General features: G+C 40.5%; 9 protein-coding genes and 2 long non-coding RNA genes across 15 annotated transcripts; 5 read left to right on the forward strand and 6 right to left on the reverse strand.

Moving 5' to 3' along the window:
- Window positions 1-18,070: 18,070 nt before the first annotated feature.
- LOC147160532 (heart- and neural crest derivatives-expressed protein 1-like) lies at window positions 18,071-21,531 on the forward strand. The gene is made up of 2 exons (XM_086098833.1): window positions 18,071-18,781; window positions 20,689-21,531. Exons 1-2 carry the CDS (start codon window positions 18,266-18,268, stop codon window positions 20,788-20,790), a joined length of 618 nt encoding a protein of 205 aa, XP_085954959.1. The 5' UTR covers window positions 18,071-18,265; the 3' UTR covers window positions 20,791-21,531.
- Window positions 21,532-22,185: 654 nt separating this feature from the next.
- Window positions 22,186-28,091, reverse strand: sap30l (sap30-like). The gene is made up of 4 exons (XM_086057867.1): window positions 27,473-28,091; window positions 25,887-26,009; window positions 25,679-25,777; window positions 22,186-24,530 (listed from the first exon to the last, which is right to left on the reverse strand). Exons 1-4 carry the CDS (start codon window positions 27,656-27,658, stop codon window positions 24,399-24,401), a joined length of 540 nt encoding a protein of 179 aa, XP_085913993.1. The 5' UTR covers window positions 27,659-28,091; the 3' UTR covers window positions 22,186-24,398.
- Window positions 28,092-51,720: 23,629 nt separating this feature from the next.
- galnt10 (UDP-N-acetyl-alpha-D-galactosamine:polypeptide N-acetylgalactosaminyltransferase 10 (GalNAc-T10)) lies at window positions 51,721-98,568 on the reverse strand. The gene is made up of 12 exons (XM_086098660.1): window positions 98,207-98,568; window positions 78,312-78,414; window positions 78,053-78,191; window positions 74,201-74,367; window positions 61,818-62,003; window positions 61,441-61,624; window positions 60,523-60,640; window positions 58,970-59,077; window positions 57,586-57,807; window positions 57,323-57,439; window positions 53,466-53,615; window positions 51,721-53,366 (listed from the first exon to the last, which is right to left on the reverse strand). Exons 1-12 carry the CDS (start codon window positions 98,372-98,374, stop codon window positions 53,199-53,201), a joined length of 1,830 nt encoding a protein of 609 aa, XP_085954786.1. The 5' UTR covers window positions 98,375-98,568; the 3' UTR covers window positions 51,721-53,198.
- A 4,399-nt stretch (window positions 98,569-102,967) lies between these two features.
- LOC147160535 (uncharacterized) lies at window positions 102,968-135,322 on the forward strand. Its single transcript, XR_015090405.1, has 3 exons — window positions 102,968-103,095; window positions 114,564-114,683; window positions 134,515-135,322. It is a non-coding gene; the product is annotated as an uncharacterized LOC147160535 (long non-coding RNA).
- Window positions 135,323-160,271: 24,949 nt separating this feature from the next.
- On the reverse strand, window positions 160,272-191,655 carry LOC147160536 (polypeptide N-acetylgalactosaminyltransferase 10-like). 2 transcript variants are annotated; one of them, XR_015090387.1, is made up of 14 exons: window positions 191,345-191,654; window positions 182,643-182,745; window positions 181,224-181,362; window positions 177,277-177,443; window positions 168,626-168,811; window positions 168,070-168,253; window positions 166,064-166,181; window positions 163,457-163,564; window positions 163,164-163,385; window positions 162,140-162,256; window positions 161,912-162,061; window positions 161,633-161,812; window positions 161,180-161,319; window positions 160,272-160,497 (listed from the first exon to the last, which is right to left on the reverse strand). XR_015090387.1 is itself a non-coding variant. In XM_086057750.1 (12 exons), the coding sequence occupies exons 1-12, from the start codon at window positions 191,504-191,506 to the stop codon at window positions 161,648-161,650; spliced, it is 1,821 nt and encodes a 606-aa protein (XP_085913876.1). In that variant the 5' UTR covers window positions 191,507-191,655; the 3' UTR covers window positions 161,630-161,647. The 2 variants fall into 2 exon arrangements, 1 of the variants encoding a protein (XP_085913876.1); XM_086057750.1 differs by lacking the exons at window positions 160,272-160,497; window positions 161,180-161,319 and having other exon boundaries at window positions 161,630-161,812; window positions 191,345-191,655.
- A 10,463-nt stretch (window positions 191,656-202,118) lies between these two features.
- Window positions 202,119-219,016, reverse strand: LOC147160537 (uncharacterized). The gene is made up of 4 exons (XR_015097345.1): window positions 218,911-219,016; window positions 218,220-218,355; window positions 217,979-218,069; window positions 202,119-202,326 (listed from the first exon to the last, which is right to left on the reverse strand). It is a non-coding gene; the product is annotated as an uncharacterized LOC147160537 (long non-coding RNA).
- A 189-nt stretch (window positions 219,017-219,205) lies between these two features.
- LOC147160538 (microfibrillar-associated protein 3-like) lies at window positions 219,206-222,718 on the reverse strand. Its single transcript, XM_086057756.1, has 3 exons — window positions 222,344-222,718; window positions 221,933-222,157; window positions 219,206-221,169 (listed from the first exon to the last, which is right to left on the reverse strand). The coding sequence occupies exons 2-3, from the start codon at window positions 222,138-222,140 to the stop codon at window positions 220,562-220,564; spliced, it is 816 nt and encodes a 271-aa protein (XP_085913882.1). The 5' UTR covers window positions 222,141-222,157; window positions 222,344-222,718; the 3' UTR covers window positions 219,206-220,561.
- On the forward strand, window positions 221,982-228,865 carry fam114a2 (family with sequence similarity 114 member A2). Of its 3 annotated transcripts, none has more exons than XM_086057754.1 (13): window positions 221,982-222,169; window positions 224,171-224,367; window positions 225,188-225,290; window positions 225,365-225,573; window positions 225,979-226,113; window positions 226,359-226,517; window positions 226,583-226,706; window positions 226,844-226,929; window positions 227,361-227,447; window positions 227,656-227,780; window positions 228,208-228,280; window positions 228,357-228,410; window positions 228,481-228,865. In XM_086057754.1, the coding sequence occupies exons 2-13, from the start codon at window positions 224,191-224,193 to the stop codon at window positions 228,580-228,582; spliced, it is 1,434 nt and encodes a 477-aa protein (XP_085913880.1). In that variant the 5' UTR covers window positions 221,982-222,169; window positions 224,171-224,190; the 3' UTR covers window positions 228,583-228,865. The 3 variants fall into 3 exon arrangements, with proteins under 3 accessions (XP_085913880.1, XP_085913881.1, XP_085913879.1); XM_086057755.1 differs by lacking the exon at window positions 221,982-222,169 and adding an exon at window positions 222,793-222,810; XM_086057753.1 differs by lacking the exon at window positions 221,982-222,169 and adding an exon at window positions 222,851-223,447.
- Window positions 228,866-229,561: 696 nt separating this feature from the next.
- cnot8 (CCR4-NOT transcription complex, subunit 8) lies at window positions 229,562-233,434 on the forward strand. The gene is made up of 7 exons (XM_086099005.1): window positions 229,562-229,657; window positions 230,175-230,388; window positions 230,507-230,700; window positions 230,993-231,154; window positions 231,232-231,376; window positions 232,740-232,850; window positions 232,928-233,434. Exons 2-7 carry the CDS (start codon window positions 230,272-230,274, stop codon window positions 233,054-233,056), a joined length of 858 nt encoding a protein of 285 aa, XP_085955131.1. The 5' UTR covers window positions 229,562-229,657; window positions 230,175-230,271; the 3' UTR covers window positions 233,057-233,434.
- A 45-nt stretch (window positions 233,435-233,479) lies between these two features.
- Window positions 233,480-246,376, reverse strand: gemin5 (gem (nuclear organelle) associated protein 5). 2 transcript variants are annotated; one of them, XM_086099003.1, is made up of 27 exons: window positions 246,128-246,376; window positions 245,695-245,849; window positions 245,451-245,632; window positions 244,308-244,459; window positions 244,110-244,208; window positions 242,979-243,111; window positions 242,739-242,904; window positions 242,311-242,523; window positions 241,487-241,572; window positions 241,326-241,408; window positions 240,145-240,281; window positions 239,975-240,048; window positions 239,716-239,897; window positions 238,694-238,833; window positions 238,284-238,455; window positions 238,023-238,211; window positions 237,910-237,951; window positions 237,717-237,842; window positions 237,547-237,642; window positions 237,325-237,462; window positions 237,094-237,241; window positions 236,194-236,313; window positions 235,907-236,117; window positions 234,808-235,074; window positions 234,222-234,724; window positions 234,035-234,119; window positions 233,480-233,690 (listed from the first exon to the last, which is right to left on the reverse strand). In XM_086099003.1, exons 1-27 carry the CDS (start codon window positions 246,267-246,269, stop codon window positions 233,535-233,537), a joined length of 4,197 nt encoding a protein of 1,398 aa, XP_085955129.1. In that variant the 5' UTR covers window positions 246,270-246,376; the 3' UTR covers window positions 233,480-233,534. The 2 variants fall into 2 exon arrangements, with proteins under 2 accessions (XP_085955129.1, XP_085955130.1); XM_086099004.1 differs by lacking the exon at window positions 237,910-237,951 and having other exon boundaries at window positions 237,717-237,863.
- Window positions 246,377-246,563: 187 nt separating this feature from the next.
- On the forward strand, window positions 246,564-249,689 carry mrpl22 (mitochondrial ribosomal protein L22). Its single transcript, XM_086098824.1, has 7 exons — window positions 246,564-246,658; window positions 246,750-246,792; window positions 246,946-247,081; window positions 247,158-247,223; window positions 247,359-247,436; window positions 247,516-247,585; window positions 248,254-249,689. The coding sequence occupies exons 1-7, from the start codon at window positions 246,634-246,636 to the stop codon at window positions 248,460-248,462; spliced, it is 627 nt and encodes a 208-aa protein (XP_085954950.1). The 5' UTR covers window positions 246,564-246,633; the 3' UTR covers window positions 248,463-249,689.
- Window positions 249,690-287,940: the final 38,251 nt, after the last annotated feature.

Below are 287,940 nucleotides of genomic sequence, written 5' to 3' on the forward strand. Positions count from 1 at the left end.
TTTAGACATAAGTCTATATATTCACTGTCCAATTGGATGCACAACAATTTTGCCAAATTCTGTAACATTTTATTTTTATCCCTCCGTTTGTGTTGTCTAACCAAGACGATGCTTCACCAGATTGTATTTTAATTTTTTTTACAATTGTGTATTATATTCATTTATGGCAAAAAGCACATTTTGTGTTTTGTGTTTGTTTCATCCAAAAGCAACAACAAAAAAACTCCAACAAAAAGCATACATCTTTAAATTTTGAGTTTTTTTAATCCACATTTTGATTCAGAAAACTTTTTGCATGTCCAACATGTTTTTAATATGAATTTATTTATTATCATTATTTATTTTTATTATTTATCTTTACGTTTTTTTTATTTACTTAATTTAATTTTTATTTTTTTATGTACACCAGTAAAACGAAAAAACGTTTTCCTTAAAAAAAAACATGTAACTCCAAAATAGTGCCACAAAAATAATCAGAAAAAAATATTTGCATGCCCAACATGTACTAAATGTTATGTTTTTTTTGCACATATAAAAAACATTTTCCACCCAAAATCATGTATCCCCAAATCTTGAAATAATTTTTGAAATATTTATCATAATCTGCGCTTTGTCCAGGCCAACACATACTGCACAGTAGCACTTTTTTTTTCTCCACAGCTTACCCTCCAGATAAGTAGAATTCCACTGATTAGCTGTAGAAAGACTGTAGTAAGAAGAGCTGATTACGATTGGACTCATCTACAGCGCCATGCGCAGCTTTCATTAGGTACGAGTATCAAAATCTACAAAAACAAAGAGGATTAGTGCTGACTTTCTTTTAACCTTGTTACTATGGGCATACTGTCATAAATAGCCAAAAAAACAAGATTTTCCTTGCAAGTCCAAGTATCTCCAATGCTTTCATGGGTGTGGCGATGGCCTCGCTGGTTGTTTTGGCAAAAGGGCAAAAAGCTGCCAGGTATGGGCGCGTTCCTAATTGGAAGCGTCTGGTCCTGCGTGTCCGCTCGTGTCTACACGTATGGCGGAGATTCCGACTACATCACAACCATCACGACGCCGCTCTTGCGCTGATCTATCGGCCGCCTCGGACCGTGGGAGAGGCGAGGGCCGACAACACGCTCAAAACCCGGACGCAAGATAAACTGCCGCTTGTCATGGAGGATTTCTGATGTCACGCCTGACTAGGAAATCAAAGAATGAAGACGTTGCTACATTGTGTGACCCAACATTTGGTGTCCATTTGCTTGGATTTACAGAAAGTAAGAAAAGCTCCCACAGGAAATAATGGAAATAAATTAGCATGTGTAACATGACATTTAATAACCCAAGTCTCGGAACTTGTGGTGTTCCAGATACTCCATGCTCCGCCTGCAAATGTATTGTGACATCACAATTCGGTAACCGGACGGTGCACATGTTCACATGAGAATCTGGATTAGGGGGGTGGGGGGTATTAAGGCCTTGGCGGAGGTCCCGAACACGAGAGGCGGTGGTACCAGCGGCAAATAGTGACGTGGCCCATAAATCCCTCGCAGAAGAAGAAGAGAAGCTAGCGTCCAGATGTGAAGCGGCGCGAGTGAAGGCGGGGGGACAGATTTATGGCCCCCTCCTTTCTTTAATGAGCTAACATCCTTTTTGCTCGTAAGACGTTTCAAGATGGACAAACTCACCTCTCCGTTGATTCTTCCGCATGCTCAAAAAGCTTCTTCTGCCGGGCCGGCACTCCCCCAGGGAGAATGTCGGATTTTGACCATTTTTCTCCTTCCTGACGTCAACTGAGCAACAGCTGCTGGAAAAACAGGAGTGCGGAATACTTGAATGGCAACATAAACACAGCCAAGTGATATACAAGAGCTAGCTCTTGAAAAATGCTGAGGAAAGCACTTTTGCTGAGAAAGAGCTGGTGAAAATGCTAACAGGCTTGAACACAAAAGGCACTACACGCCAAGGCGAAAATTTTCAAATGTTTGTTTCAGATGTACAACCGGACAGCAGCGTCCGGCTAGCTAACTGTACCAATTTTCTCAATGAAAGAACATGACAGTATTTGTAGTTATTAGCTAAAAGGGCTATTTCCTGGTTGTGAGAGGATGACAAAGAATGAAATGGTTCCATCATGACACCAAGGATAAAAACAGAAAATAACATCCTCTAACAAAAGTGTAATATTGTTTTGGAAAAATGCTAACAGAAAAAGAAAAACACTACAACATGGCTATTTCTTAAACATTTGTTGTATTATTTTGTCCACAAGTTAGTATCCATTTAGCTTACTTCCTGATTAGCGCAAGATGATGTACTATGACAGGACTGTACCATTTTTTAATGTAAAGAGCTAACTAACTAGTTGTTAGCTTAAGGCGACTTCTAGCTTTCATAAAGAATGACGCACGACGAGACTATACTGTTTTTGATTCTGAGGTATTTTAAACAGAAATGTTTTAATAAACATATTTTGGTTTGCTCATACACTTACATTCCGCTAACAAAAGTTATGGCTTCATTTACACAAAAGCAAAAAAGATTACTAATTTACTTTATATAATTGAAAAAATAATAATAAAAAAATTGCTAACTGTGTAGTGTATCAGTTTGGTAGCTAGCAGGCTACATTCTGGTTAACAGAGAATGGTGCAAGATGATGGCAAAGTGTGTTTGTTTGTTAGTTATTTTGGTTTAATTCTGTAAATTCCTCTAAGAAAAAAATATTGAAAATATAATGAGTGCCATATTTGGATTTGTTAGCTAGCAGGGTAATTCCTGGTTCGTGGAGAATGATGTAATATGACGAGATCACCATCATCTAGAATGTAGTCATTTCATCATCACTCAAGCGTCAAAAACAGACAATAACACAAAGTTTTCAAAAGTTGTGTTTCTATGTTATCAAGATAATGATGGAACTGCCTTTTTCAATATATATATATATATATATATATATATATATATATATATATATATATATATATATATATATATAAACCTGGCAGTGGACAGAATTGCTTCCATCGTGACATTTTGAAAAATACTCTTAATAAAATTTGATGAAAAAAATAATGGCGCAGCATATTTACATTTGCTAGCTAAAAGCTACTTCTTGGTTTGGGGAAATGACAGAATTTTCTTTTTCTTATTTTGTGGGAATGATTCAATCGTGACAAACATCAAAAACTGACTGATTTCAAATAAAATCTTATGAGTGTTTGTCCAATCGTTTGCCAGTTTGTCAACTTCCTAGCTTGGATTAACTTTTACACGATTCTGGAAGATGGCTACGTAGCTTAGCATTGCTTAGCATCATTTGTCCTCTGGCATGTTTTATGCTCTCATTTCATTTCACTGACTTTTGGAACTCTTTGAATTTAATGAGTGTCCGCCTTATCCAGCAGCTCACGTTATCGCTTTTAAAGCCGTTGCTTTTCAAACAAGAAATCCGGAGGGCTGATTGGTATAAAAACCGACGGCCTGCGCTTATTTCGGAGGGGCTGAAGCCGTGGGCGGCCATTTATGAGCTGTTAACATGACTGAAAGAAGCTTTTAAAGGCACAGGAGGTAACAGAGGATTTGTGTGGCAGGCCCTCACCTGGAACACAGACCGCTTTGAAATTGACGCTGGACCCACCCTGAAGGGCGGCGGCCGGCCGGTGGGGGTCAATGACGACTCCCCCTGCTCATTAGACCTGGTCCCACCGAAGGTGGGTACGAGGGTGGAGGTCAGCAGTTAATTGACAAATCCAAACTACTACGACTACATTTACAGGTGTAGCCTCTGACCAACTTCCAAGAATGAGAATTTTTCATGAGCACTGAGGATAGACAGGTACTCATGGGCACCTGTAGAAATTGGTGGTGGGTTACGCAGAGCCCTCACATTCTCGCGGTGCCAGATAGCGACAGGAGTCGAAATTGAATTTCCGCGGCCGTGATGTAATCCGTCCGCCGGGGTCAACCCCGAATGTTGGGATCTACAAATGCGGGGCGTCATTTATCGCAGGTAGGGCACGGGGGAGTCTGCCCGATGACAAGTTTCCTACCTTATCCCAGCTGTTCCGAGCTGCCAGCTGATTTAGGACGCCCCCAGTCACCGCCGTCCCACCTCCGCCGTGCCCCGGTATGTAAACCATGTGCTACAGGAATGTATAAGCAAGCCGTAAAAATGGAATTCGCCAGCGAGACGGACAAGACAGATTATGCCGTAAAAAACAACAAGGCGCTCTACGGGCCTGGATTGTTTTGCGGGAGTTGGTGGGGGGAAGGGGGTAGCTTGAGGGGGTGTGGGCGTGGCGATTGTGTGTTTAAAAAAAGCCCCGAATGGATTATAAATTGGATAATGTACGACACTCATGAGGGAGCTCATGTATATATATATATATATATATATATATATATATGTATATATATGGTACCGCCCACTTTATGACATCCTCCATAAACTTGGAAGTAACAGCCTAACTAACGTACACACATACCACACCGTATACATATATATATATATATATAAATAAATATATATATATATATATATATATATATATATATACACACACATATATATATATATATATATAAGGACAATTTAGGAACTATATATATATATATATATATATATATATATATATATATATAAAAAAATATATATATATACATACACACAGACACATATATATACATACATATGTGTATATACATATATACATATATATTTTTTCTTCCCAGTAGGAGATTGAGGCCTGGTATGCTATTGCGAAATTTGGTGAGCTTTATTTTTTTCCCCTTAATTTTGATGTTAAAATAAATTTGTGTGTTTTTTGACGTGTTGGCAAATGTGACTTGAAAGGCAACATTAGTGTGTACGAGTAAGGGATGTGGTATGTGCGTGGAAAGTCCATTTATCTTGCTTTGTGGCTCGCTTGAAACCAGACCATCGCTCAAACGTTAACCCAAAAACCCCCCAAAAAGATTGTGGATGAAAGCGGATACTTGAAGCAGCCGCAGGAAGCCGCCGCCCACAAACTCGATCTCGCCGCTCAAATTTAGCCGATGGAATATTGATGTTGATAAAGGACGTGCGCTCAACGTGGACGTATCAAACAAAGCCCCCGTGATGATGTCATACGGATGCTTCTTGTAATAATCGCGCTGATAATCAGATCAAGACGGACAATGTTCCGCATAAGCCCATAATCTCCTTTTAATCATTTAAAGGCTCCTAAAACGGTTTGCTTTATTGTTTGATGGATCTCAGCCGGAATTGCACGACAATTTAGGAACTTTTTTTGAAGAACCAACCATTTCCTTGGCAGGTTTTTGTTCCGTTTTTAAGAAAACAGATCATCAACCATCATAAAATTTGATTGGTCCAGCTCAACTGTCAACAGTGTGGAATGTCATTTCTGCTGAGTCATGAAATTCTCTATTTTTTTCTCGTCATCTAGATGGTTTTAGTGTGTTTATGTTGAGAACATGATTTCTATTACAAACATGTCCATGATTCAAATTTACAAGGAAGAGAACTAAATAATACCAAAATGTTTGTTGATGTTTTTTTTTAACAATGACAAAAAATAATTTATTTTCAAATTAAAACTCTATAACTATATATCAACTATTATTCACTGTGTAATTTTGATTTCAATTGCATGTTTTCACTTTTTTTTTTAACACGTCCTGCATATCTTACATGATAACGTCATTTTGTGTGAATCTTTTTGATGATTTACGACATTTTTTGCCTTCTCCCAGCTGACGTCATTCAGGTGCGCGTCACGGATGGAAGGAATGCGCCCAACTTTTCCGGTTATTGGGAGTCGGGCTTTCATTCATTGGACTTGGCGACAGGAAGCGCCAGCGTGACTCCCTCGCGTGCCAAAGTGCCAAAATTACCGCTTGTCATGCTGCATCACGCCGACGCTCCGCAGCCTTGTGTGACCAGACGACGGCTCCACGAGGGGTGGGGTGGGGGGGTAATTCATACTTTATATATTCAGATTTGCACCTTGTGTGTAAATTTGATGCGAAAAAGTGCCTTTTCTTTCTTAACATGGCATCTAATGCACAACTGAGGTCATGTGTTATAGAAGGCCTGCCATAAAAATAAAGCCCAAGGGGCAAAAAGTGGAGGGGGGGGGGGGGGTTGAAAGAGAAGCGGAGGAGGAGGAAGGGCGGCAACACAGGAGGCGTCTGTTTTTCCTCAGCGGACAAACGGCCCAGCAAAGTCGACACGCAAAAGCCGGCAGAATGAGAAAATGGTGCGCGGGGTAGCCGCATCGCGCCTCCGACCCGCTCCCAGAAGCCTTCACACACACGCACATTTTTCGTCGACTCCATACCGAGAGAACAGCCGGACTGATACACTTTAATAACAGTGGTGTCAAATATAACCCAATTTGGGTCAAAAAGGGATCAACCGGCTACTTGAGTCAATTTGACCCAACTTTTTGGCTTATTTTGTACAAACAACAACATTTTTTCGATAGCTTTGTACAAACAACCCAACTTTTGGGGATAAACAAATGACCCAAAAAGCTAGGTCAGTCCCTTTTTACCCAACATTTTTTTTTGTGTATACTATGCACTATATACAGGTGTGAATGGCCACCTTACAAAAGTAATCAATACCATAACAGCAAAATGTGATTAAAAGGTAGCAATACATCAGCATTGCCTCTTCCTACACTTTAAAAACTGCTGGGTCAAAAATCACCCAATTTGGGTAAAACATGGGTGAATTTCTGGAAAGGGACTGACACAACATATTGGATTATCAATTTAATTACCTTTTTGGGTTATCACATTTAACCCCCAAAATTGGGTCAAATTAATAACCCAGAAAACAACCCATTTTGTGGGGGGTGTTGAGTACAGAACAACCCAATGTTTGGGGTTGTTAAATTTGACATAACGTTTTCGGGTTAAGTTTGGTTAGTCCGTTTTTGATCCAAATTGCGTTTACCCAAGTATTTTAGTTTATTAGGGTTTTTTTCTCGAGTTTTCTTTTTAAAACTGTTGGGTCAAAAGTTACCAAGCGCTGGGTCCAAAAAAGACTGAGCTGGGTTATTTATACCCAATGCATTGAGTTGAGGATTTGACCCAGCATGTTGGGTCAAGATTTAAAAACTACCCATACAGATGAGTTAAAGGTTAACAGGATAAAAATACAAAAAAATACAAATACAAATTTTATTACTGATATTTTCTAAGAACAAGCAACTTTGTCCTGCAGTGGTGGCCACAGCAAGCTCCTCGCTTGATTTGTGCTCCAGCCCTTCAACCTGCCTAAACCCAATCTTCAACCTAAAATGCTGAGTCAAAAATAATGAGCCCAATCTGGGTGAAAAGTAACCCAATATCCTCAAAATCCACATCTGCCAAGTGAGAGGGTTAGGAAAACAACCCAGCATTTTCTACAAGCCAGTATGTAGTGTTAACATCTGCTGATTCACATCTGCTTACACATATGGACTGTAAAGCTGTCATTTCCATCTACGTATTGGAGTGTTTACTCCTGAAGCATAATTTCCACATTCAATGCCGCTGACAACTCTTGCCGCTTTTGTAGCGTTCTTCCACCTGCTTTCTTTTAGCTGCATTTCGCAAACACTTCACAACAGTCCATTTGTTTCTGAGCCAGACATGACAACATACCCCAACACCAAGTCATCATCGTGGACGGCGTTTGATGATGTCATCGCTATGGAGGGGGTGGGGGTGAGTGGGGGGGGGGCATTGTTTGTGGGGGGGCAGGGAGTCCGCTGGCACCAGCGGGGCTTAGCCCAGATTGACCCCCAGCCTCTCATCTCTGCTTTCCCACATGAACGAGTGACCTGGGCAGCCACAAAGCGCTCGCCTCAGATTTATGTGGACGGCGGCGGAGCGGCCAAACTTTGCCGCCTCCCATCTCAGGTGTAATTTAAAGGAGTCACTCTTATCTTTACAAGTATTTTAACCTAGAAATCCATGCTAATTTATATACAACCTTATCAGTGCTACATTTCTTCCCACGCTACGATTACATCTGCTTGGGAAACGCGCAATAGGTTTGCTACTCGGCAAAGGCTTTTTTAAAAGAAATAAACAAAGTAGTTAAATAAGATAAGATGCTATGACTTGAAACAAAACAAAAGAAAAATCACTTAATTTGGAGATACGTGATTTTCATAGTACAGCGACTGCTACCGCTAAGCTAACTCTTCGACTTCCTTTCCGCATGTTTCCGCCCATGTGCGAGTCAAAGTTAAAAACAGCAGAGGTGCGAAAACAACATGCTGGCTGGTCGGCTGCTTCACACGCCTGCGACGGCATCTTTCGGCTGATACCGCAAAGGTCATCGCGCCAACCGCGGCCACGATAAGCATCCAATCAGAGGCGACGCTGGCCGTGATAAGCATCCAATCAGAGTCGGCAGGCCTGTTGCGGCATTCCGCAGGGGCCGATCGGACGCTATCACCGTAGCTGCCAGGCTATTTTTAGACGCTGATAGATAGGGAGGGCCGAGTTCCAACTTAAGCTGGGACACAAAGCTGGGAGTCAGTCAGGAGACGTTAACAGGACAGGATTTTTTTTTTTTCATAAACAAAGTTTGTTTTCACGTTCCTTTTCCATGACAATATATCAGAGATATATAATGTACATATTAATGTATATTAATATACTTGCCGCTCTTTTTGGCTGTCATACGCCGTAAAGGTATCTAAATAATTTCTGTTTTCTGGTTGTGTTTAACGAGTATGATTTTCTGGCCAGAGTCTCAGACACTTAATAATTTGCCTCCTATTTTGCTGTTCAATGTTGGATGTTCTTCACTTAAACGCGGTTCCAGCCAGACTTCCGTGAAAAGTGCACTCAAACAGCCAAGCAACGAATTCCAATCTTAGGTTAGTTTAGCAATTAGCATGGCTCCTTCGTCTTTCCTTGTAGTCTCTCGTCAGATTTACCACCACGCAGGTGATGATTACTAATTCAAGAGCAAGTCTGCAACGTGTTTAGCTGGACTAGTAGCCAACCGAAGCTAGCTACTTGCTAGCTACAGTAGCTAGTGCGGCGTAAATAGCACTAAGGTTGCCTCGACCAAAATTTGGGACCATCTCGGAGGTTCAATTATCGGAACAACTTAAAAGTTTATTTTCAGTTTTCCTATTCGTTTTGATGAGGCACAAAATGAAAATTTTGACTTGCAAACCGCTTATTTCAAGCCTTGAAATGAGGACTAGTGAGCTGCGTTTTGGACTATAGTATTATTTTTGAAACTAACAAATCATCAGCTCATTCCAGTAGGTAGCAACAAATATCGGGCATTTGCTACATATTGTCAAAAGTTAAAAGAATAAGGTAACCAAGCAACAAATGTCTACATTGTTAGCTTGTGTAGCCAAACAAAAGACCTTAAAATAATGTTTCACTACAAAAAAATAAAAATCACCTTCCAGGTAAAGCTAATGGCCCGATGGCACATCTGTGACCCATTGGTGGGCTTTAATGAGGCTGGCTGGCGACGTGTGGAGAGTATTAATGAACAAGCGGGACCACTTTAACTAGCCGCCACCACCATTAGGGGCCATTATGTTGGGCCAAAGCACAATGACCTCCAGAGTGTTGCTGCATTTCTTCCTGATTGGATGAATAGTCTTTAGGAAGGGCGGCATCCGACTTGTACACGGGCAACGACCTCTTCGGTTTATTTTACTGTAGCGGTGAACGGAAGAATAATGAGACAAAGTACACTAAAATTCCATTTTATCTAGGGTTAAGAGCTTATTGCATGCCAAAAAGTAACAACACATTTTATTCCTGACAATAACAAATCTTATGGCAAGTCCGACAGTACATTAAATACAGCGGATGATTACATCATGCTAAATTCCGAGAATACTTTCACTTTGTTACTTAGGTTTGAGTGGAGACAAAAGCAAAGTGTAACGTAACATAACCCAAGACAACTATAAAAGTAAATCCCTGCACCTGAAACCATTTGAACTGAAATGAATCCTGAAAGTAACCTGAACCTCAAAACCCCGACGGAACCTTAGGAGGAGTTCTTCTGTGGATGAAGAACTTCAAGGAATTCTTAGCTTCATGTTGTTGTTTTTTTACATTTACTTGTCTGTATTTCATACCGAAAAATGCTTTTTAAACCTCGACCCAACAGAGCTTTTTGACGATCCGAGGCCCGAGACTTGAAAATGGCCATAATGACTCAAATAGGTGCACTTCAACACAAAATTAAAATGTTTTTGGACATGGCTTTTTGAGACTTTTTTGTGGGTCTCCTCAAGATACACAGGTCTACTAAATTGCATGTTGCAAAGTGAAACCCACTTAGGGGGTTGATTTTTTTCCCCCTAAAATTCCCGGACATTACTGACCTGGAAGTGGCCAAAATGACCCAAAAATAGTAGGCGTCCTGTATCTTTTTGTGCATGAGGTTTTTTTTTTGTGGCAGGTCTACTAATGAAAGACAAAAATAATAATAATTCCATTCCACTGCCGACCGGGAAATTACCAAAAAGGCTTCCTGCGACTTTTCAGGTATAGCTTCTTGACACGTTTTTTGGTGGGTCTGCTCAAGATAGACATTTTTCCCACATTTCATGTTGCTAAATGCAACCAGCCTCAAGGGCTAAATCCACCCCCCACCCCCTCCTTCCAAATTTCTGAGCCTTTACCGACCTGGAAGTGGCCAAAATGACCCAAAATTGGGAGGCTTGCTGTATCGTTTTGTGCAAGAGTTCATGGGACGTTTTTGTGGGTCTACCAACGAGAGACAAGTCTACCAAAATTTCATGTCGCTCAGTGAAACTGGATTTGGGGGCTGAATTTTCAAAAAAAGATTCTCTGATAGTGGGTTATGTTTAGGGTTCCGATTAGGGTCAGGCCAACCTGGAAATAGCCAAAAAGGCAAAACAATTTGAGAAGTTGGAAAGATTTTGAGAAAGCCCTTAAAAAGGTGACAAAGCAATTTCAAGAAGGTCTTTCCCGCGGCATGGCAACATTTGTGAGCACTCCTGCAGTGTGTGGAAAGGCAAAAATGCTTTTAGGGACGTGGGGTCCCTGACGCGTCTCCACCTGGAGCTTTGCTCGGGGTCAAGCCTTAACGTTGGTGTTTTGACTGTCAGCCTGGCTGCAATCCTCGCGGGCTCGTCTGACACAGAGCAGCCACCCCCTGTTAAAGCCGCTGCTGTGAAATCATTAGAGCCCTGGCCCGCCCGGTGGTCCGCCCGCCGGGCCGCGGGCACACACAGGACACGCTAACAAAACCACAAACAACGCATCAAAAATTCCTTTTTTCTGTTCTTCAAGGTGATTTTCTAAAAATCATTCAGTTGTGTAGACACAATAATAACATTTCGTAGTAGCAGAAAATATAGAATTAAGATGTGCATGAGCAAAGTATTCAATTGTAAATATTAAACACGAGGTTGTTAAAATGAAGTGCAAAACTACTTGCAAGTCTCTGATTTTAGAGAGTTTCTGTCGATTTTTTTAAAATTAATTATTTTTTCAACTCTAAATGATTTCCATTTTTTATCTTAGTATTTTAAACATAAATAACTTCTCTATGTCAAAACGTATTAAATATAAAATTTCAGGTGAACAAAGAAACTTTGATATTTTTAAATGAAAAACATTTGGGGGATATTATTTAGATTGGTTGTGTACTTCGTTGTTTAAAAAAAGAAATCATGGAGGCATGCAAAAATTTTACAGTGCACTCAATATAAATTAAATACTGTATTTAATTTTTTCTTTTTTTCTCAATTCTTTGTAATTTTTCTATACATCCAATTCTTGAGTTTTTATCAATCAAAACAAAACTGTCCATGGGATCAAACGTTTTTTGTTGTTGTTTTTTTATGTTTTGCTTTTTAGATGAGCATAATCAATGAATTGCTTGTTACAAACTCTGCCATTTGCTATTTCCTTTTTATTTTATATTGGAACCAATTTTTGCGGCCAAAATTCAGCACACTACCACTGCAACCTGCAGAGGCACTGTTGAGTCACCGAGCACTAATTTGCCATCTAAAGAAGATAATTTAAACAAACATAATGAAAAAAAACACCACATATATAATACAGAAATTATCAAGTAGTAAATTTGCAATTCATTTTGGAGTTAAATTGAACAGAGAGAAAAGTGGCTGTAAAGTCAAGTTTGACATTCCAGCTAATAACCACAAATAAAGCTAAAATAAAGTTGCTTACAGGGTGTCACGATGCGTCTTTTTCTTTTCTCCATCTCTTCAGTGTCACCTTCCTACGGCATTCCAGACGTCCGCCTCTTATCTTTATTGGCTGTGGACGGGCAGAATTGCAGCGGCCGGGTCCTGCAGGATCAGAGAAAAGTTCTTATCAACGGCCTGCGGGATGAAATATAGATATATACAAAAATATGCATGCGTACGAAGAGATGAGCCGCGCTGGTGTTAGACATGCAGCATCAGTCGGGTCGGGAGGGAAGGTGTGAGCTCGCCAGGAGTGGAGTGGAGTGGCCGCAGTAAAAGTAAACGGGGCGCTAAAGCTGCCAGATCAGCAGCAATTCAAAAAGCGCCAAGTTTTTTTTTAGGACAGCTTGAGAAGCCGTCAATCATGTCCATGTTCAATAAAAGGCTTGGATCGACAAATTCGGTGCTTTCTTTTCTTTTCAAAATACAAAATTAACAAAAAATAAACTCTTGTGATTTTTTCTGTTATTTTGAAATTACTTTATTGGTTAAAATGCTTTAAAAAATGTGTTGTTTCATTCTTTGGCTTTTCTTTTTTGTTAAATTTGTTTAGTTTTTTTTTATTTTGGAACACACTCAAAAATGACTGCGCTAATATGCTAGCAAGCTAACGACATATAGATATTCAAGACAGCAAAAATAAAGTATAACCTGCATTTTGTTTGTTTTTGTATTTTACTTTTTTAATTTGAAAACAATGAAAATAAATGTTCTTTGTGATTAAAGAAACAGCTCAACCAACATGTTTTATGTCCAATAAAAACCAGGTGACTGGTTGATGTTAGTGTGTTTCTTCGCTATGCAAAGAAAAACAACATAACTTATTACCATGTAAAATCTACACATTTTGGAGCTATTCAAGGTTTTATTTCTCAAGTTTTTGCCAATGGTGCAAACGGAACAGTTCATCTGAGAAACAAAATGCAACCTCCACAGATTTTTAATACGATTATCTACAAACCAGGAAGTTGCCCGCTAACTAATAAACAAACTGTCCATTTTTGGTAACGTTTAGCAGAGTTCAGCATTCCACAACATTTCTACTATCTTTGTGGTGGATTCTGTTAAGTTTTGTGACCAATATTTTTTGCTATTCGTTGAAATATTCATGTGGCTGTTACTAGCTAAAATGGCATAATTCATATTCAAACAAGTTTTTAATCACATTATTATATATGAAGTAGAAAACAGTCCACTAAAAACATTTGTGAGTCTGCAAACGTTTGAAGCTAGCATAGCCCGTTTTTTCGACTCGCCCGCGACTGTCAAAACGGCGCCACCGCTCGTCTCCACAAAGCCGACTCGCCCGTCTTAGCTAAAATGACGGCAACGTTTTAACCTCTGAGGGAGACCGCCGCCATGACGTGACCGCCGTTTTTTAGCTAGCCACTGCCGCCGCCGTGTCTAATTAAAGCCGTTGGATTTAATTAGTTTAGTGTGCCGTACTGTAGCACTGGGTAAACACACTTTGAATCAAGGGCCGGATTTTTTGTTTGTTTGGAGATGTAAAGTTGAGGGTAAGCACACCGAAGAGGCGGGAAGCGGCGTCTATTGAAAAGTCGACGCCACGACACAAACAATTACACCGGGAATTTATAACACGGCCAAGATGGCTGCTAGCGGCTTATTTAGGTCGTTTCCCATGGCGATGCAGTGAAAGGGGTGGGGGTGGGGGGGGGGTGCATTACCCCTTTCAGCACCTCAGCTGTCTGATATCAAATCCATAAAGAAGATCAAGAGAAGCTTTTTTTCTGGAAATAACGTGACGTAATGGGATGGAGAATAAAAGATTGCGAGAAGCCGTTCGGGGAAAGATGGCGAGATGCTTTTGGGGGTGGAGGCTTGGATTTCATGTCTGCGTAGTGGACGTCTTAATCAACAGTGTCAGGTTTGCTTTCTGGAGGCCGCATGGATTTCTTCAGCCTGACAGCGGCGGGGAAGCAACGAGCCCGACCGATTGCCAAAAATATGAAAAATTGGCTTCCAAGGCATAATCTTGGATGTCATAATATTGTGATTAGGAAAAATGCAATCGGAACAATAATTTTTTTAATATTCTGTTTTAGATTTTTTTAAATAATCAAATTCGTAAACTATTTAGATACGTGTCGTGACAAAATAAAGGTGTACATGAATTTTTTTTTGTTATTCAATCAGAAAATAAATCTAACAAAATATGTTTTTATGTAATGACATTTAATTAAAAAATGTATCTCAAAATTTTGTGATATAGAAAAAAATGCAATAAGTAAAATATTTTCATCTGTTTCAGACTCAAAATCTGAAATTAACAAAATTTTGAGATGCATGTTTGTATCTTTGCATGTCAAACAAAAGGCATGCAGTGACACATTTTATGTTTATTGGTATTTTTTTATGTGGAAAACAACATTTTATGTATTTTTTTTCTTCAAAAGCATGTCTCCACATTTTTGGATCTGGAAAAAAAAATTTGCAGAAAAAAATATTTTATTTCTGTTTTGATATAAAACGTCAAATTTGCAACGTTTTTGTTGGGCAGTATTAAGGAGCTTCATTTAGATAAAAGTAGTGCTTTGATGCCATATTGTGGCGTCTTGATTTTTGGGGAACTACATTGAGGTGCGCTGTGGAGCTTCATTTAAAGAAAAGTAGTGCCTTGATGCCACCTTGTAGCATCTATTGGCAATTGTAACCCTTTTCAATAACTTTTCACTATTACTATACTAAATACATGTCTTTATTGCACAGTGATGACATTCTAAAATTACATTTATTTACGTACAAAATTGATACTAAATTTGCAAAGATTTAAATTGTGCTAAATGCAGATGTGTTCACATGGCGAACGCAACGCTAGCAAGTGCGCTAACACTTACGAGTGACTGATTTTGCAGACTTTTTTTCCAGTCATAACAAGCGCAACATCATCAAATATACGGTCATCAAAATAGCAAGTAGACACTACAAAGCTTGTGCTAACTTCATTAGCAAGGGATTATGGGAAAATTACGGACAGAAAAAGAAAAACCACCAAGGAAAATAACCCATGGACCTTTGCGGGCTTGGATTGAAATAAAAGCTCTTTTTGGTTCTCTTTTGTGAGCTTGCACTAATTGTGAAATAAAAAAATAATAAAATAAATAAAAACATCTTGAGCGTATTTATTGAGGAGGCGGGACTGGAGTGAGTTGTTACGTTAACGGTGCGTTAAAGTGAAAGCAGCACTGGAGGAGATGAAAGTGTTCAGCTAACGGCAGCACACACACACGCGCGCGCGCACACACACGTGCATTTTACGCACACCATTGACCAAATATTCACCTTTTTTTTCTTAACGGGAAAAATTATGATGCAGAAATGTTTTTGTGATATCATCAGCATCAAATGTTTTGAAATCCACACTTTCATCAAATGAAGGAGAAATCATACAAATGTGGGGGTCTTATATACTACAGCGCCTTGCAAAAGTATTAGCCCTTCTTGAACTGTTTTATCTTTTGCCACATTTCATGCTCCAAACAAAGATTTTAAATTGCTGGGTTTTTTTTTTTGGTGTGAAGAATCAACACCAATTGGGACACAATTGTAAAGTGGAACGAACATTTTACGATATTTTAAACGTTTTTTATTTTATTTTTTACTTTTAACCTTATTTTACTTTTACTTACCTATATATATTTTTGTAATGCATATTTTTTTTAATTGGTGGTAATTTTTTTCTTTTTAAAATGTTACTTTATTTACTGTTTTTTTATTTACATTAATTGATTAATGTTAGTGATTAGTTATAATTTGCTTTTGTATGTTACCTTATTTTATTGATTCATAGTGCATCTCATGCATTATTTTATATGTACATTGATAAAAAAAAAGATTTACATATAATTATGATTGCATTTATAGAAATTGTATTAAGTGTCTTAAATGTATTAATGATTGTTATTTCGAATGTTAGAATAAAATAGAATAACAAATAATAATTACAAATGAAATATGAACCAAATAAATTGGCTATCGCCAGACAATTGAGGTAAAATTAATAAATAGGCCTACTGTAAATAAATAACATATTTTCATGCACTGATTTGAAAGGCATGTTTTAGCCTACTACTGTCATGAGCAACATTAAGTTGTTAAAATCTTCTTGAAAATGCCTCATTTGGCTGCAGGTCATGATGATGATGATGGTGCACCATCATCATCATCATGATAATGAAGAAGAAGGAAAATAAGAATAATAAGAAGAAAATAAGAAAAAAATAGAAAAATAATAAGAAGAAGAAGAAGAAAAAGAAAAAGAAGAAGAACAAGGCCAGTTGCTGAGAAGCTGGCCATCAAGTGGTGACAGATGATTATTTAAAAGAGAAGGCGTCCAAAGTGGCGCCGTGTAAACACAGTAAGGAGAGCGACGAGCGAGCGTGCTTTTATGGAATATGCACGGGGGAAAAAAAGAGAAAAGAACACCCCACCTCCACCCGTGATTTATGATTGTATTTAGATAAGACGCGGCCCTAAATGGTTTGAAAATAGCGTCAAGGTCACGCCATGTAATGCGATCGTGATGCTTTTGCTTTTCTACGCAATGGACAGAAAAGACGATAAGCAGCAGCAGACAAAGCGCATGCGCAAACTCAACCTCCAAAATTACCTGAACTCGTTAAGATGATAATGGGAAAATGTAATATAAATTCAGCATTTAACCTTGAAATGGTGTCTCACTATAACTTTTTAAAATCTCAAGTAATACATAGATCACTTATCGTGTGATATTTTTTTTTTTGGTAAAAACAATGCAAAATAATATAAAATAAATACTAAACATTTAGGCTTATATATAGATATAGAACTATATAGATATATCATATATATTATATGATATAAAATGTGATACATAAAAGAAAATTGAGAAAAATCACGAACATTTAATGGATGCAAATTTTGGGTGCAGTCGAATGATTAATCCTCAAAGCACAGTTTTACCATTATAGTGGTAAATGGGCTCCCTCTAGTGTTACACAAAAGTATCACTGAATAAAACGCTCTTTTTTAAATACAGTGCAATACAATTGTTATGTACAGTTCAGATGTAGCTGCATGTAATCATTTAACAACTGTTTGTTGCCCATTTTTATTGACGGCTATTTGTTATACATTTTCTTTTATACTGTATATTTACGTGAAGTTTTAATGTCCAACGTGTGCAATATTAACGCAGCTAAAGATGATGTTCTTGGTTTTCAGGAACATTTTGGCCTATACCCTTCTTGTAATGTTGGTCATGATGCTGGTACAGTGGAGAGTTTTTTGTTTTTTTTCATTCATTGTGTCAAGCTCGTGGGGTCACCGACGTGGTGCCAGGTAGCCTGCAGCCCTGTTCTTCAAAATAGCTTACCAGTGATTGGACGTTGTGATTTTCTCGAACTAAGTTATCATTTGAAAATGCAACCACATCGATTTATAGAAATGTTGATTATTGTGACAAATAAAACACTATCAGCTTGTTCACATATAAGTGAATATCATTCATTTTTAATAACGATTGCCAATTATAGGTAATGTGATCAAATTTAAGATTTCAGACGTGTGTTTATCAAACTGGTAGCCCAGTTCCCAAGAAGTAGCTCTTAACTTTCAAAAAGGTTGCTGACCCCTGGTGCAAAAATGTGTTGTGGGGAAATCAATCATTGCAGGTCCGAAATACATTTTCATCATCAAAACCAGACGACGATTACGTCACTGAAGCGGCACGGAGGACAAACAAACTCCTCCCACTCCCTTCAACTCTCCACCCCATTGGCCGCCTCCGACAGGCGCTCTCCTTATAAACCTGGCGGCCTCGCATCTTCACCCGGGTCAAATTTCTCCGACTATCCGGTGGAGCCTCACCAATGTCAAAAGTGGAGCTTTTGTGGAAATAGAACTTTCGTTTTGAGTGTTTTTTTTTTTTGGATTTGATTTGAAATGCGCCATGTTGGGAAAATACCCGAGCGGTGAATGACTCGTGGAAGTGGCCGAGAAGAAGCGAGACGCCAACCGAGAGCAGCAGCAGCCGGGCCAGGATGAACCTGATCGGCGGCTACCAGCACCATCATCACCACCACCACCACCTCATGCACGAAGCCTTCCCGTTCGTGCAGCGCTGCCACCAAGACGCGCCGCCATACTTCCAGAGTTGGGTGCTCAACCACGGCGAGGTGCCCCCGGACTTCCAGATCCAGGCGCCCTACCCGGCCGGCGCGGAGCTGCCGCCTGCCGCCGCCGTCGCCGCGCAGCACGAGCACGAGCACGCCCGCCTGGAGGGCCTGCAGGGCGGCATGGCCAAGCGGCGGGCGTCGGGGCCCAAGAAGGAGCGCCGGCGGACGGAGAGCATCAACACGGCGTTCGCCGAGCTGCGGGAGTGCATCCCCAACGTGCCCGCCGACACCAAACTGTCCAAAATCAAGACGCTACGTCTGGCCACGAGTTACATCGCTTACCTGATGGACGTGCTGGCCAAGGACGCCGGAGAGACTGAAGGCTTCAAGGCCGAAATTAAGAAATTCGAGAATCGGGATCTGAAAAGGAAAAGGGAGCTGGTGAGTGTGGACGTTTGCAAGGTCCAGGCCAGAGGAAATAAGAGCAAGCAAATAACGTTCCACATTAGGTAAATTAGCTGCTTTCAGCGCAGGTTAGCTTTAAATCGACCAATTTTGAACAGGAGCCTGGTATGTAAAAACACAGTTTTAATTGGGGATCTAAAAAGAAAAAAAGAGATACTAAGTTTGGACGTTTACATTATCTACTCTAACAAAAATAACAGCACGTACATTGCATTCCATATTCTGTCAATTAATATTTTTAACAGAGGTTTGCATTAAATTGGCGAGTTTTTAAAGGGAGCCTGTTGTTTAAAAATCACTTTAAAACATTGGGATACGAAAAGTTTGCGCCACATAATGTACATTTAGTTTAAAATTAAGCTTTTTAAGATATAGGTTCGCTTAAAAATCGGCTAATTTCGAACACAAGTTTGGCATGTCAAGAAAACCTTTATTACTTGTATTTGAGATCTAAAAAAAGAAACTGGTAACCAGTCGTTGCAAGTAAATTTAACTTTTAGCTTTATATTACTTGCGTTTAAATGAGCTCATTTTAAATGGGACTCAGGTAGCCTATTTAAAAAGTACAATATAGGAATCTGAACACGTAAAGAAAATAGCGAGTAGCGAGTATTTTGAGTTTATTTTATTGGGAGTCTAATATTTAAAACATTTATGTAAAAATCGTGTATTTTAAAGGAAATGTGAAGTTGTAATATGAAAAGAAAAACGAAAATGAAAATGGTCTATACTCTAAAGCAAATCATGGCAAGTAGCCTACATTAATTTTGATATTCTGTCATTAGCAGCCTTTAAACGGACGTATTCATTAAACCAACACGTCTAATGGGAGTGTGGTATTTAAGACTGACTTTGAAAATCTGGTATCTGAAAAGGAAAAGGGAGATACTAAATTTGGAAGTCAACGACTTAAATCAAATTGATGTCAATGAGTTTTTTAATGGATGGTTACTTTAAATTGGCGAGGCTTTATTCTTGGGAGCCTGGTCTTTAAAAATGCAGTTAAAATGGGAAATTCCAAAGTAAAATTAATTTTGAATCTGGGATCTGAAAATGAAAATGGGTTGCCAGCTGCACGTTTACATGCGCCTATGTGAGGAAAACAGTTGTGAGTAATTTTAACTTTATATTATTTAATTATGATTATTTTCATCTTTTTGAGAGGATTTCTTTAAACTCAGCAGATTTGGAAATTATACTTTGTATAAAAAAAAATATCCCATCTGAAAAGCTGCTATTTAAACAAAAACAGACGTTGACAAACTGGAGCCGGTTCACATGCCCCACTCTGAGGTGAAGTACATTTAATATGATATTCTGAAAATATACAGCTTTTAATTGAGGTTCGCTTTAAATGAGTTTTACCTTTTGTAATCTGAGAGGGCAGATCCATAATGCACGTACAAAATACAACAACTCTTACAATGCATTTTATTAGAACCAGAGAAAAATATTCTGGAAACGACAAATATTTGAAAATTGGTAATATTTCAAAAGGTTTTGGTCAAGAACACATGTAGATATTGTTATGTTATCAATTCAGTAATCTGCCCTATTTTAAAATAATTGTTCTATATAGCTTTTGATTTCTACGGCAAGACTGTTTATTTTTAAACGACACATTCTAGAATACATTACAAGTTCGATATTTTAATTCATATTGAACGTAAGGTGGAGAAATATATGCAGTAGTCAAAATGAGCTATTCTGTACGTATATATTTTTTTTAAATCACATTTTAAGTATTATTGCACATACAACTACTGTATTTATATATTTTTAAAAAGTAGAATACATTTTTCAAACATGATATTACCTGTGTATGGGATGTTTGTGCCTTATTTCACCTGATCACAAATGTGTTCTTTTTATGGTTTGTACAGAATGAAGGCCCGCCACAGCAGGACTTGTTCGGTACCGAGAAGAAGGTCAAGGGTCGGACCGGGTGGCCGCAGCAAGTTTGGGCTCTGGAGCTCAACCAATGACACCCTTCTCCCCTCCCCCCTTACGACCTTCACAAACCACTTGTACGGCCGTCCATGAACGCATCATCCGTCTAAAGGAAAAGGACTGCTCATATTCTCTCCTGCTGTTGAAAAATGTGGAATATTGTATTTATCCCCCCGTCTTGTTGTGTCGCAAACATCCCACGAAAAAACGTTTAAATTATGTATTGGAAAAAAAGAAAGACATTTTAAATTATTCTTTCATTTTGATCGCAAGTTTTGAAATTGCAACACGTGTACTGTCTTTTACTCCTTTTTTTTTGCAATTTCATTTGAGGATCTAGTCGATTATTTTTACTTTGCTTTTCTGTTTGGTGTTTGTATTGGCACATTTTATTTCTTGGTCTACTGTTGGTCATTATTGTGAGAGCTAACGTGTTTAATTCCCCACGGTGAAGTCATTTTATCGGCTAAAAAAAAATCAAAAGAAAAATACGAAGTGACAGCATTTGTGGTAGGCTATTTTCCACGGAGTGTGAAGCCATACTCAGGCAAAAGACGTAAATATGTTGACTTTTTTTGTATTGTTTTTGTCGTGTAATAAGAATGACAATCTACCTCAACGTGCTCACTGTCCGCTTGAATCGACACACTCGAATGTTGTCCACTTTTAACGCAGCTTGACACACGCAAACGACAAGAAAATAACGATTTCAATTATTTGTGCAAAATGTGGATTGAGATGTACATTAGACGTGAAGCTATATAATAAATGGATATTATTTTATGACCGCCCGCCATTTTTGGACGCATTTCATTTTTGGCTAAACAAAATCGTCACATTACCTAATAATGACATTATTTAGAAAATAAATAACCTTCGTTGGATTTATGCTTTCGTAATTTACGAAGGGATATGATTGATATTTAACTATTTTCCATCATTGGTGTGACTAAAGGGAGCAATTTTGGACTTCAGCGAGTATGTCAATCGGCTGCGTTTTTTAAGTGCTCTTGAATGTATGGGGGAAAATACAGTGCAACAGATGTTTTATTGTTGGCATACATTTAAAAAATAATAATCGGTAAACATAACACTCGGAAATCAGGGAAACAAGCTAGATATAGAATCAAACCACATAAAACAAAATGGGGGTAAAAAAAACACTGATCCCCGTGTTTGCAGAACAATACTGACATCCAGTGGTTACTGCTAGAGTTAAGCGTTTTGTGTCAAATTATAAAACTGAATTGAAGTAAAACTACTTACCGTTTTCCAAGAATCCTGCAAATTAGGGGACAGGAATTGTTTGGTGCGCAATACTGTCATCTAACGGTGTGTTTTAGGAACTGCTGGAATTTATTGGCAGCATTGAATACAAGTTAATTTCTTAATAATAAAAGTTACATAAAGTAAAAGTACTCACGCAAACGTATAGGCCTGTACATTTATTCATTTCATTAGGAGCAATAAGCAGCCATAAATACAAGTGTCATTCCCGATACGACGATTATAGGTTAATGCGGCAATTGTCGCCTACGTGTGAATAAAGACGGATGGTTACCCCCTGCGTCAAGGGCAGAGAACTCGAAAACCTCGAAAGTAACGGTCCTGCCTGTTTTCTATGTCTCCCTCCTCCAACACAGTTGACTCACCAGCAAGCTCTGTAGAAACCCGATAACGAACCTGTTCATCGAATCAGGTGTGATGGTGGAAAAAAGGCGGGACAGTGGCTCTCGAGGACCAGCTGGTTACCCCTGACCTCTGACCTACGCGAAGCGAACAAAAGCTACCAGCAAAACTGAAAACGTGGGCAAGAAAAACAAACAAACAAACAAAAACAATCCCCCCAAAAAAGCCCTGAAGTGTGTACAGAGATCAATGCGATGAAAAAACACACACCCAAGTGTTGGTTTTAGCGTGACAAACAACCAGGACGCTGGAGTTTTGCCGCTGCAGAACATCCACAAAGGAAAAGCTATCTTTAGCTAGCCAACAATTTCATTTAATAATAGCGCCCTCTGCCGACAAACGGGTGCATTTAACCCTCCTGTTAACGTTGGTTTCTCAGGACAAGCAATCATGTTCCCTGGGTCAATTTGACCCATTATCCTAACCCGAACCCGAACCACACACACAAAAAAGGAAAAATACAACTCATAGGCTAGTAGCGCCCTCTGCTGACACCAATGGTCGTTGGGAATTAGAGGGCATAAAGTATTCAAACAGTGGCTAGAGCTTTTAACGTTTCATTGTTAACAATTAGCGCTAAAAGTCATGTAGTTTTTATTTGTCAAAAATCCCATTAATAGTGATCCTGGGTCAATCTGACCCATTATCCAAAAAGCATCAGAAACAGGAAAAAAATTCCCCCCAAAACATGTACTTAACCCACTGGGTCAATTTGACCTGCAACAGGAGGGTTAAACACTGGACACCCACTTTCTGTACAGGGCTTTTAAAACCTTGCTGCTATGTTCCTGGGTCAATTTGACCCCTTAGCCAAAATGTGTCAACAATGGGAAAACTGTATTAAATACATTCCCCTATATTAAAAGAAAAAAACCTGGACATTTTAAAATGGGTCAATTTGACCCGCAACATAACGGTTAAACAATGGGCCAAGAGAGTTTAGCAAGTTAGTGCTCACAAATGGTATTAACCCTTTCTGTACAGTGTTTTTAAAACCCTCTGCTACGGTCATTTCTCAGGAAGATATTCCTGGGTCAATTCGACCCATTAGCCAAAACGTGTCAGCAATGGGAAAATAACAAAACCATGTACTAAATACACTACACTTACTAGATAAAAAATACATTTTAAAATGGGTCCATTTGACCTGTAACATGGGATTAAACACTGGGCCAAGACTTCTAACCTGTTAGTGACAACAATTCACTCAGCATTTCTGTACAGGCTTTTATGTAACCCTCCTGTTAGGATTTTAAATACAGTAATATTCAAGGGTCAATTTGACCAGTTACTCAAAAACGTGTCAGAAATGAATTGAAAAAAGAAAAACCCAAAAGAATGGCTTATAGCTCATAATTAGTTCTATTGCTCACCTTTCCAATCCTATTGTAGTTCACAGACATTAAGCCACAGCACTTGATACTTTTATTTTAAAACGGGTCAATTTGACCCGCAAGATAACAAGAGGGTTAAACACCTGTTAAACACTGGGCCAAGAGCTTTTAGCGTGTCTGTGCTAACAATTAGCACTTCAAAACTGCCTGCAGTGCGCATCTTGGTGGGGAAAAGACCACATGCAAAATGTCAGCAGTCCAGTCCAGGTCCCGAAGATCAAAATAAATTTTGTTTTAAGTACATGATGTTGGCTTTCCTGACAAGGTAAAATTTCAATTCTGTTGGCGGGAGAGTGAGCCTTTTCCCGTCAGGTTTCCCCACATTCGTCCCGTCGGACTTGGTAACAGTCGACACACGATAGGCAAAGTCAAAGTGAGTCCCGGTGCTCGAGTCGCAAACGTTTGGGAGAAGGAAAAACAAGAGAATTAATGGACGGTTACGACTGCGGAAAAAAAAAAAAAGAAGAAAAATCCCCAGACGCGGTTGTGTGATGATCCAGTTTTTGGTTGCTCCGCGATATCTTGCCATGTTCGATGCTTGCGTGTTTTTTTGTTTGTTTTTAGTCGAGCGGTTTGCTGCCGCTGTCGCCCTTCTGGTCCAAGCGGCTCTTGCTGCTCTTCACCATGTAAATAAAGTAGGTCAGCGTTTCCTTCTCGTTCACCGGAATGTTCCTGAAGTGACGGCTCACCGTCTGCGGACGCACAGGACAAGCATTTGACAGTCAGAAGCACGCTCCCTTGTTGACAATAAGATGCCCCTTTCACACAGACAGCCTGGAAAATTGGCGGCAGATAATTAGACGTGTTTGCTTTGATCTTAAGTTGTGATCGATTAGTCAAGTTACCCAATTCATTGTTTCAGCCCGTGGGAGGGGGGGGGGGGTGGTTCACACCTTTCATATGCAAAAAAGCTGATTGCTGATGGTTGACTTTGCCCCTCTAATGACCCCCAACCCAAATTCAGTATGGTATATAGCACATCGGCACAATCGAAACTGGAAAAATACAGGCTTTTGGCAGGTGTTCCACAGGGAAAGGTCACAAAAATTCCAGTTTTTCTCAAGACACTTTCGCATTTGGTTCAACAACAACTAGTATGCAACTAATCTGGATTTTGGTCTGTTTTACTGCCACTTCTCCGGAAAACTCCCTGGTCCACTTAGTCTTCAACAGCAGTGTGAAAAGGGCCATCTTTGCTTACCAGTCACTAACCTTAACCTTTAACCTTGCTGTAAGGCGGTGGACAATTTTATTTATTTTAAATCATTCCTTCTCTTCTGAATAAATCACTCACATGGATGTTTATTCAGCTGATTGGCCATTTGCAGGTCGGAATTTGAAGCTGCTACCCGAGAAACGTTTCTGACATTTGCTTGACAGCATACGAGGAACCGCCCCGAGCTTAGCGGACAAAGCTTAGCTAAAAAACAAAACAAAAAAAAACGTAAACAAATACTCAGCGTGGCTAAGCGCTACGGGGAACACCGGCACAGCTGTGGGCGGTTGTCGGCTGTCGACCGGCGCGTTATTAATGACGTGAGTGGCTCGTTAAAACCACGTCCCGAGGCCCCGGCGAGTCTGGGGAAACGTTCAACTTGCTGGCCGGTGCCATTCATCCCCTGCCGCCTGGCTGGAATACAGAAGGTTTTCATAAGTCCACCTGCCGATGCGGCAAATTAGTCGAACAATCGCTCAGTGAGCAATTATGGCAGAGTGGGAGCCGCGACGCCGCGTATGTCAAAGTAAACGAGGACACGGAAAAATACCCTCTTTGTCACACGTATTTGCGGTTGCCCAATGGCATTCCGGTGAATTTGCGGTGGTGAAAATGTGCCGTCACCTCCGCCAGCTGGGCCTTGTTGAGGCCGGGCCTGGTCTGCAGCTTGTAGTGTCGCTTGTAGCGCCGCAGCGTGTTCACCTGCAGCTGGAACAGGTCCACCTGGGAGACAGAAGCAGTCGGTTCGACAAACGTCCAGAATCTTCACACCCTCACGGGCAGTGGGAATTTATTCTACTCGAGTAACAAATATCTCAAGGGAAGATTTTACCTCTGGAACCTCCACGTCATGATCAGGGGACTCGCCGCCGTCATCGCTCGTCTTCCTCTTCCTCTTATTGCGCACGCTCTGGATGAAGTTCTTGTGGAAGTCACAAATGTACAAGTGGCGTACCTAAAAAAATAAAAATATGTTTAAAAAAAAAAAAGAGGCAAGTTTACAGTGGCGAAACATTCCCGAGCAGCTGTGTACCAGAGACTTTCTCTGCTGACTAATCCGCACATTAAGACCAGTGGGTATCTGGAGTGTATCAGAGCTAAAAAAAAAAAAAAAAAAAAAAAAAAAAAAAGAAGTAAAACACACACACACAAAAAACAACACATGTCTTGTTGTGGATTTAGCTAACAAGCTCAGCAAGAAGGAAATCCACATGACGGATGCATGTAAACTTGCCATTAGGTCGCTAGTGCCGACTGCCCACTGGAATGTTCCTTTCAATCTGTCCTCCCGTGACCTTCATGGCATGTATGCGTGCCGTTTTGTCAGAATGGCTCGCTGCATGTGAGGTTTTTGAAAATTTGGCATCGAGCGGGTAGTTCTCAAGTCATGGGACCCGGAATGCTTCATTACATGTTTCTGAGACCAATATAAAAAAAAAGTGCCTACAAGTTTGTGTTTACGAGTTTCAAACAAGCCTACGTTGGTAAACAACTCTGTTAAGTGTTACAAAAAATGTTTTGTGTAAAGGCTCCTAAAATGTATTCGCACTTGGATAGCAAAACACTGCCGCCATTTTAACAACAAACCAAAAATGACTCAGTTTGTATCCATTTACAGTGAAAAACAAACTTGTGTAAAACGGACTTCTATGTTTGTGTATTCAGGCTCCAAAGAAAACACGACATTCTACTAGTAGTAAAGTTGGTCCTATGGTGGACAATCAAAGCTTTCAAGAGAAAGGAATGTTGCTAAAAAATACTATAAGGTCTGAGTATGCAGACAAAAGAAGGACACCGGTGGATCAAAGTTGGATGTAGTTTGGACAGATAACGTTAGCACGGTTGTATAAACACACTCACTTTGGATATGGAACAATACAACTTAAGTCACAGATGGAACATAATTAGTGAGAAGAGCTGTGGGTTTTTTTACTCACTTTGTTGCTTGTATATATATATATATATTTTAAGCCTCGGATTAATTAATAAACCGTTTTTTTTCCAACTGTGCACAGCCCACTGTGGCCCGGTCCAAAGTGTCCCGGTGGTTGGGGACCACTAAATTAAAGCATCCGTGGTATATTCCCACAAAACGTCCTAGCCGGATAGTTGACTAAGTAGACTTGGAAAAGCTAAAGCGGCTAACGTTAGCACAGCTGTCTTCACTCGCTCGTTTCGATGCGAGAGACGGTAACAAAAACCTCATTTTCGATACAAACAAATCCCAATTAACCAAAAAGTACCCAAACATCACTAAAACCACAAAGCTAAGTATCCTACGAAGTAGCTTAGCATTAGCTGTCAATCAACCGGCTAACATCCAGTTGTCTCGTGGAGACGCCACAGAAGGGAAAAGTCGTCTTCAAAACCCACCCGTGTCGTTTTTTGCCCCTCTCTCTCTCTTTCAGTGTCACTCACGCTTTTGTCGATGTCCAGCTTGAGCTTCTTCTGCGAAATGCTCTTCTGGATCCGCTTGCTGAAGGAGGCGTTGCCGGCGGAGCGGCCGCAGCGCTCGCCGTCCTCGATCAGGCAGCAGCTCTGGCCGTAGAGGGGCGGCGCGGGCGGCCCGTCGTGGCTGTCCTCCTCGGTACTGAAGCCATTCATCCTGCAGGGAACCACTCCTTGGAGGGGATTCGCGACCAAAACAATTCAACAGACGCCACCAAATCCCTTTAGAATGTGCTCCTCCGGTGGGCTTTGAGTTGGTTTAAAAATAAAAACGTGGCGTTTTAAAGCCGGATTCTTCCGAAGCGAGTGGAAAACATGCTCCAGTCTGTCGCCATTCCACCAAGTCAACCGCGGCCGGCCGATCGTGTGCTAGCTCCGGCTAGTTAGCAGAAGCGCAAGGTGATCTGGATATTCTGAATAGAGCCCACGTTTCGCGTATGACAGCAATCGCGACCGAGTCCGGGCTAGCGAAAGATAAAATTCGACGACCGCAACAACTTTTTTTCGTGGTTTAAAACAAATCTAGTCTTTAAAACGCAACAATCGCGTTTTACAATGGACGTACTGGAGTGTCAGTAACGGAAGTTTCCCTCCCTTGCCACGATTGGTCACCTTTTAGATGCAGGCGGGCTTGGACGAGGAAATACCTTAATATGATTGGCTATCAGGAACGCCGGTCTCGTCTTGGCACCTCCCTGTGCATTACTCTGGTGTTTTCCACACGCCACACGGCTAGTAAAGATTTCGTTGTAAGCGCGAGGGACATTCATCTACACATTTGACCAATTTTTTTGTCCGTTTTCGACTCGTTAGATGCATAAACATTAATCGGTTAATCGCTTATGTGGCCGAACGGGTCATGAAGATTAAAATTATAATTGAGAAACCTTTTAACAACCTGTTAACGTGAGGTTAATTCACTTAATTCAGCTACCCCGATCACTGATTGAACCCCATTTACTATTCAACCTCCTCAATTGTTCTTAAGTAATTGCGTACACTTATTAACATCATTTAAATATATTCATTGCGTGAGATGCATGTTGTCTGTTGACATCACCATGTGAATCCATCATTGACCACACAGGGGGCGCCAGAGTCTACAAAATAAAACGGACACTAAGGTGAAAAAAAAGAAGAAGTTTTTAAACATTTAAAAATGATTGCTTCTATACATTCACTTGATTTAATTTGGACAATTTTAAAAAAATAACAACTAAAAACCAAGCATTAGATAGAAGTAAAACATTGCCAGTTTTAAAACCCTGCTTATTATGCAAAGCCATCTTTATTATAACACTTAATGATTCTCTTTTGCTTGTTATCATTTGTCTGGTGCTTGGTACCAATTCACGCTCAGATGATGTGGAAGGTTCAAGCAGAGGACACCATTAAAGCAAAAGTGGCATAGCAGAAAAGCAAATTGGATTATTGTCTTGATGAGTCCAATAAAAGCTCTAATGGAGCTTTAAGATGTGATGAGACTGTCAGAAAAAATGTTGTCAGGATGTATTGACAGTAGATGGTGAAGCAAGTTAAGCACCTATTAGTAGAATTTTCTAGGTGCTTTTTATGATTGTGTAAATAACTTATAAGAGTTTACATCATAATGGCGCTGCAAGGTTTAGAGAGGCTTAAATGAGTAGATTCATTTTGAAAAGGAAACTTTTGAAGTCACATTGTTGATTGTCATCGAACCTTGACAGTCGCCCATCTATGTAGTATACTTGCTTCCTGTTTAGGTGAATTTCCACATTTTAGTTTGTAAAAGTACACGTGCTGAAATTTGCCAGAAATGGATGCTTTACAAACCAAAATGGCTGACTTCCTGTTCGATTTCCGGCATGTGCCCTTGAGACTTTATGTCCACCAAATTTTGTGTCGATTGATGAAACTGATTTTGGGGGCTATTTTATTTGTAACTTTCCAGTGGGTGCTACTGAGTTAGTTTTGAAGCGTCATGCTGGGGAACCCTGAAATACATACATTTCCACCAAGATATATTGGTCTGCCAAAATTGGTGCATTTTCAGGCCCCCAAAAGTCAATTCATACAAAAATGGCTACTCAAGGGCCTGTTGAATTTCATTCATGGTTGCTTGAGAATTTTTCATGTGTCTTGTCATGATAGACATGTCCCCCAAGTTTCGTATTAATTGGTTGGTAACTCTCCATGGGGCTTACAAATATTAGAGAGTTTGTGGACATGTAGTCGTGGTTGTGAAAGTTAGAAAAAAAAAATCTGACCACCAGTTTCTCTGATTAACTCGAAATGCGGTGTAAATATTTATCATAACAAGCACACAAAGGAGTTTCAAGGACTCATGCCTGCCATAACATGAAGTTGGCCATTTTGGTTTTGAAGCAGCCATTTTGAGGTCAGCACGGGGTCATACTTTGACAAACTCAGACTAGTGAATTTGCCCAATTGAGGCCCGAAAATTTTGGCTCTTTTGGTGCCCCCACTATTCCCGAAAACTCACGAGTTTGTGCAATCCCATTTTGTCTCGGTGAAAATTGACGTGGGTCCTGAATGCAACCCTTGAAAACTCACCAAGTATTGCCGCCTGCAAAGTTGAAAATAAAAAGCCCATGACACCCTTAAATTAGATTTTTAACTGACTTCTCTGAGTTGAGTAACCTAATGTCATTTAACCACCACAACACAAGATGGCAGTGGTGTTTTTATGTGGAGATGTACCACTTGACCCAGTTTACACCCCAATATTAAAAACACATAATGCTCCAAGATATTAATCCTAAAAGTCACCAGAAAGTCTTGGGGGGGAAAAAAGAGTCATGAATCATTTTCTCTTCTTCGTTGGTATTCATATAAACAGAAAGGGTTGAATTTGGGTTCATCTTAAGGTCGACCTTAAATCTCAGGCTGACGTTAATGTGAAGGCGCCGGGAAATAACAGCCGTCAAAGCACCCCAAGGGAATAAATATTTAGGGAAGTGGGAATTTATGAAGCGGTTAAATCAGTGACATAACAAGCCGGACTTCCTGCCTCTGGATTGTATCATCTTTCTGCAGGAGGTTTTCAATATACTTTTCATAATATGCACATTTTTTTTTTTGCCTTCATTGTACGAGTGACAACGTGACCCTCGAAACGTACTAAGCACTACAAACAGTCAAAAGAACCGCAGCGGAATGCAAAATGAGATTTTCTGGAGGTCAAATGATGAAAGTGTGAAAGTCAGTTGCAATAAAATACCCGTTAGTCATTTGTAGACCCGGGGGGGGGGGGGGGGGGGGATTTCATCTCCTCCCAGAGAAGGAAAATGATGGAAATGTGTTTCCAGCTACAATTAATAACTACACTTTTAGAGTGGCCAATCAATTGGTCATATACAATTACGACATTCCTTAGAGACGTCAATGACTGTTTTCAGTAATTGGTCAGATAAATACTTAATAGAATGACCAATGGCTGTAGAATGTTTTCTGTAATTGTTCAGCAAATACACATACTTTTTTGTGTGGCCAATGACCAAAATGTTTTCATATTTTGCTCAGTGAAATTTAAACACAATAGAATGTTTTAAAATTCTGGTTAGATACATTTAAACACTTTTTATAGTGGCCACTGACTGTAGAATGTTTTCTTTAATTGTTCAGAAAAATGGACATACTTTTTTGAGCGGCCAGTGACTAAAACATTTTCATCTTCTGGTCAGAGAAATTTAAACATTTTTTTTTTGAGTGGCCAGGGACTGTATAATATTTTCCTTTTACATTTAATCACTACGTTTTAGAATAGCCAATGACTTAAACGTTTTCTGCATTGAACAGATACATTTAAAATTGTTCTAGAGTGACCAACAATTGTAGAAGATTTTCATTAATTGGTCAGATATAATCCCTACTTTAGGAGTGACCAATAATTAAGACGTTTTCAGCATTAGTCATATACAACGAACTAGTAACTTTTATAGATGAACCAATGACTGTAGAAATTTTTCAGTAATTGGTCAGATTAAATAAAATATCTATATCGAGTAAAAAAAATGGCAAAGCAGTGAAAAACACCATTCACTTCCTGTTGATAAAAAAGAAACATTGATATATTTACTTACTTACTATACTGATTTAATAATAAAAATAACAAAATTTTTTTATTTGTTTTATTCCATTAAATCTTCAATCCCATCCTGTGAGCAATATGGTGTCACATTCCAAGCTCTATTCAACAAAAATCAAACATTGGAGTCCCCTGACGCCCAAATGTGCGTTTTATTACCACCTGGTGGTCAAATGAGAGCACTGCGATGTAAATCAAGAATCAATCAACTTTATAGTTCGGGCGTTTATGGGAATTTATCTGTGTCGCTACTAGTTGGACAGGCGTAACAATGTATTTAGAACATAAAGTAGAGCACATGAAGCCTCCTGTGCAATAAATGACGCCCATAAAGAGACATTGAAAGCATAAAGTGATGGATATAAAGATGTATTGCAATATTTACTTGTGCAGCGTGGAAACAACAAGCGTCACGTGTGGTGTAAAGGGGCCGGCGGGTTTGCTGCGTCGAAGGTTGAAATCATTCATCACACGAAAGGTGTCTTTATTGTCTCCAGTTGAGTGGGGAGGGGGGGGGGGGGGTCTCCATCGGTCAATGTGTCCGCTTGGAAGGCTAAATGAGCGATTGATTTTGGCCACTTTGCGATAGCAGTTAGTCATTGGTGATCAATGACCCAACATGAACTTGGACACGTTACATCTTTTCAAGTCCGCCGACCCTCCATCATCATTTTTCACCGCGTCAAATGGAACGGAAACGCACTTGCAAGGCTTTTCGTGTCCATTCCGGACAATGGAGGGTAATGAACGCCCACTGGGCCAGAAGGAAGTCCACAGTTGGCTTGGAGTGCTTCGTCCTTCAGTACTTACCCGGATTACTAACCACAAACCCCATCAAACGGATATGAAGAGTACAAATAGTCTCAGTGCTGCCTTCAAGAAAGCTGAGAAATTGGATATTTCAGTCGATAATTGTAATGGCGAACTACATCAAATACATTAGCCATTGACTAGAATGTTTTCCAAAATGGTCAGATGCAATTAAGCACAACTATTTGAGAGTGACCAGTGACTAGTACAAATTCCACAATGGTCAAATAAAATAAATGACTACTATTTTTTAAAGTGACCAATGCCTAGAATATTGCCACATTTGTCATTTTATATTTGCCACTGTTGTTTTAAAGTAGCCAATGACTGTCTAGTGTCTAATGTTTTTCCGCATTGGTCTTTAGAGTGGTCAATGACTAGAATGTTTCCTGAATTGGGCATATTCAATTAACCACTACCTTTTTCTTTTCTTTAAAAATAAAATAAAATAAGAGCGGCCAACGCTTAGAATGTTTCCACATTGGTCATGTCAAATTAGTAATTACTTTTTAGAGTAGCAAAAGACTGTCTAATGTTTATTGTAGGGTTAGGGTCATATCCAGTTAACCTCTACTTTAAAAAAAATATATATTTTTTTTTTAGAGTGACCAATGATTGTAGAACATTCCACACATTGAGCTTATGCAATAAATCTCTCCCTTTTTTTAACCAAGGCCAATGACTATAATGTTTCCACAATGGCCATATTAAAGTTGTCAGTACTGTTTTTAGAGTAGCCAATGACTGTCTAATATTGTTTCGATTGGTCAATGACCACAATGTTTCCCATGTTGATCATATCCGATTAATCACTACTTTTTAAAAAGTGGCCTAGAACATATTTCGCAATGGGCATATACTTTTATAATTTTTTTTTAAAGATTGGCCATTTATTAGAACAGTTTGCAATTGGATGGGTTTTTTGGTGGGGAAATGTAGCAATTGGTTGAGGGCAGGCTAGCAAAAATAAAGTTTATTCATGGTAGTCTGTCATGTTTTTTGTGTACCTTGCACTCCTCCAAAGAGGATGTGTCCGATTTCCCAGTTTTCTCAAACGCATCTCCATGTTCTCCTCACTTTCTTATCCTGTCACGAATCCTGCACAAATAAGACGGCAATCGTGTAACCGTCAGTCCTCGTTTGAGCATTCATCCGTGTGAAATATGTACGGAGGCCAACGACGGGGCTCATAAATCTGCCGCCGTGACCTCCAGGAAGCAACATCTGGAGGTTGGCGGCGTCACATGTTGCCTTCTGGCCACTTTCTCTTTTCTGACCCTGATCGATTTTCCTCCTTCGCCGCCACAAGGTCGTCCTTCTGAGCCGAGACCCGAAACATTGGTCAGGGAAGATGTAACGGTAGCGCTAGCTTGATTGGGCCAGCTTGACCATGAAGGTGACGAACTACAGAACACCCAGGTGGATATTATCCTACTCTGCGCAGGTTTTGACTGGAAGTAGTTGTCAGAACAGATATACAATCAAGGAACATCATTTCTGAGCCAAATGAATATAGCTTGTTAAGTATGACTAGTATTGTTACATATGAGTGAGAAATACGGTGGCCATAGTGGGTCAAAAAAGCTCAAAACTCGCTACCACTCCTGCGTAAGCGCCACATTGTGAACCATTAGCATATCCGAGTCTCCGAGGACACCTGAGCTGTCAGTCAAGCGCTCTCCCGACCTCGGCTGTCGTTTCTCCTCCCTCGTTTCCCGACATTATCACCCGGAATCCCCGTAAGCCTTCCTCTTGCCTCGCCTTTGACGCCTGCCGTGCGACCTGCCAGCGCCGCGTTTGAATTTAAAAAGGACCCAAGGGCCCGAGAAAGGAATGTCTGAGCAGGTCTCCGGTGGCCCTGACCCAGAGAATATTTGAGTTTTTTTCCTCTTAATAGCGGTTAATGAAACGTAGCGCTATTCCTCCTCGCTGCCTTCATTTTGAATTCTGTAATCTGCTTCCATTTATTCCCGTCCCTTTGTCTTTGTCGCTTGCTCGGAGGGCATCCGCGTAGGGCAATTATCTTTCAGGCCTCGTCTGCCTCTCTCACACTCACACTCACACGTGCACTCACTCGCACACTTACAGTAGCTCATCATGGGATGACAGCGGGTGAATAGCCGCAACCCGCCGAGACGAGATGTGACACCTTGTCAGAAAAAGTTCAAGTTATATTACATCCAATTTTGACGGCTAGCATTTTCAATATTTGACAGTGGAGCACTGACTTTTGATGCTATGCTACGCTACAAAATATTTAGTTATGTTATGCAGTAGGAGTGTGCCAAAAAGTTGATTTTAAATGTCCCCAAATCGATTTTATTTAAATTATTTCATACAGTCTTCCCTTTGTTTGTGTGTGCCTTTATTGGGAGCGCTGTTCATGTTGTACCCGATTTGGCCACTTAGGGGCAGTGTGGTTCCACGCGGTCTGATACACTGTTAAGTTGTGGCCACATTAGAGAGTAGAAGGAAAAAATCACGATCAAGTTATTCCAATAAAAGCTGGAGTTTTTTTTTGCAGCGTGGAGCCGTTCTTTTGAGCATTAGTGAGTCAGACTGGAGTAGATCATTACGATTCCTTGAACATCTATTAATTGAAGCAAAAATAATTGTTAATCACATCATTTTGAATCAAAAATCGCGCGTAATCGAAAATCGATTCTGAATCGAATTGCGCACCCAAAAATCGGAATCGAATCGTGAGACATTCAAAGATTCCCACCTCTATTATGCAGCATTCCTCTACGCTACATTTAGTTACATTACAATGAGTCATGGAACATTACATTCTGTTAAGTTACACTACACTATTCTATTTGAAAAGTCTGATAGTAGACTGCTGTACTGTTTGTGCTATGTCATGTTTAGCTGTGTTACACTACGCCATGGCTATGTCATGTTCATTTTCTCTACGTTACGCAGAATTACTTATGATTACATGAGAAAAAATAAAATAAAAGAATAACATGCTACAAGACCTTTGCTACCAAATATAGCCTCATGGTAGTAGCCGCTATCTAGTGGTCAGATATCCTGTGATTTTCTTTCAAAGGAAACATTCCTAGAAGCAATCGTAATCAGGTCAGCAGTAGCGGTGCTGATAGTGAAGTTACATTATGATTTCATGCAAATTGTATTAGGAAAATGAATCAAAAAGGGGATTGAGTTATTGAGTTATCAGAGCAGGAGACAGCAAACGTGGAAGCATGTCACGGACAGAAGTACCTGCCTGCGGGGACGACATGGCACGGGGGAATAATTGCTTGTGACGTTGTCCGAATCGTTTACATCTGCTGTCTGTCTGCGCATCGCCATAGCGTACCTATTTGTTGTTTGGGGGGGGGGGGGGTCAGCTTGAATAATTGCCAGTCAACATTTTTGCCTCATTAGATGTAAACTGAATTGATCCGAAACTGGCGCCATACTCATAAAACCTTTATCGAGACGATGTTGGAAGCAACATTTGAACATTCGTGTCAAGAGTGGGATCAGAATAATTCGATTGGATGCTTAGAAGTTGTTTTTTTGAGGCAATGCAAAGACATCTGGGCATTTGAATTATTGCCGTTCAACAGATAGAATTCCAAAAACATTATGTTATGCTACATAAGGCGGCACAATTATTTCATTGTTACTTTACATGCTAAATAACGCAACGCTCCAAAATATTACAGTATATAACGTTATATTATGTTACACCGCATTACGTTACATAGCGCTACATGTCATTCTGTTGCATAACACTACGCTACATTAAGTTGCAATCAATTATGTTACTCATCACCAGAAGCTTTCTGTAACAAAATCACACCAAAAAGCCAAAGAAGAAGTAACATACATTTCGTAAACAATCCAGCCTGCATTCATGTTGGTGGTTCTTCCTTCCTCGGGTTCATCTCGAGCTTCTTTGCAATCTGCTGTGCTGCAGTGAGGCTGCAAAAGCCCTGAGCAGATCCCTAATTTATTTTATTGCTGCCTCGGTAACTATTTACCCTGTGAGCTCTTCTCTCTATTTTTTTTTTTTTGTAGCGTGTGTGTGTGTGTGTGTGTGTGTGTATTCAGTACCAGCTGGATAAAATAAATCCCCAAAGGGTGAAAGCGACCGGCACGGAGAGAGACTCGGGCCTTCACTGGAAATCGGTTTGTCGTCAAGCCCATTACGGCCATTTTTAATGACATTTCACAGCACGCTGATTTAACATCGCAGCGACCGGCAGGAGACGATTGAGAGGATTGCAAATGGGCCTTGCGGGAAGCTCCTGCGCCGTGTTTGTTTCTTTGTTTCACGGCTGTACACCTTACACCTTCATCCTCACATGAAATAGGACGCTAAGCTTGTTGATATTACATTTCATTTTTGTTGCATTTCACTGAGTTGAGCGATAAAGGTGTTACGTTACATTTCATTACGATACGTTTGCCTCGTGATGTGTCGAGTTTCAAAAAGTGACATTATGTTGCACTGCTATGGTTTGTTACGTTACGTTGTACAATGTCACATTGTCATGTTGTGCTACATTATGCTGCATTAAATGACATTGTTACGTTAGTGCTATGTTACATTAGATACGTTGACATATGTTTTCGTTGTTTTGTGTGAAATTCATGTTTGAATGTTTTTACGCTTTGAACGGTGATTATTATTTTTTTTTTTTGTGTCCAACTGATGCAAAGTTGACCTCCAACAAGGTTCAGAGCCACTACTTTACTGCGTAGCGTCACGGGCTAGGCCATGCTACGCTATCTTACTTTAGTCAAGTTATGTTATGTTTACAGTTATGTTTTGCTACAATACATTAAGCGCAAAGTAGTGAATCAAAATGAAAAGAATGAGACAACTAGTCGATTGTCATTGATGTATTTTTCATAACAGCGCTTTTTTTTTTTTTTTACTGTTTATTCAGTTTTAATTTTCCTGTTTTTATTTTAAATTTGTAGTGTAATTGTACACTCGAGCCATACCTTAAGTTAGTGCCGCTATCTTCCACTATGCTTTGTTATCCAATTCTACTTATGATACACAAAACCAAGTTGACGCTCTAATGCAAACGTCGTGTTGTTATGACACTGCAGACTTTGAAGGCCCTGAGAAAAAACAATCACAGTGGACAAGTACAGCTGTCTTTGCGCATAATGCCACCAGATGGAACTCTCCGAAAAACCACAATTGGATTACAGCGGCGCTTTGAGTGATTGTGAGAGAAAAAGAAGCAGTCGTCTTCGCCGGCGTCCAGGCCAGATAACCAATAGCCCGTTGAATAATTCATCCGCCAGCACAAAAACATAAGCTAATATGTTCTTCTAAGTATGATGGATGGCGTTTAGTCCAAACGAGCGGAAGATGATGCGGGATGCTCGCCATGCTGTCGCTGAGGGGGAGGAACATTCCGGTTAACCAGCTTCAACCCGATCGATAGTGACAAGTTTGATTTCAAAATAAAAATCGTATTTATTTCACCAGCGCAGACGGGAATGCTCAAGTATTACAAATGTACTTGGAGGAGTTTGGTTTCAAGTACATAAATAAACCTTACACTTAAATATATGCGTCACCCAAAAGTGATGCCTCCATCACGACGACATGTGAAGCGGAGTGAATAAACTCAAGAGGAAGCAAAAATGTCCCCTCATGTATGATGAAACTATTTTTTTTTTAATGGTTTACTTCTTTTTTACCTTTGTAAATGTATTTAAAAAAAAATTGAAACCTGAAACTTGGCCCACACAATGCTACAGTGCGTTGCATAATGTCATGCTACGCTACATTATGCTAGCTACACTACACAACATTACACGACTTAACATTATGCTACATTGTTTTGCTACATACCATTATGCTACATAACATGACACTACATAGTTTTAGCTACGTTATGTTGCTCTACATAATTTTACTCTATAAGTTAAGCTATAATACACTGCTGCATATAACATGACATTATGTTGCTCGGCATAACATTACGCTACATAATGTTACACTATATACAATTTCATTACATAACGTTGGGCTACATAACATGGCAATATATGTTATGCTACATAACGAGCTACATAATGTTACGCTACATAATGTTGCTATACATAATACGCTACATTACGTTCTTCTATATAACTTTATGCTAATGCAATACTTTACACAAAATAACAGTACAAACCTTTACACTGTTTATTCATTTTATATAGTGTTGCTCTACTATGACGTTTCATGTTACATATTTCTCTCCCAATGCCACTGTGCGCCGTTGCTCCTGTGAATGACTTTTGTGGCACACACAAAACTGCTTCATTTGTCAGAAGAAGCGGTGAATTATTCATGCACGACTTCTACTGTCTTGTCTGTACAACGCAATGAAACTCCGCCGACGACGACAATGACCTCAATGCAGAGGTCGCACTCGTTAGGGCACAAAGAAGACGCGCACTTCCTCATTAAGTCGCAGACGATGTGTAACGTGAAAAAAAAAAAAACAACGCAAGTTGTGATGTATATTTGATGCTGTGTTGGGCTTTGCTTCGCACGCGCTCGCTACCTCGCCAAGTCGCCATGAAACATTCATTGGTCCATTTGCATATCAAGCGACTTTTCCGCCGAGCTAAATTTGGGGCGGAGGAATTACCTCGCCTGTTTCACCGAACCGCCGTACACACGCTTAACACACGGGAGACAGAATATCTATTTCTGGCTAAAGCGTTGTACTTTTTTCCCACCCCTCACGCCATTTTTGTTGTTGTTGTTGTATTCCTTTACACCTCAGAGACCTGCGATAAATTGCCGACATGTACATCTCTCGTGCGTGAAATTGTCTGCGCTTAAGGAAGATGTCTGCGTCAGTGTCGTTATTGCTGACAGAGTGACAACAGAACGTTTCTTTGTTAAACAGTTGTCACGTCCCGCCGGAAATATATCGACACCGTTTGGTCGTGATGATGTCAGTCACTGCTAAGTGGTAGCGCTTTGAGTCCACTTTATCCAAAGGACCGAGACATTTTTTACAGAAATGTGTAACAGAAAAGTATCACTAATTTCACCTATTAGCAGGAAGACAATTGACCTCAAATCTGAAGTAGCCTATTCATGCTTTTGTATTGAGACAGATTACTGAAAAACAGTAGTTTGCAGTCAGATAGATGTCTTTATAAGGACACTTCCACTTTCCTGTTGTCAAACTGTCCTTATAAGGACACTTCCACTTCCTCATTGCCAAAATGCCCTTATAAGGACACTTCCTTTTTAAATAAAAATTCTTTATAGGAACACCATTTAAGGGTACTTCAACTTCCTTGTTGCCAATTAATTTTTAAATGTAATTTCCTGATAAGGACATTTTGGTAAAAACTTAAGTGTCCATTTACTGTATGGCTAAGTTTCCTTATATTATATGGATATTTCCATATAAGGACACTTCCTATGTCCTCCCTTATTAGGACATTTTCTAAGGGGTTCATTTCATTTCGCCCACCTCTTGGAGAGAGACAAAAAAAAATCAACGCTTACACAACATTCCCACTGTAGCCATCAGTTTCCGAGCTCTGGATGTAAACATCTGGCTGGCAACAATATCAGGCTGCTACATATTTTTACAGGCCTTTAGGGGCCACAAACACATTTGCCATGACATAAAGGTCACCCCGCTTGACAGAACGTCTTTACAGTAGTTGCACTTCAGGGCACTAAGTGTGTAAGACCACTGCACGGCGACAGCACCTTAGCAGCCCACGCTAAAATACCAATGGCTCGTTGTTGGTTAAAAGCAACATTCTGCACTGGCTCAATCCTGGTGGAGAAAATATGTATTTTTTTTCTCACCTTGTGCTAGATGCCATCCGAAATTTATAGGATTCTTGCATTGGGAAATCACATGTGGTATATTAATTAAAAAGAACACATAATAGCTTGATTTAAAATTTGTTATATTAATGTAGAGAAATTAAAAAAAACAATGACCAACAGAGGGAGACAGAACGGAGAAGCCTAACGGGTCATCAAACAGTACCCCTATTTTCTTCGATAATATTAATAAAACAGATCACACATAATTGACAGCCACCTTAGCCGAATGTTACAAAAAAAAAAAAAAATCGGTATCATTCTTGGTTTGACCAGACAATCACAGTGAAAAATGTGTGTAATATTAGCTGAAAATCTTACAAGGTATATTAATGAAAACAAACACATAATTCACTGATTTGATTCCAACTGCAAATCCACAATCAGTAGGGTTCTGATTTAATGTTTGCAAACAATTACATAGTTGAAACTCTCATGTGGTATGTTCATGAAAAGTAACATGTAATTGATTGATTCGATCATAGTTTCCTCAACCGCAATGTGCCAGATGTCAACCACAAACAGCGGCGGGGTTTGCATCAATGTTGGACAAATGATTAGTTAAAACTCTCACGTGGTATATTAATGAAAAACACCCAATTGAATGTTTGTACTTTGAAAGCAGCATTATGTCCAGGCTGAACCCTGGAGGATAAAACGAGTATTTTGCATGGAAACGACCAGTGTGACGAGCGTTAATGGAAAGTCACGGCCAGTGGCAGCCTTGGGCCCCGGGGGCCGCTGAGGCAGACAAAGTAAGTGGGAATGTTGATTCCGCCCATTAACACTGGCTTGGCTCATTATGGAGGCATTTAATGACTGTTTTCAAAGTCGGGAGGAGAGGCCACTCCAGGAAGTCAGCCTTTGTTGGCTCAGGTTAATACAGTACTATACAAAAAGTCATCATTTTTACTTATTTGCTGTAGCAATGGTATAATGGCCTGCGTATGAAAAAATAGCCCAATTACAATAAAAGTCAATTTGATTGGTTTGACATTGTTATCGGTAATCGGTTTTGTACCAATTTTGGATTTATCGGTTAGTTATTTACTATTTGTCAAAACGATTATATGATATAAGTTAGATTTTTTTTGTAAGGTGTGTTTTTTTCCATTTAATTTACTGTTTGTCAAAACTGCATTAGCTAATGTAACAATGTTTTTGTTTTTTGTTTTTTTTACTGTATCGACTGCCCAAACAATTCATTTAACACATTTTAGAGATGGTCTATACCATTTTTTTGGTAACACATTTAAATAAATTCAACATTATTCAATTCTGTTTGCAGACGTTTGGTAAATTGAAATTATAATTTATTTATTTGATGAGATAATTGTCAAAAACAATCAATTCATGTATTAACAGTAAAAAAAAATATGAATATTTTATTAAATTCATCCATTGTTTGTCAAAACAGACAAAAAGCCTGAAAGTTTTAGGAATATTTGCGAAACTAACTGAAAGCTAAAACTCAAGGTTTGAGGGCATCCTCCCATTTTGTAACAGTCGGGTTTTTGATTTGATCAAAAATACAAAGCCTAAAGGGAAGATTATCTGATAATCGTACATGGTATATTCATGAAAAGGAAGGAACATGTAATCTACGAATGGACTAACATTTGCCTCCAACAATTCTAGTCCTCGCCTTGTCCAAAATCAGTAGGGTTCTACCTTTGTTGTAGGACAATCGAATAGTTGAAAATCTTGTACGGTATATTCATGAAAAGGAACCCAAGACAATAAGCCCTGAGAGTTCATCTCGGATTTAACACGTGAGGAACTTTTGTTGTTTCCCCACTTGCTGTGATCTGTCTAACCTCCACATTAAAAGTCCACAACATCCTTTAAACTGGAGCGCGTGGATGCGTGAATCAGACCGCCGACATTTTGTTTGTCGTCAATTCCATAATAATCCTGGTCGGACGACAGCTCTGAGCTGCCGTGACATCTAAATCCCCCCGAAAAGTTCCAAACGTCCTTACATAAGCTGTACGGAAGCTCGTCAACAAACCTTTTGCTTTCTTACATGTTGTTGTGAGTTGGACTTCAAGGGAGTGCAAGGTTATCAGTAAATTTTGCGGAAAATTTGCAGTAAATTTCCAAGGGAATATAACATGACACATTTTTCAAAACTTTCCTTGATGGGAATTCAAATAGAATTCGAGGGTAATTGTATCACTCTTGTCTTAAGCATAAAGTAAAAAAAAAAAAAAAACAGGCGAATTACCCCCCAACCTTAAAAAGTCTCGCGGAATTTCGCAAGCCTACTTGTGAGTAGGCGCAGGTGGAAGGATCATCCCAGGTGAGGGTCTGTGGGTCTGACTGATGGCAACCAGATGGGCCCCGGCTCCAAGCGTCCTTCCGTGAGGGTCACTCCGAGAGACCTCTGCTGCTTTTTCCGCCTCATTAGGACGCCGGCTCGCCCTCCCGCATTGGCCGTCTGGCAGCCTGCATCTTGTTCAGATGTTTTTTTAAAAGCTAATTTTGTTGTTGTCATTTTCAGAGTCGCAGGTGAGCTCGTGCTTACTTTGAATGACCTTTGTGAGAGGACACCTTGGACATGTCATCTGTCAATCTTAAGGCACATATGGACAAATTTGTTCTCATTTATTAAAAACTGTAATCGGTTCATAGCTGTGGATGCCCTGTGAATTACTGGCTAACAGTCCAAGTTAAGTGACTGCACTAGGCCTGTGTAATAAAAGCAGTCATGTTCCATTAGCTTATTGATGCTAGCTGGACAGGACACCACCTTACCTTCTTTCATTTATTATTGACTTTATGGATCCTCCCGCTCTTCCCTGGTGCCGCCTATTAGCCTCCATGAATAGCTAGCATTTCCGAGCGCAACTGAACGGGATTGGCAAAAATGTGAAAAGGACAAATAAGCAACAGTAAGCTCTGTGGAAATATGTCCCCTCCAGAGGGAATCCGTAGCCTTGTGGTTAATTGGGCTTGTAGATGAACACCAGTAGAAGAGGAATGACGTTATACAGCTAGCTTTGGATGCTAATTCATGCTAAATAGGCTATTGCTAGTATGTCCTATTACTACATTCTTACCTAAACCCAGGTCTAAAAGCGAAACGCTTTTCTGGTGTGTCTAACTGCAATATAGTGAAGAGCTGATCTAATTGATTAACAAACAAGAAGCGTTGTTTTGGCCGCTCTTTGAAATCTTGTTTTTATTTGCGTTTATGGAAAAGCTGTGATGTTAAAGTGCGGCCCGGAGGCTCTTGCGGATCAAATGATTAGCTCGCTGCCACGTTCTCTCAAAAGCAGCACAATAACCTCAGCCGCCCTCGTGAGCCGGCGAGAAGTTGAAGCGAGTTAGTAAAGAAAATGTGTAATGAGTGTTGAACGCGCCGGCTCTCTTGGCTTGTTTTGGCCAGCACTCTGGCACCGTGGCTTGCCGCGTGCTGCCGATCGCCACACTCCACTAAAGCCGTGTGGATGGTTTGCACAGCAATAAAAATGAACTGAGGTGAGTGGCTAATAGTTCACAAACAAAACTTCACTTAGACTTTTTAAACAGCATATTTATGACTATTTTCCACTTATAAAGCTTCAATAACAACATAGCAAGCTCGACCGAATACATTTGCATAACTAAATACATAGTGTCTGCAATTGGCTGGCAACCAGTTCAGGGTGTAACCCCGCCTACTGCCCGTAGCCAGCTGGGATAGGCTCCAGTGCCCCCTCGTGACCCTTGTGAGGACAAGTTGTCAAGAAAATGGATGGATGGATGAAATACATAGTGTATCGGTATCGGAACAACCCTACTGTATATCTTACCTACTTAACACAATCGTTCTACCTCAACCTCTAGCTAGCTACCAACTTTCCTAACTACCATACGTCACTATTAAACACCTACCTACCTTCATCAATGCCTCCAACAACTACACCATCCTCTACCTAGCACAGGAGATTGTCAGTGGCGACACAGCGAGCGACTTGAACTTTTGACTCCATTAAAAACGAACGAATCACTTCGACTTTCCACCATTAAATGACGCTCACGTACTCCTTTGATTGTACATTAAAGTACACGCACATACTGTCTGTTTGATCAAACTGGCTTTGGACGTGCGCTACATTACACATGTATGGATCAATGTATGTGTGTGTGTGTGTGTGTGTGTGTGTCTGCCATAAAACAAGACACATCAAGTGGTCAAGTCGCCATGGCAACGGTGCACCACAGTGAAACTGACAGCTGATTATTATTAGGAGAGAGGAAGAAAACTCTCTTTTGTGGAGATTGAAACGTCAGTGAAAGGTCAGCCAGATAATAAAAGCAACCGGTGGAGATTTGATGATAACACCATCTAGTGATATGCACGCTGATAGGAGATCAGGGTAAAGAAGAAGAAGAAGGAACAGAAGAGGAAAAATAAGAAGCAGAAGGAAGCGCTACCCAGTCACGCGGCTAAAGAGATTATTGCGGGTCTGGGGTTCAAACAGCTACTGTAGTTCATCATTGTTGTGCCGAGAGCCGCCCCGGGCTACTCTCGCTCTTACCTTTCCTTTTCCAGCGATGGTCTCTGCATTTGATTCATCTCCTTCGATCTGTCTCTGCCTCAACGCAAGGTGACTTTGGCGACTTTAATGGATATTAGTAGGATTTCTTTGGGAAGATGCGGCGCAAGGGAAGCCGGGTGAATGAGCCACACGTGCAGATTGGACTTTTTACAGGCTTGAAGAGAAGAAAGAAAGACAACAAGTGCCAGAACGACACTCAACAATGTCTTGGATCACTACGCTAACACATAACACTACTTTATCTACCTTCATCTACCTTCAAATGTGTACAAGACCTGCCCACAACTGTCGACACCATCTCTTACCTACCCTACAACTACCCTAATACTGTAGACTTTTGCCGATACCAACCAACCTACCTCCAATTTCTTCCTATACTTACCTAACCAACCTGCAATTTTTTCCTATACCTTTGACTGTCCATCCATCCATCCATCCATTTTCTGTACCGCTTGTCCTCACAAGGGTCGCGGGGGTTGCTGGAGCCTATCCCAGCTGGCTTCGGGCAGTAGGCGGGGTACACCCTGAACTGGTTGCCAGCCAATCGCAGATACCTTTGACTGCCTTAGCTAAAACTCCTAGCCATCCCAACCTTCCGACTTCCCTACTACTTGTAATGTACCCACCAACCTTCAAATACTCCACCTACAACTTCTGAAGACTACTCTACTTCCGTTGACGAGTACCTACACTATTTTCTCATCACCATAATCTTTTTCTACTGATACCTACATTAACTTCTATCTACAGATACTCTCCCTCCTACCACTCCTACCAACACACTAATACCTACAACTACCTGACCTAGTTGTAGTTATTGGTTCTATGTAGGATGGTAAAAGTAGACAAGTACTGGTAAAAGAAAAAAATTCTACATGCCTAGTCCTACCTGCGATTACCTAGACTAACTTTGACCATATTTTGCCTTGGTATACTCCCCAAACCAATCTGCTATCAAAACCATGTATTCCCATAGCTTAGCTAATGGTTTGAACTGAGTACCCAAAAATGCCAAATTAGCTACTCACACAAATACGCAAGTAAAATACAGAGTGCAGTAAAAGTATTTGTACTTTGTCAAACCTAACCTACCACTGCCAAGTCGTACTTTGATAAACTTTCTTAACTGTGATGCTAATCCCCCCGCTGTTTTTAGCCGTCAGAAGCCCGATTCTTTGGCACGTCTGTTTTCGCCTGAAAGGCGCCGTCGTCATTAAGCTGCGTTTCCTCGCATCTGCTCTAATTGACACCTTGATCATCCCACACTGAATGACGGAGCGGCGAAGACAAGGCCCAATTAGCATCACTGCAAAACCAACCCTCCCCTCCGACCCCCGCGAGTGCCAGGTGCTTCCTCTGGATCTCATTTAAAGAAGAGTCGAAAATAAACTCTCGAGTTATTTCAGATGGAGGGAAAAGGAAAAAAATGGTTTCCTACTTGTTATTGCGGCGGATTTATCTAGCTGCCAATCACCGGCTCTTGTTAGCGATCCAGCAGTGTGAGGAGGAAAACGTGTTGAAGATAATAACAGTGATTGCGTCGTCCTCTGTGATCATAACGATCAGAACGGCAGCTGCGAAGGTGCTTGCAGAAAGCCAGAGAAAAGGGGAAAGGGAGAAAGAAGCGCATGGTGGTAAATCCGGAGGCAGTCTAAAAGCCTCATCGCATATCGTAGCAAGGAAATAGAAGTTGGATTCCGTTTCATGGGGAGTCATCAAACTTTGACGGCATGCATTGGCCACGTACAATGCCGAATGTTTCGCAATGTAGAATTTTCCATCTGAGTAGTTAGTATATGCGCAGCAAATATAGGAGCGATTGGACAAAATCCCGCGGACAAGTTTGTCTTTTATAGACCTCTGAAAAAAGCCAAAGTAACCCTAAAATGGCTGCTTTTCTGGGATGGATCCTAAAATTTCTGCTTCAAGACAAAATGGCACACCTCGTGTCTTTTCAGACATGATAGACATGTTTGCCAAATTTCACGTAGCGCAGCAAAGCCGAGATGGGGGCTGAATTTTTTTTCAAATTCAGGCAGGCTACCAACCTGAAAATGTCCCTACAATAGAAGACTTGCGGTGTCTTTTCCGACATTACTTCTTGAGACTTTTTTGTTGGGACATGCCGGCCTAATTTCAAGTCACTAATTGAAACTGGTTTTCTTGGTCTGAATTTTCCAATAATACTGGGTTGCTAACTTGCTTCTAACTTGGCAATGGCTAAAATGACACCAAAGTTGCAGACTTGTTTTTTCGGCTAAGAATCCTGATTCTTTTTAGTGGGTCTACTTATAATTAGGCATGTCTACCAAATGTCATGTTACTAAATTAAAACAGGCTTCTGGGGCTGAACTTAAAAACATAAAATAATAATAATTCTGAAAATGGCCAAATGATCTTAAAATGTCTGCTTTAAATGAAAATGGCATACTTCCTGTGTGTTTACCAGCATGGCTTCTTGATTTTTTTTTTGTGGGTCTACTCATGATAGATATTGTCAACCAAATTTCATGGCGCAAAATAAAACCAGCTTGTGGGTGGGTGGGGTGGTTGGGGGGATAATTTTCGCGTGTCTCCACATCTTCAGTTGACGGTGTGCGTCCCGCGGACTGTCTACAAAGCAGCCTGACACATGTTGGGCTGCGTTTAGGGAGCGCCGGCCCTCCGGGTGCTTTCAACAACTGGGTCACGTAGCTAAAGAGCTCTCAGTGTGTTTGCGCCATCCTCTGCATGCCACGCAACATTCGGCGACACGCAGCAGGTGTTTAATTTATAATGCAGTCGCTGAACCCAGCCAGCGCTAAACAAAGTTGGCGTGAAAGTAGCCTAAGAGCTTTAAGGCATGCTGTAAAGAAAGAAAAAAAAAAGGCAAAAAGAAAGAAATGTACTATGACATTAACAATGCATTATGGTATGTCATAGCAATCCCTAGGGATGACATATGCACTTAAAAAAAAAATCTATAATGAAAGTCTTAGTGTTTTTATTGGTTAGACGCAAAGGTTGTGCAACAAAATGTCCTGTTCGTGCTGTAAGAGGCAATGCCGGGAAATCATTGCTACACAACTGATTGTAAAAATCCATAACAATCATCATTTTTGTAGTTTTTCAAGGGCAATAAAATATATTCAGGGGAAAAATGTCATGTAAGTGTTTGACCCCAAAAAAAAAAGGTTTTGTTTATTTTATTTCTTTTTTAATCGAGAAAAAAAATTGTTTTTAACTGGACAGTAATGAATACATTGCTATGGAATTTTTTTCTTTAAAAAATTGATTTATCAAGTCAAGTGTGCTTAATTAAAGCACACTTGACTTTTGTGGCAAATTCAAATGCTTGAAAGTTAGGGGAAAAAAATTGACATCAGTTTCATCGATTAACACAAAATTGTACATCATAACAGGACACCTGAAAAAGTCTTAAGGATCCATGCCTGAAATTGTACAGGAAGTCAGCCATTTTGATTAGAAGCAGCCATTTCGTGTGAATTCCAATGCTTTGACCAACCCCTAGCAGGTAATTCGGCCATATGAGCAGTCATTTGAAGAAGGTATACTAGCTAGACAGATGGATGCCACTACATTCTCATTCTGTTTAATGTTGGTGGCATCCAAATGTGATCGTTTTGGAAGATTTACCATAAAAAAAATGGTGGTACAAGGATGTGTTTTATCATCGTTTGCAGCTTTAAGTGACTTTGCTTCAGAGAACTTTTCCTCCAAATAACGATCCCCAGTAGAATCATGATGGCTTCCTCACTGTTGTTCTCAGTAAAAATGTTGCCTTAAGCAATAACAATGATAAAGCACTCATGTTACCCAAAACTAACCCCTAAAAAAAAACATCCCCAAAAATAATCGCCTGCTTTGTTTCCCCTAAAAATGCTGTTTTGCTGCAAGACAATCCAGCTGTGGCTCATTATTTTGATCTTTTTTTTTTTTTTTTGTGTGCAGAAGAAGAAAAACACCATCAAAACAGCATCTTAATGTCGCCTCAGGCTGAATTATCCTGGGGAATTAAAAAGTTACGGCGGAACTCTTCATCGCTTTATCGCCACCGTCCTCCCGCCGTGTAGATTTACGGCCGCATTAGCGTTGCGCTAACGCCACGTGCTAGCCCATAATTCATGGGGAAGGAAGGGGAGATTGCTTGCTTGTAGTGGACAAAGAAAGTGAAATACAATCGTGGAGATAATTTGTATCGCTTCACCTCACTTTTTAGAAAGGCAGCTGGAGTATGCAACGCCTTTGGAGCGCTTATTCAATATCCCTGTTACGCATCTGGATGCACTAGTATACACTTTGTCCTTACTGGTAAGACAATTCAGCGCACAACTAGGACGATTGTCTTACTAGTTAAATTATTTACATTAATGTATGCCATTTCTGCACACTATAGCAACTTTGGCATACTACTAGGACAACTATGTTACTAGTGAGACAAATCTGTGCACTACTAGTACTACTAGTGAAGTGCTAGTGTTGAGTAGTAACATGTCTAGTAGCTCCAAAATGCCCATTAGAGGTTTTGCCTCAGAAATGTCATGCAAAAGTGGAATTAATTTTTTGCAGTAAAAGAGTAATTCTTCTAGTTCACCATACACTAGTGCACTCAATTGTATTGCTAGTGCGGACAACAAGCACACTAGTACATGAAGCTGGATATCTATAAATGAAAAATTGCTTCAATGACTTTCCGTACTGGAGCCCTTCCATCCATTTTCTTAACCGCTTAGTCCTCACAAGGGTAGCCAAGTCAGCCAAACACGCCGTCGCTTTAAATGAGGGCGACGGCTCAGCTGCCAGGATTAAAGTTCGGTCACCTAAGCGAGGCCCGGCCAGCGCTAAAAATAGGCCCAACATTTGTAAATTGTGCAAAAGTGTGTATTTTCAAATGCCAAAGCGCTTGTTATATTGACTCCACACCAGCAGGGGGCACCAGAACAATCTCACAACATGAAGTGTATCAGGCAATGCAACTTCTTGTGAAGAAGGGAAGCAACAAGTAGCAAATAGGACAGGGCACAGCAGTGCTTCATAGGGTAAGATAACCTTTCCATCGTGCGACGATGGGAACTAATTCTCTGATTAGCTAGTTAACTAGCTAGCTAGCTAGCTAGCTAACAGACAGATGAAAGAGCCAACAAACAAATGAACCAAACAAATTCAGCAAAACAAACTACTTAAGCAAACAAACTAACAATCAAGGGAACCAACTACAAATGGCGTCGACCCAGACATCTAAACACGTCCACGAAGAAGTTCAAATGGTTTCCATGACTACAAGCTGACATTGACAAATCCCTGGGCTGACAAATGCTGCGCCTTCACAAACGTCTTCCTTCTGGATAACGGAAAGATTTCCTTTCCTGTAAGCGTCCCCATTCTGTGAAACATTGACGGCAAATAGATTTTTGGTGATGGAGGGCCCGATGAGACGGAGATAAGTCTCCAGCCATTTGGCATGGATCCTTCACGTCGATGACAAGAGCATTCATCATCGGCGCATGGAGATGAAGTTTTAGCTGTCAACGGGCGGGCCAGGGGAGGCGACAGGGGTGGACGTTTGCATGCCAATAAAGGACGGTCTGAGGGGATGACCGAGCCAAAAAGTCCAGCCTGTGCATTTCTCATCATGTCCTGCCATGAGTGAAGACCAAAACAACTTTATTGGTTGAACCAGAGAACAAAAAACGTTCAAACTAAAATTTATATATATGGCAGTGATGACTTATTCTGGATAGGTCAGTTTCATCTAGGTTGCCTGAAATAAAAGAAAAACTGGAGTTTAAAAAAAAACATTCAGCACAATAGTGGTTTAAGTCCAATTGCCAATCTATCATATTTCATGAACAATGTTAAATAGCATTCACTTGGACTGACAGTCAAGCTAAAGCTCTACTTACTTTCAGAGTCTTCTGTCAGTGTCAGAAGCTCACTTTCTGTGATGTTTTTGCAGAATATGAAGATCTGCTTTCAACTTGGAAATGGTAGTTGTTGCACTGACGAATCACAAAAGTGCTGAGTGCAATAATGGACTGCCCCCTACAGGTCAAAATTGGAACTAAACCTTCATTTAGACCAGTATTCAACTGAAAGGTGCTAAAATTGACAAAGTCATATAAAGTACTACCACGAGGAGAAAAAAAATAATTTTACATTAAAAAAAGCACGGAGAAAAAAATCTATTACAAGAATAAAGTCTGAATATTATATATATATATAAGGAAAACTCATTTGAAATGCATTTGAATGAGAATAAAGGGCTATTAGAATTTTTTTTTAGAATTTATGAGAACAATTTCAGTTTTACCAGAAAAAAATGCTAATAATCTGAGAAAAAAGTCAGAATTTGAAAAAAATAACTCCATCCCACTTTTTGTTTGCAGCTTTAGGCCAAGACGGAAAAGAAGGTGACATTTGGACGTTTCTTCAAAATCTGCCGACGCCCCAACGCTATCGCCTGACGCCTTTTATCCGCCGAAAAAAGCGATTACGGGATTTTGGGCTTTTCGGGGAGGAAAGTGTGTTTGAGCGCCACCGGGGAGGCGCGAGGGGATTAAAGTCACAGCAAAGTGCTAATAACAAATGACAAGGGGAGGAAATTAGAAAAGCGAGTTAGCGAGACGACAACGCGGTCCAGATGGCGCTCAGTCATCGCCGCCTGCAAACAATCCAGCAAAAACAGCAAATTAATGAGATTGATGATGGTGGTCGATGTCGTTCATATCAGGCTGACGTATTGGGTGCCGTCAGCTAGCAACGCTAATGTGCCAACGATGAGTATTAATGCGGTTTCCAGAAATCTGACAATCAATAATTATATTAGCTTCTGTAATATATAGTGTGTCTATATTATAAACAATGACACATGATTAGATGTTTCAGAAACAGTTAAAATACATCAAATGTGATGTAAAGTCCAAAAACAACACACACATTGACGTTTTTCATTCAAATATAGAAACCATTTATTTTATTTCTTTACAATTTCAGCAAAAATATCATACAATTCCAGCTTCATTGTACACTTTGTTAAATATCTAAATAAATGTTGTTGTTTTTTAATCACTTTTTGCAACGTCAGTAGAAAATAATCATCAAGATGTCATCATTCACACCAAATAACATTCGTTCCTTTTCTGAATAGTTTTGATTGCACGTTAACGAAGGAGGTTTCATACTAACTAATTTCCCGGATGAAAATGAAAACAGGCAAAATTAGTAATGAGAAAAAAAACAACCTTTTTGGGTGGCCTCAACATGAACAAGTGACAACTTACAACTGAGTAAGGAAAAATGAGCTACGGATACCAGTTTCATCAACTGACACACAAAGAGCTTATTTTCTCTCCTTTTATGGTCAGAAACCAGTACTTTTGGTGAAATTGACACATGTTCCACATCCACAGCTGATTACTAAATACTGGAATAAAGTCAAATTTTTATTTAATTTCAGGTGAAAGATAAGAGCCACTCTTATTTTTTTGGGCTATGTTTTGACTATATGGCTTCAGAACAAAATATTTTGTAGGTAATGGAAGGTCAGTCAAAAATGTGCGAAATGCAAAAACAGACCAATAAAACTTTTTGTCCAATAATTGATATGTGAAATTGAACGGGCCCCAAAAATGCATATTAAGTTTCTCAAACTTATCACGTTTAAGGATCATGACAGAAAACACAGGGGTAAGACTAAAAAACAAAGAAAAAAGCAGAAGAAATTCACTTTTCTGTAAATAGACTTTCACGTCATGATTGGAAAGGAACATTCTTACTCACTCGGTTCAGTTTGGGAAGCGGTGCGTTCACTGTCCCTCGGTCACATCAGTCTGCTGTCGCACTCTGACCACACACGCACACACATACACGCACACACCTAAAACGTTCAACAAGGCACTGAGAATTCATTCAAGTTTATCACAAGTGCATTAAAGTCGCCCCCTGGAGCCCTCCCCCTCCCATGTCACCGTCCCACCTGTCAATCACACGCCCAGCGGGGCGGGACGGGGGGACCCCACGCTCATCCGCCTGTGACGGGGGACCTTCCAGCGAGCGGTGACATCGAGAGTGTCAAGAAATTGAAAAAAAAAAGAAGCAGGAAAGCGACGGCACAGGGGGTTAAGGGTGAAGGTGGAGTGCGTTCATTCTGCCTGGCGTTGCCACGACTTTGCCGCCGCCGCCCACTCCTCGTTGCTCCGAGGGGGGTTGTCGGAGGCGGTGAGTTGTGAAAGGATGAGCACAGGACGAGATAAGTAACTCGGCGGTGAAAAAAAGGCAGGAAAAATAAGGCGGAGGAGGAGGAAAAATAGAGTAGGAATGCATCCATCTGACATGGCGTCAAAACTTGAGACCCACGAGGGCGGCGCCCACCCCAGGACGGATAGTAAACAGCAGCAGCAGGAGGTACCGGCGAGGTGGTGTTCAATCGGCGGCGCGGCGGTTGAAGCGCTCCAGCACGGTGCTGTTGGTCTTCTCGAAGAGCCAACGTTGGCTGGGCGAGGACGGGTCGCACGTGTTCATGAAGAGGCGGCGCTCAGCCGCGTTGCCGTCCACGCAACTGTTGCTCACCGGGTGGTACAAGCTCTTATCCTGCTCACACACAACCGGGGAGGATTTAGCGGACATAGTTGACAATACTCATTCAATGCTGCTGAACAATTCCCTGTGAGAAAGGAGCAAGGTGCGTACCTGGCGGTAGCGCCAGAACTGGTTTCCCTTCATGCCGTGACAGTCGTACAGCGTGACGGGGCTGCTGTGCGAGACGGCGTCAAAGCACACCTTCTTGGTGTGCATGGGGTCGCCCACGCGGATGTCCTCGCGCCAACTGAACGTGAACACCTGCAGGGACAGTGAGGGATGAACAATGTTCACATACAGTATACGGCGGGATGTTGATTTATGGACTGACAATCTGCAATTCCCATGTAGGGTCGTGACACAAGCCAGGGATTTGCCAAAAACGACAGCTTCAAAACAAAATGGATGGCTTCCTGTTCAATTTTCGTGATCAGTCCTTGAGACTTTTTCAGGCGTCCTGTTATGACATGTCCACTCCATTTTGTATCAATTATTAAGCGACAACTATTATAATAATCAAGTAATCATTTGGAGTCTTTTATTTATTTATCAAATTTTGTCCAAATCCTCTGATTTCAGCATATCAACAGTAATTGTTCACTGATTTCTGTAGTCCTTCATGAAAGAAGACTTATTATCTTCTGTGTTGAATCAAAATAAGACATTTATAAACATCTGTTTTTACTTTGGAAAACAATGACCGAACCGGTAACATACAACATCAACCCCCCCCTTTTATTCATTATACGAATACGAAGTATGAAATAAACACCAATCACTAGTTAATAAACAGTGATCAGGGAAAAATGCTTATGTAATACACTTAAATGCAAAATTAAAATAAATCCGATAAGCCGATAAATCCACTGAAAAAATTGATAGATGAATCGATTCTAAGAAATATTCGATAGTGACCGCACTAGCATCGATCAGCAGAACTACTTGTTGTTGGCTACTTTTTTTCAAACAGAGTTTTGTTACACATACTACATTAGGGATGGGCAACTTGAAGACTGGCGGGATTTTTTTTTTTTTTTTACGAACGCTAATAAACGTTCAATATACATTTTCCACGAAAAGCTGGGTATAAATGGAGGGGGGGAAATCCTAGAAAAAAAACCAAACCAAAATATATATATATATATATATATATATATATATATATATAATTTCTGGACTATAAGCCGGTACTTTTTTCACTTGCATTCGACCTTGCATTCGACCCTGCAGCTAATACAAAGGTGTGGCTCATCTATAAAGGAAGTGCAAGAGCGTCAGGCAGAGCAAAGAAAACAGAGTGAGCCCAAATACAGTAGGAGAGACAGAACGAGAGAGAGACAATTTGTGCCCTCATTATGGAAAAGAAAGTAGCGGGAACCTGGTGCTGTAACATTAAAACACCTGCGGCTTACAGTCGGGTGCGGCTTATATGTGTAACTCCAGTATTACCAAAATTTTGCTAGTGCGGATTATAGTCAGGTGCGCCTTGTAGTCCAGAAATTACTGTGTGTGTGTGTATATATATATATTTTTTTTCTTTTTCTTTTTTAATCGGGAAAAAAACACACCCAAACAAATCAGCGAATACGCAGATTTGCAGGTGCCAAACTGCAAATATGCATCGACTGTATTTAAAGTTGCAATCTCACCATTCACCACTAGATGGCAGACATGGTCTAGTTGCACTTAAATGTTTTTTTTATACTGCCCAAAATTACAAAAGGATTTGATCACATCCTTTTTTGCGGCTTTGGAATGATAAACAGGACAAACATAGTACCTCAATAATATCCAAATTTAGAGCGAGTACATTTTTGTAAAAATAAATAAAAATAAAATGCACCAAATGAGTTCTTGCGCTTAATGTTGGTTAGCTGTTCAGCAGTTTTGTGCCGTCCTTGAATGGCAATTTTTATGCAAGAGAGCCTTTTGTACTGACAGGGGGAAAAATAATTCTTCATATATATGTTGAGAAATGCGTTATAAATGAAAGAGATGCTTGACTCATTGAGCCATTTTCAGCAGTAAAAAGTTAGTATTTTGTCCTGAATGAATTTGACAACTACATTATTTTGTGTGTACAATTAATACTTTTAAAAACTAAAGTTTCCACTTGCTATCGACTGAAGATGACCTCAACTGTGCTGGGGAAGCAGCTAACGACCAATCATGGCTCATCTGTTTTCTGGGTTTGGTCAGCAAATTGAGCCATGATTGGTCGTTACTTCCTCAGCACAGGTGATCTTCAGTCGAAAGCAATTGGGAAAATTTGTTTTTAACGGTATTAATTCTACTTAAAAAAATAATGAAGTTATCAAGTTCATTCTGGACAAAATATTAACTTTTTACTTCAGAAAATGTTTCAATGAGTCAAGTATCCCTTTATGTATTTCATCCAGATCTAAAATCATTTTTGTCATACATGTGGTTAAGTGGTTGCCCCGCCATCCTCCCCCATCTATCACTGATGAAAAATTGTGGCCCCCTCCACCAGCGTTGACGTTGCCCATCGCTGTCCTACAAAGACGCTGAGTTTTTGGACAAAGCCCAACAAAGACAGCTTTCCAAACGTCCCTCCGGTGATTTGCGGCGAATGGCATCCCTGGCTGAACAGAGACGGGCGCTGTGACATCGATTAAACAACAATGCGTCGCCGGTTTAAAGCAATTAAAGTGTCAGAGAAGCTCAGGCATTCTGCGTTTCAGCAGCGGAAACAAAAGCAGACGCACAATCCATTAAGGTCGTTCTATAAACTGGGATTACACATCTCCAAACAAACACACTCCTCTGGGAGGGTGTAAAGTTAATAATGCTGAAAGTGTGTGCGTGTGTTTAGAAGTAGAAACACAATTACCTGAGGGACAATTTACTGCATCAACAACAGGACAGCTTATCAACAATTCAACTGTGCCTATCTCAAAGCAATATGCAAGTTGTCCAAGTAATTAAACTTGCGTTAGGGAGTAATTTGAGCATGTCCAACACGGAACTTTTGCATTTCTTATTTGATGTATTACCATTTTGCAAAGTTTTTGTTAAACTTTGATTTAACAAGTTGGGATTTTGTAACAACGACTCGTTTACTTTTCACTCAATTTGGACTTTTCTTAAATATTTCGTACAATTTGTCAGAGTGAAAACTGCGTGGTCCTTTTGGAATAACCAATCACTATATTTTTGTCTCATCTTTGTCATTTTGGACCACCGGTTACATTTTTCATTCACCTTTTACTTTACATTATTAATCCCAAATTTTGAACCATTGTATTAGCTTCACTGTTTGTACAACTTTTCTATTTTGTGGTTGGGAACACATTGGCTTTTTTGAACCACTAATCAAATTTTTCATACACCTTCTGACTATTCAGGTTTGTGAACGTGCTGCAATTTTGGAACAGTCAATCACTAAATATTTCATTTTTACATGTAGTAATAATTGATTTTTCCCCCATATACATTTATATTATACTTATATACTTATAACTTATATTTAATCACAATTATAGAACTACTAGCTATGCTTTTTGTCCCCAACTTTTATTTTTGAGAACACTGGCTTTGGTACATCCATCCATCCTAATCTTTAATTTTACATAAATCTTGGGTTATACTGCAATTTTGAAATAGCAAAATGCTTTTTATTTAAGAACACACCATTAGAAAGAATTACTCACTAAACGCTTGGCTCAACTTTTCCTTTTTGTACTTGAGAATATGTTGACATTTTACATCTATGATCTTGTCTTTTCGTAAAACTTTTGCCTTTCTTGGATTGAAACACACTTCAATTTTGCAACAGTTAGTCATTTAACTTTTAGTACAACTTTTACATTTCACATGAATGACTATTGACAAATTTTCTAACTTTAAATGTATGTATCTGATACTGTGTTGCCATTTTGGAACAATGACTCATTTAACTTTTCAAACAAGGTTTCGTGATTGATTTAGCTTTGATTTGCACTCACCTGTCCATGGCTCCAGCTGACCTCACCCCGTGCCTTTCCACAGTTTTCCAGGCGGATGGGGCTTCCTGACACAAAGTGCTTTGTCTCCATACACATGCCACTAGCCTCGTTTCGTATCTATGACAACACACGACAAAGGGGTGTAACAGTTAGAAGACAGCATCATATCATATCCAAGAATAGTGCTAACAAGGCGGTTTGTTTGAGACATTAAACCGCCAAACCCTTCACTGTTTAGCGGAGTGGAGTTAAGACCATCCTACCTCGCCCCAGGCAGCGGCAGGAGGCTCCACGGGTGGGTAGTGCTCGGGCAGATCCCAGGCCACCTCGCTCATGAACCACTTGAAGTTCTGACATCCCAGGCGGCTCCGCAACTCCTTCTGCGACGTTACGTCGCCTACAGACATGTGGCGGTACTCGGGCCGCCGCTGGTAGATGTACTCGGCGTACTCGTCCATCCACACCTCGGCCACGCGCTTCAGGTTCTGGAAGAAGAGGAATGCTGCTGTTACCCGATTAGCTTAACAGCAGCTGTCTGTCGAGGCAGTTGACTTGTCAGACTTGAAGTAAATTTTGAAACGATCAAAATGGTTATGCCAATTACACAATACAGTAGGGTTCACCAATTATTATTATTATAATTATTAAATCTATAAATAATAAACATCCCAAAAATACATTTTAAGTGTAAAATAGATTAAATTATACCATGATTAATTAAAAATTATTTTAACAATGTAATTCTAAAAACCTGTATATAATTAAATTTAAATATAATTAAAAAAAAGAGTCCCATTCTAAAACTTTTAAATTCAATTAAAATCTGTAAATGGGATTGAATAACACCACTAAAAATAATCATAAACAAAATATGCAAGTCTAAAAAAAACATTCGATTAAATTCTGAGTGGAATTCTTTCGACAGATGTCTTTTTAAGCTCTGACAATTGCCAGCTTCAAAGACTTGACTCCAGAGCAATGAAAAGCAAACTATCCAACCGATGCCTCCTCTACAGGAATATCGGATACAAAAAAAACAAAAGTCAGCCTTGGCTGCATGAGCAGACATACCCATGCCCTGGCTGCCATATAAGAGAGAATGAATACAAATCCCCCGGCCTTGGAAGGTTCCCGCGCACACACACATGCGGCCCTATAACATGCTTAATTGCCTGCAGCTCAACTTCTGGTGAAGCAACCCTTGTCGATGCTTTCCATCGCCCGGCATGGTGATTAGATTCCAGAATGTGGCAAGGTAGATCTCCTGACCCGCACAAATGCGGGATTATCTGACTGGAGACTGATATAAAGCTCATAAAAGTGTGCGTCGTCCCTCCGGATAGTCTTCTGGCATGGTTGCTTTTGAGTGCCTCATAGTTGGTCATGAGTGTGTGCGCGTCACGCAGAGAAAGAAGAGCTAAGTATTTTTTCTTAGGTCATGATGTGAAAGCGTATGGACAAGGGCTTAGCACTGGCGTGGCCAGTTAGAGCGCCTTATTGTTGACCGTGAGTGTGCGCACATCAAAGAGAGAGAGGGAAGCGCCAGCTAAATGTTTTTTTTTGTTTTGTATTTTAAAAACCAGAATACATTTTCCACATTTGCCTATTGGAAGTTTGTTATATTGGATAAAAAGTGAGGAGACTCACCCTGGCCAGGCTGACACCTCCCGGCACCTTGTAGGGGACATACTTTCTGTAGATGTGTCCCACTCTAGAGCACGGGATGTCCTCCATGCGACCGCCGCACATCCATACCTGAGCGGAAAAAAATAACATTACTCTACTGAGTCACTTAATTGTCTTCTTTGTGTATCATGTATGTCTGAATCATAATATAGCACCCAAGTCAAGGTTTCAGTACAGGCAAATAGCCGTTTATTCACGGCAGGTCTCCGTCCCTATCATCGCAAACAGCTCCATATAAAGAGACAGTACGAAATGAGAGTCGATTTGACAGTTCAATTCATAATCACAACAAAACCGGCACGGTGCAGACAAACAACATTTGCTCTTGCGCCGCAGCATCCGTCCCGTCGCATCAACCTCCCTCAAGGGTGGATGAGCGAGGGCTAGACGGGGGAGTGTGATTAAGTGAGACGACAAAAGCAAGGCACTCGTTCAAAGCGCAATTCGATTACCGAGCGAGCGACGCCGTCAGCCCGCCCGACCAACTGGAAGAGCGGAGGGACGGCTTCTTAGCATGCTGACCGAGTCGCCGCCGCTTAAATGGGAATAATTCACGTTGAAAACGGCAAACAAATGCTCGATCTAATAATAAGGCTCCGTGAGTGTGATTGATGTGAAGCCGCATGGATTTGACTCTAACAAGAGGTGAAACTGGAATGGAGAACACTCGCAGGGAACCTTTTTCCCCCATCAGCTTTAATATGTTTGACATTATTACACATTACAAGCTCCGTGGCCAACTTGTTTCCCACCTCGACAAGCTATCTTGCTTTCAACTGAAAAATCAAGTCACAATGGAGGTTACATCTGTTGCAGGATGATTTTCAACGTGCAATATTTAGACGCATAACTAATGTTGTAACATGGCTTTGCCACGATTATTTCAAGCCCAACTAGTTTGCTGTTCTGGAAACAAGTCATAAAGGTTATTATTCCAGGATGATTTTAACCATGCAAAATTTAAGAAACTTTGTTGTTGGTTCAAAGCGATTAGTACTCCAGTTTACTTCCTCTTTCCATTTATAGCGCAGTTGTTTAGGCAGAAGACTAGTTGGGCCTGAAATATTATAATTTTCTTTGAATATGTTGTCTCTAAAGTATCAAAGTCTGTATCGTTTTTAGATATGGACCAATTTGGGTCGGTACCAAGCACCGATTGACAATAAATCTTACGTTAAAAATTAAGTGACATTTTACTATTAAATAAATATTTATTAGTACCATAAACACACACACACAGACAAAAATACCCAAAATTGGTACTGTTGAGAACAGATATCGATTCCCGGGTATCGGAACCGAACCGGTTCAATTGTGACTGGTACCCATCCCTATATGTGTAAAATATATTTTTCAGAATTTAAGGCCCAACTCGTCTGCTGCTTTAACGGGTTGCTAAAGGAAACAAGTCAACATGATGGTTGGGCCTGAAATAAAGTGGATGTCACCATGTTGCAAAATCAGCTACGCTAAGATAAATTAATAAAATAATTATTTAGAAAAGTAGTTCATACCTTAAATGAGATCTCGTATTGCTCTCCTCCCCAGATCTCCAGACCCGTGTCATAGCCTCCCAGCTCCCAGAACCACTTCCTGTCCATGGCGAACAGGCCTCCTGCCATTACCGGAGACCTAAACCATATTACAAAAAACACCATCGGGTTTGACATGGATCGGTCACATCGCTTTCATCGAGTTAAGACAGAATGCTACGTTGGTGTCTTGCGCTAGCTGCCGCCTGCTATTTTGACGGCCCCGTCAGGAAGACAATAACGTCTGACATATCGAAGAGCTGATGTCAGTTCTCTCAGCGGGATGCTTCCTCGGTATCAAGCGTCATCACACTTGAGGGGGAATGGGATTTAACTCAATGGCCCGTGAATATTCCAACCCGGAGTGTAGATTTAATTAGAAACGGCCGACTTGATGCTTTTTATTTCTCCTCCTTTGACATTGAGGTGGGGGCCTGATGGATTCTTTTTTTTCGGACCTCCACTGTGTCAATGTCAATCACAATGAAAATTTAAATCTTTGCCACTCCGTTTGGATTTGCACTGATGAAGGTCATCTCGTCGGGCAAGAAGAGACGAATAATTCCAAGAAATGAGGATCGATTCTAAGAGTTATGCAGCTCCTTTTTTTTCTTTTTCTTCATATGTTCCCATACCCCATAGTGTATTTTCTGCCGAATATTCCTCATCAGCACCCATCACATTAGCCATTTAAAACAGCTTTTCTACAAGCTTTCTGTGCTGCATGTAAGGTACCGATGCAGGATGATGGCACCTTGAAGTTGCCGGTTTCCCATGTCGTATCAAAGATGAAACTAGGCCTGGGCAGTTTACCGCTTTCAAAGTATACGTTTTGGCAAGGCGAATGAATGCATGTACTGTTAACAAGGTTAACAGAATATGGAAGTAAGCGCATCTCACTCAAAGGGCTCGCTGGGGTCGTCCTTCTGCAGCCGGGCGGGGATGGGGATTCGCTTGTAGTACATTTCCCAGTCGAAGGCTCCGCGCATGGCGTCGCCCGCTTGCGTCTCGTAGCCAAAGTTGTCGTGGTCGATCACGTCGATCATCGGGCACACAATGGTCTTCCGGTTCTGGGCGATGCGATCTTACAAGCACAGACAATGCGTTACAATTACAAGTAAACTGAAACCGAAAAACTTTTCAGTGGTAGTCTAATTTGCAGCAGTGTACGTGATTTGGTTTAGTTGACCTTAAAACTTACCCGACTGTGATTTTCAGCGTATCATTATTACTATTTGTCTTAAGCGGAAGACAGACCATTTTTCAGAGTTCCTCACCAAGTAGCGGAGGCAGCCAGTTGACGTTGGCCTCGCAGTGTGAGTCCAGGAAGGTGATGACCTCGCCCTTGGCAGAGGCGGCGCCCAGCAGCCGTGTCCGGATCAGACCCTCTCTCTTTTTGTTCCTCAGGATGCGTACTTTAGGCAGGCGGACCATGTACTCATCTAGAGGTGCTTTGAGGTGCTCTGTGGGGGGGAAGAAATATTGATAGTTATCGAAGAACGGCTGCTTCAAGTCAAAAGGGGCTGATTCCTGAGTCTTTGAGGGCATGGGTTATTGATACTTTTTTTTGTAGTCTATTCATGATGGATTTGTCAAACAGATTTTATGCTGCTTAGTGAAACTGGTTTCAGGGAGCGAAATTTAGTTATTATTTTTTTTATGCGAGGGGTACTAACAACCTGTAAAATAAGCATAAATCATCCACTAATAAACCAAAATGGCTGGCGTCCTGTGGCTTTTAGGGCATGGGTTCCTGAGTCTTTTTTTTGTCGGTCAATTTATGATAGTCCTGTTGACCAAATTTTATGTTGCTAAGCAAAACTGGCTTCAGAGGCTGATTTATTCTTTATTTTTTCTTTCTCTATAGGTACCTACCAACCTGGCATTGCCAAATAACCTTAAAATTGCCACTTTAAACCAAAATGGCGGATTTACTGTGTCTTGAGGGTAAAAAAGTTACAAATTAAGATTAGGGTTTCAAGATAGGGTTGGGGTTTCAAAGTAGGGTCACAATTTATAAAAGTGATAATAAAATGAGTCTAAAATGTCAACCGTCAGATTATGTGTCTTCATGTTTCGAAGTAGGGTTGGGGTTTCAAAGTAGGGTTTCAAAACAGGATTTTGGCTTTCTATAGTTGGGTTGGGGTTTCAAAATAGGGTTTCAAAACAGGATTTTGGCTTTCTATAGTTGGGTTGGGGTTTCAAAATAGGGTCATTATTTATAACAATGATTATAACATTTGGTTACAAATTTTCAACTGCCACAATATGTGTTGATTCCTAGCCAATTTTTGAGCATCATGCCAATAACTGCTACAGTATGAAACAATATTATCACCAGAATGAACATGCCGACAAAATACAAAGACTTTGCCAAAGCCTTAAAAAAGCAAATTATTTCAGCAGTAAGTATTGAAAGCAGCGTCAGTCGGGTAAATTAAATCTTTAATAGAGCCTTACTACTCCGTTACAAAAGATAAAAAAGTTAACTATCATCATTAAATAAGACATCTGGCAGCGCCACCTGCTCCAAACTTAAAATATCCCCCTTTTGGCCTTCCACATCATAACTCACTCACAAACTTCTTTTCGCAAACTTTTCTGCAATCTGCTGATTTTTTTTTACTTTTTACTGCTGTCGTTGGGCTACAGGGAGACTGAAAAGCATCCAAGTGTAAGACATAAAAAAAATAATGGATGCATGCATAAACATCGCTGGCACAGGAGCAACGCTTGGAGAATGCTCAGTATTCAGCAAGAGTACGTTTTATCAGAAATGTATCTGCTACGTGGTTAACAGGGGAGTATTGTAGTAAGTCGACGCTTCAACAGTTCGGACAGTCACCACATCGACTTTGAGTCCCTTTTAAGCAGCTTCAGAAAACTAAAACTAAGCAATAACAAATTTTCAATCAAAAGTCCTTGCTTAGTCTTGTTTTTGTTGCTTTATAGTTTGAGGTGTCACAAAACCAAAAAATATTAGCGACAAACACAATCTGTTTGATAAGTTTCTTTTCACAAATGCACAATTTTAGAAAAAGCTTTTTTGGTGGGAAACTAGTGTTTTTGGTGAAACCAAGGTATGTCCTATTGTTGATTACTACAGAACGGAAACGTCTAAAAACACATTCTTTTCACTTGCTCACATTCTCAAATTTACTGGAAAATTTTCTGACATTTTCCAACCTTTGCAACCCAGCATCTGGTGTAACGTATAATGTCTTAATATCGCATCTAGGAATTCTAGAATTCCCTTGAGCATCTCTTTGTGACTCTCAAAAAGCATCAATCAAGGAAGAAATGGCCTCTAAATGCCAGACTTTTCTCCCTTGTGTCGCCTTTACGCTAATCAATCCCTCCCTCCCCCATGCACTGTAAATCTTCACGTCTGGAGGTCGTGATTCATTCCACGCCGTAACTGTCATTTTGACAAGACGAAACAAACAAACTGTCCGCTCGCTCTGTCTTTTTTAGTGCTAATTTAATAAAGGGAGCATTTACAAGGACCCCGAACAAGCTTGCTGTGGTCCATCTCGTCTCGTAAAAGCATTTTGAGAAGCGAAAGTGAGTCACTGTACAATGGAGGAGGGGTTGCGAGCTCTGCCATAGGTTTCCCTTGCATCTCTAAATAGTCACTTAATTGATCATTATGAATTATTGATTCACTAGCCTGACACATGCTGATGGGATTTAGTCGCTGGGTATGTGGCCACTCTGTAATTATTGTTACCTACCTACCTAGATTGTCCTCTCATTTGCCCTGAAATTCTTTACAAGGGCGTTTGGCGCTGCGTAACCACTGCTTGCCTCACTACCCCCTGTCCTGTCCTGTACTGCTGCATCCTGTTCCATTTGCTACGGTGTCTTATACTCACAGAGTGTAAAACTGCCTGCTCTGCTATCCCTGTCTGGTCCTGTCCCATCTTATTTGCTACTCATCACATCCCTTCTTGGCAAGTTATAGCACTGCCTAGCTCACTAACCCTGTCCTGTCCTATCCTATATGCTAACTGTTGTGTCACTTACTCACAAAGTCTAGAACTGCTTTGCTTGCTAGCCTCACTAACCATGTCCTGTTCTGGCTACCCATTCACTTCAATTTCTTACAGGGTCTAGATCTGCCTACCCCTGTTCTGTTCCATCTTGTTTTAGTAGCAACTCGTTCCTTTCCCACAAGGTTGTAGTACGACCTAAGACTACAACTGTCCTGTCCTGTTTCCTACTTGCTATCCCCATTGTGCCCCTTCCTAACAGGGTCTACAACTGCCAGGCTCACTACCCATGTCCTGTCCCGTTTGCTATTCGTCACATCCCTTCCTCATAGGGTCTACAACTGCCAGACACACTACACCTGTCCTGTTTTATAACCGCCACATCCATTCCTTACAGGGTGTACCACTGCCTCCTCAGTCCACACACAGTTAAAAATCTAACCCATGGGTGATGCTATTGTTGTCATTCACTGTTTGTTATGCAGCTATCGTGTGTATTAGACTTCAAGAATTGGCTGTTGTTTAAACCTTGAGGCCAAATTAAGTTCATGATTTTATTTCAAAACTCCCTGAGAACGTCTTCTCAATTTTTGTTCTCTCCGAGGCGAAGCCTAAAAATTACGGTTGTTATTTGCAGATTCCGAGCCCTCATTAATAAAATATTACCCCAGTCAGTGTTCCTGCTTGATAGCAGTTCTTATAAATGGCCCGCTGTCACTAAAGGCACCCCTCCTCAGGCTCCCGTCCCACCCTCACAACACATTTACTAATTGGATTCAGAATATCAGAGGACAGGGAGAGGACAGGCAGTGGTCCTTTTAAACCATTAAAGGATAAAGTACAGCTGCTAGAATGACACACAGGCTGTTTTTATCTGGGCACTGGCTCTGTGCTGCCTAGTCTCTCTTGCTTCTTTGCGTCTGCTTGTCTGTTTTGATGTCACTTGGCAGTGCGGGTCTCTCGGGAAGGCGTCACTGATCCCGACAGACAGCGGGACCAGCCAAAACTAACAAAACCTCCAGCGACGTCTTCCAAGCCTTCTTTCACTTGACCCATCTTTTAGTTTCTCTTCAGTGGCTTTTTAATATCTTATATATTTTCCCCAAAGCAATACGACTCAATTTAATGTGGCACATTTTATAGAGGTCGATAAAATCTGAAAAAATAAAATGACCATCAGACAACGCATCGCCCAATCAGATAATTATATGACATCATTGCCAGCGCAATTTATCCATTGTAAAAAAACACATAAAATCTGACCATCCCACTTTTCAGAGATTCAGAGAAATTGTAAGAAGTCATAACAGAAGTTATATTTGCCTTTTGCACAGAATCCAGCGGAGACAGGATAATCCCAAAGTGTGCGTGTCCACATAGCCGACATCAGACAAGCAGATAATTCGATGACGTCATTGCTAAAGATTGCAAAATTCTGAGAATTTTCTAAACTAGAACATTTCCATGCAATCGAACAAACTCTCTAGGACAGGTTTGTGTCAGAAGGATCTCTGGACAACATGAAAGACCTGTGTGTTTGGGCAGTAGTTTTCAAGACTTACTTGTGTGTCTGCTCAACAGTGAGATGCCAACCAAATTTCATGATGCTAAGTGAAAATGGCTTCAGGGGCTGAAGTTTCCAAAAACTTGGGAAAACTACTACTATTACTCTTACACAAACAGTTTTGGGCCTGTGACTTTTCTGAGTTCATAAGGAAATGAAACCCTCAAAAGAGTCGCACCACAAAGCAGGAACAAACACAAGCCTCTGCCACTTAATCCTAAAGTCCCATTTGGGATTCTCTACCTGACATAAGCCCCCAACGCCTGAAAGTTATGCCCTCAATATCGTCGTATAATGGTGTCATTTGTTATGCTATGTTCCAAACAAATGAGTCTGCCAGAAAAAAGCAATGACTCCTGAGAGCTGATGCCACCCCAAGGTGGAAAAAAGCCAGACGTCACCTTCATAACACGGCCATAGGTCAGGCCATTAGTGGCAAACCATTAGGAAATCGATTTGGGCTAAACATCAGGCATCCACGGGCTGAATCTCGCATAACCTTCTCCCTGACAAGCGAGGTTGGAGGAAGCGGCAAGCGTTTCATTATATGTTCACACATCGGGGGACAACACAAGGGAAAGGTTACAGCGTCTAATTATTTATGGTTAATTTGCCCGGAATAAATTGCGATATGGCTGCACTGGTTAACGGACAATTGGCAAGGCTGTAAATCACGCTAATTGAGAGTGGGCCAACGTCAGGAAACACATTAGTCTTTATTAAGAGTGCAGTGTTTGGGACATGACCAGGTCTCGGACTTCATAGCCACTTGGGTCAGGTATGTAGACTCTTTTAAAAGGCTCATTTATGTATTACATGAAATGCTCTGTTGTTCTGTATGTTTTGCCTTCTCCTATAAGGTAGGCATACGGACTGAAAGTACCAGTACCGCCGAGGAATTCTTTGCAATTTAGCTTCACCATCCGTTTAGTGCAGGTGGTTCAGATTCGGCGTCTAGAGAATGTTTCAAGCGTACTGTTCCAATGGAAATGTCTAACACATTTTGTGTCAATCTTTGAATCTTAATTTGGGGTAGAAGCTCGTCAAAACACAAACATGGTTATATTCTCCAAAATGGCAGACTTCCAGTTTTTGAGCATGGGTCCTTGAAACTTTTTTGTGCGTCCTGTTATGATAGGCTTCTGTGAAAATTGTTTTAAAGGATAATTTTTTTCCCAACTTTCAAGTTGATTGGACCTCATTTGGGCCAATTCCCAAGTCGGAGTTTGTCAAAATTTTGCCCCAAAATGCCGTCTTCATTGGAGGTATGGGTCCTCCTTGAGGCTTTTTTTTGTGCATCCTGTTATGACAGATGTACTCTGCCAATTTCATGTCAAATTCTTTTTAACCTAAGACCAGTAAGAACTAAGTGTCTGAGCACCATGCCTCAAATATTCAAGCTGTTGCATCTGTTGCTATTGCGTAATCTATGTTGATCCCCAAACCGTGTATTCGTTGGACTAACAACAGAGGTGTCAATTCCTTTCAGTGGGCAATTCAATTAGCCTCCATTTCCAGTGGAATCCATTAAAGCAGCGGTGCACTTTTCCTTGTCAACCTGCTGGATTACTTCCCGCAAAGGCCTACTGGCGCGTCACCAAAGAGCCAAGCCGCTAATTTATTCCTCCAAAATATGCCGCGCATACTGCACTTTTTTTTCGCAGGCTGCTTAGCGGGGGAGCATTTTGAAGCTGCTTTTCGGCAAGCTTCATTTAAAAAAAAATAAAAAATGCCGAGGGAGAGTCTGTGATGATATAAGCCAGTCTGGAGGGAATTTTACCCCCCCTCCTGATACATTCTCCCCTTTCACATGGAATACACACAGATTTAAGAGCCTACGAGAAAAGATGCTGCACACGTGCTCTGCAGTCACCGCGTAACATGATGAAAGCAGCATTTCGATGAAAGGAGAGGACAATTTTAGGGTATTACCCATGGTTCTGGCTAAAGCTATGTGGCCATCCACACGTCATCCAATTCAATCAAAAATCAACAGATGCATCTTAGGCCATCCACGCCGAGGTAAAAAATATAGGGTGAAAATCTGCCGCAGGGACCATAATAAAAATCTTCCCTTCACCTTTTACATGATTTTAACCATTTAAACTTATTGTAACAAACTTTTAAGATAACATGAAATGCTAAACAACATAGACGAGCTACAGGAAATTGGCATAGTAATTCTAAACCAAAATTTCATAAACCATAAATTTGGCCTTGCCTGTATGCTGTAAAACCCCACAGAAAAATTCGAACTCAGCCGGCTGCAGTAGCGTGCGTTACGGCTACTGAGAGGCGCAACCAAAATGAAGTGCAAGCATTAGGAAAAAGGAGAAAATCAAGTGGCTTCACAGTGGCAGAGCAGAGTCACTGTTAGTCACTGTTTACACGGCACTGCTGACGTTGTCGCTAAATCACAGCCCCCCACCCCTCCCTTTCTCCGCTTCGTGCGGCTGACAAACTGCAAAAATATACTAACCCCCCACAGGGCGCATTAGTCCTTGAGGGAGTCATTGCCGAGAGGGCCAGCATGTTTGCAATGTGTGAGTGAAAAGAAGGAGGTTGGGGGCCCAGCAGCTGGAAATCAAAAAAGCCTATTTTAATTATGCTAAAAGGCTAAATTGATTTAATTTGGACAGCCTTTGATAAATTTTTGGGGTGGTAAAACACCTAAAAAATCCTACTAAAAACAAAAAAATAAATAAAATAAAAAAACATCAAATAATACATAATATTGCAAAAGATAGTAATGGACTGGTTTACTCAATATCTAACCTAACTATTTTCACTTGTTATTGCCTAAAAAAACATCTAGACTTTCAATCTGGAAATAACATAATGCTGCATGGCTTCTGCAGAGTGAGGATGAAGCGGTGTTTTACAACACTTCTCTCAGAAAGTTCAAGAGTCTGACCAAGTTGATAGATTAGTTCAAGTTGTTTTCAACACCTTACATTGCTTAATAACGTGTAAAAAGGAAGCTCTGTGGGTATAGAAATCTGCATTCATTGCTGTAACTTATGTTGGCAGTTAAAGCTTAAGCAGGTATGAACAAGCAAGGCGTGTGTGCTTAGTATTAAAACAACACTCGTAATCGGCATCCGGCTTATTTAATAATTTTTCCTCGATTGATTCGTTGGGCATGCTTGACAAAAGCGCCCATTTCGCTCATCAGGGAACGCCATTAAATCCTAATAAAATGACACCTCGTCGGACATTTTGTCATCTCGTTGCTCAGTGCTGTCTGTTTTTCCATCCCCTGTTGTGTCGTAGTTAAAGCTCGCATTTGTAATTGTTTTTGTTATTAGGATGGAGCACATTATGCTGGATCGGCATCCGGCTTATTTAATAATTTTTCCTCGATTGATTCGTTGGGCATGCTTGACAAAAGCGCCCATTTCGCTCATCAGGGAACGCCATTAAATCCTAATAAAATGACACCTCGTCGGACATTTTGTCATCTCGTTGCTCAGTGCTGTCTGTTTTTCCATCCCCTGTTGTGTCGTAGTTAAAGCTCGCATTTGTAATTGTTTTTGTTATTAGGATGGAGCACATTATGCTGGATGACTGCCAGTTACATCCACAATTAGCAGTGCTAATGTCAGAGCCAATTTAAATGGAAAGAATAGCAATAAAGCGAACTCCCTAGTAGGAGCTCATTAACTCATTTGCTCCCAAAAACGTATAAATATGCTCGATTTTAAATATTACCATGGTCCCAATTTGAAATATTACCTTGATCTCAAACATTTACGTAAACGTTACGCTTATGGGGTTTTTTATGCTCGAGCATACAAAAGGCTTTGATGCACCCTCTGAACTGAAGAGAAAGCTTAAAGCAATTGTAGTTATTACAAAAACGGCCAGCAGAGTACAAGAGATCAACCAGGGCCATGTTGCAAAAAGGCTTTGTTCCCCAGTGTTTTAATCAGATTTAGCTATATTCTAATGCTAATTGCTGCAAAAAAAAAATCCTGATGAAAGAAGAGACATGTTTTTATAGCAATAGAACACGATATTCTGTGGGCCTTGCAAAAACAGTCAAAATCCAGTAAAACCGCCGTGAGCGAAGGGGATTGCTTCAGTGAAAATGGCTGGGAGTGATTGAGTTAAAGTCTTAGCCCGAGAATTTGGTCCTTCAGATTTTTTCCTGCATTTGGTCATGATAGACATGTGCACCCAATTTCATGAATAGGTGAAATAGCTGATTTCCCCCCCTAATCTAAGTATGAACCTTATAATTTCCCCAAACTGACTACTTCAAACCAAAATGGCTGGTTTCCTGTTCAATTTAGGGTATGAGTCATTGAGCCTTTTCATATGTACTCAAAAAAATAAATAAAAAATAAAATAAAAAAACATGAAACAAGAATTAGAAGACCATATCTCCACCTACGCTTATTTTTTCCGCAAAAAGCGAGCATTTTCAATGCCAGCCATTTTCAAAAAAGAGAACCTTCAGTGCTTTAGTGTTAGCCAATTTAGAGCATTCTGACAGATCTTTTGAGGCTCACATAATATTGTGTTTTATGGTTATGCAAACACAGAAACTACCAAATGAAAGATGACCCCCCACCCCCCAATTCAATCACAAGCTACTTATAAGGTTTGAATTTCCAAAGATCTGCCATGTTAATGAGTTTTCCCATTGCTTTAAAACATGGAGAGCTCATTCAAAAGAGACCCAATGCTGCCATCTGCTAGCCATAGTTCTTTTTAAAATAACTTTCCCAGCTTAATGATACAACCGGAGCTGTCCAAGACTTTTCTCTCCACCCATTCCCATAGAAAACAAAACAAATAAATGTAGTTGATGACAATTTCTGTTAGGTTTCTCATTGACAACAATTCATGTCAAAGGTGCTCAAAGAGTTAAATACAGCTCTACCCAAATGCAGCGTCTCATCCTCATCTTTCCTCTAACAAGCTTGGACCCTTAACAGGTGCTAATGAAGTGTCCCCGGAGATCAGCTCTCCTTTCCAAAATACACACCAATTATGAGCAAAGCGAGGGGAGAGAGAAAAAAATAAACAGTTGCTAAAACAAGATACAGCAACAGCATCTTTCATCCAAAGGCATTGGAAAGTAGTTTTTAAATCGGAAAAAGAAATTAGCTCACGGCATGCGTTTGTGCCGTTATCAGAAGCTGGTGCATCCAACAACATTGCAGCACTGCTTAGCTGCTGGCTTTGATGTTACGTTGAGCTGCCAAGTCATGGGCGGGGAAACTCAGTGTGAGGGCGGTGTGGATTAATCAGCCTTTGCTCATAATTTTATAATCGGTACTTTTTCCCTGCTAGAATTATGCACATATTCTAATTTTTTAAATATATATTTTTTATTAAAATTGCACATTTTTTGCCGCCAACTTTGTTCATAGTGATAGATAACTTAACTAAGCTTTATGACATTGTCAGAATCAACAAATTTAATTTCAGAATTTTTCTGTCAAAATTACTACTTTTTTATAAAGTGGAAAATCTAAATGTTTTCCACCTTGATTCTCAGGAAAAAAAATTAATTTCATAAAATGTTAAAGTTATTCACATATGTAGCTTTATCCTCATAAATGTACAACTTAATTCAAATAATTTTACAACTATTCTCATAATGGTATAACTTTTTTCTTTAAATCAGAACATCTAAATAATGTTTTATTCTCTTATAATTAAAGCATTTATTCTTACAAAACAATCCTGGTAAGACCACATTGCTATCCCGGTAAAGCTGTGTCTTAATTCTCAGAAAATTGTTGCTTTATTCACCTAAAATACAAGCTAAATTTAACAGCAGGTGAGCGTTTTAACTGTCCATGTGTTTGTTTTCACAGTTTGGCTTTCTAACTGCCACCGGGGTCAGAAGTCATCAACTCCAGCCCTGGACCGGTCTCCATCTCTGCGCAGGACAGATGGCGAGCAGAGGAATCTGCGGAGAGATGAGCCCATTAGCTCAACTCACCTTGAAAGGATGCTGGGGTAGTCCAACGTCTGCCCCGACCCCCCACCCCCACCACCTGCAGGGCGAACGAAGCTTGAACAGGCTGCCTGTACGGGCCCGCGAAATTCAATTAGCAGATAATGATGAGCGAGCCGACCTCGTCGTCTCCAGGCTGCATCTCGTCATAGACCCCGAAAGGCGGATTAGCGGGTCGCACTGTTTTCAACGGGCAATTCCGCTCCCGCTGCTCCATTTCTAGCCGTAACCAACTTGTTTTCCCCTCACATGGCCTTCACTCGCCATCCTGCCTTGAGGTCAATTCACACACTAGCTCCAATTTGGGGAACCGCCAAATTGCACACCACCATAGATTATGAGAAAATTCTGCAATTTGAAATCAATTGGCACGGCTTTTTATTTATTTTTTTCCTGAAGGTATACAGTACACAAATAGGATTGTTACACAGTGAACCCCCGGGGGATAGGGACTGAGCTGTCCTGTGTAATTGAAGGTCATTATGAATGCATTGTTTTTATTTTATTTATTTTTTGAAGCCAAAGTGAAAAAAACTTGAAAAATGGGGATGAACCTTCATAGAAAAATAGCATGCTATTAATCCATTACATCCGCCCCAATTTTTTTTTCTCATTACTGTTTGTAATATTAAAAAGTACTGTATTGTCAAACATAAATATTAACTCATTAGCTCCCAAAATCATATAAATGTTCTATTTTAAATGATTCAAGTGTCCCAAAGATATATTTATAAGTAAAAAAAAAAATATATATTTTTTTTTATGCACTGCAAAGAACGGTTGAAGAAATTTTCGTTATTACACAAACGGCCAGCAGGTGGCAGCAGAGCAAAAATATATCTACCAGGGCTATGTTGAAAAAAAGCTCTTTTACTCACATTTCTAAATAGATTTGTGAATAATGATGAAACTAGCTATATTATAATGCTAATTGCTGCAAAACGGAAACAGATAAAAATATACTTTTCTTTTGGAAGGTTCCATGTTTTTATAGCAATAGAACACAATAGTCTGTGTGTGTGTGAGTGAAGGGGGTTGTTTCAGTGAAAATAGCTGGGAGTGAATGAGTTAAAAAAAAACACACATAGTAAAAGCGAATGAAAATAATTTTTTTGGAAGTAATTCAATCAAATTTATGGTTCGCAAAAGGAAGTAAAAAGGATATAGATGTTGTGACAAGATGGTGCCAAACCTCTACTTTTCTATTAGACATTCTTATGGCGTGACCAGATGAAGCTACCAAAGCGTTACTTATTACACAGTGTTTTTGCCTACGCGCAAATAACAGAGGACTAAAAAGGAAAAAATAACAAGAAAAAAAAAAATCAGCCAACAGGTGAACTTGCTTATAGAAAATCTCAAACTAGTGTTTTCCTGTGAGACATGGCGAAAACATTTGTAAGAGTTTCAAAAATACCTTAAAAACGTGAAAAAAATATCTCAAAATTGTTCTCGTGGAATTACCTTGACTTATTAATTACGAGCAGACTGAGTGGCCAAGTTCCTGATGTCAGTTACTAGGCCACACCCCTTTAAAGGCACATATACAATACAACAGCTGTTGTGACTATTAGGGTTTTACGTTGTTCTAAGCTTGAGGTCTGTCATTCCCAACGTACTGGCGACTTTTGGCTGATTTACTAACAGAAATGAGATTCCTCATTAGCTGTGAACTTGACAAAATGATCAGCGACAGAGCTGAGTGAGTTTGTCTGAAATGCTTCGAGGTGACAGAAGGAGACATCCAGTATTTGCGTGCGTTGGGCTGAGTCACAGGCGAGCGTAGGCGAGGAAGCTAGCGGGAGGGAGGGCAGGCGAGTGACGAGGACAACAGGATCGCTATTGAAAACATTCATATTCCAGTAGAAACATCGCAAGATGTGATTCCTTGCTGACGTGGGCGGAAACATTTGTCACTGAACGAGCACATTTAATTGCAATCGCTTCCCTTAGCATTGCAGTGGCAAGCTGTGCATTTAGGCATTTAGTGTGAACTTAATCCACCTCTTGCTACCACCAGTTGACCAGATACTAGAATTTAGGACATAAATGTAGGTCAATTGTTCTGATAGTGTTTCAGACGACCGTAGCACATTGTTTGTGTTTAGTTTTTTTATTTGCTTTATTTACCTTTGTCGCTGAAGTCATCCACCAGGATGATCTCGGCGATGAGCTGCGGAGGCGAACGGTTGAGGATGCTGTGGACGGTCCTCAGCAATGATGACCATCCCTCGTTGTGGAACGGGATGATGATGCTGGTGCTGGGCAGCTTCTCGCTGTACAGCTTTTGTTTGCAGCTAAACACAAACAAACAGACATTTACAACATGTTAATAAAAATAAGGCCCTGTGGAATCGTTTTCAGTTGTACTGCATGTATGATAGCTAGTCGTTAAATAGAAATTGGTTGGTTGGTTGGATAAATGCTTTCAAAGCTATAGCCTTTCCACCTTTCTTGAGACCAAGATTAAAGTCATGGAAAGGCCAAAGTATGGAGAAAGAAACGACCTAAAACATACAAGCTCATCTGTGAAACATGGTGGAGGTGATGTCATGGCTTGGACTTGCATGGCTGCTTCTAGAACAAGCTCACTAATTCGTCTTTATTGATGATGTAACTCATGACGGTAGCAGCAGACTCAAATTATGAAGTCTACAAAACTATTTTGTCCGGCAATTTACGGAAAAATGCATCCAAACAAAACGGGAGAAGACAATTACACAATCACCAGACCTTAACCCAATACACAATGTATTTTACCCTCTGAACAGCAGACTGAAGGGAGAACCCCCCCAGAAACAAACAAAAGGCTGTAGCAAAGGCCTGGAAAAGGCCACTTGAAAAGTGGGAGGGCTCAAACAAGAAAACCAAATGAATTGATCTTGCTGTTCCAATACTTTAAGAGGACTGTACACAAGTCCTGAGCGACTTAAAGTCTGAAAAATACGGTATATACCACATTGAAATAACACACGTCCAGATTTGAAACTACTACAAAATTATGGCAAAATATAGTAGTTCCAGATCCGCAAGTCAGTCAGGCGACAGCAATTTTCATTCCTCGCAACTCACTTCTAGTTGCATATGTTACTTGGTTGGAACTGAAGAAAAAAAAACTTTAAGAGATAATTTTACGCTCCTTGCCAGCAATATATATTTTAATGTTACATCTTGACACGCCCGCCTGAGAAGCTTAACGGCATTATAATAAGCACGTCTAATGGCCCTCACTGCCACTGACGAGTCTGCCCAGATGAGAATTATCTTGGGGTGGTGGTGGTGGGGTTCTTGTCTGTCAACACCCCCCCCCCCCCTCCTCCCCGCATCACTTCTCTATGAGGGAGGACAAGAGGAAGGAAGGAAGGAAGGAATGCCTGTGGGAGGTCTGTGACGCCTTCCCATTAGACACATTTCACTCTGCTGTCATACTCAGAACACACAGCAGCAAGATAGAGATTTATATGAAGAGACATTTATATACAGATTTAGATAGTGAGAGAGATCGAGACAGGCAGACAGACATAGACAGGTAAACATGATAGATATAGCAGATGATGAAGCTAGATAGGAAGCTAGTTGGTGAGATAGCTCAATAATTTATTAGCGAGACAGACAGACAATCTCATTAGTTAGTGATCTAGCTTGTAGTTGATTGACAGACAGATCAACCCACTATAGTTTAACTAATAGAAAATTAGAAAATGAGTTAGTCACAGTTATCTGGTATAGCTAGATAGAAAGAGAGACAGTTTGTGAGATAGTTATATTAGTGAGTTAGTTAGTCAGTGAGTGAGCCAGATAGATTAGTCAATGGACTAGTTAGCTAGTGAGATAGGTAATTAACTAGTGAGATAAGCCATTAACTAGTTGGACAGACAGACAAGTCTTAGTGGGCTAGTTCAACCAAAAAATAGAAGAATAGTTAGTCACATAGTTAGCTGGCAAATCTAGTAAGTAAGTTAGTCAGTTAGTTAGTTGGGTAGACATTTAGACTAATAAAAATCAATTAGGCTTCTCAGCCCAACAACTGGAGATTATTGATTTAAATTAATCTGAGGAAAGGGTGTTAGCGTTTGTGATGTACATAGGTGAAGAGGTGTAAGATCTATGAGGGCTCACCACTGGTCACACAAGCACACACACTTTTCTGAAAAGCGACTCTGCGGCAATATTTTCAATCCCGCTCAAGACACCTGGAGATCCCCACCCCCTCCCCCCAACACCGTCGCCCCAACCCCACCTCTTCAACCGCTGCGGTTGATGGAGTGCCAATCTTTGAGATAACCTGCTGCTGCAGTCTTGGCTGCCATTGAAAAACCTGCAGCCCTGTTGTTCCTCTGTGGCCCCCCACAGTCATAAAAATATACACCCAAATATATGTACAAATTCACACACGTCCATTCAACAAAACATGAAAAAAAATCAATTTATTCTGAGTGGTATGTCCTTCACAACTACAAACACAGAAAACTGTTGTTTTTGGTTGGTGGACCTTGCACAACCCATAAAACCGACTGACAACAGCTTCAAAAATAAAAGATGTATTCATAATTTTAGTTGGAAATTCTGGTAGAATTATAATTAACTAGTAGGGGTGTTCCGTATCATACCTTCTACGATATTACCGGTGTACTTTTTTTGGGTGATACAAATTTGAAATATCGCGAAATTGACGTGATGACGTAATGCGTAACATCATACGTTTTCGTGTCTATTTGGACGTACATGCGTCGCTCTGTCGGCTAAGTGAGAGTGAGCTACATTCGTCGTGTGGAGGCTGTTTGGTTACAAGAGGTCAGATATGATGCAAAAAATACAATCGCTTGCAAATTGTGCAGGACAACTGTTGCAGTTAAAGTTAAGAGGATGTGCAGGCTAAAGACACTCGAGGAGGACATGGAAGCAGTTTGTGTTGCTTGGCGTGAACAAAAGTTCATTACTGGAGCACTCTTGATTAGATGCACTCCATATGAAAAAAAAAACTGATAATACTGAAGCGATCGCATATTTTTGGGCCAAGATAAACAATCCATGGTGATTATTTTACTGTGACCGGTAACTCGCCTCATAGTTGACGTGACTTTGTTATGCTAACCGGCTGCTAAGCTAACGTGCTCTCGATGAGACGCCGTGCACGTTGCTGTTGCGCAGCAGTGTAAACATGCACATTTGCGTTATTCATACCCGCTAGTGTATGAATATACTATATACAATCGCAGGGGATAAAAAAATTTCAACAATACACTTGTCTGCGATGTTACAGAGCATGATGCCACAGACTGGCTGCTACCGTATAATTTTTTTCTTTTTTTTTTTTTGTCTTTAGAACACGAGGATCAACCACACAGGAGAAAATAATGGACTTTCTTGACTCATGAAATTTTCCACTGACTTCTGTAGGTTTGTGTTTTCTTTGTATTTGCTAAGTAAATGTGCTTTATGTGCTTTAAGCAATTATGTTACAATTAGACCTCGCAGGGTAAACACGACCTGGCCTGTTTTTATTCCCATTCCATTCAATTACAGTTGCTATATTTGCACTTTGTTTACATTTCAATTGTGGAAAAAAGGTGGCTTAAATATTGTGCTGCAATAAAAGTTCTATTATTCCAGAGCACCTATCACAAATCTATTGCTCAGTAATTATTACCAATATCGTCAAAAATATTGTCACCGCAAATTTCTTTGAAATATCGTGCTATAATTTTAGGCCATATCACCCGCCCCTATTAACTAGCTTGTTAGTTAAATAGGTTAAATAATAGTTAATAGTTATGAACTATATAGCTTTATAGCTAGTTACTATAGTTCGCTCACTACCATGTTATTAAATGAGTTAGCTATATACTGTAGCTCGTGAGACTGTTACTGTAACCTAGAAAGCTAGCTGGTGAACATTAGTTACAGACCTATAAAGCTAGATACTGTATTTAGATCTAAAAGTTGGTTTAATATTTGGCTAAAGAGTAAACTACGACTCACTTGGGATGCCGGATGTCGGGGATGGAGCGATTGAGGGAGATCCTGTCACTGACAAAAATGTTGAAGCCGTTCTCCCTGTAGGCCTGGTCTACACGGTCAGCGTCTGTCAGGGGGAACGGCTTCCCCTGCTCGCCGTTACCTGAAACAATCAAACACAGTTGGCTGATAAGAAAACGGCAATCCAGCGGGATTCCCAGTCAATGTTTAAATTACATTACGGGAGCAAACAGTGGCAGAAGTTTTGTGTCAGCAGACCCACCAGATCTGGAGGCATCCCTTTTGATTGCGTCGTAGTTATGCCAGTCTTTCCTCTGAAGACCACTTCTGCCCACTTCATTGTCCTTTCGCAGTCTGTTTACACCCTTGAAAATGTAAAAAAAGAAAACATTTTGCATAATTTCGTACAAAAAGTAAATCAGGTAATTAATAAGACTATAAAAATAACAGTGTTGAACTTTATATGCGAATGGCAACAAGCTGACCATCCAAACGTGTTAAGGACTCACTTTGACAGCTTGGATTGTTCGTAAATGCTGATTTTTGTGTGTGTGCTAAATTTGCCAGGTAGCCCGACTACATGGTGATTAGAAATTATTTGAAACTATCGAATGTTGCAATAGTTGAATTGATTTGTTCGATTAATGGTGATGAGAAGCACTGAAGGCTATGTGAATCACTACTCTGACACAACCAGCAGGGGCCCTGTTGATTCAGTCTATGGGAAGTTGAGCTACATCCATGGCACAAAGACTAACCTTATTGTAAATAGAGACAAGCCTACGATAAATTACTTTTTTTCTGGCCACAGCAGGGAAAACTTTCAGTTATACAACAGGCTTTTCTTGCCTGATGGTATCCGTGGCAGGATTTTTTTTTTCCCCAAGCAGCAGCAGCCTGCTCACTGCTCCACTGAGAGTTTACACGCAGAAAAGTGTACTCTTCTATTTCACGCTCGGCGAAGCTCGCGAGGTGAATACCAATGCGGCAACGACGCGGGGCCTTCTGTGTACATAGCACCCAAGCCGCTCGACATGCAAAAGGGCGTCCGCACTGTCACCCCGACGTGCTTAACGACTCGCATACGCCGTTTTGCAATGTGACGTACGGGATCACACAGCATCATTGCGGGAATAATTAGTTGACAGGAAGTGTCAATTATCCCCGTGCTTTAAATACAAATGACGCGGCCAGCAGGCATGAATTAGCATGAATTATTAACCTGACTGGCGGTTCATGACAACGTGACACTGAATAACAAACTAGAGTGTCACATATGCTCTAATACTTAGCGTTTGTTGTTGCGTGTTAGAATAGGTCGCCGTCATACATCTTGATGTAGATTACACACGACTACATTTTTATATGTGCATTGTTCATTGGATAGCATTTTGTTAAACGGTCTTACCGTGATTGATGATTGAGCAGAATTGTTCCAGCTATTACATTAAGTTTGGATTTACGCTGCAGGTCCAAGTGATCCAATTTCAATTTAATGTCTGTATATCCGTAATGTACAGTGATTTCCCTGCATAATCGCGGTTCGTATTGCATACATTTATCTCATCTATTGTCCTTTTCTTTTCTTTTTTTTATCATGGAACCCCTCATGCTATTTGTTGAAAAACTAACCTCTTTTTTATGCCCTATACCACAAAATGCCGCTAAATCCCTGTCTAAATAGAAATATGATCGCTAGCTGCATGTATAGAAAACCTGGTTCCTGTCTTGATATATTTAATGATGATAGATATGTATGGGCAAATCAATTACATGAAAAAGGTCTTTATTCGTGGAGATTTCAATGTGGATATATTGAACCTTAATGAACAGAAAGGTAACATGAAATTTATTGATACAATGTATAGTCTGGGCTTATACCCTATTATTTTAAAACCAACATGTGCTAATCACTCATCTACCATGCTGTACATAGGAAAGCTCAAATATTGTTATATCTGTGGGAAAGGTATTGCCATTTAAACCCATTTCGCGGACTAACAAATAGTCTTTCAATGAGGGACTTTTTTCTGCAACCCTTTTCACGCTGTGACAACTCTGTCTGGGTCACCATGACACGCACACACAGGGGCATGAATTGTGTGTGAATGTTGGTAGCGCGAGGGGAGAGCGTGTCAGCCAGCATTCGGCGTCGTTTCACTTACTCTCAATGCAACCAAGAAGAGGAGGGAAAAAAATTAAAATCAAGAAAAAGCATTGAGTTCATTTCAGTTTGGCTTTGCCTCCACTCAGAGGTGGACACATTGGGTGAGTCACGCACAAGGGTGAGACAAGCAAAGAGAGTCCATCTGTGCAAATGTATACTGAAGAATAAAAACATAAAATAAAAAAAACTAGACAGGATTTTTGCGCTGGCCCCATTTTTTACTCCTGATTAAAATTTCAGCACACGTCGACCCCGTCGTGTTCCTCTGGGGGCTTTTGTAGCTCGCTCTGTAAGAACCTTGAGAAAACAAGGCAAGGAGAAAGGAAGGGGAAAGAAGTTTTTAGCTAATGCGTGTTCGTTGGAGAATGTGGGCGGCGGAACGTAATCGAGACGGACAATCAGCGAGGACCAAAGTGGGAAAAAGTTGGAATCATCTGGAAGAGCAGATGGAGGGTATGATTGTGAGAAGGGGGGGCTCGGAATCACAGCATGCGCTCCTTTCATAACAAGTGGGAGGAAGTTGTCTATTTTAAACTCGGTACACTTTGAAAGAAACTGTTACCTGCTGGTTTAACCCTATAACTACCGGCTTGAGCAATCAGGAAAGTAAAGAGCTAGATGCCATTCCAACTATTTGGAAGACCGTAGAGTTAAATTCATGACCATGCTCAAAATTCAACTCATCTTTTCCCATTAAAATTAATGCACATTTTTGGGGGGAACCTATCTGTCATGGAATGCACAAAACAAAACATTGGTTGTTTTTGCACTCAGGCTAAAACAATAAAAGTAGTCATTTGGCAACATCTTGTAAAATGTTGGTGTCAAGGAACTATGTGAAAATGGGAAGTTGGGTTGACGTAAATTTGACTTATACAATTTAAACAGAAAAGCTAATATTTTGGTGGTTGATTTGCAAAGTTTCTTGGTTCTTTTCATCCCATTTGGATGCAGCCGATGGGGTATGGAATCCCTGCGCAAACACTGATTGACACATGGCCTTTTGTCATCGGTTAAATGGCTCGCTAAAAGGCAGCATTAAATTTAATGAGGCAGGGTTGAAAGGATGTTGGGCATCGGGGGAGGCGGAGAAGTGGGGGGACGCTTCACCAGGTGCTCAGCTAGCTTCTTCCTCATGCAAGAAAAGTGTCATGCTTGGAATTTGTGGCACTGGTTTCACATGTCGCGGTCTGTTCGGTCATGCAGCTCAGTGCGTCACGTCCTACTGAGCCGCTCCTTGAATATTAATAGGTGCCAATGTCTGCCTCAAATATAGTGGCTTTACGGCACTGCAGAGCTTTTCCTGATGACGACGATTAGAAGAGTCAAGCAAGTGTGATTTAATGCTCAGTAATAACGATTTGGTTTGGTAATGCAATCTTGCGAGCTGGCTGATATGGAACCGAAAGCATGTTTAATTTATGTTAGACAAGTGTGTTCTCACACGATTTAGTACAAAATCTCCTTCAAAATGAAATTACTAGAAAATAAGACATTGGCAATTACAGAATAAAGTAAACCGAACCCCGACACGAATAGAAACACATTTACGTAAGTAATTGCCGCCTCTCCAAAACGGTTTGTAATAAATGAAGCTCCTCAACTCACTTTGTATTGTTTCCTTGGCACCAAGATGCCAGCCATTTTTTCTTTATGAAGTGTGAAATGATTTCATTTGGTATATCCCGAACTTTGGACATTCGCGGCCTTTTGCTGTCTCTTTCTAACTGCCTTGCTGGCACGGAGTGATATATGTTGAAAAATGTAGATTCAATTCAGATGGAAAGGGGGCAGTATTTCAACTGTATCGACACAATAAAAAAAAAAAAGAATCTGCAATCATCCAGTGAGTCGTCGTCGAATTTCCTCTGTTTGACCTCTGCAGAGGGATTTTCAGATTAGGACAAGCCTCTCCGAAACGATGGCTGCCTAACCTCATTTCCATGCTGCTGTGGTCGGCTGGTAATCCGCCCGACAGCAGATTATGTTTGCAATTCAGTCGCGCAGGACGGGATTGGTGCCACCGCCGGAGGTTCAGACCGTCAGCAGATGTTGCGGGACATTATACAGCGATACATGCCAAAGATACATGCCGGCTTTTTGATCTTTCTTCACGACTACCTTCGGGGTAATGTAGTAGTAGCATGTGTATAAATACGTCTGGAATATATATCCCCCCCATTTCAAAATCTGTGTTCCAATCCCTTTTTTATTTTTTATTTCACCAAACATGATTAGACTCGCAGAAAGTTTCCAGAGTGGTCCTTCATATTTCAAGGTTGGATGCTCTGGTAATACCGCTGTCATCCATGAATGATCACCTAATGCGCCGGCGAGGGGAGAAATACAATACATTTGTTTCTTCCCGCACTAAAAATTCATTTTATTGCCGGCGGCCTGACACCCTCATACATTCATTATGAGAAATCTTTGCCCCGGGCCTACAGCTTCGTAAATTACTCAAATTAAACAATCACATTTGGGGTGGTGAGACAGCAGTTAAATAGGAAAATGTGTAATATTGTGGAATTTGTCAAAATTAGCGAGAGGAAAAGTTCCATTTGTAGTAAAAAAAGTCATTTGATGGAGGACGAAGCCGCACTTCTGCGACCCATCTTAGCTGAGGTCGTTACTTCACCTCTCGCATTCTTTGACCCCCTGCCAAGCGCAGACAGACGCTGGAGGTGAGAAGAGGGAGTCCTCCGTTTCTGCCTAAACCCGCAGAGACGCAATTATCCACCTTTCACGTTCCAGCTTGGCCTGTTCCTCGTCGTCCACCTTTCAAACGCTCCACAGACATGTCCATTTGCTCTTCTTGTCCTGGCACATCACACAGAAACAAAAGCCGCCAACCTGCTTGGTCTAAAAATATGCCGCGGGAGTCAGCGTTCACCTCCAAAAGTTAAAATTCTGAGTAGAAGGAAGAAAGCTCTTTACCGATAATTTTCAAGAACCTTAGCCATGTAGGTTGACAAGTGGAAAAAGCTTCCTGTAGACCCGGCGTTTTATTCACCTGTGTTTTTCAGCTAGAGCTCCAACTAGAAGCAAATTTGACAGACTTTCATAAAATCCAATCGAGGACATCGATCTTTTACCAGAGGTTCATGAGCTCCATCTGGGTTGTTTTTTTTAAGTGAACAAACCGCCCTGTAGATCAGACATTTTTTTCCAGTGCTTTCTAAGCTTGCGTTCCAATTACAGTAGAAGCAACTCCATCATTACAATTTAAGGCATCGATGTTCTTTAAAGACTTTCAGTCAGGTAGGTTGCATAGGCCTATACCTTCCACCTGCATATCATAAGACTCTTTTGATACAGAAATCCTGCAGAATTGGCAGTGGATCTGTCCTATAATAAACTCAAGTTCCATCTAGGTTGGAGATGCAACTTCTGTCTTGGATGGGAAAGGCTTTTACCGTATTTTACACACATCTCTCAGAAATTGGTGCCATAAACGCAGATCTGCCATTCATTCAGAACAACAAAGAAGGATATTGCCAAAACTGTACGCTCCTCAGTGAGCTGAACAGTTTGAAGTTGGAATCGTTTGAATTAGTTGAGGAATGTGAAAGGTGGAGGAAAATTCATCTTTAACTCAGGTCAAACACCTGCCTCCCACTATTTGATTCCATTGCAATACTTTGGTGCCATTGAGAGTTACAATAATAACCACTACTACAAAAAGACAAATATTGAGAATTTGTGATCCCTGGGACAAGTAGAAGCAGAAAGAAAACAAAAACAAGCAGCCGTATACAATCCGAGGTGAAGGCCAAGGGGAATTTTTTTTTCATGAATAAAACATCGGGAATGACTTGTGAAAACATCTACTGGTGTTGAGTGCTTTCTTCGCTTCTTCTTTATGAGAGACAGAGTTTGAGAAAAGACAGCCGGGAGTTTTGTCAGTGGATCTAATCCAAAAGCTTGAACCGTCCGGCCCCCTGGGATCCACTTCCACGGTCTCTTTGCACTACACGTTGAGGTTGGCCAAGCAGAGATTGAGGCGTCGAGACCTCCCTGGAAGCGCATCCCTGCAGGGCCGTCTCGCAGCCTCTCATCTCCTGACACAAGTCATTATCCAGAACTCTACTGCTACAACGGATACTGGACAAAGGCCATGACAGATGGCCACCTCCCTGCTTTCAGCCTGCAGAGAATTGTACTCTGTGCTAGCAAAAGAGGCAGTTTGGAGACTTTTATGTTGCTCCCCTTGTAGTGTGTCTATCCTGCCAAATAACAGTGAGTCAGTGTTTACCTTAGCAGCTGTCAATGCCAAAAACAAAGCATTTCCAATTGACCCAGTGGAATTAAAGGTTCTTTATTGAAATATAGAAGTGGTTGCATTTATGGCTTCAACAATTAATTGAATAACTCAAATAATTAAATTAAGACAAAAAGTTGCCGCACAATGTCTGCCTCAAAGCTTCAGTAGCTACTTTCTGAGAAAGTAATTCTACTCAATTACTTCATATTGATTTGTGCAGAAAAATATAATTGTGAATTAGCATAGCAAGTGCAATGGGAAAAAGCTGTTTGTAAAACATTTCATACATACTGCGATTGGCTGGCAACCAGTTCAGGGTGTACCCCGCCTACTGCCCGAAGCCAGCTGGGATAGGCTCCAGCGCCCCCCGCGACCCTTGTTGAGGTCTTAACAAGCGGTTGGATGGATGGATGGATGGATGGATAGAGATGTTTTTGCTTAACTGAATCACTGCAATATTTTTGCTGACTGTTATCATATTGTCAGGATCTGATACTGGCCTATGCTTAGTTAAAATGTTTTTAAAGCATTTGCATTTGGAAGGGTGTGCAATTCCACATTTTGTGGAAAACCTAACAAATCCATTCAGTAGGCACCAACAATCCAGAGTCAAAATTACTTTTGACTGGTCACCTGCTCTACTGTTATACGATAAAGCCAACATCATCCTCTCAGTGTCCCCTGACTTTCTTGCCTGTAAGCAGGACATTATCTCTTCGCATTGCTGCTGGCTTTGCGTGGGCCGACTGGGAGCGGTGATGGTCGGGGGGATGGAGCAGAGGACAGATGTGGCTTACATAATGATCCGCAAATGAGTTGTCTCCATTGTCCTAATCCTGCTAGCATCGTTTCGTGGAGCTTCCTAAGCCAGGACACGGATCCCAGGGTATTGTGATTCTTCCAAAAGCAGAGGAAAATCAATGGAGTCGGCAGCAGGAAGAGGTTTAACAGCTAAATTGGATGCTTGTTAACAACAATTGGGCCACGGGACCGGATAATGTTCAAAAGAGAGAAACAAAAGAAGGTCTACAGATAATGGTTACAAACTGGAAAGTCTGTTCCCTGGCTTGGTCTCTTGTTGTAAATGAACACATTAGCTAGGGGCCACGTGACAAATCACTAGACCTGTTCACCTGTGAAGAACAAGGCAACAAATATGACTAATCAGGTTAAAGTTTAAAAATAAGGAACCACAGACCACTGTTCTGCAGCCTTTGAAGTTCTTAACCATGTTAAATTAAATTCAAACGATATGACCAATAGACAAAGCCCCCACATTTTTGCACGTCATTCAAATATATCAAATGTTGTGGTTTTATCGGAGACTTCTAAAGATTTGAGTGCAGGAGATTATTTCTCCAGACTATAAAAAATGTGGTTTGTAAACTGATAAACGAGTAAACTGAGTTACAAGCATGGTCACAGAATGAATTAAACTCTTAAATCAAGGTACCAATAAAGTTCAACGGATGGGCTCTAAATTGTAAAGAATTTGGCAAAATACAGAATGGCTCACTTACAGAAAGATTTACTTGGTTGCAAAATTTCACAATTTATGGCTAGGCAGTAGGCACTGCTCTGTTTGTATGAATGCAATTATGTCAATTTCTCCAAATCCTTAAACATCTCTCTCGAGTAGGGGTGGGTGATATGGCCTAAAAATTATATTGCGATATTTCAAAGAAATTTGCGGTGACGATACTGATAATAATTACTGAACAATAGATTTGTGATTAGTGCTTTGGAATAATAGCACTTTTATTGCAGCACAATATTTAATAAATATTTAAGACACCTTTTTTTCCACAATTGAAATTAGGGCTGGGTGATAAATCGATTTTTTGAATTAATTCAAGTGTTTTGTTGTGGACGATTAATGACAACCTCAAGTTTTTTTCCCCCTTTCGTTGAGCCACACCCGCGGCTTTCGCCCCCCATCGGCTTCCGTAGCTTTAGCTCTGCTAATCGTGTCTCACACACTCCATACGGGAGGAACTCAACAACAGCAAACAAACTCCCGCTAAAAAAACACACAAACAAACAGTGTACCATGTTACCGTGGAGGAGTCATTAACACAAGGAAGCACGTATGACAAGAAAGGGGCACAATAAGAGCGATCACCAAAGCGGACACGTTGCACCTCGCTAATAAGACTCGATTTCACCACTTGCTGAAAACGGGAGAAGCCAGGTATGTACAACTCATGCTACCTAGCCGCAAGTATATTGCTCAAGTTGCCCCACGCCATTTGTTTATGCAGTGATTATCTTGCCGTGACTGGCAACTCAAATGCTAGCGATAGTTTTGCTCTTAACGGCTCCAATATTGGTCAATCGCCGGAGCGAGGAATTTTTAGTCTGCTGTAATTGGATATTTTATCCTGATTGCTTCTTTACATTTACAAGCTTATGTGAATAGCACAAATGTGCAAGTTTAGGTCGCTGCGTGGTCGCAACATGTACGCTATCTCACCAAGACGGACTCGCCTTGCAAGCACTTGCCGGGAGGAAGGACAAGCTTACTTTCACTTGCCGTGCCGTGACACTTATCAGCCTCTGCGTCGTCTGCGACATAAAATCCTTATGAAATGTAGTATAGTGTGCTGGTAATGCTGATAACAAAAAAAGTGAAAGTAGATCTATAGGATGGGGTGAACTTGGTGAAGCGGACTAATCACAGTAAAATAGCCTATTTACGGCAGGCCAAGACTTTCTTACTCCGGGGACTGGCCAATCAAATAACGCTAAAAGGAAATTTGCCAGTCATGGCAAAACAGCCACCTCAATTTACATAACAGTACGTGTACTTGTAAAATCAGCAGACAGTTGGAGGGGATGACAAGCTCAGACCTCGGTTCCTACATGAAAGCCAAAATGTGATGTTTATTTGTGTCATATTGAGGGACACAAGTAGCACTATTTAGCTTTTAAGAGAAAGTTCACAAAAAAAAAAGAGTTACTTTTCTACTTTATCAACACTTTATTTACATTTCCAGAAGTATTTGATTCATGGTAGAAGTTTTGCACATTGATTCCAATAGAAGAAATACGGTTACTTTTGTTAACTGATAAAAGAAAAGCAAAACTTTTTAAGTTATTGGCTAATGTAAAAAAAATAATAATAATAATCGTGAAAATATTAATAATAATAATATAAAATTGGGAGGAAAAAAAAATCGTAAATCGCATTTTTGTTAAAAAAATAAGAGATTTTATTTTTAGGCAAAATCGCCCAGCTCTAATTGAAATGTAAACAAATATCAAATATAGCAACCGTAATGGAATGCCCCTGCGAGGTCTAATTGTAACATAACTGCTTAAAGTACATAAAGCAATTTTTTTTAGCAAATACAAATAAAACACAAACCTTCAGAAGTCAGTGGCAAATTTCATGAGTCCATTATTTTCTCCTGTGTGGTTGATCCTCGTGTTGTAGAGGCAAAAAAATTATTTAAAAAATCACCAACGATACGGTAGCGGCCAGTTTGTGGCGTCATGCTTTGTACATCGCAGGCAAGTGTATTGTTGAAAAATGTTTTTCCCTTGCGATTGTTTAGGCAGTGGTTATTTTTGCCGTAACCGGCAACCCTCCTGAAAGCGTTATTTTTTTTGCCGCGAATGTCTATGATTGGTCAATCAGATGCGCGAGAAAATGCCGTGATTGCTTGTAGACATGACTAGCGGGTATGAATAACACAAATGTGCACGTTTAGGACACTGAGCAATAGCAACGTGCATGGCGTCTTGTCGAGAGCATGTTAGCTTCAAGGCCGGTTAGCATCAAAGCACAACGTCACGTCAATTAGGTGGCGAGTTACCGGTCACGGTGAAATAACCACCGCAGATTGTTTATCTTGGCCAAACAATACGCGACCGCTTCAGTATTATCCAGCCACCGTCTGCTTCTTCTTTTTTTTTTTTTCATAAGGAGTGCATCTGCTTTTTTTTTTTCCCCACCATTCCTGCAGCTGTGCTAGCATTCATTTTGAGGTTGGTGTCAATTCACCTTCGCCCACACAGCTTGTGTTTTCCTGCATTATTTTACATCTCCAATGAATGGCAGTGAAAGTGTGGCGGCGGGAAGGAGAAGATGTGTTTGTGTGTGTATGCTGACGAGTAATGATCAAAGCCTGGTAAGTACCCATGATGGCATCCACTGCTGTTCTTGTGAGCAGCTTTGGCAAGATACAGCCACGGTCTAGCAGAGCAAGAAATGCAGCAATTTCTGCCACGTCAATCTCCAAAACAGCCTTGACCAAAAATACCAGGCCGGCGGCCTCGGTTCAAACAATTGCTCTGAAAGCGGTGGTGCTTAAAATTTTGATACAAAGTACAATCTCAAAAAACACTTTGCTCTCCTACTACCACCATAATGACCAATGGTGATATATCATAGGAGGTCCAAGACTTCATCAGAAACCTGACTGAGGTTTTATTCCTACAAACTTCAGTGATGTACTTTAATTTGCTCTGACCATGATCATAATCAAAAACACTGTATCTCAAATAATCTTTCCACATTGAAATGAATAGAAATTCCATCCATTTTCCATCTACGTCAAAAGGCACCATCAGTTACACTGGAGTCTATAAATTAGACTGAAAGAGTACATTAGTATATTTAAAGACTAAAAATCTGATCAAACTTACAGTACAATCAAGATATAAGTTCAGACTATTCTAGAAAGCCGTCCACACATAATCAGCTAGCATCGCGGTGATTCTCGACTGATTAGACAGCCACAAAGGCAGACCTTGTGACCTTTACTGCTGCCAAACAAGTAATATGTTAGATAGCGATTTGTCTGAGCAGATTTGCTAAACAAAACAATCTAGGAGAAACAACCAACTGCCGAATTTACCATTTGAAAGATAAACTAAATATGGGATGAAATGGTGGCAGATGATAAATCGCAAATATTTTGCCTCAGTCTTCAATGGGTTTTCGATGGGGTCACCCAGGGAACATTTCATGAATCATCCAATGGCGCTTTTATCAGAAAATATCCAGGGTCAGATAATAATGAGTCCAAAGTTCAGCACTGCGGCTAACAAAGAAGCTTTTCAACTACTGTTGCCACACCTGTTTGATAAATGCAACCGGGTTAAATCCACGCACATTCCTAATGGATTACTGAATTACTTTTTTGATTGTGTGCTGTCAAAACAGTTGGACGATGAGTCGGTTATGGGCTGTCAAGGACTCAACATAATTCAGTTTTATTCATTGAGCACTTCAAAAACAACAGCAGCTGAAACTAAATTATGCACATGAATAAAAATCAAACATAACACAAAAACAAATATGAAACAAAATGACAAACAAAAATGAAAATTAGGGCTTAAGTTTCAAGCAAATGAAATCAGTTTCATCTACAGTCGTGATCAAAAGTTTACATACGCTTGTAAAGAACATAATGGCTCTCCTGAGCTTCCAGTTATTTCTATAACTCTGATTTTTCTCTAATAAAGTAATTGAAACGGATACTTTCTTGTCACAAAAAAGATTCATGAATTTTTGTTATTTTATCACTGGATTAATAGAAAAGGTGACCAAATCTGCTGGGTCAAAAATATACATACAGCAACATGAATTGGCAATTTTGGCGAAAGTTTGTCAATGAAATGAGCTTCATACTAACTTCTTGTGTGTGATTTTGAGCGCTACAACTAAAATAGGGCTAATTGGATACCAATGCCCACAAAGGCTACAATGGACAGTCAAAGGAGCTCAACAGTGTCGAAACGGATCTGAAAACGGAAATCATTGACTTGAACAAGTGAGGAAAATTGCTTGGAGCCATTTCAAAGCAGCTGCAGGTCCCAAGACCAACAGTGCAAACAATTGTTCGCAAGCATAAAGTGAATGGCACAGTTTATCACTGCCATGATCAGGAAGAAAATGCAAGCTATCCCCTGCTGCTAAGAGAAAATTGGTCAGGAGGGTGAAGAGTCAACAGAAAACCACCAAAAAGCAAATCTATCAAGAATTAGAAGCTGTCAGTATCCACAGTCAAGCGTGTTTTAGCATCGCCGTGGAATGGGAGGCTGCCGTGCAAGAAGAAGCTCTTGCTCCAAAAGCGGCACCTTAAGGTTCGACTGAAGATTGCTTCTGATCATATGGACAAAGATAAGACCTTCTGGAGGAAAGTTCTGTGGTCAGACAAAACAAAAATTGAGCTGTTGCCCAGCAATAGCTTTGTAGGAGAATAGGTAAGGTCTTAACCCCAAGAACAGCATGCCTACCGTCAAGCATGGCAGTGGTAGTATTATGCTGTGGGGCTGTTTTGCTGCCCATAGAACTGGTGCTTTACACAGAGTAAATTGAACAATTAAGGAGGAGGATTAACCTCCTTCTTTTCCCCTTCAAAAATCATCACATCAAAGTTTGGGTTTTGGGCACTGTTGGGTGTTCCAACAGCACAATGACCCAAACACACATCAAAAGTGGTAATAGAATGGCTAAATCAAGCTAGAATTAAGTTTTTAGAATGGCCTTTCCAAAGTCCTGACTTATTAAACCCCATTGAGAAAATCTGGACAATGCAAAAAAAAAAAAAAAAAAAATCCCTGTCAGCAAGCCAACAAATTTAACTGAACTGCACCAATTCTGTCAAAAGGAGTGGTCAAAGATTCAACCAGAAGCTTACCAGAAGCTTGTGGATGGCTACCAAAAGCGCCTAATTGAAGTGAAAATGGCCAAGAGATATGTAACCAAATATTAGCATTGCTGTATGTATATTTTTGACCCAGCAGATTTGGTCACTTTTTCTGTTAACCCCGAATAAAGTCATAAAATAACAAAAATTCTTGAATCTTTTTTGTGACAAGAAAGTATCTGTTCCAATTACTCAGGGAAAAATCAGAGTCATAGAAATAACTGGAAGCTCAGGAGAGCCATGACATTATGGTCTTTACAAGTGTATGTTAACTTTTGATCACCTACTGTACTTTGTAAAGTTGGTCTGCTTTTTCTTACTTACCAGGTAAATTACTAAAAACTCCTTTTGAAGACAAAAACTTTGCCATATTGCACTATCCGTGATCATATTTTGACACATGTAAGAAGATGAATACTCAGTTCACACGCTAGAATTCTCAATCTTCTTCAGGTCATGGCACAAGAGGCGCAAGGGGAGAAAAAGCTGCTCATCCAGGGATAGTGAATCATACATAGAATCGCTATAAAATGAAAAATTCATTTGTCTCAGAGTCCTCACAGGCGCAAGCTAGGGATGTAACAAAAAACGGTTTGAACCGGAAATACGGTTTTGATTTGAACGATGCGAGTGCGCTGGTACATGGCTTAATGAATCTGTCTAAAAATAGCTTGAACCGCCCGATGGCTCGGTCAAAACGTTATAAAACGATTTTATGTTCCTGGTACAATCAGGGTGCGCGCTCCCCGTTCGCCACGTCGACAATGACGAGGAGGGGGGAACAAAACATGGCCATATGCAATTTGCATACAGTAATCTCACAATCCTCGATGCGGCCAGTGACTCACGTGATTGGTTACCGTTCATTCACAACATCGCTTTAAGCCAATGACGCATTGATTATATCTGCCGGCGCGGCATGCTACTGCTAGCGAGTATTAGCAAACAAGCCGTTCTGTTGAGACCTGAGTCGGGATGAAAACGGGAATATTGTGTCGGTTTCTGCTCCAAAACGTAACTATATTAAAAAAGCATTTTAAAAGACTGGCATCGGACCCCAGGTCTGTAACATGTTGGTTGTTGTTTTCCAAAATAAAAGCAGATGATTGCAAATGTGCAAATTATGAGATTTAGATCATTTTTAATTGAACAAGACATTAAAACGATTAATGGAGTATCAAAATAATTATAAATTAATTTGGCAGTTGACTAGTTGTCAAGTTGTCAAGTAATCAAATAATCGTTGCACCGAATCGAATTGAATCGTAATCCTACTGAACCGTTCCATTTTAAAATCGAACCGTCCTTGTATGGGATCGCACCGCATGTATCGAGATGTGTTTCGAATTGTCTTGATTGGAGCGATTTACACCCCCTAGTGCAAGCGATTTCTTCCAGAGGCTAAGCACTGTGAGCAGGCCTTAAATTAGCAATCGGCGATTATCTTAATCATCTTAACATTAAAAGTTGAGAAACAAATAAACAAGCAGCATGTTCTGCTGTAATTAAAAGCCTCACTTCTCGCAGGCTCCCCTGCTTTGCTGCACCTGTCGCTCGTTTGACTGGTCTGTGCCAAAGCGCAAACGCAACGAGCCTGACCGGCATACTGAGCAGCTTCTGCACACGCTCAATCCGCCGGCGGCGAGTCAACGTCCGCCTTGTGCGCGCCAGGACCCGGGGGAAAGAAACGCTCTCCAACAAGGTCAGCCTGTGAACAAACACCTCTTTTACCTGCTCGCGCTTGCCTTTCCCTCCTGAGGTGTTTTATCAGGACCACCACCAGCAGCAGCAGCAGCAACCTGACACTCTCATGCTGACACAAGTCTGCAGCAAGCAGCTTCAGTTGTCTTTGCAAATGACTTTCAAGCTCTTCGTCTCACTGGGTTGTAGAGGCTTAACACATTCAAGTTGCAATCTATGCACCTGGGCTTCCAGCCAAGGCAGAGCACAGATGCCCAATACCCAGTGGTTGGACATAATGAAGTACAAGTACAGTTGTACCTTGAATTACGGATGCTCCAACTTGTAGAACGACAACTGTGCAGTCTACTATACCAGCATTTATTATTTTGCTTAAATGACAAAAGGAGAAAACAATATTAGAAACATACTGTAAATCCGCAAAGCGGTGACCATAAATTTATTTGATCATTTATATACATTTTTAAACTTTTTGCATTAAACGATTACAAAATATGAATGTGAGTTTCAGGTATTAAAGTGTTAAACTTCACAGTCTACGTCAGAAGCACCATAAGCACTATTTGAAAACCGCCATCCTGCATTGGTACCTTACACACACAGCCGCGTGAAAGTTGGCCAGTGCAAAAGAGTCTTTAAAGCTCCAGTAGCGCATTCGATTACTTCTGTCACTTCAATTAATTTGGCGTTTTAATTAGCATCGGCTGATGCCGTCAGCTTGTGAGACCGATAAAAAAATTTAATAAAAGAAATTAACGGAAAAGGTCACAGAGCGACGATGTTGATTTATTTTCGTTTGTGTTATTCACAAAGAGACGCGGAAATCTGAAAACACATGTCGCAGAGTATTTATAGTCCATGAGTGTTTTTTAGATAACCAGCAGGAATTTAATTAGGTTTCTTTATCTCAAAACAGGAGCACTGCAGACTGTGTGCACACGAAGCAAGCACTGGCATTAAAACCACAGGAGTTAAGTCGTGTGGCTTGGAATTACTACAAAAGAGTAATGGGTTCCCAAACTTAACCCGCAGGGCTCTATGCTGCCTATTTGCGTACACTTCACTTGCTCCCCCCCGAAACATTTAGATTTGTTACTACAAATATAATTAAACCCTTTCCTAAGAGGGGGGGGGGGGGTTGTAGAAGGCAAGATCTACTAGTCTGTAGAAGTCTTTTTGACAAGTGTAACTCAGAGGCTTGGTGATGAAGTGCTGCCACCACTTGGGAAAATGCACTCGGAATGTCTTTATGGGGGCTCGTTTTTCGTCTTGAGAACAAGTCGCAATAACATCTGAACTTGGCATTGGCCTAGCAGAAGTAGGGGACGGGGTGATCAGTGTCTCATTTGCACAAGGCAGGACCAGCTTCAAACCCTGCCTGAACCTCAAAAAGTGTGAGGCAGACGTGCCTCTTGCATTTTGAAAAAGGTATAATATCAGGTTGGGACTCAGAATGGCTAGAAGTTCTTTTTTTATTGGTTCACCAGCTGTCACAGATTAAAAAAAAAATCTTTATTTTTTAAATTGATAAGCCGTCGTTTCTGCTCCATTTCCAACTTCATTCACTTGCGACATTCAAGCCATAAACTCTGTGATGTGAAAAACCAACTCTCACAACGACTACCATAATCCGTGCTTAATAGTTTAAATCCTTCTCTGAGACTTTTCTCTAATTGCTCTTCACCTCACAGGATTAAAAACCAGGAGCTGATGTGATTCATTTAATTGCCGACGTCCGCCCCGCCTGGTGGAGAAAATTCACTCAGGTTTTATTGTCACTTGTTTTGAAGACAGTGAATCTTGCTGAATCGCAGTTCATCTTTCGTGCCTCTGCGCAGACCTTTAAGCAAAGTTTTCTTAGGGTGTTTTACGGTACAGTGGTCCCTTGCTACTTTGCGGTTTGGTTGTTGCGGCTTCACCCTTTCGCAAGGTTTTTATTTTTAATCATAATTTCGCTATTTTGCAGGTTTTTGTCATACGTCCGCTCTAGTAGTTTTTCTTTTTAGTTTAAAATGGCTTACCTTAACCAGAATCCTGCGTCACCTGTATGACCTACGCTTACAGTTCTATTTGAATTGACGTATATTGTGTAGTTTAACTTCTGTACAGTATGTGATTGGTTAGGAAGTGTTGGGTGAGTGTAAGGAGAGATGTTTCATGTGTCGTCTTTGTGTTATGTTATGTTCCCGCATTTGTGCGTTGGACCTCCTCTAAAATGAGATGACTCATCTCAAAGGCAAACTCCACAATAAACGTTTCAACTTGTTGTGTTGGGCACAATTGTATCGGGAAATATGTCCCCGTCTCTGCAGCAGTGCAGAATACAAACCAACGAGTTACTTTAAAATTCACCTTTGTCGTGGCATATCGGAATTCCAAGAGAAAGGAAACAAGGCAGCTCACAGGTCAAACGTTGTGACTGCTGTTGGAGAGCCAAGAAAAGAAAATCTGGAGCGCTCAAGCCCTGACAGACGTACGCACAAAGGGCATCGCGGTCTGACACATTGGGTTCAAACTTGTTTTCTATAGAGATCGCCCACTTACAATGTCGGGGGCTGGAAAATATTCCCCGCTATAAATCACGAGAAGGGCAAAACGAGGGCGCAATATGATGCATTGTGTGACAATGTCAAGTAAAATGAAATGAAAGGATATTGCTGTACAAAAGGAGCCGATGTTACATGGCGACATTGAAAACATCTTTTGGAAAACGACACTACAAGAAGGAGATTCATTTTATCCAAGAGGAGACTGAGGGCAGCGGGAAAACTGACCACCACGGTTGTCCAGGAGAAACACACAAGGTCCCCGCAGTGATGAATGTGCAGCAATGCTGCCAACAACGCACGGCTCGTAAATGGAGCCTCCAGTGTACAGGCAACCCGCATGATTCTCATTTACCCGTGACGGGGCCGTGAATCTTTGCCAACTTCCCTTTCAAGAGCGCACTTTATCTTCCCCCGACTGGGCGATGACCCGATCGCACACGGCTATGGACAACCCACCGGCAGTCTAGCAACCACCCAGACCCCCAAAAACCAGAATCAGAGTTGCAAGAGTTGCAAAGGGGTGGAACATTTTAAACAAATTTCTGGGTAAAGTCAGTAAATTTCCACTTTGGAAAACATCCAAATTGGAACCTTTTCAATTGCATCTACGGGAATTAACGGAAAATTGAGGGTAATTTAATGTAAAGGTTTTGTTGGTTTTATCCCAATAATGCTGAAATATATTTTCCCAACTATATTTAAATTCTCCATAAGAGCCAACATTCAATTTTGTAAATTCCTGGTTTATTCTCATAAATTTCTGATAATACGCCCTTATGGACTGCGTTTTTTCAGTTTTGCAATTCACGTGACTTTACATTGACACACGTGTGTGTCTGTTGCACGTCCACCCACTCACAGTTATAACTGAATCCGGCATCAAAATGCCAATCACAAGCACAGGTGGAGGATAGGAATGAGAGATGAACATTTGTCGAAGCGCTGGCTTCATTCAAATCCCTGGTGTGGAACGCCGGCGAAACAAAAAAAATGTCTCGAGAGTGCTTCTGAACACACCTACCCACAAGAAATAATTTTCAGACAGTAAAAAGTTATTCTCTTTTATGCACAAAATCAAACATGTGTAGAGCCATGGCCCAAAAACCAAGACACGGACTGTGCCATGGGTTACCAGTAAAATAAATCCCATGTAAAGTTTCCAACTTTGAACATTTCCAGAATAGTCAACTTAAAACCTAAACCTGATCAAATAATTAACAAGTGAAATTTCCGGATGTATATAACTTCATTTGAATCTTCGTTCAACTTTTGAATGCACATCAGTACTTTTTGTACATCTTGCTTTTCTCGAACAGCAAAATTACAACAGGTGTTTTTCCAAGACATTTACTTCTAAGCCCTTCAGTGACTCTTCCAGTCTGTCTGCATTTTTGCTGACAAACAGTAACTTCCTTCTGAGAACATTCTGTTTGAATTCTCGTAACAGGCAAGGCAATTCCAGTCAGATCATCGTTGCATACGGGAACATCATTACAGTACTAGTTCCTTTAAGTTATTGACTGAACAACTCAAATCGAACAGATGAATAGAGAGTCAGCGCTTATAGAAGAAGTGTTTGTGTACGAACTGTATCTTCCCAATCACTAATTTATTAAATGACTTTGAAGCTCGACAGCTGTTATCGCGCTGTTTGCTAATACGTAACAGGCTCTCTGCGCCGGTAATCCCATTCATTACGTCGATTGTCAGGCGAGATATCAAAATTCAGACAAGTCAACTCCGGAGGCGACGCACGACGAACGAGAATGCGACGACTCACAAACTCAGCCAATTAGCTTCAACCTCCCATTCAAAGGAAAGATATTTCACACTGGAATAACAGCTAATCAACATTTTCTTATGAAGGACTCACTCACAAAGCCAACAATCATCACAGTCAGGCCTTTATGCAACACTGCTGCTCCACAAAACTCACTCACACACACACACATTCAATGAAAGCCTCTATTCAGCCGATTTTGGTCCATTTGAATAAGAGGAACTTCTATTGTTGGTGTCAGCTCCCCAGGGTTCATTTTAGAGGGGTGCATGGGAGGATTAATTTTAACCTAAAGACTGACATGTTTCCCTATGCAAACATTTGTTTTATGCACAGTTAACCCACTTATTGGGATACACCCCAGACCCACCCACCATAAATCTATGATTAACTGTGCAGAAAAACGTTTAGCGCAACTTAACTGCTACAGTATACAGAAACGTACCTGGTACTGTATACAATAAGTACTGAAGTACAGTATAGACATTTCACTTTTGCATAAAGATTATTCAGGGCCTGTAGGACAAATCCCGCTATTGTTGAAGAGCATTTGTAGTAACGCTAGAGTTTGGCCAAGTGGGGTCGCCATGACAACGAGCACCCCCATTATGTGAGGGTCCTCATGTGAGAGGGATGAAATGTTGGGGTAGTGGTGCCAAAAGCGTCATGCTAAGCTAACACCAGAGGCAATACCGTGATGAACTGTCAACCTATGAACGCACCACCAGCAACTTCCTGAAGTCCGCGTTGTGTCAACTTTACTTGCTCCGCGGTGGCTACGTGGCCCCCGGATACATCCTGGTCGCTTGGGCCGCTCTCCGACCACGCTGACACGGCTATTTAAAAAAAAAAAAGAAAGGCCAACGTCGCTACAATCACTTCGCTCACACACGCTAGTACGTGTGTAAACATTAGCGAAAATCACGACTTCCGGCCAAAACTAACACTGGAAGTCCTCCGGAGACACTTGCGCTGGTTTATTTACCGACATACATCCGCGTTACGACGACGCCATGGCCGCACTGCTTCCGCCTCACCTGAAGCTGCGGTCCGACGCCCGGTACGTCCGCTGCCAACGCCACGTCTGGCGGGTTGTCCAACACCCGGTCCCGGTACAACGACCACAAGCCGACGTTGGGGAGGAAGACGAAAGCCGCTACGAGAAGCCCGGCGAACTGCAGCAGCCTTTTCTCCCTCCGCCTCATCTCTCCGAGAGGGGAAAAAGAAGCGTAGGAGGAAGCGGCGGTGGGGGAACCAAGGAGAGCCTCCCCCAGGAGTCCACGTTCGTTTCGGGTTTATCCGACTGGAGGGAAGTTCCACTCTGACAGCGGGACGGAAGGAGCCCGTCAGCCCGAAGCTGTGACGCCGAATGGGCGCCGGCTGTCTGCCGCTAGAGGGCGGGAAGAAGCCAAGCCTGTGAAGAAGGGGGAGGCGGGAAGGGGGGGTTATGTTTTAACTAATTATTTAATTTATTTTAAATCAACATTGGCGTGTGAAAACATTGTTGTAAATATAAATAATATAAAATAATGACTACTAAAAGATAAGTTTGGGGGGGGGGGGGTCGCATCATCTGTTGCGTTCACATACACTTTGAACATAAAAGTTTAAAGATAGGGTTGGCAACCTAACCCCATGGCCCGTGGGCCTTAATTTAATAAAAATACATAAGCAAGCAAATCTCATTGAAGTTATTTGTAACAAAGAATGGTTTCTGACATGATATAATAATGAACTATAATTACGATGTTGAATATTATATGTTATAGGGGTGTTTAAAAAATCGATTCGGCAATACACCGCGATATTACAGCGCACAATTCTCGAATCGATTCGATATGCGGCCGAATCGATTTTTAAAAATCTTTTTTTTTATTGGAATATTCAACAAAACGTCTGATTTACGGTTAGGATTCACACATTAAGCATGGAAGAATGTTATATTAATGGAACATTAAGCCTTAATATTTTATTTTAGTGCTGTTCAAACATGAAACTGACTGCAACCTGTTTGCTAAATGCAGTGGCTCAGTTATATGCCTGAATTTTCAGATAAATAAGTAAATTTTCATACAAATCTTACAGTGTACATGTTTACTGATTAGTATTTTCCAAATTTGAGTTAAAAACAAAATCACAATAATCAATGTATAGATTTGTATCGGGATTAATCGGTATCAAATCAAATCGTGACGTATGAATCGTGATACGAATTGAATCGCCAGGTACTGGGCAATTCACACCCCTAATATGTTATATATTTTTTAAATGAATCCAAGCGGAAAATTCTGTTGAATGGCACCCAAATCATTAACTACAATTTATTTACATTTTTTATTTTTTTTAAATAATATTGTAAAACATGATGGGATAATAATGCTATAACAATTTAATGGTGCTGTGCAAAGTTCTCTTTCAATGCATTCTGATAATTGACTTTGGTTAGGGTGGAAACAAATGAATTTGACTCTTCATTTATGAGTAAAGTTCAAAGGGTTTATAATGAAAGAAAAACTATTTAGATTAGACAATATTCTAATAAAATATAATTCGATTTTAAATATACAAGTACAGTATATTCAAAATCAAGGGTTGATAATCAAATACAAAAATATTGTGATTTCATAATACTGTATTATAATGCAACTATATGATGCTATATATTGTTTTAAATGAATCCATGTGTAAGCCACTGCCAATTTTAGTTTAGTTAACAAATGCAACAAGTGGATGCTAGGCAAGTGGGGAGGAAAAAAACATGGAACAGCAAAAAACACAAAAATCAATGCAAGTCGCATTGCAAACAAAATGTGGAAAGGTAAAAGAGTGAAGAATTACAGCACGGTTGGTGGCCAATAGATTGTGCCAGTGAGCATAGACGAATACACTGCCGTGTTTGAAATGGAAGGAACGGCAAATCAATGGCAAGCACTTTGGAGCTGCGTCTCCGACAACCAAGCAACTGGGATCTGCTTCATTCATATTCTCCCTGTGCGTGTCTGTACTCTTAGAGATTTCATTCTGCTTTGCTCGCCGTTGTCATTTTTCTCCGCCCCGTCTCTTGTTTCCCCGGTTTTCCGTCCGAGCATGAAATGAGTTGTAAAGTGCCGAACAAGGAGGAGAGATTACAATGTTCCCCGTGTAAAAATCTTTTAGGTCTAAGAGGAGAATTGTCCACATCAGTCTGCTGTGTGGTCGGTGGGTCAGAATGTGAACAGACTCTGATGTGGGCGTCCTTTAATCAAAAACAGCGTAGTAAATTAAAATTTAGTACTTAGCGTGTTAAATTAGCGATTGAACAATTTCGGGTGGTGGTGTTTGGTGATAATAATAATGCACAACACTATAGGATAGCAATACGAATTATAATACCAACTTGAATGTTGCAGTGTTTGGTAACTCAAGCAAGATGTCGTTGTTTGTTTTTGTTTTTTCTGAATTAATTAAACAAAGTTCCATAACAAACTGGAACATTCTCTAAGTGGGATCTTGGATATATGAAGTAGAGACTGTTCTACTCCAGTCCTGTAGGTGGCAGTAATGCATATTACAAACTTGAGTTTCTCTTTCTTTATGAAAAAAGAAAAATAACTGCTGTTTGTTCAAATCTTTTGAGATTTCATCACTGAAATGTTTCGTTTACATAACAGTAATATTTTCTGTGACATCATGCCACTTGTAAAAATGATCTTTTTAGCTCTCATCTGCCACTTCTGAAATTACATCCACCATGTACAGTATTTCATAATACATTACTTTGTGTTTAAAGCATTTTTTGTTGTTATTTTGATTTCCATTAATCAGCAGCTCTGCAGATGTTTCTTCGATGCACTGGGGCAGATTATACATGAAGATACCTTTCCACCAATCGATAAGCTTTACTTACCTGACATTGTGTGTTGGAGTGGACTGATGCTTACTAAATGTTGATCACAGGGCGCTTCATGGATGCGACTAATGGCTTCCTGTGCTTAGCTGCCAATCGCAAGCAGGCCCACTGGACACGTTTTTTTCTCCTTCAGGGTTCCACCCCAACCTCTATCTATGATAGATAATCTTTTTATATAACAAAAATATAACATGTGGTAATGCAATTTTTTGTTGCTCTACAAAATTATTGAATTGCTTTTGCCTGTCATTTTTTTTGTGCAAGCCAAAGGTTGAATGTGAATAAGCATTAGCATAATACTAATTCATGTGAAAATTCTACCCTCTAATGGTGCCCTATTGTTTAGTTGAACCAGTTGCACCATGAATTGACTGTTGATTACACACGGCAGCTAATGGCTTTCCACGCTAAGCCGTCAATCACGAGAGCAGGCCCACCAGGCGACTCGCCCCCTGGCAAATCACCTTTATTTATTTATTTTTTGTTGTTGTTTTTTACGATTCCACGCCTCAAACCCGGTGACACGAGTTATAAAGTGAAGGGCTCCTCGATCAACATAAATCCCCCACCTCATTCTCAGTCTTTCGGGGGTGGGGGGTGGGGTGGGGGGCTGTGGGTTCATCTATAATTCATGCTGGAAGACGCGGAACAGATTGAATTGTCACAACTCAGCCTGGTAGACGGCAGGTCGCGGCGACAGAGCGTGAGCCATCCTAATCAGGAACAGATTAGTGCCATGAATCACAAATAAATAACTTTTCTTAATGCAAAGGAATCACAAGGATAGGCCTTTGACTATGCTGTATTGATCAAGCCGGCCGGGGGAGTACATTTCGAATTTCACAAGAAAAAAAATCAAAACGATATCGCATTTTTTTTAACGTTATGGGAAAAAAAAGTCGTAATGTGTGAAAAATATAAGAAAACAATAACAAGTTGCAATGCTGTGAGAAAAAAAATGCGGAAAAAAAAATTCGAGAAAAACGTTGCAATGTTACAAAAAAAAGTCAGGATAATAGAAATGTTTTGCATTACAAGGAATAAGTAATGTTGCAAGAAAAAACTTGTAATGGGAAAAGATTGGAACGTTCCCAAAAAATAGTTGTGACAAGAAAAAAATAATAATGTGAGAAGTCATAACATGTAAAAATGTTAACTTTACGAGAAAAAAAAAACATTGTAATGTTACAAGCAAAAAGTTGTAATGAAAAAAAATTGGAACAACAATCATAATCTTACGAGAAAATTGTAATGTTGCGAGAAAAAGGTCAAAACAAGAAAAAAGTTGTAAAGTTACAAGAAATAAGTCATAATGTGCCAACAATTTTTTTTACATTGCTAAAATAGAGCTGAAAAAAATAAAAGTTGTAATGCGATGAGAAAAATTTAGAAAAGTTATGACCTCACAAAGTTGTTATACTGTGAGAAAAAAGAAGAAATAACAAAAATGTTGACGTTTGACCTTTTTAACATTGTTATCACTATCCTATGAAAAATACATTTACGGCAAACAGTATGACAGCGTTAAAGGCTTTATGATGGTGAGATCGTCAATCCCGCGCCACGTAACATTGTGCGCCCTTGCCACGAGGACACACACTCACTAACTTACTCGCAGTCTAATAATGACCCAAGGGCATTTTTGTCCGAAATCTTCTCATAAAATGATAATGGAAGTATCATTGGATTACATTGCTGACCTAGATTGGGCATCTCGGGCGACGTTTACAGTCTTCGACATCTGCTCGCCATTTTATCTCGCTCCTCACGTAGCCCGCCCCTTAAGGCTTGTTCTTGGTAGGACGTTTCATACGTGTGTGAGTGTGCGTGTATCTTCATTACGCAGCCTCACAGATGCTCTACCCGGTGTTCACCCGCCCATTATGTTCCCATAAACACAGATGCACACCAAACGGCAAACTGGCTGATGGAAGAGGAGCTCGGCGTGAGAGCGATTCAAAAACATGTGTCTTATTTGGATCCCGACAGTGGCGCGACCGACCGATCCATGGTTAATCCCTGATGCTAATGAATGAGGTAGGTAGGTTGGTTGGTAGAGGGAGGTTGGTCTAGGCACGTAAATTAACTCATTTGCTCCCAAAAACGTATAAAAACTTTTTATTTTAAATTAGGGGGGCCAAAATTTGTGTGTTAATTTTGAGTTAATTTTAAGTTCCTTAACGCTACTAATTGTTTTTTAACACGCGGTTAATGACATGAAAAGACTGTACTAAGGGAATTCCAGTCGCAACGCAGCAGACATGTCCACGTCAAACTTTAGCAGTAATAAATGGAATAATAATGCATATGTTTGTGTAGACTGGGGTCAAGTTGTATTTTACAATTTGAAAATGTGCAGAATTTCACACGTTACTTCATGTTAAAGATTACATAGCTCTTAATATGAAAATTAAAATGCAATAAGCTGTCACCAATGTCTTACAATAATGCCATCTCGTGGCAGAAAAATGGCCTCAATACAAATCAATATCACACTCGTGTTTGACAGTAAAGTACATCTTTTGAATTTTAACTCAATTTATTAATTATTATGAAATGACTGTATCAATGACTAAAAGATGCAGCCATATTTCTATTAGTTTCTTTTTTTTCACAGTTTTATGTTAATAAGAGTATGCAAACTTAGGAAAAAAATTATACTGTACATTTTATTGTACATTTAGAACAGATAAGAAATTGGCGCTTAATCGTGACACCCCTATTTTAAATAAGTGCCATGGTCCCAAAAACCTATTTCAAATTTTTTTTTTATGTTTTTTTTTATGCTAGAGCATGCAGAAGGCTTTGATGCAGCCTCTGACCTGAATAGGTCGCTTAAAGCAATGGTAGTTATTACAAAAACGGCCAGCAGGTGGCAGCAGAGTATAAGAGCCAGGGCCATGTTTCACAAAGCTCTTTTTGCCAGTGTTTTCAACAGATTTGTGAATAATTATGAAACCTAGCTATATTCTAAGGCTAATTCCTGATGAAAGAGAGAGAGATTTTAGAGAGACTGAGAGACTCTAATCTTTCCTTTGGTAGGTTTCATGTTTTATAGCAATAGAACACAATATCCTGTGGGTCATACAAAATCAGTCAAAATCCAGTAAGACAGCCGGGAGTGAAGGGGGTTGCTTCAGTGGAAATGGCTGGGAGTGAATGAGTTAAGAAGGTAGCTAGTTAGGTGAGGTTGAGGCTGGTCTTGGTCGGTTTGTTGGTTAGTAGGTACTGTAGGTAGCTGGTGGTTGATCTCTTCTGTGGCTATGTAGTAGGTAGGCCAGTCATTTGGTAGGAATGGAGATAGGTACGTGTTGATGTAGGTACGTAGGTTGAGGTTAGTCTACTCGAAGTAGATATGTGAATTGGTAGGGTGGTAGGTAGGTAGAAAGGTAGTTAGTTAGGCACGCAGGTAGGTTTTGTCTGAGGTAGGTAGGCAGGCAGAGGTTGGTAACTTGGTAGGTAGGCAGGTCAGACGTGGTTGGTAAGAAAGTAGGTAGGTACAGTAAATTGGTCTTTGATCGGTTTGTCGGTAAGTAGAGGTTGGTTTAGGTACGTAGAATAGGGAGTTCAAGGTTGGTAAGAAGGTACAGTAGTTAACTAGGCTCCACATTTGACAATAACGTTCCACGTTTTCACAACACAATGATTCAAACCATTCTGACTTCACACCTGCCATTGTAAATTAAACTAATTCCTCAACATTCCAGTTCAGCGTGAGTTCTTCAACATCTCTAGTAGGCCTGCTAGTCTCTCGTACTAAATACTGTTGAAATTCTGCCACCTCCAGGTGCACCATTGCTCATCTCAACAGTTTTGAGTAATTTCAGTCCTGATGACGCCACCGGTGCCCATCTATTGCTTGTGACTGAACACCTCTGCTGACTGAGGAGTGCGGCAAGGTGTCAGGTGAAGTGGAGGGACGGCAGAGTGATGGTTCCTTATCTCTCCGTCACCCGGTGTTGCCATGGCGATCGATAGATTGCCGCCAGGGTCGATTAGCGCAGCCGTGACTCTCACCTTCCTCGTCCATCCTCATTTCACTTCATAGATTTTTATCCCTCCCAAGTGTGAGATGTGCCATAAAGAAAGTGCACTACAGTAAGCGTGTGCTGGTATTAGCAGTGAGGCGTGTCATTGCTGTTTTTACTGCAGGTGATGGTTATGGATGAGGTGCAGATTTGGACAGTTTCATTTAGCAACAAGACATTTTATAGAAAGGTCAGTAACGCGTACAGCCACAAAAATGTCTCACACACGGAGTCGCACATTTTGGTTTGAAGCTTAACGATTATAACGTTGGTAGTGATACATGCGATTAAAAAAACAACAACAATACAGCCCCCGGAGACAGTTTCAATAAGAGATAGGAAATGTAGTAGATATGTCTATAATGAGTTGAGCCACAAAAAGTCTCAAAAAGGCACGCCCAAAAAGACAAAGGAAGTCGGCCATTTTAGTTAGAAGGTGGGGATGCCTTGAAGTTTGGCTATTGCCAAATTGGCAGAGTCCCCTGTAATTTTGGAAACGTCAGCTCTCGAAGGCATTTTTACGAAATGTGATATGAAAGATATGTCTATCATGAAAACGCGCCCAATTAAATCCCAGGAGGCTACACTGAAAAACACACAGGAAGTCTGCCATTGTGGTTCAAAGTGGCCATTTTTTTTTTTTTGCCATTTCCACATTAGCAGCTCCTTGTTATTCTCTGAAAACACAGTCCCAGAAGCCAGTCTCACTTAGCAACATGAAAATTGGTAGATATGGCTGCATAAAAACAATTTTCAAGAAGCCATTAATGGAGAAACACATGAAGTCAGTCATTTTGGTCATTATTGTGTAATTGTGGCCATTGCCAGGACAGTCGCGCCTACCTGTCATTTGAAAATTCAGCCTCTGAAGTCAGTGTTACGTAGCAACATGAAATTTAGTAAGAATGTCGATCACGAGTCGTCACACAAAAAAAGTCTCATGAACCATTTCATGTTGGTAGCAGAATGTTTGGAAAATACATCCCCTTAAGCAGAAAATTGGTAGGGACTCCTTTTGTCCCCCCAAAAAAAGTATCTAAAACCTCTGCTTGGACAGACCCAGGAAGTCTGCCATTTTGGTTTGAAGCAGCCATTGTAGCGTGATCTTGGCACATTCCCGTTGGCACTTCAGTCAAAATTGTCCTAGAGATTTGATCCGATTAAGAGAATGACACTAGTTAGAAGTCAAAGCTAGCAAAGTCAGCTTTCAATCTAATTAATATTCCCGCTTGATAGAAGCATGAAAAATTGAAAAGGATATTTCTGCCTTGAGACCAATACTGACGGAATGCTTGGTTTCATATGTCCTGCTAACAGATGATGTACGCTCACAGTAAGCGTTACCGATATTGGATTGATCTTTTTTTTCTTCTTTCCGCCAGCATATTTCAAGGCCGTGAGAAGACGCGGAGGGAGCATAAACATATAAACACTCACATATTAATGCGATGCTTCACATTGAGGAAAGAGGGGAAGTGCATGAAAGGGGATCATGCATTAATCATCGACTGCCGCGCACATGCACACACGACGAGTTCAAAAAGCGACGTTTAAATCATCTTAAGTCTTGCGAATGTTTCCCCACGGTCTTCAGGGTGGGGGACAAACAAGTGTGTTTGTTTTTATTTTATTTTTTACAAAAAGTCTTCATGTACACATAAAACTTGTTGGTAATTGTTTTGTCTATGGAAAATGAATGGAGCTACACTTTTAGGGTTTTAGCTCCCACCAATTTGCCGACAATATGGCCGACTTTTTGTCAAATTTTGAAGGCAAGGTCCTAGAGACTTTATCATGTGTCCTGTTGTTATGATATAAACTGTTTGCAAAAACTGCCGCATTTTCGCTCAAATACGCCAACCTGAAATACATCAGAAATGCTGGTTTCACATTTTTTCCCCGTGAGGAATTTCAAATAACCATACAATGGCTAGCTTTGTTGTCAGCGCTAATGCTAATGGGAGCACTACACCAACTGCATTATTCGCTGCAAGACCTAGCTAACTCGTGATCACAAACATACAATTGTTTACAGTTCCTAAAAATGTCTTTCAACTTGGGGATGCGTGCCGTGATGAGATGGCTCCATGTCAACTGACAGCAGCTGCCGTGTTAGTCGTAAGACCTTGTACGCTAAACCTTGAGCCAACACGGGATAAAAAACATACAATTGCTCAAAGTTAACTGGAGCAGGCAAAATAACCTTGAGCAGTGAGCCGCCTGCTGTAAGCGTGGCAGTAACTGCATCGTTTACCGCATGTTTGCTCTACGTAACCTCTCTTCAATATAGTGACAGCGGTCCGTATTGTAGCAGCATCTTCTATCCTCTCATTCCTGGCTGGAACTTCATCTTTGTTTGCGGCAAATGTTAATTCCGACGCCCCTTTGTTTTCTCTTTGTGCAACAAACGGCGTCCAGTAAGAACAACATTTCTCCACACACGCATGCTGTATCTCGCACATACACTCTTATAGCCCGTTTGCAATCCCTTCCCGTTGAGCCATTGTGTTTTATTCCCATTGTCCGTGTCCACGACAGATTAAATGTGCGGACGCCGGCAACAATAAGCGCTGCTGGCGTGAGATGATAATGAGGGATAATGGACCTCCACTTTTAGCCTGACGGGTTCAGGCTGGGGGAAAAAGGCATGATGAGAAACAATGAATGCTTAATAACGCCTAATGAGAGCGTCCCCTTTTCTGGACTAAAAAAAACATCCCATGCCGCATGGGGTTGAGTGTTTAGCGTGCGGCTAACGAAGGCAGCACTCAGGTGCGAGCATACTGAATAATGTATCCCGTTAAATATGTAAGTATGACAACATGTCACAATAAGCATAACAACACACTCAGGTCAAGGCCAATTGATGTAAAGTACAGTTACAACAACAAGAGATATAAAAAACAATGACCAACAAAGAGAGACACAACGGGAAGGCTGACGGTTCACCCAAAAGAGAGGAGCACAGTATGGGTTTGAAAAAACAAAACAACAAAAAAGTAGTATACACAAAAAACAGCGATTCGACTACTTGCGCATGTGAAAGTGGGGTAGCGGGATACTGGGCGCAAGAGCCAAGAGTAGGCACACACGTCCACAAAGGCGCCCGCCACCTCCCAACACACACTGTAACACAGAATACAAAACAAAAGACATCGTCTCATTGCCATGGAGACGACCTCGTTGGTTCCTAATCAGGAACATGAAGCACAGGAGAATGAGGGGGTGAGGGAGATATAACAGAGGCTCCGGGGGAAAGAGTCAAAAATCTGTTTTGGGAACAGGCTGACAATAATTTCGGTCAGCCTTGAGTCTTTCACTGGAGCGCTCAATTGGCATCATTTGGCCAAATTGAATATTTCCAAGTTGTAAACATTGAGAAATGTCAAGAGTTGAAAACTCTTCATGTACATGTATAAGTACATTGGTAATTGTTTTGGCTATTGAAAAAGGAATGGAACTCATTTGGGAGAATTTTCTAAATGGCTGATTCAACCCAAAATGACCGACTTTCTCTCAAATGTTCGGCATGGTTACTTCAGACTTTTTTGTGTCCTGTTAGGATAGACATGTCCGCCCAATTTTGTGTCAGTTGGTGAAACTAGTGTCGGGGGCTAACTTTTTTTTAAATTTTTCATAGTATGGGCCTTGGAATTCCCCCAAATTCAGGCATATGCCCATGAGACTTTATCATGTGTCCTTTTATGATAGACACATCCATTCAATTTAGTGTCGATCGGTGAAAAAGGCATCAGAGGCAAATTATTTTCAATCTTCCCTGGTATTGTGGAAATGTCAAGGTTTGACATCTTCACATCTCGGTTAGCCGAATAGACGCTTTTGTTTTGACCAACTCAGACACATTAAATGCCTCCTCCTTCACTCTCGTGTCGTCAATGCACTTTACACTTGGACCTGACTGATTGATAAGAACATACAATCTGGATGATGGACGCATCGAAGCAAAGGCTGGCTGACCTTTTAGCGCAAATGACGGCAGTTCACTTCCTAGCTTAAAAGCAGTTTTACCTCTGCCGAGGCTGAAATGGGTTATTTTTCTGTTTCCCCGAAACCAGCATATATCCAGTCTCGCTGTTAAATGTGGCTTGCCATGTTTAAACCTTAAGAAGGCTTGACATGTTGAACACCGACACAAGAAAAGAACATGTGAGACACTCCTAACTACATTCTCACGATCCACATTTAGCATTTCAGATATCTGCAATGTCATTTTTCTACCAAGGACAAATTATGTCAATTTTGCCATTCATGTGCATGGGGTTTGTCATTCCAGACATCTACAATTCAGTTGCAGATATGTGCTAGAATGAATTACGGATATCTGCAATGGAATCGTAGCTATTTGAAATCCTCAGCGTCCCAATCATATTCCAAATGTTTTTGACTTGTTTCGTGCATGTAGTTGGAAACACGTAATTTTAAATCCAGTCGCGTCACTCCACATCAAGTAAAAGAATCGGCGGGAATGACATCCGCGTTGGTTTTTACCAACAGCTGCATGCGAGATGGCCCCCGGCCGCTTCCGGCTCAGCCGAGGAAGGGTTCGTTATCGGCTCATTTGCCCGACTCGTCGGGCCTGCAATCTGCCCAGTCACTCGTCTTTGATTAGCTTCTACGTCTCCTCGCCGCCCCGAGATGAATGCTAATGAGGACAGCGGTGGCCATTTGCGGATAGCCCGGGTCCGGCTCCGACGTCCATTAGTGGCACCCAAGCCCCTTCTCACGGCCGTAAGGAGAGAGCTTATTATTTTCATACGCAACGATTAGCTCTCATTTATGATGGATGTTCTTAGCTAATACATCCACGCAGATGCTTTGGGAAGCATAGACAAGCAAGCATTAAAAAGAAACAAGAATAAAAGAACAAGCAATCAAATTGAGTGGATTTGGCTTATTGGTGGTTTATTCTTGCTTATTCAAGTATCTATTGGGTTAAAAAAAAAAGTATTTATAATGTGCGTCAATTATACGCATTTTACATGATTATAATTATAATTATATAATTATATATATTTTCGCCTACGGTCTCTTTCCCCTATGAATAGCAGAGGTCCACTATATATAATAAAATACACATGACATGTTTAATAGCAAATCACATCTTAAATCTTTTCTTTTTAGCAAAGCGCAACATCAATAGTTTGACTTCTTTTTAAGAAATTGCAACATAAATCATGTTGTCTATTTTAGGAAAGTAGAGCATCAATCTATCATTTTAGAATGTGCAAGAGTCATCATTTGTCTTCTTTTTTTTAGTGCAATATCGCTAATTTCTTCTTTTCAGGAAGTTATAACATTAAAACTGTATTTTTTTTAAATACAGTTTTCTGTATTGTCTTCTTTTTCGTAAAGTGCATCATAAATGTCTTGCCTTCTTTAGGAAGGTAATAACAGGTGAAGGTAAAACATCAATCACTTGTCTTCCTTTATTATTAAAAAAAGTGCAACATCAATAGCTTGTCTTCCTTTTAGGAAACTAACAGTTTGAGAATCAGAAGTGCCCCCCCCCCCCCCACCCATTTCCCATAATTGGGGACAAATTGCGTTTGAAATGGTCACAAGTAGATGATTTCCACTGAACAACTCAAGCGTGACGGTTCTGATCGCTGTTTGTCCCGCTAATGGCGCTCCCTCTTATTTCTGCCGATAAAGAGCAGGAGCGTTATGAATCTGCATCCCACCATGGAGAAGTAGTGGACGAGGCAGGAAAGGGGTGCGTGTGGTTGGGGGTGGGGGAGGGCGGGGGGAGTCAGTGGCAGAGGTGAATGCAAATGAGTCAGCCTGCCAGCTACATCTGATTAAAAGTAATCGCCTGGCAGTATCAGCCAAAACATACAGAAACTAAAAGACACGATATGGAAAAGAGATTAGCTTGGGAGGATTTTTTTGGGGGGGGGGGGGGGTGCTCCAGATAAAAGATCTAATTATTGATAAAGCGCTTCAACTTTGAGGAAAAAGAAGAAGCAAAAGAACGTAAACTTCTAAGACACGGCGTCAAACTTGTCACGCTTGCCCATCAAATTCGATGTTAAATGTTGTTAACCATTTCCCTGGTTTGCCCTTTTAAATCACAATTTAAATTTACATTTTTAAGAAGAGTAGTAAATATTTTACCAACAAAAAGTTGAATATGAAAAAAATATATATATTTAAGAAAAAAAACTAATATTCAGAGAAAAAAAGTATCAAAATTGATAATAAAAAAAAAATGTCCACACAAAAAGTTGTATTAAAATATTTTTCTTAAAAAAAATAGAGAATGTTTATTTTTAAAATAAATAGTCATACAATTTCATGATAAAATGCAGTCTATACGAAAGTCTATTTCGTATGTTTTTGTAGTAAAAAGTAGCAGTTTTAAAAAGTCATATCACTAGGAGAAAACTAATGTATCTATTTTGAATATCAGAAAAAGCCTACTAGAACAGTCTTAACTTTATTTGGCGTAAGAGGCACTTTAAATGGATTGACTAAATTTGAATGTGATTGGTTCATTATGAACCCCGTCAATCCCATTATGAGAGGGTGTGCACACTTGTGCAACCACATAATCTCAGTTATTTTTATATCCTCACTCAATTCTGTTCTCAATTGAATTGTACAGGTCATAGAAAAAGTTTTGAAATGATTCAGAGTGTTATTTATTTTACATAACAACACTGACATTCAAACAGGGTGTGTAGATTTTTTCTATCTGCTTTGGATGCAGCAGGGCAACCTTTGCCTCGCCGCAGGAGCGGGATGAGGCGAGCGAAAAAAGCAGACGATTTATGGTTTTGTCTGCAGAAAGATGATTATGGATGGACAGCAAATAAGCGCTGGCGTATTTTCCTGATGGATGACGGCGGCCAGGCGCTGGACGTGCACGCTCGATGTCCGCCGCCCGCTATTGTGCTCGCTAATTAAATGGCAAATTGTGACCCTAGAAACGGCTGCCGGGAGCGCCCAACTTTTCCCATCAGATGCCGCCGCGGGAGGGAGCCCTTTTCTCATTTGAAGCGCAAACGGAGGCCATTTAACCTTTTGCTGTTATGCATTTATCCTGCAAATCATTCACAAGCCACTTTTTTTTTTGGGACCCACACTGTACTTGCCGTTTTGTTGTGTGACCCAAAGAAGTCTCAATGTACGACATGTGCGCAATATTATTGGAATCTTTGCGTTTGTGGAATCCGATGAATCCATCCATTTTCATCCATCTCAGAGGACTGCCAATTGCGACTCACCTCTTTTCTTTTCTGGGTTTGGTCACGTGAGGTTTGCAATGCGAGCCCGAAGGTACGTTGTCACTTTCAGCCGACAGCAGAGGGCGCTACAAATACAAAATGTGATACATGCATTTTGTGGCAAAATGTTGCATTTGTTTGAGAAAGTTCATTATTTAGTTCCAAACTATTGCATTTTTTTGACAAAGAATGTTGGATTTTTTAGACAAAATCTTACATTAGTGCCTTTTCTGTGACAACAATTTAGACATTTTTTGGGGGGGGGGAAATTTTTTTCGCACTATATTTTATATAGTTTGCTACAAAAAGTTATATTTTTGTGGCAAACTATTGCATTTATTGACAAAGTATTTCTGACGACACTATTTCTTTGGGTAAAATAATGCATTTTGTGATCAAATATTGATTACTGCAAAATATTATATTTTGTGGCCCAATATATTCCCATTTTGTTGCAATGTACTGTATTTTTGCGGCACATTAGTACATTTTGGGCAAAATATAGGTTTTTGCAAAAATATTTAAATTATGTAAAACAATATTGCATTTTGTGGCAATACATGGCTTTTTTTCTTGGCAAAATATTGCTGTTAGATGTAGCTAGGACAGTAACAATTTGACATAATATGACAGTTTTGTGACAGAATTTTTTTTAAATGGGGGGGGATAAAATATTAAATTTCAACACCACATTTCCATTAGATGCATGCATAGTAATTTAACCTCTTGGATGTATATAAAAAAAAATCTTGCTTTTTATATGGAAATATAACAGAATTTACAGATGCACTTTTTTTGTTGGATGACAAAGATACATTCTGAGTTGTAGTACTTGTCGTATGGCTACTAAAGTGTGAGGACAAATAAGCGTAAACTAGTGTACACTTTGAAGTGTCCATTTAAACTCTCCAACCCAAATTAGTAAATGAACATGTCATGTTATTAAAAACGAGACTTTTTCTGCCCAGCTTTGATGGCTTTAAGCGTTTTAATCGCTCCAATTGCTGGTGGCACGCGGTCCGAGCACTTCTAAGGTTGCCTTTGACTGCCATTTTCGCTCTTTACGCGCATGAATTAGTCGGATCTCATTAAATGAAAACTAATGGATGGTGCCGTCTGGCTTGCAGCCAGCCACCTCCTGGGAAATAGCGGCTCCCCCGCCTCACCGATACCAAACACAATTGCAATATCAGGCATTTTCCTGACTGACTGTTTCAATTGGTTGCAAGATTTTTCTTTTCTTTGTGGCAACCTGTTGTAAGGTGAGACAAATTTGCATGGAAATACTGTTTTGTGACAAAATGTTCAATCTTGCATTTTGGGGCACAATTTTTTAATTTGTAGGAGGAATTGCATATTTATGGCAAAATAACATATTTATGATGACAAAGCATTTTGTGGTTGGACAAAATATTAGATATTTTGTCAATACGCTTTTTTTAAGATGACGTACTCAAAATATTGAATTTTTGGGATAAAAATATGGCATTTTGTAGTTTAATATCAAATATTGTGACAGCATATTAAATTTCTGTGGCAAAATTACTGCACTCTGGAACGTAATATTGCATTTTGTGGAGAGAAAAAAAAGTTTTGTGACAAAATTAAATTTTGTAACAAGATAACTAATTTGTGGGGTAAAAGTAACTGAAATATAGAATTTTGTGGTAAAATATGGAATTTTGGTGGTAAAAATATTTCTGCTTTCTGCATTATATTGCTTTTTTTTAATTTGGTAATTGGTGGCGAATGTTGCTTTTGCACCAGCTTGCAGCCAAGTAGTGCACAGTTTAATCAGATCAAGACACAATAGTTGAACATCCCTATTGGCCCACAAGCGGTAGGTTGAGCACCCCTACTTTAAAGGAACTTAACAGATTGGAGTGCCCATTTTATCTTGTCACCTTCAATGAAGCCAGTACAGAGAAAAGCAATAGGACTGACTGATCTCAGAGCACACTATTAGTTACTGCTGCTTCATCCTGTATCGTCTAATGTCACACATTACACATACCGTCGGAGCCCCTGCCGATTTTTCCATTTGTCCGCCCGAGCGAACAGCGTATTGTTCCAGAATTGTCCCTCTGCTAAGTGACAATCCGTTGGATATGTTCCAATGCGGGAACCTTTCACAGTATGTCGAGGCCCTCCTGGGAAATTTCCCTTTCGCTCGCCAATAATTTGCCCCACCTCTCTTTCTCGTCTTGTTCCCCCACCGGCTGTGAAATAGGTTACGGGAGAAGAAAATTGCCCGCTGTGCTGGTGACAGACACTTGCTGTGAATGCCGTCATCGACTTGATGGGACCCCTGTGATTATCGTGAAGTGGAATTTTCTCCCCTATTTTAACGGTAAGTGCACAGACCTCTGCCATGAAGTGTGACAGCAGTTTCCCTCGAGCCCAGCCGAGCCGCCCGGACGATTAGTGACGTACGGCCGCCTAGCAATTTTTGCAAGGCGGCGAGACAGAACGGCCACGCTGATGTCGAATTAATGACAACTTCCCTTCATGGCCACTTCGAATTGATCTCAAGTGAGCAAGTGAAGACGTCTTGAAATTAGGTAATTAGGAACACATTCATTTAAGTAATTGTACTTACTTAATCTTAAAACATATGGAGAACCACCCTATACATCATTTTTGGTACAAGGGACAGGTTCCAGATGTCCTCCAACCAGACAGGATGGTTTGAGGTAAGCCTGGTGGAGGGTTTTAGGTCCAACAAAACAATTTGATAAAGCCATACCAATATGGCGATAGGCCAAGGTTTAATGCCAGGAACGAGGCGTCTAGGACGGAAGGGGCAAGTGATCCCAGACACAGGGTGTTGGTCAAATTCCAGGGGATGACCAATGCGACATGGGCAAGGTGTTTGTCTGGGGTGCCAGGCCGGATGGAGTTGTCCGGGCCTGTCAAAGATTAAACGTAACTAAAATGTCAGGAACCAAGATTTTGTCAAAGCCATTTTTGTAGGACATATTCTCAGATGTACTAAGTAGATAGAACTTCTCTTAGTTCTTGCAGTGTGCAAGTGTAACTTAGTTGTCAGTTATAGTTTTCCCATCAGTTCCTGAACGCCATTTTTCCTTCTATGTCGGTGATCGACACTAACGCTTACCCGAGGGCGTTTGTTTTTCTGCGCATCCATTTTTTTCCCCCAGAGAAAAATGGCATCCATGCATCTCGGGGTGACAGAATGCTGATAATCCGTGGCAGCCATTCATCCTGCCTCGGCTGCCTCTCACACTCTGTCCTCATCTATTGACTCGGCCGTGTTGACTCAAACTCGCTAATGCTCGGAATAATAATCCGCCACGTGCGATATTTACTCAGAAGATCAACACTTGGTGTGTTGTCTTGTTCTCCCGTCCTTCTGGCAAATTCATTAGCAAAGCGCAAACAAACCCAAGCGCTACCACAGATGCTCTCTGACATTTTTGAAGGGGACAGTTTGATAACACGTTTTATAATTCATTTTTATTCTCGTTCACAGTGCAAGGAAAAAGTATTGTTGTCGTGAGATATTCAAATGGAAGTGTGACTATTATATGTAAAAAAAAAAAAAAGGAAAAAGAAAAAAAGAATCAGAAATCAGGAAAGGGACAACTTTGCTAAAGTGACACTATAAGGTCAACTTGTCTTGCTGATGCTGCTAACATTATCCATTCATTATTTATTTGTGCGCTTTTTTTACTCATAATGTGAAGGCGGCGGAACCCAGCGCACACGCTCACACTTCATTAATGTCATTTTATTATTCATGGCAAGATGAGGAGGGGGTGAAGTTACAGCAGGAAGTCAAGCTGTTCTGACCTTCACACAAAATGGTCGGCAGGAAATGATTAGCCGGAGCCAAAAGCTGCTGGGAGGTTATGGATGAGGTTTTGTTTCCAGGAAAAGTAGCTTAGCATACAACATTTATCAATTTAAATGAAATGTCAAAAAGTGGCTTGACACGTTGAACACCTGCATGCATTTGCGGATTAATATTAAGCAATGTCAGCGGTATACGGTGAACTATACTAAATTAAAAAATTGCAAAAAGTAGACACCTCACCTAAAAATGTTTACAATTGCCTATATTAATATTATTAACCCAAACTTGAATATCATTTCATACATACACATTACTTTTTTTTTTGTAATGCCTTAAATGAAATAACTCTACACGCAGCCATTAATGTCTAAACTGCTAGCAACAAAAGTGAGTACACCCTCAAGTGAAAATGTCGAACTTGGGCCCAACGAGGCACTTTCCCTCTCTGCTGTTACGCGTCTTAAAATGTTGAGGGGTGTACTCACTTTTATGAGATTGTGTTAATTTTTCTGCTATTGTCATATTGCATCATATTTCTATTTCCATTTTAACCTTGAGCACCAAGAACAGATTGCAATTACGGACACTCAATAACCCTTTCTCGCGGAACTCACGCATCATACGCAGTTACGTATCCATGGAAACTACATCAATAAACATCCCTAGTATGGCCGAGATATAAATAGGCATGCGGCATGTGTCGCTCGAGCTGATTTTCTTTAATGTTTGCTGCTCTGCTTTGATTACCAGACCGTCGTAGTTGATTAAATATGTCGCTCGGGTGGGACGCGAGCCTGAGGTGACAAATTGAACACATTTGCGAAATTTTCCGTCTCATGTCGCATTTGCTGATTTTGCTTCCGACTTGAAATAAGCCTTTTTTTTTTCGCTGTCAAAGAAAGATGACAAGTTTAAAGAGCAATGTTTATTTAATATGCTTATTTTAGTTGACTGTCAGGAAGAAGTAAGGAGGAGGAAATTAAATAAAACGCAGCATCTGACAAAGACAAATGTGTTACATCCATTTAAAAAAAAAAAAAAGAATCCGTCTCACAAGATACAGAAAAAAAAAGGCAAATTACAACTCAACAATAAAATCACCCGCACCCACTCCCATGAACTCTTATTCATTGTGGGTGATAAATTTAATTTCCACTAGCGACAGGTGAATATCAAGATGAAAAAAAAATATATATATATAAAAAAAAAAATTTTGTTTACCTTTCCCACGTGCTTTAAAGACATTTAAACTTATTAAACGTCACTTTCTTGTTGCCAAGAAATGGCAGACTGTCATATAAAATCACTTTGAGGAAACTTAAAGAAGACTTGCTCAGCTGTTTGTTACTCCCAGTTGAGGTTGTCTAACGAGAGTCCGCTAGCTTAATGCTAACATATAATAAGAAATGTCGTTACAAAATGTTACTGGAATAAAAAAAAAGCAAAGATTAGTCTATCTACTCTTCAGAAAAGTAAATCCAAAGGAGGTCTAGAGGCACCAAATTTTATGCACTACTATATAGCTAACCAGCTACAATATATCATTCTATGGGCACAACCCAACAGATAGACTTCTAGATTTACTCTTTATTACAACATCGATTAAGTGACACAATTGTTTAAAAAAAAAACAATGATTTCCGCCACCCTGACTGCCTGGTGGAAGGCACTAGAAATGACAAAAGCCCAAGTGGAGCCCTGCGGGCTTTCTCCCCTATGGCATAACCCCGACTTTCAACTTAACAACCAATCGTTTTATTTAGGTGTGTGGGAGCAGAAAGGAATTACACATCTCCACCATCTTTTCTCAGATAATATGTTTATATCATATACATCCTTGCTCCAAAAATACAAAATAAAAAACGTAATTTTTTTACATTATCTGCAAGTTAAAAGTATGATAAAGAAAGAAATTCCAACACTTCGGGGTACGCTCCAACCGCCTGTTTTAGCTAAAGATATTACCAAGCTTTCTCCGACAACAACAAAAAAAACTCTCAAAAATATATGTTACTTTCATATACTGATAAAAATGTCTTTACCCATCTCGAAATGGGAGACAGACTTGTCTATAGCTCCGGAATCTGACTTTTGGATTCAAGTTTGTGAAAACGTATTTAAAATGACAAAACACACAAATTTACAACTTATACAATATAAGACTCCGACATTTGTCTCCAGTGCTAACAAAACACTACAGACACTTTTTTTCATGCTTTATGGTTATGCATTCCGGTTATGTATTTCTGGACTAATTGTGTTGTGCCCGCCCCGCTCCGGTGGACCTCCTGGCACCTTGGGCAGGCCCCAGTATCCGGGGGGCGAGCCCTATCGCCCCGGCGGGCATATGGGACCAGCCCGGCGGGGCGATAGGTCCCAGTGGGGTGGGTAGGGGTTTGGTGGGCGGGGGCGCTTCCTGCCCCCTCCCAGTTGGGGGGGGGGGGGGGTGCCCGCTGGTCGCTCCTCTTAACTCACTGCACTAGTTTTGCACAATACACTTTGTTTATAGACATATAGGGCACATAACACACTTTGGGGGGGGTGGGGTCGGGTGGAGACACCGTTTTCGCCCTACAACTCCCCTCCAATTTCAATGCACCACACAACTTTGGGGGGAGGGGTGCAGGTGTATCGGGGTGGGGTGGCATCGGTTGGGGCAGACCGCAGTATAGAGCAGTGCTGCGATCCCCTGTCCGTGTCCCCGCCGCGCCACCGTGCCCCCCCTATTTATTTTTTTAATGCATCACATACACTCACTGACATGACTGGGAGGCAGGTGGATCGGAGCGTGGGGATATCATTTCCCTCTGCTCCGGCTCACCTGCTCCCAATTTTAATGCACCACACACACACACTTGTATATACACTGGGTGGGTGGGGGGACGGTGGGGTCTCGTGGTTTGGAGGCCTGGGGGCGGCTGGGGTTGGGGTGGATTTAGGGGGGGTCGTGGGGGAAGCGGGGGCTGTGGACCGATGGGGTGCCTGGCGGGCCTGCCGTGCCCCGTCCTGCTGCGTTGGGTTGTGGGCGCGGGCCGTATTGGGGTGGGGTGCGCTCCTGGCTCCTGGGTTTGCTCTCCGGCCGGTGGCCCCTGCGGGGCCCGGGGGTTGTCCCTTGCCGCTGCCGCTGCCGCGGCCTGGGGGGCCCTGAGGTGTTACGCTTGCTCTGTCCTGGCAGGGGTCGACGGCTCCCCTCTTTGGTAGAGATTTTCATGCATGCCAGATCCACCACACCAGCATCTATCGAAACTCAGACACAATCTGCTTCTTCCTCTGGTCGTTGAATCGGTGGAGGCTGGTGTCTATGAATCTCACTCTGCTTCATCTGTCCTTCCTTCCTTTCCTCAGTCTCTTTAGGTCTCCCTAATTTGTTGGAATATAGATGTTTCTGGGGTTAGTGAAAGACTCTGGGTTTCTAACCCAGGTAATGTCTGGTCGGTGCTGGATTTCACTTTCCTTTCTTTTCTTTGATCCTTCCTCGGGTCTCCTGACAACCTCACGACTCTAGCTGGATTCCGAAGTATTCGGTTTAGGTGAACGGTATGGGATTTTTAATAGGTTTTAGGTGAACTAATGAATACACACTCACACGCACGCACGCACGCACGCACACACCCCCACACACACGCACTCGCGCACACACCCGCACACGCACGCACGCACGCACGCACACACACACACACACACACACACACACACACACACACACACACACACACACACACACACACACACACTCACCCACATACAAAATAAAAATTAATAAAAAAATAAAATAAATACCATACAAATAAAAAGAGAGCAATGATGATGACATGTCAAATCGGTAAAATTACCGAATGAACAATACTGAGCTCTCCAAGACAGAAAATAAATAAATAAATAAATAAATAAAAATAAAATTAAAATTAAATTAAGAAATGTCATTGACAGGCTAATGTAAATTATCACCTAGATTAGTTATGGTAAATGTAAACAAACATGTCCTCATTGATAGGACATAGGGGATGAGCCCTATCACAAATGAAAATCCATAAGCAATCGATGTCACTAGTGCTGGGCAATATAAACGGCATATTCAATATAAGGTATACATTTTGCCGAAGGTAGATATTTCAACTCTACCATTTTACAGCGCTAGGGCATGTTGATGACGTCATCCCATAGCACATGTTGATGATGTCATCACATGGCGCTTGTTGATGACGTCATTATATGGCGCGTATTGATGATATTGTATCTGCGTCCCGGGCCTTGCACACGGCTCGCGCTCAGCGTAACAAATAAGAGTGAAAAAAAAAATCACAAGTGGTTCATGAAGCTTCATTTTCCACCACTATTTGCAACTGTTTCAGTCTCTTTGTGTTAAATAAAACCTAGACTTGGGCTGTTTACAATGGTCACTTGTGCATGCCCTTGAGATCTTCAAGTGAATACTTGCTCTAAGCCAGTTGTACTGTTTTCAATTAAAATACTTTGCACTATTTTGCACCAGAAAGTGCTGACTTTTAATTTTGATTTGAGATTTGCACAATAAATGTTGTTAAAATTCTCTTGGACCCTCCACATCCTGGTCACCACCTCTTCCAGTTCCTTCCCTTGGGTGGTGCTATCCAACTATGCACACAAAAACCAGCAGACATTCCAATAGCTTCTTCCTTCATGCCAACTCCCTATTCCACAGAGGTTTGCCCAATTAGCACATCCAGGTGTGACAGTACTGCAATATTGACTATTGTCGCTTCAGCTCTCTACATATTTGTGTAGATTCTTGGCCGATAAAGTCAAGTAAAGTCAAGTTTTCACATGACCGATGTTAGCCCATTGTAGCGATTAGGTGCCGGAACGCGTCTCTGTCTTGGGGTGAGCAGCAGAAGAGCAGGAAGAGGGCAGGTGGCGGCCACCTGGGATGACCAGCTAAACTTGGGACGGCCCCGGGGACGACGCCACCCGCGAGGAGGTGGGCGAGAAAAGGCAGATAAAGATTATTCTTATTCTGAAAAAAATATAAAATCAGTGAATCACTACTTTGAGGGGGGAAATTATGATTAATAATCACTTCAACTCAGAGGACTGGCTGGAGTCTGGTACTTGGAAAGTAACGGCTGTTGATTTGACCTCCGTCATCTTTTGATAGCGGGCCAGAGGAGCTGAAATCGTGTTGGTAAATCAATGGTGGCCTTGCATATAAAGAGGAAAATAATCCCTGACTGTTTGAAGAAGAGCTGACAGAAAGCGCTGACACAACTCCGGTATTGACCGTAACCCAAAAAATTCTTTATGCTTCCATTTCTTGAAGATACTTAAACAACTACTATTTTTTTTATTCACCCATCACATATCTACTTCTAATATAAAATAAAAAACTTTCCAACCATCATTTCTGTTATGATGCATTGCTACTAAAATTGTCCATATTTTTCTTAAAATCAAACATCCACAAGCATGTACTGGAAGCAGCGCAGTGCTACAAAACAAAGAAAATTATCTTGTTTAGGAATCAGTTAATTCGATTTCATGCAACAAATATTTGAATTTCAGTTGTAAATGTGGGTCACTGCTTCTGAGAGATGTTTATTTAGAAAGACTTATCTTTAACCCCAAATTTCACATGACAATAGAGATCTTGTCAGGATATCGAATGATCTGACAGATCTGAGGATGTAGCATTTCCTCGCCATATCACAGTGCTGGAGGAGATCACGGCTATTTTTTCCGGTTACATCATAACATGAAATATGCTTCAGGGAAGAGAATGGAGAGAAAAAAATATGCATAAAAAAATATGCATAAAAAGACGAGCTTAATCTCTGGTATTTTCTTATCGCGTCATATAGTCGGCGGGTGTAGTGAACCTTTTAGAGACGCGGCGCTGATAACGCCGGAGAGCTTGTGGAGAAACTTCCTGTGGTTATGTTCTTCCCCTGCAGCGAGCGGCGTCCTCCACCCAAACCATCAGATATCTGCAACCGCAGGGGGATAGAGAGGGGGGCAAACAGCGGACGCTTGGCGGAGTAAGCCGAGCGTGTCCGTGCCCGCGGTGGAAACTCGGAACCGGTGGAATGGTGGAATAAAGAAATGAGACACTTGGCAAATAATGCCTACAGGAAGTAAAGCTGCAATTGAATTATTTCCCACCCCCAATCCCAAATTCATCCAAGCATGTCTTGATGAACTTTGAAGGGGCTCTTTGACAGCTTTGAGGACTGGGCAGAGAGAATTGGGTACCTTATCCCTGAGGCTGAAGAGGGACTTTGAGGAGTGGACGGTGTCACCAGCGAATCGCTCCAAACTTCATTTAGGAGTGACGAATAAAGACCTTCATACAACCATGCTTGGTCTCGAAAAAGTTTGCTAGTCTTCTTTTAGTTTTTTACGTAAGGTAGGTATGAAATGTATCCGTGATAAATGAGGCTTCACTGTGCCCCTAAAAAGCTTCATTCCCAGAAGTCATTATTCCTTCGAAGGACCCGCTATACACAGCCCAGCAGCAAAATCCTTTTGCTACTACGTTAATTCTTACTCATTCGTGCTTTTGTTGATCAAGACCCACCTATCCTTTGTTCGCCCCTGCCTCTTCCCGTGTTGTACGGCTTTGAGAGAGAAAAAATAACACAAAAGTGAAAAACAAAACAAAAGAGGCTTTTAACAGGATTAGAACGAGCAGGATTAGAGCAAAACGTTCTGTGTGTTAGTGGCTAAGGAGACATACGGAGAGAGCGATAAGGGGGGTGGGGGTGGGGGCGGAGACGGGAGGGTTTACCTGCTCCAAGTAGAAGGGGCTTGAACGGAGGTCCCTTGATATGGAAATGTGCTTCGGCGGGGATGAATGTTTGATGGCTGCCAAGGCCCAACATGCTGCAAGCAGCAACAAAGCATGAAATATACATTACAACCGCAGGCATTGTGATGGCAGCCAGAAGTGTGAGGTACACAAACATGCTCGAGCACTTTTTTTTAAACTTAAATGGGTGGTGCCAACACTGAGGCTCATTGAGGAATTTTTGGTATGATACCTTGTGTCTGTTTAGCTGTTTGTCACCAAGTGTTCTTTTTTTTTTTTGTACACTTGTGTCGTCATTCCTCAAGAACGAGTTCTGGTTCAAATCAGGATCTTGCAAAGACTGTTTGGATCTGACTCTTTTTCACAGACACTTCCACCACCTCCTGCTGATCCAGAAACAGGTCATAGGGTTAGAAGTCTGAGAAGGAAAGCCTCATACCGGCCCACAACATTGGCTGTGAGGCAAAAGCGCCTTTCACACTGTCTGTTTCTCGGAAATCAGGACATGAAGTTGATTTGGCAATGTTCTGGCTTTCTGGAAGACCGCTCTTTTCATCCCTTCTCCCTCATTTGTTAGTCTGTTCTTCTTGAACTTAGATCTTCTAGTGATCCCGAGTTGTCTCTAGAGTCTGATGACTGCCAAGATCAAGTAAGTCTCCCCAACTGTATAAAACGTTCAAGGCGTTTTAGATACCCCAAGTTGATTGAGAGTCCAATGTCTGCCAGATTTCAAGTGAGTCTACGCAACTGTATAAAACGCCCTATTCTTCTTGAAGACCATCTTTCCATTCAGTTTCATGCTTTTGTGATTCCGTTCCTCCAGAACTTGGGTCTTCTAGCTATCCCAAGTGGCCTCCTGGAGTCTGAAGTCTGCCAGGTTTCAAGTGGTTTTCAATAAGTCCCCACAACCGTGTCCTGTAATCTACCGTTCCCAAAGGCTGTTTGTCCGATCCATTCTCCCATGTTTGTGAGTCTGTCCCTCTCGAACTTGCGTCTTTTAGTTAATACAAAGTTCTTTCCTGGACAAGTCTTCCAAGTTTTCAGTATGCCCACTGTGTATGTTCTCATCATTCTGCCATTTCTTACAGCCGTTGTTCAGGTTTGTGAGCCTTTTTTTCCAGAATCTGGTTGATCGCTGTTCAAGAATGTTTTGTGCTACATTGACATGTCTACTAGGGTTCCAGTAAGCAGTTTTTGTGAAAATGCATCTGGTGGTTGGACGCTACCATACTCCCAAGGTAGTGCTTGTTTGTGGTTCATCGCAACCTTTTGGACTCAAAGGACTTTGTCATATTTCTTGTAATCTGATCTGCATTTGTTAAGAATGGTATGTGATCTCCAAGAGTGATTCCATTTTTTCAGTTGTGTTCTTCTGGTTTTCGTCGGTTCATCTGTTCGTTATCCTTGTCCTGAGTGCTTGTTTTTTGTTATGATTTATGTTCTGTGCTAAGTCTTAACAAAATGTGTGAGTTTGCTATTGTTTCCTTGAAAATGCGCTGAGCGTGACAGTTAATCATCCCTTCTTGTCATTTGATTTACAGACTGAAAGTCTTTCCAAAATGCCACCACAGTCTCTTATCATCATATCAATCACGCCGCTCTAATCGGCTCTCCCATCTTAATTGCATTTTTCCGTCCCCTACTATCCGACTATTCCTCGTTCGCCGGCACAAAACAATCTGCCGTCTCCTGCCGAGGCGGCTTCCTTGCCGACTACTTGCAAACTTCACGCTCTCGCTGTGACACAACATGTCGTTTTGAGCTCGCTGCATGGCGGAAATATTGCAGCCGCAGGACGGCACCTAAGTGTTTCCGTCTTCAAAGTCTGGGCTGCGTTATTGCTTCGCACACTTTTCAATGTCATGCTGTTTTATAGTCATACTTAAGAATACAATTATGGAATTACGCATTTTAATTTTCATTACAAAACATGTCAACTAAAAAACACGTTTAAAAACAAGCAAGCATTTGACCTGTTTATTTCCCTGCTTCTATGCCGAGTGTACTAAAATAAATACATTAAATTACAACTAAAGACCAATTCTAAATAATAATTTGCCCATTAGAACTTTAATTTAGCATGAACTTTTTTTAGTTAAAAGCCAATGAGGTTGTGCATTTTTTCTCCCTCTTCCAGATCATAAACCACAGTTTCTTTGAATAACAGTATAAAACTGAATGTAGTATTCATTGATTGAAGTTTGTGAGTTTATTATACTTTCTAGCTTATTAATATTAGGCTTTTTAACTGCCCCCTTGGCTTCTTATTTCTTCTGCAGTGTGTCTCATTGATTTATTTATTTTTTTTAACTCACTTTTTCCTCAAAAAGAACCAACTGAACCGGGCTTGGAAAAAATCCGCTATCCAATTCCCCCAACATCCATGCTGCCTCTCGCACTTTGAATCAAGCTCATTAGCCGCGAGTGAAGAAGTGGACCGAGGCGGCGCAGGCGGCTTTTCAACTTTTTCCCTCGTTCGATTCACGTCGGAAGTAAAAGTGGAAGTTGGAAGTTTGGTAGTCGTTTGGTTATCAAAACAAGCTCATTAAGCTGCATGGGGACACGTGCTGCTAATGAGGAGCCTGCTTTGAATATAGAAAGCAGCTCGGAGAGTTATCAAGACACTCCGAAATTTGCTCTCTTAAAGGCACGCCCCCTGTCGACAACCAATCCCAGCAAGGCCCCCCAAAAAAACTCATCTGCGAAACAGCAAGACCGTGAAAAGTGAACTGCGTTATAGCTTGGGAACACTTATTATATGTCCTCTTTTTGACCTTAATGAAGTAGCGACCCTAGCAAGGTTACACTACTAACGTTAGCTACCATTTGTGGTCACAGATCGGCTTACATTTAGCATAAATGTGACAGCGACTGTCATGTCAGTCAGAAGACCTTGTATTTGGCTTTTTTCTTCATGAAACCTGTTCACAAAAACACAATCTTTCCCAGTTCATTACAGTCATGATAAAGATATTGCCACAAATTTCATCTGCTCTACAAAAATGGTTAGAAAAAACTTAGAAAACAACTGCCCCAACACAAACTTTGCCAGCTTCAGTAAGCTAATCATACTTAGCTACTATATGCTCCTGGATTGTAGCAGCTGCCATGCTAGTCAGAAAACCTTGAATACTACATTGTGCTCTATGAAACCTTGTACAAGACAATTCTTGGTATTTCCTAGAGTCTATTATTATCACAGTCAGTGTGAAAGTATTGCCACAAGCTTAGCCAGTTAAGAAAATGAAGCCCGCTACAAGCTACCAGTTTGTATAGGCCTTTTTTTCTTGTAAATCATCGTAACAGTAATTAGCAAGTGAGCCGGCTTTCGAGCGACAGCGCTGCTGTCCTCTGTCTCGATCATAACATCCTTCTTGTTCTTGCCTGCTTTTGTCTGAAATGTTCCTTTTTGTTTTTGGACTGTACAAGGTTGGTTTCCGAAAAGCGAAACAAACTTACAACAGTTACTAAAGGGAGAAAGGTCGATTGAAGTTTGGAATTTTTTTGAAGGTAAAAAAAAAAATCCTCAGGCCCGTCTTCTGTTCTCCATTCTTTTGTCTGTGGTAGGCAGAAAACCAATTAACCCAGCGGCACCACTATGCAGCTGTGACTGCCGTGACAAAAATCCTGCCGTGCCAAACATTGTAGCGCCTCTTATTTCAGCAGTGACAAGGGCATGGAGTCAGTGAGGGGTTAGGATGGAAGCCATTTGTTTTTTTGTTGGCTATGTGACAATTTGACTGTCAAAACATATAGCCTTGCTCTCCTAAGAAATGAGGTATGTAAAGCAATACACTAATGTGTAAAGAAAAAATAAATAAATGGACTAGGTTTAAGTTAGTCTGTTTTTTCCTAAGCCAGACACTCGCACCCACTTTTTCATAGAAAATCCTCAAAATGATTGGGGGGGGGGGGGTGGGGGGTGGGGGGGGGACTGATGGGCAGCCCAAAAATGTCTGTTCAATATAAGCTGTTTATCTCTTTGAAGAAGCGTTGTAATCATTTGTCATTGTTCATGTATTTCCCATTTGCTCCTCTTCACTCACTCATCCCCACTTGCAATTTTCCGCCGTCTTTAAGAGCCTTTAAGAGCCTGTTTTTCCTCCGGCCATCTTCTGGTGGGGGGTGGAAGGTGAGGAAAAGTGGGCAATATTGATTTGGTGCATTTGAAATGTCAAGCGAAAGTGGAGTTCCAAACGATATAAAAGAGAACTATTATAAAGAAATCATTTATTAAACATTGTGGAGTGACTACATGTCCATGTCTACTAGAACATCAACGTCTTCATGAGAGACACGATTGCAACACTCTTTCAACATACTTAGAAACTTTTTGGGGGATTTTCAGAAGTCTCGTTTTACCTTAGACACATTTTGTGGGATTTTACGATACTCTTATTTTAGCCTGTGCAATTTTTGAGAGATTTGTCATTTATTTCATCATGCGTACCTTTGGAGAGAATTACAGTAGACTTATTGTAACCTTTAGTATTTTTGGTAGATTTTATGGCAGTCTTATTTTAACCTGTGCAATTTTGTGGGATTTTATGGTAGTCTTATTTGAGCCTGTGCAACTTTTGGCAGCATTGATAGTAGTCTTACTGTAACCTATGCAACTTCTGTGGGATTTTTGTTTGTCTCATTTTAAAATGCACAATTTTTGGGGATTTTATGACAGTCTTATTTAAACCAGCACAACTTTTGGCAGCATTGATAGTAGTCTTACTGTAACCTATGCAACTTCTGTGGGATTTTTGTTTGTCTCATTTTAAGATACACAATTTTGGGGGATTTTCATTAGTTGTCTCATTTTAGCCTGGGCAATTTTAGGGGGATTTATGATTTACAACTTTTGAAGGATTTTTTGGAGTCTTACTTTAAAATGCGTACATTTTGGGGACTTTTACCTGTGCAACTCCTGGTGATTTATGTAAGTCTTATTTTAAAATGCGCAATTTGGGGGGATTTTTCAGTTGTCCTAATTTCTGCCTGGGTAATTTCGTGTGATTTCTGGTAGTCACATTTTAACCTGTGAAACTTTTTCATCTCGTTTTTGTTTAAAAAAACGTTTTAATTTATGGCAGCCTTATTTACATTTTGGGTGATTTTTAATCTGACTTTCCAGTGATTTCTCTCAATAAATTCCAAGAAAGAAGTGTAATGACGACCCATCTTTGTAACAAATGATCACACCCCATTTGCTGATAAAACACACAAAACGCCTTTAAGGGAGGGAGTGAAACAGTTTGAACTTTTACTTTCTGACGCAAACAATCGATCGAGGCGAGACGGCTTCGAACAACAATAATAGCGCCTATATTTCCCCACATTTGACATTCACTGGTGATCAATAGAGTCATATTATGGACTTCAATATACTGAAATGTCATGTCTATTGGGGTAATAGAACAGATTCTACACCTCAATCCTTTTTGTTTACTGCCTTTCACGAAATTATGGCCCGCCTTAGCTTTGAGGACAACTTAATTGATGCCAGCGGGAGTACGCGGTTTCGAGAGCCCTTCTCACACTGGCGACGTCGGCATATGCATGACAGCGGATTTCATTATTTAAGGGTGGCATCACTGGAGTATTGAAACACTTTGGTTCGAAAACGAGGAATGGACAAAGGATTTGTATGAAGTCTTAAAAAGTAAAGACATCTCTGTATATCATAGGTCCATTGCTACAGTGAAAATGCGTCCCCTAGTGACTTTGGTTATACGAGGATAACATCAATCTTATCATAAGCTAAATTAATTTTAAGATGCGGGTAGTCTCTACACTTTCATTGATACAAGAGACTGCATGCCACGGTAGGTGGTGTTTTGGTTAGCAACAGGGTTGAAATGGGCTCATCTTAGCAATCTTTAGTTTCCGTGAGTGCACCAGGAAGTCTATTTGAGGGAGCCGTCTATTCATCTAGAACACAAACAAAAACGAAAGAGCACAAATCGATCCGGAAGTTCTCATTTCCTCACCTTCGTGATTTATTTATTTCTTCTTTTTATCAAAACTGTTTTTTTTTTCTGGTCTGAGTTTGGATTGTTTTTTGTTATCTATCGAAAATGTATACCTAAATTATTAAATTGAAGGGAAAAAACGTGTGTCCAATTTAATGTATTTTGTAATATCATTAATTTTGTTACTGTTTTGGGATCAAACGTTTTTGGGGGGGTTTCTTTTTTCTGCCATCTTACATGAATGCTCGAATGTGGTACTTAAAAGTTAATCTACTTACCACGCCGGTTTATAACTATGAACTAATATAAATAGCTTTCGTAATAACTCATTTAAATGTTACTTAACATTTTCCCGCCATCTTTAATACAGGTTTATGATGGCAAAACTTTACTCTAGGAAACAGGTTTAATTCTATTTCTTCTCATTCTTATGGGGAACCAACACAAATCAGAGGTCTGATTTTGTTCAGGCATTGGTAGCAAATGTAATTAAGTTGAAACCATTAAAAGAGTCCAAAGAGGAGTAATTAGAGGTTAGCTTGTCGCAAGAGCAGGTCATTAGCCGTCAGCTGAGGACACCTAAGAAAAGTACACCATTGCACCTCGAAGTAGTTTGTCACTGAGATGCTAGACTTAAAAGCTACGCTTGATACTTGACCTTTACAGCTCGTACCTCCACCTTTCAGCCTCGGTCCGATGGGATACATTAGTGCAGGCTGCAGTCTCGCGGCTTGAAAAAAAGGAGGAGAAAAGCGGCAATCTCCCGTCTTAACGAAGGCTTGCTTCTGATGTCTGGCAGGGCCGTGGCTAATGATGGCGCTTTAGTTAGGTGAAGGGAAAAAAGGAGAGCCAAGCTAAAAGGATCCTGGTGGGGTTGTTGTGAGCCGAGCTTAACAAGACTCGCCTTTTCTGATGTCTGGCCGGCCACGGCTAACGATGAGCACGGTGAAGGACGGAGGGGAAAAAAAAAACGTTTTAGAAAAATAATGGTGAGCTGCGTGGCTGTGTCTCGTCATGTTCCGCCATCCTCCCCTCGGCTCAGTTCCCAAACTTGAGACTTGGTGTTTTTGTGTACAAACTGGCTAGACAGTCTCAAAGATCGTCACTTTTCCTCCTATTTTCAAAGTCTCCTCGAAAGGAGCAGCAACTAAAAGCAGTAAAACGCACCCAATCTAAGTTGATGGATTTCCCCGCTGTGCCTGAGTGCAGGGAGAATCATTACGGCAAAATTGAAACGCAATAGTGTCAGATTAGAGCGTAAATGGCCTTGTTGGATTTTTTTTTCTGTCAGACAAATCTGCAGCGCAATCAAGGTTGTAGTGTCAGTCCTGTGCAAAAACGATTGTCTGATGAATTGGGCTCCCAGAAACGAAATACAAGTAGAACATCGTTGAGATCAGGAGAAAAGAGTAATAATCTCTTTCCAGGCTTAGACAAGAATGTGGTTCCGTCAACCTTTGGGCCTTCTGTCTTTGTAGTTTGGTCTTCTCAAGACTTTAGACCGAGGACACTTTGGTTCAGACCTTTGAACCAATGGTTAGACAGGTGATCTTTTCTTTTCACCTTTGAAATAGAAGAAGGACCGGAATTGGAACTAAATTGAGAACTGAGAACCGCAACTAAAAGTATGATCAGTTTTGAGGCTTAGCCCCGTTTGGAACTTCGGTCTTTCTAGATTTGTAAGAACTAAAGTAGCAGGTGAAAAAAAATTGCCTCAGACCAAAATTGTATTCTACCAAAAGAGGTCAGTTTTTGTCGTGATATCATTTGCGATCATTTCAATCATTTGCGATCAATTCCTTACCTTGTTTGGACCTTGTGTCTTTCTAATTGCGTTTACTTAAGTAGCAGGTGCTGAAGTGTCCTCTGTTTGGTCCAATTAAAAAAAGTATCTCTTGACTGTGATGAGAATATAGGACTTCTAGGAAGAATCTTGTCTTAAAAACTCATCTCTTTTTGGACTTGCTCATAATCATTGACAGTTCAGTACCTCGTTCGTACCTTGTACATGACCTCGGTCGGCCTTTCTGTCTTTCAAATTTTATACGAACTAAGTTCTTGAACTGCAAACAAACTTTGGTCCTATCAAAAGGGAAACTACAAATGTCATGGGTTTTTTTTAGGTTGATGAGACTTTGGGTTCAGACCCTCGGGCCATTAGGCCAAAAGGAGACTATCACCCATCAATGTTATTACAAAACCCCGGCCATGAAAGACAAGATAACAAAACCTAGTTACATCAACTTTGGTCCAGTTAAGAGAAACGCTTGAGATGAGAAGTTCGACATGAAACCAGACCAAACTAATGACCGCGCATGGGCCAGCCTATAGTGGTCGGTCTTCTCCAGATCTGTAGGGGGAACTAATGTACATTTACAAAGTGGATGCTAACTACCAAGTATTCAAGCGGGATAGTGGCTATGTGAGTGGTTGACACCCCTGCTGCTAAAAGTGTTTATAATTGCCCATATTAATAGTTTAAACCATGAATATACCGCACATAATGTTCCCTAAACTACTTATGTAAATGCATCTTCTGCTTGGACTGGCCTGGCACCGATGGTTTAGCGCGCGCCACCTGCTAACGTGTCGCCTTTTGTGCTCCTCGTCTTGTTTATCTGTTTCACAGGGGGCCGCCGGGTACAAGGTGCCGTTTATGTATGCATGCGCGCCATTTGTATGCACCGCCAGCAAGCAGCAAATGAGTCAAAATGACTGCTGCGCGCTCCCGCTGTGCACATCCTGTAATTACTCCTCTAGAAAGTGGCCCCATTATGAATGGCGGCCCTGGCATTTCTCAAATGATAGACTCACTGAAATGTCAACTTTTGTTTTGTTTTTACCTCGCAGACTTGGCAGTCCATGTCATTTCTCTTTAATTGGACTTAATTTTGGAGCTGTCTAATCCGTTCCCGTGGAACGTCGCCTCATTATCGTCCACGACAAACTGAAAGGTCAACGGAAAAAACATTAGTGTTGGGATTGAATGTATGAATGAGGGGAAAAGGCCCACCTGTAAAAGAAACAATGAGTAACATTAAAGTCGTGATGTTATGAGACGTGAGTTACGTTTTCTGGAATAAAGTTGTGTATTTTTGGTCAGTCCTAACGGAGCCTTGTTGTTACATAAACTGTCGAAGACAAGCAGAGCAGTCCAGTCGCGATCGATTCAATGCCCTGAGAAAGAAATGAACTGGATCAATGAGAATATCCACAAGCCGTGTATTTCCAAGATCAGTTTTTGTTATTATTTTCGAAGATTTTTTTTTCTTTTCAATATATATTGATATAAAACTTTGTTCTTGCAATTTAGACTTTAGTCTTTAAAATAAACAAATTCTTGACACATAATGACCTTAATCTTGAAATTATATATATATAGTTTAATGAGGATGTCATACGCAAACATTTATGCTTTACTTTAATGCATGTAGTTATGTTTATTGCTCAAACACAACCTGTGCTACCTTTAACGTAACCATCCGCTGTCAGCTTAAGGATCATCTGCAGTCAAAATCAATCGTGTGATTAATAAGTGTTAATACATGATTAATGCCATCATTTTTGTGATTAATTAATTAACGCTTTAACTTTGACAGCACTAATTATGTTGCTGTTGTTTTATCTAAAAAGCATGTAAAGTTATCTAAAAAATATGCAAATTTTTAAAACTAGACGAAACTATGCAACTTTTTGAAACATGACTTTTGACCTAAAAAAAAAAAATCTTGAAAATTTACGATTTTATTTTATCAGTATTTAGTTTTAATTACTCGAAAATGCATGACTTTATTCCTGTAAAATAATCCTCAAAAATAAAATACTTTATTCTTGTAACTTTATTGTAATGGCATGATGATATTTACTTTATGTCTTCAGTCCTGTAGAGTAATTTTTTTATTTTCTTGTCGGTGTGACACATTCTTCCTAACCAATTCCTAACAATTTCAAAAGTGACTGAGGTGACACCATCATGCGGCAATCATAAAAGAGGGCTGGACAAAGTGCTGGCAGGAGAGATTTTAAGCGGCGAGTAAAGGGATATTATTATACTTTAATAGCTTTTTCCTCGGGGGAGTGAAGCGTCCATGTAATGTTCGGCAAATGAAAGGAGCAAAAGAGCGATAACGTTAGTCCATTGTAGCATTGTGCGTTCGTGTCATTTGGCATCGCGAGCCCAAGCACGTCTTGTTCAATTAGTACTCGATTAGTTTGTTGGGCCATAAAGGGAAGGGTCATAGAAAAATGCGGTCTGTAAAGCAATTGGACTGAATTACAATCCTTATCGTGTCCTTGATTGGGATTTTCAATTTACGATTCTTGCTGCTCAAGGGCAACATGATAGGAATCCCATCAGTCTCTCTCTTTGGAATCGGTCCGTCGTTGTTGATATAAGGTCACGTCTTAAAGGAGACATTATTTTTTCAAATGTTTCAAAGCGTGTGTGACATAAGGTATTTCGATGAAAGGGTATGTCTCTTAATATTTATTTTCTGAAAAATTCTGACTTTAAGCCACAAATTACTTTTGTTTTCTCAAAAATATTCCCCTTTGTTCTGTAATTATTACAACTTTAATCATAAAAATATTTTAAAAAATCTTGAAAGAAATACAACTTCATTCTCATGCATTATTACTTATATATACTGTACTTATATATTCTTACTTATACTTTAATTGTAAAAGTGTTTAAATTAAGAATTTACTCTCCGTCATTCTCTCAACATCACAGCCAGTGCCATCCTGCCCTCGTGGCTCGTTAAGAAAGTAAATATTATCTTGCAAAAGTCAATATAATGCTCTAATGTGGTTTTGTGTTGGATTAACATTTTTATTGACTGTTTTTTGTATAATATGCAAAAATCCAGCACTTGAGTACTGGATTCGGAGACCCTTGGTGTGCAGCAGGGTTCACCAATTCCGGTCCTTGAGGTCCTGAGTCCTGCAGGTTTTAGATGTTTCTGCCTACCGACACACCTGATACTAAAGATCAAGATCAAGATCAAGATCGTTATTATAGGGTTCCATCTTAACTCATTCACTGCCATTGACGGCTATATACGTCAAAAATTCATTTGAACTATTTCTATTAGTTCTACATTTTTTTCCCACTTTTGTTAACAAGAGTATGAAAACCTAGAATTTTTTATTGTACATTTAGAACCGATATGAAATTTGTAATCAATCGCGAGTTAACTACTGAAGTCATGCGATTAATTACGATTAAAAACTTGAATCGCCTGACGCCCCGAATTTTTTATAAGTTTTTTTATTTTTCTTTTTTTATTAATTCACTGCCGTTGACGGCTATAAACGTCAAAAATTCATTTGAACTATTTCTATGAGTTTAAATTTTTTTCCCACTTTTGTTTCCACTTGAGTATGAAAGCCTAGAATTTTTTTAATTGTATATTTAGAACAGATATAAAATGTGTGATTAATCGTGAGGTAACTAGTGAAGTCATGCGATTAATTACAATTTTAAAAATGTCATTGCCTCTTGCCCCTAATTTTTAATAATCTTTTTTTATTTTTATGAATTTATGGCAGTGAATGAGTTAAATGCAAATGATATTTACTTACTGCACCTAATCATTCTTTTTCTATGATTTCATTTTAGATGCCTGATCCTAAGAGAAGAAACAAGACCAGCCTGGGGAAGATGGTGTCAGAGAAGGCAGGGAAGGCAGCAACAGTGAATCCACATTGGCCACGCTCATTAAAATTCTACCGTGGGTCCACGTTCATTTTTTGGACTCCCCGCTGCTGACAACAATGTGAACGAGCGTGAAACCAGCCCACCAGTTAGCTTACCCACCTGTGTTACGGCCCACAACGTTTTGTGGCCGTTTGTTTGTTTTGGTGTGTCCAGGCTGTGGGAGCTCGCCTCCGTGATTGGTGGCCGAGGTCGCCGACTTGACGGGCGAGAGCCCATCATTGCCACATTGGTTTCAGATGTGCCATTGCCATGACAGTTAAAACAACCCAGTAGCTTTTATTCGGGGTCTGGCTGTTTGTTTGCACTTTGTTCGTTTGTTTAGTTAGCCAGCCCCAATACCTCTCATGTGTGTAACTCACGACTCAGTTGGAAAGTTGGGAGCGTGTTGAGGTATCGCGTCGTCGTCTGTGAGTGTGTGATTCTTCGCGTCGTCTCATGTCCACCCTTTTGCTCAGGTGTTCCATTTTCTCCACCTCCCCGGCGACCACTCCATGTGCGCTACCTGCTCAACTAACGTGCCCCGGTGACATCCTGTCTCGAGGAAGCAGCCAATCATGAAGGAGCGTTTATTTAATTGCCAATGGTTTTGAGATGTTGCGCATGCATATTCGGCATCATTTTTATTTATTTTAATTTTTTTATGCCAACGTATGCATTTTGTGACTACTGTTGATTTGTTGTTGTGTTTGAAGTAAAAGGTCAAGGACACATAGCGTTAAAAAAAAATGTGGACAAAATGAAAGTTTAGATTATGTTTTAAAATAATGCACGGCCTATTGGTTTGTTGATGTGCTTAAACGTTTTGTTGAATTTCATTTATGAAGCACACTTCAACAATAAAAATGTGGATTTCAAATCTTCTTTTCTTGGTGTATTCAATTGATTAGTCATGCACTACAATTTTGTAATGTCCTAGAATTCAAATTCTTTATTTGAGGACCTTTAGCAGATATGAGATGAAATAGAGTAATTCGATTCATTAATTAAAAATACTGTTATTAATTAGATTCAAATTCTTAATCGCCTCACAGCACTACTTTTTTTGTCATAATATTCAAGCTTTAATCTTGAAATGATGACCCTAAAAAATATATTTTAAAAAATTATTTCAAAATAAGTGCATTTATTCTCAAAATAATATGATAATTGCAAAAAAAAAAACTTTTTTTCTTGGACGTCTTTTTTGGTGAGTTCAGCAAATACAAAAAAATCCCCTAAAAAAAATCATACAAATAGGTGAATAATTCTTAAAAACAGACAACTCTGTTCTCGTAATATTACTATTTTAATCTTGACAGCATACGACTTTTCATCCTGAGTTAGCCTTAATCCATTGGAAGCTAGCTAAATCGTTTGAGTGGAGGCACAAGCCGGCGCCAAATATCAAAGCAGGTAACTGAAAAAACTCAGTCAAATACATTTCTACATCAAAAAAGTGGCTTTGTGATTCATTTACTCCCACCACACACTCGGCACCTTGGCGGCATGCTGCTAAGAGTTTCAGGTCATCAGTGTGAAAGCCTCCCGGAGGTTATGCGTCATCTCCAGGCTCCGACAAAACAACCTTGGGCGAGTTGCAAAACGAAGCAGCCTTTTATTTGCAGCTTCTCAGCTTGCTCCCTCGCCACCTGCTTTCAGCTTATTTATTCATCTTGGTACTAGTGAAAAGCAAACTGTACGTCGTCCTTGAGTGAAGAAAAATGGTCACCTGGACTTTCTACCAGAGGAAGAGGAGCTCCCCCGGTACAACTAAATAATATCTGTGAAAAAGCAGTTTCAATTCAGTGTGTTATCACTTTTTTTATTATTTTTTTTTTTTTTACAGCGCCCTCCAGCATTATTGGTGGCCTCGGTGAAGATAAGCTCATTACTTTTCGGGACTCATCTTCAGCAAGGGTGCCAATAACTCTGGAGGGCAAGAAATCGCATTTATATCTTTGTCTTGCCTCGTCTTATCTCGCACGTTTGCAAAAATTCATAACTGTCTTTCCGGTAAGAAATGATCTTTCAAACGGGGCAAAGAGCACAAATTCGATCATCCTGCGGTGATTGAGCTCAGCAGAGCAGCTCCGTTTTGATTGGAATGCATGCATAGACATCGTTTTCAGATTTTTTTCTTACATATTTCCGTTTTTTAGAGGCCATAATGAGACTACAGATTATAATGAATACAGAACAGGCAGTAATTGAGAGTTAACTGACTGCATAGATTTTGTGATGAAGCTCATCTGAAATTATTCACTGTGGGGTACCACAAGGTTCTGATCTAGATTCTATACTATTTCCTTAATCTACCTTTAATTTTATGTTACAACCCTCAAAGCAAATTGTAAGTCGTAGTTTGACTTAAAGATCATTTTAAGATTTTCATGTCATGTGACCATGAAACGTCACCCCAGGTCCATTGTGAATCTTTTTCTGCTGTTTGACATAACATCGCAAATAATTCAAAGATGTCTGTTGCTCAAGAAAACTTGACGAAGCTATGAAATCTTCTCAAATTACGAAAACGCTATGTTGGTAAATGTGTTTTTTGTGAACATTTATAGCCATTGGTTGGATGGTCAACAACTCAGTTGATTCTTATGCTAATTCCACTTCAAATTCACATATTATTTTTTCATGCTGCATAATTTTGAAAACCAACCTTGGCAGAAGATTGTTTTCTGTTTTGATGCAATTGCATTTTAAAGAGCGGCATTTTGCAGTGCTGACTGAATTTCACTCGGTCGTTATGGCCTTGATCTAATTATCTTTGAGAGCATCTGGGGAAATTCCGAGCATCACGGTTGGTTGAAGAACGCCAAGGTTGGGAGTTTCAGACTTTAGACCAGAAAATTTAGCGATCAAACTGACCTGTTGTTTTTCATACACAGACAGAAGAGAATGAAGCAAAATTTCCAGCACACCCCCCCCTGGATTTAAGAGTTCATTGTTTTCATTAGTGGTAGTAGTAACAGGCCTTCTGCTGTGTGATTTGACAACAGATCCTGTTTGGAGAAACCAGAGAACCTCGAAATCGCAGAACTGTAATCTCAAATGACCTCAACTGAAGAATCCTACCTGAGATTCAAGCGCACAACTTCAGAACTGTAAAGCATAAGTGCTAACCACTAGGTCACTATGCTGCCCACAACAGTGTCATCTGAGAAAAAAAAATCTTTGTGGATGTTCCGCTATTTGGTTATTTTTATCCTTCAAAACTTCCTTAATATATGCCGGGCAATGTCACAAGACCTCTCGGGAAAGTCAGCAAAGCCTATTTAGACTTGAAATTATAAAGTCCTGTGAGGCTCCGTGTGAGCCTTCTGGAATTACTGATATGTTTGGAGAAGCATTTTTCAGATGGGGCGATCTCATACACACACAAATATGCACACACACACACACACACACACACACACATACGCGTGGACAGATTTACACACACAAATATGCACACACACACACACGGACATATTTTCCAAACCACTCTGGAGCTGAGCGAAGCCACAACCGCCGCCGGCTGCCGCAGGTACACACCAACAAGCGCATACATAAAGCATAAGATTTTATTTCTGCTGCTCGTCCGCTTGAAGTGCATTATTAAACACCTGGGGAAATGGAAATGCGAACAGGAAATTAGGCGTCGCGCGGCAGGTCAGAGGCGCACTTTATGATCAGTCCCCGCGTCTTCCCACCTCTTAAATCCCGGCGATAATATTGCGCTTGTCCCTTGATTTATTATGCGAGACGCCCGAGTCAGACGTTTGACTTCGGCGGTACAAACTGATTACGCCGCTACTCGGGGAATGCTAATAACGCCGGATGGCTCGTTAGCATTCGTCTCGCTAACGGTCTTGCTGCGACATGTGACGAATGGCAGACAGTTTCCAGTGGATTGGTGTCAAAAGCGTGCTTGACACGTCTCGGGGCTACGTGAATAAATACATGTAAACGTCGACTAATCCCGATTTTCAATGTCTCTGCGGATTAGACGATGTGCTTTCGTGCTCAAGGATGCAGACAGGCCGAGAAATTGCTAGCATATCTACAGCTTCATCGAGGATTCCAGAATGTCGTATTTTTAAACCGATGCACATTTTAAAATGAAAAGTTCTGATTAAACATGATGTAAAATTTACTTTTTAATAGCTTGGATACAAATCGTTGTCTTGGTTATGCTGCCGTACATTCAGCATGAAATCAAACAACCAAGTATTTTTTTTTTTTTATCAACTGCCTATTCCTGAAGAAGTTTTTGTACATAAATCCTCCATTATTTTTGCCAAATTGTGATTTAACAATATGCACAATCGATCACAAATCCACACTGAATTTGTCCAATAATGACTTGGCAGCAAGGCTAACACAAGAAGACCCAAAGCCGTGTCCCGCTTCAAATGGGATCGGACGCAAGTTACCTGCCACCATAATATGGCGGGCAGCCAGGTGGTGTAGAGGATGGATGGATGGATGGACAGATGGAAAAATTGACAGATGGACAGATGAATGGACAGATAGATGGACGGATGCATGGATGGATGTACAGATCGATAGATAAATGAAAGATTCATGGATGATTTGATGGACAGACATGGATGGATGGACAGATGGATGACTGACTCATGATGGTTTGATGGACAGACACATGGATGGACAGATGGACAGATGGACAAATGGACAGATGAATGGAAGGATGGACAGATGTGTGGATGGATGTACAGATGAATAGACGACAGATTCATGGATGGTTTGATGGATAGACACATGGATGGATGATGGATGGATGAACAGATGCATAGATAATAATAATAATAATAATAATAATAATAATAATGCATCAGATTTATATAACACTTTTCTAGACACTCAAAGACGGATACATTACATTGGATACATTATTCACGCACTCACAGATTCACACTCTGGTGGCGGTAAACTACTTTAGTAGCCACAGATGCCCTGGGGCAGGCTGACGGAAAGCGTGTGCGCCTACAGCCCCTCCCATCACCACCAAACATTCACACCTTCCATACGCCAGTGTGAATACCACTGGAGGCAATGTGTCTCTACACCCGAGCCACAGCCGCCCCAGATGGATGCGCAGATGAATGATGATGGATGGATGGATGGATGATAGCTGAATGACAAATAGCAAAGAATGACAATCTGATGGTAACAGTTTGGCCTTTACTTCCAGCTTTAATGTCAATGTCAGTCTACTTAAGGTCATGAAGTGTTTAGCGTAAACAAAAAAGTCCCTTCCAAAGTTTTTCTGCTGAGCATCTCCTCAAAGGAGCAAGCAAAAAAAGATGTTTCAAGCACAATGGCTCCCCGAGGTAACCTTCAGATGCACAACGAGCCGTGGAGAGCGCGGCACAAAAACACAACTTGGGATGCAGCCACGATAGGCCAGTGCAGAAATTCCGCCGTTTGCCCGCTTGCAGCCAGCCACGCGCGTTGACGCAACGCAATTAGTGGGAATCCCAGAGATTGAAATCTGCACAAATGTTAATCTCCGTCGGTGAAAATGTCAAAATATAAATGTCAGGAGTGATTATGTTTTGTGCTTTAATTAGCAAATAGGCTGTTGAGTGCGAGATTCAATTAAAACAGATATTCCAAAAAACGACAACAAAAGCAGCACGAGGGAAGGTTAATTACAGAATTCAATCATCGGCGTTGCCACTTAGCAAACTCTGCAGCATTCACAGTAAGTGCTACACATTCTGTTGATTCTACTCCTGACAGCATGTTTGTCAAGGAATAAAATGTTAACCTTTTAGTAGACGAGAGGACAAGCACTTAAAGAAAAAGAAACAATTTCAGAAACTTGCACACAAGAAGCCAGCTCAAATGCAACTTAAGACGTGCCTGCCTTGGTCATAAAATAGAAAGCCTATTTTGTCAAAGTACAGATTTCTGTTTTCAAATTTAGAGAGTAAAAGTAAAAAAAAGTAATTGTACTTTGTTACTTCCCATCACTGGCATTATGTGATTTATTCCATGTCATATTCTCATTTTCTTTAGTGCCGGTCCTCATTAGAGTGGAGCTGGAGTTTATCCTCAGCAGGTTTTTGTACGCCTTGGACTATCAAGCTATATCGCTCGCGCTCATTAAGGTTGCTGGTGAGCTGAAGTCCATCGCCGCTGACTTTGGGCCAGAAGAAGCCACCATGGACTGGTCGCCAGTCAACAGTTGGGCCCATAGAGACAAACAAATAATTCAACTTATGACTCTAATAACTAGTATATAAAATACAAATAGTGTATATGTTGTTGGGTAACAACACAATTTTAATGAATGAGGAAAATGAGAGTGAAATTGGAAATCAGGGGCAGAATTTTTCTCTTGAATCTTTCAAATTGGTGCCACTGAGTGAGTTTTAGCAGGATGTGTTAGTGAAAGCTAAAATACATAATTTTTTTACATGGCAACATACACTTGCACATTTTTTGTGAATTCCTACATGAGGCCCCCAAAAAGCAGATTTATTTAGATCTCCATCCATCCATCATCTACCGCTTATCCAGGGTCGGGTAGCGGGAGCAGCAGCTTTAACAGGGAAGCCCAGACGTCCCTCTCCCCAGCCACTTCAACCAGCTCTTCCGACGGGATCCCAAGGCGTTCCCAGGCCAGCTGAGAGACATAGTCTCTCCAGTGTGTCCTGGGTCGTCCCAGGGGCCTCCCGCCTGTGGGACATGCCCGGAACACCTCTCCAGGGAGGCGTCCAGGAGGCATTCAAACCAGATGCCCGAGCCACCTCGACTGGTTCCTCTCAATGTGGAGGAGTAGCGGCTCAACACTGAGTCCCTCCCGGATGATCGAGCTTCTCACCGTATCTCTAAGGGAGAGCCCGAGGAGGATTTTATTATTATATTTATTAATATTTTATACTGTCAATATTTTTTTATTATTTATTATTATTTATAGGATATTACTTTGCGGAGGAAACTAATTTTGGCCGCTTTCATCCGGGATCCTGTTCTTTCAGTAACGACCCACAGCTGGTGACCATAGGTGAGGGTAGGAACGTAGATCGACCGGTAAATCAAGAGCTTTGCCTTTCGGCTCAGCTCCTTCTTTACAACAGACCGATACAGAGTCTGCATCACTGCAGACGCTGCACCGATTCGCCTGTCGATCTCCGCCTCTAACCTACCCTCACTTGTGAACTAGACCCCAAGAAACTTGAACTCCTCCATCTGGGGCAGGATCTCATCCCCGACCCGGAGAATGCACTCAGACCCTTTTCCGACTGAGGATTTGGTCTCGGATTTGGAGGTGCTGATTTTCATCCCAACCGCTTCACACTCGGCTGCAAACCGCTCCAGCGAGAGTTGGAGATCACGGCTTGAAGAAGCCAACAGCACCACATCATCTGCAAAAAGCAGAGATGCAATGTTGAGGCCACCAAACCGGACCCCCTCAACGCCTCGACTGTGCCTAGAAATTCTGTCCATAAATGTTATGAACAGAATTTGTGACAAAGGGCAATATTGGCGGAGTCCAATCCTCACTGGAAACAAATTCGACTTACTGCCGGCAATCCGGACCAAACTCTGACATCGGTCGTACAGGGACCGAACAGCCCGTATCAGGGGGCTCGGTACTCTGTACTCCCGAAGCCAAATAAAACAAGAACATTTTTAAACATAATAAATATTAAAATAATTATTTGAAACACTATAATTATGCAAGTTCCTTTTGGATGTTTTTTTTATTCATATTAAATTAGTTATTTAAAAAAAAAAGGTGCAAATGCATAAATTTAATCTCAAATTAGTATTAATAATATTTTATTTATGATTATGCTAAATTTGTATTTGTGGAATGTAATAATTGAGATTGTAATTGAATTTCAATTAATTGCACAGCCCTGTTTCCAGGCATGTTGAGCTTCATAAAAAGGCAAATATTAAAGCGAAAAAGAAAACAGTCACTTTTAAGTTAAAAAACAAACTCTTGTATTCTTCTTGGGTGAAAAGAAAAGCAAAATTTCAGTGAGTAGCCTATAATTGGTTGAGGGTCCTTCAACCGGCTGATAACCATTTGCATGTATTCCTAAGTGTTGTTATTGTGAGAAGAACGAATATGACATGCCCTGCAAACAACTCGTGTAATCCATAAATTTGACATTGCGAGTTGGTGAAAGTCCTCATTACTCGCCGACTTCTTTCAATGCGTCCGTGTAATGATCACACGCGCGCACGGCAGTCTTTAATTAAGGCGCTCCTGTCGTCTGTGGAAACTCAAGGTTATTTTGACGTGTTCCAAACACTTTGTCAGAAAACTCAATAGTGTTTTATGTGCTTACATTTTTTTTAAAAGCTCATTAAAACGACTTGGACTGCTGCTGTTTTCTCGCCATGAGCGCGTGATTGTGTTGCTTGTTAGTTTTTTTGTTTGAAAGCGGGGGCTAATAGGCAATCTATTTTGTCTCGCGCCACCCTCGGCTGACCAAACGGCAGCGATAACAAGACTCTGGGGTGGGTGGAGAGGACTGGACGGACACAAAGACAGACGGACGTTTTGGGCCAGATAGTGAAAACACAATTGTTTGTTTGACAAGATGTTCAAAACTCTACAAATAAAACTATGGCTTGTAATGGGAAGTTGGATTCATCTTTCCGTGGGAAGACGATGGAGAGGGGATGATCAGTCGCTGCGCCAACTCCGTTCAGCCATTGTATCCCGCTTCTGACACCAAATTTGCACCACAAATTGTTGTTTTTCTCCTATGAGGTCACTCAGAAAAGATCTCATTGGAGTTGGTGTAAACTCTGCATCAAATTGGACCCCACTGTTAGCATGTACTTAAATGTAGCAATCCTTGTTACTTTTATACAAATGCAAAAAATAAATAACTACTTTAACCTCTAGGAAATGATTTATTGATCTGTTTTGTTTTGTTTGTTTGATTCTGAAGAAAGGAAGATGCTTGAGTTCAGTCGTTAAACTAGTCCAAAATTCTTCAGTTAACAAGAAAGAGCTGTGTTTGGCCAAAAGTGGAAAGTACAGTTTTATTTATAAGCCAATGGATCCCGCTTCTACACAAAATTATACGTTGCAATTCCTGTTACATTTGTTCTTCAAGGACTTTAACATTTATTCGATTACGATGAGCAAAGGTTCTGCATAAAAGCCTCTCCGCTGTAGACGCGAAGTAGCGCGGGGCAACTACAGGAGGCAGAGTGGCGTATAATATGGATTCAAAAAGTATACACAAACATGGGATTGGTAAGTATCTGTTTTGGAGATTGGTCACGGCCACCATGGGCTCGCTACGAAAGAGGCTGCTTTCAATCTTTTATGCTGCAACGTTTGCGCTGTCGATCTACTGGAAAGGCCCAACTTTGAAATGTGGCATTTACTTTTTCTGCATGCGAGTGGAAACTTGACTCGCTTTGGTGGTCTGGGCCAAGGCTGCAGGAATGCAAGAAGTAAATGTAGAATGTAATGTATAATGGATACAAAATGAGAGTTATGTGAAGAAGCTATCTGGTGGCTATGGAACGAAATGAGTTGCCTCACATTTAAAAGCCTGTCCAGTTACAGTGATACCTCAACTGATGAGTGACCCACACTACGTGTTTTCCTGATATTATCACTAGGCTGTTTTTGTGTGTGTGTGTGTGTGTGTGTGTTTTTTTATTGCTTTTAGTTACAAGCAAAAATTGAGTTGAGGTTCTGGTTGAGGTTTACTCTACAACCAAAAATAAACATGTTGCCTATTTAACCAAACTACATACGAAAGGCAACTACGCAGAGCTTAACGCTAACAACACATAACGTAAAATGCCATAGACAGTTGCGGTATTGATAACTCTTTAAGCAATGGATACTTGATATTCTTTGTTCTCTGCAAACATACTTATATTACCTCACCTTCGTGTGAGAATCTCCAACCCTAACTATGTTTTATCCCTAATTTAAAACCAAAACCCTGGTTTCAGACCTTACCACAGGCCTTGAAACACTAAACCAGGTTTAAAACCCGAATTTGAAATGCTAATTTAACCCTAATCAGGTTTTAAAGGTTTAAATTATGCTTCAAATTATCATTTAAACCTAAACTCGGGTTTAAAAATCTACGTTGAAACCATAACTGTGTAGCTAGCGTGCTAGCTTGATGTATAGCTCGCTAGCTAGCTAGGTAGTGTTGTGGAGTAGATCTTGTTCGTTTCCTTTCGGGTAGTGAGAATGTTGGTTATCCGAATACAGGCTGGAGACTGTGAACAGTTCCTTCGAAGCTTTTATTTCTACAGAATATTCCGGGCACAAGTGAGTTACAGACAATGGCTGCAGCATCTCGCAAGTGCGAAGATTACAGAGGACTTACAATATCTTGAAGGGTGGTACCACACAGTTTCCAGTAAACAGTTCAACCAGAGTTGACCGGAAATGAGATAAAACTAAAGGACATCATTCAAACACAGACCAAAGCCCATTTGAGGAATAGAGGAGGTTATTCAGTCATGACTGCACCTGGCAGAAATTGCGATAACACTCACAAGGATACATCCGCAGAACAAAGCTCTACTGATGAAATGAGGAAATTAAAACAGTTATGACTAAATCTGGGCAGAAGATACATTTCAGCAGCTTGCTAACTATTGAGATTAGATTCTAGTATAGCTCGCTAGCTAGCTTGCTAACGGACGGACAGACAGACAAACAGACAGACAGATACAACAGACAGACAGAATTGTTGTACCTAGCAAATAGCCTGTTACTGGTAGCACAAACAAGTAATAGAGCTCCCACCACCACCACCTTAGAACAAGTGATCCTGTTAGCATCAAAAGGCTAATTAATGCTATCATACTAATAGTTATTCAATTCACTCACTTAGTGCGGCTACGGTACAAGGAGCTACACCACGCCGCTTGTTTAATGCAATGCTGCCAAGTTTGTACGCCCAGAGGAATCATAACTCCAGGTGGAGGTCAGTGGATTTATTCCTGGGTGTGATTGTTTTTCCACACACACTAATACACACTAATACACACTCTACACACACGCACACACATCCTTGCTTTATGATGCCAAATTTCTGTCTGGCTTTAAAGTGGATAAGAAATATAGGAAGCAATGCCTCCCCTGGAGCTCAACTTCTCATCTCTTTTGACTTTGTGCTGAGGCATTAACTTTTCTTCTTCTTCTTCTCAGACAATTCCTCAGGCTCTTAGACAATGCAAACATCAGTCTGAGCTGATTAATTATGCCCGGCAGGGGAGAAAGGGCTAGTGATAATACTACTACTACTAAAAAAAGCATAGAGCTTGATGATATAGATCCCCGTGACCCAACTCTCATGTGGTACCTGCTGGTCTTTACAAGAGTGGAGGAAACACATAAATATTTTACATCCAATAGAAAAGTGTCCACAGATGAGCTTGCATCTTTTATTCATCAAAGCTGTAAGATATAACGCGATGCATCCTGCGGTGCATCCTGTGGTCTGTACGTTGCCTGCGGGGCTAAATGTATAATATGTTCCATGCAAGTACATGCTCACAAAGATGAGTCATAAGTAGGTACAAGTTGACAGCGGGCCTTTAATGTATGTCTTTCATTTTGGTTTTACTCAATCAAATCAAATCCAGAACTGGCTGCTACTTATGATTCCCCCAAATGATCAGAAAACTTTAACTCCATGCTCTGCCCTCATTTGATGACATTGGTGGAAAAAAAACAAAATGGCCGACTTCCTGTTGTGTTTCATTCAAGGCTTATCGAGAGTTTTCAATTGTCCAGTTATGAGAGATATGTCAATCAGCTAAACTATTTTTAAAAATCTTTTTTTCTTTTTTTTAGAGAAAAGCAGGCTCATTCAGAGTTCATTATTTTGGGTGAATTCCTGAGCAGGATTTCGTCAAGTACGAACCCTGGAATTTTTCCTTATTGTTCAATTTCAGGCATGGGTCATTGAGACTTTTTTACCATGTCCAACCAATTGCATTTCCATAGGTAAAACGGTTGTTGGGGAATACATTTTTCTTATTTTCCAGGGGGCACCACTGAGTGACTTTTGGGACGCCAGGTTCGAGACTCCCTAAATGCATATAATTTTACGAGGATATACACACATTCAAAAATGTGTGCGTTTATGGGCATGTTGAGAAAGCCAAAAGGCAAAATCTTTCAGGACTCATTTGGGCAAACATGTAAATAGGCATTCATCAATTATGAGTTCAGGAATTTGGACAAAATGGCTGACTTTCTGTTCGTGTTTCTTGGCCGTGCGTCATGAGTTTCAATCTACAAGCTCTGGAATTCACCCAGAATGTCTACTTCAAATTAAAATGGCTGACTTACTGTTCAATTTCAGACATGGATCCTTGAGACTTTTTGTTGCGTCCCGTTGTGGCACCCATGTTCACCCTTATTTCCTGTCAAACAGGAAAACTGGCGTCCTGAGGCAAATTTGTTTCCACCTTTGTGGTATGTGATACTAAATGACCTCCGGTGTGGTGTTTGGGACCCCTAAATGACATACATTTCCACCACGCTAGACTCTGGTAACATTGAGTGCCCCCAAAGGTGATTCTTTCACCAGTAGAATAGGCCGGCGTCCTATCCCCCCAAAACGGAATCCACTGACTTGCTGCCGGCTGTGACGTTACTTATTCGTAGGTGCTGAAAGTTGACAGGGTTAAGGGTTATTTGTGGAGATGACAGACGGCAGAATTGGATATTGATCCGGCGAGGGGGGCGGTGAAGGACGGGGGTAAAATATAAAATGAAAACTCGATTTCTCTCCTGAAACGCTGGCTGAGAGTAGAGCAGGTCAACAGATGGACCAAGATAAGCAGCAGCAGAAGAAGAACGGTGAGAAGGCGTAAAGGCCACAGACTATGTGAATACAGATAATGGATTGAATGTCACTCTGTACCTAACGTCTCGAAAACAACGTATCTCCAAGAAATGCCAGATTGTGACATCACAGTGGCGCTAATTTAAATAATACCGTCTTCACGCAGTGATCCGGACTCTGTATTGGTCAGTTGTGGTGAAGAAAGGTTGTCTAGGCTCTCCGTTAAAAATAGGGTGAGAAGCTCGGTCATCCGGGAGGAACTCAGGGTCGAGCCCCTGCTCCTTCACGTTGAGAGGAGCCAGTTGAGGTGGCTCAGGCATCTGGTTAGGATGCCTCCTGGACGCCTCCCTGGAGAGGTGTTCCGGGCATGCCCCACCGGCGGGAGGCCTCGGGGACGACCCAGGACACGCTGGAGAGACTATGTCTCTCGGCTGGCCTTGGAGTGCCTGAAGGAGCTAGGTGAAGTGGCTGGGGAGAGGGATATCTGGGTTTCCCTCCTAAAGCTGCTGCCCCCGCGACCCGACCCGTATAAGCGGTAGTAAATGGATGGATGGATGGGTCTTTACGCATAGTTTCCCAGAAATAAAGTAGCAGTTGTCTCTAATGATTTTCATTATGCTTTAGCATTAAGATAGTAGACTTGTACAACAACTTTCAACTGGAAATGACAAACAGCTTGTGGCAAACCCGATACTGTAATCTCGAATTTCTTGTTAGCGTGAGAGCGATAACAGCTACTAAGAATATGTCTTAAGTTTAAATATGTTTAACGCATGTGGAATGGGTAAAACAAAAAAAATGATATGGTCCACTACTATATACCGGAGATCATAGGTGAGTCTGATCTTTAAAAGATGTGAAAATGCTCCAGTGTGGTGGCTCGCGTTTCAGGGCGGCCTGCCCTTTTAGTACTGTTCATCTGCTGCTGCTTCTCCAAATCTCCTGTTTACGGTGAGACTTCCACAAGCCTCTGAGAAGAAGAAGAAGAAGAAGAAAGCACATCCGTGTCTCCTAAAAATTGCAAATCCCTCGGTCAAGTGTTGTTTGTGGGGCTTGTGGGCAGTGGCGTACGTCTACAAAGACACAGTGAGTGCATTTCTTTAAAGTTATGCTTGTTATAAAGCTCTGACTGTTTCTGGTCAGAAACAGTTTTATTTCTTGAGTCTATCCTTTGGGATAAAATGTACACTGACCTGATGGTAACTGTTTTTAAATGTCAAGGTTACAAAAGATAATAACACTTCACTGAAAAGTCATTGTACCAATATTTTTTTAAAGCATGTTATACCAATCTCTGTAACAGAGCTAGAGGAAAAGGCGCCATGGCAATAGTTTGGACCTCTCCCTGGGCCAACAAGGTAAGCCATATATTCCCAGGCTTTCAAAATGAAAGGCTAAGGGTAAACAAAGAAGAAAGCTTTGAGGGCTTTAGATTCTACACTGTAAAACGAATCGTTAGACCCCAAAGGACCCAACTCCATGTGTTCCCAGACCAAAATGGGATAGGTATGTTCCTAAAAGTGAATTACCAGGGGTGTTACTGTACCGCCACAAAAGGTACAATCTACACTAAAATACCCAAACGCTACAGAAACTATTTGTACCATTTCTATTTTGTTGACAAGCGTAAAGAAATGGAGGCGTTCATGAAAATAACACATGAGAATACTCTCATGTCATAAATGTTAGATTATCCTTGAGTCAAAGATGCTAACTCGCTACTAGCTAGCCCTTGGTGCTGATATCTCGTTGACAAATGTAAAGAAGGCTAAAATTGAGGCGTTTATGAAAATAATGCATGAGAATACTCTGTTAGGTTATCCTCGAGTCAAAGAAGCTAGCTGTTGTTATCTTGTTGACAAGCATAAAGAAGGCTAAAATGGAGGTGTTCATGAAAATAACACGAGAATGCTCTGTTAGGTTATCCTCAGGCTTGGGAATTAACGGAACACATGTACCGCCGTTATGTAATTAGATTACAATTTATTTTTATTTTTTACTGTATTTTGTTACTGTTACAGGAAAAAAAACATGTAATAAGATTACAGGTACATTTATTAAAAATGGGGATTATTTCGAGGGATTACAATTTCTACGATGAGAGAGAGTGCAACAAAGAGCGAGGGCGAGAGAGACAGAGAGACAGAGTGAGAGAGAGCGCCTGTGCGAAAGGGACCGTTGCTACTGGAGCTAGTGTACATGTCGGAAGGGTGTGGACGAACTGACTAGTCGTGTCCTCCACACGCGGGCAGTTTAAACAAGCTTCACGGTCGGGAGGAGGAAATGGCGACCTGTATTCACGGTTTGGAATTTACTCCGCTTGCTGAAGGAGCGAAAGTTTGAGCTGATAGTCCAGCGGCATGCTACGCGCTGCAGCTTTTTGCTAGCCGGCTAGCCTACAACCATAATGTGAGTTATACTTTCCAAACAAATCTTCCTCCCACCAAATCATTATTTAAACATTATACACAATATATACATGTCTACACTTGTGACTGGGATAAAAGTAAAATGTGATCTATCTATCTATCTAAATGATGAGGTGTAATCCAAAGTGATCAAGTTACATTACTTTAATATTATGGTACTTGGATTACGGTTACTAACTAAATATTTTAGCAGGTAACTTGTAACTGCAACGGAACACATTTTAAAAATAACCCTCCCAACCCTGGTTATCCTCGAGTCAAAGAAGCTAGTTATCTAGCTAACTAGATAGCTAGCAAGATATTGATAATGTTAACTTTGTTAACATTTTTTACTGTTTTACTTTATATTTTAACCATTTTGTATTTAGTTATAGCTGTGTAGATGTAGGTATAATTATGTTAACTCAGTATGGCTCAATGAATAGAATTGTATTCTTATCTGTGTTACTTTCATGAGAAAGAGCAACGGGTTTGTCAATTCATTCGCTATCTAATGGGAGGGCCGGTCTCTGCTGTGTCGGAAGGGAGTCAGGCTTATTATTATTGTATTTTTTCTAATCTGATTTATACCCATGGGAACAGATTCTCTTGTATTCACTGAGTTGTAACCAAGTGTATTGTGGGCTGATGGGCGGAGACTTCTAGTCTCCCACTTTTCTGAATAAATGATGATGCTACGGGGAGCCGAGCACACAATTCTGAACAAACCGCTTGAGAGTTCAAATTGTTGTCAATCAAAAGCTTTTGATACCTTTGCAAAGGGACTTCTTCACCAGGATCTCACCATTCAGTAGAACATTCAATAGAACACGCAAAGAGTACAATACTTAATATTGTCTACTCTAACAATATCTTGTTGACAGGCATCAATGAAGCTAAAATAACGCATGCGAATATCCTGTTAGGTTATCCTCGAGTCAAAGAAGTTCAAATGCGATACATAACACGCCTGCGGCCTCAATCCTACGACCAAATCACAGCCGTGACGTACATGACTCCGTCACATCATGTGATATTGAATAATTAGCTCATTCCGAGCTGACAAATGAGCTTGTCCGTTCATACCACAAACTGGGTGATTTCATCCATCGCCCATTCAGAGACAAGTACAGCTTCAAATGCGTATTCAAACCTAAAATGTCAGCTGCAAATTGAACTAGAAAGTCAACGCGGGTTGTTTCGTGTGATCCGCCCACCCTCTCGGCAGCCTTCGGGCCAAACAAGTACAAACTCCGGCTTTAACCTTTTCCTGAAAACACGACGTGCATGTGTGGATTCCCCCCATCCCTCGCCATCTCCTGCAGCGTTGTCAAGCGGAGGGTGAGAAGGAGGTTAACGTTATCCAAACAAAGAGAGGCTGTTGAATATGTACGAAGGCGTTTCGGCGCAAGCCTGTCAAGCGTCTCTCATTAGCCGCAACGGCAACCGACACGCTCCGCACGCAACCGCACTGCCCAGCAGGGGGCTGCCGCAACATTACAACTCAGATAAAAAAGGAAGGCAAAAGGAGGAAACTTTTTTTTTTAATGGGGGGTGGTTGGTGTGGGCGGAAGTGCGACATGGTTTTTAGTCATCGTCCTTGTCTGTCAGCATTTTTTTTTTTGCAGCAGCAGCAGCAGGCGTGGGTTCAATGAGTCTTTCGGCAGAGGGAAAAATGACATAAATATCACAGCTTCTCACTCAAAGAGGCTCACCCAGTAGAGGAAAGTTTTTTGTTTTTAGTTCATCTTTTTTTTTTTTTTTTACTTTCAGCAGCTTCCTTAGACTGTCACCACGGAGGCGGTGAGTGTTTGAGGAGTTTTTGGGGAGGCAAACCTTGCCTTGAGTGAATTAATTTGATTTTTTTTTCTCAATTGCAAGTCCTCTTTCCCATGTATTTTCTTTTAACAAACACAAGCAATAAATTAAAGGTGGGCTCTTAAGTTTTCACTCAGAAATAAACACTTAATAAACACTGGATGTATACACATGAAATTCTTCTCAATCAACTCTGGACCTCTTTTAATGTGTGGTGGTGATTTTGTCATCAACCACCCCCAGCCTGTATTTTGCCATTTTGTTGTATTTTGCCATAAGAGGGACATTTCTGGCCAGAAAGTCTACGTTTAGCCTCCCAGCCAATCACAGAGCGCAATGTTGTCAAGAAGAGTGGGGGTCGAGTCATGTGTTGACCCATGGGAGGAGTCTGTTTTGAATTGTTTGTTTACAAACAAAAACGGCCAAAACTTAAGACCCCACCTTTAATCTGTATTACAGTAAGTAATGTCAGATTTATTGTACAGGTAGTCCTCCATTTACAAACACAATGGGTTCCGAGAGGTTGTAAGTCGAATCACATTAAATTTAAAGTAAAATTATTTTTAAAAAACTATTTAAAAAATATATTTAAAAAATGAAAGAAATTATATGCAGTATATACTGTATATATAGTGCATAAATAAAATAAAAAAATTTATTCACAGGAAGGTGAGGTAGATAAATTGAGTAAATGGCGCGGTGCTGCTCGGTGTTATTGTGGCAGAGAGGGGAACTACAGTACAGTACTGTACCATAAGGTATGATGTGGCGCGCACTTAAAAATATTAACTTGGCGAGCGAAATACGGCATTCATGGACATCAGTCAGCCTTTGTTTGCATCTGCGAAACGTTCGCAAGTGTAATATTCGTAACTATGGACCTACCTGTACATGTTACGAATGTTTTGGTCTTATAGGTTTACGCTAAAACTAATTTTCCTTGTCAGAAATGAATGAAAAAGACAACACTTGGTTGTTTCCCAGTGTTCTTTTACTACAGTGTTTGCCAACATTTATCAAACCAAGGTGCATAATTTACATGAGAAAAAAATCAAGATGCAGCAATATGGCTGCAAAGCTCCTTTTTTCTGCATAAAGCACATCAACCCACTTCAACACCGTTTCCTACAAATTTTGTGTAAGGCTACGTTCACACTGCAGGCAACTGCGACCCAGATCGGATTGTTTTGCCCAAATGCGTATCTGACTTTTTTATGTCAGTCTGAACGGCTCAATTCCGATTTTTTCATATCCGACCTGGGTCACTTTCATATGTGGTACTAGATCGGACCGAATTTTTGCCAGGTCGCATATATCCGACCTCGACCTAATTAAAAGTCCAATATGCGCTCCGCGGCGGGCGAGGGCAATTAAAGCTTGATTAATTACTGTATTCCATTCATTAACACGGTGATATGCAATATTGTGAGTTCTCCTGTGACTATTATCTAAACAGGACTGCTGAGCGAAGAGTAAAAAAAAAACCAACAACAAAAAGCTAGCGCTACCTGCTAACTGACACGTCTGTGCCTCTGCGACGCCGGCCAGCGAAATAAATAAATAATCAAATTTTGGCAAACAACAAGTACAGCTGGCAGCATCTCCTCCGTGTTTGTGTTGGCTGTCAGCTTCCTATAGCCACCGCGCTGTAATAAGAAAACTAAATATGTTTAAAATAAATAAATACAACTAGAAAAAAAAATCAACAGTCATTTATGCAGCTGTCACTTCCTATCTGGGCGAGTGCAGGTTTTTGCAGGAAGGGTAGGGGTGTGTTTGGGGGGGGGGGGGTATGTCGGCGGGCACGTACGCCATTGCCGCCGACGTCTTTTGCAATGAGCCCGATGACAGGAGACTCGCAATGTCGCTCCAATCTTATCCGTGCAAACAGATGCTCTTCAGCCACGGGGTGGGGGAGGGAGTGGGCGGGGCGGGGGTGGCTTTATTTGGAGGGAAACGTGGCAACAGCCGGGGAAAGGAAATCAGAGGGCCACAAGATTTATTTTAAATATGTAGCTTGGATGTTTTAGCGCAACGCTATGAATGATAATTGTTAATACATGCGCTGCTGTTCGGATTTGTTGCAGTAGTGTTACAATTGACTTTCTATTAGCACTTTATTAAAAGGAAAACAAAATTTGCAATAATTTTCCTAAAAAGAAGACAAACCATCCATCTGCCTTGAAAAGAAAACTGTTGTTTTTTTTGTTTTGTTTTTAAAGGATGACAAACTATTAATTACTCTTTACTAAAAATAAAACAAACTCTCAATGCTGAACTTTCTTCAAAAGAAAACAAACTATCAATGTTGCATTTGACTAAAAAGAAGACACAAACTTTCTCTTCTTTCTATTATCACTCTATTAAAAAGAAAACAAAATTAGGAGTGACTTTCCTAAAAAAGAAGACAATTAATGTAACCCTTTCCTAAAAAGAAGACAAATTCTTAACTTTATATTCTTTCTATAATCACTCTATCAAAAGGAAAACAAAATTAGGATTGCCTTTCTAAAAAAAATATTGTAACACTTTGCCAAAAAGAAGACAAATTATGAATGTTTATCTTTGCTAAAAAGAAAACAAGCAATTCATGTGGATTTTCCTATAATGAAGACAAACAATTAATGAAGCACTGCACTAAAAAGAAGACAAACGGTCGCAATTTTTTCTTCAGTTTTTTTTCCTTTAAATTTTGTTGTATACATTAATTTATTTGTGAATCTTTCATTTGTTGGAGAATGTACTGCTAACAGCTTGAAGTTTCATTGTTTATTTACAAGTTTGTAAATTTGTTTCATAGCTCATCTTTCAAGTCAAATGTCATCATATGAAATCAGACGTGAAAAACGTGCGGCTGGTATATGGTGCCGTAACGTGATAACGCCGAGCGATGTGGACCTTTTCATGCCCCCGCGGGTGCGTAAGAAAGCTGACAACACAAAGTGCTCGCATGCCTCTCTCTCTTTCTCGAGAGCGCGTCTCCACGGAAAAGCAGACAGAAGGAATGCGTGATACGTTTTGGCAGTCAGCATGCAGGTACGAATCTGAAAAAAAAAACTGGAATGTTTTCTTCTTGGCATGTTGTTTTTTTTTATCAAAAGAAGGGAATCCCGAATGATTTCATGCTGTTTGTTCAACACTGGAAGTAGAAGTATAGAAATAAGGTCATCTATAGGAGGATTTGATATTATTGGATTATGTTGACAAATGCTTAGCATGTGTGCAACTTTTGTGGGATTTACAGCCATTTTTTTAGCACGTGAGTAACACTTTATTGTTTCACGTAATTCGATTTCGTACCTACACAAGTGTCATTGTTTGTACCAATGTTGGTGGTTTTAGAATGAATTCTTCGCAACGAGTGTTTTATTTTAAACCAGCACAGCTTTTGGAGGATTTACGGTTGCGTTATTTTAAACAGCAATATTTTCTTTTATGGTATTTTCATTTTAGCTTGAAAATAAAACATTTATACACACTATGGAGACAATATAAGGAAAATTTCTATTAAAATTCAGAATTGATCTGAATTTATAGCGCCTATGATTCTGATGTTCCACATTTTCATCAGAGGCCCCATGCCTCAACGAAGCGCTCAGTTATTTGTACCTTAGTTTGTAGCGTCTTCTCACGAAGATTTTAGTGTCATATTTGTGTCTAAAGATGATAAAGTATGCTTTTGGTGAGTAATGAGCTATTCTGGCCCATAAATTGAGAGCGAGCCTTTGAGCTTCTTCTTGACTGTGAGTGGAGACGACACCATTGAATTGCTAAGCCACATTCGCTTATGCTAATTTCACAGTCTGGGGATTTGGGCGAGCTTGTTCTATTAGCTCGGGGCAACGTCGGACATGTCGAAGATCTATTGGCCGCCAGCTGCCAGATATTCAATTCTTTTAACCTGCGTCAACCCGCCGAGGATATTCGGGGTGCACTGTGTGCTGGGGCGCTACGCTAATGCTAGGTGCGCTTCCCTGGGGCTGTGGTTCCCGGTGAAATCATTTCATTTTATTTAATTGGTCTGAAAATCATATTTATTTACTACAAATGATAAATCTATGCCAATGACATATATTGACAAGCAGAACAATTAAATGCTCTTCCACCAGATGGAATGGAACCTGTTTAGCTAGCTGCCTGTTGCCATTCAAACAACAGTGCAAGAGCTTTGTGTTCAAATAAAGTAGCATAAATGAAGCCGTGAGAAAATTGAGATTTTCTAGAGCATCTTACCAGTTGCTCTCAAGAACCCTTTAGTATGCTTCTTGAACCTACTAATCCCGTTATACTCTACTGATACTCCAATGGCCATCTAAAAGCTAGTAGTCACCTCCTGCAGCTTTCTAGAACCCTCTAATGAGCTTTAATACCAACAAGTCACTAGCTAAAATACCCTATCTAGCTTCTAGAACACAAGAACCATATTTCTACAACTGTCTCCAGTGAGCTTCTTGAACCAACTAGTAAGGTTCTCCAATGCCCAAGTGAGCTTTTAGAACTCACTGGTAACTTTCCACTGCCTCTAGAATCGTCTAGGGAGCTTTTAGAACCTAGAGGCCACCTCATAAAACCTTGCATTGAGCTTCGAAAACCAAATAGTTATCCTCCATGGCCAGGGAGCTTCTAGAACCCTCTGGTAACCTTCAATGGCCTCTAGAATCATGTAGGGTGCTTTTAGAACCTAGCAGCCACATAATAAAACCTTGCATTGAGCTTCGAGAACCAAATAGTTATCCTCCATGGCCTTTTAGAACTTACAAGTGAGATTCTAGACCCCTCTGGTAACCTTCAATGGCCTCTAGAATGATGTAGGGTGCTTTTAGAACCTAGCAGCCACCTAATAAAACCTTGCATTGAGCTTTGAGACCCAAATAAAATCCTCCATGGCCTTTTAGAACCTCCAAGTGAGCTTCTAGAACCCTCTGGTAAGCTAGAATCCACGAGTCCCCTTATAGAAGACTGAGTAGCATCTAGAACCAAGTAGTACTTTATACAAGCTTCTATAACTAGTCACCTGTTACAAGCGCCTAGACCCTCCAGTCACCTTCCACTGCTTTCTAGAACTTGGGAGAACTTGCGACCCTACTCGTCACTCCTACAACCCATTAAAAACCCTGGTGCGCTTCTAGATTCCACTAGTCATCTACTATGACCTTCTAGAACACTAGTAAGCTTCTACAACCTAGGATTAATCTTTTACAAGCATCTGAAATGTGAGCTTCTATAACCCACAAGTCACCTTTTGGAACCCAGAATGAGCTTTCAGAACCTACACACCAACTCGACATCTTACTAAAGCCCCCTAGAGACTTTTCTAGAATAAACTAGTCACCCTCTAAATCCTTCGAGAACCCACTTTTTTTTTTTTTTTATACTTTTTTGCTTTGGAAAATGTTTGTAGTTTTGTTTAGTAAAATTGCTGAGAAAGAAAATTTTACTAAACTGAAGATTGTGAAAATAATGTCACAATTCTTTTATGACGAGAATAAAGTCATAAATTGGAAAGAACGTTTACATTTTAGCACAACAGTCTGCCTGCTGTCTACAGTAAGAATTGCCTATTAATAACAAACAATAATTCATTTTAGCCAATTAATAACGAGAATAGTAATTTTCCAGAAAAGGCACGATGTCCACACATGAGCTTTTCTCTCATCTTTTCGAAGTACTGCAGCATTGAGCAGAGCGCACACGCCCACACATCACGACTGTCCGATCAATATATCGGATTGCGTGGGGGGGCTCCGGGCTAATCGCCCTCGGTTGAGTCGACACGTATAAATCCATCGGACATTTTGACTCCGAGTCCATTCGCGGAGTCCAGTTATTTCTCCTCACGTGTCTGAGAAATTTGATGATTTGCTTTTTGATTTGCTGTGAGACGATTAGTAATGCGAACTTTCTTTACTATTTACTAATAAAATTCCCCAAAAGCTGTGTTAAAATAAAACATAATATTAATAATAAAAGCTTGTCATGCTCATGCAATTGACTTTCATTCACCTTCAATTTGTGATTCCAGTCAGAGAGTCAAAATCTTTTTGAACAAACTTTAGTTTTTCTTCTCGCGTTACCTTTTTGCGCAACTCTCCAAGGACGCGAGTGAAACTCAGTTCAGAGTTTGCTTTCCAGGGATTTCTTTCTGCTATCTCTATTCAGACGTGTCGAGGGAAGTACAAAGCGGCGGAAAATATGCCGGCGGAATTTAATTTGGATCAAGCAAAGCTTCCGCAATGGATGTCCGATTTCCCGGTGGTGCGACGGCGGCGTCATGCAAGCGGAATATGGAATGAAATCCCTCATCACCAATTGTTAGCGGGTTAGCTCGGTGGGAGCTCAGGTGGAGGATGACAAGAAATCATCTCACTGGTGTGATTTATTATGAAATGGAATGGAAATGTAGACATTTGGTTAGGTCGAAAAAGTAAAACAAATTGGGCCGCACAGATCAAAGAGATAATGTTTTGGTGAAGCAGCATGCGGCTCGTCAAGCAAAGTTACTCTCGGTCCCAAGTTAACAATTGTGGGTGTAATATTATACAAATGAAAACAATTAAAATACGACAACTTTATTAGGATGAAATAACTTTTTTTGTACACAATTTTGGCAAAATATAGACATTTTCCCCCTCAATACGTTGTCAATTTTCTCATATAATTATATTTTTTCCAAGAATGTGAAATGTTTCCATTGTAATATTTTGATATTGGTTCCCATAAAACCACATCTTTTTCTTGTAACGATTCAAAATATTTATTCTTTTTTTTACCTTAAAATTATGTAATTATTCAAATAATCCGTTTTTTTTCCATCTAAATACAATTTTTTTTTATTGTATAATAATTATTCTCTTAATAATGTTGGAAAATTATGACAACTATTAACATACAATTGCAAATTCATTTTTGTCTTGTGAAATTTAAAAATTGAGCTTTCTTCTTACAGTATTGCACTTTTATTCTCATAAAATTCTCTACAGTATTTTTCTTATAACATTTAACTTAATTTGTTAGTAAAAGTTTGACTTACATCAGATTTTATCATTCATTACTTCATTCTCATAAAATTACCCATTTTTATTGTAATTTTAAGTAAAATTTTATTTATTTATTTATCTTATTTATTTTCATTACATTTGAGCCGTTTCTGAAAACTTAAAACTTCATGGACTTGAGTCTCAGAACATATTTTTTGGTATTGTAATATTACAACTTTATTGTCAAATTACCCATCTTTTTAATGGTCATATTTTGACTTGATCTCATGAAATTACAAAATAAAAGGATTAATTTATTCTTTGACATATTTTTCCTTGTAATATTGCGATAATACTCTTGTATATTACCTATTTTATTGTAAAATTAAATACAATCAAATCTCGTCATATTATAACAACCTTTTTCTTCATAAAATTCTGACCTCACAAGCCAAAGTAGGCACAGAGGAGTTGAATGATCATCTCAGGATAAGCGCCCATACAATAACTGCACATGCCAGAGTGCCATCTTTAACACACACACACACACACACACGCGCGCACGCACACACGCCGTCAGTCGACTGCCTGGATGTAGTGCATAAATCTGGCCGTACCGTCTGTGTGACGCGTGCAAAGTATGTTGCTCTGTGTAGTTAGCACTAATGATTCATGACGTAAAGAAGCAGATGTTGAAATGATCTGCAAACGCGCGCGCGCGCACACACTCTTATTTCACTGTCACACACGTCCGGCGTGTCTCAAAGGCAATTACTGTAAAGCCATTTTTGCCTTTATACATATACTGGGTGCTTTTCATGTCTTATAGCAACTCACCAAACTTTGCCATCATGCTACACCCACACACAATGACTAAAACTTGACAATTTGGGAATTTGGCGTCAATAATGTGTTTCAAATTTGAGAGCGATCGGACTATATCGCGAGGACAAGTTGGTCTGAATTGACCCGCTTGAAACCAAAATGGCTGACACATTTTGACCTCACTCCTTTTTTTTCAAAAAAAAAAAAGGGTGCTAAAATATTCCTAAAAACACGATTTGCACCATATTTGAAAAATAAAAGTCAAACAAAAAGAGCCATGAGCTGACTTCAAAATGGGCCTTGCGCTAACGCGTCGCAGTTAAAAGTGTTCCCGTGGCGCTGCTTTGAACACAGCGAGGCGTGTTAAAAGATTTGAGCGCATACGTGAAAAGCGGGTTCCGGTGATCTCCCGTCAGCCCGTGACGACGCCGTGGAGAAGCTGCACGCCGCTGATTACTCGGACCGCCACTCGGGATCCTTTGGAATTCAAGACCGCTTTCACGCTCCTGCTTTGCTGTGGGTATGTTTTCCAGATTGGTGAAGCAGCATGTGGCTCATGTTGTCATAAGCTGCTCCAAGTGATAGCGAACAATTGTTTATGTTTGTTGTGTGTATGCTGTAAACAATTGTATCTTTATGTAAACAACTGTTTACGTCAACAATTGTATGTTTGTGTCTACACTTGGATGCTTGGATAAATAACTTAATCATTTTTGTAAACAACTGTATCTGAGTAAACAATTGTACGTTTGTGTGGACAAATGTATGTGTGGGCTTTTTGCCTTCATTTTCCTTTTCCTTGTACATGAAAGCAGAAACAAGCCGCCTACACAGAAATCTCTTTATTGGAGACAATATAAAATATCCTATCAACACGTCTCTTCGACGAAATGAGAGTTCAAAGGCGGCGATCGAAGAAAACACTGAGGAGAGTCCGTTAGAAACCGAGAGTTTTTTCAGAGAGAGTTCTCCAAACATTTGGACCGGCGCTTTAAAAGACAGCAAACTTCTTCGGAGGGTCTTCGGGGACCAGCCGCCCCACTCCGGGACCACCTGGGAACAGACGGCGCTGTTAATTCCGGGGATTTTGTCCCGTATGCACTCGCTAGAAATTTTTTTACCTCGTTACTTTTCACAAGTTTGCTTATAAGGGGTCATGATTTTTGGGATTTCTCAAAGTAGTGACACCGGCGCCTTCTTTCTTGGCGTCAGGATAAGTGCTTCTGTTTTAGGTTAGTCCAAATGGACTCATCAGTTCGGTTTTTTATGTATGTGTGTGGATCACATAATTGCTGTTGCTGTTACTGTTTGCCCCCCCCCCCCCCCCGATCAAAACAGGGACCTTTATTTGAGGTAGACGTTTATTTTAGGTTAAGTGGATGACACACCCAATAACTAATGCAGACATGATGGCTAAGTAGGTGCAAATTATTTGAGGAACTAAGGTACACAACATTTGTTGCCATTTTTGTTAAACTGAGGGGCAAAATGAGGCATTTATTTGAGGGAGGTGTTTATTTGTTATAAGGTGACAATGGACCCAGGGACTAAAAGTGGATGTGTTTTATTTGAGAGAGGCATTTAATTATTTTAGGCAACTGGATGACACACCTGGTTACAAATATGAGACTAAGGGTCAGTTATTTTTACTTTATTTTACTATTATTTGAGTAAGGCCTTTATTTTGTGTTACTTTTTAAAATCTTGCGTGCTCTTATCTGGCACAGTGACGTACCTTCTTCCTGGTCTCAAGCTCTCACGGCGAGATTGGATTCTTGATGTCGTCATCACCTGTTGGACCAAGCGGCCCCCTGGCCGTGCCTTTCCCACGACTGTTCGTCAAACAGCTCGTTATTCGGCTTTTGTTTTTTTCATCTGCGCAAAGACCAGGTAAGATCAGCTCACCGCTTTAACAATTTAAGGCATAGCGAACCCCTGTTTATCGCAGGGGATACGTTCCAAACCCAGTTCTGTTGTTTATTTATAATTACCATAACATCTACGCTAATTTCCATTAGCCTGTCTATAAGGTTTCACATTATAGGTTAGCATTAAGCTACGGGACTTTAGTTAGGCCAAATGATTCTCTTTTGTTTATGTGTTCGTTTTATAGTAAACTTGATCTCTGAGTGAAGAAGTGGGTCTGGAACGTACTGTAAATGGGAGTTTACTGTAATACCGAACACACCATGCGGGGGCGGCGTCAATCGGTGCCGCGGTTGAAGCGCTCCAGCGCGGTGGCATTGGTCCTCTCGAAGAGCCACTGCTGACTAAGCGAAGATGCGTCGCACGCGTTCATGAAGACGCGCCGCTCGCCGGGACTGCTGTCCACGCAGCTGTTGCTCACCGGGTGGTACAAGCTCTTATCCTGAGGGTTCATTTTAAATAAATAACTCACGAGTAAAACTATTTGGCTCACAAGTAGAACAACCGCTAATGAGTAAAAAATGCTACTCTCCAAACGCACCTTTCGGTAGCGCCACAGTTGGTTTCCTTTCATGCCGTGGCAGTCGTAGAGAGTGACGAGGCTTCTGTGCGAGACGGCGTCAAGGCAAACCTTCCTGGTGTGCACCGGGTCGCCCACGCGGATGTCCTCACGCCAACCCAGCGTTAACACCTGCGCGTCCAAACCCAATTTAGCCGCAAACGAGGAAGCCAGAATTCGGCACAGACGGCTCGTCTCGAGGTGGCTCACCTGTCCGTGACTCCAGGCCACGTCGCCGCGGCTTTTAGCGCAGTTTTCCAGGCGCACGGGGCTGCCCGACACAAAATGTTTGACCTCCATGCACATGCCGCTGCCCGCGTTGCGGATCTGCGGAGAAAACAGGAAGACCGTATCATATCATATCATACCATACTATACCATACCACACCAAAAGAGCCATTTCTGGAACCACAATACATTTGAAGATTGTGATAAAGGAAACAGTGTGTTAGTGTTAGTCTAATGTACTGAGGGCCCAAGACTTAATTTGGGCTACACCATACAGGAAAAATATGCAGCATCCATGACATTAATTTTATACTACCTTTAATCTTCCGTTTTGTTATTTATAATTGTTTTTGTGTGTAATTTTGTCTGCTTCGTTTTTCATACTTTTTTTTTTTACTTTTCTGCCTTTTTGTCATATTTTACATTTTTGACAATTTTATGAACATATGGTAATTATCTGCCTCTTCCTCCCTTTTTGGACATTTTATGGCTATTTTTTTAAACTTATTTTCTGCCTTTTTTTGCAATCGATTTTTTTTAAATTTTTTGGTAATTTTGTGGCCATTTTATGGTAATTTTCGGGATTCCTTCTTGTTTTGGGACATTTTATAATATATCAAACATTTTATATTCTGTCTTTTTAAAAATAAAATTTCTGACTGTTTTAGGCAATTTTATGGTAATTTTCTGCTTTTCCTCCTTTTTTGGAAATTTTTAGGTAATTTTAAAAACTTTTTCATCTACTTTTCATCACTTTTTTTCTTAAAAATTTGGACTGAATTTTTAAAAATATTTAATTATTCTTTTTTTAATCTAAATAATTTCTTTATTTAAATAATATTTTATCTAAAAATAAAGATACATATGTATTTAAAACATAATTTGTACTAATTTTTTTTTAGAGCTCCACAGGGAGCCACATGAGAGAGACTAAAGAGCCACATGTGACTCCAGAGCCTCAGGTTGCAGACCCCTGGATAGCGTAATGGAGTTAAGACCACCCTACCTCCCCCCAGGCAGCGGCGGGCGGCTCCACGGGTGGGTAGTGCTGGGGCAGATCCCAGGCCACCTCGCTCATGAACCACTTGAAGTTCTTGCACGCCAGGCGGCTCCTCAGCTCCTTCTGCGCCGTCATGTCGCCCGCCGACAGGTGGCGGTACTCGGGCCGGCGCCGGTACACGTACTCGGCGTACTCGTCCATCCACACCTCGGCCACGCGCTTCAGGTTCTGGAAGGGCGGGAAACGGGCTGGTTACGCGGCACAGTACGTCGAAACCTGTGTGAGGTGTGAAGCATTACCTTGGCTAAACTGATCCCGCCGGGGACCTTGTAGGGGACGTACTTCCTGTAGATGTGTCCCACCCTGGAGCACGGGATGTCCTCCATGCGGCCGCCGCACATCCACAACTGTCGAGAGACAGTTTGCGTTTCAAATTCGAGTTTCAAGCTTGGCTAAAGTTTCAAACAGAAGTAGGGGTTCCAAGTAAGGATATTTGGGTTTCAAATTAAAGTTTTAAGTGTGTGTTTGGGTTTTAAATGAAACTTTAGCCAGAGTTAGGGTTTCAAAAAGAGGTTGGTAGGTTGCCGAGCCGTGGTTTGGATTTTAAATTATTGCTTTAAACCTGAAATTAGGGTTTCAATTTAAGGTTTGGTGTTCAAATGGGAGTTATGCAAGTGATTGGGTTTCAAAATAGAGTTCCAAGCTTCGGTTATGAATTCGATTGAGGGTTGCAAGTTAGGGTTTCAAGCCAGGGTTTAGGTTTCAAATTAGGGTATCTAGCCTGGCTCATGATTTCAAGGAAAGGTATTTATTTTGGGTTTCAAGCCTGGTTTAGGGTTTCATTTAAGAATTTGGGTTCCAATTAGGTTTTCAAGTGTGGTTGAGGTTTCAAGTTAGGGTTTCTAGCCACTGCCATGATTTCAAGTGAGGGTTTCTATGTTGGGTTTAAAGCCTCAATTGTTTTCAAGTAATGTTTTTGGTTTTCAAACTGCAGTTTCATGTCAGAATTTGGGTTTCAAATTAGTCTTTCAATCGTATGCTAAGGTTTAAAATGTGGGTTCCAAGCCAGGGTTTGAATTTCAAATTAGCATATCAAGCCTGGGTTATGGTTTCAAGTTAGGGTTTCTATTTAGGGTTTGGAATGATGGGGTTTCAAGTCGGGATTTGGATTCCAAATGAAGCGTTTTCAAGTAAGGCTGCAAATGGGATTTCAGCATGAGCAGTAACAGCATGGCTGTGTTAACATTAGCACTGCACTGCACTGCACACGCATACACTGGTGCATGAATAAAAGATGGAGCTGCAAGACAAACTCTGGGCTCAGAAAGCGGACTCGGTCTCTAGTCTCTGGTTGTGTTTGAGTCTATAAATAAAACATAAAGTCAGGGATGTCCAATCACTTCTTGTGCTATTTGAATAAAACATTTTTTTAAATAATAATAATAGCATGGCGGCAGGCAGCAGATCATGAACGGCAATCAATCGCTTCTAGTTGACGCCCTCCCACATGCACTCGCCCGCATTGGCGGACACGTTCATTTGCGTCGGAATGGACGGCCAGTCTGTCGACGTTACGTCACCCCCGCTTTTAATTCAGAAACATGTTTAAAATTTTCTGTTTGTGTTTTTTGGGGCAATAAAACAGATTAATGGCATTTGTTCGCCGAGTATTAATTGGCTAATTGGCCAAGTATTCCGCACGACTTCTCCGGCCGGTTTCAAGTGGTGACGTTATCTGGCGGTGTGAGCGTGTAAGGCTCGTGGTTCTCATCGCCGGCACGCTGGCAAAATCTCTGAATGGAGGCCGTTGCGTTCGGAGCCAGTGACTGCGTCTCGGGGTTTGTCGGGATTAGCGGGAGAGCCCGCTAATCTCCTCACCTCAGGAGAACGTTAGCGAGAAGCCTATCAGCTAATAGGGAGCTTCATAAAGATAGCAAGCCAAATTGAATATCGCGGGGCTAAGTAGATTTAAGCGCTACGCAGCTGGCGCTAGCTAAACGTTCAAACTTAATTGGCTACTGCCGGGCAGATAAATCAACTCAAGTATTTGGTCTAATACTTGAAAAAGCTCGATTTGTGAATTTTAGGAACAAGTGTGGAAAATCAGCAATTTCTGCGCCACATTATAATTTTTTTTCCTGGTTTAGGATTTCAAAGCAGGGTTTGCGTAATAGGGCCGACCGATTATATCAGCTATTTTTAGGGCTTTTCAAAATATGTAAATATGAGTTTTGTCCGATATAATCTTACTTTCTCAAGAAACAGTAAATGCTGTTCAGTAGATGTACTTTTTTCAATTATCATCTCATTCATTAGCTATCAGAATTTTTTCCCCTGCCAAATAAAGGAATTAGCATCGGCCTAAAAAAAAAAAGAGGCTTCTATGTCGGTAGAGCTGGTTTCAAGTCAGGGTTTGACATTTAAATTAGAGTTCCAAGCTTGGGTTAGTGGCTTTTTTAAAATTCATTCACTGCCATTGACGGCTATAGACGTCAAAAATTAATTTGAACTATTTCTATTAATTTTACACTTTTGTTAATAAGAGTATGAAAACCTAATAAAATGTTTTTGGAACAGAATTTGTGATTAATCGTGAGTTAATTATTGAAGTCATATGATTAATAACAACTGAAAATTTATATACGCGATTTAAAAAGAAAAAAGAAAAGATTATTAAAAATTAGGGGCGTCAGGCGATTATTATTTTTCTTTACGATTAATCACACATTTTATCTGTTCTAAATGTACAATTAAAAAAAATCCAAAAATTCTTGTTAACGCTTGTTAACAAAAGTGGGAAAAAAGGTTAAACTAATAGAATTAGTTCAAATGAATTTTTGACATCTATAGCTGTCAATGGCAGTGAATGAGTTAAAGTCAAGGTAGTAGGCCATAGTAGATTTTACCTTGAAAGAGATCTCGTACTGTTCTCCTCCCCAGATCTCCAGGCCAGGGTCGTACCCTCCTAGCTCCCAGAACCACTTCCTGTCCACGGCGAACAGCCCGCCTGCCATTACTGGAGACCTGCAACACAAAAACGCACACATTACACACACAGCCCGATTATTTAATCATTGTGCTCTTGAGTGGGCTCAGCATCTACAAAAACACGCACTCCGGCAAAAGATCTTAAAATTGTGTTTGAGGGCAAGAGTGCGAGTGCCGTGTTTCCTCCGGGGGCGAGCATGAGCGACTGTTGCCTCCAGATAGGAAGCAGCTTTGAAGAGTGTAAGGAAGGAAGCAATTAACACGCCACAGCTTCTGCCAGTCGCGACCCACACCTTGTTAGCTAGTTCTTGCGTGCTATTGTTTTTGCCCGCCGCTACACCTGAGACGCACAAATGAGCGACGCAGGTGCTCCCGCAACTTCACTTCAAAGTCCCGCCAACTTGATTGATTGCTGAAGCTCAACTTGCCACGTTCCACTTGAACCCCGCAGGATGCTAGCTTTAGCATTTAGCAGTGGCGACAAAGTGACAAATTGAAGGGAAAATTTAACAAAGTTTTGGTTTCAAATTAGGTTTAACTAGAGTTTGAGTGTCAAACAAGGCAAATTAGGGTTTCAAGTCAGGTTTTGGGTGTCAAACGGGGCTTTCAAGTCAGGGCTTGGGTTTCTAAATTTAGGGTTTTCGGCTAAGAGCTTGAAACAAGTGCTTGTGTTTCAAATGAGGGATTCAAGCATAACTTAAGGTTTGAAACCTGCATTTGGATTTCAAGTTTGTATTGCAATCCTGGGCAAGGGTTTGAAACCAGGGGTTAGGTTTCAAATTCAGATTCCAAGCTTGTGTGGATGCAGTTTCCACAAATCTTCACACTTGCTTGTCTCTCCGTTTTTCATGGTCGGTTATCGTAAACACACAAAGCAGAGCATCCTTTATATCCCACAGGCAGTTGCCATGGTTACGTGCGTTTCATCAGGTGTGCGTCGGCGTCTTCCGGCAGGTACTCCGCTCTGGCCAAAGTGGTCCCTGAGGAGGCTCAATTAAAGGCGCGAGCTGGTGCCGACGATCGGCCAGTGGGGTCCCCGCGGCGACGCGTGCTCATGACAAAGCGGCGCTCATATCGACTGCACGGTTAGCCTGCTCGTGACGCTGATGCAAGCCGGTGTTAAACGAAACCAGTTGAGTTTCAAATTACGATTTTAAGAGAGTTTTTGCTTTTCAATTTAAGTGTTTCAAGGCAGGGCTGCGGTTTCAATTTATGGTTTCAAACCTGGCTAATAGCTTGAAAAAGGGTTTGGATTTCAAAGTAGGGTTTTAACATCAGGTTTGGGTTTCAAATTAGAATCTCAAACCAGGATTTGGACTTCATATTAGGGCTTCAAGCCTGTGTTAGAGTTTCAAATTAGCGTTTCAAATCTGAGTAAGGTGGTGAATTGCCGTTTCAATTTTAGGCTTAGTTTTTAAATCAGGTATTTAAGCCTGGTTAAATGTTTGGATTTTAAATTAGCGTTTGAAAATTGGGTTTGACTGGGTTTGTGTTTCAAATAACATTTGTGGTTATTTTTCACACTTGTATGACCGTTAAATGGAAAATATTTAGTGCATTTCTTTTTGCATTTTTCCTATGCGCACACATTGTGTACAAATCAGAAGTCAATGTTGTCCTGTTTTAAAAACGGCAGCTCCACTGTACGCCTGCTGCAATGTCAGCCATCCTCCCCCTCAAGCCCGCATCCTTGTGTCAGGAGACTTATTTCCCAGGCGTCAATAGGACAGAAAAGGCGACATTTTTATCAGAGTGACCTTGTCTCGTTGTCAGCCGGCGTTCGACGTATGCGCCGGGGCGACCACAGCTGTCACGCTGTCCAGATAATCAAAAAAAGCCCAGAAATGCCTCAAAAGTGCACATTTGAAAGGTTATTGTCGGGATGTGTTTTCCGATTCGATTTCATACGAAATGCATCGCTTACTCAAAGGGCTCGCTGGGGTCGTCCTTCTGCAGCCGGGCGGGGATGGGGATGCGCTTGTAGTACATTTCCCAGTCGAAGGCCCCGCGCATGGCGTCGCCCGCCTGCGCGTCATAGCCGAAGTTGTCGTGGTCGATCACGTCGATCATCGGGCACACCACCGTCTTCCGGTTCTGGGCGATTCGGTCTGAGAAGATGACAACACGTGAAAATGTACTTACGAGGTCAGTGACAGGTCAAGTTAAACTAAAGTCCAGGTAAGCGACCATTTTTTAAGTATACACAGGCAAATTTACCTGATGGCTGGCAATTTTAAATTTTGTCTGTCTGCTACACATCCACTCAAGAAAAAAAGATTCCAATATTGGTCAAAATAATTGTGATTATCATTTTGGCCATAATGGTGCACCTCCTTAGAAGAACCTTCTGGAACGCTAGTCACTAAAGATGCCATCTCTACATAGCCCTTTTTTTTTTGTGCTTTGCTTCTGTGCTGATGTTTTGGTTAGCAACAGAACTGAAATGGTCCCCGCAATCAAAAGTACATTTCGTTCCTCACCGAGTAGCGGAGGCAGCCAGTTGACATTGGCCTCGCAATGCGAGTCCAGGAAGGTGATGACCTGGGCCTTGGCGGCGGTGGCACCCAGCAACCGGGTCCGGATAAGACCCTCCCTCTTCTTGGTCCTCAGGATGCGCACTTTGGGTAGCCGGTCCATGTACTCCTCTAGCGCTGCCTTCAGGTGCTCTGTGGGAAGGAAAAAAGGTTGTTGTATTTGGTTTTATTTAGCTTTGTTACTCGACTGCAAATGATAATCTGTTCTCAATTGCCTTACTTGGATTTTCATTAAACGTCACAGTGTGACGTCTTATAGTGTTCAACTTGAAACATACGACAGGCCACAACTGACCCCAGGTTAGACTTCGGACACCAGTGTAATGTTGCACGCTATAAAAAGTAACATTGCCGTGAAGGACAGAAGGGCTTAGCACGGTCAAAGCTGTAAGGGGGGAAAAAAAAGGCTCCTGTAAATCAAGGCGGGAAAAAAACTGAGCATTAAAGCCTGAATGGCAAATTAATTCTCTCATGAGATGAGACCCTGGAAAGGCGGGCTCGGCGTGGGGGTGGGGGTGGGGGGGTTATAGAGCAGAGCGTTAAATTGTGATTGGTTCATTTTCCCTCCAAAATAAATTGGAATTTGGCTCAAAGTGTTTACCCAACACAAGGAGATGATTAATCACGCTAATGAGCTTGCGAAAAACGGCAGCAAACACATTAGTCTCCATTAGATAGTCGGGCGGCGGATGCGGTGGTCACTGAGCATCTCGGATGGCAGGGAGAGTGGCTGGTAATAAGGTAGACAGATAGATAAGAATGTATATAGAGGTAGGTAATAGGGTATGGGTGGGTAGACAGGTAGTTGGGCGGAAAGACAGTAGCTAGGCAGCTAAGAAACTACAGTAGGTAGTCAAGTATAGCGTGATATTATATTATTGACACAAGGACAAGCAAGAGTTTAACAGCTGAGATAACCAAAACAGCAGCACCTACCGATGTAGACGTGGACAAAATACAAGCCGAAATGATCGCATAGACCATACCAGACCAGACAGCACGTCTACATAGTTTCTTTCCCCGCCTGCGGACGCATGTGTTTCTTCAACGGGATTAACGCAGGACACCCAGCACGGGAACATTGAGATCAGAATTTATCTTCAGGGGCTGGCGTTACACCAAGAAGAGGGGGGGGGGGGGGGGGGGACACTAAAATAAATATTTATTCACTCCCTAAACAAAATGTCTGGGATTTGTGTCTTTACACTGCATTCAACTTTGTCTTTACTGAATGAAACACATTCTCTATTGGGTTGTAGTCAGGTGACTGGCTTACCCAGGCAGCTTCATTGCTTCCACCCCATTTGAAAGAAATCAATACGTTGTCAATGCTGCACAATTAAGAGGAAGCACTTGAAGGTGGAACATGTCGCCACTTTGTGTCTCCTTAATCGTCGCTATTATCTCGTCAGAAGCGACCAGGCACGGAGTGGACATGGAGACAAAAAAATCTTGAAGTCCTATTTTTAGAATTACACTTTATGCTATATAAATATGCTATAAATATAGATATACAAACATACAACCTATAGAAATGAAATTTATTTGTAAAATGCAATTAAGCCAAAAGACACATAAACTGTAGTATCCGTATGTTGACAAGTGCCTCTAAGGGGTGTGACATCAGGGGTGTGACATCAGGAGCTCTGGCTCCAGCTCGGGTTGGCGGTTAACCATACAGTATTTTCCTATATTTTCATCATATAGCAGTCAGCTGATCCAAGATCCTTGAGAGTGTTTTCATTCTGCACTTGTGTCTTTTGACTGTCTCATTGTCGCTCCCAGCCATTTACACTGAAGCAACCCCCTTTGCTCCCGGCTGTTTTACCAAATTTGGACTGATTTTGCAAGGTCCACAGAATATTGTGTTCTATTGCTATAAAAACATGGAACCTACAAAAAGAAAGCTTAGAGTCTCTTCTCTCATCAGGAAAAATAAGTATTTTTTTTATCTGTTTCCGTTTTGCAGCAATTAGCATTAGAATATAGCTAAGTTTCATCATTATTCACAAACCTATTTAAAACACTGGGGAAAATAGCTTTTTGCAACATGGCCCTGGATGATCTCTTAAACTCTGTTGCCACCTGCTGGCCGTTTTTGTAATAACAACCATTGCTTTAAGTAACCTCTTCAGGTCAGAGCATCAAAGCTCTGCATCAAAGCCTTTTCTATGCTCTAGCATTAAAAAAAACCACGGCAATATTTAAAATAGAACATTTTATACATTTTTGGGAGCAAATCAATTAATAAAAGTGCATCAGTAACGTCTTCTGAAAAATCAAGCAAGTGATGACTTAGAACTCCTAAGCTGTGGCACCCGTAGGTCAAAGTAAAGTAAGTAAAGTACAAATACCTGAAAAACCTACATAACTACAGTATGTACTTCCCCCTGATTATTTGCAGTGAAACAACACTCATTTTCGGACCAATTGAGTAATTGGATTATTCCCAGAAACACACAGGACAGGAATTACTGCTCTTACGTAATGCCGAGGTGGGCGATCGTGGCGTCAAGGGCTACGCGGTGGGTGTTGTTTACCATGCGCGTAAACCACCTCACCCCTACACAAAGACATTAGAATCGATCGGCACCCGCTGACATCGGCTCTGCATCTCTCGCAAGCGCTGTAGCTCAATTATCTCCTCTTGTCACGTCGCGTCGCATGCCGCCCTCCCGCCTTCGCCGTCACACTGTGCCGAGCGCCATTACCTCATTATCTAAGCCACACACACACACGCACGCGATGTTCTCGCACAGACTGATGAATAAACATGCCCAATGTTAATTTTTTCGCAGCTGTCTCTCCACTTTCCCGCCTCCTAAAGATCATTTCCCATCGCCGCAGCCGGCGGAGGCTGAGGCCCGGTCCGAGTGTCTCTTGACATCGCAACCCTCACACCCACTACTAATGAAACCGTCTTGGAGGTGAAAATCAGTTCATCAAATGCTGATTGGTCATTTACCGCGCTAGAGGGACGACGTGCTTTATACTCTGACTGGGTCATTACCTCTATTAAATAATCATGGTAATTAGCGGTTTCCACTGTCAGTTCAAAGGTTTCAATTGCCTGTAAACAACTCAACACAGGCTCAGCCATGGAAAAAGCTTTCTGCTGATCTTGTGAGACTTGAGAGTATAACTTGCCAGACTCCAGCATAGGTTACAGGACTTCTCTGTATTCTGTGACGAATTACAATACTTCAAGGGGAAGTCAATCTTAAAAAATTCTTGACAATAATATGTTATAAGTGACCTCACTAGCCTAAGTATGACATTCTGATTAATATTACATTTGTGGAATATGAGTTATGAAGCAAGATCTAGCCGTTTTTATCCATCTTAGGGGGCAGCCATTTTGCTAGTTGTCGACTGGAGATGACATCACAGATGCTCAGAGCTGAGGCAACGACCAATTACAGTTCACCTGTTTTCTGAAGCTGAGCCGTGATTGGTCACCTGAGACCTGAGCAACTGTGATGTCATTTTCACTCGACAGCAAGTGGCAAAATGGCCGCCTTCTGATATTCATAACATCTGCTGGATTTTGCTTCATAACTCATATACATAATGCAATATTAACCAAAATACCATATTTAGACTATTGGTGCTGTGTATAACATATAATTGTCCAGAATTTTTTCTTGGGTTGACTTCCCCTTTACTATTTGCTGAATTTTTTCCCCCCAATCCATACTTTGCTCCCCTTACAGGAGCTGAGTCTGGTGGTGTTTTTTCCCCTTCCCTCCCTTATGTTGTTTTTCTTTTCATCTGCAAAAACAGGGAGCAGTAAAGGGTGACCTGTGGGACTCCTGTTCTGTATGTGTTGGTCATTGTTTTTTCTATGTCTCTTGGACGGATTGTGTCTGTCTGTTGCATTTTGTTGCACCCTGTGGTACAACTTATGTATAATCACCGTGGTAGTTTTGGAAGGCCGCTAATAGCTAGCTGCTAATGGCTAGTTGCGATTACAGGCCAAGCGATTAATAAAAATTAAAAAAAAGATAAATTTATTTTAACTCATTCACTGCCATTGACGGCTATAGACATCAAAAATTAATTTGAACTATTTCTATTAGTTTAGCATTTTTTTCCACTTTTGTTAACAAGAGTATGAAAACATATACTTTTTTTCATTGTACATTTATAACAGATACAAAATTTGTGATTAATCGTGAGTTAACTAGTGAAGTAATTAAATAAAAAATGTTAATCGCCTTTCACCCCTAATTTTTAATAATCTTTTTTTTAATGAATTTATGGCAGTGAATGAGTTAAAAAGAGTCGTACATTTACATTTTTACCACATCTTCCCATTTTCAGGGCCTAATTCTGTCAAATCACTTCAATATAATCTATTTTGAAGGCTGAATGGCTTACGCCACGGCACCATTTGTTACGTTTTTGACCGTGATTCATCTTTGTCAAGTTCAAACATAATTCTCCTTCTTAAAAGTGTTGACTATGAAGGATAGCGGAGGTTGAAGCTCAAACAAGTGAGTTGTCAACCTTCAATCTTTTGAAAGCTTCTACTTAAATTTGTCAGCGCAATAATTTTATTGCTTTTTGGATGCTATCTGATCTAAGATAAGCGCGGTAGGTGAAGTCACATAGACGATGTTCACTTATTGACTATCTCCATCTTCTCTCGCCGTTTCTGGGTTAATTTTGGACACCTTTCGTGCGCCGTTCATCACTGCCAGAAGCTAAGTGTGTATTTATTCAGCTGTGGCACGCTGCACACACGAGCTACCCCATGATGGAGGCCTGCCACGGGCAGATTGATGGCCCAATTGCTTCCCCTCGCTGCTCTGGCCCGCCCCGACGGGCTTGCGATGTTTCACGTCCGCTGTCTGGCTTTAATCCCCCAACCTTACGAAATAAGCAGTGCCAGATGCATACGAGCGGAACTTTTACAAATTGAACGTCACATGCTTGTCCATGTGTCAAAACGCCCGATGTCGACGCGGAATACTTTGTCGCTTTCGCCGCACTCGGCGCAGGAGGAGGATGACACTAATTGAGGCTGAGTGCTGAGATGTGTTCGTCAGACGCCTGCCAGGCCCCATAGCGTGGTTTCTCTAATGCCCCTCTACTTTTTGAAGACATGCAAAAATGGTTTGCGCAGATTGACGCTATTATTCCGTGATCGATGGTCACAGAAAACTTTTATTTGTTGCTTACTGGATACAAGTTACGTAAAATTAGTTTCATTATAGACTCAACACTTGAACATTTTTGTCACTCTTGTGAGGTAAACTAAAGTCTCGCAAGGTATGACGAAATCTCACAATAAACGCCAAGATAAGCCGAAGTCTTGCGAGATATTCTGAAATCCCGCAGGATATGCTCAAATCAAGCAAGACGTAATGCTCCAAGTGTATCGAGACGAGATGAAATCTTGTGTGAGATTCTGAACTCTTGCACGATTTGCTGATTTCACTAAATATGCTGAAGTCTTGCGGAATCTGCTGGAGTCTTGCAAGTCATACTAAAGTCTCATGAGGTATGCTAAAGTCTCAGAACTATGGATTTATAAAATTGAAGGTTGGCTCTCAACTGGGAACATAAATAGAGTTGAGGATAACATATTTGATCATAATCCTGACTAAAGATTACAAATTAGAACCAGTTTCCATGCATGTACAAATATCTACAACTATTCCAGCGAACAAGTTTTTCAAGTTAGGTTGGCTGCTTTATGTCGTACCCCAAATTTGCATTACGGCTTTGAAAACATCGGCCATTGAGTTAAGTAAGAAAAATAATAATTAAGGCAATGCAATTCCCTCACATGTGGGCAAAAAGAGCTGTATATTTATTTTGCATGGAATTCAGTCAAGGACAAAACAAATCGTTTATGCTTGTTTATGATATCTTTCCATTAAGATACCATCAGTGTTAATTTTGACAATAAATTTTTATTTAGTTTTAGTCAAATTAATTAAAGTTTTAATCATAGTCATCTCATCTGGTTGTATTTTAGTTTTAACCCAACTGAATTGTAATTGAAAATTTAGTCGATGTTTTCAACTTTTATACAGAAAGAGATAACACACCTACTTGTAACTGTAGTTTAACACGCAAGACACATTTAACACAACTGTGTCTTTATTAAACATGTTGAACTGACAATAATATGCAGTCCTAAAACGTAGTTTTCACCTAAAAAAAAAAAAAAGTGCATAATTGCCTGAGATTAATCTTACAGCTGCACAACGAATTGAAACATGCTTGAACATTAAATAAAATGCCATGAACAGTTTCTGAGTGGCTCTTTTCTCCCACCCGCATTTCATTCCTTCTGATTGGATTTTGTGAATTTTCCTTTCGAGTGTCGTTTTCGTTTTAGTCCTTGACGAAATTGTCAGTCAAGTTAGTTATCGCCATCGTCTCAATGAATTGTTTCTATTTTAGTTTTGGTTTCATTAACGTTTGAAAAAAAAGATTTGTGGCGAAAAAATATGACGACATTTTTTTCGTCGACGAAATTATCACTGGATACCCTCAATTCCCAGTTAAATCCTATGAATTCCCATGGAAAGTTCCCAATTTGTGATATCTCCAAAAGTCCCCCAAAAGACCACTTGTTCATAAAAAAGCACCACGCTGAGTGATAAGGTTAGTGCAAATATTACTGTACCTACTTGACAACTCAATTAAACATGCTTGGTTGCACGGACATCGCCATGGCAACGGGCGAGAAGCGGAGCCACGCCGCCGTCCGCAAAGTTGAAAGCCGACTAATTTGTACCTTTTGTCTGACAGCTTCGCTCCAAGACAGCCAATTGGCCAATGGTTTCCTTTCATATAACCACACAAAAGTATGCTGCAAATTCCAAGGTGGAATCCTAGGAAAAAAGTCGGCGAGCAACACACATGCTTGTCCTCCTCCTCCTCGTACACGTCTCTCCTCCATAATGCCCTGCCTGCCTATTTATACTGGAAGCCTTTCACGAGAAAGGAACATTGATTTGCGTGGCAGTCCGCATAGAAACACTTCACCATTGTAGCACCCGCCCTCCTCCTCCCTTCCCACAACCTTCCTCCATCTACCGCTGGCGTTCCTCAGGCAGTCTCTCATCCGCGGAGAAGCATCGATTGAATCTCACGTTCTGCTTGGGTGTCTGAGGCTTAATTACAGTTGGAATGAGATCTAATCAAAGGGCAGCGGCCCTGAGAGAGAACATCACAGCCGACAGCCCGCAAGGGTTAGGCCTCAACCATGTAGCTGGGTAATGTTCTCGCTTCCGACCTGGCCTCGTGCATGTCGAGAATGAAAAGCGCGAAAAAAAATTCTCAATACACTAATCAACCTTGTGACGTTGATCAGAACAAAAGAAAAGAAAGATTCCAAATTGGAGATCCTTGCATTTCATTGGACAGTGACAATGCAAATCACAATTGACAGCGTCCAATAAAAAACATGTTTTTAAAACTAATTTCTTTGTTTCATTTTTTTTTAACTCATAAAATGCGTACAATGCTTTTCACTAGTGCCTAATGAAAAACATGTATCTTCAATTTTTGCTGCCCCACCCCCTCGGAAAAAAAATACTTTGTGGTTTGAATAAAAAGAAATAAGTCACATCTGGAGATGCATGCTTTTAATCGGAAAGCCATGATATGTAATTACCATTTGATGTGGGCCAATAAAGTATATAAAAAAAAAAAATCTTAGGGTTTTAGCTACATCCTCCAAAAACTATTAATCTAAACCATGACCAAATTTGAATTTGTATTTTGGATAAAAATAAAGAAATTCACAGATTTCAAGATTGTTATCATTTTTACCAAAACACTTGTGTTTAAAAAAAATAAAATACAATCACATTTGACTCTTTTTTGTGTGTCTGAAATGAAAGAAAAAAAATTTTTTTTGGTTTTGTTTCAGTTTTTGTTTTGGCTGTAAGGAAAACAATTTTTTATTTTTTTTTTAAAGGAAAAATGTGGGATTACCTGCTTTTAATTGGACAGATGAAATGTACGGTAAATCAGGGATAGAAAGACCCTTTTCATTTAAGCTAAAAAGCCAAAAATACTTGGCAATGAAATCCTTTTCATTGATATGTAAATGACACTTGTTTAATGATGTGAGAATGAGAAGTGTTTCTTGTTTATGAGGCATTGCTTGCATTAGCTTTAGCTTTTCTAATGGAGTGTTTTAATGGGATGTTTTCTTTGCCTAAATCAAGCATGCCAAATGATGCGTTGCCAGTTCCGTTGCAAAATAGTACTTGTGACAAGTATTGTATCCAACGGCACGAAAGTTGTATAACTCTTGAGTTGGACCAAAACAGCGCAATTTTGTGTGCGCTTACAGCAAAACCACCAAAAAGTCACCGCGTTGGCATTTCGGCAAAACGTATAAACCCCGCTAATCTCTCGGTGTAGCCTCCGCTGTACAGTCGCACGCTTCGCAGCGGGAGGGTTCAATTTCAGCCTCTGATTTGCGTTAAATGAGTCCGAGGCAGCGGAACATCTCATTACTGTGGAGACGGAAGGTAAACACATCCATCAACGAGGCATCGTGACAGAAATCGTTAATCGGCGAGGGATGTATCGAGATCGTGGAGAGATGGCGCGTCGCCGCGTACCTTTGTCGCTGAAGTCGTCCACCAGGATGATCTCGGCGATGAGCTGCGGTGGCGAGCGGTTGAGGACGCTGTGGACGGTCCTCAGCAATGACGACCATCCCTCGTTGTGGAACGGGATGATGACGCTGGTGTTGGGCAGCTTCTCAGCGTACAGCTTCTCTTTACAGCTACACACACAGATGTAAAGATAATTAGAATTGGAAGATTTCGAGGTCGTGGTTTAGTGGTGGGAATGCGGAAGGGCGCTTCTCCTTTCACATTTCTCAACAGATTTAAACGTCAAAAGGATTTAAAAATTCAGGACACGCATTTCCACACGCACTAAAAAATCTTTGATTAAAAAAATGCTTGACACATGGACCTGCTCCTTCCATATTTTGTGACCAATTCAACCGATAACATTCCCGAATCTCTAGAAATCAAGAGATATTTTACACATTTGACCTCCTGATTCCACATTTTGTGACCGAATCAAATCATGTTTCAACGCTCACATACATTTCCAACAATTCAATTAAGTCAGCTTTAGCTTTTCAGCATTCACACGCAATTTCTACATAAAGTGCATTCTCGAGTTTGAGTGCACAGGTGAATACAGAAACACGGCGTTGTACAACAGTCTTAAAAGTATAAATTCCTGCCGCATCTGCTCAGCATCTCGCACATTTGAAGAGTTGCGAGAAATGTTGTTCGTAGCTTTGCAATTTTGAGTCATTTGAAAAGTAAAATGACTTCATTTGACAATTTTCAAGACTTCTGGACTGAAGTTGAACAGTCGTGGCTCTACATTGGTCTGTAGATGGTCACTGACACACTTATTACCAGGCTTGGGGAGTAACGGAATACATCTACTGGCGTTACGTATTCACTAAAACAAAAAATATATAACTGTACAACATGTAATCAGATTACAGATACATTTGTTAAAAAATGGGGATTATTTCGAGGCATTACAATTTCTACGATGAGAGAGAGAGAGAGAGAGAGAGAGAGAGAGAGCCTGTCTGTGTGAAGTGTGGCTGCTTTCAGTAATAGTTCAAAAACAGCATATAGCCTTCAATCAATCAATCTATCTATCAATACATGCATTTTAATGGATGTCAATCATACAAGGATTTTTGCTATTTGTAGGCTGCCCGCGTCCCTATCATCCGCAAATAGCAGGGTTGCACTGTATAGAAATATTTATTGTGGTGATATTTATTTTTATTTTGTCTTCATGAGCACACTTGGAATTGGGGTAATCGAAAAGTAATCCAAAGTAATCAAGTTACATTACTTTACTATTATGGTACTTGGATTACATTACGAACTACATTTTTTTTAGCAAGTAACTTGTAACTGTAACGTAATACATTTGAAAAGTAACCCTCCCAACACTGCTTATTACATCCATGCAACCACTTTTGATACCACTTATCCCCATTAAGGTTACATATGAACAATTTAGAGTCTTAAATTCATATACCCATGTTTTTGAAACTGATCTGAAAAAAAATAGTGGACATGTCAATGAATTTTGAGCAGCATTTGGCAATTGTCAACAGTCGGGACACCCTTCCATCATCGTCAGTCCGGCAATATTTTGTCTGTTTCCATTATTCGTCAGCGAAACGGACTGAGAAGGTCCGCTGGTACTGACTGATGATTACATTGACGGACGAAAATTCATTCCCGGCAATGCTTAGTCCATCACTTTTTTTTTTAAAGTTTCCCGTCATTCGTTACTCTTCAACAAATCAGGCGTCCGTCATTGATTTCAAGGTTGGATGTTAGCAGATAAAGATTGGGGAGTTTGGCTTAGTAGGATTGTAGGTTAGAAAGTTTAGGGATTAGAGGTTTGCGGTTTAGTGTTAGTAGGGTGAAGGTAAGTTTGAAGTAAGGTAATATCAGTATTTGAGACAAATCCAGCGGCAAGGGGCTACAGTAATAACGGGATGAGAGGGTCTCCTGACGGCGGTGTTCGGTTTAGGTGAACAGTATGGGATTTTTTCTAATAGGTTTTTGGTGAGCTAACAAATACACGCACGCACGCACATACAAAAAAAAAATTATATATATATATATATATATATATATATTATAAAAAATAAAAATAAATAAAAAATAGAGCAATGATGATGACATTACCGAATGAACAATACTGAGCTCTTTAAAAAATAAAAATAAAAATAACGGGATGAGAGATTGCTTCCTGCCGGTGGACTCGACGACCGCATTCAAATATGACCGCCAGGAGGCAGAACGGCGTTGTGATGGACAGGCGACCGTTGGTCACGGTGAATACCAACAACAGACCAGACCACAGGGGACACCAGTGTGCATCTGTTGACATTCAGTAAGTCTACACACTTCAATTAAACCACGGCCAACGTGTCAGTCGCAAGGTTGCATCAACAGCACGCCAATCAAACAGACGCCGCATGGGGGGAGTCGGAGGGGGGGGGGGCATGGCTGTAATGTATGCAGAGCACCAACAGAGTCCGATGAGAGTCGTTTAAGGTCAAGGTAGGCCGGCTTTTTATAAGTGACAGTACCATCGCACAGCAGTCCTTTGAGAGAAGATGGCGGCGAGGAAGAATTGGAATCTGTTTTTCAGGAAAGGGTGAAGCGTCCACTGATGGGATTTTGAGATTGAGAGCATGTCGGAATGTTTACGATTGATTTACAAGGATCCAGCGGGGAAACAGTAGCTTTGTCCCGGCATTTACAACAGTGTGAAAAGGGCTCGTAGCACCAGATTCAGCGGTAAAAGGGATAGTGATCCACTGCGATATAATAGCTCAAGAGTCTTTGTAATCATTTTTATGTATGCACATTTATGGACATCATATCAGGGAATTAAAATGATTTGACAGTAGAGCTGTCAAAATTAAGCGATTAATCGACAAGTAATCAATTATCAAATTAATTGACGACTACTTTAATAATCAAGTAATCAATCGTTTGGAGCCATTTTTTTTTTTTAATTGTCCAAATCCTTTGATTTCAGCACATCAACAGTAATTGTCTACTGATTTCTGTAGTCATTCATGAAATATCTTTTGTGTTTACTCAAAATAAGACATTTGCAAACATCTGTTTTTACTTTGGAAAACAATGACCGAACCGGTAACATAGTACAACATCACCAATTTTTTTAAAATCACTATACAAATACGAAATACGAAATAAACACCAGTCATTAGTTAACTCATCACTGCCAAGCCACTTTAGAAAATGTCAAGATTTTCAATACCCACGTGATATTACATTCAATAATTATATATAAACCGAATCTGCCAAATGACAGAATAGACTCTCTCCTTTTTGCCTTGTCCCGTTCTTTTATAATCAACAGTAGAAAAATGTAGGTTGCACAAAATGCAGCCATTATTCCCATGGACTCTCAAACTGTGTTTCTTTCGTATAAAATGGGGCAATGATGTCATCTACCGGTGGTTGTGCATCAGTAAAGTTGTTTCCAAGTTTGACATTTATAGTGGAGCATAATCAGATTCTCACCCATCTCGCCCCGTTAAAAAATATGTAATTGACTAGTATACTTGTCAAAGGCAGTGAATTAATAAGCAGTGATCAGGCGGGGAAATGCTTTTGTAATACACATTAATGCAAAATTTAAAGGAATCAAATTAGTCGATTAATCGATAGAATAATCGATAGAATAATCGATTCTAAAAATATTCGATGGTGACAGCACTATTTGACAGTATAATATCAACACAAACGTAGAACTGCAACAGTATTAACATTTTGAGTTAGTTTTTTGTTGTGAAGAAAAAAAAAAGACAAAATGAGTTCTTCCACTTCTAATGTTGGTTTGCTGTTCAGCAGTTTGTGCCATCCTTGAATGGGAGTTTTTATGCAAGAAATCCCTTTGCACTGGAGAAAAAAAATGTGCGCTCCAACTTTTGGGGAATGTTCTTGAGGTTACCGACACGACTTACTTGGGGTGGCGGATGTCCGGAAGGGAGCGGTTGAGCGAGATGCGGTCGCTGACGTAGATGTTGAAGCCGTTCTCCCTGTAGGCCAGGTCCACCCGATCCGCCTCCGACATGGGAAAAGGTTTTCCTTGTTCGCCGTTTCCTACGGGAGAACATATACAACTCACAGTATCAAGAAAGGCACAGGTACAATGACGCTTCTACAAAACAGGCCTAATCGTTCCACAATAGTCCGTCTTTGTGCTCCTTTCAGGCGGCGCGTCAAAATAGAGGTCTTCCATTAGCCTATCGTCAATTTGCACAAAAGGCGGCGGGGGCACGCACGGCAAGGCCGATCCACTGTCGAAGGAGTTCATCAAATTACACGGAGACGCCGTGTTCCATTAGGCGGGAACGATCTGTCGGCTTTGCCGCGGTAAGCGAAGCGAGCGAGGGCCTCGTCTTAATAGCTTGTTTCAGAGATCAACTCCTCTAATTAACGTTTTGTTTTGCGCCGCGTGGACGGGTTGCGTTAATATTATGCCTAAGAAAGAAGAAGAATGAATACACCATATAAAACTTGGCAATTTAGCATTGTCCATCTGTCTGGGACAGTGGTGTCCAAACTATGGGCCGGGGGCCATTTGTGGCCCGCCAAACATTTTTAAGCAGCCCGCGGCATATACTAAAAAAGACACTTGTTTTATATACCGTAGAACTTATCTAAATATGCCAATGAACTCTTTACAAATTGAAAAGTAACAACATTTCTCTTCATAACACTGTGATGAATAAAGATAATGCCTGCACCCCATGGCCACTATTTTCTACAGCAGTTGCTCAGCATCACTGCTTATCCATCATCTTGGTCCCTGTGGTGACGTTAGTTTCTCATTTAAAACAACTGCAGGAGCTCTAATTCCACTCTGGCTCACTTGGCAGCTAAATATTTTTCATCTTATTAACAAATCAACCGTCTGTTTAATTTGGAATAAAGAAGGGGAAAGGTGGGCTCCTCAGACAAGATGAGAAGCAGAATTGATGCCAACGCTATTGACTGTTTTTTTTTTTATCACCAACTCAGATGGGTGAACGATTCGCGCTCTCCTAATAACTTATGAAGCTATTAAACTAAAATGAAGGCACTATGTTATTATTCTCAGAAGTAGGCTATATGATAACAATTCTAATGTTTTGGGCAATTTAATGTTGCCCATCTGTCTAGTATTGGATTATTCAACATCTCCCCCCACCCCACCAAAAAAACAAATCATAATAAATAACCATGTGAAACGATTAATTGTGAAGATTTCTGCCTATTATTGATCAAACATGCTTCAAACCATTTTGCTCTCTAAAGAAACCCAGCACGACGTTAGCTATGGCAAGAGTAAGGAGTTCAGAACTTTCACAGAGTGATTTTCTCTGTGGGTTTATTCTCACCAACTCGAGCGGCGTCCCTTCGCATGGCGTCGTAGTCGTGCCAGTCCATCCGTCGCACGCCGTCTTGCCCAACCTGGGCGACCTTCCTTATATGGTTCAGTTCCTGTGGATGGGAAGAAGTTGGAAAAGATTTAATTAAGTTTTTTTTTTTTGTAATCAACATTCACAATCAATACCACTTGGCCTTCTCATTGGGTAATTGTCATCACCGATGTGGTCGGTTACCTGATTCGTTTGCTGAGGGCAAGCTCGATAATCAAGCCGAGCTGACAACTTTTTTGTTCCTAAACTTTGCTTTGGTGCGTTTATGCGATGTATGTGTGGGGACAAATTCATCTATGGAGGACATCTGGAAATGGGCAATATGAGCCTTCCCATGATATGCATGTCTACCAAATATCATGTTGCTAAGTCAAACTGGCTCTGAGGACTGAATTTTTAAATGGTTGGATAATTAGAGTTTTGTGTTTTACAGAGAGGCATTGAACTTAATGCCACCACATTCAGCACTGATACAATGACAATAACTTGAAAATGTTGCAGTTTAGTGTCTGTTCAAAGCAAGTTAAGTAGTACAACTTAAGTGATTCAAAATGGGTAGCAATGGAACAAAATTGACTTAGAAAGAAAAAATGTCAAAATTGCCCCAAATGGCTGTTTTGGAACAAAATGGCAGACTTCCTGTGTCTTTTCGGGCATGCCTTCTTGAGACTATTTTGTGCGTCTAGTTTGGGTTGACATGCCTACCAAATTTCATGTTGCCAAGTGAAACCAGATTCGGGGGCTGAATTAAAAAACGAAAATACTACAGGCGCTACTGATCCAGCAATGGCAAAGTGACCCATTTTTTTTTTTAATTTTGGAACCAAATGGCCGACTTTCTGTGTCTTTTCGGGCATGGCTTCTTGAGACTTTTTTTGGGGTCTACCCATGGTAGACATGCCTACCAAATTTCATGTTGCTCAGTGAAACCAGATTTGGGGTCTGAATGTTCAAAAAATACTACAGGCGATACAGATCCAGCAAGGGCAAAGTGACCCAAAAACGGTTGTTTTGGAAAAAATGGCAGACTTCCTGTGTATTTTCGGGCATGGCTTCTTGAGACTTTTTTTGGGGGTCTACTCATGGTAGACATGCCTACCAAATATCATGTTGCTAAGTGAAACCAGATTCGCGGGCTGATTTTTTTTTTTTAAAGTACTAGGGGCACTACTGATCTGGCAATTGCAAAGTGAACCTAAAATGGCTGTTTTTGGAACAAAATGGCAGACTTTCTGTGTATTTTCTGGCATGGCTTCTTGAGGCTTTTTTGTGGGTCTACTCATGGTAGACATGCCTACCAAATATCATGTTGCTAAGTGAAACCAGATTCGCGGGCTGATTTTTTTTTTAAAGTACTAGGGGCACTACTGATCTGGCAATTGCAAAGTGAACCTAAAATGGCTGTTTTTGGAACAAAATGGCAGACTTTCTGTGTATTTTCTGGCATGGCTTCTTGAGGCTTTTTTGTGGGTCTACTCATGGTAGACATGCCTACCAAATATCATGTTGCTAAGTGAAACAGATTCGGGGCTGAATTTTCAAAAAAGTACTAGGGGCACTAGTGACCTGGCAATGGCCAAATGACCCTAAAATGAAATTTTGGGGAACAAAATGGCAGACTCATTGTGTGTTGTTTTTTTCAGGCATAAGTTTCTAATACTTCTTTGTGGGGCTACTCCTGATAGACATGTTGACAAAATATCATGTTTCAAAGTTAAACGGGTTTTTCGAAACCAGGCTGGACATGCCTGTAATAGATGATTTGGTCTAAGAATAACACCACCAAAGATACAAAGCAATTTCAAGAAGAGGACCCTAAAAATATTTGCCTGGAAACAGATGGGGATGTGGAATGTGGGGGATGGGGGAAACAGGCAGAGGGGCACATGAGGATATAGAGCATCTATTTTTCTTTTTTCCCCCCACTGGCTCAGTCTGTCACATACACACACACAAACCGACAAATGCAGGGAATAATCAAGTCTGTGTAAAAAAGCCAAAGTCTCTCAGCACTAATGCACAGCAAATGCAAACGGACACATTAATCCGGCATTCAGCTGACTTCAATTCAATTTGGATTTTCCCTCTCATTCCGCATCCTATCAGACCCACAAGAATCCTCATGAGTAAAGAGGGAATATGAAAAAAGCCTTAAATAGTATGAAAGTTCTTTTTATCAGCTGACACAAAAAACACACATTTTATCCAGTTTGACTGTGTTTGCTGCACAGATGCCACAGGTCATTTGTGCAGCCACACTGCAGGTCAGCGGACCAGAATGCAATGCGGCAATAAGAACGACACAACGAATCAAACGCAACACTGGAGTTATGTTCTCGATGTGATTTTGTGTTCTGAAAAGCACAAATCTACGAGATACAAGGCCGTGATGTTTACTGATTAAATTGTTTGCCCATTGAGTCGTTAATCAAAACCACAAATTGTGATATGGCACATTGCAATGTTCATTATGCTTTATGAAGCAGTATTTGGGCAAAAATGTCCAAATTTAGTAAATTTCACTTTTTTTCCACAAATGGATGCTCATGGCCAGTCGTAGGTGTGTTATTTAAAAAAAAAAAGTTTTTAATACAAATTATCGACCAAACTAAAGTGTTTAAAATGCGATGCAACGCTAATATCTCAACAAACAGATCCTTTTTGTTGTCTTTGATTCTGCCAGCGATATATTGCGCTGCACAATGTCAATATTATCATAATGCACAAAGAGCTATTTTTCTTGTTTCAAAAAATACTTGGTGTTAGTGTTTCGTTTCATTTCAATGAGGACTTCTAATTTGAGACTGTTTTGAGGCACAAGGCAAGACTTTGTTGACTTTCTTTAAGGAGATTGTTTTCAGTTTCAGCTCCTTGAGTCAAAAAAACAAAACAACCTTTATTGACTCACCTCCCGTGGTCTTATTTTGATTGAGCGGTGATGAGCTTATTCAAAATGATGAGGCGGGTGTCCTCGACAACAAGACAGTGAATCATTTCCAGGGAAAAAACACACACGCATCTTTCCACTCTCACCGGCAGCGACCTCGCTAAACAACATTGGCAAGATGTGCCTTGCTGACACTTGACAAAAGATGCAATGTGGGGAGGGGAGTGTTTCAAATACACTAACGAGTCTCTGCCGCTGAGTGGAACACATCAGAAAAAAAATAATGCTGTCTTCACGCTGTTGCAATCAAAAGCTCCATTCGAGCTCACAATGCTGCTTTTTTTTTTAAATACGACTTTTAATGTGAAAACTAAAAACAAAACACAGCCCCCGTAGTAGCAAGGCAAAAACATTTTTTTTTTTAAATTGTCACTGGAAAAAATAAACAGAACTGCATTGAGAAAAGATGGCAAATTTAAAACAGACAACTAAAATTACTCATCTTTATTTCTGGTAAAATAAATTACCTACAACTTTACTTCATAACACTGAGATATGTTTTGTGTCATGTTACAACTTTAACCTTATAATGTTTTGGCTTTTTTTCTGGAAATCCTATGACTTTATTGTCAGAAATCGTCATACTAAAAAAACGTGCGTTTCACGTAGTGTTGCAGCTTTAATCTGCTAACTACGATTTAATTTTCGTAATGGTAAAATGTTTCACTTTCGCTAAATGTTTCAATCTGATAATGGTATGTGTTTTTTCTAGAAATACAACTTGATTTTCTTAATACTAAAATAAGTTTCCTGTAGCATTACATCTTTAATCTGATAAGATTGTCTTTTTTTTTTCAGGCAGCGTTATGACTTTAATTTACAACATTACAGCTTTAGTTTGATAACGTTATGGCTTTTCCTGTGAATATTACGACTTTATTTTCATATTATTAAGATATTTTTACATTATACATATATATATTTTAATTTTATTATATATATTTTATATTTTTTCTACAGTACAACCATTTTTGTGGTAATATGATTTTATTTAGATTTTTCTTGTAATATTACGGCTTCAATCACACAACATTATTTTCGTAATTTTATATCATAATGCCTTTATTTTCATGGTAATGTGTTTTATTTTATTTTTAAATAATTTTATGATATTGTTCCTATTAGTATTATGGTGCTTTTTCTGCTGATATTATAGCTTAATGCTGATTACACGATGCCTCAATTTGAGCCAGGAAACAGACTTGCTGTGAATCTCGCGTCTACCTCGCAGCCGCAATCTCCTTCGCATCTGTTGCCGCCAACAAAAGAGGCGGCGCAAACAAAGCCATTTGTTCGGGACGCAGCCAAATCCCACGGTAAGAGCGATAAGACCGACGCATCCCGTTCATTCTCTCAACACCCCGCCGGGGTCGATACTTCCCTTTTTCAACTTCCTCTCCGCCACCTACTGAGAGATAGCAGTCGCTCTTTGGTTCCACGCCCCCACTTTCCCACTCGCATTCTCACCGCTTCCTCATCTGCTGCGTTGACCCCCCCCCCCCCCCACCCCCCGAGAGATGCAATTACCTCGCCACCTCCCACCTCTGCTCGCTCGCGGTCGGCCACTTCTCGCACGGGTGAGTCAATCAGCAGTGAAAACTTACTTGGAACGCTTTCAGGGCCATCCACTGCAATGGCTCCAACCACACGTAAAATGGCCAATGTAATACTGCTGAGATTAGATTGGGATGGGCGAGTACCGATACCAGATATTCGTATCGGGCTTCAAGGTATCAAGTACTCCCAATGGCTGCCGATACTCTTCACTCAATTTGGCGGCATGACCTTGTCCATCACTGTATTTCGCGCATATACTTATTTTGCAAAATTACCTGTTTTCCTTGGGAATTCTTTTTTATTATTTTACACTTTTACACAATTTATTTTCAACAAAGATCTGTCATTGGTTTAATAGAAGTTTTATGTATTCAAGGATCTTCTCGAAAAGTAGAAGCCAAATGTCCGTTTGTCGCTTTTTTTTTTTAAATGCACATGCGGAAGACTATCCTACCAGCTGTCCCGCTCGTCCGGGGGAAACGCCTATCGAATGTCGGGAGCGTGCGCGCTCATCTTCATCATCATCATCATCAGTCTCTGCAGCCAGCCTCACTTCATAGACTGATGTCCTCTTGCGACTCTCAGCCATTTTCAAAGTAGGCGGCGAGATCGGTGGATCGGCTACAACGATGAATGGCTGAATTAGAAGCTCAGGTGCCAAATGCTACATGCTACGAACACTCGAAGCGTGCATGACGTTACGGCAGATTGACGGGATCGAGAACTAATCGTTAAGATGAATTACTCAGAAGATGCAGCGACAAAAAAAAAATACTTGACTACACCTTTAACAGTTCTAGTATTGATATCGGTATTGGTGTGTACTCATGGACTTAAGTACTACTAAGTAGAAATTCTTATTTTACCAACTATACCATTAATTAATCGGATAAAAATTGCTTTTGATATTGTCCACTTAGGGTTGCTTTCCTCACGTTCTACTGTAGAATCTGTAGTATATTTTTTTGTAACTGAATTAACTGAAGTTATTTGATGAATCGTTGCAACCCTACCGTCCGTGTAAACTCAAAAATGCAACCGGCATCATTGTGGGAATGCTGGAAGCATCATTCATAAGCATTCAATTTAGCATTCAGCCATTAGCATTCCGCTTTCAGGATTCCCACGCAATTTCTGGAGAAATTGCACTTAGTTGGATAAGGAATGGCTTCAGAAGTTGCACAAAAACTCCCAACCACACGATAAGAACGAGTTGGTTGCTACTATGCTTACTAACAAGCTATTTTCAAGGGGACATTTGGCTTCAAATAGAAACGTTGTGTTCAAATTTACGTAGAAATTGACTTCCGTGGATTCCCATCGCGACGACTCATTCATCTTTGGTTTTGCTTGACGATTCGTAAACAACGCCAGAGCAGACAAATTAAGAACAAAACGCGCGTCTCCGCTTTGTGTTTGGCTGATCTCGCCGGGCTGGTAACGGCTTCAGTGGAGTAGCTAGTAAGAAAAAAAGGAAATATAAAGAAATCAATACGCTAATCCCATTCAGCCTTTTCCCACATAAGTCTTGTTAGAGCCGTTTGTAGCGCACATTTGCTTCCCCTTGTTGGTTTGCGTCTGCTTCGCTCGGAGATGACACGGCGAGCACGGGAAAGCAGCCGAGCGAGATCAGAGCGGATTAAACGCGACGAGACGCGGCCTGATACGCCAGATGAAATAGAATGCCGAGGAACTACATTCATACACTGTGTCGCCCCAGGGGAGAGTGTACGGGGGTTGGGGGTGGGGGGGGGGGGTTTGGGGTTGGCGGGTTCCCCCAGCAGTCTTACATCTGAATTTGGATTTTTTGTTTTTGTTTCGTTCCCTCAAAAGCACACTGAGGGAGTGTTGTTGTTGGCCAAGCCGTAGCCAAATCCAGTCCCATTACTTACAACTATTGGAACAAATAACACAATGGTACATTGACATTTTTGCGATTTGAAATGTTTACAATTTTAAAAGGTGCATCAAAAGTTGCATAAACAAACTTTGAACCCCCAAAAAGAACATTAGCATTTTCTGGAACATCCATCAGTGCTTTCCTAACTTTTTGTGTAAGTCATGCTGTTACGTTACATTGTTACCTTACCTTGCTATGCTGCGTTGTTACGTTACAATGTTACATTACCTTGTGACATTACGTTGTTAACTTGTAACTTTGCGTTGTGCTACGTTGTTATGTTAAATTGTTACATTACGCTGTTATGTTATTACACTACAATTTTACGTTGTGACATTACATTGCTACATTACGTTGTTGCGAATATGCTGTTACGTTACATTGCGCTTTTACGTTATGCTGTTCTCTTACGCTATCATATGCTGTTACATTATGCTGTTATGATGTTACATTACAATGGTAGATTGCATGACTACATTGGACTGTTAGTGTTACGTTATGCTGCTGTATTACACTGTTACATTACATTGAAACGTTGTGTTATGCTGTTACGTTGCTACATCGCAATGATACATTATGCTGTTACATTGCACAGTTACGTACAATCACTCCATTAAACTAGCTTGCCTTTGCTTCAAAGATTTAAGTTTTCAATGCTAAGTGTTTCGTTTTCATATTTTTGTGCATTTTCAGTGGTGCTCTGTTATGCTAAGTTACACTGTTACATTACATTGCCTTTGCAACTAAATAGTCCACTCCAGTCCAACATGTAAACGGAGTGTTTCCTTTTGCTCTACAAACTAAGCACCAACTATTGTATGACTTTAAATGACAATAGAAAAGTTTCTGTGGAGTTAAAAAAAATTCTAACCGTCAGATCCAAATTTAAGCAGCCCATGCCATTGTGTAAAAATAATTAAAAAGCCCAGATTTAATTTATCTTAGGGAAGCCCTGTGTGAGTCCCTTTTAAAAAAATGAAGCTCATTTATGAATAGCTGCCAATTGATAAATGGATCAATTCTGCTGTGATGGCATATCACGTAATTAGCTATTAAGGCTGTTAAAAATCACCAGGGACTACAGAAGCAATCTATGGCTGGAGAAGAAGATGAGGGGGAAAAAGGGTCCTTTTCGGGGAAGTTAATGAAATTGGTTCCACATGTGTCAACTTTCAATAAAAATGAGATGTGTGCCGTTTAAAAGGTTATTAGGGAGAAGGTCATGCGCGACTCTCAGTCGGAAGGACATTAATACGCTGCACTTTTTGGGGGGCATTTTCATTTTCATTATTAGTCATTAAACACATACAGGACTCAATATTACTAAACTGTTAAACAGCAGCCAATAATTGATCAAAGGAAGGACTGCTTTTGTGTATTAAAAAAAACATCCTAAAAAATTATCTGCTGCTTTTAACACTTTGTCTTAGTATTAGGAACTGCACATTGTAGTCCAAGACCACTGCAAATTACAACCACAATATGCATCCATCCATGTTTTACGCTTTCCTCATCATTTAACCTAACATGCTTGAAAGTCAGTAGGGGCAAGGACTTGTTATCAAAAATGGATGGAAATTGTTTGATATCCAACTTCTCCCACCAGATGTCAAATAGGAAAGGTGCAAGTTGACTTGACAAATGAAGGCACCCCACTTCTTTTGCCTAAAGTCCGTTTGGATTGCTTCTAACTCACAGGCCACCATATAGAAAATAGATGGATGGAACCCACTTCTCTCGTAAGTGTCAAATCACTCTCGTGCCATTTATGGGAAATAACTGGAATTATTTGCTATCCCATTTCTCTTACCCAAAATGCCTGGAAATGTTCTATTTATTGAAAAAGGGTGGAAATTTGATAACCAGCTTCTCTTGTTAAAAGTCAACTGGATAGATTGCTCCAGCCCACTTGTTACCCTAATGTGTACACACCGTAATGGATGGATGGAAGGATGATAGTATAGGGTAGACCCCACTTCTCTCGCCAAAATTCTACAGTACTACTATCAAAAATGAATGTAAATGATAAAATCACTATCACCAAAAAAGACTGGATTTTTATCCAAGGTTCTCGTACTGTCTCACTTTAAGGTGTACCTAATATTTTGACCGGCGTTCCATGATTCCGAACTTGCCCGAGCAAAGCTCCCATATTGCCCGAGCCTGGTTCAGCACCATGGAGAGTTCTCCGGCTCGGCACACAAACCACACAAAATGTCACCCGGCTGTGAGAATGAACACGAAACACGGGCTCACCTGTGTCTGCTGGCCGCCGCCCGGTCCGTCCGCCGCGGTGGCCGCCGGTCTGTCGAAGACCCGGTCCCGGTACAATGACCACAGGCCGACGTTGGGGAGAAAGAGGAGAGCCGCGATGAGCAGCCCGGCGAACTGCAGCAGCCGCTTCTCCTTCCGCCTCATCTCTCCGGGAGAAGAACAACAAGCCGAGGGAACGGCGCGGCGGCGGCCGTGCGGAAGTCAGCAAGCCCCGGCTGACTGTCTGGCTGCTCTCCCTTCTCTCTTCTCCTCCCACCCTCCTCCTCCTCCTCCGCGGACAACTTTCACACTAAAGCCATACGCCAACGCGCAGCGATTTCAAAGTAATAGGCGCTCGGAAGAACACGTCACTTCTGGTAGTGTTTTCCACAATAATAGCAATTTACGAATTTATTTTAAAACGTAAAAAAAAAAAACTAGCTTCTTAAAGAATTCCCTCAACCGAATGCGAACTTGTTGCTTTTGTTTATTTTGAGCTTTCCGCTTGATGCATGTATATGACGTAATCGTTTTTCCTAGTGTTTTTTTTTTAATGGTTTAATTAGTTAATAAGTTTAAGTTGAAATAGCTGGCTTCGAGCAGTAGGTGAGGTACACCCTAAACTGGTTGCCAGCCAATCGCAGATTATATATGTATATATATATATATATATATATATATATATATATATATATATATTCTGTTTTAGTGGACTAAAGTCTAAAATGTGCAATGTATAAATCAATATATTTAAAATAAATAGTATTTTTTCCCCCATGTTGGTGGTGGCCATTATCTATGTGAACTGATTAACTGAATTGATTAAAGTGTATATAAAAGACAAGTTAAAATAAATATAGTGTACAGCACCACCTGTTGCTGTGGCATAAACCTGACAGAATTTTGTGAATTTGTGACTTTAAATGTGATGCTGTGGGTGGAGATTTCTTTATTTATTATATTATATTTATTTTTAGAATTTGTATATATTACTACAATTATTTACAATATATCATATTTTTTTTTTTTTTTTTTTTTTTTTTTTTTTTTTTTTTTTTTTTTTTCTTCTTCTTATTAAAAGAGCTCAGTATTGTTCATTCGGAAATGTCATCATCATTGCTCTTTTTTTTTTTTTTTTTTTTTTTTTTTTTTTTAAATATATATATATATATATATATACACATATATACATACATATATACATATATACATACATACATACATACTTTTTTTTTTTTTTTTTTTTGTGTGTGTGGGTGAGTATGTGTGTGTGCGTGCGTGCGTGCGTGTGTTTGTTAGCTCACCAGAAAACCTATTAGAAAAAAAAAAATCTTATACCGTTCACCTAAATCGAACACCAGGAGACCCGAGGGGACCGAAGAAAACCAAGGAAGGTGAAATCCAGCACCGACCAGACACCCCCCACCAGAACTCCTCCCCAGCCCAAGAAACATCCAGACCCCAACAAATCCAAAAAACATAAAGTCAGGGAGGCCTCAAGAGACCAACGGAGAGACCGAGAAAAGGAAGGAAGGACAGACGAAGCCGCGTGAGATCCGAGACACCAGCCTCCACCGATTCAATAACCTGAGGAGGAAACAGATTGTGTCTGAGTTTCGGTAGATGCTGGTGTGGTGGATCTGGCATGCATGAAAATCTCCACCAAAGAGGGGAGCCGTCGACCCCCGCCGGAACAGAGCAAGCGCAACACCTCAGGGCCCCCCAGGCCGCGGCAGCGCCAAAGGACGACCCCCGGGCCCCACCAGGGCCACCGGCCGGAGAGCAAACCCAGGAGCAGGAGCGCCCCCCGCCCCAACACGGCCCGCGCCCCCGGCCCAACGCAGCAGGACGGGGCACTGCAGGCCCACCAGGCACCCCACCGGCCCCCAACCCCCGCCCCCCCACCACCCCCCGCCCCCCATCCACCCCCCGCCACCCACCCCAACCCAGCCCCAGCCGCCCCCATGCCCCCAATCCCCCAGACACCCCCCACCCCCAGCACCCCCCCACCCCGCAACCCCCACCACCGCCCCCCCCCAACAAAGCCGCCCCCCCCCCCCGACCCCACCCCGACCAACCGGCAGCCCCCCAACCCCCGACCCCCAGCCCCCGGGGACCACCCGCACCCAGGCACCGGCGCCGAAGAGGGGCCGGACAGCGGAGCGGAGAGGGCAGCCGCGCCCACCCCACCCCCCGCCGTGTGGAAGGACGGAACACCGGGGGCAGAAGGGGGAGATGGGGGCACCGGAGGGCGGCCGACACCCCCGAACCCCAGGCCCAGCGGGGGAAGGCCCCGGTCGTCACCCCAGCGTTCTTTGTGAAAATTAACCCCTGTTACTGAGTCCGCCAGCTCGCGGACTGGCGAACTCTACCCCTAAACCGTGAATGTGACCCCACCCAGTGTATATACAAGTGTGTGTGTGTGGTGCATTAAAATTAGGAGCAGGTGAACCGGAGCCGATGGAAATGATATTCCCACGCTCCGATCCACCCGCCACCCAAGCATGTTGCTGAGTGTATGTGGTGCATTAAAAAAAATAGATAGGGCGGGGGGGGGGGGGGGTGGCGACACGGACAGGGGACCGCAGCACTGCTCTATACTGCGGCCCCCAACCGATGGCACCCCCACAGGCCCCCAAGCCCCCCCCCCACCCACAAGTTGTGTGGTGTATTAAAATTGGAGGGGAGTTGTAGGGTGAAGACGGTGTTTCCACCCTACCCCACCCCCCAAAGTGTGTTATGTGCCCTATATGTCTATAAAAGTGTATTGTGCAAACCTAGTGTAGTGAGTTAAGAGGTGTGACCAGCGGGGCCCCCCCCAACCGGGCGGGGGCAGGAGGCGCACCGGCCCACCAAGCCCCCACCCACCCCACCAGGACCCCGGCGGGCATATGGGACCCGTCCGGCGGGGCGATAGGGCTCGCCCCCCGGATACTGGGTCCCGCCCGAATATATCATATTTAACCACATACTTTATGCAGTGTATGTAGCAATATTTTACTATGTTGGTGGACGACCAAAACTCTGCACACTTATGTATACAATAAAGTAGAAATAATAATTACGTAAAAAAACAAAATCAAAATAAGACGGATTTGAATAGGTAGGTTTTTGTGACATTTTATATTTTACAGTCATTAAAATGAATGCATTCTTTCTCCTGCATGTTGCTCACATTTCCTTGCTTCGTCATGCCTTTTTTATTGCGAAGGATTGCACACAGCTTTTCCGCCGGTTTCCTGTTGCTCAGTCATGCTTGATGTCGTTAAATTTAAGTAGAGTGAGTACACCGTGAGGCGTATATGCAAGCCAAAGACAGTCAATCAATCAATAAATCAATTAGTCATTCACCCATCAAGTCAATAATGGCCAGTGTTTCCTCATTTTTTCATGATTTCCATCCGAAGCCTACGGTCATAAATCCCAGAGCCCCGTTCCCAGACTCATCCATAATTCATGCCACTGGAGACACCGAACCGATTGAATTGTCACAACCGGGAGGGCCGGTGATAAAGCTTATTTCCCCGCTGGCCGTCCAGAGGTCCAGATTAGGCGGGGTGAGGCGTTCGCCGGCGTGCGTGTTGCGCGTGTGCGGTTGATTGCCTCGGATTTGAAAGGAGCCTCGATTATGAATGGGGATTTGTTAGCGTGTCAGAGGGGGCAAATGGGCTGCCGCTTGAGACAATGATGGATCATCACAGGGCGTTTACTGGGGGCGAGGGGTCAAGTTTTCAGCTTTGCCATACAATGTATAGGGCACAACCCCAATTATTTTATGCCCAGCGAATGCATAAATCTCAGAGTGTTTACATTCCAGAAGTTTAGACTACTCCGTATTTTCTCCCAAGTGTAAGGCATTTATTAGGTAGGAGGCTCTAAGTGCTCATCTACTCAATTACTGACAGTAACAGTCATCTGATAACCACTTCTCCTCTTCAACCAGTTTAGAAAAAAAGTTGACATATATTTGAGGTGAGACATTATTTATTCAAATGGAGGTACTCAGCAATTAAAGGGGTCGTGACGTTTATAAGAGCAGTAGACACTATTGAATCAAGGCCTGATTAGTCTTTAATTGTGTACCAACTTTACACTTCTACTCTTTACTGTGGTAAAGACATCCAGAGCGACACACGGCTGAAAAGGGAAGGGTTTATTTGAAAAGGGAAGTGTTTATTTGAGGTGAGGATTTATTTACACGGACAGTGTACCCAGTGAGGATTTGGGGCTATTAGAGTGGAAGTCACTACTTGAGCAGCATCTAATTAGCCTTTGATTGTCACCTTTGCTCTCCAGGCAGTTTGTGTTGCGGTAAAGATGTCCAGGGTGGCACACATTGGAAAAGGGAAGGGTTTATTTGAGGAAGGCGCTGAATTATTCTAGTAAATGTACCCCAGGATTAATTCAGGAGTCTACTTATTAGACCATAGGCTACTATTTTAGAAAGATTAAGTCTCTGATCGCTCTACAGCTTTGCAGATGCCAGCTCTACTCTCCAAGCAACAGTCGCTCATGGAAAAAGGTTTATTTGAGGTAAGGTGTTGATTTATTCCAGCGTAAAATTAAATGTGTCTGCATGTGTCTCTTTTGTACCAGTTTGGAATGTAAATTCTAGCCATCGTTCTGTCTACCTGGAAGCAATGTAACTCACGTAACATCTTTTCAGATGGCGTGTCACGCCTCCAAACTAGTGCAGTGGAGAAGAAGGCTAAAATCCTCATTTAATTGGTCAAATGACAGGGAAGTGTTGATTTACTAGTGGAAGAACATGGCGTCATTGTGAACATTGCACACTGAACTGGCTTCCAATACAAACATGGCCCACCGCTGTTTGGGAAACTACTGTGTTTTTTAATTGAGCCGAATGACCGTTTGCTGAGCATTACCGCTGGCTCTGTTACGCTTAAGATAAAGCAAATGAATGGGGCTAATTAAACGTTAGCCACATAACGAGCCGGTGGCTAACAAACCTTCCTGAGAGTGGACACCGTGCTGTACATTTCCCTCCAGCTTCCGACTCATTACGTGCTAAATGGCGACCTGAGCAGCAACTGGTACTGAGGCTTTTATTACCATCGTTATTATGATCATCACTTTTAGCTCTAAACGCGCCAAATAATCCTGTTTTGTGTGTGTGTGTAGCCAGTTTAGTATTAACGTGTGGATATTTTCTGTCCATTTTCTGTCCGCCCTATGGAATTTCAAATAACCCATGAATAAAATACTGAAACATGCACTTGCTGTGTAATTTATAGTAAAAGTGATTCCAAAATATTATCTAAAATATCAAATAGCACTTGAGCACCCCTTATAATGGCTTTTTTTCTCTGGCCACTCCCTCCTAATGCACAACTCAATGTCTGTGGCGGCCGTGGCTCAGGGTGTAGAGACGGTCATTCAGTAACCAAAAGGTCGGCTGTTCAATCCCCACTCTCCCCAAGTCATGTGTCGTTGTGTCCTTGGGCAAGACAGTTCACACACATTGCCTCCAGTGCTACTCACACTGATGCATGAATGGGACCGTTGTTTGGTGGTGGTTGGAGGTGCCATAGGCACACACTGCCCCAGGGCAGCCTGCCCCAGGGCAGCTGTGGCTCCTAAAGCCACCACCAGCGTGAGAAAGTGTGAGTGCATGATTAACTCATTCACTGCCATTGATGACTATAGACGTCAAAAATTCATTTGAACTATTTCTATAAGTTTAAAAATGTTCCTACTTTTGTTAACAAGAGTATAAAAACTTGGAATTTTTTTATTGTACATTTTGAACAGATATAAAATGTGTAATTAATCATGACTTAACTATTGAAGTCATGTGATTAATTACAATTAAAAATTGTAATTGCCTGACGCGATAAAAAAGAAAAGAAAATGAGTTAATGTCTCCATTCCATTATAAAGCGTCTTTGAGTGTCTACAAAACCGCAATATAAATCCATCAGACTTATAAATTATTCATCATTATTAGATTAAATAACTTTGAAATGAATTTTGGGGTATTATGTTGTTGATATGTCTTGTAATTGTTAATACATTGCTTTTAGACATATTTACAACATAATCAAACACAAATAACAGTAATTATGAGCTATGGTTGTCAACATACACACAACCTGTTAGCGAACACCTTTGTAGTCATCTCGAGCAGTGGTCCCCAATCTTTTTTCCACCATGGACCGGGTTCATACAAGTCCACAACTTTCACGGACCGGCAACACAGTGAGTTGGCGGAGGGGACGGATGCTTGGCTGTTCAGCGGCTGATTAATAAAAGGCTACAACAACAAACGCAAATCCACTATGTATTTTTATGTACCTGTACTAACAGCACAAACACCATAACAACGGTAACAACAACGCTTTAATATGGTGAGGTCACTATGGTATTGCTTATGAATGATACGAGCAACACAAAAACTGAGGTATTTTGTAGATATACCAATAAATGTGAATCCACATTTTTATGTAACATATTAGTAGCGCCCTCCTTAAATGCGCCAACAAAACAAGGCACCACAGAACAAATCTAAATTCACTCAACATAACGCAAAATTAAGAGCCGCTCGCCGCAGAGTGGGCCATCATGCGTGGGAATCACCTGTAGCTGTAAGTACATGCACCTTTCTTTTTCTTCTTGGTCATAGGCTCATGTGTTGTTTCATCACTGGCCCTTTTCTCTCCGTGTCTGTTTTTTTTACTCATTTTGCTAACTTATCAATTAGCATCAGCGCTACGCGACTGAGATAATAAGCATGCGTCAAGAGTCCGTCGTAAATAGAGAGAGTCACTTTTCGCAATAAAATATTTTTAAGCCTCGGCTAATCAACTAACCGCAAGCACAGTACGTTTTTTTATTCTTTCAAAGTGGTCCAAAGTGGCCCACTGCCCAGGACCGGTCCGGTGGTTGGGGACCACTGATCTAGAGGAAGAGAAAAAAAGTGAGCTACATGACTCAGCAATAAATGACATCATCAAACTAAGCTTTTCATATGTATATCAATAATTAAAGCCATACTGGAATGCATCACTCAACCAATGCAACTGTGTTTGTTCTTGACCTGTTAGCATAATTGCTAACACAGCTAGCTTGTATTTGTGAGCAAAAAACACAAAAACATTAGTACTAATTTCAACCCCGTATCTGTAATTAGAATAACATTAACATTAAATGTGTACCCAAATACGATATACATTTCTTATTTTAATTATAAAGGCTTTATTTAGCAAAGCTTTAAAATACATGACAAATAAAATATCTAAAAAATCTTTGATAGCTGAACTAGATGAATCAAATTATGGTTGTTTATCGGTTTGGCCTCAACACATGAAAAACTAAATCTACGTAAAATAAATGGTCTGTTTTTCAAATATGTTACTTAAATTGTCCTCCAGTCCTGAAAAGACCCACATACCCGCACAAATGACACCATTAGTCAACAGGTTTCCGCGACAATAGTACATTTATTACAGCTTATACGGACTCAAAGGAAACACCAAGGGTGATTCGGCGTCCATTCCGCCAGTGATAAAGCACAGCCTGGCCGCCGTTCCGTGGGAAATGTATGCGTGAAAGTGCCCTTTCGTAATGCCGCGAAAGGTCGACGAGTGGTAATTCACCAGAAGAATTACACTTTCGCACGGCAAATCAGCCATGACTGGTGTGCTGAGTGGAAGGAGAATTTGCTTTATGGCTCCGCGCTCAGCCGACACTTGCTATCTCATCTTTTTTCCCTTCTTCCTATCTGGCTGAATATGCAGCAATCGTTCACGCAGGGGGACAATGAAGGCGACCGGTGTCATGTTAAAAATTCAACTAGAATCACATTCAGTGGTGGGCAGAACTCCGTCAAGCCCAAATGGAAAAAATGTGTTACTACGAAAGCACGGGCTGTGCCATTTTGCTTCCGAGTTGGACTGTACCATTGACTCTAATGGCGAATATTGTGAAGGAGTCAGCGCCAAAAACCTCATGATGTGTGCCAGCCTCTACTACGTTTCGAGGAAATCAGTGATGTAGCTTTTTCATAATTTAAATAACTAACAATAATCATAAGCGACTTGTAAAATCACGATAATTGAATTCCTTAATCTTCAGAATTTCTTTAGGATTGTGGCTCTTATTGCCCTCACTTTTATTTACAGAAGATGAAAACCTCTATTAGGTCAGGTGACCAACTTGCACATTGACACTTGAATTTCATTGCCTTCAATGTTTTGTTTTGTTTTCAATTTTGGGTCCACTAAGGAATATTCCATTTCTTCCTCTTCCTGGGGTGCAAAAATGTATATTATTTCAAAACTATTTGAATCAAAGTCTCAAAATGTCAACAGACAAGTGTATGTACATGAGAACACACTATGACTCTCATCTCTCAGGGGTAAATATCGACGCGGGAGGCATTGAGGGACCAAATCTCTTCTCTGTGACCATATCATCCCTGAAAATGAAATGCATACAACCGTCATTTTGGTCTATTCACTAGGCCCCCCACCGCTTTTGCATGAAAGCCGCCAAGACGGAGGGGATCCTCCTCCGTCGATCAATATGGAAACGATCGCTTTGCTGGGATTTCATAGCCAAAAGAAAACCGCTGGGGAAATGAATGCAAAAGGAGGAAGATGAAGTGTGAGTGTGTGGAGGAAAAAAATCCCTCATTCATGAATTCATTTGGACCAGATCGTCCCGCGCCCGAGTGCCTCATATCTCCGCTTAATGGGCTTCCATGCAGATGAGCTTCAGTCAAAGTGACGTGAAGGCTGCGGAGGTGTAAGACGCATTAAATCATGGCACTCAAGTAAAAATAATGCTTTCACGGGGAGGGAATTGTGCTCCATTATAAATAAAGTACTTGCATTAAAAAAAAACATTAAAAAGCAGGTGTAAATTGATTTGAAACGTCGTTTGCGCTAAGATATGTCAGGACCCGATTTGTCGGTTTATGAATAACTTTAACCGGCTAAAAACAATAGCTTCAATAAAGATGTATTGATCCAAAAGCCACTTTTCTTTAAAGTGCTTCGCTACGTGAAGCGATACTGTAGAATTATTTTGTCGTGTTGCCTTTCAGAGTCGTGATGAAACTGTTCAGGGCCAAGAAATGGAAGATCCTATGGTGGTCATTTCATCACACAAGCATGCTTTTCACTTACTAAAGACAAAAGTGACGAAAGCAAGGCCGGCCTGTATAAAACGTTTTCAAGGCAAACAGAATAATCTTTAATGGCTAGGCCGTTCATCCCAATAGAGCGTGATTTGCATTTAGTGTAGTGTGGACAAAAGTGAAGGTCGTAAGACCCACAAATTTAACATATTTTTAAAACAAACCAATTGAATATGCTTCATAGGGCAAGTCAGTCATCTCTGCTCACCTCAATAGAGCATGCTGTAATGACAAGTTTGCTCGATATTATTTATTTGGTTGTTACTAACATAACTAGGAGATTAATTTTTCAAAAATCTTTTCCAGTTTAATAAATGTTGTAGAATCTTACGTTATCTACGTTGCGTTCCTAAAGGGACGATTAAAACTCTTGTATGCGTCTGATGAATGACGAGAGCACGACGTGGGGGAGGGTGACTCTCCCGATCGCATGTTGTTTCTTTAGGATCGCTACGAGGCTTACCTTGCTTTCTTTATAGACGTTTCACATTGCTCAGAAGAGAGCCAGCCGCCATTCTACGTCAGTACGCACTTAATGCGTTGCGTACGTCCAAATAAAGTTTCTACAAAACGTAATTAAACTGGTAATGATTTTTGAAAAAATAATCTCATAGTTATGTTAGTAACAACCAAATAAATAATATAGAGCAAACTTATCATTACAGTTGGGGTTTCTTTTAAGACAAAAATAAAGGCAGAGGGACCCACAAACTCAAGACTTTCTGAAGGCATTATGGAATATTCTACAATGGCCAATTTGGTCATCTGATTTTAGCCCAAACGGGCATTTATTTTATTTTTAAAGCCAAAAGTGAAGACATTCAGACCCGCCAACTCAAGACTTTCTGATGGCAAATCAATGGAATATTCTTGATTGGCCAAGTCGCTCGCCTAATCTAAACCAATTCAAGTATTTCGCTTAACACAAAAGTAAAGACAGTAAGGCTCAGAAACGCAAGACTTTCTGAAGACAAACAGATGGAATAGTCACAATCATCAAGACATTTACCTGACCTCAACCCAATCAAACGCGCTTTTCATTTACTAAGGACAAAAGTGAAGGCAGAATGACCCACCAGCTCAACACTTTTTGAAAGCAAACCGATCGAATATGCTTTCATGGCCAATTCGGTCACCTGACATAAACCCAATGGAGTAGGCCAAAGTGAAAGCAGCAAGTTGATATTCGTCAACTGTGGGCATGTGAAGCCCTTTGAGACTCTTGTGTGATTAAGGTCTGTATAAATAAATTTGACTGGACTTGACAAGATGCACATACCCAAGACTTTTTCAAGGCAAACTAATTGAACACCCTTCAACTGCCAAGTTGGTCACCTGATCTTAAGCCTATTAGGCCCAATCTTACTTAAGACAAAAATAAATACCCACAAACTCAAGAGATCTTGAAGGACAAGATATTAAATATTCTTTCATTAAATTCTCGTCTCACCTTTAGTCACGATGAAACTGTTCCATCCCCAAACCTGAGAATCAAAAATGTTCCTCTTCTAATGCATTCATAGTGTTCCTAATAGCACGGGGATTGCGCGCATGAATGCGAGTACCTGCTGTCCAAAAGTGTGCCAACAGATCATTTTGAAGGAAGCCCAAGACGGATTAGACCTCTGTGTTCTTTCGCTTCGGTGGTGCTCATTATGTAGGCTCTTGACCGCTTGCCAGGTATGTGCTGTACTGTCCTACATTGCATGTGTGTGTCTGTGTGTGTTTCTAACCCGGCCTGCGTTGACATTGTGGCAAAGGACCAGATGCTCCCCTCACGGCCCCACCTAGACCTGAGCCACATGGAGGCGGACCAAAGCTGTGCCTGGATGGAGAGATTAGAGAATAAATGAGTGATAATTGGAAGCCAGGGGGGCTCCGTGAGAGCAAAAGGCGAGAAACAAGTGGAAGTGGAAGGGAGGTGAAAACTCCAGACTGCTGGAGTGCTGCATCATCATCACTGCAACAACCACAACAACAAATCGTGTCTTAATAATGCATTGATAGGAAAGCTGGGAATAACACGGGCGCGCTCTAACACATCAATGTTTATTTGATGCCTTTAAAACGGCAACATGTGCAACCGTCAAAGCAACATTACCTCATTCATTATGTTCATTTAGTAAAAGGGAGAGATGCAGTGCTTTCTCAAATGTTGCCTGCAACCCGTTTTTCGGAGTACAATGAAGCCCCCGTTTATTTTGAGATAGAGAGACTGTCTGATTTGCAACTCTAACTGTGGCTTGAAACACTCATTTGAAATACTATTTCAACACCCTAACACTCAGGTTCAAAATACTAACTCTCTTGAAACTCTCATTTGAAACCCTGACCCTAGTTTAAAAACTTAACATGGGCTTGAAACCCTACTTTGAAAAGCTAAGACAGCCATAAAGTCTCAATTTTTAACCCCTAATTCAATACCCTAGTCCAGTGGTTCTTAACCTGGGTTCGATCGAACCATAGGGGTTCGGTGAGTCGGTCTCAGGGGTTCGGTGGAGACTCCGCCGCAGAGGTCCACCCCTCAGTCTAGTCTGCAGTTAGTGGGCACAGTCATTGAAAGCGTCCTGCTCTGAGATTTCCTACCGGCCCGCTTTGAGGTCGCTGGTTTATGCAGCAGAGTGAGACCTTATGCACTGTGTTGGTTTTGTTATTTGAACAAGGTGATATGAATGCACAATTCAATTCGTGCACCAGTAAAAAAAATCATATTTTATTTTTTTACTAAAGAAGGGTTCGCTGAATGAGCATATGAAACTGGTGGGGTTCGGTGCCTCCAACAAGGTTCAGAACCACTGCCCTAGTCCAAGTTTGGAACATTAGTCAGGTTTCCATCCAATTGTTTTGAATTTTGCAAGCAAATTTACTGAAAAGGCGAAAAAACAGACATGCGACATGCCCGTTTCCATCTGTTCTTCTTTTGCGAATACTGAGATGGGACTCCGTCACTGTAGGTGGCAGTATACACCATAGAGATGTGATCCACCAGTAATTTAAAAGAAGAAGACTGATGTGACTGCGCCGTGCGATGACGTCGTATCAGTTTTTTTTTTTTTTTTATTCTTGATAACCCGTAGCGTTTCTTTGCTGTTTTCTATCCAAAATAGCATTAATATTCGCCTCTTTAATTCATTCCAAAAATATATGTCTTTCTTTCTTTTTTTTGGTTTTTTTACAATGTTGCAAGACTCAGCAGCTGTTGGTCCCGCGCAATTTATCCTGCGTTTTCCCAACAGATATAAAGTGCTGCGGATGGGTCATTAGTGTCCTGGTGATGGGACGGGAAACATGTTGTCTCTTGTTGCCATGGTTACTGCTCGTCTGCCATATTAAACCTTCTCGGCTCATCGTCTCGGCGGTGTTCATTTATTTTCAGAGTCTCCACCATTATTTGCTGGCTTTTCAGTCACCGTTGGCGCAATCGTTGGGCAATCTAAATCGTAGGCAGATATTGAGAAATTTGTATGGATGTTGTCAATTTATTGAGCAGCAGCACAGCGGTCGGCATGTATTATTCTGCTATACTGCGGTTTGTGTTTCTGTTTTAGATCATCTCTACGGTTATTCGCCAGGTTTTCAGACACAGTTCATGCAATCGCTGTCCAATCTGCATGGAAATCTAGATAAGATATTGACACTTTACTAAAATCTCTACTGTAATTTGCCGACGTTTCAGTCCAATCGTTGGTGAGCTTCGTGTCAATGACATGTATATATTGTTGACTGTCTACTCAATAGTCAGCATGTATTCTTCGGTATACCGTGGCGGCAATCTTGACCGGTTTACATGGTAACCAACCAGCATACTCTCTAGTTATCAGACGTCTTGAGAAGACATAACCCCTTGTTGACCCCAGACAATCGCAGGATAAACAAACTGTCAGAAATTATTTGTCACGTTAAGGAGTGGAGGACCCAAATGCAGGGAGGCAGGAGAACCACGGCAGGGATGCATATTATACTGAGCACAATTTATTTAACAAAAAAACTACCAGGGGTACTGGTTTAACAAAACCAACAAAGATCTGAAAAGACCAAAAATCAAAGTAACAACAAAACACCAGTGGTGACAGCGACAATGATCCAACCCAGACAGGAGACTATACACACACACACACACACACACACGCTAACGACACAAGACACACCTGGGCCAAGACACAAGTGGCTGAGGGCACGGATTGGTTGACACGAGGAAGGGCAGGATTACACTCAACATGACCAAGGGAGACACACAACCAAAAACAGAAACCAAACATGACATGATTACTGAAGAGTAAACACAAAATTTAATGTTCTGCTTCGATATTAAAAAAAAAAAAACTACAGAGAATCTGCAAGCTTATTTATCTCCTCTATCTCAACCACCAAGTCTTTTTCCTGTGTATTAGCATATTGATGTGCGCGCGTTTTAATGCTTCAATTTCCACGTAGGAAATATTGGAAACGTCCTGCCCGCAACAGCCGAAAACAGCAAGCTCGGCATCTTGGGTCCAAATCTAATCCCGGTGATTATTTTTGAAAGCCTGTCGACACAACGCCGTTATTTACCCAATAAATAGACCGTGGCGCCGACAAGAGGGAGGAAAGTGTCCACGTAACACCTTTATAATGCGCGTGTAGCACGGCGTGAAATGTGCATTCACTTGATTTCTGCTTTCAGGGCCAAGGTCATCTCGTATTGACGCTATTCAATGTACACCAACTGAACGCAGACGTATCATCGTACACACTGTGAGGCTATTCTGTCATTTTCAAAGAGACTGTTAAATGGAAGTGACTGTGAAATTATGGCGGCCCCGTGGCTCTGTAATAAAGCATAATAGAAATGAAAGTGGAATCAGCTTGACGCTTGCATTTAAACTCGGTTATTTATGACAGAAATATGAAACGCCATGCCCCTAATCATTCTTTGGGCGTGTCAGTGACTCGAATCAATGAATGCCGCGTCTCATTTAGGCTGGATGTGTCACTAGGCGGCTGCGATTACTTTCACTGGGGATATTCTATCATGCGAGGCGTGGCATCTGTAAAGCTGACGTTTTTAACGGTCGGAAGTGAAGATCGCGCCGAATTACCTGTTAGCAAACAAGGGAGGCCGTAATGAAGAATAAATGTTTTAATGTAATTAATTTAATTAATTTGCTTCCAAAAACGCAAAAAAAGGTTCTATTTTAAATATTGTCATGGTCCCAAAAACATATTTATACATTGTTTTGTTTTTGGGAGTTTTTTTTTATGTTAGAGCATACAGAAGGCATTGATGCAGCCTCTAACCTGAAGAGGTCGCTTAAAGCAATGGTAGTTATTACAAAAAGCGGCCAGCAGGTAGCAACAGAGTTTAAGAGATCAGCCAGGGCCATGTTGCAAAAAGCTCTTTTCCCCAGTGTTTTAAACAGATTTGTGAATAATGATGAAACTTAGCTAATGCTAATTGCCGCAAAACGGAAACAGATACAAATATCCTTTTTTTTTCCTGATGATAGAAGAGACTTGAATCTTTCTTTTGGTAGGTTCCATGTTTGTATAGCAATAGAACACAATATTCTGTAGGTTTTGCCAAATCAGTCAAAATCCTGTAAAACACCCGGAGCAAAGGGGGTTGCTTCAGTGAAAATAGTTGGTAGTGAATGAGTTAAGTAGCATAGTTTTCCCTTCAAATTATACATTTTCTCAGTTTCAAATTTTGACCTGTTCTCTATGTTCTATTCTGAATAAAATATAAAAATTTGGCATTGCATTCAGTTTTTATTCACAATTTATATAGTGTCCCAACTTTTTGGGAATTGGGTTTGTATTATTAATATTAACCATTATTATTTTAATATCAGTTGATGAATATTTTTCCCAGCTCAAATTTTATTTCCAGTTCGTCCCTAAGTAAGTATCCTGATTATTTAATAATATTGGTGTAAATTCATAAAGGCCTTATCCATAAAGAGTGCCTACCCTCATTTAAAGCAAACAATTAGCCACTCTTTGCAAAAAGGCAACATTTGTTACAATACAGATTAATTCCTCCCCAGATGCCTGGTCCTCTGCAGTTGAGTAAATACATTTGTCATTATTCAAACGATATTGTGGGTTCTAATTTGCAAAAAGAGAAGAATTTCAGATGGGGCTCACGTACTTCATGTTTTGGCATCGAGGCCATATGATAACAACCAGAGCGTCATACAAATCTCATTAATAAAGCGTTTTACATGGCAGCAAACAACAGCGTCCGCTTGCACGCACGAATGCTACACCCTTTCCATTATGACACGCGCACACACACACGCACATCTGGCCGTGACGGCCCAATTAAAGTAATGCTCGCTGGCACACACTCGCTGGGAAGAATGAAACAATAAAAGAGGAATAATGTCCGTCACAGCCAGACAAATCTTGAAGTTGGCTCGCAGCTCGGTCAATAGTTATTTATTATTATTTATTTATTTACCGCTTTAGCCGCGAGGCCAAACAGAACATACTGAAGAAAAAAATAAATGTCTCGCTCAAATAAATGACTATTAGGAGAAATAAAAAAGACTGTAATGACAAAAGCTCTACAGTGAGTACATCTTTCAAACCCTTGTTTGAAATGTTGACCCATGCTTGACAGCATAATTTCAAACTCTAACCTTTGCTTCAAATCCTAATTTAAAGCCATAACGGTGATGTTTAAACCCCTAATTTGAAACCCTTAACCTAGTTAGCGAGCTGCTATGTTTGCGCCTGTGATATTTCCCTGCTACAATCTAACAATATGACTTCATTGCACTCCAACACCCAGCCAGGCGGCTTTGTACCTTCGGAATATTTGATGAAGAAAAAGCAAAAGGAGGAAGCACACGGAACATGGAAACAGATGAAGAAAAAGTCGACGATGCGGCAGGAAATGCAAGTGGTAGAAGGGTTTGAGAGTACAAAAGATGAGAGAAACTTCCTGAAAGGAACGAGGCCGCTCAGCTGCTGCATTTTTCATCGCGTTACAATCACGTTTGTGAGCGTCGTGTCGCATGCTAGCGCGTGTCAATCATTTTCCCATTTTTAGCTCTAATGCCATTTTTTTTTTTTAACTATTATATCCGAGAATAATGAATTGCTATCAGCACCACCTTTTCCGCCCGTGTGCGTTCTTTTTCTGCATTCGAGCGGCAGAGTTCAACAGGTTTGATATGACTTTTTCCCCACGCTGATAATTGTGTTTGTGCACCTGCGTACGTCACGCTGCCTTTCACTGGCAAACAGCTAAATTATTCAAGTGAATTTGGCTTGATTAGCTTGCCTGGATTATTCATTCACGTTTCCAGTTCTGCATGACACGCTGAGTTAAATGCTTATGTGTGAACTGATCTACCTTTTGTCCATACTCTATTAGGTGAATAGTGTAAAGCAGCGGTGTTTAACTAATAGCAAGTGAATAATATAAAGCCTATGTTTGAAACACCCTGGGAAAATCTACCTAAAATGGCTGCTTCAAACTGAAATGGCAGACTTGTATTTTTTTTCAGGAATGGCTTCTTGAGACTTTTTTTGTGGGGCCCAATCATGGTTTACATCTAAATTCCAATGTTGCTATGTGAAACTGGCCTAACGGACTGAATTCTCAAAACAAAATTCAGGGGAAACGACCGACCTGAAGATGGCTTAAAAAGATCCAAAAATGGTCACTTCAAATCAAAATGGCAGACTTCATGTATCGTGTCAGGGATGGGTTTTTGAGACTTTTCTGTGGCTCTACTCGTGCTAGACATATCCTCCAATTTTCACAATGCTAATAAAACTGACTCTAGAGGCAATTTTTTTCTGCAAAAATTTCAAATGGTGCACTACCGTACGTTCAATTTGAGTGTGAAATGAACTCATTCACTGCCATAGATGGCTATAAGCATCAAATATACATTTTACTGGTCAGGCAAGCCTGGCAGTGAATAAGTTAAGGGAAAAATTACCAAAAGAGGAAAGTTTGGGCATTTTCTTGGAGAACTTTTCCAAGTGTGCTTTTTCCTTGAATTTAGTTAAATGACTTTTTTTTCTCGTGTATATAATGAAAACAGAGAGAAGACTGGAGACTCTCCAGTGGTTTGAGTCTGGCGCAGAGATGCTAATTGGTCCCTTTTCCCTTTTTATCTTCAGCTGCGCTTGTTTGAATGCGATGACAGGAACCTCTATCGTAGCAGATTGGGAGGGTGGTTGAGAATATGATGATGAGGATGATGATTTTAGGGAGACAGACATTGGGACACGTAAACAGAACAAGTTGTACGAGCAGGGGAAGGAAAGTGAAGTAAAAAGTTGTTGTGTAAATGAGTTGCATACAATTCCAATATTGTGTCCTTCTCATTTAAAACGTTTGTTATTGGACTTATAACTTATAACCACTTATAACATTTTTCGCATAAAATTACAAGTTCATTTTCATAATATTCAACTTTTTTATTTGTGTTAAAAAAAACATTATTGTCTAAATATTATGACATTTTTCTTGTGAAATTACATGCTTATTCTCGGAATATTATGATTTATAAAATTATACATTTATTCACAGACTGTTGAGGGTTTTTTTTCTCGTAAAACTACAACTTTATTGTTGGAATGTTATGATACTTTTATTCTTGAACTATTGTCCTTTTACGATTTTGTTAAATTGCGACTTTTTTCTTGCAACTTTTTTTTACAACTTTATCTTTGTAATATTCCACCTTTTGTAAAATTACAACTTCACTCTATTAATGGTATTTTTTTCTTCTAAAATAAGTTTATTCTCAAGCACTATAGTTTTTTCCCCCCCATAAAATATTAACTTTATTTTTTGCGTAGCTACTAGGGGTGTGCCCAAAAAATGTATTCTCATAAGAATCGCGATTCTCATTTAGTACGATTTAGAATCGATTTTAAATGTCCCAAAATAGTTTTTATTTAAATTATTTTATACTGTCTTGCCTTTGCCTTTATTTGGAGCGCTGTTCATGTTGCACCTGATTTGGCTACTTAGGGGCAGTGTGGTTCCACGCGGTCTAATACATTGTTAAGTTGTAGCCACATTAGAGAGTAGAAGGAAAAAGTCACGATCAAGTTATTCCAATAAAAGTTTTGGTTTTTTTGCAGTGTGGAGCCATTCTTTTGAGTGATAAAAGTGTCGCGAGTAGCGCGCTAATTAGCATTAGTACTGGAGTAGATCATTACAATTCCTTGCACATCTATAGATTGAAGCAAAAATCATTGTCAATCAAATCATTTTGAATCAAAAAGCGTTCTTAATCGAAAATCGATTCTGAATCGAATCGCAGACCCAAAAATCGGAATTGAATCGTGAGACATTCAAAGATTCCCACCCCTAGTAGCTACTAATACTTTTTTTCTTGAAATATTGAAACCCCTATTCCTGTAACATTACCGGTACACTTTTTTTCTTGTTGTTACGATTTTCATAATATTTTGTTTTTTTATATACAAATATTTTCCAACTATTACGAAATTGTTCTCGTGAGATTACATCAGGATTGTTTTTCTTGTAAAATTACAACTTTATTGTCAGAATGTTGCTATTTTTTCAGTGTCACAATATTTTTCGTTTTGTAAAATTGTTATTTTTATTCCCATATTACAACTTTTTTTTCTTTTAGAATGACAACTTTGTTCTCTTTTGGTAAAATTGTACAAAGAGTAAAACTCTTTGGGGGATAAAATATCAACTTTATTGAATGAACATTACGACATTTCCCTTGTAAACTTACAGTTATCCTTGGACTATGATGATTTATTTTTTCTCACAAACTTGCAACTTTATTATCAGACTATGAATACCTTTTTATTTAGCTGTATACTTGGTAAAATTGTGACTTTACTCTCTTAATATGTATGTCTTTTCTTGTAACAATAAATAGTCAAGGAGTGAATAAAAGTATTGAAATTATTTTAACTATAATTTCACCTGTGAATCAATAAAGGGTGTCTTATCTCACTTGGAACATAGTGTACAAAAACAAAACATTGGGCAATGAGCCACATGCTGCTTCATCAAGACATTATTATCTGATCCCATCTAGCAGCACACTCTAGTAAATTTCCATTTTTCCACAGGTCACATGACTCTGCTTTCTTCCCACATTTGCATATCAGCAGTCTCGAAAGCCCCGCCGAGTCTAATAAAAGGCAGATGGTGAGCGCAGTCGATAATTTTGATGAAAAAGCGGCGGAATTAGCTTTCTGTCTCACAGGTTATTGATTCTACCAGATAAAAGAAGGAGGGCTCAATTTAATATCAACCAATTCCCCTGCCGCGCATGAGGAATGAAGTACAAGACACATATTTGCGCTGAGTTTTTTACACACATACGTTTTGAAATTGAAAATAATGCTCTTTTACCAGAATGATATTTGGCCATGCGCTTGTTGAGGCTACAAAGAAAACAAGACATTTGCAGGAAGAGGCTAAATTGTTGAGCAAATGCACTATTTCTCAATTTTTTACTTGTATAGTTGCCTTTTTTTTTTTTTTTTTTTTTACATTTTCCTACTTTTACTTTTACATTTTTGTTCCAGCTCTGATTCCATTAAGTGTGTGCAGGTAGCGCGAACATGGCACTTATTGCTGAAATGCAGACTCAAAAGTGCATTAAGGCCATTATCCACAAGACACACAATGGTAGATTTTCATATCCAGCTGATCACTTGGCCAGCCTTCAATGTGACATTAAATGTGTTTTATAAGAACACCAATCATCAAGCTTCTATTTTGGTGTCCTTGTTTTTATTATTATAATGTGGAGCACAAATCATACAAATAAATGGGATAATGCAATTACATGTTGGGTACGAATAATAATGTTGTAAGGCTGGCTGTGTTGCTGAATGGTTTTGCCATAATTGCTGTGACAGGCGAGGTATGCCAATGTTTTGTGGTTAAATAGTCATATCTATATGTCATGTATAACATGTAGCAGTGTCTTTATTTTTTATTTTTTGAGATATGAGCCATTGTTTGGTTTTTCCACATTGGAGTCCATTGGAGTTCATTGGAGTTTTTAGGTCCACACAACATATGTGTATATATATATATATATATATATATATATATATATATACACAACATACGTGTATATATATGTGTGTATATATATATACACAACATATGTGTATATATATATATATATATATATATATATATATATATATATATATATATATATACACACACACACACACACACACACTCAAATATACCGTAAAAACATATGTATAAAATAAAGACACTGTTTTCCCATTTCTATCAGTTATTCACACTCTTGCCTACCCAACTACACTGTTGACATTCTGAGGTTTATTTTTCAACTTTTTGGACAGAATAAGAGAGTTTTGAGACGTACAACTGAACAGTTTTGAGTAGGGCATTTTGCTTTTTCATTGATTGATGTGACATTTGAAAAAAAGGGCTGCTTGACATTTTATCAAAAAGGATTATAAAAAGTATTCTAGCTCGGTCGTAAATGAATTTCTTGAAGGACACTGCAAAAATGTGTTCTCCTGCCAACGCGACTGCTTTAATGGTAAAAATGTATTCCAAGGACATAAAAGTGAAATTCCTGTTGGCATGCAAGTTTGTTTTCCAGGGAATTGTTTACCTCGAGGTAGCTGCGGCAACTACAAAGCAGCAGGCAGGTCCGATTAGGCAGGTGATAATTCGATCAAGCAGCTGTTCTGCATGATGACTTCCCACCCACCCCCGATGGCAAAACTGTAGAAAAAAAATCTCAGAGAGCACATCAAACACGTTTGTTGATGTTTGCATCTTATATTACGAAAAATACAAGAGAGTGTAGTTTGAAATACGTGGGTAAAATAAATTATTTCCTAAGCGAACAATGATTTAGAACTGTTTAAACAAAATGTTCAGTAATTAGTATTTTTTCAATTGTATTTTTGAATTAGAAAAAGTAATGGCATTATTAAATAATTTTGACAAGGTCATTAAATCACAAAAAAAGGAAAAAAATCACATACAATTTAGGTTGAGATACATAGCCTACAACAAATGTAGTCCTATGCATATACATAGTCATTTAGAATGTAGTAATTTTGTTAAGAAATGCCCTGTAATTAGTTGAAATCATGCCTTTTTTGACTCTTGTATTCTTGAAACGACTGCAAAATGTTGAATTTTCTTGGCACAGATGCATTATTAAAAACCAAAAATGAAATGAAATCACTAACTACAGAGATAAAGGAAAAATGTATTTACAACATTCTGTTCAATAATTTAGCATCATTCTAGAAAACGTCATCAATTTTTTTTTGGGGGGGGGGGGCTCTGTGGCTAAATATAGCATTTCCGTGGCAAGTTTTACATAATTGGAAAACTCAACTATTTGCACAATTTTGTTGGGATTGATACATTTTTGTTAGCATATCAGTCTGGTATGCTAGCTAATACTAGTGATGAACAAAATTGTGAAAATGGTTTGTTTATGTTGACCAAGTCAACAACTAAAAACAGTCGTTTATGTAACATGGGTTTGGTGTTGATGATGGTCGGATAATGGTGTATTTAATTGTTTGTAGATTTTTGCTAATCGCAGCAAAGCTCGGTATCTTATCTTATCCCGGGATTCACTTAATTTGTACTTTGTTACTTCACACCACTGAAGCGCATGCACGGTAGGATCAATACCCCGTATTTGCTCAGTTTTGCGTATAAGTCAAAGTGTCAAAAGCTGCTACAAAAAAGTTTGCGTCGCTGTCAAGTTCCTCAGAAAATACCTCGCTTGCGTTTGAAACGAAGGAATTAGCGCGTCACTTTTTTCAGGCATTGTGACATGAAAAGCATGCCCGCCGCATCTGCTTTACTTTTACTGCCACCTGCCATTCGGAAGCGAGTGAGGCCTGCCGCGATGCCGCGCCCGGCGTGCCCCGTCGCTCATGTGATTAATGTTCAAATCATGGCCGCCGGCATCTCTCGGCATGTGTCTGGCGAGCACCTGGAAGAGAAACAAACAGCGAGGAACACCCCCCCTCCCCCACCCCCAACCTGAAACGACGTCGTTGTCGATCTCCGGAGTCTTTCCGCTGCGTAGCCTCGACTCGCCTCACCGCCATCCATCGCGTCGCTTCTTCTTTTACTTGTTGTTTTCTTTCGCTGCTGATGGGGAATTTTTTTTTATGTTTTTGTAATTGAGAGAGAATGCGTGAAGCGATGCGTGTGATTGCTGCTCATTGTTAATGTATTTATTTTTGTATTACGCTCAAACACAAAACTGCGAAAGCAGCTAAACGTAGCACAAACCAACAGGGGCCATTTGAGTTTTTACACATCTTTCAAGGGGACATACAAAATAGTTGACAGCTGCATCTCAATTAATTACATTATGATAGTAATTAATTTCAGTGCTGTACACTGTTTGATTTTAAAAGTGAACCTCATTTAGAGTCACTAGACACAGAGTGAGCTATTCAATGATTATATTTTTTAGTGTTGTTCCGATACCGATACTGGTATCGGCAGAGTGCATTAAAACAGTGGTATCGGTATCCGTGAGTACTTACAAGTAACATGCCGATACCATTAATTCTGATGTTAATATAGGACTTTGGATGCAGCATCTTGTGTCTTTCTCATGCTCGACATTCACCGTCGTGACGTGTTCACTGCATGCCGAGCTAAGATATCCTATTGGCCCTTAAATGCTCTGAACCAATGGCAGGACAGCTTTTTCATGTTGAGAAAAAACACGTAGGTATCGGTATGGTATCGGCATCTGTCGATACTGCAAAGCTGGGTATCGGAATCAGTACCGGGAGCCAAAAAACTGTATCGGAACAACACTAATATTTTTATGCGCAGTGTTTTGCTTCTGTATTTGGTTAAGTGAAAAACACAGTTAAAAAATAGCAGTAAATAGCAGCTTGAATTTCACCATGTCAATGCTCTGCCAAAAAAGCAAATTACAAGAAAAGATTGTCCTTTCTGGCCGACATCCGATGTGGATGTAAAAAAAAAAAAAATCTAACAAAGACGCACTCTGTTTAAAGCCGTATCCACACGCTCTTGATTAAGTCTCAGCCAAACAATAAGTCGTGCCTGCAGTTCTTTCACAGAAGTATGGAAAGCTGTTTTTTTTTAGCTTAGTCCTTGGTGAGAAAAAAAAAAAAGAGCGTCAATTGGAGAATGTGCGATTACAGAGACTGTGACCCACGTTCTGAATGCCATTGCTATAATTATGCAATCATTTTCACATCTGGTGCAACAGTATGAATTTTAGATTAAAGTTATGTCTTATGTTTACTTTGCTTTTAAATATCTAACTCTTTGGGTCAGTACCGATATGAGGTATCGAGCCAATAACTGCCTTATTTTTAGGCATCAAGTACTCGTGGAGACTGCTAACAATACCAGCCACCAATATTTAAGGCAAGGAAAATCTCACATCAAGTGAGTCCTCCTGGGCAGTAGTTGGCGCTATACTTTGGCAGTTTGACACATCTGTGAATCATCATCTGCATCAGAATGAAAAGTTTTGTTCACAATGTTTGGCCATTGTGTTAAATTACATTTTCTCTATCAAATGTACGAGAGGTATCAGTTCTCTGTGTGGGTGAGTACTTGTACTATTGGTCAGAATTGGTATTGGTCAGAAAGAAAAAGCACTAATAATTGACTACAAATTCTACAAACAAGAAGAGTCCAGTTGGATGATGTAAACACAATTTTTTTTAGCAAGCACATTATTTTTCCTATCATGACAGTAAGTTAAATATGAAATGCATTTATGCTATTTAGCTAACAATATGTAAATTAAAATTATTTATTTGTTTAGTATTTTTTAATATACATTTAGAATAATTTATAATATTCTAAATAGTTTTCAGAATTCAGAATATTAATTTAATCAGCACAATTGCCTCTAGAAGATTTGACTTCTTGTTGGCAACTCACTTTAACTGCTAATGGCATCTAAGCTTCATGAGAGTGCGCGTTGAGTGAGTGCCTAATAAAGAAAATAGCTTTTGGTTCAATAAGTTGGATCAGTTATTGGAACGCGGTTTCCATCGGGCAAATTTGCGTACCATTGTGTTTGCGCAAGCTGTTGCTCCTGCGCGCCTGCCATCTCGCCCATCTATAAAAGCTCCCCAGTCAATCTGTTGAGTTTGCTGCCAAATGAGCATACGCACATTGATGCTGTTTGCCGGCGACTGCTGCAAACGACTAAAACAAAGGCGGCGAGGCAGATGAGACGGTCCTTTCATCCTCGCCAGGGTACATTTGGATTTCGAGGGGGTGGTGTTTTCCTATCATTCAGATGGTTCTCGTAAAGCATTGAGTTTTTTATAATAGCACGCTGGATTCGGGCTACTAGTGGAGTTTACACGACACCCAATTTTGTAGTATCTGCACTTTACAACGACAGTAAAGGATTTCTATTTGATTCGATTCGATTTTTCCCCTCCTGTCTCAGCTTCAAAATGGCTTGCTTTCCCCCCTGAGACAGCTCTCTGGTCTTCATGTTTTCATAACAGCAAATGCAGTTTTCACAGGTAAAACCCAAAGCCCAAAAACAAGCATGATCTATTGTTTCAGCAATCAATTTAAAAGGCAACACATCTCAATACATTTGCTCACTTCAGTCTTCAGAATACAACAAAACCAAAGAAATTTACCTTGCCATTCCAATACTTTTGGAGGGGACTGTATATTACATTCATACATGTCCAAGTTGGGAAATTACAGTCTCATCGTTCCGTCAGCCCTTTGGTAAATAAATTCATCAAACATGCTTGCAGTTCACGTACTCGAACTCGTTTACTGGCCAGTTGCCGTGACCCAAATATGACCGAATGTTACAGCTCATTCTGGGCCTTGGCAAACCCGAACATACTGAGACTGGCTCTCTGACAGTGAATTATGTAAATACAAGCGGATCTGCCAGCCCCATTTGCATGGAGGCTTGAATAGTAACAGTTATTACATTGGTGTCATCCAAGTGTTATTCTCACCTGTGTTAGAAAACACAGAGTGGGAGGAGGAAGCGGAGGAGGAGGAGGAGGAAGAGGAAGCAGGTCAATGAATATTTCATGAGTTTCATTACTGCATATTTATCATGCGTTCTACCATTCAGTCAATCCGTCTGAGTCTTTGCCACCGGGCGATCTTTAACCCCGCCGCCAAGAAAAAGCCAGGCATCTCATTTGACGGTCCCGCCAAGGGAAGGAATCTCATTGGCTGATCTACTGTCATCTTGACGATAAGGACAGGACGTCAACGGGGGATTTGGCAGAAATCTACGGCGGGAGTGGGCGGCTGTATATTAAAGCAATATGTGGCATAACAATCATACACTTGTGAACAATGACTCAAAAAGCTATGTGGCATAACAATCACAAACCGGTGGAACCAAAACTAATCACTCAAATAGCTAGTGTATGTGTGCGATAACAATCACACTGACTCATGGGCTCAAAAAATAATTTCAAACATATGAATGGCATAACAATCTCACACTGGTGGCGTCAAAATCCTCTCTCTTAGTCTTAAATATATGTGTGGCCTAATGACTACACTCTCGTAAAGTCGAGGCAATTACTCACAAAGCTGTGTGACGTGACATAACACAATTGTGAATTTAAAACAGTCTCAAAGCAATCACATGGAGTCACTCATGGAGTCAAACTAATCACTCGTGAAGCTATGTCTAACGACACTCTGATTCAGTCAAATGAAATCACTGGCATAACAATCAAACACTTTTTAGTCAAAATAAATTACAAAGCTATGTTCTGCTTCACAATCTTATATCTGAACATGTGAGACATATTAGGTTAGATGAGGCAATAAAGATTTGTGGCAGAACAATCATATGATCAAAAAATCATGTGTTGTATAACAACCACACACTTTTGTATCTGGCTTAATTACTAATATTTGAAACATCAGAAAGGGAAAACTAGTGCTATGAATAAAATAATGAGCGAAGCTGATTTAAATAAATCCATCACAGAAGTATTGTTATATTTGTGATATAGTAATATTTATTTCATTTTATTTAGATTTGATTTCAAATTATTGGGACATAAACAAGTGCTGTTTTATTTAGTTGTTGGGTTTTTTTGTATCAATGTATCCCTAATAATTATTAAAAAGTCTTCTTCAACAAGCTGTATTTGGGAGTATTTGGGAGTCATCGAGTTTGTAAAGAACATGACCTCCACCTACAGGACTCGAGTGGAACTGCAACTCAAATAACCCACTGCAACTCTGTTGCTCTTGTGCACCTGAAATTATACATTTCATAGCCTTGTGAACAGAATGTTTTGTGCATGTGTACTATTAAAAGATGTTTGCAGAAGCAAATTACCATTCTTTTTTAAACCTGGAATGAAAAGAAAACCATTGTTTCTCTTATAGTGCGCAAGACCTTGTGTCTTGAAGGGAAGAGCCAACAAATTAGGAAAACACACACACACAAACACGCACACATACAAGTGACTGAGATACTCACAGCTGCTCAGCTAATGAAGGAAAATGTCATCAAACACATCGTCTGTCGTCCTTTTGGCTCTCGTTCGCGAGCTCTTTCCTTTTAGCGTTGACTACATAGCAAACAGAACAGAACAAACACGAGTTCATATAAATGTCATTCCAAGTAATGAGTAGCTCATTTGCATACATTGTTTCCTTTCTCTCCACGCACACAGACACGCTAAAAGCTATTTCCAATCCAATCGATGTGCGTAGCTCACCTTCGTGACATCTGCTGGAAAAATTCAAATCCTTCAAATCTCGCCTTCCCTTCTGTCTTGCAGGGCCTGGCGTGATGAATGATCTCTGGGGCCGATCAATTCTATTTAGATAAGCTCGCCTCCGGAGACGACAGGTCTGGGAAAGGAGGATGGATTTTCTTTTATTTATTTATTTTTCTATTTATTGTTGGAGTGAGTCCACAACAGGGAGGCCCAAGGTTATTGTGGTTTTGGGGGGCTGCTCTCCAACCTGATGCTCAACGCCCGCGGTAGGCTTTGAACTTCAGGATAGAAGGATGTATTTTGCAGTAACATTAGTCCATGAGGAAAAAAATAAAACGAATAAATATGCAAGTTAAGTATAGAACTGAAAAATATACTTAAAGTGTCTATTTGTAAAAAGTATTTTGTACGTCCAAAAATCCCCTAGATTGCTTATATTTAATGTTTTACGAAAAAAGGTTGAAAAAAACCTGTAATTTTTAACGTATGTGAGTCCCTTTTTGCCGTTCTTTTCTTTCTTTGTCTTGCCCATTTTAGCCACATCCTGTGATGAATTAGCCGTTAATGTCACCATTTTCCTTAACTGGTTAGCTTAGCACTTCACCTGAGTCGGCTTGATAACTTTACTTAATACTTACTACAGCAATGACATGAGACGGAAAATAGTGTTTATAGTGACATTACTTACCATTATACCGTATGCTCCACCAATGGGTAAAATATATCAACGAGCATACAAAATGAAAAGGGCAAAGACATGAGTTGTCCATTCTATTCAAGTGCCTACATTGCCCATGATGCTTTGCGCGAATGACGTCACACATCGCCACGTGTAGAATCGCGAACGCCCTACGGGGGTCACCACAGGTTTCTTAATTTGCTCAAATTACCTTTTATCTGTTATTAGTAATATAATGATATTCATTTATGAGAAGACACTGATAATGTTCATGATTCTCACAATAAGTTGGAACGAGACAATATCGATTGACAACACTTTATTTTATCCATATATATATTTTTCAAAATAAATGTCTACCAGTGTTCAAATGACTTATACAACATTCCTAGAAAAATCCAAACGTTCAATCACTAGTGAGCTACTTTATAGAACAGGCCGTGGGCTACTTCATGTGGTCCTTGAAGTCCACAAATACACACTAAGCATGTAGAAATCAGGTACAACTACATGACGTCCTTTGACAGCAACACAAATTATTTGTAGTAACAGTTTGAACTTGAAAATGTGACATTGATTTTACAATACAGTAATTGGTTTTACTTTTACAACACATCCAAAAGAACAACAGGGGATCCTCCTCGAGGGGTGCCGTGTTCGGTGTATAATGTTCACTTAGAAAAGTATTTTTATTTGATTTTTTTATATACTTGGCAGGAGTGAATAAGATGGACCCGAAATGGCATTTTGCATGGAGAATAAACAGAAAAAGTGCAAAGTAGAATGAATGTGAATTACAGCATGTGTTAACCAAAAGGGTTTGTACTTTTAGATACAACAGAGCCGTATAACCCTATCTACGGCTCTGAGATACAAAACGCCACAGCGCCCCTCTGTGGTCGATTATTTTCACAACACAAACACCCTGTAATATATTCATTAATGTGCACTTCTATGAATATATTTTATGTTTATTTGATTATTTAAACATAATTTTAAGGAATTATATTCAATTGTATCCTTTCACCCACCAGCTATACCATGTTTTAATATGAGGAAAATAATTGAAATTGTTTTTTGTTGTTATACTTGATAGTCCAAAACATATTATATAAATATTTAGGTATGGCGCCTTTCAAGGGCTCAACATTAAGTAATGAGGATAGGGAAAGTCAAAAATGTTCTTTACAATAAAATGTTTATTGTGAATGGCATCTCGGGGCCTATCGACTCAGCTTGCGAGCGTCACATGACCAAACCCAAAAAAAACAGGTGACCCGTGATGTCGTCACCTGAGGTCTGAGCAACTGTGACGTCAATTTCAGTTGACAGCTAGAGGCAAAATGGCCGCCCCCTGAGATTAATAAAAATGGCTGTATTGTGCTTATTCATTCATATTCCACAAACACAACATTAATCAGAATGCCGTATTTAGACTAGAGGGGGCACACAGAACATTGTGAAGAACATTTTTGACTTGATGCATTATTAAGGATATTTTTGTATATTATGTATCCTTCTGAGGCGACATATATAGCCATATATTTTCAAGTACGTATACAGATTACATCCAGTATTCTCAAGGAATTTTGTCATGTTTTTGAGAAAGCAAATTTTTCCCAAAGTATGTTACAAACATTTGAGGAGGCCGTCTTCACCATCACGCCGAGTGAACTGACACCTCCACGTGGGTTGTCTCAGTTCCTCCCTCCTCCCCCACCATCAGCCCCACTGCTGCCCCGTCACCGGCCACCCCCCTTTCGCCGGCCGCCTCCCTCCCGCTCTCCGGGGGCTCGGCGTTGCCCGCCTCGTCGACACCGGTGCGGCAGTTGAGTAAGCGTGGCGGCAAGGGGACGCTGCGGGCCAGTTCCTCCATGTGCCGTGCAAACTCCTTGGTCTTATACTGCGTGACCTTAGCCAGCTCCAACGTCTTGGCCGACGTGAGGATGGGGATGTAGCGGGCGATCTCAATGGCCTTCTGGAGCTTCTCGGCGCCGTCGGTGCGGAAAAACTCGTTGATGGCCCGCTCGGTATTGTTCAGGTGGCTGCGGACCATGCTCAGCAGGGCCACATTGAGGACCATAGTCACGGAGAAGGCAAACAGGCACACGCCAATGTAGTACACGCCCAGGCCGCTGTGGGTGTAGGCCACGCGGACGGTCACGCTATAGTTGCCGCCGCCCGACATGCACGTGTAACGGCCGCGGTCCTCGAAGGAGATGGCGGTGATGTTGAGTTGCCCATTTTCCCCGATAAGCCACTTCCCGTCTGCGGGCACAAAACAAAGGGTATTAAATGGCCATGTTTGCTCTATAAGCCACTTCCCACCTGCAGTAACAAAACAATTTCCCTGATAAGCCTTTTCCCCATAGGATTGACAAAACAACGGAGAAAGCTTTTTGTGGTTCTGTTTCCTTGATAAGCCACTTCCCACCTGCAGTAACGAAGAACGTTTTTTGTGGTCCTGTTTCCTTGATAAGCCACTTCCCACCAGAAGTGACAAAACCCTGCGTCCTCGATAAGCCACTTGCTGTCAGCAGACACGGATGTTAATTTGCTGTTTCCTTGATAAGCCAGTTCCCGTCTTGCAGGGACAAAACTACAAAGATCTAGGGTGTTAAGTTGCCTTGTTTCCTTTATAAGCCACTTCCCACCTGCAATAACAAATCTGTTTCCCCGATGTCGTTTCCCAAAAGCAGTGGCTTTTAGTTTCCTTAATAAGCCAAGTCCTGCCTATAGGGACAAAACAGGGACAAAAGAGTGGGCATTAAGTTATCCTGTCTCCTTGATAACCCACTTCAAAACAAAAGATGACTACATATTTCCCATTTCCCCAATAAGCCACTTCCCCAATAACAGTGACATAGCAATGGAGATTGCTGTAAAGTGGCCCTGTTTCCTCAATATGCCACTTCTCACCTGCAGTGACAAAAACCTGTTTCCTCGAGTGATAGAACAACATAGACTAATGTGACGTCACGTAAACTTGTCGTTTTTCCGCAATAAACCACAATAGAGGGCTTCCTCCTACCTGGGTCGTCGACCAGCAGACGACCGCCAGGACCGTACCACTTGATATCTCTGCGGACCCCCGTCACGTTGCACTCGATTAGTGCATCGGTTCCCTCTTTGAGCACGACAACGGCGAACACGGTCTCTGCCTCCGAGCGGTTCTCAGCACCATCTACCACGCAGATGCAGAGAAGCAGCAGCACATTGATCTTCTCAGCCGTCAGCATGTCGACATAGAGCAGACCTGCAAAAACGGGTCAGGCGACATTTTTACACCCCTCATTATCGGCCATTGTAGTTGGATGTGCAGTGCAACCTCCAACCAGGGTATAATGAAATTAAGTAAAATTACTCAAATTTAAACACAAAAATGAAATGGAGCGCACGCATACGCACACACAAACGCGCGCGCTAGTGAATCAGTTCTTACTTGTACTCAAGCGAACTCTGCAGACCAACAACAACAAAAAATCCTCAACCGACACAAACTACTTCCAATATTAAACGCTTAATAATTCCGTAGACATGTAAAATAACTCGCGTTTTCACGCATAAGCTCTATTCACGTCAAAACTGCATCAAAAGTTGAAAAAGTTAGATTCTGTCGTGTCGTCTACTTCCGCGTTAAGGTAGAAAACAGTGGGGTAAAGCGAGTAGGCGTGGTTTGCTGTCAGGTAAAACCACGGACAGACTACGCCGTTTTTTTTTTATTATACAATAACTTGTAATTATATTTACACGGCTATGTGCAGTATATGTAATGTATTTCTAATATATTTAAAATTATTTAAATGCTGTTCTCATTGGCAAATCAAGACATAAACACGGAAGTTGTTGTCTACTTCCGCGTTGAGCTAGCCAATAGTAATCGAGCAAGTAGGCGCGGCTAACTGGCAGGTAAATCCCAAATGGGCAAGCTTCGTCATCTTTTTAGAAATTATATAAAGCGTTTGACTTGTACTACATGTATTTGATCTCTACAATGTTAATATTTACGTATGTGTTATACTCATTAGCAACTCGCGATACAACTAACGGACGTGGTTTACTACCTCAGGTATCGCTCACGAACTTCGCCGTTTTTTCAAAAAATAAAACAATACATTGTAGTTATATTTATATGTATCGATACGGTGGATATATAATGTATTTAAAATGGCTATTTACTGTACGTACTAGCTGCTTGCAAGGTAATGATCAAGATGTCATTGATAACGTTTTCTCTCAGCTCTAAAATGTTTCCAACTTTATTTTATTTTGAAACATTTAACCGGATTTTCGTTGGTTTCCTATGCGTTGAAAGAATAGACGTGGTTGTGACGTGGCTATGTGCTAATCCATCTGGAAGACAAAAAGACAAGCAACGTTTTGAAAATTTAGACAGGTTACCCCTCTGTGAACACAAGATTTACATCGAATCATTAACTAGTTCCGTGCACATATGCATTTTTGTTAATTTTTGTTAAGAAGGAAACTTTGCAGGGAGGCTAGTGTGACTGCTAGCATCCACACTTTTGACAGCTGCAAAGAAGAGGTGAGTTGTTTACGAAATTATATCTCCTAAAAACATAAAATGGTATCGAAATGCATGACAAGCCATCCGATTCACGTTTTTTTTTTTACACAATCGCTAGTTTGCCAAAGCTATGCCATAGTATCTCTGGTCGAAACTTGGACGAATTAATGTCAAATACTGTGAACAAAACAACAGTTTTCCTAATTCACTTGACTGACAAATGACGTCACTTCAGTAGTTTCAATCACATGATAAGGTTCAGCAAACGTCCAAAATCAAGGGACTTTGTACCTCCACGTAGCCTATAGATGTGTCTGTTTATGGTCCAAAAGACACATATTTCCGTGAGTGTTATCAATCACTATAAATCAGGGGTAAGGCATTTATTTGTAAATAAAGACGAATTATTTATCTAATTTACCGGGTGGGCCAAAACTTCAACATTTTTAAATTAACTTATTTAGGAAAAAGGGAGGATAGGTGGTATAAAAGGAAGGAAGAGTAGAAGCAAGGTTAGTATGAAGAACTGAAGTAAGAAATGAAGCTATGAATGATGAAAGCAGAAAGAAAGAAAGAAAACGGATGGTAGAGGAATAAAAGGAAATAACAAAGGGAGGGATGATGGATAAAGGTAGCAAATGATGGAAGGAGAAAAGGGAGTGAGGTTAGAATGAAAGGATGTAGCAAGGATGGATAGACCTACCGTATCAGCTTTACAGATGCAACATCTTTTCCCGGCAGGCATGCGCTAGGAGTCGACCATGTCGAACAGCGAAACTACTGCGCCCGAAGTTCAGGATGCCGAGAAGTCCAACGGCTCCCCGCCATCCTCTCCTGACGTGTCGACCGATGTGGCGCCCACTAGGAAAGCCAGGCGGAGGGCAGAGGCCAAAGCGCAAGTGGAGGAGACGTCCAAAGTGGACGAGCAGCCTGCCAAGGTAGCTGTCAATCACATAATATAAAGGGCTTTGTTTACAAAAAGAACCATCTCATTTGCTCACGAAACTCAAACATTTTGTTTGTTATTTTTAGTTTAACAAAGAGATATAAATTGAGTCATTTTATCCACAAAAGAAAAAAAAGAAGCTCATCTTAAAGCTAATCTTTTATTCACCAAAGGTTGACAAAAATCCAAATATAGGTTTTGATTTAACAAAATTATACAAATAAATGTTCGGATGAATGTTAAAGTTAAAAAAGATACATCTATCAAAATGTATTCCATTCGTCACAATTTTCCTATTTAACCAAAATTATGTTTTAATTTTTTTTCCAAACTGACCCGAACAAAATCCTTTTGTACACAAAAACAGAAAAAAAGACTAAAAAACGTTTTTGTTTACAAACAGTAGGTCTTTTGTTCACAATTATTTTTTTAAATAAACAGACACAAATAAAGTCCTTCATTCAAAAACCTTAAAAACAATTCCAGATTGAGTCTTTTTTGTTCAAGTTTTTATTAAACAAAAAAATCAAAATTAACAAAAAAAAAATCACATACAATTAAAAAAAGGAGCATTTAATCTTTTGTTTACAAAAGTTGATCACAGTTTTTTTTTATTTCATTTTAAAAGCGATTTAGAAACAATATAAATTATTTAACTTTAAAATTAAAATTATTTAGTAGATCAATTGAAGTCCTATTGTTTGCTGTTCAAATAAATGACAAAAAAAGATTCAAAGATTCATCAATAAAGTTTGCTCAGTACGGACACCTTCTTTCTCCATTTGACTGTACGACTTTGCTCCTCCTTTTAGGTGCCACCGAGTCAGACCACAGTTGCCCAGGGAGGTTGGGGTTATTGGGGCGACTGGGGCAAATCCATCCTGTCCACCGCCACCGCCACCGTGGCCACTGTGGGTGAGTAAAAGTCCGCCAACCTTCATGCACTGTGACGTCACATTTGTGACATCATCATTGCTATTGCCCTCCAGGCCAGGGGCTGACGCAAGTCATTGAGAAGGCCGAGACGTCGCTGGGCATCTCCAGCCCCGTTGAGCTGTCCGCTCAAGCGCCAGATGACGAGAAGGCGGACGAGCGGCGAGAAGGAGGCGAAACAGAACGGGTGGGCGGCGACGGCGCCGCCACGGTGGGCGCCGCCATGGGGATGCTCACGTCGCTCACCAGCGTCGTTCAGAACACGGTAAGTCCAACGGGAGCCCTTTTAGCAGCAGATCATATTTGGATTATATTTTTTTTGAACAAAATATATAATTTGGTTATTTAAAAAAAAAAAGAAGCTTTTGTGAGCATTGTACTGTATTTTGGAGCACATTTTTTCTTATGAAAAAAATAGAACAAAAGTATTATTTGATATTTAATTCAAGCTTTCTCAACTTTGATTTACATCAGACTCCCCCCCCCCTCCTTTTTTTTAACACATAAAATGTAACCAAAAGAACAAAAAAGATGGCTTACTTATTGAACAATCATGTTTGTTTGTTTTTTTACTTTTTTGAACAAGACTTTTCTAAAGCCAAAAGTGCATTGATGTAGTCAATAGGTGGCGCCAGATCCTCTCTCTTAACAGTTGGTCCGGTGCATGCAGGGTAAGACGGTGATCAGCGGTGGCCTGGACGCTCTCGAGTTCATCGGGAAGAAGACGATGGACGTGATCGCGGAGGGCGACCCCGGCTTTAAGAAAACCAAAGGCCTCATAATCAGGAACTCCACTCTCTCTCAGGTGAATTAACAAATTGAGCAGCAAATAAAATATAAATGCGTAAAATGTAGTTTCAGTTTGCTTGTTTTTCAAAAACACTTTTTTGTTTTATTTTATTAATATTTTTTTTTCTTTTTTTTTCCGCTTATTTATTTTAATTACTTTTTTAATTAATTAAATTTGTTCTGTTTTGTTCTAGTATAGTTATTTTGTTGTCGGAAAGAACGCCGAGAGCCCAAGAACTGACCCTTGCGTTTTTTGGTCAGGTGCTGAGGGAGGCCAAGGAGCGAGAGGAGCTTCAAACAGAGGAGTCGTCGGACTCAGAGAAGAAGCTGGTGGCTCACTACGGGGTTCTCTTTGACCAATACCAGGGCCTGGCCCATCTCGAGGCGCTGGAGATGCTTTCTCGGCAAAGCGAGTCAAAGGTAGGATTGAAGGGACAGCTCGGAGTGGTCTTTTTGCTGATTTTTATTATTTTTTTCCCTGCCAGGTGAAGTCGGTGTTGACGACGCTGTCGGGAGATGAACTGAGTAAGCTGAGAGAAGAGCTGGAGCTCATCAAAGATGCCTTCTCCATGATGGAGTTTGACGACGAGGACGTGGACGAGAAGAAAGGTACAAAATCCAACAAAAGTTCTCATTTCAAAATTTCCCAATAGGAAATCAGGTAATTTCCATAAATGTGTCCCAAGTAAAAGTTGCATTTCCTGTCCTGTGGTGTTCATCTCGGGTACTGTTGTGTGTAATTTTAGACCAAGACGGCTCCGAGTTTGAGGCGGAACTTGTCCAGGCCCTGGAGGGTCTCAGTGTTTCCACCACGGCAGAAAAACTCAGCAAGGTGTGGGATTATATCAATTTTAGATTTTTTTTTTTTAATTATAGTTGGCTTTTATTTTGTTATTAGAGCAATTTTTTTTATTTTGTATTAAGTATTTTTTTAAATACTTTGTTTTAATTTAATTTGTATTTGTTTTAGAATTAGTTTTAGTTTTTTTTTGTGTGTGTTTTTTTTTTTATATATGGAGTATTGGTTGACTACAAGATTTAAAAAAAATACAGTATAGTGTAATAACTAAACTACAGTTGTCAAACAACTGTTTGACCTTCTTTGTAGCTATGGATGTACAGCAATACTGAAAAAAAATCATTTAAAATGAACCCTGAAAGCTCATGGATGATATAATAATTCATATAAGCATTTATGCCATATACTCATAGAATATCAAATAAATGCAACAACGGGATTCCATCAATGTGACTACCTAACAGGCCTGCAAAGACGCCTGCGGTGTGGTCGTGGACCTGAACAAACCGATGGAGGACGATGAGGAAGAAAAGACCAAGCTCACAGTGGAGGTATGGACACATTGGATGTAACAGCACCACCTTGTGGCCTCAGTACAAAACTGCTTCATTTGATTTTAGAAAATCAGATGAAACGGTAATGATGTTTGATGCCAGAGCACTCATTTCACTTGTGTTTGGCTTTTTGCAAAAAATAATTTTTTACTTTATTTGAATCTGCGTCACAGTACTACTTTTTTTAATGACTTTTTCTCACCAGGAGGTGAACGCCGCCGCCATCAGGAGTCTGGCCGAGCTGACGGCACGCTCCATTGAGCTTTTCCACAAGCTGGGTGAGAGCTTCCTGCTCTCCGACGGCGACGTGGAGGCGGACGTCCTGTCACAGTAAGACGGATGTTGTCTTTAAAAGCAGGACTTTTTTAACCCTCAGGCCTCGTTCTATTTTAGCTTGTACGGAGCGGCTTATTAGGTAACAGTAATAAGCAGCAAAAATTATCATGATTTTTTCATTGAATCAGTTACTTGGCTCAACCAACGCAAATAGCAGCTAGCGGAGGCTAGTTAAGGAGCTAACGTGCTAACTAGCCAAAACATCAGCATCATTGGCAAAAACTAGAAAGAAAAATACCCCAATTAAAAAAGCCAGTAAACAATAAGGATTCAGAATACAGGTACAATTAAATATAAGCAGTATATTATTGAAATAACTAAATTTGGAAATGACAAAGTCAGCCAAAAATCCACACCTTCTGGAAATGTCATTACGTTTCCATTAACACCGCTGAAAGTTCCTCCTTCCTTTTTCCTTCAGGCTGACGGTCATGCTGTGTAAAGAAGTTTCGTTGCTTTCCAAGAAGTTCACCGCCTGTCTAACAGCAGCCGGGGTGAATAGAACGAGAGATATTGAAAAACAGAATAAGAGTCAGGGATTAATTTGCCTATTTTTTTTCTCCCCACCAGTCAAACGAGAAGGGAGAAGTCCTCAACCCACTTATAACAGGAGTCTTCTTAGAGGTTTGTGTCTGAATTTAAGCGTTCAGGGTGTGTGGCTCATAATCGCTAAAACGCCTTCCCCCTCTTGCAGGCGTCCAACAGTGCGTCGTACATTCAGGATGCCTTCCAACTCCTGATGCCAATCCTGGAGATCTGCCACATCCAGAAGAGAGCCAACGCGCCCAACCCCTGAGAAGGAGACCTGTTTGTTTGTTTTTTCTTTGTATTTTTAATTTCCATTTCAACCAGTGTTAACTCCACTTTTTTGTATGCATCCAACTTGCCACTGCAGATCTCTTACCACTGCTTCTTTGGAAGTAGCGTACATTCAGGTTGTGAACTCCCAAAAATATCTCTCCCTCAAAGTCTAAGTCAAAGCTCAGGTGGTCAGTTAGGAAGCCTTGTGGTCAGGTCATGTGCAGAGCAGTATGACAAACATATGAAGTGCTTTAAAATAAAACATTTTACAGGTAAAAGTGTGTTGTGTATTTTTCTTTCCGCCACTGAGCTGAAATACAATCAATTGATTGTGTTATTGTGCTAATAAAATTAAAGTGAAAAATATAAATAATAATAATTATACATTAATGTATGTATATATATATACATATATATATATATACATACATGTGTATATATATATATATGTATGTGTATATATATATATATATGTATGTGTATATATATATATATGTATGTGTATATATATATATATGTATGTGTATATATATGTATGTGTATATGTGTATATATATGTATGTGATATATATGTATGTGTGTATATATATGTATGTGATATATATGTATGTGTATATGTATATGTATATATATATGTATGTGTATATATATATATATATATGTATATGTATATGTATATATATATGTATGTGTATATATATATATATGTATGTGTATATATATATATATATATAGTGTGTGTCACAAAAGTACATCACAAAACTTAGTACATTGTAATTGATTTTTTGGATCAATTTCGATTATTACAAATTAGTCTAGTAGGTTTATAATGAATATACAGTTAGAACACTGTACTGTAAATATAAAGATCTTTTTTTTTTCTTATTCAAATAATTTAGTTTCTAAAGTTGCTCAATGCACTCTCCGGGACGACAGGTGGCGACAATCGCATGAACCGGAAGTCCCAACTACCACAAAGTCGGAAGCAGCCCGAGTCGCGGCGGAAACTACGAAGAAGTCCAGTGCGGCACTTGCTAGCTCGCCTGTGGGTACGTCGAGGGAATTGTCAGGTACAAGCCTTTTCTTTAGTTTTCATTTGTACATCAGTTGACGCTATGCTCTGTGATTTTCGCAGACGAGACAAAAACGGAGCCGTTGAGCGACCACTGTTGTTCACGCCGTCGTTAGCGAGAGGATGCGCTGGCTAGTAAACGTTAGCATCGGTGCTAAACTCGGCGTCGGCGCCGTTACTTGTCCCATTATGAATTCACTAGTGTCTTCAGTTTTATGCTTACACGGTTGTTTAAAGTCGTAGAATTACTGCTGGCTTCCCAAGTGTCTCCAATGCAACGAAAGCAACGTTTTGCGCGTCCTGTTATAGTAAACAACTCCGACCACCGTACCCAGCATGCAACGCACACTACTAAAAATTAATGTAAGAAATAATATTTTTTAAAAACACAATGAAAATAAGAAGCGTAGGGTACTGGAGGCCATTGTACGTGGTCTTTCCTAAAGTGTTCAAAGATGTTGGGAGATGGCGATAAAAATGTATTTCTTCTCAAATGTGTGTTTTCCCCTCCTCAGATATTATTTGCCCCCTCCCCGGAGCAGCCCCTTACCCCCAGAGCGCTGCACACTTGCCGGTGGGGATCATCGAAAGGTCTCGTGAGCCGCCGCCAACATGCCGGCCGCACTCACGGACGCCAGCCAGATCATCTGTGAGGTCTGGGCCAGCAACGTGGACGACGAGATGAAGAAAATCCGACAGATCATCCAGAGCTACAACTACATTGCCATGGTAACCCATTACACCCCCCCCCCCCTTCAAAGTGAAACAGCATTTGACCAAAAAGCAGTCAGCGTTGGTCATACCGTTAAATGTGAGTGACTTAGAAACTGACTTTTTGTCTTGCCAGGACACAGAATTTCCCGGCGTGGTGGTGCGGCCAATCGGCGAGTTCCGCAGCACGGTGGACTACCAGTACCAGCTGCTGCGGTGCAACGTGGACCTGCTAAAGATCATCCAGCTTGGTCTCACATTCATGAACCAGGATGGCGACTACCCGCATGGCACCACCACCTGGCAGTTCAACTTCAAGTTCAACCTCACGTACGCACGCCAAGCGCCGCCATATTTCATTATTTTCTCCAGCTTGCCTTTTCTCCTTCTCTTCATTCTGTCATTTGTCTTTTCTTTCTTCAACATCTACTGCTTGATATACACGCATGTCATCTGCATAGACATGATTACATACAATTTTTGAAGAATTTGACCCAAGAGTAGCATATACAAGCTGAACAAAAGGGGTTCAAGAATTGACCCTTGAGGGACCCCATATGATATCACGGCCATTTGATCCAATTCTAAACTTCAAATTAACTCTCTTTCTCTCATGTTCCAGCGAAGACATGTACTCTCAGGATTCGATCGACCTTCTCCAGAACTCGGGCCTGCAGTTCAAGAAGCACGAAGAGGAAGGCATCGACACGCTGTACTTTGCCGAGTTGCTCATGACGTCGGGCCTGGTGCTGTGCGACAACGTCAAGTGGCTCTCCTTCCATAGGTGGGTGTCTGCTTTATTATTCTACCGCCGGCCGAGGTGGTCATGACGACAACAACGTTCGCTTTGTGATTCTCCAGCGGGTACGACTTTGGTTACCTTGTGAAGCTGCTGACGGATGCCAGGCTGCCCGAGGAAGAGCACGACTTCTTCCTGATTCTCAACCTCTTCTTCCCCGCCATCTATGACGTCAAATATCTGATGAAGAGCTGCAAGAACCTCAAGGTACAAAACAAACACACCACAAAGTTACATTTTAACCTTACATGTCAACCTTACATTTTAACCTTACATGTCATTAAAAAATCATTTTCAGTAGCCTAAACACAAATATTTTGAAAACTTGCAATGCTAATATCTGCTGTCATTTGCATCCTGGGAGTACAGGACGACGGTCTAAACAGAAATATTTTTTTAAATGTGCAACGCTAACATTGGCACATGCTAAATATTAGCATCCTGGGAATGTGTAAGACACACTGATCTGTATATACTACTGGATAGCCGATAGGCCAAGATTTTTAAAGCCGCAAGGCCGCCATATTGCTCTTCCCAAGAAACGTTTCTCGGCATACGATCCTATACATTTTAACAGTATTGAAATTGGAGAACATTTTAGACAGTACTTAATAGAAACAGCATGATTTATGTTTTAAAATTTGTTAAACATAAACAAGAGGACATTTTACAACTTGCCTTACATACATTTATAAATTATATGCTTAATGATGTTAATAGGAGGAAATTTTGTATATTTTAAATTAAGAATAATAACTAATTCAACAAAAGATGCCTTTGCCAAATCTAATATTGGGGTCTAAGGAACTGTGCGATAAAAGAAAAAGGGGGTCTTCAAAGCAGCACATAGCCACTTTTTTTTTAACTTGTTAAAAAATAATGACCAACCTGCCACAAAGCCCCCCGGCCCTATACTAAGAGTCTACGAGCTGTATATGTCTAATCGGTACGTATATGTATAGTTTAGTGACAGTAGTCTGCTCGCGAGAAGGGAGGAGTAAGATGGCCGCCCCGTGGCTTCAACGGCTTTTACGGGCGTGTATGGGCTATCAGCTATCCAGTTACATATTCAGATCAGTGGTAGGACATAATTTTGCTTCACTGGTCTAAAAATATATATTTTTCAACATGCTATGCTATCAGCAGCATATGTTAACATTTGCATATGCCAAAGCTATGAGAAGTTCATTTGAGTGTACTTTATTGGTCTAAACAAAAATACGCTAATATTGGCATATGCATTTCTTAAACATGAAATGGATCCTCTTGAAAATAGCGGCAATTGTGTTCACTTCACTGGTCCAAACTTATTTTATCTAAAAGGTGATATGCCAACATTAGCGTACATTCATGGTAAGATGGACCCCGTTAGGACTAACAAGAAGCCATTTTAGGTTCATCTCTATAGTCCAAATCGTTTTATTAAAAGGTGCAGTGATAACATTAGTATATGCTAACATTTTCATATGGATTGTAGGGATGCTATTTTAGGGTTGTTCATCAATCTAAACAAGCTTTCCCTAATAAAGGTGCTATGCTAACATTAGCGACTTGTGTTTTCATCTCTTAGGGCGGCTTACAGGAAGTAGCGGACCAGCTGGAGCTGAAGCGTATCGGGCGGCAGCATCAGGCGGGTTCTGACTCGCTGCTCACGGGCATGGCCTTCTTCAGGATGAAAGAGGTAAGCACGCACTCCTCCAAGCAGGGGACGCTTAGTTTGCCCACCACTGACCAGCCTGTCTTGGGTTTCCCCGCCAGCTGTTCTTCGAAGACAACATTGATGACGCCAAGTATTGCGGCCGCTTGTACGGCCTGGGCTCGGGCTCAACGCAGCCCCAGAACGGCATCTCCAGCTCGGGCCAGGAGGAGAGCAACAACAAGCACTGACTCCCGGCCTCGCTTTCCTTGCACTTGTTTTAAGAACCTTTTAAATCTTGTTTTGTTTTGGGTTCGCTTGTTGTCGTTAGCGAGCGTGGGACCACAACACCAGCGGCGGTTTTTCTTACCAGGTTGCGCTCACTCCGTTTTAAAGTGAACGCCGGTAGGGCCCTCCACCCATTGTAAATTCTAATGTATCATTTTTTTGAAAGAGAAATAAAAATGTTTTAGAATTTTTCTCCAGATGTCAAGCGAGAACGTTTTAAACGCATGCGTCCGTTTTTTGTCCGGGCCAAACTACTGTCGGCGTGAAGATGTTACCGTTGCTTTTACTTTCTGACTCGTTTTAAATTGTTGTACATTAAATGGTTTTGTATTTTCAATGTACACTCGCTTCGTTTTGATTTTTTAAGTGTGCAAAAAGGAAGCTCTTTGAGTTTTTCTTTTAATTCAACAAAATGGCTGTACAGTACAGTGGATCCATGATTTAGCTCAAGAATCGTTGAGAGGCCTTGCTTAGCATCGGGTGTGTTCCGTATTTGCGCAGCAGGTCTTTGGCGTCCCTCTGCAGGGGCTCAGGGATGGAGGAGTCGAGATGGAGGAGAACCAGGCAACACTCCGCCACATCAGGACGAGGATACAACTAGACAGTGGTAACAAGAAGAAGGATTATGATTGGTTAAAACAGGCCTGTTTACTAAGAAGGAGCTGTGAAATAGAATTATACTCATCCCAGGGGTAACATGTACAGGCTGAACAAAAGGGGTCAAAGAACAGAGCCCTGAGGGACCCCATGCGATTCCATTCAAAACTCAAAGTAGGATTTGAACCATTTCAGGACTTTTATATTTAATTCTACCAAATAAGTAATCCATTTGTGAGAAAAATATGAAATTTGGACCTAAGAGGATTCACTATGACGCAGATGACCTTTTAAAATGCTTCAATGTAATCATTTATTTTGTTACACTCATCCCATATTGGTACCTTGATGGTTTCAGGAATGTCGGCCAGCTGCGTTTGTTGTTTTGCCATCTTTGTGGTCAAGGACAGAAAAGTCTCCTCTTCAGGCCTGAAACAGAAAAGTAGTCTCAAGATGGCAACAAAAGTGCAGTGGAATAGGCCTTCAGCTATTTTTAGAATGGCATTCTACCGATTATCCCAAAGTACTCACTGTTGTCCAGCTTCGGGTTGCTCTCCATTGTCGGCCATGTTGCGTCCGTGTTGCACCACCATGGCAGCCAGGCGCTCCCGCAGCTCCTCCACCGCCCGACGCTCCGCCTGGCACGCGGCGTGAGCGTCGGACAGAAGCGAGGACGCATTAAACTCCAGCTGACCAATCGTTTTCGTTTCATCTTCCGGTGATCCTTCGGCATGGAGTCCGTTGCTAATGACATCATCACCCGGGCGTCTCCACCACAAATCGTACATACTATAGTAGGCAGCCCACGCCCGTAGGCTGTCGGAAGCGGCTTGGGCTTCTTCACCCAGATTGCACTGGACCTCCGCCAAGGCAGCTGCCAGGATCTTAAAGAGGGCAGTTGAGATTTGAAAGTCAGTTGAGGCGTCCAGGAGCCACGTTCCTGCCAGCCACAGCTCCTTGGCCAGCACGCCGCTGTCGTCGAGTAACCAGGATAGGACGGCACGAGCCACGTGACGGGATAAACACAGCAGCACCTAAAATAAATAAAACATTTCAAACTCAAAAAAATTCTTCCCAAAACACTACCATAAATGTTCAAAATACGTTCAAGCACAACCTGCGTGACGGGGAGGCTGGCAGTGGGCGCGGGGCACTCCACGTTCTGGAACTCCACAAGCAGAGCACAGAGGTCGCTGCGACCGGCGTCCGCGTCCACCTGAGAGACGCCAAAGTGTTGTGCCCAGATGTCGCGTGCCCGCTTAAGGATGCCGCCCTCGCCCTCACTTGGCGACGCCCAAGCGTGGCCGGCGCCGCGCATCTCGGGGAGGACGTTCACGAGGGAGGCGCACAATAGCTCGGCCACGCTGAGGTGAAGACTGTGAACCTGTGCAACAACGTGGATTGTTAGCATGGTGAGCTTCACTTGTAAAGTTATTATACCAGTCGAAAACATGCTCAAATATGGACCATGTACACAAACTGGATAAAAAAACTAATGCAATAAATAAAATCATCAAAGAATCAGGGATTAGAAACTTCAATGTACTTTTTAATATGTTATATTTATATGTTATATATATTATGCTCTCTGTACAGAAAATCTAATTTTTTTCTTCCCAATTATTACAATAATCAGTCACACAATTTACATAATTGTAATTTATGTGAATATTCAAATTTCTTCTGCTCTGTGTATTTATCATCTCCTAAAAATTACATTCAACAATTATTCATGAATCTGATTTATTGAATCAGAAGTGGAAGAACCATTTATGTGCTATAGAGATTTAAAAAGTTATAAATACATTTGCTTATATATATTTTTTATACTGATGTAAAGCACATTATGAAACATATTTGTGTTGTTAAAAAAAAAGATTTTAGGAAAACTTTTTTTAAATTAATTCTTATTTTTGTTTAAGCGATATTTTTGATTTATGATTCGTATTGTAGATTAAAAAACATTTTATATATATTTTTTAAGTAATTAAAAATTACATGATGTACATTTAGAATCATTTTTTTCCCCTTTTCATGTTAAATATTTTTATTACATCATCAAATCAAATATCCTTTCCAACTTATCAGCTCTAGGTGAAGCTACTACAGTCTTTTCACCCACAAAATCAAATTACTTAATGGATTCCTCATTTCCCTACTTCTTGTTTTGGCCGTGAAGTTATGAAGAAAATAAAAAAAAGTGTGCTGGCACTGACCAGCAGGCCCTGGTGGGAAGCGAGGACCTTCTGCGCGGCCACCCAATCCAGCGCCGCCGCCGAATCCTTGGCGCAGCGCAGCGCCAGCGATTGGGCCAGAGCGACCTCGCCCGCCACGCTGGCCAAACGCGCCGCCGTCATCAGCGAGGTCACGTCGTTTTTGCGGGCGATCACCTTGGCGGCGTCGAAGCTGGCGCCGGCCGCAATGTAACTGGGGGCCAAATTAGAGGTAAAATTAACGAAATAAAAATGATAAGGTAACAACGTTGATCATATAGTCAAGCCACCATTTTGCAGCCGCAGAGAAATGTCCGTCTTTTTCCAACGTGACGGCCCAGTTGGTGTAGAGCTCCTTCAAGACGGGATCTTCAGCCGGCAGTCGCGCTTTAGCCAGAGCGATCGCCTCCCTAAAAACACAGCACGTTTTATTTGATATAAAATTGTCATTTATTTCACTCATTCGCTGCCACTGACAGCTACAGATGTCAAGGATCCATTTTTACGGGCCTGGCGGAGAATGAGTTAACTTTATAGATGATGATTTATTCTTGCATTTCCACAGATTTCTGAGTGATAATCAATCCAATCGATTGATTGAAGTTTATTTCAAACATGCAGAATGAAACAAAAATAAATCAGGAAGAAAATCGAATTATATATTTTTTAAACATGTAAAAACAATCATATTAAAATATTTTAGAATAAATAAAGCAAATGTAAAATTCTTTCACATTTTTTAAATTAGTCAGATATTGATTACAAAAAATTCTAAATAATAATATTTTTTATAAAACCAGAGGGAAAATCAAATGGTATATTCACAATAAAATCTGTAAGAATAAACAAAGCAAATGTAAAAATAGTTTGTTTTTTTTAGTCAGTTAATTATTTAAGAAAAAAACTGTGAATAAATAATAATATAAATAATAAATATTTTTATGGATCATTTTATGTTTAAAAAAATATTTTAAAAATTGCCTTTTTGCTTACTTTTCTCTCCTGAAGTTAAAAACAATAATAAACGACAAAATGTTGTAAAACAGTCAAATGCTCTTTAAAAAAGAAGTTAGTTTATTAATTACACAATTTTGAAATTAACCATTCGATTAATCGAAATTGACTCCAAATAGTAGAACAGCCATTAAAAAAAAAACAATCAGTCGGGCACTGTCATTGCAACAATGTACCTGTAGAGTTTGTACGAGCGCAGTAGCTGCACGGCCTCGTACACTTTGTTGATGGACAGCAAGTGAGCGGCCGCCTTCACGTGCTGCTCCTGCAGACACAATTGCTTGACGTAGCGCTCCACGGCGCCGTGCCACACCGCGTAGCCCGCTGCAAGGCCCGCATCCCGCCCAAAAAGTTACACGCTGCCTCGCCATCGTGACGTTTAACAAGTCGACGGCCGGAGCGCTCACCCATGGGTGCCATGGCCACCAGTTGGTCGCTCAGCTCTCCTCTCTCCGCCGCCAGCTGCAGCGCCCCCTCCAGGTCGCCGCTCCACAGACGGAGGTAGACGGCCGAGTCCATGTGGCCGCCCTCCACGTGAGCCTCCTCTGAAAAACAAAAAAACTTGTTCCAAGTCGAGGGGGGGGGGGGGGTCGTTTTAGGGGCCAAGAGGAAGTGAAAATCAAACGCACCTTCTACGCAGAACATTCGCTGCAGAGCGGCTCTGTCAGAGAAGAGGCCCAGGTGGACCTGATCGCCCTCGCCGGCGATGCAACCTGCGGGGGGCACTAATGAGCCAAAACAGGGGTCAACATTTGGCCAATTAGGGATCAAACAAACACAAGACGTCATGAGATGTCACCGGCGGCGTGCGTGATGGAGGCCAGCGTGAGGCAATCCTGCAGTAGATCCTCTTTGGCCCGATGGTCCATGGACGTGCTGAGCGGCAGGATGGAGCGAGCCTTCTTCTTCTTCACAGCAGTCCACTCTGCAAGCACGACATTGCACACTGCACACACACACACACAAGATGATGTTTACGTACTGGAACATACCTTGTTTGTCATTGCTCTTGATTGCAGTTTTCCTTTGCGTTGCTGTTGAACATTCCACACAAATGTTAACGTTCAAGTTCATCCAATAGAAGCGGAGAAGGTTCCCTTTTCACCTGGTGGAGGCAGAGGACTGCTTATAGTGTGGACCTCCTCCTCAGCTTCATCCAAGGCGTCCTGGCCGTTGGTCGCCATGGTTACCTCCGTCACATGCTCGCCATTGACTTCTGGAGCCGCTGCTTCCGTTGCCTTTTTGCTTTTCTTCTTCTGCTTGGCCTTCTCCTTCAGGTCCACCATCTTCTTGCCTGAGAGGAAGAAATGAGGATCGTCGGCTTGCGTGGTTCAGGGGTCGGGTCGGTGGGGGGGCGGAGCATCACCTTTGGGCGGCTTTGTAAACTCCTGCTTGGAGACGCGCCACTCCTGAATGCTGAAGTCCTTCCCTCCGGTCCAGATGACGTCCGGGTCCACGGGCGACCATTCCACGCTCAGCATGTAGCCCACGTGACCACGGTAGTTGGAAAGCGCTGCTTCCTCCTGCACGTCCCACACCTTAATGCCACACAATTAAATTCATTAATACAACTTGGCGCACAATAATCCACCTGTTTTCTTATTCACTTATTTCAATAATGATAATAATATAATGACATATAGATATATTATAACATATAATATTATATATAATAATATTAATATGCTAAAATTAAAAATACTTAAGCTGAGGAAAAACGTTGAATATTTCCGAAACGAGAACTGGACGGCAAAGCCAAATCTGTCCGCCACTGACCTGGGCGGTTCCGTCGTACGAGGCGCTGGCCAGTCTGGCGCTGTGGTGCGGACTCCAAGCCAGTCCGGTGATTTTGGCCGTGTGGCCGCACAATCGACGATAGGGCTCCGTCAACACCAACGGGCTCTCCGGAGGGTTCTCTGCATGCAACATATATTCTCCTAACATTGCAACTTTTACTACATAATGCTATTTTTGTTTTAATCATCATAACATTTAATAGCGCTGTATGACTAATCGAAATTTAAAACTTATAATAATCGAACTATGCGTTTACAAGTTCCCTACATTGCTCGCAAACTCGGAGCTAATCCAATTCTAATCTACTGTCCCTAAGCGTCCTTTAAACTGTTTAATGACAACAATAATTACACACATTGTATATTTAAATACAAAACTTGCTTCGGTTTTAAAACATCGCTAGCGCTAAGGCTAACCGGAAATTAGCATCAACTTCGGGAGTGACATTGCTTCAAATAACGAGTATTCACAGACAAATGTTGTGAAAACACATACACATAGGTAAGATAACACAACTTAAAATAAATGCACATTTCACCCCAATTTATATATATCTATATTTACATTAAACAACAGTTATATTAATAGAGCTCGATTACAACTTTTTTCCATCTCATTGATAAAGTGTACTCCATGCCTGCATGGATTTGTACCACACTGCCCCCAAGAGGCCAACACGCGAACAAGAACAACCGGTATTTTTTTTCCATTTGACTTTCTTATTCATTTAATTTTGCGTTGTCTGTTAAAGTGACCTTTAAAGCTGAGTTTTAAAGGATTCAAGGAATTATACAAAGATCCATATCAACACATATTTCGTCTAGCTTGTTATATCAAATACAAAGTTATCAACCAGCTCTACATATAACACTTGATTGTTGTCATTTTGGGACTTTTTCTCACATACAGTCAAAAATTATTATTTTTTTAGTGCTGTCCTAATATTCATTTAACTTCCCTGATAGAGTCATCAGAATTCTTTTGTATACATTTCCAATTACCGATGACCTGTCGCAGGTCGTGCACGTAGACGATGGCGTTGCAGGAGGCTGAGGCCAGCAGGCCGCGCAGCTCCGGGGGCGCGTTTTCTTCGGGGTGCCATCGCAGCGCGTTGATGACTTTGTGATGCTGTTGGATGCTGCACAGCAGTTTCAGCGACGGAGCCTTGTAGACGTCGATGCACCTGCGGGAAGACGAGGAGACGGAGGACGTGATCCGCCGTATTGGAAGCAGTTAAAGTCGGCAGCCAGGCCTCGTTACCCGTCCTCGTTGCCGATAGCCACCACTTTGCCGTCCGGCTTCCAGCTGAGGTCGGTGTGAGGGGACAGTTTGTGCTGGTCACAAAACACAAGTCAAAGTCTACCACTTATAATCATAAATATTGTAATTTTACAAGTCTGTCACACTTCAGAAAACATTAAAAAATTTACCTTGATGTTGTTGGTCTGCCGGATGAGTTTGTCGATGTCGCAAGCGTCGCCACTCAGCTTGCTCGGGTCGTGCTGCAGGATGACGCCTTCGCCGGCACAGCTGTACAGACTGTGGGACGCCTTGTCCTCCGGTGCGCCTGCATCACACGTACGCCAACATCAGTGGGAGGCACTTGACTTATGAGGTTAATGTGTTCTGTGACCACGACTAACTCAAAAAATTTGTATCTCAAATTATCTTTCCCCATTGAAATGAATGGAAATACCACTAATCCATCCCACCGTATAAAAAAAAACACCAACAGTTTTTTTTTAATATCCGTTGCTGAAAGGGTTTTAATAACTACTGTAACACTGATGGTAGTTTAGTTAGCCTGTCGTTGGGGTTTTACATTATGTGTTAGCATTAAGCTAACATACCTCTGAAAGTTGTGTTTGGTTATCTCTATTTTCTCTTTTTTTTATAGATTGAAAACATTTCAGACTCCACTTGTACCTGTTTTGTATATTTTTATGTCAATTTATATTGTGTTTAAATTGTGTTGGCACTGTAACTTCTTATTGACATGTATGTAATTTTAATTTGGCTGCAACTGTAATTTCTGCCACCTCTTGGCCAGGATTTCCTTGGAAAATAGATTTTTTAATCTCAATGGGACATGGTTAAATAAAGATTCGATTTTTAAAAAAAATGGTAAAGCTCAATTCGGAGTGACATTAAAAAGCTTGAAGCCTGTTTTTGAAGAATTGTTTGTAAAAAGTTGGAAGTCAAGTCACTAGTGTAACTAAATCCCAGTGCAAGTTTAAATGTGATGTGAAGAGCAGATGTTTTGTAGTGTCCACTCAGCATTCAGGTGTTTAAATGTGAAAAAAAAACAAAAAACTAACACTCTTAATAAGACAAATGACCTGTGCTGACATTAAAGTCTTCTTTTTGTCCTATTAAAGGCCATGGGCAGATGGTCGGCATGGCAACAATCAGGGCCTGCGAGCCAGGGTTTGACGGATGGACTCATTAAAACGCCATCTGGCCCAAGTTGCTTAAATGAACTGGGCTCGTTCAATTACACAGTCAATTACAAGAAAGAGGGCTAGAGAGGGAGATGTGTGGAGATTTTCTTTTTGCTGACTGGCTTTCTAATTGTGTTGTTGTTGGGACAAAGCGGGGAAGGCGCTCATACCAAATGACATCGGGGGTAGCGGCGGTCCCCAGGACAGAGTGTACACAGTCTTTTTGTGGTAGGAGCTCGAGATCTGAGGTGGCCTGCGAGATGACAAAGACACAAAACAAGGGTACGTAATGTGTTAAACAAAATACAAAATATATCTTTTTAAGACTTACTTGTTGGAGAAGACTTCATAGATTCCCACTTTTCCGTCATCTGTTCCAAACGATAAGGTTCCCTCTCGTTTAGGATGCCAAGCCAGCTACAATCAACAAACAAAATGACGGAACGTAAGAAATAAGGTAGGATCAATTCTGAAAAAATACATCTGAATATCAAACTGCGAATATGCGAGGGACAATGTATAAGGGCCCAACGGCCATTAAAAAAATAATAATAATTATGGTAAGACAAAGATAATGACATTCAAAAAAAACCATATTGGTTAGTCCCTTAACACATTCAAACCCCAAAACATATAAATACGTTTTCTAATACTTCGTCCTTCACTGCCAAAACCGTATCTATAATTTTTTATGTTTTTCTTAATGCTATGATATAGCTTCTGACATGAAGAGGTGGCTTAAAGCAATGGGAGTTATTACAAAAAACGGCCAGCAGGTAGCAGCAGCGTATAAGAGGCAATCAGGCAGGGCCATGTTGCAACAAGCTCTTTTTGTCAGTGTTTTCAACAGATTTGTGAATAATGATGAAGCTTAGCTATATTCTAATGCCAATTGCTGCAAAACGGAAACAGATACAAATATACTTTTTTTCCCGATGAAAGACTATAATCTTTGTTTTGGTAGGTTCCATGTTTTTATAACAATAGAACAGAATATTCTGTGGACTTTGCAAAATCTGTCAAAATCCAGTAAAACAACCGGGAGCGAAGGGTGTTGCTTCAGCGAAAATGTCTGGGAGTGAATGAGTTAATGAAATAAATTTGAATATGTATTTAAACTAACCAAAACGAATTACACAAAAAAGGGCTTCTTACCGCTGTGACTTTGGACTTGATGCCCTGCCAGAAGCAGCGGACGTCGTACTGGTTCTGGGCGGACAGTGTGTTCCACACCCGGATCATGTTGTCCCCCACGCCCAGCGCCAGGCAGCCGGTGGCCACGGGTGAGAAAGCCAGACTGTACACGAAGCCGCCCAGCGTGGGCAGAGTCCAGCGGCAGTTCAGGTCGACCAGGTCCCAGCATTTCACCTGTACAGTGCATCAAATCACAGTTTTATAAACTGCAAGATTTATGCTAGTTTTGTTAGCCCGTCCATCGCATTTACATGTTAGGGCTACCAGTCGATTTTTAATTGTAAACAATCACAATTTCCAAAATTAACCTGTGATTAATCGTAAACTAATCGCACGTTACAGCTATTCTAAGAGAACAATAAAGTTAATGTAAATGAATAGAGGTCCACCTCTCTGTCCAAGGACGTGCTGATGAGCAGCTCGCGGCCGTCGGGCAGCGTGAAGGCGGCGGTGTTGAAGACGATCCTGCTGTGGTTCTGCCCCTCGGACGACGAGCCGAACAGGGTCCACTTCTGCTTGCCCGTCCGGGTCAGGTCCCACATCACCAGCTCGCCGCTACAAATAAAACACACGCGTGACCCACATTGTCTACGGAAGACGCGAAGACGTGGACGGGCGTACGGACGGACCTGAAGCAGCTGGAAACGAGCTGCCTCGGTCGTCCTTCGGGCCAGTGGACATTGAGCCAGAGTCTCTCTTTGAGCGTGGGGTCGACGGCAGAGCCTCGTCTCTTCAGGAAGGGCAGCTTCATGGTTGTCACGCCTGCACACGCGCACATTTCCCTTGCTCATCAAGAACGTTTTTATTTATTTTTCAATTGAGTAATTAATATTGCTAAATTGGAAAACTCCACAAGCCCCATGCTTCAAGAGATGGCTAAATGAAATGACACATTACGTAAGGCTGAAGTGGATTTGTTTTGTTAAAAAAAAAAAAAATCAAGAGTTAATTTTGCAAAAGTGTGGGAAAACTATTTGACATTACTTGATCACTAATTATGAATCATTAACTCGTGTTTAGATGAACAAGTTTTACTTCTTTCTGTCCCTTTTCATTCAATGATTATTATTTTTTTGTATTGAATTCAATGGAGTATAGGCCACAGGAGGCGGGACTAACGACTTCCTAATTTCACACACCAGCTTTGTTTCTGTTTCCTGTTTGCGATGTGTAGGCCGCGTCCCAGATCTTGCCCTTCCGCCTTTGTGCCCCTCGGTTGCGAGTTCCCGTCGATGGGCGCGCGTGTGTAGTGTGTCTGTCTCAGTTATCCGAAGAATTTCCGAGAGTTGAGACGCCCGGTTGGGGGAAGCGTAGGGGTCGGGGTGCGAGTGTTGGAACGCGGCGATCAGTGACCGGAAACGACGCTGATGTGTGAAACCCGGAAGTCGGAAATCCGTGGCATCTACCCCATTAAATAGTGTTATAAGCTCTGCCGCTGTAATGATTTTTAACACCCATTTTCATTCTTTGGCATTTAACTCAGCTTGAGACTGCAGATTTATAAGTGATTTATTGTTTTTATTGCCTTTTAGCCTTTTTATTGTATTATATATTGCGACAATATGAAAAAAAGATGAGTGCCCAGACAAAGACAATCAAAAATGATCATCCATCCATTTTCCGAACTGCTTATTGCTCGCAAGGGTCGCGGGGGTGTTTGCGTCGATTGCATTTTCACTCACGGAGGTAGCACTTCATCACTTAGCACCGTACTACATTGTCCACATCAATGCTTGTTATTTAAGGAGGAAACATCTCACCTTTTCCTGTAGCTGTGCTCCAGATTCTCACAGTCTGATCTTTGCTTCCTGACGCCAGGTAGCAGACCTTCTCCTCTCCTGCACTCACCCCGTTAGAAGCTGGAACATGGACAAAAAAAAGTATATTTCACTATACATTTAGAGTAAAAATGAAATGGAAAAACAATATGAATGGCTGAGCCTGGAGCTCCCCGTTACCATCACCGCTCTCCGCTCTCCATGGGAAGGCGTCCTCGTTGACGAGCGGCGACCACGCCAGAGAGTGAATGTCGTCGTCGTGGCCGCGCAGGCGATGAGTCACCTCGCCCTTTTTGCTCACGTCGATCAGCACAATCATGCCATCTTTGTATCTGCATGAGAGGACAATAAATAAGGCATGAAACAAACAAATGGGGCATCATGTCGAAAAGGCAGTACAATAACTAAATACTTGAACATTGTAGTGAGCATTTCAACCAATCAGAAACCTGAAGATGGAACCTAAAAAAATACTCATTAAAATATCAAGTAAAGAAAAAGTCACAGCGAGGTATACTGTTCTGTTTGTCCATTAAAATTGTATTAAAACATATTGGGTGAAATAAATAAAATCTAATAATTTAAGATTTTTTTTAAAAAAAATGCAAAAAGTTAAAGTGCAAAAAAATAGGAAGTACAATATTAAAAAAACTACTATAAAGTCCCCTGCGCTATATTTTAAAATATAATAAGAATAAAAGGTGCCAGGACAGGCAAAGTAAAATAAAATGTTAGATCGATTAAAAATAAATGTAATGGTTCAAGTGCAAAAATATGGTGTGTAATCCCAAAACACAGTGTATATACACTACTGTATAAACGCATAAACATAAATACTATAATACATGTAAACAAAAGGGGAAAAAAAGGTCAATTAAAATAAACAATTAAATCTAAAAATGGCCACTCAAAACTGTAAAAAAAAAATAAAAAATAAAAAAAAAATAGCATGAACACCAAATGTAATAAATTAATAAAATGCAATTTTGTACTTTTTTTTAAAACATTTTTTTATAGGCTCTAGAAATTAGCACCTGTGTTTATGGATTGTGACAGTTTGGTCAAAGGTGAAGCAGAGGTGCTCAATGTCAGTGATTAATTTCATGTTTTTAAAAGAAGATATTATATATTTTTAATTGAAAAGAAAGATGCTATTTTCTACTACCATTGTTATTCTTTTCATTACCATTTTATCATTTGCACTTTATGTTCCATTTATTTTCCATTTGGTTTCCGTACAGCATTTTGTTTCAGCTCCAGTTAGTTTTCTTAAAAAGTGCCCTACGAATAAAGTTGAGTTAAGCGTGTGTGTCCTCATCTTACCCGACCGCCACAGTGCTCCAGCTGTGCGGGGAGCAGGTGAGGCAGATGATGCTTCTTGCTTCGGGGAAGAAGCTTGCCGTGTCTCCTGTGTTGTACCAGTGACACTCAACGATGCCTTTCTCATCGCCCGACACCACCAGGTTCTTGTCCAGCGGGGACCAGTGCAATGCTGAGATGGCGTTCTGAGAATGTAACGGCGCTCATTATCTGGTACACGGATCAGACCTGGAGCAATCAAACTGACCTGATGAGCTGCATGCTCCCGTAAGAGAGATTGAGTGTTGGTGTCCCAGAAGAAGATGGCACCATCGCCGGAGGAACTGGCACAGATGTGACTCTGAGTCGCATCCTGGCAGAAGGAAACGCCCGACACCAAACCTCTGTGGCCCACGAGAACACCTAAAACATGCAACAAATATACAAACAGATACACCATTTTTATAGAGAAACCAATGAGGTCTCCGAGTTAAAACAGGATAGCGACTGAATCAAAGGATTACAAGAATAATGTCAAATTACAGTTGTGCCTTAAAGTTTGTCATTCCCAACACCCAGATCAACGCCCATGATGCTTTTTGGCGAAAATGGCAAATCGAACATCAAAAAGACATATTCAACCACACTCGGAATTGATCAAGTATCAGCATAATATTCCGTTTTTATTGACATCCACTCACCTTGAGTACTACAGGTAGATGCAGACACGTCAATCAAATAGATGAGGTTTTTGGCTCCGAAGCCCAGCAAACCGCCGCTGCTGACGTCACAGCATCGGGAGCAGTACCAATTGGGAGAAGCCGGAAGGAGCCGTTTGTGCATGATGATGGTAAGCGTTTAAATTATTTACGAATAAAACAAAGTAACCCAAACTAAGCACATCTCACATGTTTCCCATGTACTGGAGAAGCGTCACAGCAACGACCGTATGTTAGCGTGGTGTCGTAAAACCTCGCTGCTACGGAAACCGGCTTCGTTCAAAAACACTCCTGTTAAATCAGATATGGATCTAAACCAACATTTGTGGTTTGTGTATATCGTTCTTCATCTTATCTTCATTAATAATGTGTTTTTTATATTGTATTTTATTGGTTTATGTACTCAGTATATGTACTTCTTGTTGATTGTATGTAAAGTTACGTGAAAATATATAATGCCGTAAAGCAATTCATTGACGGTAGTCAAAATGGCCGCAACCATGGCAAGATGCGGTAAGGAAAATATGACATATTATTACTTGAAATGGCCAGACATTTATTTATTTTCTTCTTTTTTTTTTACATGTTTGCTGTTCATTTACAGGTATTGCGTCAATAAGGAGTATTTTTGGACATTTTCGTCCGAGGTATGTGTATGTGGCGAATCTAGCGATGTTGCATGCAGAGCTATCAGAAGGACGAATCGTCATTACGACATTAAATCAAATTGATGGAAAGACGCACTGAAGTCGTCTTTATTTGAACTAAATTATATTCATCATATATCTTCATGGGTCCAGGTTAGCGACGGTAGCCGTTGGTCCTCAGCAGATGTCCTGCCTCCACACCAGCACTACACTAGAATCAAAGTACTGGGAGAGAAGAAACAAGATCGTTTATCCTCCTCAGCTGCCCGACGAACCCCGCAGACCAGCCGTATGTCCTTTTTTGGGAATCACATAGTGTTATAAATGTCAAATATATGAGACACGCTCACCCCCTCCCAACACAGGAGATCCATCATTCAAGGAGACAGATTAAGTACAGCAAAGACAAGATGTGGTACCTGGCTAAAATGGTGAGAAATGACATTTTGCGGGGAAAGTTTTGACACAGTCACAATATTTTCTGATCACAAAATCATGGCATTTGAACTGGTGTGTGTAGACATTTTATACCCACTGTAAATGATCTTGTGATGTTCCTCATGCAGATTAAGGGGATGAGCATCGACGAGGCCATGGCACAGTTGGAGTTCAACGATAAAAAAGGGGCCAAGATCATGAAAGAAGTTCGTTGCTCAGCTCCATGCGTCGTCTATTAATTCTAATGTCCGAATTGTCATTGAAATTCCGATTGTTATGTTCAAGGTGCTCCTGGAAGCTCAGGAGATGGCGGCGAAGAATCACAATGTGGAGTACAAGTCCAACCTGTATGTAGGTGAGTGAATCCAGTGTGGAAACATGAATATACAATAAGGACACAAGCACTGGGACAGAATTAGACATGTATTAATAAGGCAGTGAAGATGTAATTTTCCCGGGTGGATTACATCAATAAAGTTGTAATTTTTTACAAGAATGAAGTTGCAGTTTTATCAGATAAAAACCACTTGTGACAAAAAATATGGCAAAAATACAAGAGTGAACTAATATTACAAGAGGAAACTTCTTAATTTATAAGAAAAATAAAACCACAGGAATATGTTAAATAAGAATAAAGTTGTTGTCTAACAGGGTAAAAAAAAGTTTTTTTTAAATACCCGTACTACAAAAAAGATTCCACACAAAATAAAACGGTAATATTACCAAAAAAAATCATAATTACAAAAAATGTATACTTACTATACAAATGTAACAAGCCAACATTGCAATATAATTTCAGTGCACTAGAGGGCATTGTAACATCACCAGCTAATATACTGTAGATACAGATTCCCACCCCCTTCTTCTCATATTTGCATGTCAGCCATCATTGAGGTAGTTTTTACGTTTACAAGCCCACGAGGCATCATAAAGTTGCGTCTGTGTACCATTAGGTGAGTTAAATATACTCTTCACCTCCTCTCCATTTATGTTTGTCCTCTTTCTCTCTTTTGCTTTCCGCAGCCGAGTCTCACACGGGAAAAGGCATGTACCTGAAGCGCATCCGCTACCACGGCAGAGGCATGTTTGGCATCATGGACAAAGTCTACTGCCATTACTTTGTCAAGCTGGTGGAGGGCTTGCCGCCCACCATCAAGGAGAAGACCAGCCTGGATCAGGCCAATGACTACGTGGAGAGCCTCAAGAGGAGGACCATCATACACAGCCTGTAGAGCACACGTCCATCATTAGTGTGAGTGTGGCAATATTTTTTGTAAATAAACCTCTAAAGAGAGACTCTTAGAGCTTCTCTTTTTCTCTGCAGTCCAAAATAAGATTTTTTTTTTACGACATGATTAAAAAACAAGGTAAGGTTGTTATTTAATGGGAGGGATATTTTTTTGGACAGAATAAAGTTGTACATTTAAAGGAGAAAAAAATTGTATAACAAGAAACCAGTCCTAATATTTATCCTCTAAAAACTCCTTATGAAAACAAAAAATATGGAAAAAATCCGACATAAAACATTACTGTTCCAATATTTTTACTTTAATCCTTTGAATCTCTGTCGGATCATGAACGCCCATGTCAAATAAGCACTGCTCCCGTTAGCTGTGAGCGCTAACACTTTCACATTCAATACCATCCGCTTGCTCCGAATTTCATCGAGCGAGGGCCCTCCGTCTCTAGCTGGAAGGTCGGGTCGGTCCCGCGCGGCAACAAAACGCCAACCGTTTTTTTTCCAAAAGGGTGCAAAAGGATTTTTTCCTCCTTCAAAATTCATGACGCTGCTGCTGCCCTTGATGATCCACTTCTCCAAGTGCTAGTACATACAGCTGCCATTAGACGGAATGTTAATTTGTACTTCCAAGGCCACGCTTGATGTTTGAGGCTCAGTTTAAACATATCGGATAATTTGGTAGACAGAAGTTTATTCAAGTAAGGTGTCTATTTTCCAAGTCCCTTTTTACACTTCAGTGACACTGACATTTTCCAGGATGTAGACATGTACCACATTTCCTTGTATCATCATATGGTGGATTTTATTTACCCAAGTGTACCCAGGCTAGATGTTATGTCGATTATCTATTGGTTTTTATTTGAAGAAATATCATATTACCAAAAGTATGACCGCAATGTACAACTTTGTACAAAATTGTTCCTGTTTGAGGTTCAGTTGAAACTTATTTGGTCATTTCGATGGCCATTTGAACATGTGATTAGTTAAAAAATTCAACAATTTAGACTTCTTCATTGGATAATCTATGTGGCATATAGATGTGTACCAATTTTCCTTGTATAGTAGATTGTAATGACTCAACTCCAGAGAATACCGGCCATCTATTTTGCGGTACAGTATGTATGCATTGGGGTGTTATTTGAGGAAACACAATGTTTATAAAAAGCATGAATACAATGTGGGTGATTTAACAGAGCTCTAATAAAATATTTTAAATATTTATGGTTGAGACTCAAATTCAACATTGGGTATTGTGGTTTATTAGAGTAAGGCAATTATTTGTATTTTTTTATTTGTAGTAATTTTTTTTTGGGGGGGGGGGGGTAATTTTACATGCTATTTGAATGTGTAACCATATTACTGTATACAGTCTAGTGTTCTTTTTGTCTTCAACTGCAGAGACTACCAGGCCTCTATATGTGTTCGGGGATTATTTGAGGAAATACTGTGTTGTTTATATAAAAAAAAAAGACCACAAAAGGGCGACTTAACAGCTACAACAAAATGGTCAGGTTTAGCCTCAGTTTAAACATAATAGACCTTTAGTCAGACACTTACCAAGTTTATTCAAATAAGGCATTCATTTTTTTTCCCAGGTTCTCTATTTTACACATTTGAAACTTAAAGAGCATATACTGTAGATGTTTACTGATGTGATGTGACGTGAATTCAACTTCAGTGAGTTAACATTTTTATAGCTAAAATAAAATGAAAATGTTGTATTTGAAGCTCAGTAAAAACATGCTAGATCTTTTGGTTGACAATTTGTGAAGTTTATTCAAGAAAGGTGTTTCTTTTTCAAATTCTATGTTATTAGTCCGCATGCACTTGCCTTTTTACATGGCATGCAGATGTGTCCCGTATGTCCCTGTAGAGTGGATTTTTCACTCAACTGCAGTGTACCAGGCAAATAGTGGTGTGGTGAGTATATAATGGGGCATGATTTGAGGAAATACATGACCGCAATGTGGGTAACTTTTTGTTTTTTAACTGCACACCAGCTCTGATACTGTCACTGTTAAATATTACAGGGACCAACTTTTTTTTTTTATGTCCTTTGACAGAAGTTGCTGGTGGTGGTGGTGAAACATTTATGCCTGTCCACTGTGGTTTTCATGAGAACACAGGCACAAACACAAACACACAAATATGAATTATTAAGCAGAGACAAGCTTCTCTGTAACACCCACAGAAAGCATGTTGTTCCTCGTCTCCCGTCTTACGGCGGCGGGACAAGAAAACGTGCCGCAAATGTCAAAAATCAATAGGGGGAGAGATCCAAATAATCCTGCGCTTTTATTTTTACTCATGAGCAGTTGAAAATACTCCAAAATGTACTACACACACATACCTGGACGAACGTCTGCTGTTTTGGCTAGCGGCAACATTCAATTGGTATTTATGTTCGTATGTAAACACTGTCTGAGGTAAGTTGCAGGCACCTTTACGTTCCTATTATGACTGGAAAGAGTTGCACGTACTAGTTGCTGGAGTTCAGTGATATGGTACATGGGATGACACTTGAGACAGGTGAGCCCTGCGCTCACTAAAATGACTGGAAAATGTTAAGGATGCAACTTGTTGTATCACCGTGACACATGGTACCAGAAGTGTGAGGACACTTGGGACAGGTGACACCTGTGCAAAGCCTTGAATATGGGTGAAACTCTAGAATGATTGCAATGGGTTGGTGGTCCTACTTCAAATAATTCCACAAGTTAACTTGTCAGAAGTGGGATGTCATTTGGGACAGGTGAACCCTGTGCAACGGATTCTAGAGATTGTTGAGGTTCTTGAACAACTGCAAAAAGTTGAGGGGACAACTTCTTGGGAGTTCTGTGATGCATGGTGTCAGAAGCGGGACACCACTTGGGATAGATCACCACTATGTGACAGACCCTGGACTTGGGTGAAGCATTAAAATGACTAGAATGGTTTCAGGGTACTACTTCGGATAGTTTTATGACACGTGGTGTCAGAAGTGGGATGACACTTAACAGGTGACCACTGCGCAATGGATTCTCGAGATTGTTGAGGTGCTAGAATGACTGGAATGAATTTGGGGGGACCATTTTGGGGAGTTCCGTGACACGTGGTGTCAGAAGTTGGACACAACTTATTACAAGTGACCTATGCATCAGACTCCTGGAATTGTTGAAGCATAAGAATGACCGGAATTTGTTTTGAGTGACTACTTTTTTGGAGTTCCATGACACATGGTGTCATAAGTGGGATGACACTGGGGATGATGTTGCATCATCCACCTAAATTGATGTTATTCTCCTGGAATTTTTGAGCCCTTTTGAGCATATTTTTAGCACCAAGTGTCGCTGTTGCACCGCCGGCATTCAAGCCCGCCACTCTCGTATCACTCGTCCACAGCACGTCTTTTAGCGCGGCGTGTTGCCAGCGATATTAGAAAGCCACGCGGCGGGGTCCTGCCGGGTACCTGCACGGCTTTTCATTCATCAAGCATCATTTTAATATTCAAATGTGTCACGCGCGGCGGCAAGCCAGCGGCGCGGAGACAATGTGCGGCATGTGGAGAAAGTCATGTAGTGTTACAGTTCACTTGACTTCCCTCTGATTCGATCCGGTGCATTTGCATTTCAGGTCCTGTGCAAGCTCCAGCTATTTGTAATAACGGAAGGCAAACACAAGGGAGGAAGAGAAAAGCTCCTTAGATGCTTTCAAGCTGAAGGTTAACCAAGGTTATTATAGTTCACGAAAAGAAACAAAATAACAATACAAAATAAAATGATTTGATGCACGCGGTTGTCAAATCCATCAAAACCAACTCCGCCTGCGCCACAACTTAGACCGGCTTTTAGCTGAAGTGTGATGACACTGTCAACAAGTGGTCAGCATTTAGCTGTTTCAAGCCTATCGTCAAAGCTTTACTTTTATTTCTTTTGGGGGTCCAGCTCCTCAAAATTCCATTCGTGTGTCAGTCCAAACTTTATTTCCAATGTATTTACAGCCTTGCAAGCCACTTTTCATTCTTCCCAATGATGGCCCAATCAGAGCTTCTATTGACATTTTGGTCAAATGCTGGAGATCGCCTCTCTTGTAAACCCGGGCCCGTAAACACAGAACCAATCAAAAGGCCGAAGCGACGCGAGCGTCCGAGAGCAGGCAAGTCGGAAAAGTCTCCCTGTTAACAAGCCCCGCTGTTCGCTTAATGAAGTATTGACTTGCAGATTGTATTGTAAGAGCGCAGAAAGCTTTCAAAGCACTTTGTCAGCACCCACGTCTGCATTTTTTTTTGATGCCGTTATTTGAAAAGCGTAGTTTGAGCCACGTCCATTATTATCATGAGGTTTATCCGTCAAAAACGGTTAAAAGAAAAAAAAAAAACAATTAAATTGCATTCAGACTCATCAGCTCAATTCAATAAATGTATTTGTCCCTTAACCCCAAACTGGGCCCAACAATGTGCATGTAATCTCCATGTGGACAGCGCAGATAAGGAAATAATCCCAACTAACACACAGCGCCAGGATTTGGTTATTTTAGTTATTTTGGTTATCGCCGTTGAACAGTCGACTTTTGCCCCAACCTAGACTAACGCTGCCAAACAACCCTCAAAAGTTATTGTGTAGCAAAAGTGCCTGAAAACAAACATGCCAAAAATCAATCAATCACAGTCACCTCGGGTCCGGCCTGAAACAGCTCATACATCATTTTCCATTTTGTTCCCAGTGAAGTTCATAACCTCCACTGACAAAAACAAATGAGAAGTCTCGGGATATGAAACAAACCAGACCCACACCTGATAAAAACAGAGAATTGTTTGATCAAATAGACCTAGGTGGAGGGTCCTGCATTTACCTGTACTGGTGTTGGTGTCAGAGGGTGCTACTACTTGAAGTTCTGTGACAATTGCTGTTAGAAGCGTCATAAACTGTGGGACACAAGACCCTCTTTGTTTGCGATTTTCAACCCAATGAAATCGGGGTTAAGAGTACTTCTTGTCAAAAAGGACAGAGGGAACAAGGGTGCCGCCCCACTATTGACGCTGGTCACCACATTGCTAACCCTTCTGACCATCTGCTGCCACTCGCAGTGATATTGGTAACGCGTTACCCTAATACAGTCATTTCAATTGTTTATAGTAACTAACGACTAATGATGGTTGAATATGATTGTTAGAAAGACTATTCTTATAAAAACAACTAGCCGTGTGAAGTTAAATCCATAGACTCCTTTTTTCAAATGACCCTCCTAGTTCCGACTTCCTAAAGAGTTCTTTCCTATTTCCTCCAAAGACGAACAGATTGTTCGGAAGTGATCACTTAAAAGTGGCGCTTTTGTCAGAGTCGTCCTGAATGATGAGGAAGGGCGAACAACTTAACTTTCTCCAACTCGGTGAGCTCGGATCCCGAGTACGTTGGAGCAGATGTTGTTGTGTTACCTGGCAAAGTCGCCCTCGTGCTCGTTAATCACGCCCCGAAAAACGCCCGTCCATGTGCCGCCATTTCATCAAGGTCCCACGCGATGATGAAACCCGCCGTCTGCGATCTCCCTCCAATTTAATGATAAGCATCACCTGTTGCTGGAGTGCTTTGTGAGTAATTGGTCTGTGCCTTTTGCTTGATTAATCTAATTGCTGCATTTTTCACTCCCCCGCAACACACCCAACCAACCCCCACCACTCCCGGCCCCCCTTGCCCTATGATTGCGCCTGTGCTACAGGTGCCCAGGTTCATTAATTAGCTTCCTAATTACATTGGAAATATGCTGTGCACATGTTTGTTTTTATTAGTGAGTTGCCATAATTGTGACTAAAGAAACTCTGTGTTTTTATTTGAGATTCTTCTTCAGAGAAAAAAAAAACGTCCGCCTATGGTGTGTGTGTGAGCATTCACAAGACAAAACTAATACAGTAATCATGTAGCAGTTTTCTCATGAAGTCTTCATAAATGCTTTATAAACTGGTTATTAAGGTGTAATAACAGATTAGTAACAGCAAATTAGTGAGCCCAGCTTTGTTGATTAGGTTAAGTGGGTAAGGTAAGTTGTTAGGGGCTCAGACTCGCATCATGTTTCGTATAAAATGTTCCGGGGTTTTTTCCTAGTACAAATTTGATCCGCAAATGCTCATAATACTTTTTTCGGCAAATGCTCATAATACTTTTTTAAGGTTAGGGTTAGTATGGCAATATTGGTGGCAGCAGGATCCGTCATCAAACAAGTGCTAACTCAATGCAATGTATCATATAAGCAGTGATGAATCCATGTTACTTCAATTCCTTTACTCGGTTGTTAAATTATTCAACATTAACAACCCCCTTCACATGAGGATGATCAATACTGTTAGCTACTGACGTATCATCGAACATAGGCAAACAAATACATGATACATTTTAGGGAATACTGCACACCAAATCAGTTAATCAAGAATTCAACTTAACACCAAGATTCCACCAGAAGGTGCCAAAGTAGTCATAGTTTTTTTAAAACACATCTGCCATAACCATTGATGTCATGGCAACAAATATTCAACTAATGGAAGTGTTCAGGTAGTCGAAACCGCGCGAGCAACGGAAGCAAACAGCCAATGTGAGCTGAAGGTCGGGAAAAACGGGGATGGACGGTAGTTATTCACGTTTCCTGCTAATTAAGGAAAAACTCCCTTTAAGTAATGACTTTAAATGGAACGTTAAAGCACTCCATCTTTTAACGGCGGCGTCAGTAAAAGCGTGGAGGTGACGCCAGCGGCGGTCGAGATCCATTTTCAGCTCTCCGTCGTAAAAAGGCGCCAATGAGCACTGATGGCCGACTTTTAGAGGGCTCGGATTGAGATTGATTTTTTTTTACTGATGCGTTCTCGATGGTGATTCACGTTCTGACACAGGGCATTGACAAGCTCGTAAACACAGAGCATTGCTTATATTGGCACAAGAGCTGGACTGTTTACTCTGAGGATTTTTTAATGTCAAAGCCTGATAGTGATTAGGGTTTATGTGCACTTCACAAGGCTACGCAAATCTTAATTTTATGGCATCATAACGAGATCGCTTGGTGAGAGTTTATGGTTAGTCACTTGGTTTATATAGTTAGCTAGTAGCAGTCTTACAGAAGAAAGAAAGAAAAGACCACAGACGTTTGTCGAGAGTTACAATTTTACGCTGAGCTTTTTTATAAATCACTAAGATGTATGTGCAATCTAGCTACGATGCTAAAAAGTAGACAGTGACAACCAAATTTTGATCCAAGAGGATGGTACTACAGAAGTGGAAGAGAAGTAAGGCAGGAGGAGACTGCATTTGGAGTTTGGACTCTTCCCTGAACCAGATGAGACTAAAGTAGCAAGCTTGTGCACTCACTCTTGACCCTGCAGCACATCTCAGCTGGCCTTAATCATGTAATGTCCTCCGCGGAGTGATCTCAATAATGGATCTGTGCTCTGCAACGTTTGACCCCCTGATCGGTGCGTGGGCGCTCGTTTGTCTCGCCTGACGTGACCTCCATTTGCTGAAGAAGTGAGAAGACCAATTTGCAGGTGTACACAAATGTCGACATTTATGTTGCCGTCAAGTACATTTTGCATCTACAATAGACATATTCATCCATTTTCAAAACTGGTTGTCGTCATTTGGTTCAGGTGTGAGCCGGAGCCTGTCTGAGCTGATTTCTTACAAGAGTAGCAGGGTTCTGGACTGGTCGCCAGTCATTTGCAGGGTTGGGGTGGATTATTGGTTCTTGGGAAGAGTGGTTGACAGGACAAGGTGCAAGAAGAAATTTAAAGAAAAATACAAAGTAGGACCAACGAGTAGCGCCTCACCCTTCTCCAGGGTCAATAGCACACTAGTCACCTAGCACAGGGCCCTTATGACCCTTATGGCCCTTATGTATTTGTCATGGAATTCTAGAAGTAGTAACTTCAATCTAAATTTGAACCTTGATGTATTTTGGAACAACATTAACACCATTTGATGGGGAACTCCATCAAGTATGACCTTCAACCTGGATTTGAACTCTGGATTCGTTAGTTGAATAATTGAAGGCTGTCTGCTATTTAGCGCAGTAGGCATACCACGCACAGGGTTCATCTCAATTCTGACACCACAACATTTTGGCAAGCAGTAACTTCAACCTGGATTTGAATTTGTTTCTATAGGATACAAATTTATGTATCCCAGTGCTTTTATCGGATCTCAAATCCTGGTTATGCTCATCTTTGGTTCTTGGTATTTCTTGGGTCTTGAGGCTTGTTTTCTAGCATGTTTAACGGAGCAAAGTCATTTCATGTCCTCCTTGCTCCCCTTTAAATCGGTTGTTTGCGGCTCTGACATGCAGAAATTCCTTCAAGGTTTAAAAAAATTTGGATGTTCCGGAGAGCTAGTTTTTATTTGGATCTGGCCAACAACAATCAGATCAGCTTTCGAGACTTCGGTCATTGTTTAATGAAGCTGGGCCTGTCAAGCGCAGTCAAAGGCACCACGGGGGCATCGCCAGACTCCGGCTCATCACGAGCTGTTTAGAAGGTGACGGGTGGCACCGGCTACTAATTAGCTTCAGGGTTGCCATCGCGTTCAGTCATGACACACTTGCACCGATGGTCTTATCGGCCGTAATGGACGTCAGAAGAGAGGCGAGGCAGTTGTTGACTTTTCGGGTGTCAGACGCTCACGGTAATGAATGCACGCCGATGATTTCAGACAACTCAGCATTTATCTTAATGTCTGTCAGGCTACTTTTACCGAGCAATCAGTAGGCAGAATGTTCAGCCAAAAGGATGTGACCTCTCAACGGTCACAGAGACATTTGTCAAGGTGAAAAGGATGAAAAGATAGCATGGAACCAAATCTGAAGAGGATTGACCACATACAATTCTCTGTAATGCCTAAACCCTTTACCAATTACTCATGCATTGCTGTGATCTAAATAATTTAATAAGGAGAAGGTGATCATGTTCAATTTGACGGTTTTGGGAAACGTAGGAAGGATCCACACTGATATCACCCTTAATACACTAAAACCAGTGGACCGTTTTAAGTGTGTTGTATCAGGCCTTGAGACACCACCACCATTTTGTTAATGGTCATGTAAACATGTGATAGCGGCCCAAGGCAATGGAAACGAGGAGTCTGTCGCTTGTGGCAAGTGACGCGCCGATGCATAGCTAATAGGCTCCGCTAGGAGAAATTGGTATTTTGTTGTTGACAATTCACGTTGTTAAAAATGTTGATTATCTTTGTTTTCTGTGCCTCATTTGGGATTTTTTTAATTGAGTTGAGTTGAACTTGCCATGCTTGGCCATTTCTTTGCTTTGCACTAGTCTGAACGAGCATCAAACCAGAATGGAAAACTTTCTGTGCCTTTTTATTCATGGGTTCTTGAGACTGTTGTGTGCCTGTGTGTGTGTGTACTCATGATAAAAATACCAAGATTCATGTTTCTATGTGTATTTGGGCCAGAGTATGAATTCCACACCCAAATTCTGTTTCACTATCAACCTGGAAATGGCCAAAATTGCCCTAAAATGGCTGCTTTAGAGACGTTTTTTGTCTTTTTGAGCATGGGTTCTTGATACTTTTTCGTGGATCTGCTCATGATAGACATCCCCACCAAATCTACAATCAGTGTTTGTATGTTTTTAGTTTTTTTTCTCCATTTGTCAACATTGTATTCAGGTAAATGTACCGCTCAACCATTTGTTGAAATTAGTAATTTGAAGAGGTTTGTTATTACACATTTAGATTAAACATGGCGTTTATTTATGTTTCTTAATTCAACAGTGAGACTAAAATCACATTTTTAAACGGGCAAAGCCTTTTGAACCTTTGACAGGGCTTCAATCAGTGATTAAAATCCTTCTGGTCAAGCCTTAATTGACCTCATAGACACTCGCACACAATCGCCCTCCATGACTGCCAGACATCCCCGGGTTGTTGGAATGATTGACGAGTGTCAAGTTCAAAGCAAGGACGCCGGGATCATCTGCAAACAAACATACAGTATGTGTGAGAGGCAGTCCAAAAGCACTCAATCAAAAAGCACCACCGCGGTGTCTCAGCACGATAGCCTCGCCACAGCACTCGAGTTAGGGCGACAATTTTAGTAATGATTGTCATGTGACAGCCAGAAAGGTCAGGTACTGAGGCAAGCATCACTTTGACAGCTTTGATTGTGCTCAACGTGTCTCTTCGTAGTCACTACATCACTTTGAGAGCCTTTAAATGACGGGAACGTCACCAGGACCAAGGATGAAGCAACAAATTGCTCATGCGAGGTAAAAAGTTGACCTCAGGAGTCTGCAGCGAACCTCTCAAACCTTTACTTGGAAAAGGTCGTTTGAAAATAACAGGAGACAGGATCTTTTTTTTTTTTAAGTACAGTGGGATACGATCAGAACTGTGTTGCGCTCCCACAGCAAAACGACAATACTGGCTGTTACACAGTTACACAAAACAATTATCTTCTTGGTGGAGGTAATAAGCCGACTAAACCCTTTCACCTGGGCAACACTTGTATGTATAGAGTGCTTTATTGTTTTATTTCGTTTTTTTAAACTGTGGTCACAAATGTAAACATCTCAATGTTTTGTTGATCTTGGGATTAGCATGTCTGCTAAGTTAAATTTCATTAATGCTATTTATATGTCCAAAGCTGAAGGATGAAACATTGACAAGCTAATCACTAACTACTGTGCACTAAGCAGGATCTAAAGATACCAACCACCTGCTAATACATCGCCCCCTACAGGTCTGGAGTACAAACGATAACAAAGCAAGTCCAAAAAGTACCAAAAATGATTAGCCCTTAAGCTTTTTTTCTATTTTTGTGTCTCAGTTTGATTACCCATCATTTAAATGAATTTCCCTGTATGAATGAGACAATTTGCTAATTGTTCATTAACCTCCCAGAAAGTTACGGGGTCATTATAAACAGCTTCTTTCTTTTTTCCTCCTGCAATTTGGCTGGCAATCGTGCAGCGAAAAATACGGCAATTAAAAAAAACATCACGTCTCCCGCTCTTGAAGTAGGTCGCGGTTAATTGCGTCTTTGCGGGGAACACGCGACGGCTGAAATCAGACACAAAAAGGTAACATTTCCCTTTCGTGTTCAATACAACTCATTTGATTCTGTTATTAAAAAAGTTAAGCGGTGTTCATTTTCTTGGCCACTTCTTCTTGTATTACACCTTATCATTTTTTTTACGTGTAATAAAAGCCGGCGGCTAATAGGGTTTCGCATGATGAAATTACAGCATTTATGGCGGCTCTTTATAACGAGTTTATTCAGGTGTGTGTTAGAAAAAGTAATTTTGTCTTGGTTGAAATCTGATTATCCGATAAGACAGCCTTTAACTACATTTTTCACAAATCACACACATCTTAAGGTGTTTTGTGCATTTTACTTCTTTTTTTCTTCTCAAAATGGCATTTTGTTTTAGATTGAATTCACACAATCCTTTCACTTCAATTTCTTTGGCTGATTTTGACTGGGTAGGTCCTTGGAGGAGGTAACAAATGGACCCAAGAATGACGAACAATTGTATGTTTGTGGTCATGTTTAAATGTCGCCGGCGATGGAAATTCACCAACCAGAGCATGTTTGCTACATGAGATGAGATAATAAGAAGCGTAGGTAAGATAATAAGTGACTTGGTGAAGCAGCATATTTTTTCAGCGCCCATTTTTATTTATTTTTTTGGTGTGCGTTCCAAATAACTGAACGATTGTGTGTTTATGACTGACTGGGATTAACTTTGCCCTGCAGTGGATATTCAACAACTGGATTGTCCTTGTAAAATTTTCGGTCTACCTAAGGTTAGTCTCGTACGCTTTGTTTCTATGTAACTATAAACAATTGTATGTTTGTGATTTTGTTTAAATGTGTATGTTGTCTTTATCAACTCATAGCAATGTTACTTTGTCAAACAATGCCTCATTCGATCAACTTTTAATGAGTGCGAATTGATAACCAATATGTGTTTGTGGAGTCAATTTGCCACCTTCTCTCAATTAGCATAAAACTTGCATGCTGCTAGCCCAGCGCGACGTATCCACCGTCATAATGAATTGTTTACACTAATCACAAATGACGTTTCAAATATTGATGAGCTGCGTTCACTGTAATTTCCATTCAGCGCAGTAGTCGCGGCAGTGATGAATAATGCATTTCATCAATTTACTTATCTTTTTTTGTGTCTTGTTCAAACAAACGTTTTGAGTTACGGTTTGACGCTGCGAAGCGGCAACCCAGCAGCGGTGCTGATGTGACGGCTAATTAGAGCCTTGTTTATAACAGGGAGCTGCTTTTTCATACAGTTGCACAACAAGACAGATGATATAAGTGTGAAAGTTTGAGTACAGGACGCAGTAAAGGTGCAACAGCAGGGAAAGGTGAAACAAAGCTAACATTATTAAGATAAGATGCTAGTTATACCTGAATATCAGTAATAATACAACTTTTATTCAGTCTAACTTGATCTTCTACACTTAGCCACTTTGCCCAACAATTAGCTGCAATAAATAAGAGAAGAGGCAAGGCAACAAAAGCTCAATCGAAACAAAACTAGTAAGATGCTAATTGTGCCTAAATGTCAGTAATAGTCCTAGTTTTTTCAGAGTAATTTATTTTACTACAAATAGTTTGCCACATAGCTCAACAATTAGCCTCCATAAATAAGTTTTTCTTGAAATGCGAGTACAGAAAAATGAAGCAAATTCAGCAAATGCTTTTCCCCCCAGTGTAATCTCCTCTGCTACAAACTATCAGCCACTTAGCTCAACAATAAGCAAAGAAAAGTAAAGCAACAGTAGTCAAGCAAGCATTAGCATTAGCGGTATCCCTGTTTGCTATGCTAACCAGCCAGGTGAACTTGTGAAAGACGCATCTTGCGTTTAAAAGGTACGTATCGCTAATCATTTACTAATAGCTACTTATATAAACATTAGCCAGTTAGCTGAAGCATTGGCATAGAAGGAGTTGGCTCTCTTTAATAAGGAACATAATTGTTTAAAAAAAAAAAAAAACACACACACACACAAGGTAGCATTAACAGGGTAAGATATGCTATTTAAATAAAAAATTAACCTGCAAAAAATTAATTTTCTTTGGCGTTAGATAAACAGTCTTTTGATACTGTTACTTTTTTGTAAACAAAGAAAAGGGAACAAAGCTATAAAAACGATAAGATCGCCTGATTGATTGATGTTACCACTTTTAAAGGGGTCCTTACATCCTTCACTTTTTCTGTAAGCGACCCTCGCAGGGAAAAGTTTGGCTACCCATAATGGCGCTACATTTGTCAGTGTAATTTATTCTACATCAAACTTTTAGACAGTTAGCTAACCAATTACCTTTTCTGTATTCAGTTTCTTGAGTGACTTTTCTGTCATCTATCATTGCGTTTTTTATTTTATTTTTTTTAAATAAAAGTTGTCACAGCACGGCACATCTTTTTAAGTGACTCCGACTGGCTCATGATGCAAGGAAAGTCATCCTTTTAAATATGACATTTCCACTACAGTGACAAGATCAACATTTGAATTATACGGCCATCCACTTGCCTTAAGTAAATTAGTTTGAATTATGAGTCTGTAGGGGTGTTGGCACTTAAACCCTCTGCACTCTTGAGCTAATGTTGCAGTAAAATAACCCAAAAAAAAGACACACAAATATTACTTTATGTATTCTAATTCATTATTATTTCAATGATGGGGTCTGAAGGTGACTTCATTGCGTTACAGATTATTGCCTCATATATCAAAAATGCAGGTGGCCTCGCTTTTTTGTGCGGCTGACTGTGAAACTGACTGCTCTCCACCAGCCGGTAATTACTTTGCTGCGCTTGTGGAAAAACAAGAAAAGACAGTGTTGGTTTCTGATATGGTGTTTTTCACCAACCAGTATAGTTTGATATGAATGTTATGGCAGTTTTAATGCTTAAAAAAAAGTATTTTAGCATCCAATTTTGTGTTGTACAGTAATTGGTTGAAAGCAATTTCATTGCTGTGATCAAAATGATTCCTCCTGAAAGAAAGAAGTGAAAATATACCATTTCCTCTATCCTCAAATCTACATAGCGGATATCTAAATTACTTGTTGACAACTACCCCCCCCCCCAACTGTTTTAAGTTTTGAGGAATTTGACAATAATATGTGCCAAACTGTTGTTGTAACTACTTACCATACAACTGAAAATAATACATTTTCGGAAATTAAACGACACAATAATGTTGGCTAAATAATTGTATTCTTATAGGATATAGGAGTTTTGTGAAAAATGACATTAGCTAAATTGTTGTCATAGCTACGTCTGACTTTAATAGTTGTCTAGAGTTTTGCGGAAAATTACATGAAGGTTGGCTAAATTATTAACGGTATAAATTATTTTAAGACTTTTCTTGAATTTTGCAAATCAACAACACAATAACTGACTAAATAATTTTGGTAACTACTTATGGTGCAACTTTCTAATAGTCCTAAGTGTTGGGAAATTACAGTAAAAAGACCAAAAGAGTTAATACCATGATAAGAATTTCACACTATATCACAATGCCCTCAGTCTCTGTCTGAAGCAGTTAAGTCAAGAGCAAAAATATGGGAGTATGGAGGAGATATTTATTTACATATAACTCATTCACTGCCATTAACGGCTATAGACGTAAAAAAATTCATTTGAACTATTTTTATTAGTTTACATTTTTTTTCCCCACTTTTGTTAACAAGAGTATGAAAACCTAGAATTTTTTTTATTGTACATTTAGAACAGATATAAAATTTGTGATTAATCGTGAGTTAACTAGTGAAGTCATGTGATTAATTACGATTAAAAAATGTAATTATAAGTTTTATATCTGTTCTAAATGTACAATATATTTTATTCATATAATATTGCATTTATTTACAAAGAACATGTACATTAGTACAAAATGTAAAAAAAAAAATTGTTACATAGACTATTACACATCATTTCATATTTAAACATGGCACCAAGTAGTACTGCAGGTCTTGGACCATTTTAAAGGACAACCTCTCTCACACAACCTCTTTTGTGTTCTTGCATTATTCGAGTAATAGATTTTAATATTTTGATGGTTTGTCATGTTTGGAAACGTTACTGTACATTGTGAATAAAAAGCTGAATATGAAGAAAATCTCAAATTAAATCGAAATCGCAATATTTGTCAGAACTACTAACATTTTGCCGCAACTACTTAAGGTATGACTTTTATTTTATTGTTTCAGCTTTTACTAAAATGTTATTGCTCTAGAAAAAAAAAAATCATTCAGCTGCAATACTTAATATGAGACATATTTTTGAGGCAATGGCATCAATTTATTAACATTTTTATCGTGTTTATTATCTTTCCTTTGATCTTCTCATAGAAAATGTCTAATATTTGGTTAACGATACACACTTGTGTTGAGAAAATAAATAGCTCGTCCATCGCGGATGAGTCGGCCATTTAGTTTGAGTGATGGTGGCGCTTTATTTGTTTTATGCTTGTTTGTTTTCGACTTTGGACTTATGGCTGCTGTCATCACTGCGAAACGTATTTTTAACATCTTGTTCTGAAAGTATGTCAACAATATACATCACTGTGAAAACTTTTACTGGTAATAAACCGGACGGATTCTTAAAGTTGTTCATGCATTTTGAGTTTGCGGCGTGATATCGGCCATAAAAAATGAATAAATAGATCGTTAAAAGTGCTACGTTTGGCTGCGGGTGGAGACGTTTTATCCTGTTGTGTTTTCACGATGATGTAGATGTCTGTGTTTGGTCATTAAAGTTTGAACAGGGCCGTTGTGACGACAGGCTCCATAGTGCATGATTCATTTGATGGTTTGTCTTCTAGTTGGTGGAAAATTGGCTTTGAGATGCACGTTAGCTGCACTTAATAAACAGATGTCAACTTCACTGCTGTTGTCTGACGTGCGATATTTTATCAAATCTTTGTCTAATAATTTTGCTCTCCATAAGATCAATAATTCACAATTTTCTTAAATTCTAAAAGGAAAAATTTCAGCTTAAATCAAAGGCAACATTTGCGTCAAAGTAAAAACAACTTTAAGAAAATGGCTTGAATTTGTGTTTAAACAGTTTGTTAAATTTTTGCCGGTCCTAATTTTTGTAATTGTCTTTTTTTATGAAAAACAACAAATGTTGATCAAATTGTTAGCGTAACTACGTAAGGTTTCACTTGTTTAAACTGCCTTGAAGTTTCCAGGTAAATTACATAATGTTGACTAAATTACTATTGGAAATACTTTGCGTAATTAGTTACTTTTGCGAAAAATGACAAAAGTGTTTACTAAATTGCTGCTACTACTTACAGAACGACTTGTAGCGAATAAATTCCACAATAAAATTAGGTCAATCAATTTCTTAACTCGTGTGACATTCTATGTAAATAAAGATGACTTGACTAGTCTTGACTTTTAAATTGTCATGTAAACAGCACAATAATGTTGGCTAAAATTGCATAACTTAACAGTACGACTTTTCTAAATGATTGAGTTTTGTGTAAAATTGCAATTATTTATGTTACGTTGTAAATACTTAATAATAATTTTTTTCTCGAAGTTTGCAAAAACTAACAAAACGTTAGCTAAATATTTAAAAATACTTATTACGACGTTTTCATCCATCTAGAGTTTCAAAAATAAGCAAAAGTAGCTATGAATGTAAAATACAATGTTGGCTTTTTTTCATTGTTTTTTTTCCCGCTGCCTAGATTTTAGCGAACATATGACAACAATTTTGTTTAATCACTTTTATAGCTATTTTAGAGTAAAAAATTACACAATAGTGTTGGCTAAAATGCTGTAACTTTTTTTGTCTTGATTTTCGAGGACAACAATTATTTTTGGTTAAATTGCTGCTGTAGCTACTTCTCATGAATGTTTAAAATGATATTCCGTTTTGCAAATAAACATCACACCGTTTGCTAAATTGTTTTTGTAATGGATTTTTTTTTTTTACTCTTGTGAATAAATGTTAAAAATAATTATTGGTTAAGTCGTTGCACCGACACTACAACTTGTTTTTTTCATAACCATGAGTTTTGTGGGGGGGAAAAAAAACTAAATGATGTTTTGTTTTTTTCTGGTCTAGGGCTTTGCAAATAGCCTACTCGATAATGCTGGCAAATAAATTTTACTTACAAACATTGAAAAATTGTTTACAGTTTACAAATAAGGAATTCTGGAACTAATTGGTTCTAGCAAAGATCCTTTGATTGTAGCATTTTTTTATGCAAGTCTCATAATGAACTTAAAATACTGTAGTCGTGAACACTGCACACAACCAATTCTGATAAGGACGATCATACGTCTATATGAGTCGCATTCTATATTTTACTCCCCGACGGCCGTGATAAGTCTCGCTGATTCATGCAGAAAATTGTCCGCTTCCTCCCAGCTCCACTCCAACCGCTTTCTATCTGCTCCATCCATCCCTTAACTGATACGCACTTCAATCCCGCAGCAAACCACTGGCCTTTATCGCTCGGTGGTGGCGAGCTCTCTCGACATGAGAACCCGTGAAGGTGCTCGGAGCCATGCGAGGGGCCCAGATAGCCAGAAAGAACAGAATACATTACACATTTAGGAAAGAAGGACACTTCAAAGACAAAGTGAATTGCTGGGTAAAGAGAATTCGTTAACCTTCCTGTTGTATTGCAGGTTAAATTGACCGTGGATTCAAATAATTCCAAAAATCACACAAGGGTACCATCACAACAGTCACAAGTCAACTACTGAGTACACCAAATTCCCTGCAGTACAGATAGATAGGCAAAGCAGTGTAGCGTGATCACCTGCAGCCAATGATGGCCAAGCGGGGCGTATCGTCACAAATCATTTGAGTCGGGTGTGTTCGATCGAACCCAGGGTAAGAACCACTGGTCTAGAATTTGGTTAATTTTTTTAAACAAGATTTACATACAGTCTATAAATATATGATGTAGGTTTTAAAAATAAGTTCATATAGGGCCCTTTGGTCTCCACTGTAATGTAACGGGCCTCAACTTCTTTAGCCAGCAGCATGTGTGTGTGCTCCCCTTAAACAGTTCAGAGCCAAGCAGACAAATCCACCAGCAGATTTGAAAGAATGTGTCACATCCACTTTTTAACGAGTAACTGTCGCCCCGCGCCCGGCGGGGCTTAAATTGGCTGGAGATTAGATTAAATAAGCACTTGCACATTTGTTTTTTGACGCATGCTCTTATGTGCATATGTGAAACTGTGTGTCTGACCGCGCCGTAGCCCCTGATGGTGCTATTTAACAACACACACACACACACACACACACACACACACACACACACACACACACACACACACACACACACACACACACAGTGCAGATGTACACCGTTTTGACAAAACCTAACGGACCTTCGGGGCTTGACTCCTTAAGGCTTTCAAGCACTGAAGCACCGACAGTTCTTAAGTGCATAAGTGCTAAAGCTACCAGACAACACATAAACGCCACCGGGGTTAGCCATGCTGCTTTCTCATGTCTGAATCTAAAATCCAAACTCTACATGAACCTAATTGCAACAAAAAGATGAGCCTAGTTCTAAACTTAACATCAAATCAGTACTAGACCCAACACAAACTTAGATCTCTCCAGATTAAACATGAACAAAATGATCGACTCTACACAGACCAAACCTACAAAAACCTACAAAAACTACTACACACATGGATATAGGCCTAGTTCTAAACCTTACATCAATCTCGTACTAAACCCTACATCAATCTGGTTTTAGACAGCTAGTCTCTTAACACCCGCCCAATTCACACTGACTGAGTGGTTTCCGTACGCCATCCGCACGGACTGCAATTCACACTGCAGGCATTGCGGGAGCGGTCCGTGTCCGGAAATCTGCACCCGCCAGACCACAAGATCATGGGGGTTCACGCTGGAGAGTTGAGTTCGCGCGATAACAACCATTTATATCAGTGGTGCCCAAATCCAGTCCTCGGGAGCCCCAATCCAGCCTGTTTTCCAAGTTTCCGTCCTGCAGCTCAGCTGAATCTAATGATCAGCTAATTAGCAAGCTTTGAAGAGTGGAGAGAGAAACATGGAAAACAGACTAGATAGGGGCTCTCGAGGACCGAACTTGGGCACCCCTGGTGTATATAGAGTCCTATTGGTAAACAATAGCATCACTTGCCTGTTGTCACATTGATATGCTTCTTGGACATTATTTCTGGGACCTCTACTATGGCTATTCCACCATTACATTTTGTGTTTAAATAGTGTTATTTTGTGTTAAATTTATTCTGAGCTTGTTTTTTTTTCTTTTAAATGTCCGACTCATGACATGCTATTTAGTTAGCTAGCTCCCCCCCCCCCCCCCCAAAAAAAAAAAACAAGTTCACAAATGGTTTTATTTTGAAATATACCGGATCTACCTTGATACCGGATCTTCCTTGAGGCCGACGTCTGACTTTCTGTCTAGCTCGCATGCGGAATCTGGAAAAAAAATAGAAAGCTTGTGGAAACCTTCCGCAGCGTCGCATCTGATCCGCATCGCATTGGCACTGCACTGCAGTTGGTGTGAATTGACACGCAGACTTAATTGCTTATCTATACCTTGATGCGTTCCACGGTCAGTGCGAATTGGGCGTAACACCCCCCAAAAATTTGTCCTAGACCCTAAACAAACCTAGTCCGAGACCTTACATGAACATATTTGCAGACCCTGCTATACCTTATTTCTAAGTGCTAGATATACTTAGTTTTTTAACACAGGGGACATAGAGCCATACCCTACAAGGTTATATGTAGACCATCTCCCGACTAGTTCGAAATCTTGCATAAATCTAGCTCCAAACCCTACATGAACCTCGTGTTAGATCCTAGTAAATACATTTCTCTAAACCTGACATAAAATTTGCTCTTGAAATCTAGTTTTAGACCCTCCGCGACCTAGAAGACACCACAGCACCCTATTTCTAAACCCTGCATAAACCTAGTTTGAAGGACTATGTGAACATAGACCCGCATCCTACCCGGTAATAGACCTTTGCCCTCCATGGAAGTAGTTCTAAACCGACAGTTACGTATGTAACTACGGTTCTATCTATACATACGTAACTGTCGTTCTATTTCGTCCCTCCTGACCGCCAGGTGGCGGTGCTGAAACGGCACGGAATGCCGAATACCAGCGATGTCACGAAGACCCTGGAAAATGTACCTCACAGAGGGGCCTCCGCAGGACCGCGAACCACCAACCAAACTGTAGATTCTGGAGAACCTGCAAGGCGACGACCAGGAAGCAGCCGCACAGACGTCCTCCAAGGACACTCCTTTCAGAACGGCCCATGACGTAGACACACTCCTGGTGGAGTGAGTGCACACCCCAGAGAGGCATTGCTTGGAAACAGCAGCTTCTTTATTCGGTCCGTCGTAAGACACAAAAAGCTGGGTGGACGTACGGAAACATGCTGTAGCATCCAAATAAAAGCGGAGAGCCTTCACAGAACAACAAAGACTTGGGAGTGTCATCCCCATCCGTCAACTGCAGAGTAAAACGAGCGAGACGAATAGGGTGCTTGGCTTGAGAGCCAGACAAAACTTTGGGAACAAAACCAGCATTAGGCCACAATGTGACCCCTGGCCTGTCGGGGGGTGCCAACGAAGGCACTCGGCTAACAGACAGGGCGTGGGGCTCCCCCACCCGCTTAATGGATGCTATCGCCAGTAGAAACGCCATCTTACGAGACAGCCAGCGATGTTCCGCTTCGATCAACGGCTCGAAAGGGGACATGCACAGTGCGTCGAGCACCAATCAAGGCAAGGCAAAACTAATCTATCCAAACTATTTCATGAAGGACCATCTAGTAATTCATGATAAAGAGGAAATTGCAAACCAATTCAATGATTACTTTGTGAATATTGTCCCAAGATTATTACAAAATATCCCTAATAAATGTTTTTATTGTGGAATCATACCAAACAATGTTAACAGTATTTTTCTTGAGGCTGCACAAGCTAGTGAAATTTTATACATTGTTCAAAATGTTGCTACAAAAAAAAATCTAACGACTATACAGGCATGAATATGTCACTGATAAAGCAAATCATAGATGTGATTATAGAGCCTTTCACGTAGTTGAGTTGGCAACAGGAAAAAAAATCAATCCCTCGCCCTCCCGGACTTAGGGGTCCTGGAAGGACGAGGCGTTGTGTGCGTAGCTCAAAGCTGACCATTGGGCCCTCGGCCAAAGGACAAGCCTCACGGGAGTCTGTGACATGTCCGTGAGGGAGGACGGGGTCCATATCCCCCCGTAGGTCGAAAGTAGTCCATCGGAGAGAGGCCACACTCAGTCGGAGGCTGAGAAAAGCCAGACATATCCAACTTTAAACAATGGAACGCGCTAAGCATAACAGCGCGCACCAATTCCGCTCTAGAGTCCATCCCCGAATATGCCTCAGAATCCCGGATGGAGACGGCATCCTCGGCGACGTCGTCATCTTAGGAGGGCAATTGGAGTGTTGCATCCGGCATGGCCACCTCTGCACAGGGCAACGCCACTGCAGAGGCCTAAGAAGATTACCCAACTGAGCCTGTATTGCCATCACACTCGCCTCCAAACGGCTCAACTGCAAGGCAATCTGAGAGTCAGCCCGACTCTTCTTACTCCGATGGTCAGGGGCAGCAGGAGAAGCAGACCTGCGTTTTGCTTGACCCCCGCGAGAGGAGGGGGGGGGGGGGGGGGTCAATGATGCCACCACCGACAATGACCGCCCCTGGTCAGACACTGCGTACTGGGGAGGCGCAACATCGGTTGTGTTCACCAGAGTATGGACTGCCGCAGCAGGGGTCGCTACTGCGCGACAGTCAAGACAGCAGTCCGTGCGTCCTTCTTTGGGCAAGAAGGATCTGCCACAGTGCTTACAGCGAGCGGCGTTGTCCATAGCAGCCTCCAATCAACGCGCAATGAGCGTGCGCAAGTCAACAGGCTGCTATATTCGTGTGGGAGAGGAGGCAAGAGCCCGCCTCTTCACCAACGGAACAAACAAATCCACCAATGTTCTCACAGCAACACGTAAGTGGCCGTTTGTGTCATCATAAACGAGCAGAAGTCATGACAGACGACATCAAAGCCCTCAAACAACATCAAGGCTGGCTACCCACAGACAAAACGATTCAAAGCAACCGTAGGCAAGACGGCAACAGTTGCTGACTTGCACCCAACGTACTCACGAACTTGTTTCTGCACTCAACGATGAGGCGCAGAAAACATGGAAAGGTGGAAGGGGAGCTCCAGCATCCGTACATATATTCCAACAGCTAAAAAAATACACAGAGCCGTCGCAGCCAAGGTGGGGCGGATACCCCGCTGCCCCGAGTAAAAAAAAGAAAAAAAAAGATTACAGGCCACCAGCGATGGCTGCGAAGAACAGCGGTAAACACCGTGAGTGAACCCCGCGAGAAAGTCAAAGAGACTGGGTTCCGTTTGCGATCCTCTTTTATACATGAGGATCCCGTCAGCCGGAACCCTGGAAATGTCCTTTTATGAATTCTTTCTCGAGTGACGCATGCGCGTGGGAGATTTCCGTGCTGTTTCAGCACCGCCACGTGGCGTTCAGGAGGGACGAAATAGAACTCTAAATTTACCTATTTTATCTACACTGTACACGTCGTTTTCCACCCGAGGCGAACCTAGTTTAAAATCTATATAAACCTTGTCCTAGATCCCACAGGGGCCTAGTATTAGGCCCAACAAATATCGAGGCTAAACCCTACATGAACCTAGTTGTAAACCTTGAATAAACCTCATTCTTGAACCTACATGAGCGTAGTTCTAACACGCTAGGCACTGGATAGATTTTTTTAAAGAAAATTATTATTTTTAATTTTGTCTCACACTGCAAAGATTTGGCGACTGCTGGCTGAATGACGAAAGCTTTGTGTGTGAAAAACCCTGAGAAGAAGAAAAGAGCCACCAACAGTGACATAACGTGACACTTGAAAGGAGGAAAGAAAGAGACTTTAAAAAAAATATATATATATATTCTGCCTTCTAACATCAAAGAACAACCATGCCCAAAACTATTTGAAGTTCAGTTTCGCCTCAAATTTAAAACTAAATGGCTAACGGGAATGCACATTTCATATGTGGATTGCAGCAAAGTCACCAGTCTCATTGCTTCCAGTTTATTTTGAAGGTGAGTGGTGTGATGTCACACTCACTGACAGTAAACCTTCCTACACACACATTTATAATTCCTCAGCATCCTCAAACCCTCATTTCTTCTCCTGCTGTGAGTTTCTATTTCCTTACTCTCCTGCGGCGGTGTTATTTATTTATTTATTTATTTTTATAAAAAATATTCGACTATGATGCAAACCAACGTCTTTTTCAGCAAGGCAGGTAAACACGCTGGGAAGGGACGTCGGGGTTCTTGGAGCGGGGGCAGTACTAGCCTCGGGTTGCAATGTTCCAGTTGCTGCTTCAACCAACTCGCCCACCTCGATAATACTACAGGTGGTACTCATACATGTGGCGACAAAATTTACATACAAAGCAGAGGTGAGAGTCAGTCATAAGTAAGTCTAAGTCTTAACCTTTAAGGTTCAAGACTCGTTACCGTGGCAAAAATCCAATGTTACTTCTTAATGAATATTCAAAGTGTTCAGAAGCTTAGTTTAAGGTCTTTAAACACACTTTTAAAATGATAAAAACACATTTAAATACATATGATGTATTTACAGAATAAGAACATTACCACAAAAATATTGTACAAACCATATAACAATCTACAGATCCCTTTATGTGTTTACAGTAAGCAAATCCCACGTTTTTCTATACTAACAAACTTAATTTATAATCTTGCAATATACAGCAATAATCATACCCAAAGATGTACATTTTAAATGAACCTACAGCCAGCTTTTTTAACTCATTCAAACCCAAAAACGTAAACACGTTTTTTAATACCTTGTCCATCACTCTCCAAAAACACATTTCAATGTTTTTTATGTGTTTTTTTTTTAATGCAAGAGCAATACAGAAGGCTTTGATGCAGCTTCTGACATGAATAGGTGGCTTAAAGCAATGGTAGTTATTTAATAAACCGGCCAGCAGGTGGCAACAGAGTATAAGAGATCAGCCAGGGCAAGCTCTTTTTGTGTTTTCACCAGGAATGTGAATATTGATGAAACTTAGCTATATTCTTATGCTAATTGCTGTGAAACGAAAACAGATACAAATGTACTTTTTTCCTGATGAAAGAAGAGACTCTAGAGTAATCTTTCTTTTGGTGGGTTCCATGTTTTTGTTAGCCTGGCAATAGCCAGATTGATTTGACTTCACTTGAGGGACTTCTCCACAATATCAGTCTGGGACCGCTCCGCGTTGATTTGCTCGGGAAAGGCGGGGCATGCTGTACAACACTTCGAGCTGATTGGACAAAGCAAAATCGTGTCCACGTCTACCTAACTTTTGTTTTGACCAATCATGGCAAAGGATGAAAATGGCGTCAACGTCCTGCGACTGTTGTGACTAGCTGATATCATGGCGTTGAGTTTATGTTTTTTTTTGTTTTTTTTCTTATAAAGAGCTCAGTATTCATTCGGAAATGTCATCATCATTGCTCTTTATTTATTTATTTTTTTATTTTATTTATTTTTATTTATTTTTTGTGTGTGTGTGTGGGTGAGTATGTGTATGTGCGTGCGTGCGTGCGTGCGTGTATTTGTTAGCTCACCAAAAAAACCTATTAGAAAAAATCTCATACCGTTCACCTAAACCGAACACCGCCGTCAGGAGACCCGAGGGGACCAAAGAAAACCAAGGAAGGTGAAATCCAGCACCGACCAGGCACCACCCACCAGAACTCCTCCCCAACCCAAGAAACATCCAGACCCCAACAAATCCAAAAAACATAAAATCAGGGAGGCCTCAAGAGACCGAAGGAGAGACCGAGAAAAGGAAGGAAGGACAGACGAAGCCGCGTGAGATCCACAGACACCAGCCTCCACCGATTCAATGACCTGAGGAGGAAACAGATTGTGTCTGAGTTTCGGTAGATGCTGGTGTGGTGGATCTGGCATGCATGAAAATCTCCACCAAAGAGGGGAGCCGTCGACCCCCGCCGGAACAGAGCAAGCGCAACACCTCAGGGCCCCCCAGGCCGCGGCAGCGCCAAAGGACGACCCCCGGGCCCCGCCAGGGCCACCGGCCGAAGAGCAAACCCAGGAGCAGGAGCGCCCCCCGCCCCAACACGGCCCGCGCCCCCGACCCAACGCAGCAGAACGGGGCACTGCAGGCCCGCCAGGCACCCCACCGGCCCCCAACCCCCGCACCCCCCACGACCCCCCGCCCCCCAGACGGTGTTTCCACCCTACCCCACCCCCCAAAGTGTGTTATGTGCCCTATATGTCTATAAAAGTGTATTGTGCAAACCTAGTGTAGTGAGTTAAGAGGAGCGACCAGCGGGGCCCTCCCCAACCGGGCGGGGGCAGGAGGCGCACCGGCCCACCAAGCCCCCACCAACCCCACCGGGACCCCGGCGGGCATATGGGACCCGTCCGGCGTGGCGATAGGGCTCGCCCCCCGGATACTGGGTCCCGCCCGAGGTGCCAAGACGCCCACTGGAGCGGGGCGGGCACGACATCAAACCCCAGCCACCCCCGCCGGCCCCCGTAGCACCGAGACCCGGGCCATGGATGGAGCCCCCGGCCCAGGTGAGGGGAAGGAAGGCGTACCGGGGAGGGGGAAGGGAGGGGGGAAGGAGACGACAAGAAGGGCAGGGGGCAGCGGCAGGGCCGCAGAGAGAGGGGGAGAGGAGGAAGAAGGGTGACGAGGGAGAAGGGACAGGGAGGCGGAGGACGGGCGGGGAGAGGCGAGGAGGGAGAGGCAGCAAGGGGGAGTAAGGGGGAGGGGAGAGGGAACCACCGGGCACCCCGGCGGTCACAGGCCCCGAACCGCGTTGCCGGGCCCAGAGCGACGGACCGCGCCGGAACGGCGCCGCCCCCGACACCAGGGAAAGCCCCGCAACGCAGCACCCCCCAAGAGACCCAGGGAACGGCCAAGACGCAGCCGCCACCCAGCAGCCAACAGAGGGGCAGACCCGCCCACGCCCAGCCAGGGGGGACAGCACCCACAGAATTAACCCACTGGCATGCCGTGAATCCGAATATCAACCACAGGTGCCCATCGGAGGCGAATCCGCTCGATCCCGCTGGCAGCAGCCGGGTTCCTGACTATAGAAACACAACCATTAGTTACAAATTGCCAAATACAGAAACATCAATGCAAGTTATAACGCTGCTGTGGCTCTCGCTAACAGGCAGAATTAAGATCCAAGTTTAGGTTAAAAAAATTTATATACGTAGACCATGTTTCTTTAAATTTTGACATTTGGTTTTTATTTGAGGCAGATATTTTTTCCATTAAAATATGATTTATGAGGAGGTTAGACCATTGGTCGATATTCAAAGTTTGTTTATTTTTCCAGTTAACAAGAATTGTTTTTTTTGCGATAGTAAGGGCTACAAGTATAGATTGAAATTGTTTATGTGGTAAGTCAGTTGTTGTTAAGTCACCTAGCAAACACAAGTTTGGAGAGAACGGTATCCTACAGTCCAAGACAGCGGAAAGTTTTTCCAAGACTTTAGTCCAGAAACACATAACCGGAGTACATAACCATAAAGCATGAAAATAAGTGTCTGTAGTGTTTTGTAAACACTGGAGACAAATGTCGGAGTCTGAGAGTCCCATTTTCTTCATCATATATTGAGTAAGGTATGTTCTGTGAATAATTTTATATTGGATAAGTTGTAAATTTGTGTGTTTTGTCATTTTAAAAACATTTTCACAAACTTGAATCCAAAAGACAGATTCCGGAGCTATAGACAAGTCTGTTTCCCATTTCGAGATGGGTAAAGACGTTTTATCAGTATATGAAAGTAACTTATATATTTTTGAGAGTTTTTTTGTTGTTGTCGGAGAAAGCTTGGTAATATCTTTAGCTAAAACAGGCGGTTGGAGCGTACCCTGGAGTGTTGGAATTTGTTTCTTCTTCTTCTTTCTGCGTTGAGTTTATGTTGTCGGTTTTGCAATGTTGATATGCGGATACAAGAGACTAATTCAGCGAGAACAGAATTAATTGCAGCGTCCACGTATTCGTCCACCGGTGTCGCTATGTTTGGTTTATTTCTTCCCAAGGTTTCGGAGCTTCTTGTTTTCGTCACAGCTGCATATCCCGCCCCAAAATACAATATCGCTCTGTGATTGGTATCGGTGGAAATCAATGGGAGTAGTGCAAGATGGATTCTCGGGAGTTTGTGAACTTACAAATACCGCGAGAAGACATCTTGCAAGAGCAAGGTTATGTTTTTATAGCAATAGAACACAATATCCTGGGGGGCCTTGCAAAATCAGTCAAAATCCAGTAAGACAGCCGGGAATGAAGGGCGTTGCTTCAGTGAAAATGGCTGGGAGTGAATGAGTTACGTAGGCGTAACAAGTAGGATTGAAGATGATTTGACGTTCAGTAACCTTCAGCAAAAACAATGCTGAGCGGAAATACTGTTTTCATTCTTCTTTCAATGTAACGGAGAAAATGGCACATATTACTTCCCATCTCTGGAAGTAGTCACACATTATTTGCTTTAGCGGGACACGCAAATGATGTGGTGGGCCAAATCTGGCCCCCATGCCTTGACTTTGGCACCCAGATGGGGGTGGGGAGAATCAGACACGCAGGAAGTTAATTACAGCTGCGTGGAGTCAAACGTGCGCATAAAAGCTGCCCGCTGCCAAGGAAGCTTCTGACAGGTGCCGGGCCGACCACGGGGGAGTTCTCGCCTCTGATTCCGAGCTGTCGTGATGCATCCGCGCCTGCTCTTTTTCCTCTCCGCGAGCGGCCGTCCAGGGAATTCTGGGCAGAGAGTGATGGAAAAGATGCAGGGAGTCCTTGCCCTCCGCGGTTGTAGTTTCTTGATGCGTATGCGCCCGGTGGGGAAAAATGAAGCAGCAACAACAACAACAACTGCTGGGTCGTCCTCAGCTGGCTCCAGGATCACATTCCAAGCACGTTCTACGGCCTTTCAATAATGCAAGTGAGTTCAAATAAATATTGACTTGGCTGGACAGCAAATCTCCACCAAGGCTTCTGTTAAAGCTTCGTTTATTGTGTATCAATTAAGAGTTGTTGACATTTATCAATGCAGTACAAAAGAGATCAGGGACGTTTTTCACAAAACGAAGGTGATGAGGTATTAGGTTGTCTTAGAAAACAAAATTTGAGTGAGAAAAATGCGTAACACATACATAAAATACATAAAGTCAACTCTTTATGAGAAAAGTTGAACTAAGACAGAATTAAAGGAGGAATTTATAAGAAAGAAGTCATGGTTGAATGAGAAAAAAGTGGAATTAAGAGACATTTTATGAAAATAATCATCATTTAGCAAGAGAAAAGTTGGATTACTACGAAAATAAAAAAAAAGCGGAATATTAAAAGAAATTCTTTTTTACAAGAATATTTTAAATTTTTTATTATGAAAATAATTATGAGAATTCATTGAGAAAAGAATCATAGTTTACCAAGAAAAAAGTTTGGATTAAGAAGAATAAAGATGAAAAGTAAAAATGTTGAAATTTTAAAAGAAAAAAGTTTAATACTACAAAAAGTTACAACTTTACAAAAAAAAAAAGTTTAATTCAAGTAAATTTATATGGAAATGTAGTCCAAATTTTATAATAAAAAAAAAATATTTTATTCATTTTTGTTTTATTTTCTTACTTTTTTATTTACATAATTGTACAATATTGAAAATATTTTATTACAAAAATACTTTGTAGGATTGTATTGGGTTAATTTAGGATAAAAACAGCATTTTTTTGTCATTTGTGGTGGAGCTTTGCCATTACAGGCCTATTTAAGTAATTGCGGTAACACGTCTAAAATGAATGAAAAACAATTAATGAACCTGTATATCCATTTAACACTGCCAAAAATATCCCCCCCCAAAAAAACCCGTAAAGGCACAGAATATTTTTGGAATCCAAAGGGCTGTTGTGCTCCAATTAACCTCCAGCTTGACAGCAACCTCCCTGTGTGTTATTTACCCGGCGACATTTTCTAATTGTTATTTTCTTTGGTGTGACAGAGCAATCGCGCCTCCTCCGCCTCCTCCTTACTCTTGGCTGTCAGCTAATTAGCTTTTGCCGTAATGACCTGCTTCAGCGCTCGCTTATCGTGTGCGGCTCTTACTGTTCGGACGTCGGTGATGGAGTGGAAGGAGTGGCACGTTGTCATTAGCTGCTAATTGAAGCGCCAAGCCAATGAGTGTTTTTCTTGCTGTTTTTAAAAAAAGATTCATTTATTTTAAATAACTGTATACTTACTTATGCACCCTCCTGTATAAGCACTTAACTCCTGTGCCGTTTTGTGTTTGTCCTCTTGAAAAAAAGAGGTCACCATCTGTTGCAATGAATTACATTTTAAATTTGAGCGCTCATATTTTTTACACGTTCAGCCAACATGTTTTGCAGGGCTTGCGACGCGTGTCAATTTTTCATGGCCGTGCTACATTGTCTCCTCTTGAACTGCTCATGGGCAACTTGCAATAAATACTCAGTGTGAAGTTAGTGGGAAACGTTATAAGAATGTTTCACTGCATGGCAAAAAAAGAAAAGTCTCATTCAAGCAGCAACGTGAGAAAGAGAAAGACAAAAAAAAAAGTGCCGATAACTGCTTCGCCATTGGACTGCTACGTTGAAGGTAAAGTAAACAAAACATCAAAGCTGATTTTCTTTTTGAGAAGAAATATGTGATCTTACAAGTTATTTTTTTAGTTTTTACAATAATAAAACTGTATGACCACCAGGAAAAAAAAGATTAACAACAATATTTTGAATTTAAAGTCACCTTTTTGCGTGATTTTAAAAGACATACTGCAGTGCTGGAAAAAAGTGAAATTTTGAAAAAAAAATTGGTGATTTTTTTTTTTTTACGAGAGAAAAATTACCTATAATTATTATGCAAATAAATTATGAGAAAAAGTCATATAATTGGATGAAGACTTGGTAAGGGAAAATATCTTGATGTGTGTTTTTGTGGATGTTGTTATGATTCTATTTAGTTTTGTTCCTTGTTTTTCCTGTGTCCCTTTCTTCATGTGACAGCTGCTCGTTGTCAGCCCTATTCCTTCTATGGACCAATCATGTCTTGTCCAGGTGCTCCTCATTTCCTCAGTTTGCTTGTATTTAGTCCCCAGATTTTTCTTCTTTGTTACGTTGTACCTTGCTCTTTTGGACTTTAAGTGAGTATTTAGAGTTTCCCATGTGCTGTTTTTGCCCTTTTTGTAAATCTGTTTATTTTTATTTGTGCTTTTTTAGATTACTCCTGCTCCCGTCTTACCTCCATGTTTTGCTAACTTCTCAAATATCCCGTTGTAACAGAAAAGATGGACTGTTATGAGAAAACTGATAATTTTAAAGGAAAAAAATATGAAATCTTCTGTATTTTAGCGGGGATTTTTTTGTTTACAAGCAAAAGTTGTAATTTTTACATAGAATCACAAAAAAATTGCCAACTATGAGATTAAAAATGAACTTCTACGAGAGTCATAATTCTGTATTCGAAAACAATTATAATTAACTAATTTGCTGCCATTGACGGCTATAGACGTCAAAAGATCAGTTTTTACTGGGCTGGCAGTGAATAAGTTAAAACAAATATATAATGTGATTTTATGAGAGGGCGGGAATAAATTTACAGGAAAAAATTAATTAGCACACTAATTAAGATGTCATTTTGGGAGAAAGAAGTTATAATATTACAAGAAAAAAGTTGAATCTTCATGAAAATTAAGTTGGAATCTTACAACAAAGAAGTTTAATTAGCATGAAAAAGTCGTTATCTTGTGAAAAAGAAGTTATAATTTTACATGAAAAAAGTTGAAAGACCATGGAAATAGTCGTAATCTTGCGAGAAAGAAATCATTATTTTATCAAGAAAAAGCTAATATAAAGATGTAAATTTACAAGACAAAACTCAGAATAATATTTTTTTTTCGACGCCTTTATAGCCCACAAAAAATAATAGCTAAACTACAGGAGTCGTCGCACTTTGTGCACCCTGGCTTCTTCATGTTCACGTATGGTTTATAAACTTTAACGCTGATAAACACATTTATGCTCACCAGACGCATGTCGTAATAGCGAAGTGTCGCCGCCGCTGCCGGCAGCGGTTACGTCGCGCACGCCACTGCGCAGCCAACGTAGCCGTAATCCTTTTTCAAACATGTTGAACATCCCATAAAAACGCTGACCTTTACAAGACAAGCCGATCGCTTGACATTTGCGATGACAAGAGTGCTTGTGTCACCTCGACGTTACGGGACGGGTTGTAAAAGAAAATCAATGTAGCGCGGACGGGAGGCGGCGGGGTATGGACAACCTGGCAGGTAGACATAAAAATAAAAGAGGGAGAGGAGGAATAAGATGAGACAAGCTGTCCTTTCTGCCGCTCTTTTTATGATTATCTATCACACACCAGGGGGCGCTGTTCCAAATCACATGCAATTTTTAAAGCATGCGTTCATAAAAATTCAAAACAATTTTGATTTTAAGAAAAATGTTGAATGATTACAAATTAAAAGCAAAGGGCATCATTTACATTTGCTAAAGCAAAGTAAGATGACATTTTAGGTTTAAAAAATATATATTTTGAGGGGAAAAAAGTCACAATTTTACAAGAGAAGTTGGATTATTGCCTTAATAGAATTGAAGAAAAAAAATACTAGACAAAAGTTGAACTATTCCAAGAATAAAGACAAAATTGAAGGAAAAATCTAAATTATGACAAATGTCACAATTTTACAGGAATGTTTTTGAATCAATACAAACAAGTCGTAATTTTAGGGAATAAAGTTAAATCATTAAGAGAAGAGCAAGAAAATAGTTCAATTAATGAAAAAATAATGGTTGCAATAATTAGTCATTATTATAAGACAAAGCCGAAATGTTGTGAGAAGACCGATTTATTTTAATTGTATTTTTTTCAGTTCGAAACTGGCTAGAAAAAAAAGCCTTAATTATTATCGCAATAATGTTGGAATTTGACCAAAAAACATTGAACAACGAAAATAAAGACACGTGTCTATGAAAAACAAGTTGGAATTATTAGAAAAATTATTGTTGACTAGCTGTAATTTGATGAGATTTTTAGATTTCTTACTACAATCAGTACCAGGATTCAATGTAAAAAATAACTGTGAATTTCTGTGAAATCGGGACATAAAAAACTGTAAAAATAAAAACAATGACGAGTACTAGTTTGTGAAAAAACTACTGTTGTACTTTGAGAGCCCTGTAAGGTAGGAAAGCGCTATACAAATGAAGTACCATTTTCCAAGAACATGCTGCTTTTACACCATTTTGTTCTGTAAAATTTACATGGAGATTCAATTTTTGTATTTTGAATCCTAGTAAAATTTAGAACCAGTTATTGTACATTCAATACCAGTAAAATGTACAAGTTGTTTACATTTCCACTGTATTTTTTATTTTTTTCCCAGAATTTCCCTGGTTTTGAATTGCCCATAAAACTAACAGATATATATATATTTTTTACAGTGTTACTAAAAGGTATGCTTTACTTCTACTAAACCCTAGCATGAAATCAATTCTTAACATGAAAATGTCAATTAGTGACGTTAATCACCTCATCTCCAGATGCTGTCGAGTCTTCTTGCTTTTAACTATAAAACGGAATTCCCGCATCGGCTTTATCATCATTAAAAATCCACTTAACAACTTCTAGACTCTCTCGCCATCCGGTCCCCCATTAGTATGGAGGACCCCGCGTGTCATTAGCGGACATGTGTAAGCGCCTCATCCATGAGGACATAACGCGTGATCTACTGCTCGTATAGTCCACATGCGTGTGCGTATGTGTGTGTGTGCGTGTCACAGATCCATCAGAGCCATTCTGCAGATTAGAAATTCAAGTCATTGCACAGCAGCTACATTTCTTTCATGCCACTTGCCATTATAAAAAGGATGAAATTTGCATCCATGTTATATACTCGTATAGGGAGCAGAGGGAAAATTGGCATGGAGTGTGAGGATTTGTAATTTTGGATAGTGAATTTTTTTTAATTTTTTTATTGGTCTGTCTGCAGGAGGTGTTGAATGGTTCCGTCTTGTCGTTTGAATTTGGACTTGAATTTGGGAGAAGACTGCTACAAGGTAAAAACAAAACAAACAAACAAAAAAAAATTTTTATTTTTTTTTTCATTTTCATTTTATTTTTTTATTTTTTATTTTTTTTTTACATGGAATGCGGTTGACCTAACATTACAGTATATAACTGCAGCCAATTTATCTGTCTTTTTAAAAAAAAAAAAAAAATTTTTTTTACAGAATTTCACCGAATTTGTTGGAGGGATGTCTTATCCACACAAGAAGACAAGACAACATTTTGGGGGAGATCAGTGCAACTTGGTTTAAAAAAAATTTTTTTTTTTAGATGGAGTTTGGTTGACCTAACATTATATGCCTGCCAGTTTGTTTGCCAGTCTGTTTAACTCATTCACTGCCAGCCCTGTAAAAATTTATCTTTTGACGTCTATAGCCGTTAATGGCAGCGAATGAGTTAGCAGATTTAAAAAATATATATTTAAAAAAAATCTAATTTCACCAAATTTGAACGAGGTGTATCTTACACAAACAGATTGACTAGACAGTTTGGGCAGGTTGGTCTGGTTAAAACTGCAACATGGAGTTTAGCCGAATATTTTTAAAACCGATTCTCACTAAATACACCAGGACAGACACCAATAAATTTGGGAATAAAACAATTTTTTTTACATTGAGTTTGAATTCGGCATGTATTATTCTATTTTCTTCGTGGCTGGAGTTTCCTCTTCGCATAAATCTATTTTGGTAGTCAGCATGTATTCTTCCTCACATTTCCGCTTGGGTGCCTGCAAATCAAAGTATAATTCCAGTGGGCTCCCCCGCTGAGGACCCCTCGCAGCCTGAACACCGCGCAACAAAGGCTGAGGTTAGCAGTTAGCTTTGATGACACATCTCATTTCCGTTGGCGCTGCGAGACTTCTGCCATGGTCGGAGGCTTGCGGATGATTCGCGGTGACGCGCGTTGCTCACCTTGACCGAGTCGAAATGACAGCTCCTCTACGGGGAAGCCGAAGTGGGGTTAGGGTCCAACAAACACGGGGATTGGTCTTGATTTTGCGCTAAAGGGGAGACGTTCCGTCAAGTTGTCAAGCGAGACGTGCTCGCCCTCCAATAGGAGACACATTTATTCAACTTTTTCTCCGGTTCTTTTATAATGGAGGCAAACAGAAGTTGGGTGGCAGACAGTCAATCTCAAAACCACCCCAAATTTATAATATTTCCTTTCTACTCCAACTTAATTTGTATTCCGAATGCTTGGCCTCTACCCTCATTTTGTATTCCATGTGGCGTCCACCTGGAGTCTCATAATTGTTGTGATGTGGAAAAGCATCGCCGATTAATCTCGCCCGGTCAGGGTTTTCCCTCCTTTTTTTTTTTTTTTTTTAGTTTAGCAGGAGCCTAGGGGCCCTCATCGCCGTCCAAACTGGAGACATTTTAAATAGGTCTGCCCCATTTATTTTGGTCACGGTGCTTTTGGCCGAGGTGTTACCTCGGGGCTTTATATCTCCCGCATTTCACAGCGTGTGAGCTCGGCGCCAGGCGAGGAGTCGTCTCCCGTCTCTGCACCGCCATCCGTCTTCTTTTTAGGGTTTAGTGTTATAATCTGAGGATTACTTGCTGTTTTGATACTTCCTACTGACCCGAACGTGGCCGGGACCAGAGCTGTTTCATTTTTTACAATGGTTGATCGTCCCTGAAGAGCCCACCCCCACGAAATGCGGTTCAGCCAATATAATAGCGCCACACAGGAAGAATATAGAACAAGTCCACCGGGGGATTTAAGTCAAAAGTCAGAATATTGTGAGAAAAACATCTGCTGACAAAAATATAACTTTATATTAAAAGGACTTGATTCGGGCAATTTTGTGACGAATAAAATAATTTACAAGAAATAATAGTGATATAATTTTCCAAAAATAGAATTTTATTTTGAAAGCATGTGTAAATTGAATCAAATCTTGCTAGTTAATTCTTTTATTTTTATTTTATTTATTTATTTATTTATTTATTTATTTATTTATTTTAATTTTGTTATTATTATTATTTTACTTTTTTTTTCTAAAAGAGCTCAGTATTATTCATTCGGTAATGTCAACATCATTGCTCTTTTTTTTTTTTTGTTTGTTTTTTGTATGTGTACTTGCTAGTTAATTCTAATGAAATAACAAGAGTAAAGTCGTCATTTTTGCGAATTAAGTCGTCGTATTACAATATGAAGTCGGAATTATTGAAAACTAATTCGAAAAAGACAAGTAAAGACTTAATATCATCAGGTAACGTAATATAATACAAAACAATTGTAATCAACAATAAGTCGTAACAATGAAGACATTCCAAAGATACATTTTTAATGGCCGATAATGTTAAAAAATAAAATAAAAGGGAGCACCGTGTCTTTCACTAGCGAGAAAACTAAACCAAAGCAACGATGACGACAAGTGACATATCTTCACATTAATAGCAAATTTTACTTTCTCTTCGGACTTATTCTATGTTTTTGTTGCAGGCTGCGGCCCAGCTGACATTTACGCCTCTGCTCTCAAATGTGCGCATGTCTGTGTGTCCGTGAACTGGCGGGTAAAGTCGGCGGTAAATACGATTAAATCCAACAAACCGTCCTGACCTTTCAGCTACGCCCCCGTTTGGGAGCTGGAACATGATCGAATTGAGTTTTTTTTTTTTTTTTTTTTGAGGGCCAGGGTGGTTGGGCTGTAAAGTTAAGGAAATGACAACATGAATTTTTCTTTTGGGGGGGATCACCTGCATCCTCCGCTTTTGTTTTTGTGGGCGGAAAGGTCATTTTAATAGTCTGGATCCATGAAAAGTATCATTAGAAGTTTAAAAGGGTTACAAGTAAGATAGTTCCCTCATTTCACATCTTTTCAAATTTGACATTTTCTACCCCCCCCCATTGACACATTTATCATAGCAGATTGTCATTTATATTTGGAAACTTAAAATATTCAACATTCCAAAAATTCCCATGTACTAAAAAAAAAAACATTTTTCACAGTAGTATTCCTAATTTTTCCACTCACAAATTCATATAGTCTACAATACATTATTGGCCTATTTTTCTACATTCATTCACTGATTCAATTAAAATAACTACATAATCCAAACAAATTAACTCATTCACTGCCATTGACGACTATAGACGTCAAAAATTCATTTGAGCTATTTCTATTAGTTTAACATATTTTCCACTTTTGTTAACAAGAGTATGAAAACCTAGAATTTTTTTATTGTACATTTAGAACTAGTGAAGTCATGCAATTAATTACAATTACAATTTTTAATCGCCTGATGCAATTTAAAAAAAGAAAAGATTATTAAATTAGGGGCATCAGGCGATTAAAATGTTTAATCGTAATTAATCGCATTACTTCACTAGTTAACTCACAAATAATCACACATTTTATATCTGTTCTAAATGTACAATCTTTTTTTCTAGGTTTTCATGCTCTTGTTAACAAAAGTGGGAAAAAAATGTTAAACCAATAGAAATAGTTCAAACGAATTTGTGACGTCTATAGCCGTCAATGGCAGTGAATGAGTTAAGATTATTCCCATTTAAAATTTTAAAATTCCACTCTTTAACATGCCAAAAATGCAACATTTTCCCGACTAAAGTTCTCGCAAAATAAATAAATCCCTATTCATTCTCAATGACACAGTCAACAAAACAGATGTACAACCTTCCCACTCAAAATTCAAAATGTTAATTGATTCACTTCACCTTGGAAACAAGTTTTACCATGCCAAAATTTTCATGCCCCGCAAAAAAATCCCAGTCATTCCTAATAACGCATTTAAAAAACATTCATCACATTCAATATTATTTCACATCATTCTATCTTTCCATATTTTTTTAAACATAACTAAAAAACAATCCACACATTTTTCATTCAGCATTTCAGCTTTCACACACAAAGACTTCAGAAATTTGGAAGGTCGAGTTCCTTTGTTTTATGTTTATTAGTAAAATGTGACAAAAACCACTTCAAACAAGCATGCTGGGCATTTTGCCAAGGAATACATTAAAAAGCGTACTTTAATCCAGTTAAGTGTGTTTAAATAAGCTAAAAAAAAAGCGTGTGGGAGGGGTAAAGTTTAGTTCAGCAAGTGAGTTTTTACAGCCAGGAAACTTGCAGGCAACAAATAATGCAGTCGGATACGTCGGCGTCAGAGCTTCCCCATATGACTTTATTAAGCGGCCGTCTTTTCACAAGAAGATAAGCGTGCTGCTGCGGCCAGACAGCTGCAATTACAATGATGGCGGCCATATGCCTCCCCGCCTCCCATCTCGACGGGATTATGACAACCTTTGGAGTGGACGCGCCATTTCGTCTTACCTGCTGCACTCTGGACATGAATGATAACGAGTGCAAGGATACACTAGCTGGATTTGGATGCTTTCGTCAAGAAATATAGCACTGGTCGGTGCTGGATTTCACTTTCCTTTCTTTTCTTTGATCCTTCCTCGGGTCTCCTGACTCTAGCTGGATTCTGAAGTATTCGGTTTAGGTGAACGGTATGAGATTTTTAATAGGTTTTAGGTGAATTAATGAGTGCACACTCACACGCACATGCACATACTCACGCACATACCCAAAAAAGAAAAAGAGAGAGCAATAATGATAACATGTCGAATCGGTAAGATTACCGAATGAACAAAACTGAGCTCTCTCAAAAAACAACAACATAGAAATATAGCACTATACGGTATTTTATTTTATAAAGACATACAATAATAGCATACTTTCATAAAATGTAAATAAGAGTTTGTTCAAATGATTTCATTGTTTGTCCACCGGGGGCAGTATAATATATTCAGACATGCTACAAGTAGATTTAATGAAGAGAGAAGAAGCCCTTGCACATAAGTGGCGGTAATTCAAGTCGTTTGGGGTGGAAATATTTTTATGTTGGTAAAATAGTTGCTACCGTTTATGCTTAAACATAACCACCACAATATCAAAGTTAGTTCTGTTCGGTTTAGGTGAACGGTATGAGATTTTTTCTAATAGGTTTTCTGGCGAGCTAACAAATACACGCACGCACGCACGCACGCACGCACGCACGCACGCACGCACGCACGCACATACACATACTCACCCACACACACATACACAAAAAATAAATAAAAATAATAATAATAATAATAAAAGAGCAATGATGATGACATTTCCGAATGAACAATACTGAGCTCTTAAAAAATGGCAGTTGTGGTCCCTGACATGACAAAATCAAAACAAAATATTAACTCATTCACTGCCATTGACGGCTATAAACGTCAAGAATTCATTTGAACTATTTCTATTAGTTTAGCATTCCCCCCCCACACACACATACTTTTGTTAACAAGAGTATGAAAACCTGGAATGTTTTTTTTATTGTACATTAAGAACAGATGTAAAATTTGTTATTAATCATGAGTTAACTAGTGAAGTCATGCGAATGCGAATTTTTCGCCTGACTAGATGATTGTAAAAAATTAGGGGCGTCAGGCGATTACAATTTTTTATCGTAATTAATCGCATGACATCAATAGTTAACTCACGATTAATAAATGTTATTTATCTGTTCTAAATGTACAATAAAAAAATTCTAGGTTTTCATACTCTTATTAACAAAAGTGGGGGGGGGGGGGGAATGCTAAACTAATAGAAATAGTTAAAATTATTTTTTGACGTCTATAACCGTCAATGTCAGTAAATTAAATAAGTTAAGTTAAATAAAATCGTTATATAATTGTAATTTGTGATTTATATCATTATAAAATGTATAATGTACAGATGCATATGAAAGCGTATTACTGCCACACCAGAAAAAAAGTTCAGTATTACATTATGTGATAAAGTTCATTTTAACATGATACATTTCACGTTATAATGAGAATTTTTTTAATTTATATTTTAACGTGATAAAGTTAACATTTTAATGTGATTTCATTTTTTAACAGTATTATAAAAGTGCAGTGCAGTCATGTAGCCAGTGACTGTGGTTTATAAGGTTATATTTGTATTTCACCAAAAACAAAAGTAAACTTGATCACATAACTTGATTACTTATCAGGTTAAAATATGAACTTTTTCATGTCATAAAATGAAACTTCTCATGTTATAATGTGAAATTTATTACGTAAAATATTAACTTTATCACGTTATAACACGAAACTTATGTTATAATGAGAAATTTATTTCATTAAATTCCAAATTTAGCCACAACAAGTCAATGCTGACATTAGCATGGGCCAGCTAGCCAGCGCTGAAGATTGTGAAGGCAGATTAGATTGACATGGCAACACAGACAAGCTGAAATCTGAT

The sequence above is a fragment of the Leptonotus elevatus genome, chromosome 16, assembly GCF_054856555.1.
Source record: "Leptonotus elevatus isolate MCC_2025b chromosome 16, RoL_Lele_1.0, whole genome shotgun sequence".
Classification (NCBI taxonomy): Eukaryota; Metazoa; Chordata; class Actinopteri; order Syngnathiformes; family Syngnathidae; genus Leptonotus; species Leptonotus elevatus.

What these genes read in the sequence shown, in the direction of transcription:
- LOC147160532 (XM_086098833.1), top strand. Translation starts at nt 18,266, where the DNA reads ATGAACCTGATCGGCGGCTACCAGCACCATCATCACCACCACCACCAC. An exon ending in TGAAAAGGAAAAGGGAGCTG is followed by an intron (nt 18,782 to 20,688) that starts GTGAGTGTGGAC and finishes TGGTTTGTACAG; the next exon opens with AATGAAGGCCCGCCACAGCA.
- sap30l (XM_086057867.1), bottom strand. Translation starts at nt 27,658, where the DNA reads ATGAATGGCTTCAGTACCGAGGAGGACAGCCACGACGGGCCGCCCGCG. An exon ending in AGCTGGACATCGACAAAAGC is followed by an intron (nt 26,010 to 27,472) that starts GTGAGTGACACT and finishes TTATTTTTTTAG; the next exon opens with GTACGCCACTTGTACATTTG. An exon ending in ATGACGTGGAGGTTCCAGAG is followed by an intron (nt 25,778 to 25,886) that starts GTAAAATCTTCC and finishes TCTGTCTCCCAG; the next exon opens with GTGGACCTGTTCCAGCTGCA.
- galnt10 (XM_086098660.1), bottom strand. Translation starts at nt 98,374, where the DNA reads ATGAGGCGGAGGGAGAAAAGGCTGCTGCAGTTCGCCGGGCTTCTCGTA. An exon ending in CTGGCTGCCTCCGCTACTTG is followed by an intron (nt 61,625 to 61,817) that starts GTGAGGAACTCT and finishes TGTGCTTGTAAG; the next exon opens with ATCGCATCGCCCAGAACCGG. An exon ending in AATACGAGATCTCATTTAAG is followed by an intron (nt 59,078 to 60,522) that starts GTATGAACTACT and finishes TTTTCCGCTCAG; the next exon opens with GTATGGATGTGCGGCGGTCG.
- LOC147160536 (XM_086057750.1), bottom strand. Translation starts at nt 191,506, where the DNA reads ATGAGGCGGAAGGAGAAGCGGCTGCTGCAGTTCGCCGGGCTGCTCATC. An exon ending in GCGGCGGCCAGCAGACACAG is followed by an intron (nt 182,746 to 191,344) that starts GTGAGCCCGTGT and finishes TCCCATCCACAG; the next exon opens with GAACTGAACCATATAAGGAA. An exon ending in CCGCCGCTGCCTGGGGGGAG is followed by an intron (nt 162,257 to 163,163) that starts GTAGGGTGGTCT and finishes TTTTCTCCGCAG; the next exon opens with ATCCGCAACGCGGGCAGCGG.
- LOC147160538 (XM_086057756.1), bottom strand. Translation starts at nt 222,140, where the DNA reads ATGCTGACGGCTGAGAAGATCAATGTGCTGCTGCTTCTCTGCATCTGC. An exon ending in TCTGCTGGTCGACGACCCAG is followed by an intron (nt 221,170 to 221,932) that starts GTAGGAGGAAGC and finishes TTGTGCCCGCAG; the next exon opens with ACGGGAAGTGGCTTATCGGG.
- fam114a2 (XM_086057754.1), top strand. Translation starts at nt 224,191, where the DNA reads ATGTCGAACAGCGAAACTACTGCGCCCGAAGTTCAGGATGCCGAGAAG. An exon ending in CCAGCGTCGTTCAGAACACG is followed by an intron (nt 225,574 to 225,978) that starts GTAAGTCCAACG and finishes CGGTGCATGCAG; the next exon opens with GGTAAGACGGTGATCAGCGG. An exon ending in GGACGTGGACGAGAAGAAAG is followed by an intron (nt 226,707 to 226,843) that starts GTACAAAATCCA and finishes GTGTAATTTTAG; the next exon opens with ACCAAGACGGCTCCGAGTTT.
- cnot8 (XM_086099005.1), top strand. Translation starts at nt 230,272, where the DNA reads ATGCCGGCCGCACTCACGGACGCCAGCCAGATCATCTGTGAGGTCTGG. An exon ending in AACTTCAAGTTCAACCTCAC is followed by an intron (nt 230,701 to 230,992) that starts GTACGCACGCCA and finishes CTCATGTTCCAG; the next exon opens with CGAAGACATGTACTCTCAGG. An exon ending in AAGTGGCTCTCCTTCCATAG is followed by an intron (nt 231,155 to 231,231) that starts GTGGGTGTCTGC and finishes GTGATTCTCCAG; the next exon opens with CGGGTACGACTTTGGTTACC.
- gemin5 (XM_086099003.1), bottom strand. Translation starts at nt 246,269, where the DNA reads ATGCACAAACGGCTCCTTCCGGCTTCTCCCAATTGGTACTGCTCCCGA. An exon ending in TATGAAGTCTTCTCCAACAA is followed by an intron (nt 241,409 to 241,486) that starts GTAAGTCTTAAA and finishes GTCATCTCGCAG; the next exon opens with GCCACCTCAGATCTCGAGCT. An exon ending in GCTATCGGCAACGAGGACGG is followed by an intron (nt 239,898 to 239,974) that starts GTAACGAGGCCT and finishes GTCTTCCCGCAG; the next exon opens with GTGCATCGACGTCTACAAGG.
- mrpl22 (XM_086098824.1), top strand. Translation starts at nt 246,634, where the DNA reads ATGGCCGCAACCATGGCAAGATGCG. An exon ending in TTTGGACATTTTCGTCCGAG is followed by an intron (nt 246,793 to 246,945) that starts GTATGTGTATGT and finishes TCATGGGTCCAG; the next exon opens with GTTAGCGACGGTAGCCGTTG. An exon ending in CAAGTCCAACCTGTATGTAG is followed by an intron (nt 247,586 to 248,253) that starts GTGAGTGAATCC and finishes TGCTTTCCGCAG; the next exon opens with CCGAGTCTCACACGGGAAAA.